The sequence below is a fragment of the Caretta caretta genome, chromosome 3, assembly GCF_965140235.1.
Source record: "Caretta caretta isolate rCarCar2 chromosome 3, rCarCar1.hap1, whole genome shotgun sequence".
NCBI classification, from domain to species: Eukaryota; Metazoa; Chordata; order Testudines; family Cheloniidae; genus Caretta; species Caretta caretta.
Genome location: NC_134208.1, coordinates 115,506,926 through 115,784,164, shown reverse-complemented (window position 1 = coordinate 115,784,164; position 277,239 = coordinate 115,506,926). Strand labels below are relative to the sequence as shown.

Genomic DNA, 277,239 nt, shown 5'->3' with positions numbered 1-277,239 from the left:
TCAGCCTCAGCATCACGTCCTGCCTCCGCTCTTTGCACTCACTTAATTCTTTCCTGGCCTCTGCCACTGAATGCCTCCATGCATTAAGCTGTGTCCTATCAGTGCGGGAGGACTGCATGAGCTTGGCAAACATGTCATCGCGAGTGCGTTCTTTTCGCCTTCTAATCTGCGATAACCTAAGGGACAGAGATGATAGGAAGAGTGTAGAAACATTTGCCCCTGGGGGAGATAAAAAGGGAGAGTAAAATTTAAGATGATACATTTCTGAGAACAAAAGGGATACTCTTTCACAGTGAATCAAGCAATTCACAACAGACAGCACATGTGCTTTAGGTACAAGGTCGCATTTTGCCTTTTATATTGAGCGCCTGCCGGTATGGTGACACATCACACACACACGGCTGGGCAACAGAATTCGGTTTCCAGGCAGCCATGGTAAGCCTTTTGTTACGCAGGGTTGGCTTCTTATGCCTTCACAAAATGTGGGAATGTTTTCAAACTGCAGCGCCCTCCTTTCCCAGAGCAAGCAATGGGTTGGGTTTCGCATTTAAAAGGCGGGGCTGTGGTTTTCGGGTGGCTGTGCAGCACACACCTTCCCCCCACCCCTCGTGTGGCTATTCTCTGGGATGATCCCTTCTCCCCTCCCCCCACCACGTGGCTGTTCTCCGGGATGATACCTTCACCCCTCCCCACCCCACTGCATGGCTATTCTCTGGGATGATCCCTTTTAGCCAAGCGCAAACAGCCCAGCATGAAGGGGGTCCTTTTACTGTTCCCTTACAAAAATTCCCCTATTTTAACCAGGTGACGATGAATGATATCACTCTACTGAGGCTAACACAGAAACATATAGACCAAATGTTGCTTGAATGCGACCAAAACCCAGGACCATTCGCTGCCATGCTTTGTGCTGCAATGATTCCAGAATACTTGCTACTGGCTTGGAGTGGTAAAGTGTCCTACCGTGGAGGACGAAATAAGGTAGCCCTCCCCAGAAACCCTCTGCAAAGGCTTTCAGAGTACCTCCAGGAGAGCTTCATGGAGATGCCCCTGGCAGATTCCCGCTCCATCCCCAGACACGTTAACAGACTTTTCTGGTGCTGTACTGGCTGAAAATGCATCCCAATTCTTCAGGGCAAATCAAACATTAAACACTATTGCTTTTAAACCCTGTGGTGTAGTTACACATGTGCACTCACCAGAGGTGCCTTCTCCGGCTTCAGGGTCGGGGATCCCGCCTTGGGAGGGTATTGGCTCCAAGGTGATGAAAAGGTCCTGGCTGCCAGGGAGAACGGATTCACCGTTTGCCTGCTGCGTATTCTCCTCCTCCTCCTCCTCTTCCTCATCCACAAAATCCTCCTCCCTGTTGCGAGACTCCCCCCTTGCAGGTGTCCATGGACAGTGGTGGGATAGTGGTACAGTCCCCCCCTAGAATGCCATACAGCTCATCATAGAAGTGGCATGTCTGGGGCTGTGACCCGGAGAGACTGTTTGCCTCCCTTGTCTTTTGGTAGGCTTGCCTGAGCTCCTTAACTTTCAGACGGCACTGCTGTGTGTCCCTGTTGTAGCCTCTCTCCAACATGCCCTGTGAGACTTTGGCATATATATTTGCATTTCTTCTTTTTGATTGGAGTTCGGCCTGCACAGATGCTTCTCCCCATACAACAATCAGATCCAGTGTCTCCCTTTCGGTCCATGCTGGAACTCATTTGCGATTCTGGAGGGACTGCATGGTCACCTGTGCCGCTGAGTGCTGCTGAGTTCACCACGCTGACCAAACAGGAAATGAAATTCAAAAGGTCCGGGGCTTTTCCTGTGTACCTGGCTAGTGCATCGGAGTTCAAAGTGCTGTCCAGAGCCGTCACAATGGAGCACTCTGCAATAGCTCCTGGAGGCCAATACCGTTGATTTGCATCCGCACTACCCCAAATTCAACCCAGCAAGGTCGATCTTAGCGCAACTCCCCTCATCGGGGAGGAGTACAGAAGTCGATTTTAAGAGCCCTTTAGGTCGACGGCACGGGATTGGTTGTGTGGACACAGTCATTTTTAAATCGACCTAATGCAGCTAAATTCGACCATCCGCATAGTGTAGACCAGAGATATGTTGCTCAGAGGTGTGAAAAAAAAATCACACTCAGAAACTTTATTAAGCTGACCTGAGCACCAGCGTAGACATTGCTAGATTGACGGAAGAAAGCTACAGCCTCTTTTAGACATGGATTTACTTGAGGGACTGGATTTACTACAGCAACAGAAACCCCCCTTCTGTTGCTGTAGTGTCTAGTCTATAGTGATGTAGCTGCAAAGCTGCATCTGTACCACTGTAGTGCTTGTAGTGTAGACATACCCTGGGCTGACATTCTCAGAATAAAATGTTTTTTGACTGGCATTTAAACCTGAAGACTTCTAAGCACTTAGTAAATATACAACTGAAGTCAATAATGTCAAATGGGATCCATCATCCCAAGACAAAACAGATACCTGAAACAGCAATTGAAAAAATAAATAATTTTTTATTTACCAGTAATACCTGTGTCCTCTTCAATAATAGTTACTACAAATCCATACACATTAAAAAAAAATGAAAAAGCTTTAGTTTTCCCTGGAAAGAGGCCACTGATGTGCTCTATCTCTTGGGGAAGAACATTCTAAAGATGCAAGACTTTCATGGTATGTCTACACTGCATATAAACCCAGGTCCATGTGACCCACACTTTCAAACCCATTCTTTCCAAGTTCACCTTTGAGCATCCACACTGCAGTGCTATACACTCCAGATACCTGTGCCAGCACATTCATACTGTGGTATACACATGTGTCAGACACTATGGCTTCTGGGGGCGTATCCCAAGGTTCTTAGCACCCTTTCTAGCTGTAGGTGCTCTAGGGCTTGCTTCATGGTGTATTGTGGGAGAACCAGTCTCTCTATCCCACAGCACTTGACCAGAAGTGCCCTTAGCTAGCCAACACATCCCAGCTCAGACATTTCAGATCTGCATACTCCTTGTCACCAGAGTCAGGCCATGAATCCAGCACTGATGGAAAACAATTTCCTACTCCTCGTTTCATCCTATATCCCAATTCAGGCAGAGATTCTATGAGATGCTGGTGGACATATCAGCGCTAGTATCTACAAAGCGTACTACTACTATGCAGGCCCTGGTTGACCACAGAGGTTGTTTCATGGACACCAACTGGCAGGATGCATGATGCCAGGGATTTTGGAGTTCAGGACTTTACCTTCATGGACAAGCAGGAACCTTATTCCCTCCAACTGAGATTGTTGTAAATGGAGTTTCTGTCTCCACTGTTACTGGGGGGACTCGCATATTCCCTTCTGCCATGGCTCATGAAATCATACCCTGTCTTCAGAGATAAAAGAAAGTTCAGTTGTACACTCAATAGCTGTAGGACAGTGGCAGAATGAGCTTTTGGCAGGTTGAAGTCACGATGGAGCTGCCTTCAGAACTCTTTGGATGCCAGTGTTGCCAATGCTGTCTTCATTATCATGGCCTCCAATGCATTGCAAAAAGTCTGCAAGAAGAAAGGAAAATAATTTTGCCAGATGTGGATTCAAGACACTGGTGAATTGAGGCCATGGTACATGCAACCAGAGAGTGCACCTATCGTTATGAGGCTGGGATTCCCATGTGCAAGGGAAACCAGGGCTGTCTTGTGCACCCACATAATGGGTTTGCAGGATGCTATGGATGAGGAAGAATGAAGTAGTATAGTTCTCCCACACTTAAATCATCCCACATATATCCCATGATTTTGGGGCCAATGCAGCTTATGAATTTAATAAAACCCATTCATGAGCTCCATATAAAGCTTATGTACTGCTCACATGGAGTTTGATATTTTGAATTTAATAGATTGTTCAAGTAACCTTGAGACTTGTTCTTGTTTACACGTTTCAAATAGAAGTGTTTGGTCTGCATTTAAATAACAACTAAAAAATCTTATAGGCAGACTGCCTGCCAGCAAGTGGCAAAAGACAGTAAAACTAAAAAAACTGCAGAATAAACAACCAAAGCAACAAAAATGCCAAACTATATATGGTGCCACTATTACATCTCACTGCTTGTGGAACTGTATGTCCCCTGTGTGCCTGTTTTCCTTGCCCCTTCTGGAGCATTTTCCAGGTCTTGGTTGCACAGTGGTGGACAGTTGCACAGGGTACATTTAATTGTTCCATGAGCTGTTCATTGCTTGGGTTATGGCCAGCCAACCCCAGAATTATCCATTGGCTGTATAGCCTGCAAGACATGGTAGCGTGGAAGGGACTCAGCGTGGGGATCTTGGACAGTAGCTGCAGCTGGCAGTGGGGCCTGATGCCTGGTGGCCAAGAGAGTGAGCAACGTCTCAAAAAGTTCCTTCTGCTGCACTCTGTCCTCCTCCCTCAAACTCTGGTCAGGCTCCAGGAACTGCATGGCCATTCTCTCCTAATGATGGGTTGCCTCATTCTCCTTCTGCAACCTCATCTCCTCTCTCTCTCTCAGGAACTCCATCTGTTTGTCTGCCTTGGTCAAAATGTCTTGCAGCAGTTCATCATGGATTCTCTTCCTTCTCCCATGTAGGTTGAGTGTCTGCTTCTTCAGGTTCCTGCTTCCTTGCTTCTGCTTGGTAGAGGTGGAAGGGCCTGCCAATGAAAATGAGAGAGCACATTACGGGCTGACCATGACGGGGTGGGGGAATTCTACCTTTTTTGGGGGAGAGTATCACTGCAAAGTCACAGATTGATACTTTTTATAATATAGTTTTATTTTATTCATCAGCCTGTTCAGACGCTCCATCAAGCCATGGTCCAAACCCAGACATGTTATGGAAAATTTAGCATAATAATATCATGTATATCTCATTACATTTGTTTCCCATGGGAGGATGGTTGTTCCTACGAAGGACCCTAGGTTCGGTTTTACCATCCTTACAGGCAAGACAAGCTTTGGAAGACATTAATCTGCTAGAGGAGCCTGGCTGGAGGTGAGAACTCCTATTCCAGGCCAGTGAAGAAGTGCCATCCATCTATACAAAGAAGTTGTTTTGGCATCTGGTGACTGGCCAGCACATCTCAGAATGGAGGGGGGTCATGAGTGTCAGAAGCGGCCATAATAAGTATGCCCTGCCCCAGAATTTAATTGTTCCTACTCCATGAGAAGGCTGCATGCATCAGCTGCCAGGAATGGATGAAAATCTGTGGCAAAATCAATCAGATGCTGATGTAGGATGGAGATGTATTATAATCCCTTCACAACCACCCTGCATTCCTGCACAGATGAGAAAGGGCCCAGGAGACTAACTACATCCACCACTGTCATTCAGACTGATAATCAAGGCATCTTTGGACACTTCAGCTATACAGGGAGGGCGTTCTGGCACAGCGGAATCATAAACAAAGCCATACATGTAGAAATATGAATCAATGCTAACTAAGGCTAATACCCCAATCCCTCTTTCAAACAATAAGCATGTATCTAGTAAAAATTTAATTTTTTTCCATATCCTCGAACCCATATCAGATCCCACCCAGATCCCCTTTCCCATTCCGCAACCCCCCCCCCCCCCGGTGTGGTCTTGAGAGTGGAAAACCTCTGTCTCCCACTGCGGCCTGAGGGCCCGCAGCAGGGAGCGAGAGCTCCTCCATCCCCAGGGCTGTGGTGGGGGAGATTTTTCCGAGTGCCCCAAATTGGCCAGGGCCTCTTGAGGTAATCCAGCATTGCCCGCTCCTCCCACCGGTGGCATGAGGTTTGGGGAGGCCTAGCCCATGCCATTCTTACTAACAATAACATTTTAAAAAAGGAAGTCGCAACATACCAGGCTCCAGCTCCGGGGCTACTGCTATTGCTTCATCTGTGGGCCATTTGGGGGCCATCCCCAAACAGCTCCTCCAAATAAGGGCTCAGGATGTCCTATAGCTGGTCTGTCCGCATAGCCTGATCTGGGCCTAGCAACAGCCACACAGTCCATTCAGGGGTGTCCTTCGGCAGCCGCAAGCTTGCTTCCAGTGCTGCCTCAGCCTCCACGGTTAGCTTCATGCTGTCCCTGCTCAGGACATTGTCATGCAGCATTGTGGGCGCTGCACTTGGCATTGTTTCCAGCATCCAGTCAAATTCCTCATAGCAGGGGGCCATGGAGCATCCTGAAGTACAGTTCACATCCTTCACTTTGAGGTAGATGGTTCTGAGGTGCTTGACTTGCTCCCAGCATTCATTGCTGCTCCAGTGGATCCTCAGCTCTGCCAACCTCTTTGATGTATCTGTGTAAATATGCCCGTTTCTTGTACTCTTGCTAAAGGCAGGGCCTATCTTGCTTTTCTCAAACTAAATATTGACCAGAATCTTGGTGTGTTCTTCTGGCCAGTTACCAGCACACAGGGGGGCGGGCATCTTCTCAGGTTTTCAACAAGCTACGCTTAACAGTGCTTACAAATTGTACAGTCCACACAAAAAGGAAGGGTTAAAAACTGAGCAGCTGTGTTTGAACCACAAGATTGCTTCTGATTCCTGAGAGTTGGACATGCACTAAAGTGGGATGTGGGCTCATACCCATACACCTAAACAAGCCAGCGGGCATGCATTCTGAGAGAGTTCTCACATGTATCAGAGGATTTTGTGTGTGAGTTGTAGAGTGGTTGGGCTTAAACATGAGTCAAAGCCTCGTTTTACTATACAGTATAAAACATATCCTCAAAAAGGAGCCTTATTTCCATCCTCTCATGTTTATGTTGTGGCAGAGAAAGGCAATGATTCCATCCTTATCAATCACAAGTGCTGTGATGAAAGAAAAGACCCCAGAAAATTTCACACATGAATGAAACTATATTATTTATTGGAATTGATAAGAACTTCTTCTACATTTATCTTAGTGCATGGATAAAGCCTCTTTGGTGTTGAGTTCATTTTTTTAGACTCAAACCTTAATGTTTTCATATGGTGGTATATTAAAAAAGGTGACACATACAGAGTCAAAGTATTTAAGATTAGTTTGGCAGTCAGGAACTCTTTTGCTGGGCTAGTAAGATAAAAATCATTACCTCTATTAGCTTGTCTTGACAGCCAGCAAGGTTAACATTAATACCAGACATTACCATGCAGAGGACAACTTTTTAAGGTGCTTTTTACCCTCAAGAATTCTAAAGTAATTGGCTAAATGTATACATAAGTTTCACCACCATCAAAATTCAGCAATATCTGGGGTGAAACATGATAGTTGTCTTACATCAGACATAGTAGGCAATTTTAGCAAGGAAAGTTAAGTATAATTTCTCCTACAGGAACTGCAGAGTGAATTTAGGCTGCAGAATCTCGTGATGCAATTTTGAATTTGGCTAGGACATCTGGACTTCACCTTTGTGAAAAGTGCTAATATAAAATCACTTGGCCATGAATCACTTGGTCAAGAGTTCTTGTGTGCATCTCTTCCAAGCAACATTAATACCAAAAACACAGTGCTCCGTAATCCCAGGCTGTTCGTTGTTTAGTCTTGAATGACCCATACCACTTCCTGAAGCAGCCAAGATTTTCTTTGGAACTTTCTCATTCACGCACTAACCAAGCCCAAACATGGTTAGTATATGAGAAATGAGGAAATTACAGTCAAACTATATGGCTGCAGGATTCAAGCTATAGCTAGCCCCTTGTTTTTGGGCCAGCTGACAATGGGACACCATTTGCCGCTGCTCTGGAGGAAGCTGTCCCAGTCGATCCTACTTGAAATTAGAAAACGTTACTCAGGTATAGGGATGTCTACCCTTTCTGAAGACTACACCAAAATGGTTTTACAGTCTTGAACATGGGAAGGAACTAGATGATATTCATGCTACCAAGAAGAAGTGCCCTTTAGTGCCCTTTAAGGGACATGTTTCAGGTATAAAACAGCCTCTATTTAGTAAGATTAAGGGGAAAAAATTTCTCTGTGAGCATTACCTTACTGCCTAATTCAGGGTGTCTTGAACCTTCCTCTGAAGTACCTGATAATGGCCACTGATAGAGACAGGATACTAGACAACAGGGATAACTACTTTGATCCAATATGGTAATTCCTATGTTCCTTTTACTAAATGAACAAAATGACAGCCTTCTGTGGACTCTTGAGTTTAGCACTCACCCAAGCCAGGGTATCAATAACCTGAGTTCTCTCCTAACTCTCCTGAATACCTGAGTTTGCCCTGCTGTTCTCACAAAAGGAGATGGCAAGGGAGAAGTGAAATCTGCCAAAATTCTGTTTTTATTCCAAAGGCCAAGGAAGGAGCTTCTCAGTGAGTAACTGTTCCTTCCACTGCACAGAAGTGACAAACAAATCTTTTTGGCCATAACACGGTGCTAATGCACCTGACAAATATAGTTGAAGACTCCCTTAGTACCATTTAAAAAAGGAGAGGGGCTCAAACTGTCAAATCCAGTTCTTGAATACTCAAGTCCTAGAGCAGCCAACTCGCCCCTAACTGAAGGTGACCCACAGATTCACTCTATCCCCCTACTCACATCCACTGCCTGCATTTGGAGAGAAAGAGGGCATGGGAGAGGGGAATGGAGTGATAATGGAGAGAGAATGATGAGAGATTGTGACAGAGAGTGAGAGAGAGAGAGACAGAAAACACTGAAGGTTAAAATTAGACAGAGATAAAAGGCATGTAAGAAGAAACCATATCAAAGAGGTTGAGAAGAGAGACATTTTTAAAAAATGAAAAAAATATGGAAAAGGAGATGAAAGGCAACACAAACACTGAAAAAGACTGAAGAAAAACAGTGAGGCATAGAAGGAAAAGTAGGGAATACAATACAAAAGGAAAAACAAACAAACAATGGATCTATCTGAAATAAAGCCTCTAGGGCAAAAGAGTTTGTGATGTTCATTAAGGATGCTCCCTTGTCAATTTAATTTACATAGGAAGCACTTAGAAACTATAGGTTTCAGAGTGGTAGCCATATTAGTCTGTATCGGCAAAAACAACGAGGAGTCCTTGTGGCACCTTAGAGACTAACAAATTTATTTGGGCATAAGCTTTCGTGGGCTAAAAGCCACTTCATCAGAAACTATAGTGATGAGTGCTATAGAATATGAAGACCTAGATCCTGCAAAAGTGTGCTTAACTTTAATTGAAATCAACATATAGGTGTTTGCACTATCTGGGTCTAAAATAAGTAGATACCAAAGGAAGAAAAGAAGTGGGGTGGAAAGCATATGATATTAAAAAAACATTAAAAGTTTGTTTTTAGCTTCATTTTAAATTTAAGATTCAGTGAGTTTTGTTTTTGTTACACACAGCCAAACAAACAAACAAAATCCAAACCCTGAGTTTTTCCAGCTTTGGGAGGGGACTACACCTCTTGCAACATCTAATTCCTCTTGGATTTTATACATCGAACATTCTTTTTGAAAATATGACACATTGCAGGTTTGGGATGCTCAGATCATGGGATGTGAGATCATCTCTTTCTTCAGTGATAGGGAACCAACTATGAATTTAGACCTGAATCCAAATTCTGATTTTGTTTCCCTCCTTCCAAATTTTAACAGTGTCCAGTCATGAGTTATGATTCAAACCTATTTTTATGAAATGAAAAATAAAAGTAGGAGCCTTTTTCTATCACAAGGCCAAACGAGGTTGTTAGAGTTATTTACAAAACAAAGAGTAAAAGCTTAAAAATACTGAGACAGAAGTTTAGAAATGAGCTTCTGAATATAAAATCACCAGATTTAAAAGTTTATTTTAAATACTTTGAATATATTTTGCTGTAATAATTTAACATAATTTCTGAACATTTTATTTTTCATACATATTAATATTTATAATTATTAAAAATTGAGTGTATATTCAATAGTGTCAGGATTTCAGCTCAAGTGTTTTCAGCTTGATGTTTACACCAGTAAGCCATTTCCTGCTACCTTACAAAAATGTTAGTACAACCCAAATAGATACGGTTGAACGGTTTGGTTGGGAGTGGACTTAGGATGTGCCATGGGTTGGGACCAACCACAGAGAAAAGCTCTTCAGGTCAGGCACCATCCCTTAAACTATCATGTTTTACAGAAATACATTTGTGCTTAATATGTAAATATCTCAGACTGAACATCTCAGTCTTTCTCTTGCCCTCATAACAAACAACATGCATGATGGTAGATAATCCAAAAAAGTGAACACTAAAAACCTCAAAAAAAAAAAAGGAGGACTTGTGGCACCTTAGAGACTAACAAATTTATTTGAGCATAAGCTTTCATGAGCTACAGCTCACTTCATCGGATGCATACAGTGGAAAATACAGTGTCGAGATTTATATACACAGAGAACATGAAACAATGGGTGTTACCATACACACTGTAACGAGAGTCATCAGGTAAAGTGAGTTATTACCAGCAGGAGAGCGGAGGGTGGGAGGGGGAACCTTTTGTAGTGATAATCAAGGTGGGCCATTTCCAGCAGTTGACAAGAACATCTGAGGAACAGTGGTGTGGGGCGGGGAGGGGGGAATAGTTTTACTTTGTGTAATGACCCATCCACTCCCAGTCTTTATTCAAGCCTAAGTTAACTGTATCCAGTTTGCAAATTAATTCCAATTCAGCAGTCTCTTGTTAGAGTCTGTTTTTGAAGTCTTTTTGTTGAAGAATTGTGACTTTTAGGTCTGTAATCGAGTGATGAAAGAGATTGAAGTGTTCTCCGACTGGTTTTTGAATGTTATAATTCTTGACGTCTGATTTGTGTCCATTTATTCTTTTATGTAGAGACTGTCCAGTTTGGCCAATGTACATGGCAGAGGGGCATTGCTGGCACATGATGGCATATATCACACTGGTAGATGTGCAGGTGAACGAGCCTCTGATAGTGTGGCTGATGTGATGAGGCCCTGTGATGGTGTCTCCTGAATAGATATGTGGACACAGTTGGCAATGGGCTTTGTTGCAAGGATAGGATCCTGGATTAGTGGTTCTGTTGTGTGGTGTGTGGTTGCTGGTGCGTATTTGCTTCAGGTTGGGGGGCTGTCTGTAAGCAAGGACTGGCCTGTCTCCCAAGATCTGTGAAAGTGATGGGTCGTCCTTCAGGATAGGTTGTAGGTCCTTGATGATGCGTTGGAGAGGTTTTAGTTGGGGGCTGAAGGTGATGGCTAGTGGCGTTCTGTTATTTTCTTTGTTGGGCCTGTCCTGTAGTAGGTAACTTCTGGGTACTCTTGTGGCTTTGTCAATCTGTTTCTTCACTTCAGCAGGTGGGTATTGTAGTTGTAAGAACACTTGATAGAGATCTTGTAGGTGTTTGTCTCTCTCTGAGGGGTTGGAGCAAATGCGGTTGTATTGTAGAGCTTGGCTGCAGTCTCTAAGGTACCACAAGTCCTCCTTTTCTTTTTGCGGATACACACTAACACAGCTGCTACTCTGAAACTAAAAACCTCAGATTTAAAAAAGAAAGAAAACAAATCAGTCCACTGTTGTGTAGCTGTGACAAACAGCAAACTGTCATAATTCCTAAATATAATACTTGTTTACAGACTGGACTGGGAATGAAGTTCAGTGAAGATTTCTCTCAAATGTGACATACTACCTTTATTTTTGCATAATTAAAAAAAAATCAGTTCCACTACAAACAATGGTTAACTGTTTTTACTAATTGAGTAGTACACTCACTCAAGGCTGCTATTTTAGGGGAACATTCTAGGCCTCTAATCCTTGGAATGCCCCAAACCCCAACCATTCCTTAAGAAGTGCATTTTCTCTGTCCAGATTTTCTTCATTAATAAAAACAATATCCAAGTGGGTACCAAATAGAAACGAGCATTTCTACAAAATTCTAGATTTTTATTTTTAAAAATATTTTTCTGCAAGGGAAAAAGGAGATAATACTGAATCCATGTCACAGCTCTACAGACCTGCCATTTTTCTATATTTTCAATCCAACATCCTCAGGACCTTATGACATCGCTACCATTGTTCTACCTGATGACTCCTCCTTAGGACTCCTTTCATAAAATATCAAGGAAGCATTCATTCAGCTGAAGGACTGCTGTTTAGTGCTTTTTTCAATAAAATACTAAACAGGTTTACATAATGCCTTTTATTAAAAAAACCAAAGTGCTTTACAATGTATAGAGGAATAATTTCACCAGCAATAGAAATACAGCCACCTGAATGGAACATGGCAGCCGCATAAGAGTGTACAATAGTATACAGCCATTTAGGACAGGAAATAAAATACCATCCACTCAAATCTGCAGGAATAATTTAGAGCAGACAATGTAATTACCTAAAGCAACAGGTTTAACAACCCTATTGCAAGAAAAATCTTAAATTTTTCACTGATCACAAGCTTTCAGTCCCGATTGAAAGACTTGCAATTTAAGCATTTTATTAATTCCTATCATCCCCTTTGAGCAGGGGATTGGATTAGATGACCTCCTGAGGTCTCTTCGAATCCTAATATTCTATGATTCATAGAATCATAGAATCATATAATATCAGGGTTGGAAGGAACCTCAAGAGGTCATCTAGTCCAACCCCTTGCTCAAAGCAGGACCAATTCAATGATCACAATGGAACATTTGCTCAGTACTGACTTAGAAGGAAGAGCGCCACTTAATGAGTCACCAACACCACACCATCAGCACCCTGGTTCTCTTGGGAGGTAACTTATCCAAGTATTGATGTGGAGTAATTCTGCATATAGCTTGAAAGGATTTTCCACTCTGTTTTTATGAAACACCTAAGAAAATGTGTTTGTTGGTTTAAAGGGGCTCATATCAATTATTTTATTTTTCATGAGAGTTGGACAGAACAAGGGCAGACAAAATTTTGTGTACTAGCAGCCTATTTTACAGATCATTCCTCTCTCATTTGGCATCAAAGCTTGGTTTTGCAACTTTTAGCTAGCTATGTCTCAATTGTCTGGAAAAATTTATATGCCTTGGAAAGATTTTACAAAATGTTTCTCATATTGCAATAAAATTATCTAGTTTACCAATCAGCATGGAGATATTTAATAACTATCTATCCAGAATAGTATCCAAACATTTAAATAATAGCTTTCACTGGGGGGGAGGGATAGCTCAGTGGTTTGAGCACCCAGGGTTGTGAGTTCAATCCTTGAGGGGGCCATTTAGGGATCTGCTTTGGGCAGATTGGGGATTGGTCCTGCTTTGAGCAGGGGGTTGGACTAGATGACCTCCTGAGGTCTCTTCCAACCCAGATATTCTATGATTCTATGATACTTTCAGACCTGCTTTTTGGAGCAGAGTAACTATGGATTGAATCTAATGTTTAACATCTTGTATTGGAACACTATCAAGAAACAACAAGGAAAGACAGGAGTCTAGCTGATGCAATAAATACTACATTTATACTGCATTTAAAGCATGTTCTAAAATATGATGGGATGACATTGAATGAATACTGTAATACATTGTGGTTCAAGAATCATACTCAAAATCCAGACTAGTTTGTAGAGACTAGAAAGTAGCACTTAAGAGATTTGATAGTTTCTAATGAAATTTTTAAAAAAGGGTTTCACTAGATCATGTAATAGAATATATATGGAGAGAAATCCTATATAATTAGAATACAAAACATAACATTGGGATTATTATACTGGTTTCCAGTTCAGAACATTGACGAGTGCACAAAGTTGAAAGAAAATGAAGGCCTCAAATTCTATTAATGGTAATTACAACTACCCGAATATTAGTTGGGCAAAAATCAAATGAAGGCAGTTGAGAGAAAAAAAAATCAACACCTATCAAGATGGTTGCTTGTTTGAAAAGCTGGTTTTGAAACAGAAAAAGTTTATTTTTGATTTAGACCATAGTAACACACTGAAAGGGATATCTATATCTATATAGAGATTTTAAAGGAGAAAGCTACTTAGGAAGAACATAAAGACAAAAGTTAAGTTAAAATCCTTGGAATCAGCATAGAGGCTACTTATACTTTAGTTTAACTGAGGTGTTGAAGTTATGCTAATACCTAAATAAGACAGGAAGAAGAAACACAATGAGGTTAAAGGGCAAGGCACAAAAGTTTATTCAGACTAAAAGGATGTCTTTCAAAAAGTGGAAATCCAGCCTGAGTAAAGCCAATAGCAAGAAGACACCATAGTAGGTAAAATATACGTAAATTAAGATGACTATGAAATTTAAAGAGGAAACAGTAAACAAATAAAACAAAAACTAGATGTCTTGGGGGTTGTTCCATTAGGAGGAGAAATAGATGGAGTCAGGTATTTATTTGCTGCAATCCTGTTTATTTACAAAGCATGTTTCCCTGAACACAGTAGGAATCAAACAGCAGGAGACAATTTCTTTGCTCACAGTTCCAAGCCTCTTTCCAGCCAGCACTCTTCCTATAAGCACTCTCAGTTTTTTCTCAGGATCATGCTGTATGTTTTATTCTAGCTGTCTCTAGGGCTTCCTTACTGCCTTCTCTGTGTGCTTTCTTAGCTGCTTCTGATCACAGACACACAACTGTAATCAAATGAAACCCCCATCCCAGCATATTGTAATGGGACTCCACCAGGAAACCACTTTGGCCACATGGCCCAGCAACTGCCCAGCAACTATGCAGTCTAATTCTTGAGCCGTGGTTTTCCATTGTTTCAGCTATAACTAAATAGAGAGGCATTTAATTATTCCATCATTTCTGGAAGGCAGCTGTCATTCCCAATAGCTTCAGTGAGGTGGTGTGAATTGTCTTAAGATAAGGAATGTCCAGGTACTAGCAACACAGACACAGGTAAGTAACCGTTTTCATGTTCTCTCCATAGGTACCATTGCAGAGAGTGGACCAGATGATACGTCTGGGGGGAGAAAGCAGAAGGAGACTCCGCTGGTTGGAAGGCATGAGATGCGCTGTCCTGAGGTTGGGGGTTCCACGACCACCACTCCCAAGAGAAGGAGGCGGGTGGTCGGGGACTATCTCCTCAGGAAGACTGAGTCATCTATCTGCCGCCCTGACTGGGAAAACAGAGAAGTCTGCTGCTTGCCAGGGGCTAAGATTCGCGATGTGACGGAGAGACTGCCGAGACTCATCAAGCCCTCGATCGCTACCCCTTCCTGCGTCTCCATGTGGGCACCAATGATACTGCCAAGAATGACCTTGAGCGGATCACTGCGGACTACGTGGCTCTAGGAAGAAGGATAAAGGAGTTTGAGGTGCAAGTGGTGTTCTTGTCCATCCTCCCCGTGGAAGGAAAAGGCCGGGGTAGGCACCATCAAATCGTGGAAGTCAACGAATGGCTACGCAGGTGGTGTCGGAGAGAAGGCTTTGGATTCTTTGACCACGGGATGGTGTTCCATGAAGGAGGAGTGCTGGGCAGAGACGGGCTCCACCTAACGAAGAGAGGGAAGAGCATCTTTGCGAGCAGTCTGGCTAACCTAGTGAGGAGGGCTTTAAACTAGGTTCACCGGGGGAAGGAGACCAAAGCCCTGAGATAGGTGGGCAAGCAGGATACCGGGAGGAAGCACAGGCAGGAACGTCTGTGAGGGGAGGGCTCCTACCTCATACTGAGAATGAGGGGTGATCAGCAGGTTATCTCAAGTGCCTATATACAAATGCACAAAGCCTTGGAAACAAGCAGGGTGAACTGGAGGTCCTAGTGATGTCAAGAAATTATGACGTGATTGGAATAACAGAGACTTGGTGGGATAACTCACATGACTGGAGTACTGAAGCACTTACATGAGAGGAAAGTGATCAGGAACAGTCAGCATGGATTCACCAAGGGAAGGTCATGCCTGACTAATCTAATCGCCTTCTATGATGAGATTACTGGTTCTGTGGATGAAGGGAAAGCAGTGGATGTATTGTTTCTTGACTTTAGCAAAGCTTTCGACACGGTCTCCCACAGTATTCTCGTCAGCAAGTTAAAGAAGTATGGGCTGGATGAAGGCACTATAAGGTGGGTAGAAAGCTGGCTAGATTGTCGGGCTCAATGGGTAGTGATCAATGGCTCCATGTCTAGTTGGCAGCCGGTATCAAGTGGAGTGCCCCAAGGGTCGGTCCTGGGGCTGGTTTTGTTCAATATCTTCATAAATGATCTGAAGGATGGTGTGGATTGCACTCTCAGCAAATTTGCGGATGATACTAAACTAGGAGGAGTGGTAGATACGGTGGCAGGTAGGGATAGGATACAGAGGGACCTAGACAAATTGGAGGATTGGGCCAAAAGAAATCTGATGAGGTTCAACAAGGATAAGTGCAGGGTCCTGCACTTAGGACGGAAGAATCCAATGCACCGCTACAGACTAGTGACCGAATGGCTAGGCAGCAGTTCTGCGTAAAAGAACCTAGGGGTGACAGTGGACGAGAAGCTGGATATGAGTCAACAGTGTGCCCTTGTTGCCAAGAAAGCCAATGGCGTTTTGGGGTGTATAAGTAGGGGCATAGCCAGCAGATCGAGGTACGTGATCGTTCCCCTCTATTCGACATTGGTGCGGCCTCATCTGGAGTACTGTGTGGCGGTTCAATCATGAGACAGAACCCAGCTTTATGCAAGCAAGCAGGCTGGTCAGCTGAGATGGGCTGTTCTGCCCCCCCCCCCCGCCTTCCACCTTCTCCTTTTATTATATTTCTCCCCCCTAAGCATTACACACTGCTACCGCAAAAAGATACACAAAGGAATGTATGACGTTGATTAATATACTTATTTGCCATCCTTTATCTACTACAATCCTGGTTCTCAGGCCTTGAGCCCAGGCTAAGAAAGCCTCCCACAGTTGCTGTCCCAACAATCAAGTTTTCATGGTTCATATCTAGCCCTTGTCCTTGGATAGAGCAATGTGTGCATTGCTTCTACAGAACAGTCAGGGTGTGCCCTGCCTGCTTCCAGGTGGAATAGCTAAACATGAACCCTTCATCCCCCCGTTTTTTATTTAATGATATTTGGCCATCTCATGGTAGCCGTCAATTTGTTTTGTCATGCTATTTAACTCCCAGACAGACAAGGACATAACCTGGGGAGCTTTCCAGGGCAAAATTTTACAAAGTCTTAACAAGGAAGGAATACATTGTACACAGCAGCAGCAAAAAATAAGCCCAATGATTACAAACACAGAATAACCAAAAAGCTGTCGCAGCCATTCTAGAGAGGGCAGCCAACCTGTAAGCCAATTCCAAAAACCCTCAAACCCCAGATCTTGGCGTATGTGTGTTGTAAGACTGGCCAATTCAGCCAGTCTAGTTTCTTTGGAGCGACTATTATCAGTTAAATTAAAGCAACACATGTGCTGAAATGTGGAGCAGCCTAGATGGTGTTTCAGGAGCAGAAAATCAATGGCTGCTCTGTTATCTAAAATTGCGTCCCTTAATTCGTGCTGTTCTGTCTTAAGTAAGGCAATAGCCTGGGATGTTGTATTAATTGCCTTTGCTGCAAAGCATGCCAGGTTATTTAAAGTTCTGGCTGAATACATAGCAAGCGCGGGGACCCCAACAATAGAGGCCGCTAAAGCAGTATACTCAGCATGACTAAAAAGCTCAACATCTGCAATACAATCATCTAAAAGGGGTACACTTCTTTTACTACGATTTTGACCAGCAAAAGGCAATATAAGTGTCATTCTTCTAAGACAGCAAAGGGTGCCATCACTTAAATTTGCAGGAATATAATTAAAGGTGCGTGAACCGCAAGTAAAAAACCATCCTGATGGTAGGATGATATGGCCATAATTATATGAAACATTAACAGCATGGGAACAATTTAAAAGGGGTTGAGAAATTTTTCGACAGCCCAAGGGCACCTTTGTACTAGTGCAGTTAACTACACGCGCACAGGTGACATTGTGAGCCCCGGCCGGGTATGGTGTGTGGAGGGATATAGCTGTGCGAGGCAGAGTATAGTTGGCCGGGCCCCAATTAGCCATGCTAGAGTACTGGGAGGAAAGATTCGCATAAGCAGAGAATAGTGTCTTATTCTCCATCTCCTCAGGGTGATTACATACTGGAATAAGGCATGTACCTAACAAATCTCTGGCTGCTACAGAATTAGATAGACAAAAGTGGGTAACATTTGCTATTGAAGCCAATCTTTCCCATATGTTATATGTCATTCGGGCTCGTAACGGGGGAAGCGCTTCCGAGCCAACCCCTACAGGAAATAGCAGGCACAAAAGGCACACAATCATCACAGAATTAGCAGTGATTTGGGCGAGAATCGCCACAAACAAAGTCTCAGGAGTCTCTGGCTGTTGATCTGCTGCCAGCCTTCGTTGGGCCGCGGCGACCAATGCTTTTACTGCTCCCCATGTTACGGGCCGGTTTGGGACACTACGCCTCCTCCGTTTCCGTCCCGTCGTTGTCGACTCGGGGGGCAACGCGGTCTCCTCCAAGGTCAGCTGAAACTCTGGTATGGGATTCGACAGCCCCTGGTGCCATGCCATGTTGTTTAAGTGCCGGTCGCACACACCGAGCTGGAACCCACAACGGTCCTGCAGGGAGAGACACAGCAGCATATCCCCGACCCCAAGTGATTAGAGGTACTGGGCCCAACCACTGTGGATCGGGCAGCTGACGGTAAAAGACACGCGGTCTTTCCAGTACCTCAGATTTGTGAAAATGCCGATCCGCAGGGGTCTGCTGATCTGCATTCAGTGTTAAATTATTTAAAGTAAACAAGAGGATATGCATTTGTTGTTGAATGTCTCCTAAGGTTCGGAGACGCAGCTCCCCTTGTTTTAATTGTTTATCTAGCAAGGTTTTGAGTGTGCGATTGGCACTTTCAACAATGGCTTGGCCCGTGGAATTATAAGGGATTCCGTGTTTAAGACGGACGTCCCAGCGGGCACAAAAGGTGGAGGGCTGCAGAGCAGTAGGCTGGGGGCATTATCTGTTTTAATTTGGCAGGGGCGACCCATAACAGAAAAGCAGGCCAGCAAATGGTGAATAACTTTGTTAGTGGCTTCCCCATGTTGTGGGGTTGCCCAAAGGAAGCCTGAATAAGTATCAACGGAAACATGTAAAAACGAATAGGGGCGGAATTGTGGCACATGAGTAACGTCCATTTGCCACAGCTGATTCGCTGCGGTACCTCGGGGGTTAACGGCATAAGAAAAAGTAGGAGCAGGAGCAGCAGCAGCACAGTGGGGGCAGGAACGAACAATGGAACGTGCATGATCAGCAGGAATGTGAAACTGCCGGGCCAAAACAGAGGCAGACTGATGAAAAAAGGCATGGCTTTCAATGGGGTCAGAAAAAAGGGAATTTACCTGACCATGCAACGCGCGATCGGCGCGTGCATTGCCCTCAGTGAGTGGCCCAGGCAGAGGGGTATGACTGCGAATATGAGCAACAAAGTAAGGGAAATGACGAGTGGCAAGAAGGTGCTGCAAAGACAAAAACAGGCGAAGGAGGTCTGCATCAACCTGAGGGGTAATGAGGGCAAGGGGTAAATGATCAATTACCTGATAAACATAATGGGTATCCACAATTAAATTAAAGGGACAATCAGCAAAAAGTTGAAAGGCCAAAATAACAGCAGCCAATTCTGAACGCTGTGCAGAACGCTGAGGCAGGGTAAAACGAGAATGCCAACGAGGGGGGTCACCCAACTGATAAGTGACTACACCTCAGTGGGGAGAGCCATCAGTAAAAAGAGTGACAGCAGAAACAATGGGTTGAGAGCCGCTAAGACGATGAGCAACTAGGGGCACCTTTTGGGTAATGACCAACCGAGGATCTTTTGGAGGATTGTAAGAAATCTCTCCCACATAATCACAAAGAGCAACCTGCCAGGCCAAGGAGGTGTGGCACAAAGAGTCAAATTCAGTACGGGACAAGGGGAGCACAATGGCAACTAAATCAGTGCCAGTGAGTTGCACTGCACGGTGGCGGGCTTTACGAACACGATCAGATAGGGCATCTAAATACGGATAAATATTTCGAGGAGGGGTGGATGAAAGGTATAGCCATTCTATAATAGAGACGGCTGTGTCTGTACGGGGTACAAACAGAGCCGCAGTTGGCGTATGAGGGGTGGCAAGAAGAACTAATCGTAAGGGACGGACCTCTGGGAGTCTGTCCACAAACTGCTGACTCAATGCTGCATTGATTTGTTGAATGCAGGTAGTATGCTTTTCAGTGATGGCAATAACTGCGCCTGGTGCCCGGGCTCCACGCAGGAGCTCAAACAACGGCTGCAGCATTGAAGTGGGGAGACGAAAGTAGGGCCGAATCCAATTTAAATGGCCCAACATCTGTTGTAATTTAACAAGGGTTAGGGGTTGAGGTAGAATTAATTCCGGACGAACCGGAGCAGCATAGGTTTGTAAAACCTTATATCCGAGGTAGTGGTAGGGATAAGAGCGTTGGATTTTTTCTGGTGCCACTAACAGGCCATTTTGGCCGAGAATCTGAGATAAAGATTCAAGCTGTTGTGCCGTGACCCGGGGACCACTTAGCAAAATGTCATCCATGTAATGGTAGACCTTTAGCGAAGGGTACCGGGCACGGAAAGGGGCAAGGGCCCGATCCACAAAAAGCTGACACAAGGTTGGACTATTTTGCATTCCCTGGGGCAAGACCTTCCACTGATACCTTTGAGAGGGTTGCTGATTATTATATTGTGGCACCGTAAATGCAATTTTTTCGCGATCTTGAGGGCAAAGGGGGATGGTGAAAAAACAATCTTTTAAATCTAACACACAAAGTTGATCGGCTTGAGGAATTAAATTTGGATTTGGTAAGCCAAATTGCAAGGGGCCCATAGGTTGGATGCATTTATTTATTTCCCTTAAATCATGTAACAGCCGCCAAGCACCCGATTTTTTCTTAATAACGAACACCGGGGTGTTCCAGGGACTAGTGGAGCTCTCCAGTCGCTGGGCTTGCAAATGCTGCTGCACAAGCGAATGAAGTGCTTTTAGCTTTTCTAGAGGGAGGGGCCACTGGTCAATCCATACGGGCTCTAAGGATTGCCATACCAAGGGTAATGCGGAGGGCACGGTGGGTGAGGGAGGGTTTTGGGCCATCAGATGTTAATATCGAGGGTGGTGTCTAACTTTGTAAGTAAATCACAGCCCCAAATATTGAGGTGGACAGGGAGTACAAAAGGGCGGATAGTAGCAAGGGTACGGCCTCCCGGTTTAGAGACTGTGACCCAAGACAAACTGTGGCGCCCGGGTTTACTACCCCCTATCCCCCACAATTCTTTAGAAGGAACCGTAGGCCAACTAACCGGCCACTCCAGATCACGAATCACCGTAACGTCAGCTCCAGTGTCCACCAGCCCTGTAAAAGGAACATCATTTAAGAGAAGTGTTAACTGAGGTTTCGAGGGGCGGACTGACATTGTCAGAGCAACAAGTGGAGAAGACGCGCTGTGAGACGGCGAGTGAGACAACGTCGATCCAAAGCCGCCTCCGCCCCGAGTTCGATCCTCGGCAGCTGGCACCTGATAGGGGACTAAAATCAATTGTGCAATTGACCGTCCACGCGGGAGCGACTGTGGAAGATGAGTCCACAGCTGAACCTTAATAATGCCAGTGTAATCAGCATCAATGACCCCTGGAATGACAAAAAAACCCTGTTTCCCAGCATGTGAGCGAGGGAGAACAAGACCTACAAAGCCGGCAGGGAGAGGTCCCGTCACCTGTGTAGGTATGGCACAGACCTCCCCTGGCAGCCGAAAGTCAGTGTCTTCCTGCATGATCAAATCAAGCCCTGCACTTCCAGCAGTCGCCGCCCTCATAGAGTCTACGGATTTTAAGGCAGAGGAGCGGTTGTCTGAGTGGGAAACACCCCCGTTTGGCCCTGGGTTCGGGGGGGACCCATCGCGCGGTTTCCCGACCCGCTACGACACTGATTAGCCCAGTGATAACCTTTCCCACACTTGAGGCACTTCTTTGAGGGTCGGGCTGGTGCCTTAGATGAGCGGCACTCCCACTGAAAATGACCCTCCTTACCACAGCGGTAACAACGCTTCCCCTCCTTCCCAGTTTTTCTCAGGGCAGCAGCCAGAACTCCAGCCTTGTGGGCTTGTGTGCCAATGTTCTGGCACGCCCGCAGCATGTCTGAGAGCTCTAAAATACCAGAGGCTTGTGCTGCCTGGAGAGCACGGCGGCAATCCTCGTTTGCATTTTCAACTGCCAATTTTAACAGGAGCTCGTGAGCTGCCTCAGTGTTATCCACCTGTCGGAGGATAGCCTCATGCAATCTGTTGGTAAAATCCAAAAAGGACTCTGAGGCACCCTGACGGATACTGACAAAGCTTTTGGTAGGCTTGCCTGAATCCGGGACCTTCTTGAAAGCATGCTGGGCACAGGTGGAAATAATGGGGAAGACGGCCTGAGGGAGTTGAGACTGCATCTCAATAGTAGCAAACGGGCCCTCCCCTGCCAAATGCTCATAAATGATACCGTGCTCTCTATGTACCTGAGCTTGGCGTTCTGCCATCTGCCGATATTCACTAAGCCAAATAACATACTGACTGGGTGATAACATCATGCGCAGGAGCGTTTTCCAATCCTCAGGGATTAGGGAGTACCCAGTACCTATCCCTTCAACAAGACCACGCACAAAGGTGCTAGTCAGGCCAAATTCACCAATTGCTTTCTTTATCTCTCTAACCACTGAGTATGGCAAAGTGGTCCAGGTGCCCACGGGGTTGCCCTGGTCATCATTCTGCCAGGTCACCGGGCAAACTGAGACCAGATCAGCCAGCTCCTCCGCTGTAAGATCTGATCGAGCTTTCGCTGCGTGAACCATTTGTTGCACCAGCGAAAGCTTCTGAGCAGATGCAGATGACCCTCCGGGGGGCCCCGGAGCATGGGGCCCCACGGAGGGAGGGTGATCACGCACTGGCTCCGGTGGGGAAGGCAAGGGAGGCGGTGGTAATGAAGACACTGGGGGCAAAGCAGGGAGAGGGGGGGCTGTGGGTATGGGAGAGGGTCTTTCCGAAGCGACACGCTGGGTTGCATCAGTAGAAGGGGGGAGAGCTGCAACGGGGATGGCTACAGGAGCCGACGGGCGTGGCGAGATCACCAGCCTCATGAAAGAGGGCCTATCCGAGGTGACACGCAGTATCGCGTTGCGACAGAGGTGCCAGGCATGTAAAGCCTGCACGGGCGCCCGAGGCTCTTCGTGCAATGTCTGGCCCAATCGCTCCCAGTCCGCTAGCTTAAGGCTTCCGGCTTCAGGATACCACGGGCACTGGGCACGCACCTCCTGTAACAGGAGAGTAAGTGCTCGAGCCGGGCAGTCATGCTGAGCCTTACGCAGCAAATACTGCAGCTCATTGCGGTGTTGCACTTGCAAAGCAGAGAGGGAGCTTCCCATACTTACCACAATGAAAAATACTCACCGGGATCCACGAAGCGGATGAGTGACGCGTCTGAAACCCTTGCCGGGCGAGGTGAGTGCTGAGGGCCCCACGTTTGGGCGCCAGTTGTGGTGGTTCAATCATGAGACAGAACCCAGCTTTATGCAAGCAAGCAGGCTGGTCAGCTGAGATGGGCTGTTCTGCCCCCCCCCCCCCCCGCCTTCCACCTTCTCCTTTTATTATATTTCTCCCCCCTAAGCATTACACACTGCTACCGCAAAAAGATACACAAAGGAATGTATGACGTTGATTAATATACTTATTTGCCATCCTTTATCTACTACAATCCTGGTTCTCAGGCCTTGAGCCCAGGCTAAGAAAGCCTCCCACAGTTGCTGTCCCAACAATCAAGTTTTCATGGTTCATATCTAGCCCTTGTCCTTGGATAGAGCAATGTGTGCATTGCTTCTACAGAACAGTCAGGGTGTGCCCTGCCTGCTTCCAGGTGGAATAGCTAAACATGAACCCTTCAGTACTGTGTCCAGTTTTGGGCCCCACACTACAAGAAGGATGTGCATAAATTGGAAAGAGTCCAGCGAAGGGCAACAAAAATGATTAGGGGTCTGGAACACATGACTTATGAGGAGAGGTTGAGGGAACTGGGATTGTTTAGTCTGCAGAAGAGAAGAATGAGGGGGGATTTGATAGCTGCTTTCAACTACCTGAGAGGTGGTTCCAAAGAGGATGGTTCTAGACTATTCTCAGTGGTAGAAGATGACAGGACAAGGAGTAATGGTCTCAAGTTGCAGTGGTGGAGGTTTAGGTTGGATATTAGGAAAAACTTTTTCACTTGGAGGGTGGTGAAACACTGAAATGCGTTACCTAGGGAGGTGGTAGAATCTCCTTCCTTAGAAGTTTTTAAGGTCAGGCTTGACAAAGCTCTGGCTGGGATGATTTAATTGGGGATTGGTCCTGCTTTGATCAGGGGGTTGGACTAGATGACCTCCTGAGGTCCCTTCCAACCCTGATATTCTATGATTCTATGAAGGCTATAATTTAGTCACAGAGGTCATGGAAGTCATGGAATCCATGACTTCCAGAGACCTCCGTGTCTTCAGCCTCTGATGGTCAGGAGCTGCAGGGTTCCCCGCTGCCTGCAGGGCCACAGAGCTCCCGGCCACGGCGGGGGAATCCCACAGCTCCCAGATGCTGTGGGTGGCAAGGGAACCCAGCAGCTCCCAGATGCTGCAGGAAGCCCTGAGCTGTGGGGGAACCCTGCAGCTGCTGGCCGCCGCAGGTGGTGAGGGAATCCCAGAGCTATGGGAGGCAGGGGTACCCCGCTGCCCCCAGCTGCTGCAGGTGGTGGTGGGGAAGTGGGCTCCCGCCACTCCCAGCTGCTGCAGGTGGCCGGGGACCCTGGAGCTCTGACACCCAACCCGCGGTGGAGACCCCCAGAGATCCCAGCCACCCTGCAGCTGCCCCTGCCCCCACTGTGGGCTGCGTGGGGAACTTCAGAACCCTATTTTGTCACAGATATTTTTAGTAAAAGCCATGGCTTCCATGAATTTTTCTTTAATGCCCGTGACTTTTACTAAAAATATCTGTGACAAAATCTTAGCCTTACCCATAGATCACAGATATGATTGGTGGAAGCTGCCCAACCTGCACCATAACAGAACCTTTGGGTGAGTAGACAGTACATATGTTTGGAAGGAACTCTTCTGAGTCTCTTTAATCAACTGCTAATCATAGGTTCTTGAAGGGAAGTATATTGCAGGTGCCAAGTACAAGTGGACCTCTGTATTAGTATGGTTGAAACAGAGGACTGCTGCCCTTGGATCCGGTCTGAGAGAGGTAGAAATTCAGGGTTCCACCTAGACAAACAAAAACATAGCAAAAGGTGTCGCATGAGGGGTATAAGTCAGCAAGGACCATATATAACTGGGGCAGTATAGTGGGAGCAGGGCATGTTGTAGCCTTGTGAACCAGTCCAAAGTTAGGGGAACTGTGGAGTTCCACTCTGGGAGACAAACAGGTCTGTCACTTGAAAAGAGTGCCCACCAAGAGAATGGGACAAAGATCATCATTGAAGCTCAACTCTGAATCATGACAGTGGGTAATAAAGATGAGGCACTGGATTGCTCAAGGAGATGTCAAAACAAATGGATAATTATTTATGGTAACACCTAGAGGATCCAATCAGAATTGGGGCCCCACTGAGTTAGGCACTGTAAGAAGCACATAGGAAGACATGGCTGTGAAACACTGTGCCCCAAAGAAACACTCTGCACCCCATATTCACCATGGTGATATAATTATATGTTTTGTACAAGGTATGCTTTGTGACGTATCATTCTAAAAGTCTTAATCTGTTGACCATTATTATCCTGTTAAGTTGTATGTGCTATCATTGTATATAAAGTTATGAAGTTTTGCTATGTATGTGCTACCGTAACGTATTGTGAGGTTGGAACACCCACAAGCAGACTTTCAGGTACAACAATGAACAGGCCAAACAATGTTGATGGCCCATTGAGGAAATACACACACTCACAAGGATTACCCCAGGAACTGGGTACAATAGGAACCTCTCAGAGATAGCACTACACAATGGGAACTGTGTGATCCAGGTCACAGCAAAAGATTTTTCCAGCAAGTTGGAAAAAGATATAAAGGGGGGAATGACATCATGACTGGCCTCACTCCCCACACAAGAGAACATCTGAGGAACAAAGACTGAACTGGGGGAAGTGCTGGTCCCAGGCAGGAAAGAAGGAAGCCTGTCTGTGTAGAAAACCTTGGTGGACTGTTTATACTATTTAACAGGGTGAGACACTGCTTAATTCAAACCCTATCTATTATATTAGGCTTAGTGTGCATTTCTGTTTATTTGCTAGGTAAACAACTTTGATCTATTTGCTATCACTTATCATCACTTTAATCACATTATGGAAGCTTTTACCCTTTTCTGTAAAACATCTTGTACTAGCTACAGTTGAGCCTTGGAGTTATGAACACCAGAGTTATGAAAACACCTCATTTGGAACTGGAAGTATGCAGTCAGGCAGCAGCAGAGACACAAAAAAAAAGTATGTAAAGTACAGTGTTAAATGTAAACTACTAAAAAAAGGGAAAGTTTACAAAAGATTTGACAAGATAATGAAACTGTTTCTATGCTTGTTTCATTTAAATTAAGATGGTTAAAAGCAGCATTTTCCTTCTGCATAGTAAAGTTTCAAAGCTGTATTAAGTCAATGTTCAGTTGTAAACTTTTGAAAGAACCACCATAACATTTTGTTCAGTTACAAACATTTCAGAGTTACGAACAACCTCTATTCCTGAGGTGTTCATAACTCTAAGGTTCTACTGTACTATTTGCCAAAATATTGGGCTAGACCAGGGGTTCTAAAATTGGCAGTTGGGAACAGTCAGGGGATTGCAAAGTTATTACATGGAGGGTCATTAGCTGTCAACCTCCACCCCAAACCCCGCTTCACCTCCAGCATTTATAATAAGAACATAAGAACGGCCATACTGGGTCAGACCAAAGGTCCATCAAGCCCAATATCCTGTCCTCCGACAGTGGCCAATGCCCGGTTCCCCAAAAGGAATGAACAGCAGGTAATCATCAAGTGATCCACGCCCTATCACCCAATCCCAGCTTCTGGCAAACAGAGGCTAGGGACACCATTCCTGCCCATCCTGGCTAATAGCCATTGATGGACCTATCTTCCATGAATCTATCTAGCTCCCTTTTGAACCCCGTTATAGTATTGGCCTTCACAACACCCTCAGGCAAGGAATTCCAGAGGTTGACAGTGTGTTGCATGAAAAAATACTTTCTTGTGTTTGTTTTAAACCTGCTACCTATTATCATTTGGTGGCCCCTTGTTCTTGTATTATGAGAAGGAGTAAATAACACTTCCTTATTACTTTCTCTATACAACTCATGATTTTATAGACGTCTATCATAACCCCCCTTAGTCGCCTCTTTCCAAGCTGAAAAGTCTCAGTCTTATTAATGTCTCCTCATACGGAAGCCATTCCATACCTCTAATCATTTTTGTTGCCCTTTTCTGAACCTTTTCCAATTCCAATATATCTTTTTTGAGATGGGGCGACCACATCTGCACACAGTATTCAAGGTGTGGGCATACCATAGATTTATACAGAGGCAATAGGATATTTTCTGTCTTATTATCTATCCCTTTCTTGATGATTCCCAACATTCTGTTCACTTTTTTGACTGCCACTGCACATTGAGTGGATGATTTCAGAGAACTATCCACAATGACTCCAAGATCTCTTTCTTGAGTGGTAACAGCTAATTTAGACCCCATCATTGTATATGTATAGCTAGGATTATGTTTTCCCATGTGCATTACTTTGCATTTATCAACATGAAATTTCATCTGCCATTTTGTTGCCCAGTCACCCAATTTTGTGAGATCCTTTTGTAGCTCTTCACCATCTGCCGGGGACATAACTATCTTGAGTAGTTTTGTATCATCTCACTGTTTGCCATCTCACTGTTTCCCCTTTTTCCAGATTGTTTATGAATATGTTAAATAGGACTGGGTTCAGTACAGATCCCTGGGGGACACCACTGTTTACTTCTCTCCATTCTGAAAACTGACCATTTATTCCTACCCTTTGTTTCCTATCTTTTAACCAGTTACCAATCCGTGAGAGAGCCTTCCCTCTTATCCCATGACTGCTTATTTTGCTTAAGAGCCTTTGGTGAGGGACGTTGTCAAAAGCTTTCTGAAAATCAAAATACACTCTATCCACTAGCTCTCCTTTGTCCACATGCTTGTTGACCCTCCCTTAAATAATTAATACTGTTTAAAAAAATTTAAGTGTTTTTAATTATCGGGGGTGGGGGTCACACTCAGAGGCTTGCTATGTGAAAGGGGTCACTAATACAAACGTTTAAGAACCGCTGGGCTAGACAGACCCGTGATGTGGTTTCACAATTTTTATATTCCTAATAAAGATTTTTAAAAATCATTTTTTATTAATTCAATCTACAATTTGGCTAGCTCAACTTTTAATGTTTTGATCCAAATTCTTCAACAATATTTTTTGTACAAATGTTCTCTACGCCATACACGATGTAACATGGTTATCACAAATAATCTGATATCTAAAGAGGGAAAAGAAATTGGACCCAAGAATAACTTCCAGACTCACAGTTTAAGAATTTTTTTCTGATTAGAAAACCAATTAAGTTGCCAGTGTGAACCAGATGTCTTGAGAGCATATGAAAAGTCCCAATTCCAGAAAAACAAAATATTGAAAAATATTTTCTCTGATAATAGAAAACCAAATTGCTTAAATTAACGGTTGTGCGTACTTTAAAGATGAAAAGGGCATTATCCCTAAAATACCGTATCAACATTGTTTTTGTGTGGGTATTCTGACCAAATCTTAAGTTGTGCTATTTGTATTAATATTTTATTATGTACTCTTAATTGCTACTCAGTTTAAGCAATTTTGAGTTTAGCTTCTTCAGTCAGGTGAGCATCATCCTAAGCCTTTATTTTATAGTTTGAGAGCAAGTGAGAAATTCAGCAGACAGAAAAGTTCTTCAAGCCGCAGATACGCTATGTAAATAAAGTTCTATTGTAATGGAATTAGTATTTGAAATTCAATTTGGTTTTTGTAAATTGGTACATTTTATAGTAATAATCTTAATAGAAAACTAGAGTGAAGGTTCTGTTACCAGATTTTCCCGTTACTTTAGGGTATGCTCATTTATTAGGGTTACTCTTCTGGCGGTGGGGGGGGAAGAGGGTTCTGTAATTCTGTCAATGTACTGCTTGTGTCACTTGTGTTTTCATATGGAGCTCTACTCCTCCCTTTTGCAAGTCCCCTCCCAATAGAGCTATCCTACAGGACCTAGTTCCCCAGGACTAGGTTCCTTCAGCCCCAGAACCAGCTGGACACATGTACGTACACACACACACACACACACACACACACACACACACACACACAGAGCAAGTCTGAGCAGACCAGGTCAATCAGCACTTTCAAGCTGACCCCTTATACGTCCCTGGACTCAGTGGGCTGGGTCAAGCAGCATTTTCAAGCTGCCACCCTTATGCACCAAAGGTACCACACTGGAATAGAGTAAGCTTGAGCCGGCTGGCTCAAATTACACTTCCAGGCTGCCACCCTTATGTGCTCCTGAACTCAGCAGACTGGGTCAAGCAGCACTTTCAAGCTGCCACCCCTATATGCCCCTGGACTCAGTAGTCTAGGTTGACCAGCACTTCCAAGCTGCCACCGTTGTATGTCACAGGTTCAGCACGTCCCTATCCCCACTTTCACGTCACAATTGCACTGGTAGTAACCCACTTGATGAGCAAACCCCACAGTATTTTTGGGCGCTGCAGGGATCTTTAGCTTAGGTAAAAGAAGCGTTGCTGCAGAGTAAACGGGGAAGCTAAAAAACACAAAAGAGTAAAGTTCAGAGAGAGAGAGGCAACCCGCTTAACCATAAAAGTTATTAAATAATAGTAATAACTACACAAGGAGATCCTAAACCAACATCATTAAAGGTTAATACCTGAGGTAGGCGAGAGAGAGAGAGAGCAGGAAAGATCTCACCGCTCCATGAAGCTTGAACTGGTCGGGGTTCCCAAGTGATGGTGGTAGCTGAGGGTCTGGAGTGCTGAAGACAGGCAGAGCCCCCAGCACAATCAGTCAGGAGAAGATGAAATCCCAGTGGAACTGATGCAAGTTTGGATCCATGTATCAGAACACTTACTGGAGCATAAGTAGGGGTTTTTGTAGGGAAACAACAATGGTTCAAGGGAGAATACTCGATTTGTTTATGGGTAAACTGATGACTCAAGGGTTTTCTTTAGGCTAGATAATAGGAGCTGATCCCTCTTGGCTATGGGTGGTGTTCTTCCAGGGAGCTCACAATGCAATTAGGCTGCTTCAGGATTTGGATATCAATCAAGGATTTATTACTATAATTGGTCTGATAACTGCTGAGCTGGGTGACTGCAGGCATAGGTTCATTAACATCTGGAGCAGAGATCCCCCATGACGGAGTGCTTCCCTGCTTTTCTGGTCCCAGAGTTCAGTGCGGTTCTTGCTTTGGAATCTCTATTCTCCATTCTGTATGCTAATAGAGATACCTCCCTGTCCCATCTTCAATGCAGATGGGGCTAGAGGAGTTGCCTTAATCTTGTCACCCTTGTCAGGAGGAGTCTAGGTGTCTCTCCCACCACCCTTCACTGCTCTCTACAAGTCTTTTCTCTGATCGGTTTTGGTTCAAGCCAAGGTGGGGAGGGAGGGTGTCCTTCATGAGTCAGAGAGGCTGGATACTGTGCCCTGGTTCCCCAAGAACACAGAGCTGACTAGTATCAGTTCTCGCTCTGTTGTCTGAAGGATTCCAACTTATCAGGGAGCAAGGAGTTAAGTGGTTTAAGCATAAATGGAAGTTTTGTCTGAACTTGCAAGGAACTGTTTCAACTTCAACCATATATACACCCATAAGAGTAAAGGAGTACTTGTGGCACCTTAGAGACTAACCAATTTATTTGAGCATAAGCTTTCAAGTGAGCTGTAGCTCACGAAAGCTTATGCTCAAATAAATTGGATAGTCTCTAAGGTGCCAAAAGTACTCCTTTTCTTTTTGCGAATACAGACTAACACGGCTGTTACTCTGAAACCCTTAAGAGACTTCAGGATGACAGCAATAGACTAGTACATTTTAAGAGAATTATTGGGGAGATTCTTCAATTATGCTTAGTCGGAAAATATTAAGTTGTTTTTCTCTTCTTTTAAGTTCTTGGAATTCCTTTGGGTTTGGGAAACACTGTTGCTAAGAAAACAACAGCAATTTGGCATGTGGTATTATATTTTGGAAGAGAGAGTCATTAGCACATATGCAGTTGGAGGAGGTTCAGGGCTACTGAACCACATCCTTAAACATTTTAATTTTCAAGATGAATTAACATTAGAAGCTGTTGGGCGGAGACTAATTGGTTTGATATATATATTTTAGGAACCCTTCTCTCTTTTTTGGTTATGCCCTGTGAGGGAGTGTACTACCCCTTTAAGTGACAGGCTGGAGCCAACATTTGGAACAGCCTAGGGTGTAATCAAGGAAGCCCTGCCCTATGGCAGGGCTATATAAAAAGGAAGAGGAAGTGAAGAATGTGTGCATGCTGCAGTGGATGATGGTTTCTCTCAGGCTCCAGAGGATCAGCCCTATGACACTCAAGGCTTGTCTACATTTACAGTGCTGTAGCTGCACCAGTGCAGCTATAGCATGTAATGAAGATGCTACCTATGTCAATGGGAGAGCTTCTCCCATCGGCGTAGGTACTCCACCTCCCCAAGGGGTGGTGGCTATGCCAAAGGGAGAAGACCTCCTGTCAACACAGCACTATCAACACTGGGGATTAGGTCAGTAGAGCTAAGTTGCTCAGGGGTGTGGAATGACAGTTATACCAACATAAGCTGGTAGTGTAGACCAGGGCTCAGAGACTTGGTGTTATGGACTTTAAGGTGGGAGCTCTCAACCAGGGTCTGGAGGCGAGGACTTATTTGTTGTAATTGCTGCTGCCCACAAGACTTATTTAAAAAGGGACGTGCCATTTTGTTTTTTTGTGTTGGCTTCTCCTTGCCTTGGGCTTTTAAAATGGAAACCTATTGCCACCCAAACAGGGGAAATTAAGATGGGGCACATCTACAGCACCACAGTGGGGTGCAAACGGACTGCCCATAAATTTACATGCCCTACATTTTATGTGGAACAATTCTTAAAATAAGAGAAATATGGAACCTTTAAGCTGGGAGAGGATTTGGTGGAGGAAATCTTGAAGGTAAATTTGAGACTGACCACACCCTAATTCTACCTTTTCTTTCATTAAGTTTTAGTACAAAAGCCTATAAACAACCAATATAAGTTGAAAAGATAGAACTGCGGAAACCTTTAAACCTGTGCTTATATAAAAGGTCTGCTTTTCCATTCAAAAATATTCATAATTAAGTGGAAGGAACACAGACTAACATTTCAAAACAAACAGAAATGTATTGCAAGATTCTTGTTCAAAGGTTAGGTGTTGTCTGTCTGAAGATTCTTTTTAAGGTTTGACAAAACAATACCTATTCTGATGGAAGGGAAATTACAGTTCAGCATAAATCATTCTCACTGAAAAAACCCATACTTGAGTTTCAAGTTTATAAATATATTGCATATTTTTATAATACCTGATTTGTCTTTTGGAAATAAGTTTATAACTTTTTATACATTAATGTTGACTTGCTGATTTCCAAAGGCTGCAAACTGTGTGTGCAACAAATGATTTTCCTGGCGTTTGTAGGTTTATAGCTAAGAGCCACCACTGTAGTTCAAAATTCAAGAACTATGAGATAGAGCTACTTACTCAGAAGGTGGATGGAAATGCCAATAACCTAGTGATCATCTTAGAGGTGATTATAAATGCCCTTTTGTTATGGAAATTCAAATGGCATACAAGGAAAAGCCCAAGAAATTAGTTTAGAAATCCCCTGGGCTGTTAGGTCATTATAATATGCAACCAATGTTAGAATAATTATATAGATTAAACGTAAGTGTGCAGGAAGCATTTCCCTAAACAGAGGTATTAAAAGTATATCCTTATTCTATTTTGTTCCTACATTAATAAAAAGAATTAGTGGGCTCCCCCTAATGACATAGGCATCCTGAAAGTTACTATTACAAAGAAGTGACAAACATTCAGGAAAATACTTCATAATATACTTTGCTCCTGACAACTAAGCACATTTTTCTGAGGAAGTATCTTATTGTAATAGGTAGAGTCTACTATGACATTTTTATGGGATACAACACTGTTAATTTTTTTAGGAGAGGATAGTTAGTCTGCAAGCCCAATAGCAATTCAGTAGGGTTCTACTGTGTATTCAGTATTACATATAAAAACTCCCTTAAATGATGGTTAAGGTGGAAAGTCAAGCCTTCAAATTAGGAAGTGCCAGAATTAAGGTTGCCTATGCAATCTTAATGTGGCCTACTTCAGTGTGTGAAATATGATGGAGTCTTTAATTACATTATCTCATACTATTATTTCCACCATGCCATTTAGTGTACAGGATGTGTCCCGAGAATGAATTGTGGTTGTGTTGCTAATGATGCTCTTAGCTGTTGAATCCCTGCTTCATTTGTTGCAGAAGTTGGAAGGTGTGTAGTGAATGAGGCAGGGGAATGCAGGGAGAGGCAGGCTGTTTTCATGGTTTAGGCAGGATGGAATGCCACCTTGGAGAACTGGAGTCTCTCACAGCCTCTACTATAGAGTTCCTGGGTGATGCTGGGCAAGACACTTAAACCAAACTTTTTACAGGCGGTCACTGTGTTCCTCATTTTCCAGGTGGCCAATAGGATACCCAGGGGTCTGACTGAAGAAGTGCTAAACACTCACGGCTGCAACTGAGGTCAATGGGAGCTGTGCTCTGAATATATAAAGTTCTATAAAATACTAAGTTTTCTGAAAAGAGTCAGCCCCTCTGCATCTTAAATTGTACACCCAAAGTCCCAAGCAAGCACCCTAACCACGGGACAATTCTTCCTAGTATTCCGGTATTTCCTAGTCGTTGAGTGCTTCATTTTTAAACCTTAATGTTCTTTCCATAGAGGTTGTGTTTGTAATTTCCTAATTTAAAAAAAAAAATGGGGAAAAAAATTCCAACATATGGCTCACAGTGAGACCAAAGCAGTCATCAGCAGAGCAGGAACCTTTAGACCCACTTCACAAATATCTGCTGCTTGAGCTAACAGTAATTCACAGCAGTGGTAGGTTGTCACCCTGTATATGCACTCTCTATTAGAGGGAGATGAGGCACAGGTTGCACTGCTATTTGCTGACAGCACAGGAATTTGGGATTTAATCCATGCTTTGAAGGGAGCGTGCAATAATGGTTAAACCCCAGGGAGTACTTCTCCTCCCCCGCACCAGACCCTTCTTCCCTTGCCCTTCCAGTCTGTCCTTGTTCCAGTATTTCCCCCCAATACATGCAGCTCCCTCGCTACATGCAGCTCATCTGAGACCACCTGCCCTACCCCTTCCCTATGCTTAGCTTCTCACCCCTCCGTCTTACAATCAGACCACTGCCACCACCTCATTGCATGGACTCTGGTAGCATAGGAAAGAAAATACCACTGCCTTCAGTTTCTGCTCCCAACATTTGGTTGCTGGAAGGAGGAACTCTCAGGAAAATCCTTCTCCAGCCCAGGGCTGCTGGATTGAGAATGCTCAATATTTTTTCCCCTAACCTTGTTCTGCGAACAGCTGAACCCTTTTTGCTGAAACTTAAAAAAAATTTCAGCAGGAGGCAGACACCCACCACAGAAATTTCAGCTGAAACAGATCTATCTAGCAGTGTTATAAGCAGCTAAAATAGGGTTGCATCATTAATGGCAAGTCAGGCAACTTTAACTGTACATATTGCTACCTGTGCCATCTATACTACAAAGAAGGATTAAGCATAAATCCTGAATGAGTTTACCAAGATATCTGCTCCCTCAACCATATTCAGGCTGCATCAAATGAGGTAGGGGTGTGGTTTCCCTGCTCACTTACACATTCTCATGCTAGTGCAAGTATAAACAGCAGTGTAGTTGCAGTCACACAGGGTAGCAGCAAAGGCACAGCTTAGCTGGGATAGCAAGATTGAGTAGGTGTTCACATGCTTGCGGGGGGGGGGGGGGGGGGGGAGGAGAGAAAAATCACACCCCTGGCTTGTTGCAGTCTCAAATAAATTCTTCACACATCTTTAAAGATGGACTCTTACTCCCAAATTTCAGAGTCTGACCTTGTTGGGGGAGGGGGGGGACGACAACGACATGACACTACCCCACTTGGCAGACAGCTAGCTGGTACTACTTACCTGTGTCTTACTGCTTTGACTCAGTTGGGTATCCAAATCTTCTTTACAGGACCATGGTCTCACCCTAAATGATTCTTCCTTAACCCACTACTGACTACACCTACTTAGCTTTCAGAATGGCAAAAAAAACTATTAAAAAACTATTTGCACATATTGACCACACAGATGAGCAAACGTTGTCAAATTATGTAAAATACTCTTTGTAAGAGACAAATCAAACAGCTTTAAAATAAGACCTCTGCTGCAGTGATGCAGAAAACCCAGAAGTTAATTTTTTTTGAATGCATGAATCTAAGTACCACGCAACATATGGCGCTTGAAAATGCCAAACAGTACTGGAACAGTAAACGCATGCCAAGGTGGATCCAGTTCCTAAAGTAAATTGTAACTTCCACTGAGCATTAATTCTCTTTACTTACTGAAAGATAAAGTATTCTTAGGGACAACTGAAGTCATGTTCATCTCCAACATCTGTTGACATTTTAGGTCATAAAATATCTACAATTTAAAAACTTGAGTGTTAAAAGGAAAGTTTGCAAACTGTTGCACAACATCTTTATCTTTTGTAAATCAGTAGTAACAAGCCACTTGCCAGAAATAGGAAACAAGTAAACGAAGAGCCCAATATTTAACAGCAAAAGCACAGCTCTCTGTGCAAATTAAACCTATCCCTAGGTAAACTATCAACCTCACAGCTGAATCACAAAGATGCATCAAACTGAACTACTCCATATTTCCCACATATCATCCAGTCAGGTTCAGAATTCACAAACTGCTCACCCTGTCCAGGTTTCAGACCAACCTGAACATCAGATTTTAGTGTTCTCAAGCTGCAAAGAGGTGCAGGATGAAATTTGTTTAAGGCTTGATGAAATGGAACAGTAAACTCCCATTTTCTATCTCCAGTTAGTTTCCTGTAGTTCAGATCACCTTTAAAAATAATTAAATGTGACTTCTGCAGCTCAGTGTACAAGTCAGTAGCAACCTGAGCCATACTACAAAATTCATGTGGCAGAGTCCAAAACATGTGATCATGGTAAACCAAAACTCCTTTTTTAATATTGCCCTCCCAGTTTATCCCACACCTAGACATCCACCTATTATTAGCTGACTGCAGCTGTTTAATAGTCCAATTAAAATCTTGCTTTGTAGTATCTGATACATACCATGGAATACACTTTCCATGGAAATGGATTTCAGAAACTAACTTTGATGATACCAGAAAATCAGCCAGTACTAGATCAGTAATAAGTTCATATCCAGCATTATCCAGGACTATGTCAACTCTAGTAACTTCTTTTGAAGTTCTTCTTTTCTTGCTGTTAATAAGCAGTGACCAAATGCTTTCCATATCATCCACTAAGATGGAAGTTTTCAAGTTGTCCAGTGATTTTACAGGACTGGCTTTCTGAGAGTTGTCTTCACCAGCTGAAATGGAGAGGTCGCACTTATTCCCCCACAATGAAACCTGAAGAGAAAAAAAGTCCATTTTGCTAAAATCTCATTATTCTATAGTCTTTTGTATTGTTCTAGAGACAGTGGGACCTGACTCCACATACATACTCCCTATTAAAGCTCAACATTTGGTACATAAAGAGTTCAGAATGATTTCTGGGAGAGAAACCAAAACAATACTCTTCACTTCCAAAGAGACACAAAAAATGAGTTGGAAGGAGGAAATACAAGCCTCTTTCCCATCTTTATCCTGGACTCGTGACAGATTAGGTTTGGTATAAACACACTGACAGAGCTAAAGAAATTTATATTATATACACAACTCCAAAAAGCCTTGGCAGGAGTACACATAGGACTAATAATGGGAGGATAAGTGAGTTTTGATTACCTGGAGTTTGATAAGTTGGTCTATATTGCAAGACTATGAAAATGTGCTCTTTTATGAAGTCTCAACAAACAGCTAGGTATGCAGTGTTGCCAACTTATGATTTTATTAAGCCTCATGGTAACTGGTGTTTTCCTAAAGCTTCAGCTCCTAGGGCAAGGAGATTGTGAGAACTTCAACTTTCAGTTAAATAAATGAGTTTCTATCCCTAATGGTTACAGAGAAAAGCTTGAAGTTGTAAACGATAACATCAAAACAATTCTTTTAAATCATGATTTAAAGCAAATCTCATGACTTTTGAATGCTCAGGGATGGCAACACTGGATTTACATGAAAAAGAATAAGCAGGGCTTGGAACATGTAATAGACCACCAGCAGCATGGAATTGACATGATTCTTGTCAATTACATGGCTACTCATTGGTCTTATTCAAAAACCCTAATATCTAACCACAGTCTTGTTAGTTTCACTCTGCTGCTCAGATCTTTAACTAGCAGCAGAGGCACAAGAAATGTTTGCAGACTCAGCAATAAACTGCATCAGTCAACATATGATAGGATACACCTCTACCCTGACAGAACACTGTCCTCAGGAGCCAAAAAAAAAAGAAAAAAATGTATGTATATATCTTACTGCGTTATATCGAACTTGCTTTGGCCTCGAGCATTTCCGTTATTAATAGTCACTTCCCGTCCCGACTGACCCCTCAGAACCCCGACCCATCCAACCCGCCCTGCTCCTTGTCCCGACTACTCCCTCCAGAAATGCCCCACCCCTAACCACACTTCCCAAGACCCCACCCCATCTAAGCCCCCCTGCTCCTTGTCCCGACTGCCCCCTCCAGAGACCCCCCAGCCCCTAACCACCCTTCCCAAGACCCCACCCAACCCCCCTGCTCCCTGTCCCCTGACTGCCTCGAGCCCTATCCACACTCCTGCACGCTTACAGGCCCTCCGGGACTCCCACGCCCTATTCAACACCCCCATTCCCCATGCCCTGACTGCCCCCAGAACCTCTGAACCACCAACCCCCCCGCTCCCTGTCCCCTGACCACCACCCGAGACCCTCCGGCCCTTATCCAACCCCTTGGCCCCGGCCCGGCACCCTTAACACACCGCTCAGAGCAGTGCATCAGAGACAGACAAGCTGATCCACCAGAGTGCAGCTTTACCATGTTATATCCGAACTAGTGTTATATCGGGTAGCTTTATATCGGGGTAGAGGTGTAATTGCAAACACAAGGCCACAGAATTTTTTTTAAGTTTAAAGTTTAAGTTTTGCAGAACTCAAATTTTGTAACTTGCCACAGGCAGGAACTGTGAATAAGAAATGCCAAGTTTACCTGCAGCAGCTTAAAAAATTCTTCCTGAAGTTGTTTTTCATCTAGGTCCTCAATGTTTTTAAGAAGTTCCTGCAAGTAAGTGCATAAGGCAATAATAGCTTGTTGGGATTCAAAGAAGCTCTGAACCTTTGCTTCTTTAAATACATCATAGTCATCAATAGGAGGACTAAAATAGAAGGGAAAAGATATAATTATTAATATGATTTCCATTTTCTCTCACAGCAGCAGCAGCAAAAGTGTTAAACACAACTTTATTTAGATGAATGTTAAACTCGGGGTCCTAATCTGAACTTTCACAGTAATGTGGCATGCCAGACTCCTATATGGCTCCAGTAATACTTACTTTGCCTGGTATTTTGTCTCATTTATTTTAATAACCATATATATTATGGTTGTGGCCAAATGTCTCAATCACGATGGGCCCCTTCTCCTCCCATTATATGGGGCACTGTATATGCACTTTGGCTGCCCTTGAGGGTTTTCAATCTATGAGAGACAAATTGATGAAGGGTGACAAGCCAACTGAGGCTTGATCCAGTTTTTTTTCCAGTACATTTGTATTTATGGTTGTGTGGCAACTTTTCATATGGACATACCTAAACCCTTTTTTGAAAGGAAGGGATTCGTCTTGTGGAAATTTTCATCTGGGCCATTCTAAAAATTAGCATGATAATTTTCTTCTGTTAAACTTTAAAAAAAAAAACTTTACATTTATAATGTACTGGAAAAGATAAATACAATTTTTTTAACAAATGACTCAATACACCACACAAATAAGTTTTAGTCAAAGATCCTCTAGTATTTTGAATTGCTGAACAAAAAAGCCCTTCATGTTGTTGACTCTCTTTAAGATTACAAAAGAATTCTTCACTTTTGGTGTAGAGGGAGATTTAGAGAACACAATTCCAAAATAACAGGAAATACAATGAATGGATTCCCAAAAGTGCAACTGACAGAGAAACTGACATTTTCTGGTTTGGAAAAATGTTATTTTCCACCACCCCAATTTGGAAACTAAAAACAATTTACTCATTTAGTTTACAAAGATCTTTGTGCGACACAGAACTAATGAAAATTTTAGAAGCCTTCTTTCACACTATGATCTTTTCATTATTTGTTTCGTGTGTGGGGTGAAGCTTTTTTGGAGAACTGAATTCTTAACATTGTGGCTTACATAAATCACTCAGTATTTATCTACACAAAAACGTACAATTTTTGGAAGTGTAAGTATCAATTAGGCTCTTTTGAAAATTTTACCCAAAAATATCAGCAGTAAGCAGTGTATTAGTATGTATAATTACAACTAACCCTACTGTCACCACATTTTCATCTTTTAGTGCCTGCTACTACTCCTGTTGAAATTAATGGGAGTTTTGCCATTAACTTCAAATGAGAGCTGGGATTGGCCCTTTATTTTCAAATGAAAAACACCAGCCAGTTTAACCTTTTTTAGAGGGGGCACACAGAAAACGTTAGCTCAACCTTGCATATTACTTAATTAAGGGAAGGATATCAGAGTTTGAATTATGCTATGTTGCAAAGGAAGCAAAGCCTCATTAGTACCTTAACCAGGGAAATTGTTGCTAAGACTTCTAGCAGTGGAGTTAGTAGAAAATCGAAAAAGACTACTGCTCTACATTTGTAAGAAAGGTCTGCATTTTAAACCAATTGTTTCATTTTAAGCTTACTCCCTTTCTTCCCCCTCTCAGATGCACAAAATCAGAAGAACTATACACAGGGTAACATTTCATGTTAGAGTATATACTTACTTATGAACTAGTGCTTCATGAATGCGGCGATACATGTAACACTCCACATATAACCAAGGGGACTGAAACCAGCTTGGCTGTTCATTTCCATCTAATAAATTTTGTTGATATTCTAGGTATTGATTCCACAGTGGAACATCAGGGAGTTTATCATCCAAGGGAACCAATGGTTTGTCTGTTTGCAGCTCATTCCTTAACTTAGAGAGGATGGATATAGTATTCTTCTCTGCCTCAATGCCTTTCTGAAATAAAATGGAAAATAAGTGTCCCTAGTCCAAAAATACATTCCTGGATAGCCACATACTCTATGGTAGATATTTCCTTTTGCAGTAAAATTTAAGTTTTGAATCTTAAAAATCGAACAAAAATATCAGACTCTCAGGATCTTGCACTTGAACAAAGACAAAAGTCTAAATGACGCTCAGTGAAGCTTTTGTTCTACATCTGACATTTACTGCAGTTTCAAACCTTCCAAGCTAGAAGAATCCCCTTATGCCATGAAAGTTATCTGATTCTGTGTTGAGGCAGGACCTTTTGCTCATAATCCATTCTGTTCAACAAAATGCCTGGTTCACTGGGGAGAACTGTTAGGGGTCTGTTACAGTAGTAGGCAGATGAGGTTCTGTAGACTGCAATTTCAGGAGATTAGACTAGATGATCATGATTCTCTCTTCCGACATTAAAGTCTACAAATCTATGAGAACAGCAGCCTGAAACCTTGCCATCCCCACAAGGGCTAAGATGGATATGCCACAAAACACCATGTAGCCAAAGAACAGAGAAAACTGAGGAAGTTTCAGGAGCCAGAAAGAAAAGAAAAAAAAAATTAATAAAAGTGAGACATAACATAAATAACCAGGAAAGCAGAGGAAAAAGACAAGTCAGGGGTTGAGAGAAAAGAGGGATGACATGAGAAAAATTATGAGAGAAGACAACACGAGGAAAACAGGAATAAAAATAAAACAGAGAAAAGATCTCTAATAAGTTTCAGTATGAGAAAAATAGTATGAAACAACAGTACTCTTACCTCTCCATGTTCTTCAAAGAATTCATTTTTATGTCGGTGCAAAGTATCAATAACCCTAGTTAGGATTTGAGGCAGCCTGTCCTTAATTGTAAAATATGCAAAAGATCTAACAAGAAAAGAATCAAAGCATTACATTAATTACTCAACTAACACGAACAGATTTAATATCTTTTCCCTATTTATTCATTACTTTATTTTCAAGTGCAATCTATCACATTTAAGGATAGCATATAAAATGCAGTAATTTCTGTTTTGCTAGCTGCTTTTGAAGTTAGAGGGAGGAGTTAGCAAATGTGAAAAATTATTTTTCATTTCACCATATCCTAATGGACTAAAGAAATACTTTGGCCCTGGCAGACCAGTGAATTCCAGTGTAAAACACCCTTTCATGGAGAATGCTCAGTTATCAGATGTTGAAATCAAAGGAGGTAGGCCCAAGTGCCCAAATGGCTCATTAGAAGAAACATACACTGTTTTAACCTTGTATCTTATTGACCCCGGCTAATAAAAGCAAAGTAACCTTACACTTACCCTACATTTCCATGTTACAACATACCCAGTTCCTAAAATAATTTACCTGGATGAATCAATACCAGATTTGAAGAAGGGCAATAAGCAGGGGTGAAAGTAAGTTAGAGGACTTACCGGTAGTCGGAGTCCTGAGCAGGGGGTGTGGCCTCAACCGGAAGAGGCAGGGCCTTAAATCCCTGGGCCCTTTAAATCTTGATTTAAAGGGCAGAGCTCCAGCTGCAGTAGTGGCGGCTGGGAGCCCGGGGCTCTTTAAATCACCCCCAAGCTACCAGCTGCAGAGGCAGCTGTGAGCCCCGGAGGCGATTTAAAGGGCCCAGGGCTCCAGCTGCCACTACCACAGTGGAGCCCTCTGCCCTTTAAATCACTGAGGAGCCCTGGGGCTCCCAGCTGTCACCGCTACCCTGGGGCTCTGGCAGAGCTTTAAAGGGCCTGGGGCTCCACTGTGGTAGCAGCTGCCAGAGCCCTGAGCCCTTTAAATCCCCGCCTGAGCCCTGGGGTAGTGGCAGCAGGGCTCTGGCAGGGATTTAAAGGGCCCCGGAGCTCCAGCCGCCGCTACTGCCCCGGGGCCCTTTAAATCCCCGCCTGAGCCCTGCTGCCCGAGCTCTGGGGTAGCGGTGGCTGGGCTCCATCACAGATTTAAAGGACCCCAGGGCTTCAGCCGCCGCTACCGCTCCAGCCCTTTAAATCCCTTCCGGAACCCCGCCACTGCTACCCCAGGGCTTCGGCAGCAGGGCTCAGGTGGGGATTAAAAGGGCCCCAGGGCAGTATCGGTGGCTGGAGCTCCAGGGCCCTTTAAATCCCGGCCTGAGCCCTGCTGCCTGAGCCCTGGGGTAGCGGCGGCGAGGCTCTGGTGGGGATTTAAAGGGCCCCGGGACGGTGGCGGCGGCTGGAGCTCCGGGGCCCTTTAAATCCCCGCCACTGCCGCTACCCCAGGGCTTGGGCAGCAGGGCTCAGATGGGGATTTAAGGGGCCCCAGGGAAGTAGCAGCGGCTGGAGCGCCAGGGCCCTTTAAATCCCCGCCAGAGCCCCGCCGCCACTACCCCAGGGCTCAGGCAGCAGGGCTCAGGCCGGGATTTAAAGATCCCAGGACGATAGCAGCGGCTGGAGCTCCAGGGCCCTTTAAATCTCCGCCACAGCCATCCCAGGGCTTTAAATTGCCCTCTCTGAAAGCCGGTCCTGATACAGCACACCGGCTCTTACTGGTACACCGTACCGGCTTACTTTCATCTCTGGCAATAAGTAAAAGAAAATGACATGCATTAAAGCGCTCACTATAACTAGTCAGAACATTTTCATTTAAATTTCAATTCAGCAAACTATGTTTTGTCAAAATTAAAACGTTTCATGAAGACATATTGTTTTCACTAAACTTTTGTTGGGAAGGTTTTGGGGTCCAGGATGAGGGATGAAAAGCCTTGGCTCTGAATCAGGCAGAGCAGGGACTTGAACCTGAGTCTCCCACATTCCAGACCAGTGTCCTAACTACCAAGTTGTAGAGTACGGATTGGAAATCTATGGCACGCATGCCAAAAACAGCACGCGAGCCAATTTTTAATGGCACGTTGCTGTTTGCTGGACCCGGGCAGACAGCAGCGTGCCACTAAAAATCCTGCCCGGCCCAGCCCACTCTTTTCCGCTGCCCACCCTCCCGTTGCAGGGCAGGCAAGCTTCCCCCTCCCCCAGCCTCTTCCCCGAGCATGCTGGGTTCCTGCCCCTCCTTCTCTCCCTCCCTTGCTACAGAGGGGGAGAGGGGAAAGCGGAACTGCAGCACGCTCCGGGGACCTTGGGGAAGGGGGTGGAATCAGGGCATATCCCCTCCAGCCCCCTGCCCTGAGCTGCTCAGGGCAGTGGGCTGGGAGCACCCCCAGCCCTCTGCCCTGACCCCTGCACCCCCCCCACACACACCCACACCCCATGCCCTGACTCTTGCACCCCCCACATCCTCACTCCCACCCCTCGCACCAAATGGGAGCTCCTGCACACACACCCCCACATTCCCACCTGCATCCCTCGCACCAAATGGGAGCTGCCCAGGTAAGCGCTCCACACCCAAACCTCCTGCCCCAACCCTGAGCCCCCTCCCTCATTCTAGCTCCTGGCCAGAGCCTGCACCCTAACCCCCAGCCTGCTCCTTCTCCCCCAGCCCTGTTCTCAGCACACACCCACCCTCATCTCAGTGCAGAGAGAGGAAGAGAATGGCTAGAACCAGGGAGAAGGTAGGTACCTACTCTATGTGGACAGGGCCGGGACTCCAGACCGGCAGCGGGCTGAGCGGGGCCGGCAGCCGGGACCCTGGCTGGCAGGAGCCGGTGGACGGAACCCCAGACCAACAGCAGGCCGAGTGGCACTCAGCCCACTGCCAGTCTGGGGTCCTGGCCGCAGGCCCTGCTCAACCCACTGCCGGCCTAGGTGAACGGAACCCCGGGCCAGCAACGGGCTGGGCGGGCCAGCAGCGTAAGATCAGCATTTTAATTTAATTTTAAATGAAGGTTCTTGAACATTTTGAAAACCTTGTTTACAATAGTTTAGTTATAGAATATATATACTTATACTTATTATTATATAATATATACACTTATAGAGAGAGACCCTCTAAAAAATGTTAAAATGTTTTACTGGCACACAAAACCTTAATTTAAAAAGTGAATAAATGAAGACTCGGCACACCACTTCTGAAAGGTTGCCAACCCCTGTTGTAAAGCAACTGACATGCAGGCACACTCCCCTTTACCAGTCTGTTTTTCTAAACAAATTCAAAAGGAATATTTTTGGTGGTGTTGTTCCAATATGGAACAAAAACAAATTTCAAAACCTTGAGAGTTGCTACACTATAACACTGCCATTTTCCCATAGTTCTGGTCCTCATCTCATGAAGTGTTTTTCCAACTCTGGTAAAGAAGATTCGTCAAGGACGCAAGTTGACAGGCATCACTTGCGTCACCTTTTCAGATGATAATATAATACTGTCAAGCTAGTGCTACAATGTATGTACACTGATAAGGTGATATACAATCCTATACATATGATTACTTTAATACACACAAAAAATTCACTGTGAAGCAATCAGGACTGCTAACCCCACAGCATACCTGATCCAAACTCACAATATCAGGGAGAAGTTAGGGTATGTTAAAGTACATAGACTCTGTTCCTCCACTCACACTTCATCATCACCACAAATATCAAACACAGACCATGCACTGCAACCTCAACTCTGTTTCCCCTGTTTTGTTTCTGCACATACCCCTTTGCCAGATTTCTCCTCCTTCACTTCTTCCCCCAATACTATTAGTTATGGATATCAGGTATAAGGTAAAGGGTTAGATGCAGAAGGATTGCTAAAGGGAGACTGCCCAGCCTTCTGTCATGAAAGGACAAAATTAAGGTTGTCATGTATGGTCTTTGTTGTACTGCATAAGTCTCTTCTGTCAGATTTTATTCTACAGCAGCAGAGAAAGTGTAGCTCCTGGTGGGGAAGATTTCATATGTCCCGGATTCCAATGAACCATTAGGCCACCATATGCAGTGTATAACCCTAAATCCAATCTTTTTTTAAAACCTCTCATTACACCAGCTCTACTCAGAATACACACCTCTCTACCAATTTTTTTTGTAGACAGACAATGTTTTGAAGAGATATTGGTCAATAACAAAAAGGTAAAACTCAAAAAAAATTTTTTGCCAGAACCCAATTTCAGAGACTTCCTGTTTAAAACCAAACCAAACAAAAGCTACCAGGGAAAACCACAAAGGGCATAAGAATTAATCCTGTGTGAAATTTCACCTCAATAAGCCACCTACCTTTAGAGAAAAATAGGAATTCAAGCAATATTTTAAGTCAATTTTAGTCATTACTAGTCACCTCCATTTACTAAATGTCAGTAATAATACAGAGAGATGACAGGCTGACAAAGGTGGCTGGTATCTACCACAGTGCATCAATTTACATTAACACGGAGTTACTGGTCACAAAAACTACATTAATAACTTTAGAGACTAACCAGTGCCACAAGTACTCCTTTTCTTTTTGCAAATACAGACTAACCCGGCTGTTACTCTGAAACCTGTCATTAATAACCTTAAACTACAATTTTAATAGATACCTACAATTTTTATAGAGACTAAAACCCATCTTCATCCAGCTGGAGGAACACCTCCATGGGTACAGAATACATGCAGATATACCGGCGCTGAAGCCCCCAGCACAACTGCACCGACTGGGGAGAGAGAGCTGAAGGTCTGGCCAGAGGAGCAGTTTCACTTCCAGTGGCACGTCTGTACCTCTCTGCCTTACTACCAAAACAGCGTTTGCGGTGCCCCCAAGGATGCAGGGAGTGCGGGTTGACAAGGATGCCCGCAGGGCTTGTGTAGAAGGGAGACTAGCGGGAAGGGCGAATCACCCAGGACAGCCGCCCCAGCTGAGCGGGGGTAAGAAGGGCCCATGACAGCCTGGTCGGCACCGCACAGGGAGCGACGCTGTCTGACCGCGCTGCGTCCCCGCGCACAGAAGCGGAGCTGAGGCGACAGCGGAGCTCCACAGCCGGCTCTCGGGCTACCCACCCCTCCGCGCCTTGGCCGCCCCCGAGTCAGGGAGCCCCGTTAGCGCACCGGCCCAGCGGCCGCCCGCGCACGCTGCCGAGCCGTGACCGGCGGGGAGTCACAAGCCGGGGCAGGGCTCGACGTTCCGCCGCCCTCTCCAGCCGCGGCGCCCTGCGGAGGTCGCTGCTGGACGCAGCCCCCCCCCAGGACAGGTTCGTCCCACGAGAGCCCGGTGCCAGCGCCCCGGTGTCGGGCGCTCTCAGGGAAGCCGGTGCCAGAGCGGCGCCTGGATGGGCTGAGATGCCCCGCTTCAGCGCTACCCCGCTTGCGAACCCCCGCCGAGCCGTGACGGACCCCTTGAAGCTGCCCGCCAACGAAGCCGGTACCCCCGCCATCTTCCCCCCGCAGAGTAGTACTGCGGCACCGCTCCGGAAATGACGCAAGCACGCCTAGTTGCGTCCTCAATACGCAGCATTAGCGCCGCAGGGAGGAGGAACAAACACGCGGGGCGGGGCCGCACGGGAGCGCAATTGGTGGGCGAGGGGGCGTGGTTACATGGTAAGAGCGCGCGGTGTGGCGGGGATTGAAGGTCGGGAGCCGGGTACGGGGACAGGCAGTTGGGCGCTGCCGTTCCCCGCGCGACAGGGAAAGGAGCCGCCCCTCCCCCCACCCCCGGACGCTCAGGTCACTGGTAGGGTGCGACCCGCGCCCCTTGTGAACAGAGCCGCGCGCGGCTGTCAGGCCTTCCGAGTGTGTCGGGGCGCGAGCCCCCCCGTGCGCGCGAGGGGTCCGCGGGCCCCCGGAACGGCTGCCGCTGAGAATCGGCCCCCGCTGGCTGCCAACGGCCGCCTGGGGGGAGGCGCTGAGCCGGGGCTCTGAGCGCCGAGGGCTGGGCCTTATGAAGGGGAGGCTGGAGGCGGCGCCGGCCTCCCCACGGCTCGGGCTCCCGGCTGCTGCCCTGCTGCCGCCCGCAGCCGCGCGCCTCCCCCGCAGCTCCCAGGGCGGCCTACCGAGGAGTCGGTGTCATCGCCCCATTTTATAGATGGCGAAACTGATGCCTGGAGGGTGTTTAGGCCTGGAGGGCGTGGGCGAAACCACATGCGTTTCTGTTCTAGGCCTTGGCTGCCCTGGCCTGTGCCAGTTCAGCAGGCTGGTCGGAAGCAGAGGCCCCAGCTCCTGACTGATGTATGGAGGGGGAGGGGGTCTCTTAGTACAACCTTTCCAGGTGCCCTGCCCAACAGGGCTCTTCCCGTTTCAGGACCCTGAGGTAGGTCAGGATTCAGCAGCTGCTCCTACATCACAGCAGTGCTCAGATACAACCACCAGCGCCCCAAGCTGCAATTCAGGGCATGTCTACACTGGCAGAGTTACAGTGCCACCCAGAGAGTGCTGAAGGGAAACCGCTGTTGTGTGGTCTCACTGTCAGCTGCCAGCGCAATAGCGTGTTCATACTTGCGGCACTTGCAGCGGTATTTGGAGCGGTGCTCTCTGGGCAGCTATCCCACAGAGCACCTCTTTCTCTTCTGCTGCTAAGACTTGTGGGAAGGTGAAGGGGGTTGCAGGGCGTCCTGGGTCCTGTCCCAATGTCCTGTGATGCATTGCTTTGCATCCCAGCAATTGCTGTGCTTCTGTCTGTATTTGGCGCCATCTTTCAATGGTTTCTGTACTGCGCACCCTGCCTCTTCAGGCTGCAGGAGTGGATCCCGAACTGTTGACTAGTATGCTGCTCGCTCTGACCAACACGTCACAAGTGACAGTGGAGTTATTCCTTAAACTACAAAGGCAAGAGGAGTGTGACATTGATCTCGCTACGCATAGTAGCTACGACACAAAATTACTTGTGGCATTCATGGAGGTGCTGACCATAGTGAAACGCTGCTTTTGGGCTCAGGAAACGAGCACTGAGTGGTGCGATCACATCGTGATGTATTTCTGGGATGACAAGCAGTGGCTACGGTTGGTGGATGTGATTTAAATCAAATTAGTGGAAGACTCAATTCAATCATGGTTTTCTACATAAAAGTGCATTCTTGTTGATTGTTATAACCTTAATACATATTCTTCACAACTCCGATAAATGTAGGTTTCATTGTTAGAAGGTGCACACTATACATTTTTAAAGTGAATTATTTTGAAAACTTTTCAGGTTAGTTTTACAGCTATATCAGAAAATGAATGATTGGTTATTTCATTTACCAAAAGTAATTAAAGCATATATTTATGAAGTTATTGGGAGGTGAGCTATCTCCAATTCAACAGGTTAATCATTAATATTTGGAGGAGTTTCTTGCCATGCTGTATTAGGAGGAGTACATCAGCAGACATTTAAATTGTTTTATTTAACTAAAACAACAATGTTATGTATTCTGGATTTTTTTCTTCAACAGCAAACATAATGTTTTAACAAAACAAGCATATGAATTTTTGAATTTAGTTAAACATTCAAGTTTTTTAAAATCAGGTTTGTTTTTGTTAAAATTGTTTAAAATAGTTAAATGAAATATTTAAAAAAAATTAAATCAACTATGGCAGCCAGGTCAACATGAGAAACTTAAAATATTGGCTTCTGCAGCTAATTCAGTCGTCTTCACCTTCATTTTCCTCTTTGTTCATAATCTGGGAAAGGTCCCAAACAGTTTCTCAATTTGGAATGAATTAGTCCAAAGGAAGAAAATATTCTTTCTACACCAGCAGAGGAAGCAACTGCTGGTAAAAGTGAGATTATCACTTCAGCAGTCTCTGAATCCAAGTATTTAAGTGACTTCCAACCAGTTCACTGGTGTGACTTTCTTTAAAACATCATCAGCAAACATATATTTCTTGAATGGTTCACACTTATTATAGTTGGCATTATGGAGGGATGATTGCTGGATGTCCATGTCATAGCCAACTCCTCTTCTTCAGCAGTTAAGGTTTGACGAGTATTAGGAATATTTGCAAGAAAATGAGCTGGAGATGGTGCTTGTCCCATTTCTTTTTTTTAATGCTTGTAATTTAACTCTGTCATTGTATATTTCTCTTTTTAAGATCTCACTCAATTCCTTCGAGATTTCAACAGCGTCAGCAATAAAACAGCTATTTCCCTGCATTTTGTTCAAGGCTACAGAAATATGCTTCGGGGTACTCCGCATGTGTTCAACATTTCTCTTAAGTCCAATGTTGAGAACTTTGGCTCTGACAGTGCAATCTATTTTTTTCACTAATTTGTTCACAAACTGTCCTAAGATTAGGCCAGTTCTTGATATAGTGCTCAAAACAGTCCACTACTGAGTTCCATTGCACGTCTTGTGGGAGAGTTAGCTTGGTTCCTCCCACTTTTTTCAGAGCAGCTGCTGCAAAGTGGTTGTTACAGAAGTATTTTGCAATTTCCACAACATTATCCTTTATTTCTGGAACACTGAAGTCTGGCTAAGAAGTGGATCAAATGAGCACTGCAACTATATGTTGTTAGCTTGGGACTCTTTTCACACTCTCCTAAATTATTTCTTCTCATCTTGGATACATTTGCAGCATTGTCTGTGACCAAGCTGCTTACTAGACATTTGAATTTTTTTTTTCAGTTTGTTATAGCTTTTACTGCTGCTACTACTTGTAAGTATTCTGCTGTGTGTGCATTTCCTGATGTATCAATTGTTTCTGTAAGGAAGACACTCCCTTCTTCTGTTGTCACAGAAGCACATACAACAGGATCATTGTGGACGTTGCTCCACCCAAGACTTAGGTTAATAATTTCACCCTCTAGACCTTTTGCACACTGCTCAATTTCTCTTTCATACACTTTACCCAGCAATTTGCCTGCAATATCTGCTCTGTTGGGTGGATTGTATCCTGGTCTTAATGACTGAACCATGTTAATGAAGTATGGGTTCTCAATCATATGGAAAGGGGAGTTTTTTTGCATAAACAAACCGGGCAATCTTTTAATCAATTACTACTTTTTGTAATCTGCTGGTTCTTATCACAAACTTGTCAATGGTGGTTTCTGAATGATGATGGAGTTGTTTTTTAGTTTTTGCTACAGGTGATATACTGTGGCTATGTGACATACGTGATGTGACTGAAACACTATCATTAGCAGATAACTCTGAAACTATAGAAAATTATGGTGATCTTGAAGGTGGATAGTCTTCAGAATCCTGTATGTTGAGGATGGATTCTCCTAATTAAATAATTGCATTGACTTATTTTGTTTGTTGTTACTATACTGCTCATTTAGTATTACTCATTGCATTCACTGATACTCAGTACTGCTTTAAAGGTGAAATTGTAAAAGGAAGATCTGTCTATTTCAGCTATTTATTTTTTATCACAACTGCATCTAAAATGATAGTACCATAGAGTAACAACTATATTTTTTACTCAAACATGAGAATTTAAGAATAGTCTAGAAGGAAGATAGGCAGTCCTTAAGAAAAGTATGAAATAAAAAAGTTTACCAACCTGAAGATCCTTCTAGTTCAGACATGATCCTTTCATCATCTTCAGTGCAGCTTCCTCCTGAGAAGAAACACTTCTCATGATGATGTTTCTATCAGGCAACCCAGGCCTTGCATTTCTTTGTTGCACTGTTTGCATTTTGCACGCATGCCTGTCTTACCCACGGGTAGAGGAACTTCATTAAAATATTCCCAAGCTGGGTCTCTTTTACGGCCTGCTGCTATTATAGATTTTCCCTTCTAGTGAGAGAATAGTATGGTAGATCTCAAATCAATGATGGCTACACTCAGAAAGACCTCAAGACTTCTGGAATATGCTGCTCAAACAGTTTCACTTTTGTTTCTGCTGCCTGTCCCTCCCTTCTCACATTTATCTCCAGACTTCTTCTCCTTGTCCAGATCTATTCCGTCCTCAGCAATCTTCTATTCATTGAACTTTTTGAAACTGTGCACTTTTAGAGAGAGGTAAGAGAGTGACGCTGTGTACACAAATTTGCAGAGGGACAGTAAGGTTGAGGTCTGTTATTTCTCACCTCTATATATTTTATTTATAACATTTTTGCTGTTAACAAGCATGTTATCTCTGGAGACAAATCTACCATTGGAGAACTGCAAAACTAAGCATCTCTGATGCTCAGTCTAGAAGATACCGAGTCCCATTGGGTAGATAGATTAACCTAAATAATCTATACAGAAGCTCCTGGAACCCCATAAGATTTGGGTCCTTAATCCATGAACTATTGGAACACATTTACAAGACTTTTTTAAACATTACTTGAATATATTGTCTCATACTATAGAATTAGAATTTATAATCTCTATTCTATATTATGATGAGATATCTTTGAGCTATAATGTATCTTAATTAAAACTCTTTTCCTCAAAAAGCATTTTATAAAAAATATCCGATTTAAATGAAAAATCTGATTTTTTTTTTTTTAATATCATTGATTTTTATCCACCATGGCTTCAGAAATTTTGTATGAGGAAAGCCACATTCATGGGACTGTGAGATGAACTCACCCCAGCCCTGCACCGCAAGGACACAAGAATGGGAGCTACCCTGCCATTGGAGAAGCGCGTGGCGATTGCACTATGGAAGCTGGCTATTCCAGGCTGCTACTGATCGGTCACTAATCAGTTTGGAGTGGGAAAGTCTACCATTGGACTCACGTTGATGGAAGTGTACAGGGCCATTAATTGCATCCTGCTCCGAAAGACCGTGATTCTGGGCAATGTGCGTGACATTGTAGCTGGTTTTGCACAAATGGGCTTCCCTAACTGCGGAGGGGCAATACATGGCATGCATATTCCGATTCTGTCACCAGACCACCTAGCCACCAAGTACATTAATCACAAGGGGTATTTCTCAGTGGTTCTCCAGGCACTTATGAATCACCATGGGCATTTTACAAACGATGCAGGCTGGTCCAGAAAGGTGCATGACACATGCATCTTTCAGGACTCTGGCCTGTTCAGGAAACTGCAAACAGGGACTTTCTTCCCGGACCAGAAGATCACCGGAGGGGAAGTCGAAATGCCCATTGTGATCCTGGGAGATCCTGCCTACCCCTTAATGTCAGGACTTATGAAGTCATACACGGGGCAACTTGACAGCAGCAAGGAGCAGTTCAACAACAGGCTGTACAAGTGCAGAATGTTGAGTGTGCTTTTGGCAGTTTAAAGGCCCGCTGGCGCTGCCTCTATGGGAAGCTGGACCTTATTCAATATTCCTATGCTTATTAGCTTTGTGCTGTACACTCCATAATATTTGTGAATGGAAGGGTGAAAGCTTCACTCGGGGCTGGACCGCTGAGGCTCAGTGCCTGGAGGCTGAGTTTGAACAGCCAGAGACCAGGGCTATTAGCAGGACACAGCACGGAACCATAAGGATCAGGGATGCCTCGAGGCAGCAACTTGAAGCTAAGCACCACTAATATTTGTTGCTATGCTCGGGAGTGCGGTGCTTGTAATGCTAAGAGGTGATTGGCGCACATGATGCAATATGCGGGTTTAACATAATTGTGTGTTGCTTTGCAGGGCTCATTTTGCTTTCAGTTAATAGAATAAAGATTGCTTTCAAGCCAACGCAATTCTTTTATTAAAAGACAACAACTGTAGGAGAGAGTCAAATAAAAAAAGTAGTGAGGGGGATAGGGGAAGGGAAGGTCCCAAGAGGAGGAGGAAGAAGAGGGACCCGGGGCTGGCTAAAGATTTGTGTATGTCCAGGGATCATACCCAACCTTCTCCTTTGGAGTACAATGCAACACAGACAATACTGATTCAGTGTTTTAAAACACAGCCAGTACTCTCACACCTGTCACTAACTGGCTGATGCCAGGCAAGCACACATGAGCCACAAGACCCCCAAAATGGTGAGTAGCTGCAGGGGCAGGGTAAATCACTCTTCCCGGACCCTGCTGTACACTGGGCACGTGGCTCTTGGGGAGAGCCAGCACTGTGGGGGAGCCTGATAATCATTCCTGTCCCCACACTTTCCACAGGATGTGATAATTATGAAAGATATCTTACTGCTGAGGGTGAGCAAGGAATCGAGGGAGGGTCTTCTCCAAGACTGCTGCTTCCACCCTGGCCCCTATGCGGCTCACCTGTGTGCAGCAATGGTACCTCCTCTTCCCACCCTTCCCGTGACATAGTGGAGCAGGAAAGTTACCATTAATGGGGCAAGAAACAAAGCAGCTCTGCTGAAGAACCTGCGGCAGCAGATTGCCCAGTATCTCCACAAGAGTTTCCTGGAGATCTCTGAGGGAGATTCCCATGAAGTGAAGGAATCAATCAACATCCTGTTCCGCCACTCAGACTAGGCATGTGGTGGGAGACAAACCTGCTTTCTGCAAACCTCCTGCCCCCAACTCCTTGCTTCAGCAATTCCCAAAATCAAATCCACTTACCGAGGGCCGCCTCTCCTGTTTGTGCTTTGCCAACATCCAACAGCTGTGACTAGCTAGCCTCTGAGTTATCCTCTGCCACCACATCCTTGTCCAAGATTTCCTCCTCCTGGCTCAGTCCACTCTCAACTGGCACGTGAGCCACCGAAGTATCCACGGTGGTCTTCATATGGTTTTCATAGTGAAGGTGGGGTCACAGCTGAGTATTGCATCCAGCTCTTTGTAGACCCCGCAGCTCGTGGGCGCAGCACCAGAGCAGCTGTTTGTTTCCCATGCCTTGTGGTAGGCATTCCGCAGCTCCTTCACTTTGAGCCTGCACTGCAGTGTGTCCCGGTCATGGCCCCTTTCTGTCCTGCATTGTGAAATTTGTCCGTAGGTATCATAATTCCTACAGCTGGAGCACAGCTGTGACTGGACGGCCTCCTCTTTCCCAAATGTTGATGAGCTCCCGCAGCTCAGCATTTCTCCAAATGGGGGATTGCCTGGTGCGTAGAGCAGGCATGGCCACCTTAAGGTGACCAGATAGAAAGTGTGAAAAATCAGGACAAGGGGTGGGGGGGTAATAGGCACTTATATAAGAAAAAGCCCCAAATACCAGGACTGTCCCTAGAAAATCGGGACATCTCGTCACCTTAGGCCACCTGGAAAGATTCACTGAGACCCCTGCACGTGTCACTGAGCAAACAGGAAGGGGACTTTCAAAATTCCAAAGGAATTTACGGGGTGGGGATGACGGTTGGTCACCTGAAGGCAGGGCAGTAGAGTTCAAACCGATGACCATAGAGGTGAGAACAGGCATTGTGGGCCACCTCCCGGAGGCCAATCACAGAGCTGTAATCGACGACGGTGTCTACGCTGGCACCGCAGCGCTGTAGCCTCGGCACAGAAAGCTGTACGCCTCTTGTTGGGGTGGTTTTTCCAAAGCGCTACAACTGCGCGGTTCCTGTGTACTAAGTGGTTTGGCCGTGTGTACACCTTGGGAGTTACAGCGCAGAAACTTGCTAGTGTAGACAGGGCCCCAGGAATCAAGTTGGATCAGTGAGGCGTGGTCTGCACCTCAAATGTAGGTTGAGCTACCTATGTTGCTCAGGGCTGTGAAAAATTTCAAGTCCTCTATGGTGTGGAAGAGTCAACCTAACCCCCACTGTGGATACGGGTAGATCAGTGGAAGAATTCTTCCATCAGCCTAGCTGTTGCTTCTTGGAGAGGTGGATTGCCTTTGTAGACAGAAAAACCCTTTCTGTTGCTGTAGCAAGAGTCTGCACTGCAGTACTTGTGTAGGTATACGCTGAGTCTCTCTGTCTTGAGAAAAGAGCTCTGTCCTTTGGGGAGGAGGTGATTACTGTGTCTTCTTCCATTAGTCAGAACCTAAGAACTGATTTGAAACTTCTTCTCTCCCACTCAGTTCATATAGGTCTCTGCCCCTAATTATATCCTTCCTGCCTATAGTACAATTAAACTACACACAACTGGTCCACTGATTCTCTTGTTCTGAATGTGTAAAGCCCCTCATCCGACAAGTCTGCAAATATCGAAAAACATGTTTAACTTTGGGAGTAGTCCTATTGAACTTGTATATGTTTTTACAGGACTGGGCTACAGGCTGTGCATACACTTAATATTTTTAGAAATTCTTGCACAAGTGGTCACTGCAGCTTCAGCAGTGCTGGTAATGGAAGAACACAAGTGCATTTTAACCTCTGCTGCCTGCATCCAGTCTACATTAACGTTCCCACCATTGTGAGTACTAGTAGAGCAGCAGTGGTCATAGACAAATGGTGGAAGAGTTTCTGAAAATGCTTAGTGGAGATAAGGCCTAAATGCAGAACGCTGGTGCAAGAATGGGTTATGATTAGTACATAGTATTTAAAGGGCTTGTGTGGAAGAAACTGGAACCCATGATCCATTCACAGATTTTGATAATCCTACATACCACATGGTCTCCTCCTGTTGCATTTCCAGCTGAAAATGCGATTGACTAACTACTTATTATTTGCAAAAAGAAAAGGAGGACTTGTGGCTAACAATTTGAGACTAACAAATTTATTTGAGCATAAGCTTTTGTGACCTACAGCTCACTTAATTGGATGTGTTCAGTGGAAAATACAGTGGGGAGATTTATATACACAGAGAACTTGAAACAGTGGGTGTTACCGTACACACTAATGAGAGTGATCAGGTAAGGAGAGCTATTACCATTGGGGGGGGGGGGACACCTTTTGTAGTGATAATCAAGGTGGGCCATTTCCAGCAGTTGACAAGAACATCTGAGGAACAGCTGGGGGGAATAAACCAGACTCCCAAGGAGAGACTGCTGAATTGGAATTAATTTGCAAACTGGATACAATTAACTTAGGCTTGAATAAAGACTGGGAGTGGATGGGTCATCACACAAAGTAAAACTATTTCCCCATGTTTATTCCCCCCACTACCCCCCCCACTGTTCCTCAGACGTTCTTGTCAACTGCTGGAAATGGCCCACCTTGATTATCACTACAAAAGGTCCGTTCCCTCTCCCCTCGCCCCCCGCTCTCCTGCTGGTAATAGTTCACCTTATCTGATTACTCTCCTTACAGTGTGTATGGTATAACACCCATTGTTTCATGTTCTCTGTGTATATAAATCTCCCCACTGTATTTTCCACTGAATGCATCCGATGAAGTGGGCTGTAGCTCATGAAAGCTTATGCTCAAATAAATTTGTTAGTCTCTAAGGTACCACAAGTCCTCCTTCTCTTTTTGCGGATACAGACTAACATGGCTGCTACTCTGAAACCTACTTATTGTTTGTATTTATTACTTATATAGTGCCAGCAGCATTCTGGAATCTGTAGAGACATCAGAAAACAACCGATGGACATTTATCCCAGTTAGTTGTTATGTAAGATGTAGTGCACTAACTATGCTGATTATTTCTTAAAGGAGGAATGAGAACATGATTTTATATTATATTTCATTTGCTGTTACAAATTTGACATCAGCTCTGACCTTTTTGGTGAATCTTAAACTGGGTCATGGCAAGTTTTTTATTTAAAACTATTGAGTAAAAAATCATTCTTGGTATGATTAATTAAGTTAGTGGAGTTACCCTACCTGCCCCTCCGGATGGATTTAACTCTGTAGTCATGTTTTTGTTTGTTTAATTATTATTTGTATTATGTTAGTATCTAGATGCTCCATTCAGAATTGAGGTCTTGTTACAATGTGTGTTTTTGTACATTATTCTTCATGCACAAGAACATGACAATTTGAAGTATTATTTCGAATACATGTTGGAGGATTGGGAATTGGGTTCTTGTTAGGTATACTGTAATTTTAATTTGCATATTTCATTAGGAATGCTCCCATCCTTGAAAAACTTAGCACATTCCAAAAAACAAAACAAAAACCCCTAAGCAAGTGCAGTTTTAATTTCATTGTGCATTATGTCCCTATGAGGGAAAAGCATACCTTCTCCTAGTAAGAAGCCTAAAGACCCCCTGAAGATGCCTCTATGCAGGAGGTTTTTCCAAAAAATGTTCTCCAAAAAGGCAATTTTTTCCATAAGAAAACACTTGCTGTGTTTCTGTCTGCCTCTTATTACGAGGGTTATTTGCCTGAAAACAGCTCCTGTGTTTTCAGGCAAATGTTCCACATAATGAAAAGCAGGTGGGGAAAGACTTAGAGTTGCGTAACTGTTTATAAATGGAATGTGCTTCATGAGGTGTTAGTAGCATGTTAAATTTACCACCTTTGGAACAACTCTGGCAGCTTATTTATATTGGCACACATAATGTGGTCCAAAATCTTCGGGACTCTCTCTCATTCTAGCATAACTGATTTTATTTTGGTTAGTGCTAGTTACTGGACAATGTCAAACTCCTGTCAAAATCATTGGGGTGGAATTCAAGCAGTTCTTCTGCAATAACTTGCAGGATTGAGGCCTTACTGACCTAATTGGTATCAGTTTCTTATGGGATTCTGTATGATAGATTAATAACCACAACACTTGTATCTGTGTTGGGCTGTTTGTGAGGCATGGTAATTGGTATTGTCAGACAACATGCATGTATTGTAGGTGACTTTCTTTAAGAAGTGTTCACTAACTAATATAAATGTTAGAGATCAGTATTCAGACTATAAGGTCTGAATAGTTTGATGTCCTAGTCAATGTGAGCATCTTAATCCATGAGTTGAAGCTAATGGGGCTTACTCCATAATAAGGTGCTACTTGGTGTGAGTAAGGGTGTGAGAATCTAACTGAAAGTGCCTGCCTATCAGCTAGCATAAGAACCACTGTATTATCTTTCCCTGTCTTTTGAGGATGCTGGGCAAGAAATGCACTTTGACCTCATTCAGGAAGAATATCAAATGTTAGGGAACAGTATTCAGAACCATCAGTATTTTTTTTTATGTAGAATGCAAGAGGAGTATTGATAGACTCTTCTCTTTAAATACAACTGAACATAATGTGATTTCTTTCCAAGAGTTGATCTTTTAAAATTTTTTTTTTTATGCAGTTCAGAGAGAAGCGATGACAGTAAAACTGTTGGGATTCCTGGCTAGATGTTCTCATGTTTTAATGAAAATATGTGAATGCCAAGGCCGTCATAAACCTAGGCATCCAGTGTTAAAACTAAGCAATGATGTTGTCAGGGCATCATTCAGAACTCTAGCACCAAACAAAGACTTGAACTTGTGCACTCCTGAAACTGCTACCTGTTGCTTGACAAATCTGTGTGTGCGACTCAAGAATTGGCAAATGTCAGAAGCAAAAATTGTGAATTACCAGATCGGAGAAGTTTATCCTCCATTCAGGGACCATTTCGATACTCTAAGGACCGTGAACTACAAGCATGGACTAAGTAGTGCTAGAAAGTTTATGAAAATACCAACAAGACCTTACTCAGTTGTATCAACTAGTAAAATACTGCCAAAACAAAGTATTCTGCCAACTAAGAGACCACCGAAGGCACCTAGGACCAAACAGCCATCCAGAGCTAACCAGCCACTAGTGTCAGAAACTGAGGTAAAGTATAAAACTTATGTTGTCTGTTATGTGGAATGTTAAAGGAACGCTGTCAATTTAGTTTAGGTTCCAATTTTTTTAACAAACACTTTTCATAAAATTAAGTGAACTCTTTTTTTGGTGGAAGGAGGAGGATTTAAACATTCACATACGTGATTGTGAACATGAACAGTAGGAATATGCTGATAGAAGAAAAACAAAGTGAAATTCACTAGAAATAAGAATGTTATTGTCTAAAATGAAGCAGATGCAGCAAGCAGACTGCACAAATGGTGAGAAGAAAACCATATTATTAGAACAGAATAAGCTATAAAAGTTTTTTTTAATGGATTTAGCTTGTGTCCCTCTCTTGAGGTGTTGAAAGAGAAAATCTGCTCTTCAGAATCATTTAATCCTTGAACACTCTTCTCTTTCTGCCTCAGTGATTAACTGTCACCATTTAAAAGGCTTTTATTCTTCTCCATTTTTCTGCTGTTAAGAAAGTAATATGAAGGTATACAGAATACATTTCCAAATCGGTTTAAAAAAATTTCAGTTCAGGGAAGAAATAAGCAAAAATACTTAGGAAGTTTGTTTAGCTAGACAACAGAAGTATAACATTTTTTCTTTTTTGAGTCTGATTTTGCTATTCTTATCTTTAAAGGGATAGTTACATCATGTCAAGCTAAAGAGAAATAAATTATGCAAAAATGTTCCTTTCATTGGAAGCTCACAATATTTTCCTATAATCAGTCCTGAATTAGTGCATAGTTGTTGCATATACATTTCCCTAGGGGTTGGAGAAGGACAGCTATACATTTTGTATAGCTAGTTTCTGGGTCTGAGAATAAGCACATCATTGCACTTAGTGTTTGTGATACAATCAATGACAGGGCAAATCTTGCTTCCCTGATTCATGTGGGAAGTTCCATTGAAATCAGTAGAACTACTTGAATAAGTTGGGTGAGGAAGATTTGGTCTGACATTTATAAATGAAGGTAGTGTTTGTCACAAAGCTCTGCAGACCTGTTGGTTAAATAACTCCCAAATGATGGCAGAGGATAGAAACTGCATCAACAGAGCATGAGGACTGAATCATTCAAAAGGAAAAACTTGTATGCTCTTAAGAAACCATCTGGCATTGGGGTAAAGATGAGTAGTATGCCAGTGTAGTGTATGTTTGTGGGATTCAATCGGAACAAATCAATCAAGAAATCCATTTAACAACAACTGTCAATAGATATCTTTGCTACCCATTTCGCAGCGAATACTAGACCATACTTAACATTTTGCTAAATGATGACCAAGAGGGGGTTATCGTTGAGCTGAGGCTGAAGCATATGTCTACACTACAGTGTAAGCCCATGCTTGAGCCTGGAATATGGTTACTTTTTCGGGTCTGCACATTGCCATGTGGACGCCAGAGCCCTAAGTTCAAGCACAGGTTAGAAAAGTCTTAATGTAGGGTTAAAGTACAATGTAGATGCTCAAGCTTAGGGTTCCCTAACACAGTTCAGCTGACTTGAGTCCCACAAACTCTGGGCATACCTTTTGAGGCTTGTGAAAAGCACTATACAAAACTAACAAATTGCTTAATTTTTTGACACTTCCATAAGCAGAATATGCATGTAAAAATATGAGGTGCAGCTGTGATTTTTCCATTGTCAAAAGGCAGAGCAAACTGTCTGAAGTACTGAAATAGTACTTCTTTCAGAGGAAGCTTTCACATTTCAAAACATTATGCCAGAGGTCACACAAATTCAGGCCTAATAAAAACATTTGTTATTTCAGAAATGACTTCTGTGCGTTTTCTTAACGTACAGCTCCACCTACTGGAATGCTGACATTTTGTAACCCAGCAAAAGGCTGACACAGAACACACTGCAACAAGAACATATGTTGACATTAAAAAAAACTTTCCTTGCATTGTACAAAAAGTCTCTAAAAGGCGTGTCTGAATCTCTATGGATAGTAATTCCATGCTCTAATAAGAATATAACAGTAGGGATCTATTATCAATCACCCGACCAGGACAGTGATGGTGACTATGAAATGCTAAGGGGGATTAGAGAGGTTATCAAAATAAAGAACTCAATAATAGTGGGGGATTTCAGTTATCCCCATATTGACTGGGTAAATGTCACCTCAGGACGAAATGCAGAGACAAAATTTCTCGATACTTTACCAGCTGCTCCAAGAAGCAGTCACTTACAGGAACCCACAAGGGGAAAGGCAATTCTTGATCTAGTCCTGAGTGGAGTTCAGGATCTGGTCCAAGAAGTAACTAACAGGACCGCTTAGAAATAGTGACCAAAATATAATAACATTTAACATTCCTGTGGTGGGAAGAACACCTCAGCAGCCCAACACTGTGGCATTTAATTTCAGAAAGGGGAACTATGCAAAAATGAGGAGGTTAGTTAAACAGAAATTAAAAGGTACAGTGACTAGAGTAGAATCCCTGGAAGCTGCATGGACACTTCAAAGACACCATAATAGAGGCCCAACTTAAATGTATACCCCAAATTAAAAAACCACAGTAAAAGCACTAAAAAAGAACCAGCATGGCTTAACAACCATGTAAAAGAAAGCAGTGAGAGATAAAAAGGCATCTTTTAAAAAGTAGAAGTCAAATCCTAGTGGGGTAAATAGAAAGGAGCAAACACACTGCCAAATTAAGTGTAAAAATGTAATAAGAAAAGCCAAAAAGGAGTTTGAAGAACAGCTAGCAAAAAACTCAAAAGGTAATAATAACAAAATGTTTTTTAAGTACTTCAGAAGCAGGAAGCCTGCTAAACAACCAGTGGGGCCCCTGGACAATAGAGATACAAAAGGAGCACTTAAGACGACAAAGTCATTGCGGAGAAACTAAATTAATTCTTTGCTTCAGTCTTCACGGCTGAGGATGTTAGGGAGATTCCCAAACCTGAGCCGTCTTTTGTAGGTGACAAATCTGAGGAATTGTCACAGATCGAAGTGTCATTAGAGGAGGTTTTGGAATTAATTGAGAAACTCAACAGTAACAAGTCACCGGGACCAGATGGCATTCAGAGAGTTCTCAAAGAATGCAAGTGTGAAATTGCGGAACTATTAACTATGGTTTATAACCTGCCCTTTAAATCAGCTACTGTACCCAATGACTGGAAGATAGCTAATGTAACGCCAATATTTAAAAAGGGCTCTAGAGGTGATCCTGGCAGTTACAGACTGGTAAGTTTAACATCAGTACCGGGCAAATTAGTTGAAACAATAGTAAAGAATAAAATTGTCAGACCCATAGAAGAACATAAATTGTTGTGCAAAAGTCAACATGGTTTCCGTAAAGGAAAATCATGTCTTACTAATCTATTAGAGTTCTTTAAAGGGGTCAACAAACATGTGGACAAGGGGGATCCAGTGGACATAGTGAACTTAGATTTCCAGAAAGCCTTTGACAAGGTCTCTTACCAAAGGCTCTTACATAAATTAAGTTTCGTGGGATAAGAGGGAAGATCCTTTCATGGATTGAGAACACATTAAAAGACAGGGAACAAAAGGTAGGAATAAATGGTAAATTTTCAGAATGGAGAGGGGTAACTAGAGGTGTTCCCCAAGGGTTGGTCCTAGGACCAATCCTATTCAACTTATTCATAAATGATCTGGAGAAAGGGGTAAACAGTGAGGTGGCAAAGTTTGCGGATGATTCTAAACTGCTCAAGATAGTTAAGACCAAACCAGACTGTGAAAAACTTCAAAAAAATCTCACAAAACTAAATGATTGGGCAACAAAATGGCAAATGAAATTTAATGTGGATAAATGTAAAGTAATGCACATTGGAAAAAATAACCCCAACTATACATACAATATGATGGGGGCTAATTTAGCTACAACTAATCAGGAAAGAGATCTTGGAGTCATCATGGATAGTTCTCTGAAGACATTCATACAGTGTACAGCGGCAGTCTAAAAAACCTAACAGGATGTTAGGAATCATTAAAAATGGGATAGAGAATAAGACGGAGAGTATCTTATTGCTCTTATATAAATCCATGGTATGCTCACATCTTGAATACTGTGTATAGATGTGGTCCCCTCATCTCAAAAAAGATACTGGCATTAGAAAAGGTTCAGAAAAGGGCAACTAAAATGATTAGGGATTTGGAATGGGTCCCATTTTAGGAGAGATTGAAAAGACTAGGACTTTTCAGCTTGGAAAAGAGAAGACTAAGGGGGGATATGATAGAGGTCTATAAAATCATGAGTGGGGTGGAGAAAGTGAATAAGGAAAAGTTATTTACTTGTTCCCATAATATAAGAACTAGGGGCCACCAAATGAAATTAATGGGCAGCAGGTTTAAAACAAATAAAAGGAAGTTCTTCTTCACTCAGTGCACAGTCAACCTGTGGAACTCCTTGCCTGAGGAGGTTATGAAGGCTAGGACTATAACAGGGTTTAAAAGAGAACTAGATAAATTTATGGAGGTTAAGTCCATTTATAGCTATTAGCCAGGATGGGTAAGGAATGGTGTCCCTAGCTTCTATTTGTCAGAGGGTGGAGATTGATGGCAGGAGAGAGATCACTAGATCGTTACCTGTTAGGTGCCCCAGAGGGAGTGAACCTGGCATTGGCCACTGTCGGCAGACAGGATACTGGGCTGGATGGACCTTTGATCTGACTCAGTATGGCCATTCTTATGACTTCTGCAAGATGACTGATGTAGTCCCAATGAATGGAGCAGAGTGAATTGATTCAGCTCAATCAGTTGATTTAAATAGGCAAGCAGGAAACCTTGATTTAAATAATTGATTTTAATCTTGTTTTGCGTTTCTGTTCTTTAGTTATTTTTCTAAAAGTTTGATTCTCATTGGTTAGTTAATCATTGAAACATGTTGATTTGCAACATAATATAGTGGATTGGTTTTGTTTTTTTGTTTTTTTGGGTTTTTTTACACTAAATTTGGTATTTCTTTTTGCTAACCATGGAGATAAACTATACCTACACACATTTAGGCAGTTACATAGCTTAACATACATTTATTCAGATTCTTAATTATGTTAAGAAATGTGTCAATCATTTTTGATTCACTAGATTTTTTTTTTTATTCTTGTGATTCATGTCAAGCTGCCTTTGGTTGAAAACTGGAAATCAATTAAAATACACAACAACAGCATTTTAAGATTGCTGTTCATTAGTTAAATAAATCTACCTTAAATGTGCTGGACACAGAAGAAAAATTTATCAAAAGATGTTTTGCATTTAAAACTGATTTATTAAACAAAGTATCCATGGCTAGGGATTGAACCTTTTCTGATCACCGTGTCTTGCAAGGTTTTAGAACTAGCAGATCTCATCCTTACACCGTCATAGTTTGGAAAAGGAAAATGAGCTTTACTGATCTTAACTCCCAATGAGTTTCTCAACTTAGAATGAGCTAGTCATTGAACTGACCAGATAAATAAACTGAAAGGAAGAAAATATTTTCTTTTTACCTGCAGAAGAGGCTACTCTTGTTAAAAGCTGGTTTAGCACTTCAGCAAAGTCTGGTTCCAGGTGCTTAGCCAGTAGGTTGACTTTCTTTAAAACTTTGGCAGCAAACATGTACTGCTTGAATATTTTTATTTATATTATTTCAATAAATTAAGGTAAGTTTAGGCCTTAATATAGGTTATCATAATTTCAAACTTAATTTCCCATACATTTCTTTTTAAATATAAACCTATTTAAATGAAAAAAAAAATCTGTTTTTTGTGGAGTTCTTAACTCTGTTTTTATCCACCCTGAAATGGAAAATCTTTGAGGTATTTTTCCAAGGTGTCATTTGTTTTCCTCACTAACTTTTATTCTGCATAGGCCCTTACACTGTGGTATCTGAGTGCCTTTCAGTAGTGTATTGAACAGTGTGACTATACCTCTATCATGTGTTGTTTGTTCTCTCAATCTCCCCAGAGGGAGGAGCATATATAGTGTAGGGTTTTTTTAAAACGGTTTAAAAAAAAAATTAATATACATGTTGCTATATGTTCCTTAGAGAAGGCAATGCAAAGGAAATGTCTTGCACTTGTAACAGAAAGTGGTAATGTTTGTAATGGTCCTTAGTTCCTGTGGGAGTTCATTCCACGGTCTCAGACTGTCCCCTGAGAAAGTTCTGTCTCCTGCACAGATGAGCTTTACCCTTATTGTAGAGAGTTCAATAGAGTAGAGTGTGCCAGAGGAATGTGGTTGTCAACCATGGTCTTCATCCCAGAGCTTTAGGCAGTCTTAGATATCCTGGCCCCACGCCATGGAGCACCTTGAATATGATTCAGTTCTATGGGAAATCAGTGTAGAGAGCAGGGGACAACTTGTGTGCTCACAGCCTGTGTGGTTGAAGAGAGATACTGTAACATTCTGTACTAGTTGGGGTTTCCTGAGTGCTGAAGGTTTTATGCGCAGGTATATTACATTGTTGTACTCCAGCTGAGAAGTGACTAAGGCTTGTATAAATGAGGTCAGGCCATCATCTGCCAAGGTGGGACAGAATCTCTTAGCCTACTGGAGGTGATAGAAAGCATTACTCATGAATGCTTCTGTGGAACAGTTTAGCATCAATGAGGAATCCAAGAATTCTCCTAAACTATGAACTTCAAATTGACCAATTTTGAATGTGTACCTTTCACCAGTGGAGACTGTGCTGTGACTGCAGACTCCTGAAAATGCTTTTCTCTACCCACCATCATCACCTCTGGTCCTTGAAAAGCACAATCTACTCTTCCTTTGCATATCTTGAATAAACCCAGAACTCTTCAAACATGCAGGCTATATGATTATCACTGCAGTTGTAAAAGAGCATGCTGCTGTATCTGAATCATAAGTAGCCTTTAGAGAGTGTTTGACTACATCCTGCCTTTTGGAATGATGGCTTTAGGTTCCCTCTTTAGGTCTTCTGGCAGGTGATCCATGAGGGATTTCAGCTTGTTCTTTTGGAAGTAGTCTCATCTGGAAGTAGTCTGGCCAAAAGAGTTAGACAGTTAGTCATCCTCATTCACAGAATAGATGAGGAATAAGCCTTCTTATCAAGGAGATTAAGTTTCCTTATACTCTGTCATCAGGAGAGGATTTTAGTATTTCTTCAGCGACTACCGAATACTTGATGCGGGGTGCTGGTAGAAATATCCCAGCCATGGCAGTGCAGATTTGTCTGTGGTAGTCTGTCAGCTTTTGTGGAAGAAACTAGGATGAGTGGATGGGTTACTTGCAAGTCCTTGGATTGACCAAACAAGTCCTCAGTGATTAGTAGTATCACTATTCTGTCTAGCTGCTGTGGCCACAAAGTATGAAACAACCTCCTGTTCAGCTGTCTAAAGTGGTAGCTATGCAGGCTAGTAAGAACTTGAATTTTAAGTGCAGACACAGTAGGTGAGGTGGTTCTTACATTCCTAAGAGCCCATGAAGACTGAATCCCTATAGGGATGCTAAGGAATAGGTTCTTCTTCCAGGTTTCCTGTTTTAAAGATTCAAATCCTTCAGCTAGTGGGGCAGAGGATGCGGTCTTCAATGGAAACTGGAGAACTACATTTAAGAACCAGAGTCCCCAGCTTTGTTACAGGGCCTTTTTCTAGGTTTTGATATTCAAGACTGTCCAAACCATTCTGCTAGTTCCATAGGGATAATGTGATGAACAGCAGTTCATTCACCCTGGTGCTTTAGACTGACTGATTCCTTCTTCCCCTTCAGTCCAAGGTCTTAATGGATCCACACCTCTGCTTGGCTTTTGCCAACGAAGAGGGTCCTGGTGCTCAGTCTGAGCTTCTCAGAGAGCCTGCACAATCAGGGAGGACGAGGTAAAGGTAGTACAGGAGAACACGCTCCCAGCAAGTGAGTCTTTGAGGAAGATGAGCCATTGTGCATGCATTGACCTCTCTGCATTACACAAAGAGGGCACATGTAAAGCTGGTTACCTTACCAGCCATCCTTCAGTGCCAACTGGAGGCATCCATAGCACTAAGAGAGTAAAACAACAAATTTAAATTGAAAAACTGAAAACCATGTTATGGGGCTTCTAGTCTAAAACAAGTGACAAAGAACTGCGTAAGATGGAAAGCAACTAGAGCAGAGATGGGCAAACTACGGCCCATGAGTCACATCCGGCCCGTGGGACCATCCTGCCCGGCCCTTGAACTCACAGCCGGGTAGGCTATCCCCCTTTCCCCGCAGCCTCAGCTCGCCGTGCCGCCAGCACTCTGAGTGGTGGGGCTGCGAGCTCCTGCTGGGCAGCACGACTGGCTCCAGCCGGGCAGTATGGCTGCCAGTCCTGGTGCTCTGAGCGGCATGGTAAGGGGGTAGGGAGCAGGGGGGTTGGGTAAGGGGCAGGTGGTCCTAGGGGGCAGTTAGGGGACAGTTGGATAGGTGTGGGGCCTGTCAGGGGGCAGGGGTGTGGATTGGTGGTGGGGTCCTGGGGGTGGGAGGGGACAGTCAGGGGACAAAGAGCAGGGGGGGATTGGATGGGTCAAGGGTTCGGGGGGACAGTCAGGGGGCAGATAGGGGGCAGGGGCTAGGCTGTTTGGGGAGGCACAGCCTTCCCTACCCAGCCCTCCATACAGTTTCAGAACTCCAATGTGGTCCTCAGGCCAAAAAGTTTGCCCACCACTGAACTAGAGGAAGGTTGAGGGTTTCTGACTGTGTACAGCTAGCTGGAAGGAACTGAGGAATAGAGCTGCTGCTCTCTCTGTAACCTTGGGCCCAAATGTTTGGGACCATGAGGGACCATTTTTGCAATTCCAATAACCTAAGCTTTCTAGAAACTTAGGGTAAAGACATGGATTTTATCAGCGTGAGAGTGTATAGTTGTACAAGAAATACTCTTAAAACCAGAACTTTATTTAAACAATTCTAGCAAGTGAACTGGCAACAAATACCTTCCATTGTTAAGTTAGCCTTCCAAAATGGTCATGAACATTTACCAGATACAAAACCATTCACTCATTCTTAATATAAGGGTGATCTTAAACATGAATATTTTATTTGCTTCTCAAATTAAGCTCCTTACCCCAGATGAGTGATGAAGTAGAATTTTTCTAGGCTGTGTTAAACGTAGAATTGTAACAATCATTGAATTGATGAGATAATAAGATTAGGGCAGGGATAAGAAAAAGGCTTACATTAAAAGGAAACAAAGTTTTGCTGTATGGGCACTGATTCACATAACTGGGTATAGGCATCTCTGTGAGAAAGTAGGTTCTCATCAAGTTACATGGGGTTTGATAAGCATCAGGAGTGACTCTCGCATACAACATGAAATGCACCCCCAAAAGTAAAAAGCCTTTTCCAGTAGTATTATAATCAGCTGCAGATTGCCAGTGTGTCTCATTTGCAACTGTGTGACAATACACTTTTTTCATCCATTACATTGTGCCTACAGTTTGTTTCAGTGTGGTGTTTTAGGTATTTAACATATGTTCTTTGAATATTGAAAGATTATGGCAGTTATCTGCTGTTCTGCATTAGGAGCAGTGGAGAGCACACTGTTCTTTCATGAATACTGTGCTAGCTCTCTGCAGCGTGAAATGTATCCCCTACAGTTGTCCATTTCTATTGATTGGTGCAAAGCACGGAAGGGCTATGGCCCATTCTGCACTCCAGCCCTTTTTGAGGTAGTTTAGATCCCAGGGATTGCAAATGGGGAGTAGGCTCTGCACTCACAAGAATATTGGGCCTGCCGTTGTGACTAGCCCTTGCTCAGGAGACATGGGGTGGGCGGGAACTGGCCCTATTACCTTAGTTTCTTAAGGGCCTGATCCTCAATGGGAGCCTTGCCATTGTTTTCACTTGGGAGCAAGTCCTAAGTCATGTACAAAATTAAGTAGCAGTAAGAGTGGAAGGATGGTCTTTCTGTTAAGGCACTGGACTGGCATTCAGGAGACCTGAGTTCCGTTCCTGGCTTTGTCATAAGGCGACTTAAGGCACATCACTTTATCTGTTGCTCCAGTCCCCTATCTGTAAAATAGGGATAATTATACTCCACTATCTCTTAGGGACAGGATAAATTCATTAGTGTTTGTGTGGTGCTCTGATATTATGGTGATGACCACCATAGAGAAACTAATAATTAAATGAATGTCAAATCATATAACAAACTTGGCCACAGAGCCAGACATATATCCTGTAAACATGTCACTTCAGCATTTTTTTAACCCAAGCTTGTATTCCTTTGGCACAGGATCTGATGCAGTGCACAGCCTTCGCAACAGCAGATGAATATCATCTTGGTAATCTGTGTCATGACCTGACTTCATATGGATATGTTGAAATAACAAGTTTGCCTAGAGGTAGATTTTTAAAACCTATTTTGAGCAGCTTTATCTTATTTTGGGAACAAAATATGGGTGAGTTATATAGAAAAGTAGTAGTAATTTTCTACACTCTCATATGTACTTTGACATAGTATCGGAATATTTTGATACCGTCGAACAAAATTGCCTTCTCACAATTTTCTTAATAAAACAAAAACTGAAGACAAAACAAACCTTTGGCAGAGCAACATTCTCCGCACTTGCAAATAACTTATGATTTTCCAGAAATGACAGAACTGGTTGGAAAATAGGATCCCTCCTCCCCACCAAAAATAAATTGCCCCGAAAAAATCATTTTGAAAGTTTGATAAAAGAATTTCTATTTTTGCAAGAAGTTTCAAATGGAAGGTTGTTCTGTTTCTAATCAACATTTCAAAACAAAAATGAAGTTTTTCATATTTTTTCTTCCTTTATGCCACTTTTCCTGGTGAGGTTGCAGCGGCAGCATGGAGAGTAAGAAGGACCAGACGTCCTTTTCCTCCGCAACAGATTCTAGCTGTTGTCCCACAACTTTTAAACAAAATAAAAAATGGTGGGATATTTGATAACCAAAATTCTTCATTTTGAAAAATGTCGGAAAAAAATAAATTGTCAAATAAAAATTTCTCAAATCTTTTGACAAAAACCCTCCTTTCCAACTACAAAATTTTTTAGTCTGAACATTTTTTGACCAGCTGTCATGTATAGTAAGTGGTAATATAAGAAGGTAGCTGGTAACTTAAGATGATAACATAACCAATAAGTTGTAATCTATATATTGACTACAAAAGGTCTAAACTAGAATGCAGTAATATACCATCTGTTCTGCAGCCTACTTGTTACTGGGAAATACGAAGCTTTTTCTAGTAAGTAGTCCTTTGCCATCAAATTCGGCAGAATTAAGCTTTCATCTGAAAGTTTCTAGATATTATAGTTATGAATATAGCACAGCAGTAGTTTACATGCAGATTGTCATCTTTAGTCTCCAGACAGTTCTAATTCCTCTATAGTTGCTCATAACTTTACCAATCTGCAGCAAAATGAAAGCTGACCAGTCTTGGCAGTTTCACAGCTGTTAATCAGAGCCCTGCAGATAAAAGTAAAAACACATCTTTCACTCTGCTCTTGCTTGGAAAAGCTAAGAGGCATTGTTGCTTTTTATTGGGGAGGAAGCTTGGGATGGGAATAGAATAGTGAAGACATCTTTTGTGGGAAGCTGAATAGAGCAGTGGTGATATCCTCAACCCACCCATCCACTGCAGGGGTCTTTGGGGTGGAAAGGAGGGAGGGAGGGAGGGGATGCGGTTTCTTTCCTGCAGCCAGAAAGTTTAGAGGTTTCATATTTATTGGGCATTCTAGTGTGAGGGTGATTTTAAAAGCCCAGAACAAGATCCTGGGAGAGCAGCCTGGTTAGAATTCCAACAATCTCCCCTTTCCTTGCAGCTGGCTGGACTTCTCATCAGGGCACTTTCCCTAATCATTGATGCTCTTTTCCTGATCTTTATTGTCCCTTGCATGTCTGATAAACTTCTCCAGCCCTGATCTGTATTATGAATTTAAGATGTGTCCCCTGAATACTGCAAGCTGGCCATTAATAGGAGGAGAGAGAAGCTTGCTGAATATTTACCCTTTAAAACAAAATTACACACCAAAGTGAAAGGATACCTTTCTGATCAAGAAAATACAGTGGATATAGTGGGCCAAATTTAATCACTAGTGTAACTGTTGAAGAGTCCACTACGGCAAGCCTTCAACAAAATATTTGGCAATGATTCAACCTGAGATTTCTCAGAAAATCTGTGAAGCTGTGGCTTGGATATGAATATTGTGTGATGAATGCTGAATTAGCTGAAGGGTACTAACCAGAGAATAATTCTTGGAATCGTTGTTGGTCTGGAAGACCACAAGTGGGCTTCCACAAATGTTGGCTCTTGAACAGTTTACTATCTTGGAAGAAGTGGAGAGTACATTAGTTAAACTAACAATGTATGTGAAGGTAAGAGGGATGAAAGATACTGTTAATAGGCATTTCAGCAGTGCTCAGCATAGTATCAGGGTGTTTCACAAACCTTAATGAATTAAGCCTGGCCAAACCCCAGTAATGAAAGAAAGTGATATTAACTCGTATTACAGATGAGGATGCAGAGACAACTTACACTACTGTAAACGAGAACAGAATCTAGCCCTTTGGCTTCAAACACAAAATACTTTTGGACATATTTTGCTTGGAAAGATTAATGTGGAAGAATGAAACACTGTACAACAGGTCTATGTGTATTAGAACAAGGGAGGCAATGCTTCCATATGAGCACTGGCTTTTTACTTCGAGGCAGTAATTTTGTCTTTTCTGTTTTATACAGCACAATGGGGGTCCTAACCCAGTTGGGGCCTTTACCATAAGATAAATATTATTATTGTTGGTGGTGGTGCCATCCCCCCAATTGTAGCTGCCATGTCTATTTCCTCACTGCTTGCTCTGACTTCTCTTCTCTCATAGATGCAAGTTTTCTACTGGGTTGGAGGGAGATTTAAAACACTTGTTCTTTTCAAAATGTGATTGTGCTAGCAGCTAGGATGTTTTGTGGGTAGTCATATCCTCATGCTGAATGTAGTGTCAGATGGCATGCTGACATGGCAATGGTTGGATAACAACTCGCTCAATCTTGTACACTGGAGAGTAAAATGTTGAGCATATATAAGCACAAAGTAACAAACTTGGGAATTATGTCCCTAGTCCCTGCCTACTAAAGTGCACTGGTTGCATTGTTGTTTCATTTGGCAGCTATAGAATCATAGGTTTGGAAGGGACTTCTAATCCAGTCGTCTGCACTCAAGGCAGGACTAAGTATTGTCTAGATCACCCCTGACAAGTGTTTGTCTAACCTGCTTTTAAAAACCTCCAATGACTAAGGAGATTCCACAATCTCCCTCTGCAATTTGTTCCAGTACTTAAGTACCCTGACAGGAATTTTTTCCTAATGTCCAACCTAGACCTCCCATGCTGCAATTTAAGCATATTGCTTCTTGTCCTGTCCTCACAGGTTAAGGAGAAAAATTTTTCTCCCTCCTCCTTGTACCAACCTTTTATGTACTGGAAAACTTATGGTGTCTCCCCTCAGTCTTCTCTTCTCCAGATCAAACAAAACCAGTTTTGTCAGTCTTTCCTCATCAGTCATGTTTTCGAGACCTTTAATCATTTTTGTTGTTCTCCTCTGGACTTTCTCCAATTTGTCACACCTTTCCTGAAATGTGACTCCCAGAACTGGACACAATACTCTGTGCTGATAAGACCTCAGCTGGAGTAGAGTGGAAAAATTACTTCTTGTGTCTTGCTTACAACACTCCTGCTAATATATCCCAGAATGATGTTTTGCAATAGTGTTACACTGTTGACTCCTGTTTAGCTTGTGATCCACTGTGACCTCCAGATCCCTTTCTGCTAATATATCCCAGAATGATGTTTTGCAATAGTGTTACACTGTTGACTCCTGTTTAGCTTGTGATCCACTGTGACCTCCAGATCCCTTTCTGCAGTACTCCTTCCAAGGCAGTCATTTCCCATTTTGTATGTGTGCAATTGATTGATCCTTCTTAAGTGGAGTACTTTGCATTTGTTCTTATTAAAAATTTCAGCCTATTTACTTCAGACTATTCAGTTTTTCCAAATCATTTTGAATTTTAATCCTGCCCTTCAATGCACTTACAACCCCACCTAGCTTGGTATCATCTGCAAACTTTATAAGCATACTGTCTATGCCATTATTGAAATAGTTGACAAAGACATGGAACAGAACCAGACCCAGGACGATCCCTGTGGGACCCCACTCAGTATGCCCTTCCAGCTTGACTGTGTACCACTGATAACTACTCTGGGAACAGTTTTGCAACCAGTTATGCACCCACCTTATAGTAGCTTCGTCTAGGTTGTATTTTCTTTGTTTGTTTATGAGAAGGTCATGCAAGACCATATCAAAAGTCTTACTAAAGTCAAGATATACCACACCTACTGTTTCCCCCCATTCACAAAGCTTGTTACCCTTTCAAAGAAAGCTATTAGGTTGGTTTGACATGATTTGTTCTTGACAAATCCATGCTGATTGTCACTATAGTATTTCTAAGGTGGTAAGTAACAGAGTACCACAGATTTTCCTAGAAGGCCACAGACATGAGGAAAAGTAGTATTTGGTGGGATATGGAGGTGGGAAGTTGTGGCTTATCCTAATTAGGTATAAACTTTTGAAATGCCTGCCTAATTAGTAATTTATTACTAAATGATTCTTCAACTTTTCTCTCTCATTCTGTTCATGCAGTTCTCTGGTAACCACAGTGGACACAATTCTGGCATGGTATAAGTGGACAAAACTCCCATTAAATGTAATGGGATTTGTGCCCACTTTATACCATGATATTACATGTTATGTAATTCATTCTATGTCAAATGTATTTTAACCATGATGGAAAGTATAACAAATACAGATGAAATAACTGGGCTGTGATATTTTAACATGGGAAAATGAAGGGATATGCTGACAAGTGCTCTCTTCCATCAGAGAACACTGATGATATTGTAATAGTTTTGCATAGCATTTGAGACTTTTGATCATTTTGAGCATTTGATCAACCACTACAACAAAAAGAAAAGGAGTACTTGTGGCACCTTAGAGACTAACCAATTTATTTGAGCATAAGCTTTTGTGAGCTACAGCTCACTTCATCACTTCAACAACTTTCCCAATTCTGTACTGCCTTAGTGGATAAAAGTCATGGCTTTTAAGTGGCCGGTGTCAATTCAGTTTCCATTGGAAATGAATCCACATCACAGTCACCACCTCAAGTAGCCTTAATAGATACTTGTTTGCCAAGTAAGTTTGCAATAAGGCAAAGGACTGAATGGGCACAGACCCTGAATTTAACACTTCACCCCAGCCCTAGAAGTGATTCGGTCACATTGGGGTTGATGCACATTTGACTGCTATCTTAAGCCTTGTCTGCACTAAAAAGGGTTTGCTGGTATAGTTACACCAGCAACCCCTCACAGCTTATCCCAATTCCCCAAATGAAATAAACCATAGCAGCAAAAACGCTCTTTTTGCTGGTAAAACTGCATCAACACTAGGGCTTTTGGCAGCATGGCTATGTCTGTTATGGGGTATGATTTTTCACACTCCTAACCAACATAACTATGCTGGCAAAACTTAGTGTAGACCTGGATTTTGCTGTATGGACAAAGAGGATTTCAGTCTCCTGGCTAGCAAGCGCAACAGGGAGGTTGTCTGCAACTGTGGGGCACACCATTGTTCCTCACACATCAGTCAGAATTCCTCTGGGTGGTATCTACTGACTCCTGGGTCTCCTTCATAGAGCAGTGTTTACTTTCCAGGGTTCTCTGCTTGATATCCCCTGTCCGATTCCCTTGTTTACACCTATGACCTCACTCCCATTCCTATTTTTCATTTGTTGTCCGCTGCCATCAGTTCCATCCTGTGTCCTATATTTTTCATGAGTACTATATTTCACTAAAAATTTAAGGGAACTGGGCTAGTGGAATGCAAAAATCAAAATCGGGAATGAATGTGCATTTTTGAGAACCCATGCAATTCTATGGATTGTAATTGCTTCTTATACTCCCTCCTTGAAAGCATTTCTATTTTAAAAAAAATATGTAGTACTTTTATTTTGGAAGTACTGTTCCCAGATAAAGACTGTTAAAACTGGAGTTAGTTATAAATGTTTAACAGGTATAAAATACTGAAACTGTTGTGCCTCCTAAAGTGTTATTCCCTTCCTCTTATTTTTAAACTAGATGCAGCAAATGTTTTGGTGATTGGCACAGAAAATGCTGCAAAAGAATATGATCTTGGTATGATTTTTTTCTTCAGGTAAGTTGCAAACCAAGCCTGGCACATATGATACATGGGGATGTAGCAAGCTACTTTGTCAGAGTTCAGGGCAACTGCACCTGAATTTTCTTCTCGTAGTCTGGCAAGGGTACCCTTTCTAGGCTTCAGGCTCCTCAAGCACTCACCTCACTTGGGTAGAGCCCCATGTTTTTCTACAGTGTGAAAGTCAGACTGGCTTAGCAGATAAGCTTTGCTTCTCCTCAGAGGCTATAAATGTGTACATATGCTAATTAGTTTACCAGAGATCCTCCCAACTCCAACAGGGGCTCTGGCAGGTGACCAGCCCTCTCATCCCCACCAAGGGGTTTTCTGTGGTTACAAGTTAATAACAGCTGTTAGTGCAGAACAAGCACCCCGTGAATCTGAGTTCCTCATTGTTAGGCCTCTGATCTTGTCCTCATGTAACAGGTAATGAGCAGACAAAAGTCCCCTTCTCAGGGTGAAGCTTCAAAAGGCTGAGTTGTTGCACAACTGGAGAGGTACATTTGCATACACCTTCCCCTAGAGATTTCCTGGGAAACCCACAATTTTAAAATTCATTCTTGTCCAGCCTATTGGTTCAAATAGTCCTTTGACGCAAATAAAACTTCCCACGGTTTGTTAATCATGTCTCCCCCCTAGGGCATTACAAACAATCCCCCAATAATGCTACACATTTTTATTTTTAATACAATGAACATGTAAGATACTGAAACTTAAATAAGTTAAACTTCTTTGAATTAAAGTGAGTCCAGGCTATTGCAGGAAATTGCCATATCTCACACGTATTTTATTTTAATTATGTTAAAAAAAAAAAAAAGAGAGAGTGTTTCCTTCTGGAGATCCAGGAAACACGATGCAACCACTTACATGTTAAATAATTAAATAATTCTGACTTTAAAACTATATTTGGGTATTTTTTGTATTAAAATTAAAGCATGATTAACAGCATATTTTTATGGGGCTCATATGAAGAATAAGCATTGTAAATTTTCTTGATTCACTTTGTGCAGAGGCAATTCCTGACAATGTGACTGTAGCATTAAAGCACTTTTAGGTACAAAACAATGTAATCTGACCCTCAAGCCTAATGCATCCTTATGTTCTGTTAACACAGGGAAGGGTCTGTTGTGTTTTGGAATGTGGAAGAGAAAACTGTAAGTAGAAAAAGAAGCTGTATTATTTAAATATCAAAGCTGATTAAGGTGAAATTCCTGCAAAGCCTGAGCAGATGGGTTTTGCATAGGTGACCTATGGAGGTGAGGGCAGGATTACATTATTCTCCTCAGTGAAGACAGCCACTTGGTGCTGTATCAGACAAGTGTGGATTGCTCTTGTGTAATCTTCATATCCTGCCTGCTTGCATAAGGTGGACAGGTCTTCCACAGTGCTACTGTTAGAAAATAATATCCCAGTTATAGCAAAGTAGAAGCTCTAAGATGCCTTGCAGACCATGCCACCTAGTGCTGAAAGCCAGTCAAGTCTCATGAATTAACTGGAGTCAAGTCAGGTCAGTATAGCAGTGTAACAACAAGGAACCTCTAGATAATTTTTCAGCATGTGATACTTTTCCCTCTCTTTCAATACTGAACTGCACCTGGATGATATTTTGGGGCACTGTGCTGTTGGATGTGTCATCTTAGACCAGAGGTCCCTCATCTCTTGCAATCACTGTAGATCCCATATCCTGGCCATGTACCAGCTGAAGCTTCCCCTGCAGCCGGAATTGGGTACAGTGGAACTGATTCTTTGTTGCTGTGCACCTTGTAGTTATTTACACAAGTACAAAGTGGATGTAAAATATCAACAGAGCAGAATGGGAGCATTTTATACCTACTTCTAATTCACTTTTCACTAGTTTTTTTTTTTAAAAACTACACAAGGGTCAGGATAATAGAGAAGCAGATATAACGTCTGGTCTGCACACACTTTTTGTATTGGTGTAACTTGGTTAGGGGTTTGGGGTTTTTTTGTTTTGTTTTTTAAACCAAAATAGTTATACCTGCACAACCCCTAGTATGAAATGCAGTTACACTAGGTGCCACCTACTCATGTATTTTATTTCCCTTATTCTACTGGAATAATCTACACCAGTATAAGTGCCTTTATACCAGTATAACTGAAGGGCACCTTAAATATTACACAGGGTCCTTGGAGGTTGTTGGAAGTTTTGCTTAGTCCCTTGTATGGTCTTTAATTTTCCACGAATGATTTAGCACCTGCCTCTTGATTTCTCTTGAAAAGTCTACAAGGAAGATTTTACATCTAGGCTGTTACATTCAATTGAGGCTTTCAACAGTGTTCCATCTGCTCAACACTTGCTTCACTAGTGGTGGATACACTTGAATAAAATAGAAGACATTTCACTTTTTTATAATGTGCTGACTGCCATATTTAGCCAAATCAGAGAATATTGTAGTTGTTTCAAATCTGAGAAAACCTTGAAGAAAGTAGAAGCACTGCATCTAGCATGGTATTGCTGTAAACCTTTGCTCAGATGCAAATATATAAGCTGTCTGTTGCTAAATTTCTATGTGTTATTTGTATTTTTAATAGGGCTGCCAGTAGAAGGGGGGGAGAAACTTGTTTTGGTGTACAAGTCATTGCACAAGCTTAAAACTAAAATCAATGTTCTTCTTTGAGTGAATCAATGTTTTTAGACTTTTTGGGCTCCAGCTACCCACAGTTCACAGCTTGGGATAGGCATAGATTTAAACTCTTGCCAAACAGAATTCTAACACACTTTGACTGGCCAGTACTGATGGGGCCAAACAGGGTTAAAACCATGATGTTCTAATAAAGGTAAAGACATAAGTTAAACACTTTTAGAACTACTTTAAGATGATTTGGCTCAACTATAGCATCCACCCAAACAGTGTTTAGATTCCCATTTGGCCACAGTCAAATTAAAAGCATGTTTGAGGATTTTTGTTTTTAAAAAAATCCTCAATTTTAAGGCCATTGTAAATAAGGTCCATGTCCTCAAAATTCTTAACTATAAACAGACAAGCTTTCATGTCAAAGAGTGAGGATAATGGTATGGATTATTTACTTTATCTGCAATCAAGGTACTGGTACTGATCAATTCTAGTTCTACTTATTCCAGATTGCACACTACATTTTCAAAGATCTGACAAAAAGGATCATTGCTCTTCAGTTCACTGCAACATCTTCTGCTGAAAGCAATAGAAGACCATATAGACTTCAAAAGACCTATCACAGATTTCACTCCAGATGCAGCTTCGTACTAAAAGACTGGGTGGTTTGGTTTTTGTTTGTTGTGGTTTAGTTTCCTGATTAGCCAACATTTAAACTGCTCTCCACAATCAAATTATATAGCTTCAGTAGGTAATAAACATTCTGATTAAAGAATCTGTTTTCACGTTCCAGTATTCCAGTACAGAATCTTTGAGATTTCAGGTACAAGCTAAAATTCTCTCTTGATCTTAAGTTCTAAGTCTCTCAACAAACAGTATCAAATTGGTAGCATACCTAATGATCTGTATGCCATCTGGAACTTGAACTGCTAGTTGATCTAGTAGAACTACTAGGCTGGCAAATGAGGGAAGAGGTTCAGACAGTTGCTCTGTTTTCCCTTGAGTTGGGGTCTATAAACTTAACCCAAAAGCATTAGCTTTTTAAGAAGCCAGACTTAAAATAGCAGTTTGTTTTTGTAAGTCAAGAAAATAGTTAAATCAAGGTTGCAGACTTAAAGACAGAACTCAAAATGAAGATTCTTTGGCTGAATCTGCTTCATTTTTAAAGGTTAAAAATATGATCTTCACATTAGTGTCCACTGCAGCAGTAGATGGCTGGGGTACCATAAAAAGAAAATGGCTGATAGTTGCCCCATTTCTGCACCACATGACTCGGAGACAAAACACGTTGCTCAAAAGAAATGCACAAGTGAAGCAGAATAAAGTTAGTAATTACTAAGACCATGTGTACACTATCACTTACATCAGCAAAACTTATATCACTCAGGGTGTAAAAAAAAAAAACACCTCCCCCATCCCAAGTGACAGTGTGCACATCACTATGTCGATGAGAGAGCTTCTCCCGCTGACATAGCTACCACCACTCATTGGAGGTGGTTTAAATATGTCGATGGGAGAAGTCTCTCCCATCAGCATACAGTGGCTACAAGAGAAATCTTACTGCAGCGCAGCTGCATCAGTACAGCTGTGCCACTGTAATGTCTCTAGTGTAGCCAGAGCCCAAGATAGATATACATTAGCTATGGATTTGGGGAGATTGCATGAGCTGTAACTGATTTGGTGCAGAACACCGTTCATATCACTTTGCCTGCCACAAATTTAAATCCTTTTGTTTCTCTAAACACTCATACTGTTGCACTTTACAGAAATGCCATTGCAAAACAATGACTGCACTTTAGCAATGATGTGTTCCAGAGTGCATGCAGTATCTTTGTTGTGCAACAACAAAAACACACCCTTAGATTAGGAGTAAATCTTTTAACTTTAAAAGTTATCCTATCCCCCCCAAACTTAGTTTGATTGTCCTTCCTCAAGAAGGATTTCCATCATGCCAAGTTTAAAGTTCACTCTTTCAGTCATTTGAGTTAAAAACATAAAAGAGACAGGAAAATATTCTTATGAGGGGAAAAGTGTAGTTTTTTTCCCATTCAGCTTGGGACGTGATGTTATAGCATGTCCTCACCTTGAAATAGCTCCGCCTTGTGTGTCCTTGCAGCATTGTTGGGGCCCTAGTTTCAGGCACCCCTTTTTCTGGTTACTTCCTCCTGATGGCTTGTCCGTCTGGGTCTTTTATGTGATTTAGCCGAATAGCCAGGTTATAGAAGTTCACTCCCCTTCTGAGGTAACAAGAAGTCCAACTGAAAGTCCACAACAAATACCCAAACTAACAGTTCTTCTGCCCCTCTCAGGCTCCACTGAAGTCCTCTGTTTCTTGGTCCCTACTCCTAGCCCCTGCAAAACATCTCTTTTGTCTTAGTTCCTCCCCAGCCAGATTTCCCCCACTGCTTCCCTTCCCGAGGGACACTGGCAGCTTCACTTAGGGGCTACAAGTAGCTGGGAGATCCCTATCTCAGGGCTCCCGCAGGGGTGCCTACTCTGTTCCTGTGGATCTCTTCTAGAACACCAGCCCCAGGACTGGCTCCTTGTTCCAGAGGCTCACCACAGGAGTTTGCTTACTCTGTGGCTCAGCTCACAAGCCACAGCCAGTCCCAACTTGCTGGGCTTTTCCTGTGGAATTGTCCTTCCTCCTCTGCAGTCTCTCCCTCTAGGCTGAATTTCCAGCTCTATTTAAGAAGTCCCATATAATTCTCTGCAGCTGCGATCACAAATGATCATTAAGTTGTTATCACTGTCAGTTGAGGGTAAACTGGTAGGTCACAAGTGAGGCTAAGCCCAGCTTGATTTAAAGGGCCAGCCAGCCTGTAACAGGTGGTGAGCCAGGTTAGCTCAGATTTTCTATTCAATCTCAGTGTAAAGATGGCGTTACTGTTTTATGACAGGCGCAACCCCAAAGTAACATTTATCAAAAAGTTATCAAAAATTAAAAGGGCGATGAATAGAAATATCAATTTAGCTTGTCATGAATAAATGTTATAATGAGCACAGTGTACAAAGTCTTGCTTTGGATCCAGAATCTGAAACCTTTATCATGTGAGATTGACAGAAGAAAAATAAATATCCTCCTAACTGTACTTATTCAAGGAGCAGCATAGAAAATGCAAAATGCAGCTAAGTCCCATGTTTACACCTAACCTATGAGGGTAGCTAAAAGAACACACTAAATTATGTCTTCCTGAAGCAGGGAGTACGAGTTAGAGAAAACATGATCAAACCATTCTTTTGTCTCTGGTATTTGATGCGTATCAAGTGTTTGTGGTGGAAGTGCGAGTCTACCATAAAAATAATAAGAAGCATTATTCAGTTATTCTTCAGAAGAAACAAAAGAAAATACATCTGCGGATTCCAACATACAAGTGACAGCAACAAATCTTTCAGGAGTGTCGTGTGCTGAAAGTATCCAGAGGAAACGTTCTCTGAGTGTACTGGGAATGTTTTGTGTCCAAGCCTACAGAGTCTTACATTTATGTAATGCCTTTTATCCAGAGGGTAAACAAAGATCCCAACAAAGTTTCTTCCATGTATGTACAGAGTAGTTTGTAGTTACAGTACTTGTGTGAAATCATTATGGGCCTGAGCCAAACCTTGCGAGCCCAAGCTCTGGCCTGAGCTGCAATGTTCACTCTATTTTTAGCATGCTAACTGAAGCTGTGCTAGCATGCTAGAAAGCTCACTCCCAGCTGCAATGTGGACATACCCTTTAAGTCAATGGGAATCTTTCTGTTGACTTCAGTGGGCTTTGGATCAGACCCCAAATAGATACAAGCAATCTGCCGGTGAAGTGTAGCCACTTCTGGGATGGAACACAACAGCATAGAGCAGGGGTCGGCAACCTTTCAGAAGTGGTGTGCCAAGTCTTCATTTATTCATTTTAATTTAAGGTTTCATGTGCCAGTAATACATTTTAACGTTTTTTAGAAGGTCTCCCTCTATAAGTCTATATATTATATAACTAAACTATTGTCGAATGTAAAGTAAATAAGGTTTTCAAAATGTTTAAGAAGCTTTCAATTTAATTTAAAATTAAATTAAAATGCTGATCTTATGCTACCGGCCCGCTCAGCCCGTTGCCAGCCTGGGGTCCGTTCACCTAGACCGGCAGCAGGCTGAGCGGGGCCTGCGGCCGGGACTCCAGCTGGCATGGGGCCGGCAGCCAGAACCCCAGACCAGCAGCGGGCTGAGCAGGGCTGGCAGCTGGGACCCCAGCAGCTCAGCCCACTGCCGGTGTGGGGTTTCGTCCTCCGGCCCCTGCCAGCCAGGACCCCGCTCAGCCCGCTGCCGGTCTGGGATTCCAGCCCTGCCCACATAGAGTGGGTACCTCCTTCTCCCTGGTTCTAGCCCATTCTCTTCCTCTCTCTCTGCACTGAGCGGAGAGTGGGAGTGCACTGAGCATAGGGCTGGGGCTGAAGGAGCAGGCTGAGGGTAGGAGTGCACTGAGCACAGGGTTTGGCCAGGAGTTAGAATGAGGGAGGGAGCTCAGGGTTGGGGTAGGAGGTTTGGGTGTAGAGTGCTTACCTGGACAGCTCCCATTTGGTGTGAGGGGTGCAGGTGGGAATGTGGGAGGGGGGGTGCAGGAGCTCCCGTTTGGTGCTCAGGGTGGGGGTGGGAATGTGGGGGATGCAAAAATCAGGGCATGGGGGGGCTGGGTATGTGGGAGGTTGCAGGAGTCAGGGCAGAGGGCTGAGGGCATGTGAGGGTGGTGCTGGAGTCAGGGCTTGGGTTGTGGCGGGATACAGGGGTCAGGGCAGAGGGCTGGGAGTGTGTGGGGGGTGCAGGGGTCAGGACAGGGGGCTGGGGTATGGGGGGGTGTAGGGGTCAGGGCAGAGGGTGTGGGCTAGGGTCGTGGGGGTGCTCCCAACCCCCTGCCCAGAGCGGCTCACAGCAGGGGGCTGGAGGGGATATGCCCTGATTCCACTCCCCCTTCCCAAAGGCCCTGTCCCCACCTCCTCCCCTGCCGCTTCTCCCCCTCCTCTCAAGGGCCATCAGCTGATCGGCAGCAGGGAGAGAGAGGAGGAGGGGCAGGAACCCAGCATGGCAGGGGAGGGGGGAGCTTGCCTGCCCTGCAGCAGCAGCCGCCAGGACCAAGCTTCTTCACCCTGCCCCCGCATGATGGGGGTGGACCAGAGAAGAGCGGGCTGGGGCGGGCAGGATTTTTAATGATACGCTGCTGCCTGCCGGGGTCCCGGCCACTGGCCCCGCTCAGCCCACTGCCGTCCTGGGTTCGGCAGTGGGCTGATTGGGGCCAGCGGCTGGGACCCGGCAGACAGCAGCATGCTATCTTTGGCACACGTGCCATAGGTTGCCAACCCCTGGCATACAGCAATGATGCATGACAGCTGGAAATGAAATGAAGAAAATTAAGAGGAAAACTGCATCAATGAAGGAAATGAAAAGGAAAACTGCATTAATTTGTAAACTGCACGCGGCATTTAGCTAGGCAGACAGGAATTACCCAAATAGGAATGGCCAGAGAATGAATCATAGAATCATAGAATATCAGGGTTGGAAGGGACCTCAGGAGGTCATCTGGTCCAACCCCCTGCTCAAAGCAGGACCAATCCCCAATTAAATCATCCCAGCCAGGGCTTTGTCAAGCCTGACCTTAAAAACTTCTAAGGAAGGAGATTCTACCACCTCCCTAGGTAATGCATTCCAGTGTTTCACCACCCTCCTAGTGAAAAAGTTTTTCCTAATATCCAACCTAAACCTCCCCCACTGCAACTTGAGACCATTACTCCTTGTCCTGTCCTCTTCTACCACTGAGAATAGTCTAGAACCATCTTCTCTGGAACCACCTCTCAGGTAGTTGAAAGCAGCTATCAAATCCCCCCTCATTCTTCTCTTCTGCAGACTATACAATCCCAGTTCCCTCAGCCTCTCCTCATAAGTCATGTGTTCCAGACCCCTAATCATTTTTGTTGCCCTTCGCTGGACTCTCTCCAATTTATCCACATCCTTCTTGTAGTGTGGGGCCCAAAACTGGACACAGTACTCCAGGTGAGGCCTCACCAATGTCGACTAGAGGGGGACGATCACGTCCCTCGATCTGCTCGCTATGCCCCTACTTATACATCCCAAAATGCCATTGAAGGTTAGCGGCCCTACTTTTTGAGTATAGTGCTATGAAAGTTTAATGATTGTCTCAGCTAGAACCTGGATTTTTGTTCTCATGTAAATGACAGTAGCTTCAGCAAATAACAAGCCTATGATTTCCTAGCTAAACAAATAAAGGCCGTTAAGTTCAGCAGCAGAGTGTTTCATGGCCCAAGTATTCAGTAGTTTCTAAGGGGAAGGTGTGCTGCCTACTGAATCACTAATATTCAAAGTCCTATAGCACTGTGGATTCTCCTCACAGGTCTATACAAATGCTGATCAGGCCTGATCCTGCTTGGCCTACAGGATCTTGTGAGATCACAGCCGTAGATATTATGACTGCTATAAAAATGAAAAATACTTTATCTCAGCAATACAAATCAGAATTTCTCTACCTTTTTAGCAGTAATTCTTGGAATACTTGGCAGACCTTAGACCAGTGGTTCCCAAACTTGTTCCACTGCTTGTGCAAGGAAAGCCCCTAGTGGGCTGGTCCGGTTTGTTTACCTGCCACATCCACAGGTTCGGCCGATCGTGGCTCCCAGTGGCCGCGGTTCACTGCTCCAGGCCAATGGGAGCTGCTGGAAGTGGCAGCCAGTACGTCCCTCGGCCTGCACCGCTTCCAGCAGCTCCCATTGGCCGGAAGCAGTGAACCGCAGCCAGTGGGAGCCACGGTCGGCCAAACATGCGGAGGCAGCAGGTAAACAAACCAGCCCAGCCCGCCAGGGGCTTTTCCCTGCACTAGCAGCGGATCAAGTTTGGGAACTGCTGCCTTATACACGTCAGTATTTAATTCAAAATGATACGGCAATATTTCAGAAATTGGATCCCTTCATAAAAACATATGGCAATGACTCTTATAGCATCATGTATATTGTCAATAAATATTATGAAAGCAATGAAGAAAGCTAACACCGCAGAGAAAATTATAGTCTTGTGTGGGATCGAACTGATTTTAAAGTACCTGTCTTTGGAAACTGCTTTATTAGAAATTGATTAAGCTAAAATTTTGCATTGAAAGATCCACTATTCTCCTTATGTTGAAGAGATAAGTGTTTAAAACATGGGTACCCTAGCAGTGAGTATAGTATAAGTGCCTAGATGGCACAATCTTTTGGCCAAATTAGTTTAGAATTTCTGTTCTAAAATGTACAGTGTCAGAAAGTCTTGTACTATGGAAGATTTTCTGAATGGGATGTAAAATAAAATTAAAATGGTTACTTTATCCTAATGCAAGAAGGTATTTTCACCACACCTTTAACATTATTTAAATAAGCATCAGCGTACAGCTTTAATTTTATGTATTAGATATTTGAAGACTTATGTGGGGCAGTTGTGTAGTATTTGCTAACCATTTTAATAATGCGCAATTGTCTTTTTTTCTAGATGAAGAAAATAATGCAAGTGCTGGAGCGGCATGAAATTCAGCCTTATGAAGTTGCACTGGTTCACTGGGAGAATGAAGAAATTAACTACAGGAGAGGAGAGTAAGAATTTTTATGCATCCTTTACCCAAAAACATTTCTTCCCTACCTCTCCTCCAAAGGAGTAAGATAAGTGTTTTGAGGGGTCAGTAATATGGGCTACAAACACTAAATACATCGGTCTTAATGGAGTATGCATTAATGTTTTCTTGAAAAATATGGCTTTGCAGCATTACTTGTGATCTTGATTATTTACTGATCTCATTAAAGTAGCAGAGTAATCTCCATGGCTTCATAATTGTAAGTGCTCTTCAGCAGTCTCAAATGGAAAAACTCACACCTCATGAGGGCAGATATAAAGGAAAGGTGCATATTGAGACAGCTCTGATACAGAATGGTCATCACAAGGAGTATCTTGCCTTCTTAGCTACATTGAAGTACACTGAAAACATAACAGTTTCTAATAGGGGTAAAAGTGGCATATCATGGAAGAAGATGTGTGACCTTTCTTGACTTGGTTGCTTGTTAAATCATATCTTGAGATCATGATAAGCTAAAGTTCTTGTTCAGAAAGATTTTTCATTGCAAATCATTGCTATTTCATAGAATACATTGTATTTAGTCATTTGTAGTACAATGCTGCTACATAAGATGGTCAGTTTCATAGCCAATGGAAAACTGAATGTATTGTAAATTATGGAATCTGTAACTATTGAATTGCTCCATTGTTTTTAGCTTCTCCTTCACCAGCATTTGTACTTTACATTTCGGATGCTTCGCAGACTCTGAGGTGGGACTTATGCAAGGCACCTTGAAACTTGCAGGACTCATGACTTCTACTTTGCTGCTGACACACTGAAGACAGCTGTTGGGGAGGAGTATCACAATTCAAGAAGGGAAAGGAGCGGAAATAGAGTGACAGAACAGAGTAGGAGAGATAAAACAAGAACAGTGAAGTAGAAAGAGAGAGCACAAGAGGGGGGGAGGAGAAGTGAGTGGGAAAGAGAAGTCCATAGTCCTGCTGTTTCTCTGAATTTTCTCAGTAGTGTTGCAGTTGTTGTAGAAGATACTAATATTAGGTTTTTGCAGAGGAGTTGCTGGTGTAGAGGTTGAAGAAAGGGCTCCTGGTGGGTTTTCTCTCGCTTTAATCGTGACTGAGAGCAAAATGCAAGGAAGTAAGATGGAGCAGTCATATACACTGCTCCATGTTTTTAAATTTTAAAAAGATGCATGAGGAATTTCCTTGTGTAAAGGATTTTACCCTGACTCTTCATTTTAGAGGTGACTTAGTCAATGAATATGTCTCAATCCTATTTTTACAGAGGCCAGTCAAAGCTCCACAGAGGAGAAATCTTGTTAAATTCTGACCTGGATATTGAGGAAGTAATTCTGCAGAAATTTGCCTTTTCAAATGCTCTTTGCCTTTCTGGTAAGCTAATACTTTATGTAGTTTCCAATTTTACTTAAGATTGTGAAATGCCATCACAAATTTGGACATATACAATAACAGGGATGGAGGGAGAAGATGACCTTAAGCAAACTTTATATATGTATCAAATGGTGAATGTCTGTTTTCCATGTGGGTACCTGCTGTTTTCACATGGGTTACTCTCATTCATGAAAGTGAGGTATGCACATAAGTTGCCAGAGGCTAAATGGGAGGATTACTCTCATAGTTTTTAACTTGTGTTTTGTAAATTGGAGCCCTACTTCAATCACAGGTAAATCTTTTAAAACAACATGCTTGAGGAAACATTTTTTTTTTTTAGTTTACATCTTTTCCCTTCCCCAGCCCTAAATACTCTTCTAGTATTAGATGAACTAGAAGATAGCAGCAGTTTGTGCTTGGCGCACATAGAGTTTAATGGAATCTTGAAACATTGGCAGATAGGCACTGTATTTTATGATTACTTGAAATCTGAGACAACACATGAGATGTAATGTGCTATTTTGTTAATTTTTTGTTGCAGTAAAACTGGCCATTTGGGAATCATCCTTGGATAATTTTGTGGAATCTATCCAGTCAATTCCTGAGGTGAAATTTCTGTTTACTTGGGTTGTTTTTTTTTTTAATTCTTTGTAAAGAATTAATTTTATCAGGAAAGAGATATTGGGAAAGCATTTGAATGGCTAATAGATTTGACTGTAAAGCCAAAGCAGGTATAGAAGCTCAGAGTGGGTGGAATCTGCACTGGGTGGAATAAGGAAAGATGTTTAAAACCTTTTTTAAAGGGAGGTGATTGTCTGCATTGAAAAATGTTTTCACACAGGTGCACTTGCTAGAACATGCATGTGCATGTACAATAAAGTATCTACCTTTTCAAAATTCGGTCAGAGAATAGTGCAGCATCCCTGATCTAAATCAAAATCTAAATCATCATGAACTTGATTAAAATCTCAAATGTGAATAACTCAAGTAAAGAGTTTTCCTGATATTTTAATTAAATCAAGATTGCAATGTCCCATATCACTTATGTAGAAACCACAGCATTGAAAGCACAACTCTAGTGACTTCTTTCTCTGGGGAAAGGGGTGGAAATCCTTAGCCAGTCTCTTTAAAAACAATTTATTCACTTTTTTTAAGCCTCTCAAAAGAAGAAATTAAGAAAGCTCAGTAGTTACAGGATAAGAGAGAAAGTTCTATCATATGTTAGAAACTGAATAGAGACTAAACAGTATAAAAGGGAATAAGTGGTCCATTTTCAGCCTGACAAAAGTTTTAACAAGGGGTGTTCCAAGGGTCTGTGTTAGGAGTGGTGGTGTTTAATATATTGATCAATGATCTAGAAAAAGGTTGACCAGTTGTATGTGACACAGCAGGTTACCAAATTATTTAGGTAAATCAAGACTATAGAAGACTAAGGATCCCCAGAGCGACCTAACAATGCAAGCTAAATGGGCAGTAGAGTAGCAGATGAAATTCAGTGTTGATAAATGTGCAGTAGTGCACATTAGAAGGAATAGTTTGAACAACTGGTACAATGCTCAGGTTGTAGGATTCATGGTTTTTTTTTAACCGAGCTTAAATAAAATAAGCAGTTATGGAATGTCTTTGGCTAACGATTTATCACTAACTTCTCTGCAGATATTAAAATCAAGAAAAAAAGTGAAACTCTCTCATGCTGATGTAATGCAGAAAATTGGGGAACTCTTTGCCTTACGGTAAACTTTTTTTTAAGGGCTCACACCCTATCATTTCAAAAAGTATATTAATAGATTCTTAGAGTCCCAACGCCAGAAAGAAAGAACTTCTGTGGCCCATGATTAAAGGATTGGCAAACATTCCTTATAGTGATAATCTCGAGGAGCCCAATCTATTTAGTTTAACGAAGCAAAGGCTAAGGGATAATTTGAACCCAATTTATAAGTATCTACATGGGGAACAAACATTTGATAATGGGTTCTTCAATCTAGCAGAGAAAGGTATAACACAATCCAGTGGCTGGAAGTTGAAGCTAGACAAATTCAGACTGGAAATAAGGTGTACTTTTTGAGCAGTATGGCTAATTAGCCATTGGAACAGTTTAGCAGGGGTTGTGTTGGATTCTCCAAAACTGGCAATTTTTAAGTCAAGATATGAGGAGTTTTACTGTGATAAAAATGATTCCTTTGTTGTGTCCCTCTCACAAATCACGTAAGTCTGACTGTAATACACATTACTATATATGTCCCATACAACTTACATTCAGTAAGTTAACAGGTGGAAGGGGAAAAAAGGACTATGAAGACACACAGCTATGATACAAACACTACCTGCTAAGGCTCTGGATTTCATATCCTCACCTAGAGGAGCCTGTTGCCCGTGGGCTGGGGGAAGCTATTGTTAGTGATCCTGATAACCGTCCCAGCATTCAATATCTGTTTTGTGCTGGAGGTGGGAGATATTACAAAGTAACTTTGATGCTGTTGTGACAGGCCTGGGAAGGTGCTTCACACTCAAGTCTATTGTTGTAGGTGCTCATCACCTGAGGCCTAAGCATTCTGTCACAATAAGTTTGTTTATTTCAGAACCATCTGTCTGTACTGATTGCTGTATAGCAAAAAGTGATTCATTCATGAGGGTCTAGTGACTTTCCGTATTCTCAGAACAACCAATTTAAGCAATTCTTACTGTTCAGTATTAATCTCCTGTCCTCGGATTTGTATTTTCTATAGGGAATAAGGGGAAATACTTCATACAGTGACAGTTGATGTTTTTAAAATAAACACTGTAGAAACTGGTAGGAAACTGAATAAACTTTAATCATTGCTTTGAAATAGCAATATAAATATTTGAACCTTTAACTCCCTAAAAAAAATTTTAACTACCATAACCATCCTTCTTTAGGCACTGTATAAATCTGAGTTCAGACCTGCTGATAACTCCTGACTTCTACTGGGACAGAGAGAATCTTGAAGAGCTTTATGACAAAACCTGTCAGTTTCTCAGCATTAATCGCAGAGTTAAAGTAAGTTTTTCGCACTTAGGAGGTTCTCCCTCACCCATAACAACTACATAAGAACGGCCATATTGGGTCAGACCAAAGGTCCATCTAGCCCAGTATCCTGTCTTCGGACAGTGACCAATGCCAGATGCCCCAGAGGGAATGAACAGAACAGGTAATCATCAAGTGATCCATCCCCTGTTGCCCATTCCTAGCTGGCAAATGGATGCTAGGGACACCATCCCTGCCCATTCTGGCTAATAGCCATTGATGGACCTATCCTCCATGAATTTATCTAGTTCTTTTTTGAAGCCTGTTACAGTCTTGGCATTCACAACATTCTCTGGCAAAGAGTTCCACAGGTTGATTGTGCTTTTTGTGAAGAAATACTTCCTTTTGTTTGTTTTAAACCTGCTGCCTATTAATTTCATTTGGTGACCCCTAGTTCACGTGTTATGAGAAGGAGTAAATAACACTTCCTTATTTACTTTCTCCACACCCGGCATGATTTTATAGATCTCTATCATATCCCCCCTTAATCGTCTCTTTTCCAGGCTCAAAAGTCCTAGTCTTATTAATCACTCCTCATACGGAAGCCGTTCCATACCCCTAATCATTTTTGTTGCCCTTTCTGAACATTTTCCAATTCCAATATATCGTTTTTGAGATTGGGTGACTACATCTGCACACAGTATTCAAGATGTGGGTGTACCAGGGATTTATATAGAGGCAATATGATATTTTTCTGTCTTATTATCTATCCCTTTCTTGATGATGCCTAACATTGACTGGATGTTTTCAGAGAGCTATCCATAATGATTCCAAGATCTTTCTTGAGTGGTAACAGCTCATTTAGACCTTATCATTTTATATGTATAGTTGGGATTATGTTTTCCAATGTGCATTACATGGCATTTATCAACATTAAATTTCATCTGCCATTTTGTTGCCCAGTCACCCAGTTTAGAGAGATTCTTTTGTAGCTCTTCTCAGTCTGCTTGGGACTTAACTATCTTGAGTAGTTTTGTATAATCTGCAAATTTTGCCACCTCACAGTTCACCCCCTTTTTCAGATCATTTATGAATATGTTGAATAGGACTGGTCCCAGTACAGACCTCTGGGTAACACCACTATTTACGTCTCTCCATTCTGAAAACTGACCATTTATTCCTACCCTTTGTTTCCTATCTTTTAACCAGTTACCAATCCATGAGAGGACCGTCTCTCTTATCCTATGACAGACTCTGGTTAGTCTTCTGCTGAGCAAGACTACTCCATGAGTTTTTATAAATTTGACTCTGTCCAGTGAAGCAGAGATTGAGAGAGTGACCTGGATTTTTTAATGGTTTTAAACTATTAATTAATAAAAGTTCAATATTATTTACTGCACAAAGATATTTTGTAGAAAATAATAGGGGCCTGTAAGTTGCATCCTCTTCTAAGTTTTTCTTTATTTGCATTTTTTCTGTGACAGATTCATGATACTTCCCCATTTTTGGCCATGACAAACAGCTAACTTTTATCATTCAGGCTTACATGTAAAGAGTATTTTTTGTAAGCCTTTAAATAAAGTTTTAAACAGGAAGAGCTTTTCTTTTGTTCTAAAATACCAAACCGTATGTAAAAAAGCAAATAAAATTTTTTCTTCTGCTTTTGGGGTTTTTTTTATCAAGTAAAAGTGTCTTAAAGAAACAGAGGAGTTAAAAGGCCACTGAGGTGCAAAGCAATCTTTTTAGCTAAACCAAAGAAGGTTCCTGTGACACCTTAATCAATTGGTAGAATGAGCTGTAGTAAAATGAACATGCTGCTTAGGCCTTGTCTACACTACAGAGTTTTGTCGACACAAGTTATGCTGACGATTGAAAACCGGTATAATTACATTGCTTGTGCATATTCAGACAATGCTCCTTCTGTTGGCAGAGCACGTCCATAGTTGGTGCACTGTGGGTCGCTATCCCACTGTGCAACTTGCCACCTTCTTCATCTAGGAGTTGTGGAAAGGCAGAGTGTATCATGGGTGTGGGCTCAACATCTCATGATGCAGTTTTTTTCCGTCCCTTTATTCCATGGGCTTCCAATTGCATTTCGCAGCATTTTTCAGCAGCCCCAGTTTACTGTGTGCCTGCTATCTCTGTCTCAAAGGATGGATCCTGCACTGCTCTCTACTGTTGTGGGCACTGTTATGAACAAATCGCGGCTGGTCATTCAGTGTATCATGAACAGGAATCAGAGGTGCCTGACCTGCTGCGTGCCATGGAAAGAACAGATTACTTTTGGCATTCACAGAGCAGCTGCACACAGTGGACCATTGCTTTTGGGCTCGGGAAACAAACACTGAGTGTTAAGATCGCATCATTATACAGGTCTGGGGTGACAAGCAGTGGCTGCAGAACTTTCGGATTTGGAAAGCCACCTACCTGGAACTGTATGTGGAGCTTGCCCCAGCACTGTGGCACAAGGACACCAAAATGAGAGCTGCCCTCTTGGTGGAGAAGGGCGCGGCAATTGCCGTGTGGAAGCTGGTAACGCCAGACTGCTACCAGATGGTCGCGAATCAGTTTGAAGTCGGTAAGTCCACTGTTAGGGTGGCAGTAATGCAAGCATGCGGGGCCATTAATCGCATCCTGCTACAAAGGACTGTGATTTGGCAATGTGCGTGAAAGAGTGGTTACTTTGCGGCAATGGGATTCCCTAGCTGCAGCGGAACAATAGATGGCACACAGATCTCAATTTTGGCCCTGGACCATCTTGTGATGCAGTACATCAATAGAAGGGGTACTTCTCTGTGATATTGCAGGGGTTTGTGGATCACCGTGGGCATTTCACTGACATCAGTGTGGGGTGATCCAAGAAGGTGCATGACGCATGCATCTTCAGAAACACTGTCCTGTACAGAAAGCTGGAAGCAGGGACTTTATTTCCAGACCAGAAGATTCCAGTGGGGAATGTTGGAATGCCCATAGTGATCCTGGGAGATGCAGCGTACCCCTTACTCTCATGGCTCACAAAGCCTTACCCTGGAAACCTGGACATCAGCAAGGAGCACTTCAACAATAGGCTGAGCAGGTGCAGAATGACCATACAATGTGCCTTTGGTAGATTAAAAGCATGCTGGTGCTGTCTTTATGGCAAGTTAGACCTCAGTGAGGAAAATATTCCCAGGGTCATAGCAACCTGCTGTGTGCTCCATAATATTTGTAAGGCTCAGGGTGAAAAGTTTTCCCCGAGGTGGAGTGCGAAGGTGGATCGCCTTGTGGCTGATCTTGAGCAGCCAGCTACCAAGGCTATTAGAGGGGTACAACGGGGGGCCTATTTGAATCAAGGAGGCTTTGAGGCACTGTTTTGATAATGAGCACCAGTAATGTGTCCTTGTATACAACTGTCTGCCGTGCTTTGCTAACTTGCCATCTTTCATGGACATTTTGATGATTCCTGATAGTGATTTGTAATCAGCAAATGATCAAGTTGCAGCTGTGTCTTAATTCCAGCAGCAGCCACTGTGTGTAAGAGACAAATAAAGATTGGTTATCTTTCAAAGAGTATGTTTTTATTAAATACCAATTAACAACACACACAAAAGGCTTAGTGGGAAAGGAGATAACAATGAAGGGCAGTGTAGCCTCTTGTAGCTGTGTGTTAACCCAGCTATCATTTTGGAAGCTGTCCAAAGGGGTGGAGTGAACAAGGTACCGACATGGTCTGGGAAGTTGCAAGGAATATGTGGGAGGAGTTTGGGAGGGCATGGAAAGAAGTTCTGTATTGACTGCAGGGGTATCGAGCATGCATGAATTCTGCTTGTAGCATGATTAGGGACTTCAACATCTTTGTTTGCTCCTCCATCACTTTCATCATCCCCTCCTGGCCCATTAGAGTTCACTCCTGGCTCTCTTTTCTGTCTTGTTTTATAATTTTCTTTTAAAGTCTCTCTCCATGCCCTGCGTTCTTGTTTTTTGGCCTCCTGCGGGTAACAGGGGTGCAACTCCTGCACGCGTGCGACTTCAGACTTGGTCCCTATACTGCTTACCTGTATGCCGCTTTGATCCCTACACAAGTGATTGCCAATTGGCGCAGGAAGGTTTCCTATAATTGTGGGGAGGAACAAAGCAGCTCTGCCAAGGAACCTTCGGCAGAGGATTAGCGAGTACCTCCAGGAGTGTTTCCTAGAGATCTCTCTGGAGGATTCCTGTGAAATCTTGGTATGCATTAACACACTGTTCCGCCACACCACTTAGCTGCATAGGGGAATGGGAAGCACATGCAAACCCAGCTAGTCTTTTACATTTCTATCCCTTCACCCACTTTTAGAATGTACAAAGCAAAGGACAGCTCTACTCCATATAACCAAGCAGCATCAAGTCAAATAGGTCATTTACCAGGGCTCTCGTCTCCTGCATAATGTGAGCCAGAGACAAACTGCTGAGACTGGCTAGATCCCTTCGGAGTGGAAAAGAGGTCCTGACTTGCCACTGGATGACTCTGCCATGTGTTCTACATCATCTTCCAGTTTAACCTCCTCATCCACAACTTTGTCCTTGTGGTCGTCTGCTGTCTCCCCCCGCTGAAGTATCCACGGGGCTCTTGGTGGTTGAGGTGGGGTCGCCAACGAGGATGGCGTCCAGCCCCTTATAGAAGCAGCAGGTCTTCGGTGTAGCACCAGCATGATGGTTTGACTTCCTTGTCTTCTGGTACACCTCTCTCAGTTCCTTTATCTTCGAACGGCACTGATGCTTGTCCTGTTCGTATCCCATATTCAACATGCCCTGAGAAATCTGACCATAAGTATTGAAGTTCCTACAGCTGGAGCAGAGCTGGGACTGCACAGCCTCCTCTCCCCATAGTGCCAGCAGATCCAACAACTCAGGTGTGCTCCAAACAGGAGAGCCTTTGCTGCGTGGAGCTGCAATGGTCAGCTGGGAAGATGCGATGCGAGCTGTCCAGGCCGAGCAAACATTTCAAAAATTCCTGTGCCTTTAAAGGGGGAGTGACAGATGCCTGTGTACCTGGATGCAGGGCAGCGGAGTTTGAACCACTGACCAGAGTAGTCAGGATGGGCATTGTGGGACACTTCTTGGAGGCTATTTACAGCAACATAACCAAGCGCAGTGTCTACACTGACACTTTGTCGATAGAACTTTGGCACAAAAAGCTCTACACCTCTCATTGAGGTAGTTTTATTTTGTTGGCTAAGCAGGAGTGTTTTGTTGGCAGAAGGAGCATTGTAGTTTGTGCACCTCCACTGTTTTGTTGACGAAACTCTGTATTGCAGACAAGGTCTTAGGGTAAGTTACCTATTTAATGGCCTGAACCAGAGGTCAGCGACTGTTGATCTCAGTGGAAGTTACAGGCTCTTAATCCCAATCACTGACTGTCACAGAAGGAAAAAAAAACCTTGAATGAGATGCAACAGAAAATTAAATCAGAGCCTTTTAATATTAGAAGTCTCTGAATTCTTGGGATATATAAAGTACCTTCCATTTGAGGAACCTTTTTTCCCCAACAGCGTTGGTTGTGACATAAAAGGAGTTTTAGTGGACACCAAAGGGTAAGAAGGGTGTTATGAGTCCTGTGAAGAAGAGCTGGGTATCTTTTCTTAACCCAAAATTGTATTACACAGCTGCTTAAATAAAAAGACAGTGACAAAGTCAAGACAGGTTTCACTGTGTGAATACTGAATAGGCTAGATTCATACATTGTCGGTGATAGGGAAACTCAAGTTACAGAAGTCCCCTTCCTCCAGAATTGTTTTGGAAGGCAACATCTCACTTTGCTCCAGTAAATCACTCAGTTCACTGTTCTCAGCACTGCCCTGAACTGCATCAGCAGGTAGACTAACCCAAAGATGTGTCACAGACATTGCCTATTGCTTACTTAATCTTTGACCTATTAATCTGTTTAAAAGTTTCTGGCTATGATGGACCTGATAGTATTGGGGATGGTGGGGAGCTAAAGGAAGTTATACCTGCCTAATGGTGGGATGTTGAGAGTCTTAAATCATTAGTGTTTGTAAAGGACTCTGAGGATTTTGGATGAAAGGTGCTATAAAAGGATCAAGTGGGTGCGAGCTCATTCTACGAGAGCGCAAGGTATGTCAATAGTGTTTCTCAGTGATGTCTCAATATTGGACATTCGCGAGGCTGACGTGGTCATCAATACATATGTTTTCGAACCATTCTGCCATTACCACATCATCCAAAGCAGATGCAAATGTTGGGCAGTCCTGCAGTCTTTGTTTAGATCAGGGGTTCCCAACCTATGGCCCATGGCCATACAAGGTCCACCAGAGCATTTCATAAGGTCCACGGACTGCTTCAACACAATATACTAATGGCCAATTCATTACTGGTTTTTTTTCCTGTTTACTGTAATTCATCTGATACGTGTTTTATGCACTGATTTCTTTGTTTTTAAATAGACAATATCATACCTACATTGTTTCTATCTAAATACATACGAAACAAGCTGAACTTAAAATATAAATCAATACAGGTGCCTTTAAATCTTATTAAAATATGTAGAAATCTGTTCAGCCACACAAGGTTGTGCTTAGATTTATGTGGCACTCCTTTGTGATAAGGTTGGGCACCACTGGTTTAGATAAACTCCTGAGGTGCGCACTGCTTGAGTCACACAATTTGAATACATAGCTGCATCTACTTGAAGAAGAAACAGTTACTTACTGTAAATGGTTCCTCGAGATGTGATGCAGACATGTATTCCACAATCCCCCATCCCATCCCTTCTGTATCAGTCTAGTCGCGGGGCATTCGGTGTGATGAACTGAGAGGGTCAAGGTGGCATTGCCTCATATAGCCAAGGGAGGGGCTGTGTGGTACAACAAGGGGCTGTGCTGTACACTTTTGCATAGGGAAAAATCTCTGTCAGCCTGGGAACCAAACAGTCGTGTTTAAGTTAGACAATTTCTGCATTTGGTTAGCTTTCCTTAATGATTTAATAGAATTTGTTTAACTCAGGCTTTCTGTAAGTGCAGACTCTTCAACTGAAAGCATATATTTTTGCTGCAGGTAATGAATGAGAAACTTCAGCACTGCATGGAGCTGACGGACCTGATGCGAAATCACCTGAATGAAAAACGTGCCCTGCGCTTGGAATGGATGATAGTCATACTCATCACTATAGAGGTGAGTTTGGTGTTCAGTTGCCACGCTTTTAATCATCACTCTGAAGAAGAAAATTAAATAATGAAAATATTATGATGCAGGAGTCACCCATTGTTGCAGGGTTACATAAGCAGCTGTATATTTTACATGGCATGATTTGAAATATCCTGGAATAATTTATGCTTATGTAGCCTGTGTGTAGGAATAAGTCTTCAGTTTTGGTTATTTCATGTATCATCACTGAGCCTTTTCTTTTGATTTGCAGCTACAGTCCACCTTTTCAGATTATTTTGTTTACCCTCTACCTTTTGTGTAGTATTAAAGAACTTGTACTATGCAAATCCTTATTAATACTTGTATTCATTACTCTGCAGGTCATGTTTGAACTTGCCAGAGTAGTTTTCTGACCATGGCAGAAGCTAAGAACATCTGAAAAAAGTATGACCGGACCATATTCACAACCAAAAAAAGTTCCTACTCCCACCTCTTTATTTTCTGTACATTTCTGGAAAATGCTGTAATTGTCTTACTAAATAAATATAGTTATGTATAAATGTACATCTGTTCAAATAAACTGTGAAATTAGTGAATAAATCATGAGTTAGGTTCAGCACTACTAGACAACTGATCTTTTGATATAACACTATAGAATGTATGCATTTTAAGTGAAGTTTCTGCAGTGAGTAGGAAATGCTGTGTCAATAAATGTCTCCAATGTGACAGTTTTGCCTCAATTATCATGGAGGTGACTCACTCAGCCTGTTCTGGTCCATGGATACCAAAGTCCTCGCTGCTGCCCCTGCTTCCTCTCCCCTGTCCTGAAGTGTTTGCTGCCTGCTCCCTTTGAGCACTGAAAAGATACGGATATACCTACCCCCTCTTTTCCATTTTTGGTGAAAGCTTCTCTTCCTTTCACATTTTTGTTGCTTGAAATGTCTAGGAGAAGGCCATTCACCTTCTCGGTGTTCAATCTGTCAGACCTTCACCCCAAGAACCCATCAGCACAGAGATTTGTCTGCAACAACTTCTGCTTAAGGAAGCCCTTGAGGCTAGACCCTTTGGATCCATTCAGACTTTGGTTCAAAGGTCTAAAGAGTCAGCCTCAGCACCGTGGTCTCTGTCAATCCCAAAGGGATCCAAGAAGCTGCAGCCCCTATCTGGGCCAGACTTGGTTCCTGCAGCTCCCACAGTCAAGCCCCTGAATGATACAAGGCTGAACCAAGAGGTGTGTGGTTGGATCCCACTGCCCCAGTTCTGGAAGAAAGGTCGATGAACAGTTCAGCCACCCCTGCTAGTACCAAACCTCATGCCTCACAGCAATCTGATCCTGATAGAACCCCTGCAGCTGCAGGACATGGGTCAGTTCCAACTGTCTCTTCCAGATCCTGGAAGATGGATGTAAGCAGTGCCTTTGACAGCCCTAGTTCAATGCCTTTGGTTTCAGATGCTGTGGCACTGAGGATAAAGCAAGACAGCCAATGTTAGCAGTGCTGGTTCCTGTGCATCAGAGTTATCAGATCCATACAATTCTGATGGAGTTGTAGTTGCAAAGTGGAGACATGTATCACCCCCAGCTTCAGTAATGAAGAAGATGAGCCCACATATCATTGGATCCGATGATGTCCAAACCTTCAGATCTGCTGTCATTTCCTGATCCAGTCTCTCTGTCAGTCTGGTTACTGCCACATGGCTAGATTGTGTGGTCCTATGGGTAGAGCCCCAAACCCTGCAGTGGGGGTCAGAGCACACAGCCAGAGCCTGTGGGTGGGGGGAGGGGGTGAGCCCAGGGTCAGGGCTCAAAGCCCATCGCCAGGGGATGGAGCCTGCAGCCACACGGCTGGAGCTTGCCGCCCGCCACCCCAGATCTGAAGCCCGAGCCCCGCCACCTGCCTGCTCCTCCAGCATTTGTGGCTCCATAGGAGGACAGTGCCCAACCCCAAGTGGCATCCCTGGGAGGGGCCACTGCTTTGCTTTCCTCTCCTTCCCTCCCATCACCACCGAGCAGGCTGTGGTCACATGAAAAGCCCCAAGTGGCCGCATGTGAGAAACGCTGATTTAGAAACTGACCTTGAGCCTGACGTATCATCAAACTAACATGCAGTAGCTTCAACCTCTTCTCCTGAGGATGCTATGTAGGTCCACAATTTGATGGATCACATGGTGTCCATTTTGAATCTCCCTTTGGTACTGGTGGAAGAGACTTCACACATGGTATTTGATATCCTCAATGCTACTGTCAAGAGTAGAATGTCACTCCCCATCCTGGATCATAGAATAACAGAGTTGGAAGGGACCTCTGGAGGCCATCTAGTCCAACCCCCTGCCCAGAGCAGGACCAATCCCAACTAAATCATCCCAGCCAGGGCTTTGTCAAGCCTGACCTTAAAAACTTCTAAGGAAGGGTGTTACAGGGCTTATTCCTTCACCCACTTACTTCCCTGGTCCTTCTCGCATGAACAGAGAGCAACAATACCCGAAGTCCAAAGGTGCAAACAATTCGATGTTTATTGGGGTGAACTTCCAGCAAGCATGATTCCAGTTTCCTTCCTTAGTATCCTCCTTCCCAGCTCTGACACCACAGAGCCTTACACCTGTGTCCTTGTTCCTACTCCTGCCCTTAGCCAAACATGATTCCAATTTCCTTACCCCCATTCCCTGTTCCCATCTCCCCCACCCGCATGCCCACCCCCACCCCCTTCCTCCAGATTGACTGCAGACTATATAGTAAAACCTGAGTTCTGCTTTGCTATACCTTAACCAATCATTTTCCTGAAATTTAACTAACCAATCCTAACATATTGTAACATGATTATGTAACCAATTATATCCCACCACCTTAATTAGTTTACACCCAGCAAAATTAATTATACAGCAGACAGGAACAATCACAGAACCAGAGAGATTATACAGACGAACAATAGCAAAGTGGGAACTATAATGACAAAACAATACAGAAGTGAGGATTTCACATCCCAGCTATTGATAAGTGAGTTCTTGCCAGACAGGATGCTATCAAACTAAGTTTCCTTTTACATTTTCTAGGCACTTCCCTTTCTCTGGAGGTGATAGGAATACAATCCTGTCCTGATAGTGCTTAACAGCCCAATAGCACCTTATTTCAATGTGACTGGTTTGGAATGTGAGGATGTGACTGTTCGCTTCCTAGCTTATGGCTGCCTCTGCTGCTTAGCCAAAAGCCTTAGCCTAAGCACAGGGCCACAAACTGTCACAGTAAGAGAAGGCCCTTACACCAGCAGACAGTGATTTTGATTCTTTCTTTTATACCTCTATCACTAGCCAAGTGATAAGAATACACCTAAATTCTTAAAGTACAGGCCTTTGCAGACAGGCCTGAATATCTATATCCTAACAAAGAGGATTCCACCACCTCCCTAGGTAACGCATTCCAGTGTTTCAGTGTTTCCAGTGAAAAAGTTTTTCCTAATATCCAACCTAAACCTCCCCCACTGCAACTTGAGACCATTACTCCTTGTCCTGTCATCTGCTATCACTGAGAATAGTCTAGATCCATCCTCTTTGGATCCACCTTTCAGGTAGTTAAAAGCAGCTATCAAATCCCCCCTCATTCTTCTCTTCCGTAGACTAAACAATCCCAATTCCCTCAGCCTCTCCTCATAACTCATGTGTTCCAGTCCCCTAATCATTTTTGTTGCACTTCGATGGACTCTCTCCAGTTTCTCCACATCCTTCTTGTAGTGTGGGGCCCAAAACTGGACACAGTACTCCAGATGAGGCCTCCCCAATGTCGGATGGGTTGTTACAGCCAGCCAAATCTGTGTGGTCCAATCCCACCCCTTGTCCATCTGCCTGTAAGAAGGCAAATTATACCAGATGAAGGGTTCTCTTATTTCAATACCCAGCAACAGGGCAGGGTCTGAACAATCACATCCAAATAATAAAGGGGGGGGGGGGGAATTGACTCATTAGGGAGAAAGGCATTCTCCTCTTCCTCTTCGTCCATTGGTATCAGGATGGCAAATTATCAGGCAGACATGGCCTATTACAAATTCTATCTATGGGGGGGGAAGTGTTTTTTCTCCAGGACTTGCCTAATGACAGAAGGTTGGCAAATGCTATCTTATTGGAGGGTCAGATTGTGTCCAAACATGCCCTCAGGGCCTCCTTCAATGCTTTAGACTCTGCTGCTAGAGCAGGGGTGGACAAACTACGGCCCGTGAGCCAGATCTGGCCCCTCAGGGCTTTGGATCTGGCCCGCGGGATTGCAACCCTGGTTGCGCCCCGGGCCCCGCACCGCTCCAGAAAGCGGCCAGGACCATGTCCCCCCTACCCAATGGGCCGCAGGGACAGAGGGCTGAGTGTGCTGCACTTGCCTATGGGTACCTCCCCCAAAGCTCCCATTGGCCAGGAACAGGGAACTGGGGAACCACAGCCAATGGGAGCTTCGGGGGAGGTACCCACAGGCAAGGGCAGCGTGCTCAGCCCTCTGCCCCCCCGTCCCTCAGGGGCCACAGGGACGTTGTGCCGGGCACTTCCCAGAGCAGTGCGGGGCCAGGACCAGGGCCAGGGCCGGCAGGGACCTGCCCTGGCCCCAGTGCATGCTGCTGCCACCCAGAGCCGCTCCAGTAAGCAGCACCAGGCCAGAGCCTGCACCCTGAGCCCCTTCTGCACCCCATACCTCAATTCCCTGCCTGAGCCCCCTCCCTGCACCCCTGCTGCACCCCAACCCCTGCCCTGAGCGCATTCCGCACCCCTTCCTGCACCCCTGCCAAGCTCCCTCCTGCACCCCTCCCTGCACCATTGCCCTGAGCCCCTCCCGCACTGTGCGCCCCCTCCTGCAGCCCAACCCCCTTCCCTGAGCTCCCTCGTACAACCTACACCCCTTCTCTGCCCCAATCCCTTACCCTGAGCCCCTTCCTACACACCGCACTCCCTCCCACACCCCAACCCTACATTCATGGCCCTGCATGCAATTTCCCCACCCAGATGTGGCCCTCGGTCCAAAAAGTTTGCCCACCCCTGTGCTAGAGCATTGCTGTTGGCTGTGACCTTTAAGAGGCATGCCTGGCTTAGATTCTCCTCCTCAAGCTATGGACATTAGAAAGTAAGATGGAGGATCCCCCTTTTGAAGGGGAGGGGTTTTTGCAGTGAAAAGACTGAGTTATCAATCTTGTGTCCTTTAGTTTTTCTAATAAATTGTCAATCTCTGGGATTGATTCCCTCTACTCAAAGAAGGCCCTTCACTCCCTTTTTCTGATACTAGATGCAGAGTACCCCCAATCTTTAGTGTTTCTACTTTTTGTCATGTCAAAAATGCCAACACCACCAATAGCCTGTAGTCTCTCAGAGCCATTGTAGAAAAAGGCCTTTCAAACAAGTTTCCAAATCCAACCAGCTCACTTCCTTGTCAGCTCCTTCACCCCAGAAAATTAAGCCTCGGTTTGACAAGATTTTCAAGAGTTAGGAGCCAATCAACCAGCACTGTTCTGCCTCTGCATTTGGAGACAGGCTAGCCTACTTCATCAACGCATAGAGACAGATTATATCAAACCAATAAGTCTCAGAGATCATGGGAAAAAGCTATGCTGTACCATTTGAAAGACGGCTTTCTCCAAAATGCCCTTACCTGTCCTGTTCAGGGACTCTTCTCATGAGGTGATTCTCGCAGAAGTGGAGAAGTTGCTTCTGATAGGAGCAGTCAAAGAGCTTCCTGCTTACCTCAGGGGTTTTACTCCTGATACTTTCTGGTAAAAAGGAAGGACTGGGGTGGTGGGCATTTTGGCTGATGCTACACATGGGGGAATTTAACAAGTACATCCAGAAGTTTTGGTTCTGTACACTGCTCTGGCCTCCATAATCCCTTTGTCGTCGGTCCTGGATTGGTTCATGACAATCTAAAGGATGTGTATTTCCATATCCCAATTTACTAAAATCATCAAAAGTAACTTTGATTCATGGTGGCTGGGCACCATTTCTAGTACCAGGTGCTCTCCTCTGGCCTTTCCCCAGCACCCAGGGTATTTACAAAATGCATCTCTGTGGTAGCGATGTATCTGTGGAATCAGGCTATTTTTGTTTACACTTATTTGGATGATTGGCAGCTGCAGGCCGCTGTGCGCAAGGATCCATTGAGCCACGTGTGCTCCATGATCAATCTTTTCTCAGACCTAGCCTTTTTTCTCAACCTTCCAAAGTCAATCAAAAAGATTCCTTTTATAGGCGCCATATTGAACTCAGTAAAAGGGAGAGCTTTTCTGCCAGAGGAGAGATTTCTCAATGTGAGACAATGTCTATTAAAGACGCAAAGTTGCCCTACACCAAGGATAAGAGTCTTCTTGTGGATCTCATGGGGTACATGGCAGCCACTACCTATCTGACTTCCCAGCTAACCATGAGACTTGTGCAGCAATGGATGTTCCAGGTCTACACTCCAGGTTGGGACAGTCTTCAGTTATTGATCACCATGCCTCAGAACATTATAGTCTCACTACACTAGTGGTCAAGCAGGAAGAACATGCTTCAGGGTATGCAATTTGGCTCAGCAGAGACAGCGCCTAGATGCACAGGTGGTCCCTGAAAGATCAGTTGATCAGACCATATTTTCCAGATGGGGTTGACCAACTGTGGACTGTTCACAATGAAGTTCAATAGAAAGTGTCATTGTTTATGTTCCAGAGCAGGCTTGGACAATCTATCTCTAGCAGATGCTTTCCTGCTGCACTGGGGGAAGAGTCTGATGTACATCTTTCCTCCTTTTCCCTTGAGACAGAAGGTAGTGCTTTAGTCTTTATTCAACTAGGACTGTGTCCCTAGCCTCTGTTTGCCAGAAGCTGGGAATGAGCGGCAGGGGATGGATCACTTGATGATTACCTGTTCTGTTCATTCCCTCTGGGCTAGATGGACCTTTGGTCTGACCCAGTAGGGCCATTTTTATGTTCTAGGACTCTTCCTTCCTCTAAGTTAATTTCAGCATTACTTATCAATCTTTCCCACAAGTCCTGTAACTTAACTTCAAGCTGTCTCTGCATTATCACACTTCCCAACTCTCCTCCTCTAGTCCATGTTCTTGAGTCTGGCATGGTGGTGGAAGAAACAGAGGTGGGAGGGCACTATCACTCCATATTTAGCCTTGTCCTCAGTACAACGGGATGCTGAAGGGAGGAGCAGGGGTACTAGCTGACATTGCTAGAATAGGGTTCTACCACAAGGTTGTGCCATATCCCTTAAGTGTGAATATGCAGAATCATCTTGAAGAACTCCAGTTATAAATAAGTAACCTTCACTTTTCCTTTCTGGATCTTCAATCTGCAAATCACCATCTCCAAAATACAGCTATGATTCCTTCATCTTGCCTCACCTGAACCTTTTTTATGGGGTCTTTTCATTAATTTAGTCTGCCTAAAGCCCTACTATCTAAATCTGTATTGAGAATCCACAGGCATAATCCTATTCCAGATAGTGGGACCATATCACCTCAGTTTTACCAGCATTTTTAAACCTAAAGTTGTCCTCATTTCCTGAATTATCCCTGTCCCATTTTTAATCTTTACCCATGCTTGTTTACTCATTCCTTCGCTTGACTTCTTGCTACCATACATATGCTGGTGTGAAACAAGTCTTCTGGGAACTGGATTGAAATTAATTCTTTTAATGTAAACCATCCAACTACTATCAACTAGTAAAAGCTTTTGGGCAGGACTAAATTTAGGCTGGAGTCAAACTGATAAGCTACTGTGAAAAGCACCCATTTGCAATTTGACACCTCCTCATCAATTATTAGGAGTGGACCCTATCTACCCAGACTGAATTGGCCTTGTCAACACTGGTTCTCCACTTGCAAGGTAACTCACTTCTCTTCATGTGCCAGTGTACATATTTATGCCTGTATCTGTAATTTTCACTCCATGCATCTGAAAAAGTGGATTTTTTACCCACAAAAGCTCATGCCCAAATAAATCTGTTAGTCTTTAAGGTGCCACCGGACACCTCGTAGTTTTTGTGGACACAAACTAACACAGCTACCCCTCTAAAGCCGTTTTTCTTAGCCTGGGTGTGGGCTTCTCTGGGAAGGTGCCAGACTAGTCCAAGGGACAGGGAAAGCTGCATGACATTAGATCCACCCTTCTGCCTACTAAGAATGTCCTCCCATGGTTCCAGATAAACCACTGGCCTCCCTCCTTCCGGGCAGTTTTTCTATCCTATCCCCTTTCCACCAGTACAGAAGTCACCCACTCACAATGAATATGCAGTAGTTGAGGATTTTGCTTTTGGGACAATTCAGCTAGTTACCTAAGACCTTTGATAGGGGAAAGGTTTGAATGATCACAGGAGCATTCACAGAGATGAATTACTCAACTGGAGGGCTCCACTGGCAGCCTATAAAATTTTCCAGAACAGCTCTGGTGCAGGGATCTTGCTTTCTATATGGCTGAAGAACCTAGCCTAGACTTGTTCCTATATTAATAATAAACTTAACTAGACACCATTTGATTCCAGTAAGGGACAAACTATTAACTTTAGAAGTTAAATTTAGTATGTGTTTTTATTGTAAACTGAATGGTCTCATTCTTTTAGCAACAACCTGTTTTTTCCCATTCCTAAATTCAATTCTTATCCATCTTGGGAATAATCCATTAGCCTACCAGCCTCTCATGCATTTTAAGTCTGTATACTTTAATGTTTCAGCTAAATTGCTAATTCTCCACCTGGTGGACTTAACCACCTTTCTGAAATATGTAAACAAGCAAGGAGGACACACAGTGTCAAACAACGGCTAGTTTGGTCACCTCTTCCTAACTGTTAAATAGTTCCAGTGATTTGTCCTATGATTATACTGTATTACATTAGGAAAACATTAAAGTTGCAAAGTCAAGCATTTAAAAATTAGGAAATGCCAGAATTAAGGTTACTTGTGCAATCTTAATGCAGCCCGTTTGCGTGAACGTATGCATTATATAGTGGTCTATTACATGACCGTGTGCTATTTTTTCCTCACAGTGCACAGGATGCACAATACTAACTGGGTAGCTATTACATTTTTTTTTAATTATCATTCTTTGTATGGCCCTATGCATTATTTACATATCATCCAAGCTGCACTGAACACAGATTTTCCACATAGACTTTGTTATGGTACTCACATAATAGTATCCACTTTCTTTACAGACCATTCATGAATTTATGTTCTCAAAACCCCTATGAGGTGAAGAGTATTATCTCCATTTTACACAGAGGTTGAGGGCACAGAGATGAAAGCAAGGCATGTGAAATAAAAGTGGCTGAAACCCAACTTGAGAAACCTTGGGCCTGATTTTTCACAGAACCTAGCATTTTATAGCACATTTTATGTACAGAACTCCCCTTGACCTCAGTTGCAGTTGTGAGTATTCAGCACTTCTTCAAACCAAATGCCTCAAGTTTGGTCACCAGAAAATTAGGATCAGCCAAAATTTTGGTTTAGAATCATAAAATCATAGGCTTTTCAGGTCAGAAGGGACCATTATGATAGTCTAGTCTGACCTCCTGCACAATGTAGGCCACAGAATCTCACCCATCCACTCCTGTAACAAACCCCTGACCTATGTCTGAGCTATTGAAGTCCTCAAATCGTGGTTTAAAGACTTCTAGGTGCAGAGAATCCTCCAGCAAGTGACCCGTGCCCCACGCTGACTTGCCTGAACTCTGGGGCAGAGGAAGGGATAGAATCTAGTTCTGTAGGGCAGCATTTGACTCCTTCAGCCATGAGACCATCCTGCCTCTTCTTTGCCTCCTTTACTACACACCTTCCAGTTTCTGCAACAAACGAGGGAGGGTCCTAGAGACAACAGTCTTATTCTTACACAACCCTGATTCATCCCCCAAGCATCATCCATCTTTTGCACTGAATGAGGCAGATGTCCTGTGGAAAAATAGCAAATTACATATAACTAAAGGTTTATAAATGGATATGCAGAAGGCAGCCAAATAAAGGTTGCATGAACTTAAAATATGTCATTTACTACCTTTTGAGTACTTAATTTTGCAGCTGTAATGTTTAATGTAGTTTTTTTAGCGTAATATTTTTTGTTAAAAAACAAAAATTGAAGAAAAAATATTATATGGAACCATATTAAACTCTTACATGGGTCATCAGCAAGATTGGGATTTTTAAATGCATAAACACATCCTCTGACACTTGAGCTCAGGGAATAAATGACAGTAATAGAAAGCTCTTATCTTCTGTATAGCTCTTCCACTTGAAAGGAGGGGACACACCTTGCCAGTTAATTTCACAGCTAGCTGCTAGACAGCACAGGAATGGTGAAATTCCAGGCCCTGAAAGGAAGTGTCTAGTGGTTACAGATCATTCCTGCCTCTGCTGTCCCCATCAGCTCTTGTTCCTATCCTACCTGCCCTTCCTTTTCCTGCTCCCATCCTCTTCTCCTGTCCTTATCTTCCCCCACTTCTCACTTCCCCAACTCCTGCTCCCCTCCTGTCAATCTTCTCCCCCAGCACCTCTGTGCTCCTATTCCCTCCTCTCCCCCAGGCTCCTGCCTCTCTCCCATCTTCTGTCCCACCTCTGCTCTCTCCTATCTTCTGTCCCACCTCTGCTCCTGTCCGTTCATGGCCCTGTATCTTTCCCCTCCCCCTATGCATTGTAAGCCAGGCTGTTGCTCCTGCCCCTCTACCTTGCATGGGGACCAGCAGGGATAGCACTGAGAGCCCAGAAAATACAGCCTCCCTTTCCTCAATTTCTATACCCAGCACCACAGGAGCCCCCAAGCTTCATTACTAAAGAATGGCAGATTGTGATGTGAGAAGTACAAACTAAACTAGACACTCAATTATAAAAAATTTAAAATACGAGATTTCCACACAATCAGCAAGGATGCTAAGATCTCTTCTGAAGAAAACATACACATAACAGAAGAAAAACCTGCTAAATATAAGGATTATTTGACCTACAGTGCAACCTACACAAACACCATCTATATATAAGCAACCACTCTAAAATTATTCCAGAAATCTCCAGAATATTGTTTAGGAAGCAATTAATTTTTGCTGGTCTCTGGAGTGAAAGGTTTTTTTTTTTTTGTATTTCACACTTTTCTTCTGTAAGAATTAAGACTGTGCACACAACCCCAGTGCATAACCTTTACAAGTTGAAAGTTTCCATCATGCAAGTTCTCCTACAAGAGCTAATTAAGAAGGTGAAGTGACACCACCAAATTTTAAAAAGTCACTTCCCCTCACCCTGTTATTATAAGAAACTGAAAATTGCTTATAAAAGATGAGAGAAAATAAAATTTGTTTCTTCAGTTTACTTTAGGCTTTTTATAGTTCTCTTCCAGAGATGTTCAATGTTTCCTCTGTTGTTTATGTGGATCTTTCAAAGAGCAACTGGGTAGGAAAAAAATTGATTGTAAAATTATAGAAATTGGCAAATATAATACCTGAAACTACTTTGTTTTTAAATACTAACTAGATTTCAAGTGGATGTTGACCAGTTAAGCACTCAAACTGATTTTGTACATACACAGTATCCCATTAATTTTAAATGTATGATACAATTTGGGGGAAAACTATGGAATACTGTAAATACTTATCAATGCTATTCAGTTAAGCAGGTGTGATTTTGTACTTTTTCCACTGAAGAGTTCAATAATTGCATAAGCTTTTAACTATGCAAGTATGGAAGCACTCAGTAAAAGCAGCAGTATTTTGTTTTTTAAATATATTAATTTGTGCCCTCTCTTACAAGAAGTATACAATCATTCACATTGATATATAATAGAGTAGCTCTCTGAAAAATGTCATACTCTAGTCAGGAGAGCAGAGTCATATTCTGAGGTTGAGTACAGTTAAAGTTGGGCTCAAGTATGAAGCTGAACTGGGAAGGAAGCTGAGTCTGGAGATAGAGACCTGCATTCCAATTTTCCAGTTTTACACTTGACACAGGATATAGGAGAGATGATTTATGCTACTTCTGTACTTGGTGTATTCTCAGACTCAGGTACGCTCTGGCCGCAACAGCCACATGGGCTGTTCACCCAACTGAGGCTAGTGCATTCCAGTAACACTCTCAAGGGAAGGAGGAAAGATGCAACACCTTTTCATTATTACCTGGAAATACATGAGCTATAATCTGTACAGAACTACTACCACTTATCACCTAGGAGAAATCCATCTGCTTCTAACTGGCCAGGGGGTTTCGTTGAAAGAGATACAACTGTCCTGTTTAAGTGGAAAAGAAATATTGTGAAGAGCAGGAAGGCAAGTAGTTATTCAGGGCACGGACTCTACTCTAGCTTTAAAGGGACCAAACATCTCTTAAAGGCACCCCTGGAAACAATCATTAGTATTAGTCAGCTTGAACTGGATTAAAGTCAATAGGGCCATCTGATTCTAGACACCCCACAGCAGACTCAAGACTGGCACTGAGAGCTGTGCTGTAGTCTCTTAGTTTAGGGTTAGTACTAATTATTACATTTACCAAAAATAAAAAAATCACTTGAGGGGTTTGGGTGTTTAGTCCAGGCTTCTCCCACTGCTAAATTGAATTCTTACTTGCATGCATTGACAATGGGATTAACATGCATCTTCATCATCCTCGCAGCACCCGTACCATCATTGGTGTCCACTGATCTAAATCATAGTATGCGGTACTTGTGAGTAATATATTTTTTATCTGGGTGCAGGACACTTGGCAGGACAGAATAAGGTCTACTGTTATGATAGGATTGGAGCCTGTAGCCCATAGTCACATGAATAGTCATTCCTGTTCTCAAGTCCTGTATTCAAATAAGTAAGGCTTGCAGGATCAATCCAGTATTTTAGTCAGTTTGATTGTGCCTGTCAAAAGTAGTACAAGGAAACTAAAACCATTTCATTCATCTAGTATTCAGTGACAAAGGGGAAGAAATCTGCTTTTACAAATATGATGTGGCTCAGATTCAAATAGGAATCTTTTCTTTGACTGATGGGCTTTGATCAGACCAAGGGTCCTTTTACATCAAGATATCAGATTACCATTGATTTAGAAAATGTTATGAAGTTTACAGGTCTATAAACTGTTGATGTAAATCTAACTATTAAATACAAGTATTTACATTTTCCTCCAACTTTAGAGCCTGATTATCCTTCTCTTATGCTAATGTGAATGAATAACTCCACGGAAGACACTGGAGTTACACCAGAATAAAGCGGTTTAAATAGGACACTCAAAGCCCTATCCTTCAATTATCAAATAGAAAGCTTGCCAGAAATGTATTTGTTTTCCTCTTCTGAGTAGCCCATTCAGAGAATTATCTATAATTATTTCACTTTAAAATTATGGTTTTGCTGTTCTCAGTGAGAGTAGCATCTCTCAGTGTTTTGTGTAAAGTCCATATCTTAAAACATTTGGCTTACCAGCTATGTTAATTTATATTTCAAGTAATCAAATCAAGTATGAACCACTGTCAAAAGGAGCACAGACCATTCTGGCAAGTAGATCAGAAATGTTCCCATTTACTAATTAAATAAGTGCTGTAGAAACTTCTTTAAATCACACATTCACACACACATGGAATTGAACAAGTCAAAGGTGTTGCAGTCAACCACACACATAGGGATATGATACTGTTTATTCACAATATCAGAACATTAGTACACATTATAGACTACCAACTTTGAGTTTGGTGAGCACAAAACCAACTGAAATAATTTTTTTTTTTTTTACTTATCAACTGTAAAGTCTGATTTAAGATTTTGTTTGATAATTCAGATTTTAAAAGTATTTAATTTTTTATGGGCTAGATTCTCCCTATGAACCCAAACTGAGAGCACCCCTGCATACATGCAGAGACCCACTGACTTTAATGGGACTTCCTGCAAATGAATCTGTCAAGATGTGTGTCTAAGCTTGTAGGATCAAGCCCTCCATCAATTTAGTGCTCATAAAATGTGATGACAGACAGCCCTGCAAACTGCAGTTGCCCACTGTGTCTCAATCATGACTGGCTCTACAGGTGAAAAGTTTGTTTATTCTCTGTTATTTGTGCACCACATGTTCTTTTTTATGCAGACTGCAAAAAAAGTAGTTAGTGATGTGAACACCTGTCCCCTAAGAACTAGGCTGAGACAAGTAAGTTCACCCACCATGCTATTTAACAGCCATCAGAAAATTCTCTTTACTCCATAACATGGATCAAATTCAAACAGTTGACATGGTGTTATATCCTGCTCCTGTCAAATGGAAAAACTTCCTCTGATTTTAATAATACCAGGACAAGCCCCCTAGAGGGTAAAGTTTTATAGCTAGTGCTGGTCAAAGATTTTTCCACCAAATTGTTTTGATGGAAAATTAGGTTTTTCAACTAATTGAAATTTTTGGTGAAAAGTGTTTGCTTTCTGCCTTAAAACTTTTGATTTTTCAGTCAAAAAACCTGAAATTTTCAGCAGAAAATCTATTTACTGACCAACTCTATTTGTAACATATATACATACACACACAAGTGTTAAAGTTCAGGTCTGGACTTTGAGACTACAGAAGCGCAGCAAAGAAAAATACATGTAGACCGCTGAGAAGGTGGGATGCTTCCATTTATCAGATGACTTCCCGTTGCCCTCTCCAAAGGCGAAAGCCCACCCTTAATTCACATTAATGTCAATGGCCAATTGCAAAGTATTGAAATTTGTAAATAGGTAAACAATTCAAAGACCAAGGATCACATCAAACATCAATGTATTTTGTTCAAATTTATTTATGCTACTTTAGAATACACAAGTATTCTGCACAATATATCAAATCTTTGTAAGATGAGGTCTCACTCCAATACTATCCCTCCCTTTCCTTCCACTACAAGGAATGGGCATAGTCACAAGTGTGAAAGCTGCAGAGCAAACTTTTATGAAAGATTTTCTAAACTTTTAAAACTAGAAGTATTTTAAAACTACAGGCAAAGAGTATGAAGAACTAAGACATTTCAACTGCATTTATACTTGAGTAATGTTTTAACTTAATATTTTAGACTGCAGAGTTTAGGTATTATATATTTCACAGTCCTGCAAAATGTAAAACCTGTCTTACCTAAATTAACCTCTTAGGGTAGGTCTACATAGCAGTTAAACACCCAAGGCTGGCCTGTGTCAGCTGACTTGGGCTTGCAGGGCTCAGGCTATAGAGCTATAAAACTGCAGTGTAGACATTTGGGCTCAGGCTGGAATCCCGGCTTTTGGACCCTTCCCCTAGCAGGGTCCCAAAGCTTGGACTCCAGCCGCAAGCCAAAGTTAGCTGACACAGGCTAGCCACAGGTATTTAACCGTTGTGTAGATGTACCCTTAAAACCCAGTACTAAAGTAAAGCCTACTATACTCTGCAGTTTCTGCTTTGCCAGGTCTTTACCATCCCCTTTACAACAGATGTTATTTCAACTTCCACATTAACTAGTGCGACCTGAGCAAGGGCACAACCATTTGCAATAGATAAAACCACCTAGATACATCTTAAAGCCTTGTTTTATCACAAAAGGTGCCTGTCGCTGATGACCAGAACCAGACCAAGACTTTACCATGGATTCAGAAATGGTGCTGACCAGACAGTACTTGGCTACCCTTACCATTAAGCCACATCCAGCACTGGATCAGTTCTGCCCAGTGCTGACAATGGGTATTTTTAATAACGTAGACAAGGTTTAAGTGGATGTTTTAAACTGCATTTTAAACTTAGTTTAGTATCCACACCCAGTTTCAAGTATAATTTTGAAGATGCCACCCTGGCAGAGGGGCACTCCTGAGCAGTGCGAGGTGCTCTCACTGGCTGAGCACTGCAGAAAGAAAGAGCAAAACCCAAAGTAGGCAGGTCCAGGGAGTTTTGGAGTATGCAGTGGGTGTGTGGGCACCGCAGGGAGGCGGCTATGCACTCCTCCACCCCAAGTCCAACCAGGCCACTCTGGTCTGCTGTGTCTGAAACAGGCCCCGACATGAGCCAGGCCTCGGATCCCCCTCCCCAGGAGCAGGCTGCGCCCTCGGCAGCAGGATGTGGTTAGGGCTGGGGGAAGCTACACTCGGGCTTCACCTCCTGCGCCCCCCTCCTCCACGGTTTTTAAAGGGGCAGCTCCCCAACAATAACGCGCGGTAGGGCTGGCTCCGGGGCTCCATTCGGCCGGGGGAGGGGGAGCTGTAGCTGGCGGCTAGGAGCAGGGGCTGAACGGGGAGCCCCGGCCCGGTGCGGCCTGTGCTCGGCACCGCGAGAGAGAGAGCGAGAGAGAGGGGAGGGGCGGGGTGGCTCCTGCTGCTGCCGCCACCAGCGCTCGCCGCCTCCCCTCCCCCCCCCGGCGGGGGCTCCTCGCTGCAGCCTCTGTGCTCCGCTCTCGGTCATGTGACCCTAACGTAACCGGACAGGAAAAGCCGCCGCCGCCGCCGCGCTGACTCCGTTGTTGCTGCTGCTGCTGGGCGCGGAGACGGCGGCGGCCCGAGCGGGACCAGGCGCCACAGCGGCCCGAGCCCCCCAGGTGAGCGCCCTGCCCCCGGGACCGCAGGGGGGCCGGGGCCGCTCCCACGTGCCCGATCCCCGCCGCACCGAGCCAGCCGGGAGAACGCGGGCTCCGGCGGAGCGGCTGGGCCCGGCCCCCGCTATTGTGTGTGAGGGGAGCGGGCCCGGGCCGGCCGCGGGAGCCTCGGGCGCTGGAGCGGGCGGCGGCGGCCGGGCTGGCGGGGGACAGGGGGCGGCAGCAGCGCCTGGCGGCGCCGGAGTTCCCTCGCCTCCCGACTGGGCGGCTCCATCCGGGCCGCGCGAGGCCAGGGGAATGGGGGCCGCGCGGGGAGGGAGGGGGGGAGAATCAGATCCCTTTCTCGCACGCGCTCCCCTCCTCCGGCCCGCGCGGGGCTCGGTTCGGTCGGTTGGGGCCCACTTGCCCTCGCGCTCTCTCCCCGCCCCTCGCGCCCGAAGCGGAGCGGCCCCCTGCGGCGGCATCCGGCGTGGGGGAGGGGCGAGGACTGAGGGAGCCGCGCGAAGCGGGAGGGGGCGGCTCCGTCTGGTTCTCCTCAGCAGGCTGGGCGGCCCTGGCGGCAGCGGTGGATCCCGTCTCGCGCGCCCTGGCGGCTCCGCTCGCGCTGCGTCTTGCTTGCGCCGGCTCCGTCCCGTCCGTGCGCGCGTGGAGGGCGCGTCGCATGCGCTAGGGGGCGGAGCCCAGCCAGTAAGAGCGGCGCGCGGCCACTCAACCTTCCGCCTCGGCGACCAATCAGAGCGCGTCCTTAGTCCCCGCTGCCACAGGCCGAGCGTGACTCCTGAGGGGGTGAAGGAGCAGCCGCGAGACTCCACCCCCCCGCCGCGCGCCAGAGCCCGCTGCCCGCGGGCTGGGGGAGGGGAGTGCTGTGGCGTGCCGTTGAGATCACGGCAACTGGGCCTAGCCCTGCAGGCCCAGGCCGCGCCCGGCCCGCTCTGCCCGAGGGGGTCTGGCGGCGCAACCCCCATGGCTGAAATAAGCCGCTGTCCCCAAGCCCAAGCGGCAGTGTCCGGGGGGCGGCAGTGACAGGAACCTGGCTGGGTGGGTCGGGCGCGGACAATTGTCCGGGGCGGGCGCAGCCGCCAGCCAGAGCCCCGCTGCCTTCGCTCTGAGAGCGGCTGGTGTCCTACCCGCCCAGCACCAACCTGGCGCTGGAGGCCGCGCCCCGCTAGCGTGAGCCCGGGGGCTCGCTCGCTTGCAGCTCGGCAGGCATGGGGCCCGGCTCGGCACGGCCTGCGCTGGGGCTCAGGTAGCGGCCAGGTTTTAATAAGGTGTTTACTGTAGTCTGGCTGATATAGCAAACCAGCCCTACGCCATGGCACCTTTTGAAAGTCTCCAGTCTCCCAACCCTTCCAATGGTACCCCGTCCCGATGAAGTGGACTGTAGCTCACGAAAGATTATGCTCAAATAAATTGGTTAGTCTCTAAGGTGCCACAAGTACTCCTTTTCTTTTAACTTCTTTAAGGTTATTTGTCATGATTTTCTCTTCATAATTAAATTGACCTGATTTTTCACTTTTATATTTTGGTTCTCCATAACAGACTTCTTCTAAATGTTTGCAGAGGGACAATTAAGTGAATTATGGTTTTTATCTGTTACTCAGTTTACATGACTTCAAAAACTGATCTTTAGAAATGATCACCAGCAGAACAAAGTAGCCCATCCAAGCTATGCTGCCAGCAACTTAGCAATAGGATCTTCTCCATAATACTAAACACAGAGATATTTTCATGTAGTAAAGTTGTTTTAAATACAAAATTGTATTACTGAGACTGATTTATTATACTAACCTCATTTAGCTAATACTTCAACCTAATGATCATATAATAAAGTCATGAATTTTCTTAGGCTGAAAACTACTTAGATATTCTAAAACAAAATAAGGTAGGCGGTTCCCTCACTCTTTTCCCTTTCACCAGGGTGTGTGTGAAGATGGAATTAGTTTTTAGTGCCTTTGATTCCAAAGACTTTATCATTTTTGAGTACCAATAAATGGGATAGGTGTACGCACATACTGAGATCATGTCATCCTGGATAGTAATTAAGCCAGCTCCAGGATGGAATGTAATTGCTGTTCAGTAGCCACATTGACTCTGCAGTTTAGAAAAGGAAACAATACTGTATCCAGGACAAGCTTAGGTAGTAGAAGGTAAATAAAGAATGCCTCTTAATACGTGCTACCACCCCCTGGATCGTTACTACCTCCTATTTCACCTAAAGGTCTTCTATCCAAGTACAAACTGGACCCAGCCCTGATTAGTTTGTAAATCCTGAGATGTTCTCAAAAATATTGCATAAAAATGAAGGCTTGATCTTGCAAAATTTTCCATGTTGTTAGAGTCTACTTGAATGGAGCTACCCACCTAACAGGATTGGAACCTGAACTGTGAATGTGCTTTTTTGTTGCTGATAAATTCTCAAAAGTAAATATTTGATCTATCATAATATTTGCAGAGCCACAAATATCAAATGCCAACTTGTGTGCTTTATGGCCTTTATGATGTTGGAAAGTAATTTTTTCCTATTAAGCAGTAGTTTTTGTAACAAAATACTGCTTTTGTACACTGCATTCTTTCTTCCCCGCTCATGATTCACTTTACACATAGAATTGTAGGACTGGAAGGGACCTTGAGAGGTCTTCTAGTCCAATCTCCTGCACTCAGCGGGGTGCAGATGGCGCTGGGGGTGGGACAGGACAGGAAGGGGGTGTGCTTGGGGGAGGGGGTGGAAAGAGGAGGGGAAGGAGTTGAGTGGGTGTGGGAAGAGGTGGGGTGGAGCCTTATGGGGAAGGGGTGAAGTGGGGACAGGGCCTGGGGCTGGGGAAGGTTTGGGGGTCCGTGAACATTTTAAAATCAAAATGGGGGTCCTTGGGTTGCTAAAGTTGGAGAACCACTGCTCTATGCCATTACCTAAATCTTTGATGAAGATATTGAGCTAGACCTAGAACTGATCCCTGTGGGACCCCACTTGATATGCCCTTCCATCTTGACTATGAACCAATGATAACTACTCTCAGGGAACAGTTTTCCAACTAGTTATGCACCCACCTTATATTAGCTCCATCTAGGTTATATTTCCCTAGTTTGTTTATGGGGTGATCATATTTCATAATTTCTTATGAACGTCTGTGTCAGTGCAATGTATTGAAGCAGCCTGGTGCCTAATGGCAGTCACAAAGTGTAATAATACCTTGGTCCTTCAGCAGGTTTGAAAAACCTCTGATACCTACTACTACAATAACTAAACCTGTTAGCTAAGGTGAAATACCTACACCACCATCCCTCTCCTATAATTGAAAGGGAAAATACAGTTTTGCATTGTTGTAATATTGTTTAAAATGTTCTATTAAACTTTGGAAACCAACTTTCTGTATGTCCTGGGGTCTTGTTACACCTCCCCCTTTCTGGCTTCACTGTATCTTTCTTTTCTATTATAGAGCATGTATGTTTTTCTTAATTGTTGTGGATGTTTGTTTTCCTGCCTACACCTTCCACTGCTTTATACCCATTCCTCCTTTTCCTACTGTCTTTTGTACTCTATTTTCATCTCTCGCTTCTTTCCAAAGTCTCTCTTCTGTACTTTATCCCTCCTCATTTTCTTCTTCCCATTATCATCCTTGCCCTACCCACGCACTCACTTACACTCACACACGCACTCATCCACTCAAAGGCTTTCTTGGCCCCCTGTCCTAAAAGTTAAAAATATCAGGTCGTAGAGGATGCTGCGCTCCCTACTCTGCCTCCAACTCTTGAGAAAGTAGTAACAACTCCTGAGCTGCTTCTCTACTGCACTGTTTTATGCATTCACCTCCTTAATCCTGAACAAAATCAGTAATGGCACCCTTGGACTGCTTTGTTGCTGTTCGGCCTCTTCCTTAATACAGCATCAACCTCTCAGCTACTTCTGCTCACAGGTTTGCCCTCAGGGGAAAAAGTCAGCAAGTATAGCACCCCTGGCTACTGTTGCCGGCTCCAAATTATTACTCACTCTGGGAAAGTGAGGTTTTCCAAGCCCTGTTTGAATTTTCAGTTGCCCTGCAGGTAGGTGTTTACTTTTACACGTGTTTGTCAGTGATCTCCTCTACCCACACTGAATTGTATTGATGGAGACAGGTTTCAGAGGAACAGCCGTGTTCGTCTGTATTCGCAAAAAGAAAAGGAGTACTTGTAGCACCTTACGAAAGCTCATGCTCAAATAAATTGGTTAGTCTCTAAGGTGCCACAAGTACTCCTTTTCTTTTTGCGTATTGATGGAGGTGATTGAAATCCTGAGGAGGTAAAGGTCTACCAAGTGAGCAGACTATAATTATATAAAAAATTAGTAGCAAAAACCTTCAATACAATTTCCCCTTAAAAATAAATTCATTTGTCTCTTACTCATCTTCTTTCTTTTGTCTCTCTTTCCCTTCTCTTGGATTGTGTATATTTATCTCTTAGGTATCTCCTATTCTAATACCCTATTTCTACCACTGTATTGTTATGTGATCCTGAGCAAATCAGTCAACCCTCTATAAAATGTGGATATTTACCTACTTATAAGACACTGTTTATAAAGCACCTTGATACTCTTGCATGAAAGGTGCAGTAGAAGCACAACGTATATTGAAAAAGAATCTTCATGTACATCTACTGTTAAGTAAATACTTTTACATAAATGTCATTTGCTTTTCAGAGTGTAAAAAATGGATCTGGCCAACCACGGACTTATACTGCTACAGCAGCTAAATGCTCAGAGGGAGTTTGGTTTCCTGTGTGACTGCACGGTTGCTATTGGTGATGTCTACTTCAAGGCACACAAATCTGTCCTTGCTTCTTTCTCCAACTACTTTAAGATGTTGTTTGTCCATCAGACCAGGTAACTATAGAAAGGTTGACTGTTAAAATGTTATTCATTTAACTTGGCTAAAAAAATCTAGCTGCATTCTGAAGCATTAAAAAAGCGATCATTTGATTTTTTTGTTAATATTCGTAGAGAACCCGGAATCTATTCTTGTTTGCAAACAAGGAAAGTCCTCAAGAAGTGGTAAGGTTGAAATTGTGTTTCATTGGAGTCCAGCTAACTTCCAAAACTAATATTATACTTCAGCAAAAATTCTTCACCTTCAAAAAACAAACACTCATTAGAATATCTCAAAGTGAATAGTTAAGGTAGCCAGCATTGTCTACACTTCTCTGTAGTTCTTGGTCACTGTCATCCACCCAAACTTAACTTTATTTCCTCAACTCTGCAAAAGAATACCCAAGAGCCAGTAATTAATTACTAGGAGAGTAAAATCTGTTAGACGTTTGTTTTTTATCTTTGCTCCATAAAAATTGCAAAAACATTACAAAGTTAAGATTTGGTGGTGTGATTGTGAACAATGAAGGATTACATGGCAGTGGAGCACAAGCTGCATCCCTTAGCTGTTTATTTCCAGACATTGTAAAAAAAAAAAATTGGGGCAGAGGGGCTTTTTTTTTAAGGGTAGAATTCGTGGAAAGCAGGTATTGTTATTGGGTGTTAGCTGGACTCTAGTGAACAAGTTCAACCTTAACTCTTAAACATTTTTTGAACTAGGACTAAAATTTTGAATCTGATATATAAGGTCCACAGGTAGAGAGCCAACTCAGATAGCTCTAACACCCATCAAGGTGGTGCTCCCTCCCTGCACATTTTAACAAGAGCTGGAGAGGAGAAAGTTATACCTGAGTTAAAAATGGGAGTGGAGGACTGTGGAGAGAGGGAAGCCTCTTATTCAGATTGAAGGTAGTGGGGCAGGAGCCTGTGGGAACAGTGTTCCCATATTCTGTAGCACTGTTGACCTCACTCACTGTATGGGTGAGGTCATGCCACATTTTATACAGAAGCTTCCTGATGGCAGTGGCATGGTACCTGCACTTAAACCCCCCCCCCCAAAAAACAGGACTATACCCCTGATTAAATTGTTAATGTCTGCTATCTAGAAAATTAAGCATTTAAAGTTTACCATGAATAAGAGTCTCTGCCTGTCACTGTCCCTCCAGTCCCTTCATCCCCCCTACTCCTAACCTCTTGCTTCCCTTCTCCAAAGCCCTTCATCCCAAGACCAGATAGCATAGCTCTATGCCAACGTCCTTTGCCCTCAGGCCCTACCCCTTCTCATCCGTTGCCCCTTTATCATGCCCCCTACTGTCTCCTCCCCAACCTCTGCCTTGATTCAGCAGTAGGTAATCCTATAAACAATTGTAATATTGCGCTGTATACATGTGAAAACAGCTTCTTAAGATTATGGCCTAAATTTAGCCATGAGCAAGATTTTAATATAAGACTGGCTGGGCGGGCGACGGAGGGAATCCTTGTAAATTGCAGAATATATTGTGTGGGACAGCAAATTCATAACAGCAGAAAAGAATTATTATCTTAGGGTCTGTCAGAACATATTTATGTTTCAAAGCAATTGGTTTACTGAGAATAAGATTGCCATTTTTCAACTGGCCAAATAAATAAATGCCTTTTGCCCCATCTACAAACCATATCTCTTATGACAAGCTCCCCCCTCTCTTTCCAAGCAAAACTAATCATTGCTGGAATTGCAGGTTGGTATGAGCTATGGGGATTATTGGTTATTGTTTTACACTTGGACTTTTAGCATTCACACATTTATAATTTAACAACAACAAATGTGATTCTCCCTATGTTTCAGAAATCTCCGTATGTTTCTGCATGGCACTTGTAGAAGTGTTATGTTTAGCTATGATGCTGCATAAATGCAAGGATTGGTTCCTGCACATATGACCTTACAGTCTATCGATTGGAGTTTTCTTTCTTTAATGTGTTAGGATGACAGATGACTGCTAGCATTTCCTAAAATTCAGTTAAAATGAGGAGGTCATTTTTAAGAGCAAATACATTTTGTAATAAATTTTATGTTTATATTTCAAACATATAACACTAATTATTTTTTATTCAGACTTGAGTGACCTAGATTAGATTCTAGAAACTTTTCCTTATCTCATTGTTTACTAAACAATTATTTTTCTTTTAGTGAATGTGTCCGTTTGAAAGCAACTGACATACAACCAGATATCTTCAGCTATCTCTTGCATTTGATGTATACTGGGAAGATGGCACCTCAGCTCATTGACCCAGTTCGATTAGAACAGGGAATAAAGTTTCTGCATGCATATCCACTGATTCAAGAGGCCAGCCTTGCCAGTCAGGGTACCTTTTCTCATCCAGATCAAGTTTTTCCATTAGCTTCTTCTTTATATGGCATTCAAATTGCAGATCACCAGACAAGACATCCCACTAAGGTTACCTCAGCAACTGACAAACTTGGGCGAGAACCAAGGCCACAGCCTTCCAGGATGAGCCAAGAACCCGTGTCTGAGGGCTCACAGCTCTCACGGTTGGCTTCAAGTCTGCCACAAGTGACCCGGACAAATATGACCACTTCTGACCCTTTGCAGTCTTCACTGTCTCCAGAATTGGTTTCCACTGCTGGTAATAGTTCTCCTCCAGAGGAGGAAGCCAACATGGAAGCATCTTCTTCAGATGAACAGCCTGCTTCACTCACAATAGCACATGTCAAGCCAAGTATTATGAAAAGGAATGGAAGCTTCCCAAAATACTATGCCTGCCACCTCTGTGGTCGTCGGTTCAATCTGCGAAGCAGTTTGCGTGAGCACCTCCAGATCCACACAGGAGTACCCTTCACATCAAGCCAGCAGGGAGAAAGTAGCATTTCCCTGTCTCTTTGTAATAATGCAGCTGAAAAAGATGCCATGGAAGTGCCTGAAGCGGGAATGATTAGTGACAGTGAGCTGCAACAGATCTCAGATTCCCCAATAATTGATGGACAGCAGCAGGCAGAAACACCACCACCATCAGACATTGCAGACATAGACAACTTGGAGCAGGCAGATCAAGAAAGAGAAGTTAAAAGACGGAAATATGAATGTTCCATCTGTGGACGCAAATTTATTCAAAAAAGCCACTGGAGGGAGCATATGTACATACATACTGGCAAACCTTTCAAGTGCAGCACTTGCGACAAAAGCTTCTGCAGGGCCAACCAAGCAGCCAGACATGTGTGCCTAAATCAGAGCATGGACACATATACTATGGTGGACAAACAGACTCTGGAACTCTGTACTTTTGAGGAAGGCAGTCAAATGGACAACATGTTAGTACAGACCAACAAGCCCTACAAATGTAACTTGTGTGACAAAACATTTTCAACTCCCAATGAAGTGGTCAAACATTCGTGCCAAAATCAAAACTCTGTCTTTTCTCTAGAAGAAGATAGATCCATTCTGCTTGGTAGTGAGGACACAGAAGCTACAGAGACTGATAACTCAGTGTTAACCTCCATCAAAAAGGAGCAGGAAGCAGTGTTGTTAGACTGAAGGTGAAACCTATCAATTTTTTAAAGTTATTCATTTGTATCAAACTAATACTCCCCCTGCAACCAGAACTACGCTGGCATGGTAAAAAATTGGATCTTGCCCCTCCCACAAATAAATAAAAGTCCTTTGCCTCAAGCCACAACATAATTGATTTTAATACAAAGGAAAGTGTGTAAAGGTAATTAAGCTAACTTTGTCAATAGTCCTAGTAAACTCAAATTTAAATAGATTTTAAACAGATTTTAGATTATTTAAATGCATACTTAGATGCAATGAAGTGTGTAATGAGAAATAAAATACCATTTTGGTAAACAAAGAATATATATATATTTAATTATAATTATTTTCTCTGGTAACAAGTCTTCCTTTTGAGAAGAAATAGCAGATGATGCAGCGTGCTTTTTAGAGCTACATGTACAAACTCTGTAAGATAACTAAAAAAGGCTTAAAATTTTTCACCATGAACCCAGGAAACTTTGTTTTTAGTCTTTAGTTTTTCCTCAAGTATTCCCTGGGGTATGTATTTCAGGTATCATCATTGACATTATGTCCATTCAAGAAAATTTAGTTACTTAGTCAACTTTGACTAAAGTAACAGTAATAATAATGTGATGGCAATCTTTTTATATGTATATATAGAAAGTGTGTAAGTGTGTGTGTGTGTCTGTGTGTTTGGTATATACAGGTAAATTAATGCACACACCCTATCTAAAGAATTGGGCATCTGCTTTCAAGTTCAACCAAAAAGGTCCATACATTTTAGTTATTTGACAGACTAGCCATTTTACACAACACTTATTTTTAAATTAAATTTAAAGTGCCCCAGGATGTGTGCATTTTTATTATCATGTTTGAATGGAAACTAATATAATTAGTGCTGTCACCCAAGACATGGAGGAAACTAGAAAATAGAGAAATTGCATACTAGTGAGCACTGTGCAGTTATCAGTGCTGCATTCACACGTGCTGTAACAATAGATCCAAGTCATTCCTGATATGAGAGGAGAGGGGAGACTTGATCACCTTATTCACACAAGTAGTCTCAGACTTCAATGGGTCTAATTGCATGAGTTAAGGTGGAAAAGATTTGGCCCTTTGTTTAATATAGTCACCTTCTAGCAGCAGACAGAGGGAAAGGTGGCTATGGATCATGGTTGTTTTAAAAGTGAAGCTGCAGTACTGGCCAGTGAATTCTGTTATTTAAGAGATTCCCATCACTTTAGACTCCAAGGCAAGTATGCAAACGCTGGGAGGGCAAATACCATAGCATTAGCTATTGCTCAGGATAGCACTGCATCTTTGTATTTAAAATCAAGTTGCTGATTTTTATATTTAATTTTTTATAGATGCCTGGATTTTTTGCCAGTAGCCTAAAAACTGACAGCAGTAAGGAAGCCCTCTGATCAGTCATTGGGCCAATAGGAAGGCTTATGTAGGCAGAGTAAGTGCCCCACCATAAATGGAGGTGCGGGGGGGGGCGGGGCACAAACCATAGCTCTGCTCTGTGTATTTGTTTAAATTGAGTATCATCCTATTTTGTGTATAGTTAAGTTCTCAGATTTGTAAGTTTTTATACATCATTTCATTGAATAAAAATTGAATTAAATGGAATGTGATTTATTTTGAGTCTGATCAAAGATTATTGGCTTGTGATCTGTTCAATAGGACTCTTTTTGAAGCAGTATAAAAGCTATGGGAAGCATGCAGCATGAGATGTTAATAAAATTCTTTCATATAAGTGAACAAATGGCTTATTTAAGAAAACTACACCTGCCTAAAAATAGTGGATTCAGAGCAAAAGTACCATCTGAACCTTAAGTTTAGTACTGCTGTGATAGACTGACAGAACTAAAATAAACTAAGAATTTACTGCACAGTATAACCTTCAAGGATGAGTGCCCCCATGAATTGCTTTACTATATCAAAATAATGTCACGCTATGTCTTACTGTTTATTCTCTACTTTCAGTGCTGTCAGTTTTAAGTCTCATTTTGGGGCTTCAACTGATATTATGACTTTTATGTAATTTGATCTTCACTGGTTCTGGTGGTCACTATCTGAAGTGCACCCAAAGGAGGAAAATTAGATCTCCTTACACACCAATAAGTGGTGTATATAGATGTCTTTGGGTGTTCAAACCCATTCTGATGAGCTGTCTTCTTTAAGGAGGGAGGAAAACTTGGCCATTAAAAGGAGAGAGAGAGAGGAAGAACGTTTTGTGTGAGTGTACCCTTTATAACAGTTATTTTTAAATCCCATGTTATTTTCTGAAATGGGATAGTGACATTGTTGAATTTTTTGTCTCAGTGCGCTAGAGCTACTGCTTGGTCTGTTTTTTTCCTCACCTCAGATCAGGAACATTCCAGTCTACAGGGTCACTAAAACATGGGGTCATTGCTGAAAAATAGTTTGTAAGCTATTATAAATGCACTATGAAACTCTGTTGACGTACTACTGGTTTTCAGTGTAAATACATTTTTCTTCATCATTTTGTATATTAAATCCAATCCGAGTTAACCCTTTTAGACAAAGATAAAACTTAAGGTTTTATATAAGTCTCTTACATAGAAGGAAGGCTATGACTGGTTTATTAAATCTACCTAAGTGGTAAAATTGAAGAGATCACCAAATTAGAGAAAACAATGCTGCAGGAAATCTTAAGTGTGCTGGGTGGAATCCAGGCTCCATTGAAGTCAATAGGAGTTTTCTCCAATGCATTTCCAAAGGCCTGGTCTACAGTACAGGAACTATAGCAGCATAGCCATGGCATCATACTTATGCCAGCATAACCCTGTAACATAGAGCCTACCGCAATGGAAGGGGGTTTTCAGCAGTTGTAGAACACCACCTCCCCAAGCAACAGTAGCTAGGTTGATGGAAGCATTCTTCCCGTCAACTTAACTACAGGCACACAGGGGGTTAGGCTGGCATAGCTACAGCACTTGGATGTGGATTTTTCAGTCCTATGAGCACTGTAGTTACGTTGACCTACATTTTAAGTGTAGACCAAGCCAAAATGATAACTTGCCAGTGGGGCTGGTGTGTGAGTTTAAAAAATTAAAACACACCTATGGCCTGACTTCAGAAGTGCTGAGCACCCACAACTCCAGTTGCAAATGGAAGCAGTGGATGATTAGCACTTGTGAAAGTTAAGACCATTGTGTACAGTACAAGTAAAGAGCTTATTTTTATCACCTTTCTGTTAAGTCTCTTTTTGGCCATAGTCTTCTAGCCTCCCAATAACCTTTCTAATTGTGCAAGGGAAGAGACTTCATCGGAAAAAGCTAGTTTTACTAACACTTTATGTACTAATAGTTCAAGCATTGCTGCTGGTGGTGCTTGCTGCATATAAACACAACAAATCACTGCCCTGATTTTTAGAAAGTCTTCTGCTTTTCAGTTCAATTTTAATAGGTATATAATAGTGTCTAAAAGAAACTAATTGTTCTGTGAACTGTTATTTTAAAATAATTTTTCAATATCATAAAAGTCCTCAAGTTTATTTCAGTAACACACAACCCTACAAAGCAGTTGGTGTCTCAGGAACAAGCATCAGATTCACTGTCACTTAGAAAATATTTTGCTATTCTCCAAAATATGTAGAGCTAGTTATATAGATACTTTTTTCATTGCTTTCTGGACAGTTAAATATCTTTTCTTTGTTGTTCATCCTCAGCACAAGACTAACTAGGAGCAAGATGCCCCAGTGGGGCTGGTGTGTGAGTTTAAAAAATTAAAACACACCTATGGCCTGACTTCAGAAGTGCTGAGCACCCACAACTCCAGTTGCAAATGGAAGCAGTGGATGATTAGCACTTGTGAAAGTTAAGACCATTGTGTACAGTACAAGTAAAGAGCTTATTTTTATCACCTTTCTGTTAAGTCTCTTTTTGGCCATAGTCTTCTAGCCTCCCAATAACCTTTCTAATTGTGCAAGGGAAGAGACTTCATCGGAAAAAGCTAGTTTTACTAACACTTTATGTACTAATAGTTCAAGCATTAGGCACCTGTTCTAATATAATACATGAGGTTGTAGCTAAAAAGGAGTTAACCTTGGTAAAGATACTGGAATTATGTAATTTAATTATTGGTCTGTGAACATCAAAAGATATTCCTAGATCACAATATACTTTTGTCCATAGCCAGAAGCTATTGGGAGATGTTGGGTATGAAGAGTTGGGTCTCAGGAATGTACTCCAGACAACAAAATTACTTACGATTTCACAATTTTAGTGATGGACTATATCTATTAAAGACTGCTATTGATAAAAGCAGTCAGTTTGTATAAAAAATGAGCCCAAATATTAGTAGGGCTGTTGTCCTACGAAGGCAATGGGTGTCTGTCCATGTTTATGTGGGTTTTTTTTAATCCAGCTAAGCTTGTAAGAAGTGCCTGACTGTCAACCCTGGATAACGAAATCCCAGTCATACACAGGAAAAGCACGGGCAAAGGGCAGTGAATCTTTGGCATCCTTCCCCACTAACGTGTTTAGCCTGGTCAGCAGTGAGCACCTCTAGCTGAGTCATTCACTATCCATGCTAAATTTTGGTGTTTGCTGAGATCTCCAGCAAGGGAGGCTGGTTGTGTGAACAGCTTTCTATGGAACTAGACGGAAGCCACCCAACTCACGTCACTTAATTCTTTGAAGTGCAGCTCTGTTGCAAGACAAAGTAAAGCATTACAGTTCCAAAATGTGGCCCTGCTGCAGCTAGCAAGAATTCCAAACAGGCACAAGGGCATTATGTTAATCCCTCTTTCCCCTTTCATGTCGCTACCCAGATTGCTCTTCTCTAGACTCTAGACCACCACCCTGAGTACCTTTCCCCTACGCTTTACTAGGAATTAAATATGAACATCCCAATCTCATCTACTTAATTTCTCCACTCGTATTCCTTCCGCCTTATAAGCTTGATGCACACCATTCAGTGATACCAGGGCCAGTCCCTAGACGCATTTAGCTATAAGGGGCAATCCGAAGTGGCATAGCACTTTGTGTGGTGCTGGCCAAGCTTGAAAGGCAGGAGCATCAGAATAAAACAGCAGATACTGGTATTTTCATTCTTTAGAAAAAGAGAGATGAAGGATCCTTGTAGGAGCATCTAGGGAAGCATAGGGGGAGCCAGGGGAAGGAGTATGAAAAAGATTTGAAGGGCTGAATGTAACCGCTAGACACATTGTACTAGTCAGTCTCTTTGGTTTCTTTCTTTTGAGACAGGATGTTTTCCTTAGACATTCTTCTGTATTTGAACTGGTAGCTTCTATTTTGCGTACATTATTATTTTCCATTCACCACAAACAATCCATTTGCTTCCTTATCTGTTCCTTTATCAACCATAGGCATGAGCGGACGAGCAAGCGGGAATGAGCTGATCATGATCAGGACAGAAGGATTCAGAGAACAATTGAGTTAATTTAATATTGCAGAGGCTGTGAAAAGTTTAGGAGGTTTACGGGGGACAAGATTACAGCATTGTGATCTAGCATTGTATCAGTTTGCTGGATATTTGGTTAACAGTAAAAACATATGCTGTGGTAAAATTTATTCTCAGTGAATCAGTTCATTACATTTCCATCCTCTCTTTCTCATTCAGAGTCTGTGTCCTGTTAGTGGACTTTGGTAGAAGACAAAGGCAAAGTCTATGTACGCCCCAGCCCCTGTAGACCTGTTGCCAAGATTTACTCAATTTAGTTTGTTTTGCATTCTTGAGAAAGGCAGCCTGGATCTCCTCCAAGACCCAGTCACAGAAATTAATGATGGAAGAGACCTATTAGATCATCTATCCCGTGTCACACTAGAGCTCTGCATTTAAAGCCATTTTCAAACATGATCACAGCCTTGAACATTTTTTAGATAGTTTGTGTTCACATCTAACATCTCACCTCTGCTGAAAAATCATAAGAATCAGAGGGGCTTTTGCAACATAGAAGTTCCCCAGATGCAGCTAATATACCATTCAAATTTCCAATTTAGACAGGACCAAAACATATCTTAACAGTGCTCTGTAACTCTATGCTATGTCCAAGGCTGTAACGTTTGGAGACATGGCAGTACCATGTTGCAGTCCCAACTACCTTAAGCGCTGGGGAACTCCCATGTTGTAACAGAGACCTTTGACACTGTTGATTTTACAGCATAAATAGGATCTAATAATCACAAAGTGTTCACAAACTGTGCTCCATGGGGAGAGGGAAGAGAAGCACAAGATGGGCTAGCATGGGTCTAAGTACACAGTAAAAAGAAAAGGAGTACTTGTGGCACCTTAGAGACTAACCAATTTATTTGAGCATGAGCTTTCGTGAGCTACAGCTCACTTCATAAGTGAGCTGTAGCTCACGAAAGCTCATGCTCAAATAAATTGGTTAGTCTCTAAGGTGCCACAAGTACTCCTTTTCTTTTTGCGAATACAGACTAACACGGCTGTTACTCTGAAACAGTACATAGTAAGTGACCCTCTACTTATTGGACAGGGAATCCATGGCGTGACAGGATCCCAGTCCATCTCCTTAGCACTAGGAGATCTTGGGTATCCTGTGATTAAAATTTTATTATCCTTGAAGAGTTATCTTGTTCAGGAATTTTTTTCTTTTTTAATCCACACTTTTTCTCAATAAAAGCAGAAGCAATTAATTGAAGCAAGAATCAATTCACGCCCTAAAATACATTAAACGCTGCCCTGGTAGCTGATGATGAGGCTGTGTGCTACTTGGTGGGGGTTTCCTTCAGCATGGAACCGGGAAGGTCTGTGGAAACAGTTTGTTTTAAAGCCACACCATTCCATCTCTATGGTTAGACATAGGGGATAAATCTGACACAAATCTAAGGTCTTGTCTACATGGGGGAATTGTCTGGCATAGCTATTCCAAAATAGCTCATAGTGTGAACATTCTGGAATAAAAATGTCCATACAAAGAATTATTCCAAAATATCTATAGTGCTTTAAAATCACACCCTACCTTATTGCAGAATAACTTCCTGGTGTAGCCAACCCGCAGGCAATTTACACCATCTGGCTCCATCCGTGTGTAATTTACACTTAAGATCCGTTAGATTCACACAGGCTTATTGATGTATATTTGATATCCCCCTATACATCACTTCTGAATCTGATCTACTATGGGGATTTTAAATGATTGAATTATTTGCCAATGGATGGAAGACAAAGGACTGTACTTGAACCTCCAAATCCATACCCTGTCCTATGTTAGGACCCTTTCCTTCTGGCCCTTCCATGCATAAGGTACATGAGCTTAGCCTCCCCTAGTTTTGCTTACTCACAAGTGGATTTGACCTCTATTCTCTCCTCCTATTGACAATCCTATGACCTATGCTGTCCTTAAGATCCCTTTAGGCTACACAAGGAAGTTAGCTTTCCCCAGACAATAAAGGTTTGGAGGGGTTTTTTTTGTACCAATATTTGCCCTGTATAGCCGTTGTCTCAGTCAGTCAATCACAGGTGCACCAAATGATCCAATCTGGCATGGTGAAATCGAATTCTACTACCAAACCAGCAAAAGAAAAGGGGGGCTAAGCTATAAAAATGGAAGAATGTCAAGAAGAGAAAATCTTTCTGAATCAGTGCAATCCCCTGGAAATGTGAGCAAAATTACTGCCTAAGGAAGCAGAAAACTCCAGCTGGGTTCCCACCTTGTGGACCTGCTTTGTGAAAAAAATTGTTTATGCTGCTGCATATTTTGGAAATATTTTGAGGACCCTATTGTAGCCAAACATGAAATCCTGACAATGAAAGAAGATTCCATAGACACTTGGTGAATTATTTCCTCCCCCCCCCCCCCCAACTACCATTATTCCACCAATCACTGTGAAGCATGAACTAACTACAGGCCTGATCATGCAAGTCTTCATGAGGGGAGTAGTCTCCCTGGAGTCAGTGGGGCTACTGGCATGAGCTAGTATTACTCAGATGACTAAAGCCTGCACAGTAAGGCCTTGTATGTAAAAGAAAAAAACCACATTCTGTAACTTATTTGTCAAAATGAAAGAATAAAAGAGCATAGGAAACTATGTAAATCCTGCCCAGGTAAGTGCAAAGGAAAATTTTACTCACACACTTTGGTTTGCACCTCGTATTAGTTCCTTTTGGGTGTTGAAAGTCTCTGCTTGTTGAATTTCTTCCAGCTGTCAACTTTCTGGTTGGTACAGGATTCCTAAATTCAACTATAAACACATTCAAGCAATAACATCTGCAGATCCAGAAGTTGGTCTCTATTTCCTTCATCTTTGTTCACTTTCCCTTGGAATTTTTTATATGGTTAAATAACTTCTGTGCTTTACCCTAGCCACCACTAGTAGTATACGTGGTTCCTTCTTTCTGGCTCTGAGTTAAGGCTCTACTTATTCTCAATCACTTAAATTCTTTTTCTAGCTGTAGTGGGTTTCTTCTGATCTTTTACTGAGGGCAGAGTAAAAGACAGCAAGGTTTGCCTACATAAAGCTTTATGGAGTTCCAATCTACCCCCATTGGGTTGTCAGATTGTCACTCCAATTCCTCATCCAATTCTTTTACCCTTTTTGAAATTAAGGGCTGAATTATAATTAACCATTTCACTTCTGTCTGCAAGACAAGCAACTGGTTCTCATAAAGAAGATGTGAGATTTTGGCTATTTCTTCTACTGATCCTATTAAACCTGTGCCCTTGCACTGGCGGATGGAAGGCCGATATGGCTGCCAGGTGCACCTTGACTGATGAGGGCACCAGGTCCTGGGCCCTCAGGTGGAGGAGGTAATCAAGGATAAGCTGGATCGGAAGACACCCTGGACCACCGCCCACCTAGAAAACCAGGACCACTTCGCAAAATAAGCACAGCGAGTGGAGGGCCATCTGCTTTCGAGGAGGACACGCTGAACCTGTTCTGAGCACGTCCTTTCCTCTCCACCTAACCACTGAGCAGCCACGCCATGAGGCAAAGAGCCACTAGGTTGGGGTGGAGGAGGCAGCCCTGGTCCTGAGAGAGCAGGTCTGGGCAGAGCGGCAATGGCCACAGCGGAGCTACTGCCAGGCCTGTGAGGGTCTTGTACCAATGCTGCCTGGGCCATGCTAGGGCAATCAGGAGGACGTGGACCTTGTCTGTCTGTATCTTTTCCAGGACCCTGCTGATTAGAGGGAATGGGGGAAAGGTGTAGAGAAGCCGGCCTGACCAGGACAGGATAAAGGCATCGGAGATAGCACCCCCTCCCCAGGCTTCGCCTGGAGCAGAGCTGGGGGCATTGCCAGTTCTGCTGCGTTGCAAATAGGTCCACCTGGGGAGTTCCCCAGAGCCAGTGGGCCACTTCCAGGTGGAGGGACCACTTGTGTTGTGAGGAAAAGTCCCTGCTCAAGCGATCTGCCCTCTTGTTCCGGGTGCCCGGTAGCTGGAAAGCCTTCAGGTGGATATCATGGGCTATACAGAAGTCCCACAGCCTGAGGGCTTTGTGGCAGAGGGCAGAGGATTGGGCCCCGCCTTGCCTGTTGATATAGAACATCGAGGCCATGTTGTCCGTGAGGATCCTGACTACCGTGCCCTCCAGGTGCGAGCGGAAGGCCATACACGCCAGCTGCACCGCCCTGAGCTCCTTGATGTTTATATGTAGGGTCAGGTCTTGAGCTGACCACAGGCCTTGGGTCTGAAAGTTCCCCACATGGGCCCCCAACCCAGGTCCGCTGCATCGGACACCAGCTCCAACGATGGGGCCCTGTCCCTGAACGGGACCCCTTGGGGTATACTGTTTGGGATGGACCACCACTATAGGGAGGTGATCACAGAGTCTGGCATGGTGAGGACCTTGTCCATCCTGTCCGTGGTCTGGGAGAACTTTGAGGCCAACCAGAGCTGGAGGGGCCTCATCCTGAGTCTGGCGTGACGGACCACGTATGTGCACGCCAACATGTGACCCAAGAGCTGCAGGCAAACCCTGGCTTTCAGGGTCTCGAATCTGTCTGGCAGGAGAGAGGCCCTGGCCGACATTGCATCCAGGAGCGCCCCGATAAACTCTATGCATTGGGCTGGGACTAACATGAACTTGGTGTTGTTTACCAACAGGCCCAAGGCGGTGCACGTGGACAGGAGGAGCACCACATGATCCCTCACCTGCGACCAGGAGGTGCCCTTGACAAGCCAATCATCCAGATAGGGAAATAACTGGACCCCCCTGCCGTCTGTGGTAGGCTGCTACCACTGACATGCATTTTGTAAACACCCCGGGGGCAGTGGACAGGCCAAATGGGAGAACCGTGAATTGGTAGTGATTTTGACCCACCATGAAACGGCAGAAGTGCCTGTGCCCCTCAAATATGCGGATGTGGAAGTACGCGTCCTGTAGATCGAGGGCAGCGTACTTCCACCAGTCCCCGGGATCCAGGGAGGGGATGATGGAGGCCAGGGAAACCATGCGGAACTTGAGTTTCACCATGTAGTGGTTCAGGCCTCGCAGGTCCAGGATGGGCCTGAGCCCCTCTTTGGCCTTCGGGATAAGGAAATAACGGGAGTAATACCCCTTGCCCATGAACTCCTCGGGCACCGCCTCTATCGCTCCTCGTCTTAGGAGCCGCCCCACTTCCTGCTCGAGCAGAGCTTTGTGCAAGGGGTCCCCCAAGAGGGACAGGGGTGCTGGGAGTTTGGGCAGGGAGGAAGTAAACTGGAGGGTGTAACCCCAGGAGATGGTGTTGAAGACCCATCAGCCTGAAGTTAGCTGTGACCATTCCAGGAGGAAAGCACACAACTGGTTGGAGAAGGGGAGCTTTATTGGGGGTGGATCCCTGATGAAGACTGGTGGGGTGCCCCCGAGCATCCCGTCAAAAGCGCCTTTTCCCTGCCTGCTTGCCCTTGGAGGACCCAGGCTGAGGGGCAGGCCGAGATTGCCTCCAAGGGCATCTCTTATAGTCCCGCTGCTTCTTATGGATGGCCTCATACTTCGAAAGGACGGCCTGGGCAGGAGTCTTCAACTTAGGTTTTGTCGGAGCTGGGACTTGGAGGCCCAGAGTCTGGAGCGTCGTATGGGAGTCTTTCATGCCATGCAGCCTTGTATCTATTTCTGCCGCAAACAGAGCTTTCCTGTCAAACGGGAGATCCTGCATGGAAGACTGCGCCTCGCTGGACAGCCCAGAGAGCAGGAGCCATGACACCCGTCTCATAGACACTGCAGAGGCTATGGATCGTGCGGCCTTGTCCGCAGCATCGAAGGCTGCCTGCAGGGACGCTCTAGCGGCCGCTGCCCCTTCCTCCACTAGTGCCTTGAACTCCTTCCTACCATGCTCCTGGAGGGAGTCCTCAAACTTGGGCAGGGAGCCCCACAGATTGAATTCGTACCAGCCCAGGAGAGCCTGATGGTTTGCCACTCATAACTGGAAGCTCGAAGACGAATAAATTTTCCTTCCGAAAGAGTCCAGTCTCTGAGAGTCTTTATTCTTTGGGGTCGGGGCTGCCGTTCCCTGTGGTTGACTAACTCAACCACCAGGGAGTTGGGCACTGGGTGGGTATACAAGTGCTCATGCCTCTTAGTAGGTACAAAGTACTTGCGTTCCACCTTCTTAGAGATGGGGGCCAACGAGGCCGGTGTTTGCCACAGGGCATTTGAAATCTTAGCCACCCCTTCATGGAGGGGCAAGGCCACCTTACCAGTGCCGATGGGGACAGCGCGTTAAACAGGGAGTTTGAGGGTCTGAAGGCTCCTCCATCTCCTCTTCCTGGAGGTGGAAGCTTGCTGCCACCCTTTTTAAGAGTTCTTGATGGGCCCTGAAGTCCTCTTGCAGGGCGGGGGGAGTAGGGGGGGCGGAGCAGCAATCGCATCCTCCGGGCAGGGTGAGGAGGCCGGTGCAGTACTCTGGGTATCGGTGCTGAGGACGAATGTCCCAGAGACTACTTTCTTAGGGGTCTGGAGAGGGAGGCCGACGGTGCCTCCGAAGCTCCAGCCACTGAGCAAGCTCCCACCGGGGGCTGCGCCAGAGGCCACGGTGCCCACTGGTACCATTGGGCCAACCATGACGTTCGGTGCAACTGCAGCTGCTGTGGCAGTGGCGGGGCCGGCTGTTTGGGTTGGGTGGCCTGACCCATCGAAGGATAGCTATGAATGAAGGCTGGGCTGGCATAAGATTTGCTGCTGTCTCTGGACCGGGAGGAGCAGCAGTGCTGGGATCTACGTTGGCCACAGGACTGCAATCTTGACATGGAGGACCAGCACTGATGGTAACAGCAGGTCCGTGAACGGCCTCGGCGGGCGGACCCGTGATGGCTGAACTAACGCTGAACGAACGAACAGTTCTGGGGATAAGCTACAGCAAAGCTGAAGCAGAGCAGTTCTGACGCACCTTCACTGGCGGCAAGAAGGAACTGAAGGTGGGGGGGAGCGCACAGCTCCTCTTATACCGCGCCAGGCAGGCACCACTCCAGGGGTTGCGGGGGGGTGCTCCCCCCCCTACAGGTACTGCTAGGGGAAAAACTTCTGGCACCGGTGCACGTGGCGAGTACGCACACCTAGTGTGGAATACACAGGAGCAATCACTTGAAGAAGAACAGCTAATCATCAAGTGATCTATCCCGTCACCCAATTCCCAGCTTCTGCCAAACAGAGGCTAGGGCCACCATCCCTGCCCATCCTGGCTAATAGCCATCGATGAACCTATCCTCCATGAACTTATCCAGTTCTTTTTTGAACCCTCTTACAGTCTTGGCAACATCACAACATCGGCTGGCAGAGTTCCACAGGTGACTGTGCATTGTGAGAAGAAATACTTCATTCTGTTTGTTTTAAACCTGCTGTCTATTAATTTCATTTGGTGACCCCTAGTTCATGTGTTATGAGAAGGAGTAAATAACACTTCCTTATTTACTTTCTCCACACCCGTCATGATTTTATAGTCCTCTGAGTAGTCTCTTTTCCAAGATGAAAAGCCTTAGTCTTATTAATGTCGCCTCATATGGAAGCCGTTCCATACCCCTAATCATTTTTGTTGCCCTTTTCTGAACCTTTTCCAATTCCAATCTTTTTTGAGATGGGGTGACCACATCTGAACGCAGTATTCAAGGTGTAGGAGTACCATGGATTTATTTAGAGGCAATATATTTTCTGTCTTATTATTTATCCCTTTCTTAATGCTTCCCAACATTTTGTTCGCTTTTTTAACTCCCGCTGCACATTGAGTGGATGTTTTCAGAGAACTATCCACAATGACTCCAAGATCTCTTTCTTGAGTGGTAACAGCTAATTTAGACCCATCATTTTATACGTATAGTTAGAATTATGTTTTCCAATGTGCATTACTTTGCATTTATCAACATTGAATTTCATCTGCCATTTTGTTGCCCCGTCACCCAGTTTTCATAGAATCATAGAATATCAGGGTTGGAAGGGACCCCAGAAGGTCATCTAGTCCAACCCCCTGCTCGAAGCAGGACCAATTCCCAGTTAAATCATCCCAGCCAGGGCTTTGTCAAGCCTGACCTTAAAAACCTCTAAGGAAGGAGATTCTACCACCTCCCTAGGTAACGCATTCCAGTGTTTCACCACCCTCTTAGTGAAAAAGTTTTTCCTAATATCCAATCTAAACCTCCCCCACTGCAACTTGAGACCATTACTCCTCGTTCTGTCATCTGCTACCATTGAGAACAGTCTAGAGCCATCCTCTTTGGAACCCCCTTTCAGGTAGTTGAAAGCAGCTATCAAATCCCCCCTCATTCTTCTCTTCTGCAGGCTAAACAATCCCAGCTCCCTCAGCCTCTCCTCATAACTCATGTGTTCCAGACCCCTAATCATTTTTGTTGCCCTTCGCTGGACTCTCTCCAATTTATCCACATCCTTCTTGAAGTGTGGGGCCCAAAACTGGACACAGTACTCCAGATGAGGTCTCACCAATGTCGACTAGAGGGGAACGATCACGTCCCTCGATCTGCTCGCTATGCCCCTACTTATACATCCCAAAATGCCATTGGCCTTCTTGGCAACAAGGGCACACTGCTGACTCATATCCAGCTTCTCGTCCACTGTCACCCCTAGGTCCTTTTCCACAGAACTGCTGCCTAGCCATTCGGTCCCTAGTCTGTAGCTGTGCATTGGGTTCTTCCGTCCTAAGTGCAGGACCCTGCACTTATCCTTATTGAACCTCATCAGATTTCTTTTGGCCCAATCCTCCAATTTGTCTAGGTCCTTCTGTATCCTATCCCTCCCCTCCAGCGTATCTACCACTCCTCCCAGTTTAGTATCATCCGCAAATTTGCTGAGAGTGCAATCCACACCATCCTCCAGATCATTTATGAAGATATTGAACAAAACCGGCCCCAGGACCGACCCTTGGGGCACTCCACTTGATACCGGCTGCCAACTAGACATGGAGCCATTGATCACTACCCGTTGAGCCCGACAATCTAGCCAGCTTTCTACCCACCTTACAGTGCATTCATCCAGCCCATACTTCCTTAACTTGCTGACAAGAATACTGTGGGAGACCGTGTCAAAAGCTTTGCTAAAGTCAAGAAACAATACATCCACTGATTTTGAGAGATCCTTTCGTAGCTCTTCGCAGCCTGGGACTTAACTATCTTGAGTAGTTTTGTATCATCTGCAAGTTTTGCCACTTCACTGTTTACCCCTTTTTCCAGATCATTTATGAATACGTTGAATAGGACTGGGCCCAGTACAGACCTTTGGGGGACACCACTATTTACCTCTCTCCATTCTGAGAACAGAAAATTTATTCCTACTCTTTGTTTCCTATCTTTTAACCAATTACCAATCCATGAAAGGACCGTCCCTCTTATTCCATGACAGCTTACTTTGCTTAAGAGTCTTTGGTGAGGGACCTTGTCCAAGGCTTTCTGAAAATCTAAGTATACTATATCCCCCCCGCCACGAAATAATTCTAATGGATTGGTAAGGCATGATTTCCCTTTACAAAAACCATGTTAACTCTTCCCCAGCAAATTATGTTAATTGATGTGTCTGACAATTTTGTTCTTTACTATAGTTTCAACCAGTTTGCCTGGCACTGAAGTCTGGCTTCCTGGCCTGTCGTTGCTGGGATCACCTCTGGAGCCCTTTTTAAAAATTGATGTCACATTAGCTAGCCTTCAGTCATTTGGTACAGAAGCTGATCCACTTAAAGACTAAATACTATGCTGGTGGAGAGAGGGATTCAAACAACAAATAAATATTATACTCTGTGTCTTTCTGCATAATGGCACCGACTCTAATAAACTGGTTCAGAGCTGTTATTTTGCTAATTTCTACCGTGCCTGTAACCATGGATAGTAATAACTTTAATTCCAGAGATTAAAATACAAACAAAAAATTAATGAAATGCTAAACGTACGTTTATCTTGTCCTGCAGATCACTAGATTCTTGCTCTCCTGGACTGAAAAGTAGTGAAGTCTAAAGCCCAACTCAGCTAAAAGCAACCTTTCAGACTTTGGGAGGAGGTGGGGAGTGGGCTATACTCCACTGCCTTGACTTGGGGAATACGGATAAGAAATACTATCATACAGATCTGCTCATGTTTTGTATTCACTTTGCACAGATGGGACTGACTCTGCAAGGTGCAGGTGCAAGTGTGGGATGGCGAATCAGGTCCAGCACACTCCAACAATACCAACAGCAGAAGCCTCCTTGCCATTATCAGCTGGGGCTTTGCGATCTTCAGCTGAAAGCTGCTATAAATGTTATAGATCATAAAGGTAGTGAGGCCTATAGTTAAGTTGCTCACCACTTACTATCATAGACTTGGGCCTGTCAATCTGACCTGGAGGGAAATTCCTTCCCATGCCCACATTAGAGAATCAATTAGACCCTGAGCATGTGAGCAAGAACCAGAGAGCTACACACCTCAGAGAGAATGTTTGGTGCCACCTCAAATCCCTGGTCTACTCCAGTATCCCATCTACAGCCATAGCCATCTCTGATGCTTCAGAAGATGGAGACAAAAAATAATTCCAGAATACATGGTTGGGGGGGGGGGGGATTCCTTCCTCACCCCTACAAGCCTGGTTGAAGCTCTGAAGCATGAGCTTTTAGGAACATAAAGCATAAACTGGAAGTGAGCCCCAGTACTGGTGAGCCCTGCACCCCCTCCATTAAAAGCAACCTATCATACACTTTCACTTATAAATTTGTCCTGTTCTTTCTTAAAACGAGGTTGTTCATCCCCACAACGCCTATGTAGAGGCTACTGTAGACCCTCACTCTGATGGTTAGAGACCTTCTTTTCAGGCATGGCCAGTTTATATCCATTTGTTCGTGTGTCAACATTGGCCTTTAGGTTAATACCTCTCCCCCTCCCCCCACCCATTTACTATTCTGATGTATTTATAGCGAGAAATCATATCTCCTCAGCCTTTTTTGCTACCCAAACAAGACAAGCTATTCCATTTTCTTAAGACAGGCCCTCCATTCCCTTGATCATCCCAGCAGCTCTTCTCTGTACCTATTCCTACTGCAATTCATCTTTTCTTAACACAAGTGACCAGAATTGTATATAGTATTCCAAATCAGAATTTGGCACCACCAGTGCCTTGTACAATGGCATTATACTTCTCTAGCTCTGCAGGAAATGCCTCACCTGATAAAGCCTAGGAGCACATTTGCCTTTTTGCAGCTGCATCACACTGGTGGCTTGGCATCCTGTGATTGACCAACAGACCAAGGTCTTTCTCTCCTCCTCCACTGCTTCCAACTGACACACCCCCAGAGCTCAAAGAAACTATTATTGGACTCTAAGTGCATGACCGTGTGCTTTGTACTATTGAATTCCATCCCATTTCTGTCACTCCAAAGTCCTGCTCCCACCCTGAGGTGTCACCGTGGTGGTTCTGTTCCCAAAGGAGTCTTCAGAGCCACAGGAGCAGGATTTTCCTTATGTTCAGGTTATATTTAAATCCAGCTTTGCCTTTTTGCTTAGTACATCTTTAATCTATATAGTCTATTTTATACATTAGTTCATATGGGCAGTAGGAATTGATGTTTTATAGTATATATATCAGCTAAGGTAAAGACAGCATTAGCTCAAATTCTCAGCTGGTGTGAAGTGATGTAGCTCCACTCACCATCATCAAAGAGCAACATCTTATTAAGGTAACATGGTGTCTGTTCACGGCCTATTATGCTAGAAACTGGCAACATTGGCCTTTGAGAAAAATTGATGCAAGGAGCCAGTCTAATAGCATCCCATTTACTGAGCACTTCCGTTTAATAATTAGGATGCTTGCTATTGATAAGGTAATAACTGTTTCCTGGCCAGGGGCTCAGACACTGTGGTAATGAGGGCCACAAAAGGACATGTACAACCAGCAGAAATAGCGGGGCCAAAGGCAGAGTTTATTAACCAAGTAACCACCACATCCTGGCCAACACTGATTTTTTTAAAATTAAATGATCTCAGTTTAAAAGAAAAACACACAAACCAATCTGTAAAACTCCACAATAGCAATGTTGTTTTACTCTGGGTTTCAAAACTGAATTGAGAGGGAGAGGCTACAAACTAATGTCAACGTAAGACTTACTGGGAGGACGCAAACCTTGCTGTGCTATAAAAAGGGAGGCCCTTGCAATGTAGGGCCCAATTCTGCCTTCCCTACAGATGCAATTATAATTTCCTTTTGAAATCAGTGCTGCTAGGATAGGCTGAAGGAGAGACAGGAGTCAAAGTATTTTTCCCCCAACAAGTTTTCTTCTATAATTTGATAGCCCCAATTTTTAATGTTTGGGTTTAAATCTTTTATGTAATTTTTATTTTATTTATATTTTATTTGTATCCTCTGAAGGAAAAAGTTGAGTTACCCCTTTGCTATTGGAAAGGGTTGAAAATTCTGAGCAGAGGGCCAGTGCAGAGAGCTTTGCATATTTGCTGTGGCAATTCAATGTCAGTATTATGCTGGAATTTTAGTCACATTGATGCCTTACTTTTGCCTGAATTCAGTAGCTACACAAGGAAAGTGTACAATTCATTCCATAGCCTTTCCTGATCACTGAATACAGTCACCGATCCCGAATTCAATCTGGAAATTGTTCTTGAAAATCCTCTCAAATAACTTAATACATACAATCACACAATTGAAGCTTCAGTGTAATCATGTAATTACTTTTTTTAATTCAGATCAAAAGCTGAATGAGAAGAGGTCAATCAACACCGGCAGTTGTCAAGAAGCAAAACTCATTCTCTTGTCTGGAGATTTATCAGTAAACAGGGAAACCATTTGCAAGATGTAAGCTGAAACTACAAAACATGTACACACATTAGAATGAACTTGTGGGTGTACTTTATTTAGTCAGTGAAAATCTACCTTAAAAACAGAAAATAGAAAATCAACATTTTTTTTAACCCATTGACATTGGGTTAGAGGAAGCTGCAAGCTTGGAGTTTAAGCACAAGCTACAGGTTGCAGCCTGAGTATTTCAGGGGCCAAAGCAATACGCTGGAACAAAGTAGTATCTGGATGTAGAGATATGTTCCTTGCATCATTAGGAAGGTCTTAATGGTGCCATATTTTATAGATGTCTGTTACAAGAAGAAACATTGGTTATACAGTTAACATTTGTTGCATTGCTTAGCTAGACCCAGGATGAATATAAAAAACAAGCAAGATTTAAGCACTTGCTTCTCAGCTTCTACCAACAGACAATTTACATTTTGATAAAAGCTAGCTTTCTTTAAATGATGTTTAGACAAGAAATAACTTTACATATTATTAACAGCTTTGGAACTACAAATGTTAGACTCAGGATTACACAGGTCATGCTATTGTTATTGTTTTACCTGTTGCAGTTATTGCAATATGGCTTAACATACATAGGTATATAATTTTGTACAAACTTAACCGATTTCACATTTGCATGGTGTTATAAAAAGCACAAATAAAGCAAGCAACATAACCTCTGGGAACTGACAGCTATTGTCAGAATTACTTTTGTAATTCATGCCCAAAGATAAGGGGGAAAGCTGCCACTGAGGAAAGAGACTGGATTGTTTGATATCACATTTCTCAACTTTAAACTTTTATATATTTTTCTGTGAGTTAAGAAAAATCTTTATATTCTGCACTCATGGGAGTACTCTGGCAAGTTGCACTGGTGACAATGCAGATTGGCGTCATTTATAATTGGGGCAAAAATAAGGCCCTTCCTGCCATGTTCTTTGTAGGAGAATATTGACTTTTTTTAGACAGCTAAAAGACACTGCTTTTTTCTGTGCATCCCCAGAGTCACATCTGTTAATTATTCCAGCCTCTCCTTTCACTGTTAAACATACACAGTGTGTGTGCATGCATGTGCATTATGTCAGGTAAAGAGTGAAGATCCTAATTCATTTTAAGTTCAGTATCAAAGTGTCTTGGAGAAACATTTATATGAAGCCTTGAGTCTCACATGTATGACTAACTTCTGTTAAAATATGAGTGAGCTGAAAGAAGGGATTCAAAGGTTCTGAGCATTAGGTTGTTCTTTAGGGTTAAGGTGTCCTAGGTTAAATTTTTTACTGCAGCATCATCTGCCTGTAGTACAAGTTACTAAAGACCTGCTCTTAACTCAGAATAGTTTCCCAATTTTGGGATTGAAGTGATATTCAACTACAGTTAAAACCTTCAAGGGGAAAAAGAAAAAAAAAAAAGACAGACTTTCAGAGAAATTTTAGCAGATAATTAAATGTGTGTTGTTTTTTTTTGTTTTGAACAGAGTTCTGGGCTAAGCACTTTTGAGTGCTGTTACAGAGAGTAGCAAGGGGGTGAGGGGAAAGATGGTAAAAATGAAGAAAAGTAAAACTAATCTTTTAAACAAAAATCCATTCAACCCTCCATTTTCTCATGTACCCTAAAATGTCCAGAAGATGGCTATAAACATTTCACATAACTAGATATTTCTGCAGAAATTACTTTCTGTGTTACTAACTCCTGATGACCAATAGCTCCCTGCTCCAATACGTTGTCATGAAATCCTTTGAGCATAGTCCCACTGTACTTGGCATAAACCAACCACCTGATATTTGGAATTCTCATTTAGCAATTACAGCACAAGGATCTGGTCACTTTTCGGCTCAAGACTAAGGCCATGTCTACCCTGGCACTTACGTCGGCAAAACTTTTGACGCTCAGGGGTGTGAAAAAAACCCAGACCCCTGAGCAACAGAGGTTTTGCCAGCATAAACGCTTGGGTACACCGCACTATGTCCCGCCGACATAGCTACTGCCACTCGTTGAGCTGGTTTTAGATCAACGGCAGAGCTCTCCCTCATAGGCCCAATGCGGCTACACGAGCAATCTTATAGCAGCACAGCTGTATTGGTACAGCTGTGCCATTGTAAGCTTGCAAGTGTAGACATGGCCATATTTTGTTAGCAGATGCTGTGCAAGATGTGTTGTTTTATACACATTTCAGGAGAAACCCATATCTGCTTGCCAGAGGTGAATTAGTCGACTAACATACTTTTTCTGAGTAACAAGCTGCAAGTTGCAGAAAACCACCACCAGATGGTGCAATCACAACAGTGTAATCCATCACATTTCTTTGCTTGCACACTGTGCAGCCCCAGACAGTGGGAGGCACCTGCCGTAACAAGAACATTTGGTACACTAATAAAAACAGTTCATTTAAAAATAAATTACTATACAGATAGGATAATGAAGTTATTGGTCAACATCTTGCTCAACCAGAATGGTGTGAAGTTCACAAAGTGCAACGTATAACATTTATTTTAGAAACCAGATCTAAAACTACTGACGACCCACCATGCTTGTTCTGTGCCTAGAAGGTCGATTACAGAATACTTTAGACATTTAATAATTGTTCAGTTACCAGTTATTTAATATTTCAAGCCTGCCCAGTTTTACGAATGCACTGATCTATACTTGTAACTTTATACCTGACAAAATTGGGAAATATTTTGTTCCAGGTTTGCCAAGTCTTAATTAAAACCAACAGAGCTAAGTATAAGCAAAGATTTTATTTAAATCATTTTCAGAAATCACAATCTGCCAAATGTACATGAGCATAATGAAACACACTGTTCTGAAAGAAGTGGGCATAAATATGGAGCGGACATAATCCAGTATCTATCAAAATATTTTTTTAAAAAGAACATGTCTCATTTCATGGCACTTGTGTGGTCCAGGAGACAAGGGGTAACATTAGAATGCAAAAATAAGAACAGTTAATCCTTTTCTTCATAAAGCTGAAATACTTTGTCTCAGAGATTTAAGCACAATAATTTCTTGAAATCGCCATTTCAAGGTTGCTCAACAATTTGAAATGGATAAATGTGTAACTCTTAAGGACTTCCAGCTTCCACCAGGTGCTGTCAGAAAAATCAAATTGCAATAAAGTGAACTTTAAATGTTTTCAATAAAATTATAGTGCACTTCCTATAGAGGAAGTGATGCAAAATTAACTTCTGCCTAATAATTTCCATCAGTAGGTTTCCAAGTAGTAATTGTACCTTTCGATCATGAATGTTCTTTTATGGAAGCAGTAACAACAACTAGAATAATGCCTTAAATATCAGTTCTTACACCCTTCCACTGCGTGGAAAACCTGCCTAAATTTCATGAAGATCATTTGTGGCTTGATCAGCTGTAGCTCACACACAGTGCTTCACCATGGTCACATGCACTTAGTCTCATATAGTGATGCAAATGTATATCATTTTGTATTTTTAACGTAAGATAGAGAAAATATACATTAAAATCAGAACTGGGTTTATGATATACGTATAAATACACCAAGAATTACACTCCAGTTTTGGAAGCATGTTAGAAGGGGGAAATCTGGAACAATAGAAACTGGGCATTGCCAATAGGCTATGGAAATCATTTAAATCAAAGACATCACTTTTTTTCAATCATTTCATCAAACAAAAATACAGAAGTCTTGAAAAGAGGAAGTGTTAACATCCAAGAGTAGAGGGTGGCTAAAGCTCCTGATATTGTCTCAGGATTGTCAGCTGCTCTCAAGGAATGACATCAGCTATTGATGGTCTAATCTCACAATTCAGAAACATTGGTTTACAGACCAATCAGCAGGTTCCACTTTCTGCTCTTTCCTTCTTCACATTCTGGTCTCTCCAAATGTAACACACACATTTAACAGAATGGCTGAAATAAAAAAACAAATATATTAACAAAGCCTTATCAATCACAAATTTCTCTTTCAAGTAATTTCTACTCTCCCTCAGAATTTCCTTAAGTGGTGAGGCTGTTTTTCAGGAGTGGTATTGAAGAGAGACCTCATCAACCCAGTTAACATCCTCCAGTTTAAAAAGAAAATGCTGAGCTAAACACAACTGACGGTAAGGGTGACCTATGACCATTACCTCCCCTTAAAGAGAATTCACTCGAAAATCCAAACACCTAGAAAAATTTCACCTCCTCACATGAGGGGTTGTGAGCTGTCAGCCTCCACCCCCAAATCCCGCTTCGCCTCCAGCATTTATAATAGTGTTAAATATTTTTAAAAAGTGTTTTAAATGTATGGGGGGGGGGGAAATTGCACTGAGAGGCTTGGTGTGTGAAAGGGGTCACCAGTCCAAAAGTTTGAGAACAACTGCCCTAAATCATTATCTTGGAATAATGATAATTGTTATACCAGGCAATTGTTTAAGTGGGATTCCACTGAATCAAAAGTCAGACCTTTCTGCTGGAACAAGGCTGTACTGAGCAACATCTTAGGATGTGCTGGAACGGGGAGCCAGATGGAGAAAGCAAAAGGATTATAGGGCAACACAGCATGGGAGTTTTCCCTTTGCCCTTCCTGTGCATCTCCCAAAGCCCAAAATGAAGGGTGCCCGGACTCCTGGGGGGCCTTAGGAAGTACACAGGAGTTGGGCTCCCTTAACCATTTTAAAGAGACAAGGTGGGTGAGGTAATATCTTTTATTGGACCAACTTCTGTTGATGAGAGAGAGACAAGCTTTCGAACTTACAAAGAGCTCATCTTCAGGTCTGTGAAAGGTACTGAGCAACAGAGCCAAATGCAAGGTGGAACAGATTGTTTAGCATAAGTAGTTAGCACATAGTGTAAGAGACCATTCAAGGCAGAGTGGCCCATTAACCTCTGCAGTCATAGGACAAAAAGAGGAGGTTAGTGGGTTACAGATAGGTAAAAAGCCATAAATCCAGTGTCTCTCCATGGTATACATCTGATGAAGTGAGCTGTAGCTCACGAAAGCTCATGCTCAAATAAATTGGTTAGTCTCTAAGGTGCCACAAGTACTCCTTTTCTTTTTGCGAATACAGACTAACACGGCTGTTCCTCTGAAACCTCTCTTCAGTACATGATTTTTACCCACTAACAGAGTTAGGAATTTAAGCTCCCAGGCTCATCTTTTAAAAGCCCTGAGAGCCTTTAGATTGAGGGGGAGATATAGGAATACAGTGACAAGCCTCGTAGACCCCCATTCTACCCTTGTTGCATGCCCCCCCATTCTGCTGCCTCCACAAAACCTTCTTCACTATTCTCTCAGTTGCCCCATTTTCTCCAGTGAACACTCCCCACACCCCACTGACCATCTTCTTCACAGCCCTCCTTTAGCTCCACACCCTGGTCAGCCCACTCACAACACAACACAACACCCTCATTACATGCACACTCACACACCCCTCCTGCAGAACTTCTAAGATTCATAGAAATGGTGCACCTAAGGAAATCCAGGGGGAGGGTAGCAGGAGACATGAGGGAGCAGCAGAACATGGAGGCACACCCTAAACAGATGTTCTAAATCTAAAATCTGGCAAAAAAAAAGTGTTAGAAGAATTTTCGAGGGTGATGATCACTACATTTTCATTTCATTTTCATTGTTTTCAACAGCGTGTGTCTGATTAACCTCAGTACTGGTAAACATTCTCTTTTCTACATTCAAGTTACCCTAGTGATTGGATTATAAGTGACCTTAGACTCCTGCGGTCATTTGACAGCCTATTGTAACCTCTTCTGGATTGAGGTATCATTCTGACATTACTAATTTAAATCTGAAGACTTAAAATTGGAATGTAACTACCAAAACTTTGTCTTGTACTCTACATCAGAAATAGGAGACCTGAAAAATCAGTTAAACTCTATCTCTCTCTCTTCTGTTCCATGTTTTTTTATGAAAATGGCAAAAAGTGATGAACACAATTTAAAATACCATAATTCAGTAACTCTTTGTCCAACTAACTTCATATTTGGGGAAGACAGATAAATGGGCCCCCTTCCAAATTACCCTGGAAACTCAGATGCTTAACCATGAGCTAAACCCATTGTAGAATCCATGCAAATTTTCTGGGCATAAACAGCTCAACTTGAACTTTCACCTTCTCCAGTTTGTTTCAGTTCTTAGAATCACAGAATATCAGGGTTGGAAGGGACCTCAGGAGGTCATCTAGTCCAACCCCCTGCTCAAAGCAGCACCAATCCCAATTTTTGCCCCAGATCCCTACATGGCCCCCTCAAGAATTGAACTCACAATCCTGGGTTTAGCAGGCCAATGCTCAAACCACTGAGGTATCAAAGGCAAGTCAACACACAGGTCTGTATAGCTGGATTATTCTAGTTAAAGATACTGTTTAAATTCTGAAAGCTATTTTGACATGTTAATTATTTTTAACTCTCACATCGCAGAAGCTTAAATGACATGGCTGCACTGATTTGTTATTATCAGGTGGCTCATAATTATCCAGCACTGACTGGCGTTTTATATAAGAGGTGGCTGTATTTCCCTACTGTGTTTGTAGAGCTTTTAGAGTTTTTCCTACACTGAAGGGATTCTTTTTCAGTACTTCATCCCTTGTCTTCATTTCCCAGAAGAATCCCCACCTCACTCGGAGTTCTTGCTCTGAAGAGAATACTTTTCTCACTTCCACAGAACTCTAATACGAAGGTGGTGGCATCACAGCCTCATTATCCCAGTTTGCGTCACAGTTTGTACTGGTTTTTGCGCCGCTGCTTTCCAGCCAAACCGGACTGCTGGGTACCAGTAGCAAGGTAAGCAGGGTCACATTAGGAACATAAGCTGAGAAGGAGGAAACTCCCAGCAAAGGATGAGTAGGTGCGAGTTTTTCCTTTCAAGAGTCCTGAAAGCAGACCCATCTTCCAGTGGCTAGAAACCGGCCCTCCTCCCAGGTGTCCAACACTCAAGTGGCTACCTCTTAAGCTTGGAAATTAGCCAGTTCCCTGGTTACATTCTTCTGGAAATCTCAGTTCACATCCTAACATAAATTAGGACAGCTTAACACTGATTTACACCAGTTGATGATTTGGCCTCTAATTTTCAGAGGCAAAATGACAATGGCAATAGAAACGCTTAGAACTTCTGTTTTCTGTCTCATTCAATATCAACAGTTTAGTCCTGAGCCAGAGGAAAGACAGCCACTACTGAATTATCAGCATTGTCTGCAGCAACTGGGTTTTCCTTGGAGGTCTCCCATCCAAGTACTGACTAGATACAGATCAACTTGCTTAGCTTGTAAGGTGACAGTAATATAGCTGCATGTCCCACATTACCTCCAGGATTATTATTGGAATTCCCCCCTATTCACTGATGAGCGAAGACTGAAACAAGAAGTGGAGCAAACTCTCACTGTACTACCCAAGTAGGAGAGCACGGCTCCCCCAAGGCAGAAAGAGGAGGAATAGCTCTCTCACTGCGTTTAGAAGAGAAACAGTGCTGTGCTGCACCTGAATAAAAGCGTTCTGATTTTCCAAGGTGTTGAGTGTGCACAGCTTCAGTTGGCACTGATGGGGGACAGCAGGTGAAGGATAATACAGTAGGCAAGTGGAGAATAATTACCCAGGAAGTTGACTAGTACAGCTGTTCAAGACCTCTGCTTTACATCTCATCCAAAAAGATTTGTTGCTTCTGCTGAATAAAAGTGGCCTCATTTTCAGAGGTGCAGGTTCTCTTGTTGACAGTGGAACCCATGATTACTCAACAACCTTGAAAAATAAGGCTCCTTATTTACATTTCTAGATAGGAACATAATGGCCATACTGTGTCAGACCGATGCTCCAGCTGGCCCAGTTGCCTGTCTTCTGACAATGGCTAATGCCAGGTTCCCCAGAGGGAATGAATAGAACAGGCAAGCAATGAGTAATCCATCCCCTGTTGTTCACACCCAGCTTCTGGCAATCCGAGACAAGGGACACCCAGACCATGTGGTTGCCCCGACCATCTTGGCTAATAGCCATTGATGGACCTATCCTCCATGAACTAATCTACTTCTTTTTGGAACCCCATTATTGTTTTGCCTTTCACAACATCACCTGGAAATGAGTTCCACAGGTTGACTGTCCATTGTGTGAAGAAGTACTTCCTTTTGTTTTAAACCTGCTGCCTATTAATTTCATTGGGTGACCCTGGTTGGTTTTTTTAATTATTATTAAGGAGTAAATACCGCTTCCTTATTCAAGTCCACATCATTCACGATTGTATAGACCTCTATTATATCCCCCTTAGTCATCTCTTTTCCAAACTGAAAAGACCCAGTCTTTTTAATCTCTCTGTATACAGAAGCTGTTCCATACCTTTCATCATTTTTGTTGCCCTTCTCTATACCTTTTAAAATTCTAATAAACTTTTTTGAGATGTGGTGACCAGAACTACCCACAGTATTCAAGGTGTGGGCGTACCATGGAAATATATAATGACACAATGATATTGTGTGTCTTTATTAGCTATCCCTTTCCTAATGGTTCCTAACATTCGGTTAGCTTTTTTCACTGCCACTGCCCCACTGAGTGGATGTTTTCAGAGAACTATCCACGGTGACTCCAAGATCTCTTTCTTGAGTGCTAACAGCTGATTTAGATCCCATCATTTTGTAGGTATAGTTGGGATTGTTTTCCAATATGCATTACTTTGCATTTATCAACATTAAATTTCATCTGCCAATTGGTTGTCCAGTTTTGTGAGATCCCTTTGTAACTCTTTACAGTCTGCTTTGGATTTAACTATCTTGAGTAATTTTGTACCTTCTGCAAATTTTGCCACCTCATTGTTCATCCCTTTTCCCAGATCATTTATATGTTGAACAGCACTGGATCCAGTATAGATCCCTCCATTCTGAAAACTGACCATTTATTTCTACCCTTTGTTTTCTTTTAACCGGTTACTGATCCATGAGATCCTTCCCTCTTATCCCATGACTGCTTACTCTGCTTAAGAGCCTTTGGTGAGAGACCGTGTATTGCAGGGCAGTGGTATAAAACCTTTGGATGCTCTGCTAAAGAGCGAGCTTCCCCCTGCTTCCCTGTAGGGTGGCCGGGTACGTGGGCCAAGTCCCTTAGCCGGGAGCCCAGCTGCAGGCCCTAATGAGGGCGGGCTCAGTGTAATCTGCTGAGACAAGTGGAACCCGCTGGGCTGCTGACTGGGAAGAAATATAAACCCAGGGAAGAGCTCAAGGGGGTAGGCTAGCCAGGCAGGATAGGAGGGTTGAGGCTCTGTCTCTGCTGGCTGACACAAGCCTCAAAGGCCAAGGGACCCAGTGAGGGGTCGGAGCGGGGACCGGTGTTGGGGGAAATTGGGACTGTACAGCCCCTGTAAATAAAAACATGGGTGAAGCACCTGCAAGAGGCGTCCGAGACCCTTTCTTTTGCCAGCCCAAGCACAGAGCGCAGGGACAAGGGGAAGAAAACTTGTGCCGCCTTGTGACACCGTGTCAAAGGCTTTCTGAGAGTCCAAGTACACTGTATCCACTGGATCACCCTTGTCCAAAGAATTCTAATAAAGATTGGTGAGACATGATTTCCCTTTACAAAAGGGGTGTTGACTCTTCCCCAACAGATTGTGTTCATCTGTGTGTCTGGTAATTCTGTTCTTTACTATAGTTTCAACCAATATGGGTCTAGGTGTCTCAAGTTAGGCAAAATAATTTGAAAATCTGGTCCCTGGTTTGCAATCCTGAGGAGGTCTTCGACGTTTGCAAAAGGCACTACACAAGGCACTACACAGTATCAAATCAGTAACTATGAAAAAATGAAAAGATTCTGAATAATTCTACCAAAAATAAGTAATGAAAATGCTACTTACATTGGGCCTCAAGATTTGGTGAGCTCTGACTTTGATTGTGGACTCCCACAAGATGCATATTCTTGATTATTTACATCTTCCTCTGTGTGTCTCTTCATGTCTTCCACTGGTTGGCTATGTTTGTCTTCCTTCCTTTCTATATGTGTTTGCTGAATCATATATTTCTCTTGGGTGGCCACAGTCTGCCCAGCTTCTTTTTCCTTTAGCTTTGGTTGGTCTGTTCTTGTCTCTTTGGATAAGTCTTCTGAAACACTCATATCTATCGCTGATTTTTGAGCCCCTAAACTTTCACTTGAAACACCTTCAGGGACAGCTACAATCTTTCCTGAATCCTGAATTTCTCCTTCTTTTGACAAATCAGAAATTAATGGCACATCTTCAGTTTGTTCTAGAGTAGCTTGTTTCTCTGCAGACTGTGTTAAAATAGTATGTTTGACTGTACTTGGTTGCTGGAACTCTTGTTCTTTACCCTCTATTGTCTTTTCACCTTTTACAAGAAGCTGCTGATGAGCCTGTACACTTTCCTGAACTTCAGATATATTTATACCTTTTTGACTTCCATCTGCTGATTCAATCTGCTGCTGTGATTCAGATGCCATGCACACAGCAGCTGGCTCTTCTGTTCTCTCAAGTTTGTCAACAGCAGTCTGAATGATTTTTAATACAATTTTTGTACTCTGAGATTCTACAGTGACAGACTGAACAATATCTTTTTCGAATTCTACGTGGGTTAGAGATGGGCTTTTTTTATCTTGAGAAACTATTTTTTTCTCAGCTTCTTCCCTACACTCTGACTGTGTTGCATCATCCACGTAATCTTTTTTGACCAAATCAGGTTGTGTACAGCTTGTTGCTGCCTCAGTCATTCCATTCACGATTGCAGCGGTCATCTCTGATACTGACATTGTTGCAGTTTCTTCACTCTTACCGCCCGCAGCCTCAAATCCTGAATGAGCAATGGTAATATCTTGGTCTAGATCAGAAAACAGTTTTTCAGGCACTGCTGCTAAAGGCTTCAAAGTTTCAGCTGAGCTTTCCATAGATGTTACAGTTTCTGCAATGATTTGTTCTTCAATTGCTGCAGCTGTTACAGGCACAGATGCTTTCTGAGCCTCTGAGCTTTCAACACTAGGAATGGGTGAGCCAGTATCTTCCAGCTGCACAGCTAAAATCTCTTGCTGCACTGGAGTCAAATAAAGTTTATCCCCACTTGCAAGTTCCAATTTTCCAGATTCAAACAAATCTTTTTCAACTTCCATCATTAGCTCAAACTTGGTTTCCTCTCGCTGATTGTCATTTGAACTTGTAGCAGGCAGCAGAAGTATTTGTTTTGCTTCCATGGGCTCCTCTTTATCTCCCTTTTCATATACAGGCAGTTCTTTAGGACTCTGTAGAGGGGCCCCATTTACAACTGCCCCCGGGTATTCTGATTCTAATTTAGATGGGGCATCTTCTACATCATTCTGCATGGGAGCCTCAGCTGCAACTGCTTCAGTGTGTTCTGATTCTAAGGTAAGCGCAGCATCTTCTACCTCTCTCTTCACAGGTGCCTCAGTTACCCCACTCTGCACGGCAGCCCCAGTTACAACTGCGTCTGTGCATTTTGATTCTAAGGAAAGCAGGGCATCTTCCATCTCACTCTGCATAGGAATCTCAGTTCCCTCGCTCTTCATGGTGGTCTCTAGAGCAGTGATTTCTGTGCATTTTGATTCTAAGGTAAGCATGGAATCGTGCACCTCGTTCTGCACTGTGGCCGCAGGGGCAATATCTTCCACCTCATTCTGCACTGTGGCCTCCTCAGTTACCTCACTCTGCACAGTGGCCTCAGCAGCAATTGTTTCTGTGCATTCTGATTCCAAGAGAAGCACGGCATCTTGCACCTCACTTGCCAGTGCTTCTGTGCATTCTTTTTCTACAATATGCGCGGCATCTTCCACCCCACTCTGCACAGCGGCCTCAGTCACATCCCTCTGCATTGGAGCCTCAGATGAAACTGCTTCAGTGCATTCTGATTCTAAGATAAGCACAGCATCTTCCATCTCTTTCTTCACAGGAGCCTCAGTTACCTCACTCTGCATCACCCCCTCAGTAGCAATTCCTTCCACCTCACTCTGCATGGTGGCCTCAGTCACCTCCCTCTGTACAGTGGCCTCAGTGCCCTTTGATTCCAAGCTAAGCATAGCATCTTGCCCCTCACTTTGCACAGAAGCCTCAGTCACATCACTCTGCACTGGAGCTTCAGCTGCAACTGCTTCAGTGCATTCTGATTCTAAGATAAGCACAGCATCTTGCACCTCTTTCTTCACAGGAGCCTCAGTTACCCCACTCTGCACAGGGGCCTCATCTACAAGGGCTTCTGTGCTTCTTGGTTCTAAGGCCTCCCTGGCATGTTCCCTTTCACTCTGCACTGGGATGTCAGTCCCCTCACTTGGTATGGGGGACTGAGCTGCAGTTGCTTCTGAATGTTTTGATTCCAAAGTGAGCATGGCATCTTCTGCCTCACTCTGCAAAGGGGCTTCTGTTACAGTTACTTTCATGCATTTTGATTCTAAGTTAGGCACCATGTCCACCACTTGCTTAAATTCCTGGGACAGCTCAAGCTTTGCTTCATGTGTTTCACTTTCAGATCCATCCACTTCCGGAGCATCTTCATCTGTGATTTCACCTGGAATTATTTCTATTAAATTCACTTTGGCCCCTTCAGTTGAAATTTCTTGTTGTTTTACTACTGTAACATACTCAGCTTTCACTTCATGTTCTGCATTGGTAGTTATTGTGACACCACTGTAAAATTCCTCCTCTTTCAATTTACATTTCTCTAGAATCCTTTCTACTTCAGATGTTTCTTCATGTCTTTCTATAAATGCTTGTTCAGTTTCTTGCCACTGACTTTCATCTGCCAATCTATCCAGACTTTTCGCTTCTTCTGTGTGTTCCTTCATCACTGCACACTTTTCACTCATCTCTGACACTTCCTGTAGAACACTTTCGTCAGCTTCATTTCTACCTTGAACACTTCCTGCACTTTCCATATGTTGAATGTCAGCCTCTTTAGGTTCTTCTTTCTTTAAGGACTGTTCAACCAACACAGTTTCTTTGCATATGACTGTAACTTCATTAGCTTCGTCTTTCATTTCAGATCCAATTTTCTGCACTGACTGAATGACTGTTACAGTTCTTTCACTAATCATCTGTACTTCATCTGATAGCTTCACTCTTTCTACAACTTCCTCTAGAATGTCCTGTGTTTGTTTATTTAATTCTTCTAAATTTTGCTCAGTCCCTTCTAGCTCTTGCACAGGTGTAACTTCTTCTGTAGTATCTGGGGATTCAGTTAACTGTGACACAGCAGAAACCATCTCAGTCGTTTCCTCTGCAAGGGATACTTCTGTGGCTTCTTCACCACAGGAAACTTCTGTTGCCTCTTCCAGTGCTGTCAATGCTTCTGAGGTTAACTCCAGCTCACTTACTATAGTATCATCACTAATATCCTTTCTCAACTCTGGCAAAGTTTTAGTAACCACCACTGTCTTTTCTACAACAACTTCAGTTTCAAATATCTGCTCAGTTTGTTCTTCATCATCTTTTTCCTGTTCAATGGACTCTGTCACAGTAGCAGATATCCAAGATGGTGACCTTTCTTCAATACTGGTAACTGCTCTCTCTCCCTCTACAACAGTCACAGTAACTGCATGAACCAGTCCTTCATTAGATTGTTCAATAATTAAGGTATCTTCTAATTTTTCAGCTCTCTTTTCATCTAAACTTTCTACCCTTATTGCCTCAGCTTGTGTTGCTTGTTGGGCCTCAATTTTCTCTTGTTCAGCTGCTTCGTACTCAGATAAAGGAACAACAGCTGGAACATCAGAGTCTTCTTCATTGGTTTCTGTCATCTCTTCTCCAGCTTCCTCAACACAAGCTTGTTCTGGCTTCCCATCTGACTTTTTCTTCCGACGACCAGGTATTAATTTTTTTAATGAAACCCATGTTTCTTCTTTTCCAGGTTCACCATCTGATGTAGAATGTTCTATGCTGGAAACTAACACAGATTCTTCAGTTCTTTCTTCCATTTTGGTTTTGGATTTTCTTCTTGGAGTGACTAGCCTTTTAAATGATTCCCAGGTTGAAACACCCTCTCCTTCAGATGGACTCCCAGCTTGTTCTGGTGAGGAACTTCCTTGTCCTTGATCACTTTCTTGGGAACTAGTTAGGATCATGTCTGGTGCAGTTTCTTTGCTTTGGCCAACTTCATCTATTTTTTGGCCTTCTTGAGCAAGTCTCTGTCCTACTTCCTCATCAGAAGACGACGATTTCCTAGCTCTTTTCTTAGAGGAGCCTACACAAATTAAGGCTTCCCATGATACAGAAGTATCAACCTTTCGTTTTGGCTCTTCTATGCTTTTTTCTAGCTTCTGCTCCTCACCATTTACTTTAGTTTCTTCCTGATTTTCGGAGACTGCACTTTCAGTAGAAGACAAGGTAGCACTCTTTGCCTTATCAATTTCTTCTTCTTTGTCACTTTCAGAAGGCCTTCTGACACGTTTCTTGGGAGTCACCATCTTTTTAAATGATGCCCAAGGAGTTACACACTCTCTTTTCCTCTCTACATCTGAAATTACTCCTTCAGTTTCAGTGAGCCGCGTTGCATCTATGGCTTTCTCCACAGAAGGAGGCTCTGTTGATTCTTCAGGTGAAGAGGCAGAGCTCTCTGCCTTTTGTTCTTCTGGACTTTCTGGGGAATCAGCTAAATGTTGAATTTGTTCTGCTTGTTCCCCTGGCTTAGTTTCTTCTCTCTTTCCTTTATGTTTCTTTCCAGAAAGCTTCTTTAAGCCAGTTCCTGTAAAAAGTTTCTTTAAGGGGCTGCCTTGCACTTTGGCTCTTTCTTGTGATGACAACAGTTCAACCTCAGTTGTGATGCCGTCTAGAGGCTTACATGCAGCTGCATCTTCAGCGCTTGGTTCTGTTTGCTTGATGTGGTCGTCTACTACTATGCATACTGTTTCTTTGGCTTGTATTTGTTCCTCAGTGGGTTGAATTTTTTGTAGCTCACCATCTCCTTCAACTGATTGTTCAGAAGCTGAGGAGGGCATCTGTTCTATCTTTACCTCTTTCTCTTCTGTAGTGCTAACATGAACTTCTTCCTCTGTCTCTAACTTTTCATCAAAGATTTCAGTTGCCAGTGGAGCTTTTGGTTCAGATTTCTCAATTTTTTCACCAAATACTTCTGCTGTCTTTGGAGCTACAGGTTCATATTCTTCTTTAGATCTGCCTTTAGATTTTTCTAATTTTTCATCAAATATTTCCATGGTCATGGGAGCTGGTAGTTCAGATTTCTCTTCAAAGTGTATTTCAACTTTTTCTTCTAAGGATATTTTACATTCTTTCACTGGTTTTGGTTTTTCTTCAGGAGATAGGTCTACTTTTTCTTCAAAGGACAGTTCAGATTCCTTGTTTACACTTTCAGTGGTCTCTTGTGGAAGTGACTGTTCAGAAGGAATAACAACTTCCTCCTTCAAACTTGTTTCTACTGGGATCTCTGCCACTTCCCTTTCTTGCTCTTCCTTTTCTTTCTCAGTTTTCTCCTTCTCACTTGCTTCTACTGGGATCTCTGCCACTTCCCTTTCTTGCTCTTCCTTTTCTTTCTCAGTTTTCTCCTTCTCACTTGCTTCTACTGTGATCTCTGCCACTTCCCTTTCTTGCTCTTCCTTTTCTTTCTCAGGAGCCTGCTGCTCATCCTCTTTAGGTTTCCTAAAACTTGTCTTTTTCCTAAACCCAGCCCAACCCTGAGTAAAGAATTTTCTTAGTGGTGATGCGGTTTCATTAACTAATCCATTTGTTGGAGACTCTGATGACTTGCTAGGTTCTTTTTTTCCTTCTACCTCTTTGTTTCCTTCAGCTTCCTCACTTGGGCTTTCTGCTACCTTTTCAGGAAGAGATTCATCTTTCCTTTCCTCACTTTTTGGTTCTTCAATTTTTTCTGCAGGGTGGGTCACTTCACTTTCTGTTGCTTCCTCCACTGTTTCTATCTTGACTTCTTTATGATCTCCAGCTCCATTTGCTGCCACTTCTTCTTCCTCTTTTTTTACAGTCAATAGCTGAACAGGTTCAGACTTTTCAGTCTTATCTTTTTTAACAGTAAACTTGAAACCAACAAATTTAAAGACTTTTTTAAATCCGACATCATTAGACTGAGATTCACTGGGCTGTTCTAGCTCTTCTACTTTTTCTTCCTCTGGTGGCAACTGTTCATTAGCTTCTTGAACATCTTTCTGTCCATCTTCCACACCATCCTTATTAGTTGATTCTGGTGGCATGGCTTCCATGTTTTCAGCTAGCTCTTCTTTTACAATCACATTCGCAGGTTCTCTTTGTCCAACTGTATATATATATATATAAAAAAGGAAAAATCAGATAGAAACAAATTAGATTTACGATAATCTTAATTCACTAAATTATGTATTAAAATCGCTCAAAAGATAATACATACTTCAACTTTTAATACAGAGATGAATTTACATTTTAATGTGATCTTGTAAAATATATATTCCAGTATTATGGTGGCACCTCTTAGGTCTGCTAATTAAGGATTTATCAGTAGTTCTTATTATAAACCTAGTTTCCCCTCTCATTGGTAAGTGAAGAAAATCATGTCTGGATTGGTCTTGTTGCTTGACAGAAGGCTCATTCAGAACATTCTAGGCTCACTCTCATTCTTTCTGGGCAAGTGAAGTAAGTTCAGTACTCAGGTTTTGTGTGGATAACAGCTGTTCACTTCAGAAATGCCTCTACTCAGAAGATACACAGGACATTAGTAATTTTTTCTGAAGCAGATGCTCAACCTCTTTCCCAGTACGGAGAAGAACATAGCATCAAGAATGAAAGCACCAATCCTGCAAAGAATGAAAGCACTAATCCTGCAAACTCACTCTGAGATCTTAAAATCAAATTGGGTTCTTTCCTTTTCCACACATCGCCAGTATTGAAATGTTCTGACGGCTAGATCTTATCTACTCACCAGTGCAACAGCTTATAAAATCAGTGAGGTTGCAGAGGTGTAAAAAGAGTATAGTTTGGCTTGCAGAATCAAAGCTGGTGATGATGCACGAGAAGGCAAAAACCCAGTTTTAATCTCAGATCCTAGCAGTTTTATCTCTGCTTAGCTGCACCCTGGGTGCTGCTCTGGTGGCTTTTTGCCTGCATTAGACAGAGCAGTGCCCCAGTGAAGGCAGAGGACATCTGATTTTAAAAAATACAGTAGTCTGGGGAGGGAAGGAAAAAGAGAACAAGTACACTCCATCTGGTCTATATTATGCACTTGATGTAATGCATGTCCTCTGGTGCAGCAGTGCTGGTTACAGTATTGGGTGGAGGATAGCCCAGGAACTTCCTGTTCCCTACCACTCTCAGGTCCATGTGCAGAGGGGTGGGCAGAAGAGTACAAGCCCCAAGGAAGCTACTCACTCCATCTCCCTCCTTGTGCAGATACGGTAGAGTGCACACTGAATGTGGTGCCTTCCACCCTCTTACTCCCCTGCACTGCCACACAAACCAATCACAATTTAGCCCTAAATAAAAATACAGAATAAAGATATTTATTTTTTCCCCTTCACAAGAGATTTTCTAGAGCCTTACTTTTTTAATATAAATTATAAGATTTTTATCTATCATTTTAGGTTAGTTTCTGCTTACAATGCACCTTTCTGCACCACATGCTGACACCTGCTTCTGTGCATGTCAGTCTCTGACCCCCCTTCCTGCTTTCCTACGGATCGTCAAAAGGGGCAAATCTCATTAAAGCTTTCCTGCTAAGAGCATTTGGCCTCTAGGTGGAGACAGTTTAGTTTATGCCTTACATAGTGTACAATCAGAATTCTAATAGCCGCTGTAGTCTTTCTGAGTGGAGTGCCAGGGTTCTTGATTTATATAGTACATTATAGTTGTTTAGGCAAAATGTGCCATTGATTGTGTCCTTATTAGTATATTTCCAGTAGGTTAGCAACAACCCAAGAGATACAGCAAATGTGGACTTAAATGCAGTGTATGCACTCTAACGTTTAGACCACAAGATTATAATGCTACCTAATGGGCAAATGCACTTAGCAGGAAAACTAAAATGAAACTTTTGGGGGGTGGGGGGGAGGAGAGAAGAGAGAATGTAAGTAACAGGAAAAGCTCAGTGTCTCCAAAACGCACACAGAAGAAATGAATGCAGGAATGCATTGTCTTCCACTCACAATTACTGACTTATGACAGTTACAGTTATTAAATTCCATATAATCCCATAAGACCTTGTGCTGACCTGGCTGTTGCCTAATGCGGACAATACCAACTTGCAGCTATTTTGCTTTGAAGAAACGCAATCACACAGGACAATCCTGGAGGGTTGGCAACCCTAGACTACAGGGGGAAAAAACATCCAAAACCTGGTATATTATCTCTGCACAGTTTAGTGTATTACAGTAATTATAGCACTAGGCTAAAGAGAAAAATAAAAACCACCGTATGAACCCATAATCCTAGAAGAACATACTAATTAAGTCAAATATGTAAGTGTTAAATCATGGCTAATCTGGTGGCTCAAATATAATGCTCTACTATTAGGGAGACCCAAACTGAAGCCAGTTTGGCATGGGATTAGGGAAAGTGTCAGGACATGAAGAAAATTTTTTACCTTTAGAGAAGATTTACAGGTAAATTATAATAATAAATCCTCACTCCTAGGTCATTGCTTCTAGCATTTGACTACTGGGAATTTTTCCAGCTGGAATTCTAAAACTGTTAACTGCCTAGAAGTGGTAGTTATACAGATGACATTCTTTTTCTTCATAGTATGTTGAGAGGGAGGTTTTATCTGCTTCTAGTCTTCCATTGTTTCCACACCCATATTCATTAATTTCTTAAAATAATGTGAAAGAAATAAAATGAAAAAAGATATATAAATGCTAAATGACAAAATCTGACCCTGGAGAAGGTGAGCTGAGTTATCACATCACAACTAACAACTGCAACTGAGAAAATTACTTATCTATAATTCTTGTTCTCTGAAGGTAAGTTTATGTGAATAGATTCCTGACCCCTGGAAACTCAAAACTTCCAAAAGTTATTTTGTGGAGATTAACTAGAAAAAATGGGCCTTGTGTAGTCATTTATACTAGTGTAAAGTGGGTATAAAACAGAACCATGGTGTTTGAGTAAGTATTTTGCCCGGGGGTAAATGATTACTCAAGGTGTTGGACACAAGTGTACATCGTACACAAAATGATGCTAGCTTCAAAATTTTGGCATAAATTGCAAAAATTCCACCCCGACCCGCAAAATCCATCAAAATCACCAGACAGAATAAATTAGAACACTCCCAACTTTACTTAGAAGGGTCAAACTTGGTTTCTTGCTAGGAGAATAAGTTCAAGCAATAATGCTTCAGAAAAGAATGCAGAGAAATCAGCCTAGTGGGGTAAGGCAGATATCCTACGTAGGAAGCAGGCATTTCTCTTACTCAGAGTGACTTAATATGACCTTGAAGCTGTAAGCATGCCAAGGAGCAAAATGAGAGATGCAATTAGACCAGTGCTTCAACCGGAGACAGGGAAGGTAGTAGTGACTCCGCTTTCCTTCCCACCCACTGGGGCTGTAAGTAACTCAAAAGTTTCTCAAAAAGAAAAGGAGTACTTGTGGCACCTTAGAGACTAACCAATTTATTTGAGCATGAGCTTTCGTGAGCTACAGCTCACTTCATCAGATGCATACCGTATGCATCTGATGAAGTGAGCTGTAGCTCACTATGCATCTGATGAAGTGAGCTGTAGCTCACGAAAGCTCATGCTCAAATAAATTGGTTAGTCTCTAAGGTGCCACAAGTACTCCTTTTCTTTTTGCGAATACAGACTAACACGGCTGTTCCTCTGAAACCTGTCAAAAGTTTCTCTTTTCCTACCCTCAATCTCCCCTTCAGAGCTGTAATCACCCTCCCCCTCATTTTGCTTTTATTTTCCAACTTTTAAAACATTATCTTTTCCAATCACCTCCTCAACTTTAAAAACTAAATTAAACTCAAATTCGGAAGATAGCTTAATTTCTCCACCTTTACAGCAAATTTCAGTTTGTTGGACTTGGTAGGAAGGGTAGTTCTGGCTCTTGTCACTACTGTCAGAGTCAAGAGGAAAACTGGTAAGTCTCATGGTTGTCCCATATATCACTCAAGCTTGGAGATATAGCAGAAGAGCTCGGACTGCCTTGAAACCCTGGATGCATGGTCAGTACCACGTACCTCTTCCAGCTCCTCCCAGATATCATTCCAATGCCTACTCCCTCTCCCCTCTTCTATATCATCAGCTCCAAAATCCTGCCGCAGCAGGGGAAAAAAAAAAAAAAAGTTGTTGATAGGCAAGTTATTAGAAGTTTGCCATTGCTGACCAAAAAAAAAAAAAAAAATCAATCCCCAAGTCAAAGTAATTTTTGAGGTTAGCATGATGCTGCACTGGTGTCAAATGGAACAAAAATTGGTTAGATCACTCCTGATCCAGAGGCTGCATGCTGAAGAGCTGTTTGGGTTTGAAAAATTTACCAGACACCTACTACTCTGAGAACTCTCTCCATTAATGAGAGTTAGATGATAAATTCAACTACAATGGAAGGGAGAAGTTTCACCGCATCAGATACGAGGCAGTCAGCACACTGCTATTGGGAAGTGAAAGGGGCTGGTATTTCTATTAGACTATTGTCCCTGATCCCTGCTAGACCGTTATCATATTTCAGATCTGCATTTGGCTAAAAAAGATCTTGTAAAATTTGAAAATCCACTTTTGCCTAGCTCCTGGGAAAATTTTTCTGTCCCTTCCCCTCTCTACTATCCTGGCTTGTATGAAAGTGACCAGAAGGTGCAGGAGGAGGAAGCGCGTCATTACTCTATCGCTCCCTTCCCTGGTATGATGATGTGGCTAAGTGAGGGGCATACAGGAGTCACAGTGGAGTTGCCATGCTCATTTCACAACTAAACTTTCATTTAAAAAAACAAAAACACACCCCTCTCCCCACCATTAAGGCCTCCTTACTCACACCCTCAGCTTCCAAGAGGTTAATGGCTTTTTCAAGCCTTTTGTCTAAATGGGAAGGGGAGGAGGTTGTTTGGACTGTTTTATGGTGTTGTTTCTTCTAGTCTAAGTAGTAGTATTCTAAGGGCAGGTCTATACTGACAACGGTGCAGCTGCGCAACTGTAGTGCTTCAGTGAAGATACTTCTATTTTCCCATCTGCAGAGTTAATCCACCTCTGCAAGAGGCGGTAGCTGTCTACAGTGGGGGTTAGGTCTGTATAACTGCATTGCTCAAGGATGTGGATTTTTCACACCCCTGAGCAACGTATTTATGATGCACATTTATCGTGTAGAACTGGCCTAAGTAGATGAAGATTTTATCTGATGGAAGTTGGACCACAACAGTAATGGATTTTCACTAGACCATTACCACACCTGCTCCTTCTTACTATCTTAAAGAACAGATCTAGTGTCCTCCAACCAGAAACCAGTTTATCCTTAAATTACCTATTTTAAATTTCTACTGTACTAAATTCACAGATAAATGTTGTGGTTGTAACATTCAACCAATCAGATATCAATTTACTGTATGCAATCTCATTAATTTCTACAGATCCACCATACATATATATCATATATCAAAAATACAGGCGTTTACCAGACATGATAGATGTTTACCGGACAGGTAATACATTCAGCATCCCAAGAACCCTGGACTAAACTCCTCACTGAAAACAATCCCCTCCAGTGAAAGCTGTGGACCAAATCTCTATGACATTCAATCCATAGTGAAGACATTCACTGGGACTCTGAAAACAGTGTCGTGGAAAGGAAGAGCTGATCGCTGTGCACCTTGGGATTCTCTCCGAGTTCTCCCACAGCACCCTGAGCTGCAGCGAGCAGCATCCTGAGTAGCTCTGTGAGCTCTCTGTGCGGAGGAATGTCAAAGCAGCACAGCAGTCTGTCCCCCTCCCCCCGCAGCAGCTGCTGTGTTCCTCTTTTAGGGCAGACAGGAGCATTCCAATGATTTGCTCTTTGTTCCCCAAATGCATGCCTGCAGGGCAGCAGAGATCAAAACACTGAGCAGAGCAATCACGGCAGGCATTGTGGGATACTGTCAGCAGTGTCCACACTTGCTCTTCATCAACAATAAAGGGAGAGGGAAAAGACAAAAGTCTCTTGTAGTGGTGGGGTGGAAGTTTTTTGTCGCCAAAACTGGGAGTTTTTCATGACAGAAGTCCCAGTGTAGTGCGTACGCAGTTTTTGGCGACAAAACTTGCCAGTGTAGACAAGCCCTCAGTATCCGAGTACTGATTGTAGCTCTCAGAGCCTGAGGAGGCCTGCATTGATCAATCTAGGATGAATTTTCATATATGCTTCCCTCTCTCTATGTAGAGAAAGAAAGACAGATGGAACACTGCCCCAGGATATCTCCAAGACAAAGCAAGCACCAGGTATGCCCATCATTAAAGGGCATCAAAGCATCACATGAAGGACAGGTATTAAATCCCAGTGAAACCCTGTAAGCGAGGGGTGGGGGAACAGGATCTAGAACAACAGAAATTACATATAAAAACAGATACAAAGAGAAAGCTACACTCAATATTATATACTAGGCTAAGAAAAACGTAAAGTGTGCAAAGTAAGTGGACATTGCAGGAATTCTGTCTTGTCACTACAGTGGTAAGGAACTGACAGTCAGTTGGGTCAACTCTGCCATTTATGCATGTGTGTAATGGGGTACAGGAGGATACCTAGGGCATAGGTGTGTCCAATGGACACTGTTGGCCAAAAGAAATTGACCTCCCAAATCCGTGTGTACAATTACTCCTTCCTCATTATTCTGGGACTTTGTCCAATATTTATAGTCTGGATTGGACTTGGATATTTCTCCTTCATGGTTTTTATTTCTTTCTGAAATTGATACATCACTGAGCCCTGGTCTACAAACTTATGGTGGTAAAACTAAAATCCACAGTCCTCAGTCATGTAGCTATTTATACCCACCTAACCCCTGGCGTAGACAGTGCCATGTGTCGATGGGCGTCGACATAGCTACTGCATCTCTGGGAGGTGGAGTACCTACGCTGATGGGAGAACCCCATGGGTGTGGTAGCTGTGCCACTGTAGCGCTGCAAGTGTAGACAAGCCCCGAGTATCTGAAGCACAAGGTCTTGAAGGAATGGTCAGTGTGACACTGCAGACCAGGCGCCAGCTCATGCCAGAACCCCAAGCCAATTCACTTGTGTATTAGTATACAGTAGAAACTCAAGAGTTACGAACACCAGAGTTATGAACTGACTAGTCAACCACACACCTCATTTGGAACCTGAAGTGCACAATCAGGCAGCAGCAGGGACAAAATAAAATAAATACATAAATACATACATACAAATGTAGTACAGTACTGTTAAACATAAACTACTAAAAAAATAAAGGGAAAGCAGCATTTTTCTTCGTTATAGTAAAGTGTCAAAGCTGTATTAAGTCAATGTTCAGTTGTAAACTTTGGAAAGAACCACCATAACGTTTCGTTCAGAGTTACGAACAACCTCCATTCCCGAGGTGTTCATAACTCTGAGGCTCTACTGTAGATCAAAATGATTGTTCAATGTAATTGTTTTCACTTATCTGTATCCTGTTATAATGTAGTAAACATTTATATTGTGGATACCCCTGTAACTAAATAACCCATCAAATAAGAAAAGCCTTGTGGAATGCAAATGAGGAATTTTAAGGAAAAGAGCTAATTTCAAAGCAAGTGGTCACTGTGCATGGGATGATCAGAGGTCAAAGACTCAAAATGCATTCCTCACTCTCCGTCATCAAAAGAAAAGCCCACGGAAAAGCCCACAGGTGGTGACACTGTCAGCTTGTTTTCTGTAAGAAGCAGAAGTTAGAGTACCACCTGATCTGGGGTAAGGGACTGGTCTCTCGGGACTGTGAGCAACCCAGAATGATCCAGGAGTTCACATTTGTTACTGGCTTGGTGAAGTCTAATTATAGAACATTAGACCAGCTTAGGGTGTCTGCCCTGTTTTCTGACAGTCAGCCCTGAGGTAGACACTCACAGTTGTCAGCCAACTCCAGACAGCGTGACAGTTAGTATCCATCAAACCTGAGATTATATTTGCCCAGTTTGATTATTCATGACATTTTAAAGGAAAATGGCTGGAATTCTCTGCAGCTATGGAAAAGATGCCAAATATTTGGAAGTATCTGCTCTTCCATCTGTGAGTGGAAGGCAACTCTACAGGAAATCAAGAACATTTATTTATTTATTTATTTATTGAGGAAAAAGTGTCTTCACCAGGAATGACACTGACTGCTGGTAATTTTTCAGCAGCTACTTCTTACCTTAACATTTGAGCTCTTCCCTGCCAAAGCAGGTGCAAAGTAATTATGCGTGCATACAAAAAATGCCACACTGTTTAAAGTAGCTAAGTATCAAAATACATATTTCCACATTAAAAACGTTGCCAGCATGCTTCATGACTGGTAGGTCATTTCCCTCAGACTGCAAAATTGAAACAACAGACAATTACCACATTACTGAAAAGAACAGCAGATGGCAGTACAGCAACATTTTTACAGATATCACTATAGTTTATCAGGCACACAGGTCTGCCTCTCTTGAAGTTCATGGTATATAAAAATTTTTAAGTGTCATTAATGGTTTGTCAAATTACATTAGCCTTAAGTTAATATACTTAGGCTTGTTTGTTGCTAATACACTGGTTTGTTTCTTTGGGGTGGGGGGAAGATCCTTGAGCAATGAATCTGAAATGACAGATAATGATATTGTATACAAGCAGACATTAAGGGTGAAATCCTGGCCCCATTTAAATCAATGAGACTTGAAATCAATTATTCTACCAGACCCCTGATATTGTGCAAGAGGTAAAACTGAGAAAGGATGAGAATGTACATTCCTTTGCTCTGTAGATCTGACTGGAATGCTGTGAGTACACAAAGAAAAATAGATCAAAGTCAAATGGCAACAACTTCGGGACAAGTATTGCTCTTCACCAGACATTTAGATAAATGCAGTAATTCTCCCACAGGGCACAAAGGGTAAAATTTTCAAAACTGCCTCCTAAGTCACACTTTCTAAAGTGACTTAAGCTTTTAAGTCCCTCTGGAAGAGGCTACATATCTTTGTGCCTAGAAAGTGCACTGTGGATATGATTGGAACACAAACAAACCAACCTAAAAATACATCTACGAGATCCCTAGTATTCACATCCACATTTACTAGCCCAATGACAACTGCTTATTCAACAACTGGCATCTCTAATGGTAATTGTATTTATCTGACAAGTAAAAATCTTCCTTGTTAACACAGGACTGAACAACTAAAATTGTTAACACAGGACTGAACAACCTCATCTAACTCAGAGTCTAACATCCAGTAACACCCTTGCCCCCATGGCATTTTAAGTCATTAAAAGTTCAAACTGTGTAATTTGCAAGGGCAGGAATTGGGATAAAACACTTCTAAAATAATCTGGGATTACTCTCCCTTTGAGAATGTATGCCTTTTGTAGACTTCAGTGCATTCCACAAGCAAAAATATTTATCTGACAATCCCGGTAGGAAGGGCTTAGCAATGCCTGAGTGCAACTAACTTTACCAGACACAGGTATACCTCTCTCTAACCTCCCATGGAAAATGAATATCATGAATAAGTGATTTATTGATTTTTTTTCTGGCTTTTTAAATCTTAAAAATTAAAGCCATACGATTCACATGTGGAGAGGAAACAAGAAAGAAACCCAATCTATGAAACTCCTTTCATTCATTCTTTGCCCTAGAAAGAATACTACAATTAAGTCATTTCCACAAAACTATACAGTTTAATAGGAAGCTTGTCACAAAGTATGAGTGGAATTTCCCAAAGGGAAAAGGGTTGGGTTCTTCAAATATGAGGCATGTACCAGATATTTGAAAAATGATTAGTAAATGAGGGGAAACCAACCTGTGACAACAGAAGTCATTATAAGTTCTAACAGTGTTTCCATTATAAAACCTCACTTTCAGGAGGCAAGCTGCAAAATTGTGGGGGGCGGAGTCAGAGAGAGCCAGTCTTTCCCCTCCTTTCCACAGGAGCCCCTCCTGCTCTTCCTCCTTCTTCCTAATAAGACCTTTCAGCCTCCATAGCTTAGCTGTCTCCTCCAATCACCTACAAAAGCGCCTCCTTACCCTCCTTACCCTCCAAGGCCGTGCCTACATTACAAAATGTTACCAGGACAGAACAACATGGTTGTGAAGACTTAAGTTAGCTGACCACTAAGTTATATGCAGCATTGCGTTAGCTCACTCAAGTCTTCACAACCATGTTCTTCTATCCTGGTAACATTTTGTAGTGTAGACAGGGCCCAAAGTGTGTGTCTACACAGGGATAAAAAACCCACAGCTGGCCCTAGGGGTTCCCAACTTTATAATTGCACAAAACCGAACACCCTTGCCCTGACCCTTCTCTAAGGCCCCCCCTCCTTCCATCGCTTGCTCTCCCGCACCTTACTCATTTTAACTGGGCTGGGGCAGGGGGTTAGGGTGCGGGAGGGGGGTGAGGGTTCTGGCTGGGGGTTCTGGGCTCGGGCCAGGGACAAAGAGTTTGGAGTGTAAGAGGGGACTCCGGGCTGGGACCGAAGGGTTCAGGGTACATGAGAGGGGGCTCGGGGTGGGGCCAAGGTGTTTGGAGTGTGGGAGGAGGTGAGGGCTCTGGCTGGGGGTGCAGGGTTTGGGGTGCAGGAGGGGGCTCTGGGCTGGGGCTAAGGGGTCTGGAGTGGGCTCAGGGGGTTGGGGTGCGGGAAGCGGTGCAGACTCTGGGTGGAAGTTAGGGTGCGGCAGGGGGGTTCAGACCTAGGGCAGAGGGTTGGGGTGTGGGTTCTGGATGAACGGCGCTTACCTCAGGTGGCTCCCGGTCACTGGTGAAGTGGAGGTAAGGCAGGCTCCCCGACTGCCCTTGTTCCACCCTGCTCCCGGAGGCAGCCAGCATGTCCAGCACCTAGGCGGAGGCACGGCCAGGCGGCTCTGTGTGGTGTGTACTGCCCACACCTGCAGGCACCGCTCCTGCAGCTCCCATTGGCCGCTGTTTCCAGCCAATGGGAGCTGCAGAGCTGGCACTTGGGGTGGGGGCAGCACAGGGAGCTTCCCTAATTGCCACTGTGCCTAGGGGCCGCAGGGACATGCCCACCGCTTCCAGGAAGCTGCGCAGAGTCAGGGCAGGCAGGGAGCCTGCCTTAGCCCTGCTGCGCCGCCAACCAGACTTTTAACGGCCCAGCCAGCAGCGCTGACTGGAGCTGCCAGGGTCCCTTTTCGACCAGGTGTTCTGGTCAAAAACCAGACCTCTGGCAAACCTAGCTGGCCCTTAGTCAACTGACTAATAAATTCATGGAGCTCAGGTTGTGGGGTTGGGGGGAGAAGGCGGGGAAATTTGCTCGGTAGATGTATACTGCCTTGGGCTGGCATCTGAGCTCTGGGACCCTCCAAGGCTAGACCCTGAGCTAGCCTGAGCCCAAACATCTATACAGCAGCTTTTAGCCTAGAAGCCTGATTCCTGTACGCCTAACTCAGCTGACCTGGGCCAACCACGGCTGTGCTACGGGTCTTTTATTCCTGTGTAGATGTACCCAAAGAGGTCAGAAAGCCTCATGCTCTCTTCATCAACCTTCTCGATCTGCAATGCTTGAAGCAACATGCTTGTTCTTTCTCAGACTGAAACCCTGCCTCTCCTTCATGATTTGCAGATCGAAGGATGAATCAGTAAAGGACTGAGGGCAGGTTGGTAATGCACATTGGTACTGGAGGTGCTAGAGGCAGGAAGGGCAGCAGGGACAGAGATAATAAGTACAGTGATGACTCATTCTAGACAAGAATCTTGACTTAGACCAACCTCCTAAGCAGCTAGAAATTGTCCCTCAAGGCACAAGGCCTCCTAATGGCTCTCCTTAACCCTTGCTAACTGTTGAATCCCTAAGAATTAACCATTGTCTCAAAGGGTTAAATTGGTTCTTTAGTTTTGAAAAACTAGAGGTGTAGAAAATATATACAAGTTTACCAGTTTGGGTTCCTTTTTAGTATTCTTAAAACCCAAATAGACCCCCAGGAGGGTGGTGGTGGTGGGGGGAGAATTTGCTCGTGCCCCGCCCCCCCCCCAGCCCTGCCCCAACTCTACCCCTTCCCCGCCCCCATTCTAACCCCCTTCCCTAAAGTCCCTGCCTCAACTCCACCCCCTCCCTGCCCCATTGACCCCTTCCTCAAATCCCTGCCCTGGCCCCGCCTCCTCGGCGTTCCTCCTCCTCCCCCCTCCCATGTGAAACAGCTGTTTTGCAGCGTAAGTGCTGGGAGCCAGGGAGAAAAGGCAGGCACTTTCTTTCTTGAATGATCAACTCTTCTTTGGGGAAAAATAATAATGGCAAAATCCTAGACGCTTTTAGATATTTAAAAATTCCTCCCGGACTCCGATTTAAGAACCAAAAAGCCGGACATGTCTGGGAAAATACGGACGTATGGTAACCCTAGTTTAATTTCAATCAGTTTAACAAGAAACTGGATCAGAATGTGAACTAATCAGTTGCTTTTTCTGTTTTAAAGATCAAGAGCTGAGTCTGACAGATGCAGGACTGCTGTTCCGAAAGGCATTGCTTTATATCGGGGGTGGCCAACCTGTGGCTCCAGAGCCACATGCGGCTCTTCAGAAATTAATATGCGGCTCCTTGTATAGGCACCAACTCTGGGGCTGGAGCTACAGGTGCCAATTTTCCAATGTGCGGGGGCTGCTCATTGCTCAACCCCTGGCTCTTCCACAGGCCCTGCCCCCACTCCACCCCTTCCCACCCCTTCCCTGAGTCTGCCATGCCCTCGCTCCTCCCCTCCCCTCCCCTCCCCTCCCCAGCCTCCTGCATGCCTTTGATCCAGCTGATCCTTTGATCCAGAAGTGTGGGGAGGGAGAGGGAGGTGCTGATAGGCGGGGCTGCTGGTGGACAGGAGCGGGGGGGAGGGGCGGCTGCTGCGGGGCTGCTGACATATTACTGTGGCTCTTTGGCAATGTACATTGGTAAATTCTGGTGCCTTCTCAGGCTCAGGTTGGCCACCCCTGCTTTATATGCATGGCAATCACTTACAAAGTGTTTTTACGTCTCATCTTTTAGTATTATCGTTCATACCATGCTAAGACAAAGAATCCATTAATTAGTTAACGTCTGTAAAATGCTTTGAAGATAAAAATAGAGCTGTATACTTATTATGAAAGCTACAGACATTCAGAAATATTAATTCTTACTATATGTAGTTTGTGGGCTGTGTAGTAAGCTTTTTAAAAGTGCTAAAGTAATTTTATAATAGAGCTTTCAAGGCCATTTGGATTACATACCTACCCCTCATTTCAATACTTCATTAAATAAAAGTTAGAAGGAAATGATGAGTACAAAAAGTGTATGTTCAAATAACTTGATTTTTAAAAAAAAAAAAAATCTTTAGGATGAGGGCTGAAACTGTCTTTACCTCAAACACCCCACAGGCCACACATGTACAATGTGCTGCTGGAGTGACAAGAACATGGGTAATCTCACACAATGGATCAGCTCAGTACTTTCCCAAAATGGTTCCGCTTGTAAGTGTTTTTAATTGAATGATATAGTCTGTAGTCTAATAAAACTGTAAGTATTTTATATAGTCTGTAGTCTAATAAAACTGTAGTATTTTATGTGGGCTTTAAGGACAAGAATGCTTGATTTTACAAACATTTATGGTAGCTAGGAGTCCGGAGGATAAGAATTTATTTTCAGTTATATTTTGCTGCTAAAGTATTGATACAATATTAAGATTTTCATACATATTTCAGTCATTTCCTATCTCATTAAAATCCAATGAACAACATAGAGAATTAATAACCTTTTTTGCATTTATCTTCTATTAAGTTGGCAGATAGAGAATTAATAACCTTTTTTGCATTTATCTTCTATTAAGTTGGCAGATACTGTTGGCAGCTTTTCTTAACTCCTCCTACCATCTCCCTTCCCTTCAGGAGTGAGAATGTATTCCATTTATAGTATTTGGAAGAGAGAAAAAAAAATCTCAGGCTGCAACAGTTAAATCTGCTGCATTTCATGTTCTCGCAGTCAACCATGTCAACATCTGGAGCTGGTTGAGTTTTCTCCCTCTAGATTTGTAGCACAGCCCTGGATTTTTTCCATAAATTCCCTACATTCTAAATCCATCAGATATATGTCATACACACCCAACACCCCTGTTCCAAACTCCACTAGTCATTGAAAGACTCCAAACAGCGGGTTTTGGTCTTAAGTTTATTAAATGTTTAAATATTAAGGGCCAAATTCTGCTCTTGGTCATATATTGTGATTACTTGAGTATAAATGAAAGTCTCTGGCTTAAACCCAAGGCATAAAATATATTAACAGTATTTTGCCTCCATTGTGTCTAGAGTTGCAACACATTTGACATGTAAAAAGCACCCACTGCTCTGATACTCACACAACAGCCAGACACAACAGGGCAATTTTAAGAATGAATTTGGATGGACAGATTTCCTTGCTTCTGATAGTTTAATGCCTTTTATTATTTACGTGTATTTGTTGGACTTGTTTGGCTTTTATTATTAATAGAAGCATGAAAAGAAAATTATGAAAGGAGTCCAAAGTTTATAAGAGTTGGTAAAAGCAATAACTCCTGATGGTCTAGCGTGTCAAAAATATTCTTTAAAAAGATGTTTACCTTGCAAATATTTATTTATGATAGATAGCTATTTGGAGATATTAGTCAATTTGACTTTTTCTAGCAAGCAAAAGATAAGCTGTGGATTTCAATTTTCATTATGGAAAATTAGAATTAGACATTATTTTATAACACCAGGTGTGAGGGTTATTGGTTTTTTTGGACCTCAGATTTGAGGGCATAACGCTTTTAATAATAAATCAGATGGTCAGTTAGCATCACTGATAAAATAACTTAAAGGAAACATTTTAGACATGACTTTTTCAAGAGTTATATTAAATTTTAAACTGAAGAGCTTATATGTACTGCAGTCTGGAGCACTGCTGATTCTTGACAAAAAGAAATGGAGTACCTGTGGCACCTTAGAGACTAACCAATTTATTTGAGCATAAGCTTTTGTGAGCTACAGCTCAGATGAAGTGAGCTAGAAAGTTTATGCTCAAATAAATTGGTTTTAGTCTCTAAGGTGCCACAAGTACTCCTTTTCTTTTTGCGAATACAGGCTGTTACTCTGATTCTTGACAAGGTATTTTGCAAGTCTTTTCTCTCCTTCATGACTTTCTAATGGCTATATTTACATCTACACCTCAAATTACAAATACCTCCTTTTAAAGTCTATACTACATCCTTCACCATTTTACTTTTCTATACACTCACCTATTTTTCAGCACAGATTTACTGTGCCCAATTGTGGGGAGGGGTTTCTTTGTAGATAGCAGTAATTAGCATTTAAAGGAGATTTACACACTGGATTTCACAATGAATACTTGTAATCCATGACCTTTCCAGTGATTTATTTCAGAGATTTAAATATAAATTCACAGTTGACTCCACCTTGGATGCTCCTAGTAGTGTTTAGCAAATTGGTAGTCAAGCAATTGAAGTTGTAATCCCACACTTTTTTATTTATATAAAGGAAATAAAGGTGGGGAGGGTCATAAGTCAATTACCATTTTTTATGCATTTTGTTTCTCTGTGGAAAAAAACAAGCATGGTCCTGATGAAGGTAATTAAATTTATATTAACTTATATGTACCTAACTTAAAAGAGAGCACAAGCATTACTAATATTATGCTATTGCCTTCCATCATAAACACCTTATTTTCAGACATTTATGATATAGCTGTAAAAGTTTTCTCCAGATTGAGGTCTGACTTATGAAATTCCTGCTATGGGGTACAGTACTTTGATTTAAAAATGTTAAATTGTTAAACATATTTGTATTTTTATCTAAATATTTCTAAAACATGTATTTAAGTTGTTCTGATGCTCTTTAAGCACAGTAAGTAACTGAAAAATTGTTAGTGAATTTAGAGATTCTTCGCTAAATGAATTTCTTACAACCATTCTGCTTTCAAGTCAGCCCAGCTACTATGCATGTTAACCAAACCAACATGCTACAAATAATTATGACATCTGGGTTTTAAGCTTGGCTACTCTCGTCATGTTCAGAGGTTTTTTTTGTTTTGTTTTTAAAACATTCTTAGTTTCCCCAATATGACATTTAGTTGTAACACTTCTACTCGGATATTTGAAAAAACAAACAAACCTGATGCATTGAGGACAAACAAGAGTTAAAGTTATATATCATAGTATTTACTTAGAGTGTTGTTATAAATGTAAATCAGGATGTTTCTGAAATGTAACAATGAATAATGCCAATTCACAATGAGAACCAGATTGAAAGTTCTCCTTCTCAGGACATCTTAATGAAGGATAAATTTTAGCATTACTTGCAAACTGCACAAGAGATTCACACGGGTCTACATTAATTTACACAAATGTTAGCTCATATTCCTGCTTATAAAAAAAAAAAGTGTAGACCTCTACATTCAGATGGTAACTGGGCCTATGAGCAAGTTCAAATGCTTGCAAAATGTAGTTCAAATGCAATCATTCTACAATTTACCCAAGTCAGTTTGGTAGTTCATTATCTTTTTCTTTCTTTCATCATTCTTGTGACCCTATAAAAAGGTTTCCTCAAAAATAAATATATAAATTAGCCTTTAATTACTATCAATAAAAGAAAAGAGCCCTTGAGGATAGACTCAGCATGCAATAAGCTCATTAAGCATCTAGTTTAATGAAAACCCCATTGTAAACAACAACGTCAAGTAAAGGTTGGGCCACAGAACCCCCCTTCTTTCCTCCAACCCCCGCCAGCTGTTACAGACCACATACCATCCTCCCCCAGGCTCAAATTCTCCCACAGCTAGACTTTTGGAGGTTTTATCCTCAGTAGAAATGCTGTACCATTGATAAAAATTCAAACATGAAAAGCCAGGACTCAGGTATTTGTCATGTCCATTTACTAGCTCAAGTAAATGCCATGAGGGTGAATGAATAATTGTTCCAACAGTTAAAATAGGAAAAAATGAAGCTGAACAGATTACTAAAGAAATGTTTATCATCAACTGAAGGTAAAATCCATAGAGACAGCAAACAAGTAAGTCTACAGGAAGTAATAAGATTTTGTTTTGTTCATACTCTGGCTAAACTTCTCATCACTTTAATTTTCACAGGAAGATGGGACTATCTGCACAAACAACTCTGTGAAGAGGTGTTTTCAAAATCCCCAGAGTTTTTAAACTGTAGTACCTTTCATTAAAGTCAAAACAATTTGTAGTATTTTCCTGACACACCCACAAAAATGTTGATCTCCTAGTTTAAAATACAAATTGTTTAAGGGATAGGGAGTAACAGTTCCATTCTTCACACTATTTTTAGTCAAACACTTCATTTTCAATAGCTATTACTGTCACAAAGACAAACAATTGAACAAGGAATGTACTTTGTTAATTAACAAAGTGAAATGCATGGTGATCATTTGATCTCCAGAAGTTAAAAAAAAAATGAAATTATGGAGTTTTTAAAAGGGTTTATTTTTAAAAGTCTTTATACTGCACTTAACTGTATGAATGTGGAACAAATACTAGACTGCATAAAACATATAAAATCTAAACATCCAAGTTTTCTGGAAAACAAATGCCTGAGGGAACACATCAAACACAACAGACTTTTTCAAAACTGTGTAATCTACATGATGTATGGAAAAACAGCTGATATAACAAAACTGGTCATTCATAATAAAATTCAATGTAAAACAAAGTTTTAACAAGCTCATTAAATCCTTAAGAGTTCAAGGTTGCAAGAAGTACATTAGAATGCCCTTCTAAGAAACCCTTAATGTTACTATGAAGTACTAATCTACATACACACGGAAAACCTCTAGTGATTGAACTCAAATTTATAATTTTCACAGTAGCAGCCGTGTTAGTCCGTATTCGCAAAAAGAAAAGGAGGACTTGTGGCACCTTAGAGACTAACCAATTTATTTGAGCATAAGCTTTCGTGAGCGACAGCGTCCGATGAAGTACTCATACAGACTAACACGGCTGCTACTCTGAAACCTGTCATTATGCAAGGCACTGAATTTAGCTGTATGGAGTGGAAATCTATCAACTTCCTGAAAAAACTCGTACAGGAATGCATTCGATGAAGTGAGCTGTAGCTCACGAAAGCTCATGCTCAAATAAATTTGTTAGTCTTTAAGGTGCCACAAGTACTCCTGTTCTTTTTGCAAATTTATAGTGAAATTAATGTATGTTTCTTTTTTGTAAGCTACTCTCAAACACCAATTTTTATTTTACTTTTTTAAATTAAACACTATCAAGCAACAAAGATGCATTAATGTTTTTGTAGGGTCTAAATTATATCCCCTTCCATACATCTGTTTCAATTCCATTTAACTAATTTGAGTCTGAAGGATAATAATTTTGTATTACATTATCTCTTGATTCATAGTTTTTCTTTTGCACTTACTTATCCCTTAATTCAGCAGCTGGTTTATTTTCTGCTACTCCAGCATAATAAAAAGTCATTATTTCTCTGAAACCCAGGAGCTTATTAATTGTTCTTGTATTACAAATTCTGTATCACATGTCCTATTAAAAGTGACAAGAAATTCCAACATACATACTCTAAACTTGGCAATGGTTCTTATTCGGATCAATTGTTTAAGCCAACTTCTTTAAAGTGAGTCCCCCTTCTGCACCCCCTCCCCCAGGAAAGTTTGAAGAAATAAAACAATGTTTGTGAAAGTTAAAGGAGCACTCCTGTGTGCACAGGACACTCTCTGCCACATCCTAGTCTCTGAGTCATCCCTGTAGGCAGTAAAACCAATCTGCAGCATAAAATGACCTGGATGCCACAAACACAAAGAAAGCCAACCACCAATATAGTCAACACGTACAGTTTAGCAACACCACTTCTTCCTACCTGTAATCGTTATGGTCCCCAGCATTTTTAAAACAACTCTGATGACAATAAATTTTCTCCTCAGAGTATGATGCTCCCTTATTTCTGTCCTGTGAAGCGTCAGTATAATAATCAAGAGTGACACAGCAAAACAGTCTCTTGTGGCTAACAAGAGCGCACTGAATCCTTCCTCCCCTGCCTGTGAGGAAAAGCAAACTGAAGTGGCGTTGTGGCAGCAGTCCCTCTTACTTGACAGACAGCCCTTTGTGGTCCTTTTGGTTCTCAGCTGCTCGCTTTAGGACTAGAAGCAACTGACTCGGGTGGGCAGACCATGTGGTTCATTTTAAGGAAAACCCCTCCCCTTGCCCACTCCAGTTCCTGTTGTTGGCAAGCAGCCCGGCCCCTCATGTGGAGACCTGGGAATTGTTTAAATAAAGGCTGCTGAGATACACCTTAACTATTTTGTTCCCATATTTTACTACTTTTAAATCTTTATGTCAGAGAACCCTTTTTTAAAAAAAGTGTGAGGGAATTCCAGAAGTCTGCTACACATTGTGTTTCCTCTAGTCCTCTCTCTCCAGCCCAAATATCAAGGCAGCAGTTAAAATGTGGACACTATTTTGAATTGGGTTATTTAAGAATAACTTCTCAATTTAAAGAAAAATGGTGCAAAGGGAAAAAATAACCCCAAAACACTTCCTTCACTTTCAGGCTGGTTTCCTCACTACAACCTGCCTTCCTAGGTATCTGGGAAAAAGACTGCTAGACAGGACATATCTACTACAGATTTGCTATAAAGTCTGTTACCCATTTTCTTAGCAGAAGGAAATATATTTTAAAAAACCTTTCTCAAGTATCTTGAACACAAAAACAGTCAGACCCCTGATCTTTCCCCCTGTCCACCCAAGTCCTCTTTAAAAGCCAAGTGTATCTTACTGTTAAGTATATTAGAAAAATAGTTTTGTATATCTAGTATCTATGAAGCTGTTTTCTCCCCTCCCATGTGGTTAAAAGGCACAGAGGAGACTTTTTACTTGGAAATCTCTACACAAAATGTAAAATTTACCCCAAATTGTCCTGTCAAGAAGGGTAGATGGGCATTGCCCTTACTCCCCTTCCCACCTGCAGAAATCTTTGCACCCCCAAACCTGATGATTTTCCTGGGATCTATATGGATCCTGGTGATCCATGAGAAGCCAGGGTCATTCATGCAGAGGCCTTCTGTCGCCACGGTAGCTCTAACCTCCAGCACCAAACACCCTCTACCCTTAACTGCACCCTACCCTCTATGTCCTCCCTTCCAGAAACTCTCAGCTGGCCATGGAAAACCCTGAAGATACATGGAGCAATAAGAAAAATTAATACAGCCTGGAGCCCAAACCTCTCAAGATGCCATGACCTAAATGTAAACTCCCTGTGCAAAAAAGGTCCAAAAATAAAGGACAGGAAAAAATAATCCAGCTGGAACCTTGTAACACCCGTGGGCTTCATTCATTTACTCGAAAGAACTTTCCTACCTATAACCTCCGTTTCATGGTTCTTTATTTCTCATTTTAAATAATTTGCAACAATAAAAGCAAGGGGACATCAAATTTGTGTGGAATGTAGGGAACTTAAAGAAAATGAGTGATGTTCTTCACATTGAGGGACATTTGAAAGTATTGCTAGGGCCCTGCCTCCACCCCTTCTGTTTACATATGCCTCAGGTCACATAGAGAACCCTCTGCATAGTGGAGAGAGGGCAGGCATGCTATGCTGATGATCAACATTTCAGAAATGTAGTTTTTTACTTGCAAAACTGGCTTCCCAATAGTTGGCTATGCAGCTGTTTTTAAGATGCTGCCATTAGTAGCAATAGTTTTCACTTTGTGTAGGGTTTTTTTATTTCCTCTCAGTACCTTTCATAACCCCACTCCTCTTCCTCCCTTCCAAAGAGCAATTCTCTGGACATTTTTGGATTATGTTTGTTTCCCCTGTAATACAAATTTTATTACCAAGTAGGCCCAATCCTATTTCTGTTGACTTCAGTAAGAGCCTAATTAGGTCCAAATAATGGAACACCACTAGCACAAGCACAAGAGTAGAAATTATACGGGAATTTGCAGGATTTATAAGCCAAACTGCTCAAATACAATTTTCATGCTGCCAGTTTCCAGCAAGGAAAAGGCTGACCAATTTGGTCTCCTATAGCTATTTTGGTTCTGAGAGGAAGTTCCAGTCTGTTGTTCATCATGCATTCTAGTGTCATAAATTTCATATCTTTTAAATGTCTGGTTTTCAGAGTTTCTGTGCATCCACAACTCCAAATGAAATAAATGCAAGTTGCTAGTGCTTAGTATCTACAAAAAAAAACAGGCCTTTAGAAATGTTTTGCTTCTAGAACCATGAGCTCCAGTGCCTGAACAGTTATATGATCTCTGATTTCATTACATCTTACTTCAGTTTTAATTTTTATAAAAAGAAAAAGAGTACTTGTGGCACCTTAGAGACTAACCAATTTATTTGAGCATGAGCTTTCGTGAGCTACAGCTCACTTCATCGGATGTCCGATGAAGTGAGCTGTAGCTCATGAAAGCTCATGCTCAAATAAATTGGTTAGTCTCTAAGGTGCCACAAGTCCTCCTTTTCTTTTTGCAAATACAGACTAACACGGCTGTTACTCTGAAACCTTTAATTTTTATGACATACTTTAAAGTTTAAGGTAATTTTTCCCTCCATCACGTGAGGTGTAGAGATTACCCAACCTCAGGATGAACCTATCCATTTAAAGTAAACTCTAACAAAAAACATACAGTTCTTACCGTCTATGGAAGATAGTTATAAAATGAAAGAGCCAAATACAATATAGATCCATGTGAAACGGACAGTTGCTGTATTTGGGAGCAAAATATTAATCTCCCCAAATACTTAGTGCTTCATATGGAGCTAGGCAAACTCACACAACTTTGCATTCTTTACAATCCATTTAATAATTAAAGGAATGCAAGGCAGTTGATGGGATTTGCTGATAATTACTCTTTTATAAAGGAGGAAGAGGTAGAGTAAAGAGGATAGAACATGTACTAGTAGTCAGACAATGGAAAAAAACATAGTTGTAAAGTAGCCCTTATGAAAATGGTTAAAAGCTTGTTTAATTTGTTTTTATGTTTGTAAAGCCATGGGAAACAGAACATGGCTGACTGTCAAATAACTCAATTTAGAGATAGTCTACTTTGATCTATTCTCTCAAAAGTAATCAGGGACAAGCTGTGGAGTTCATCTGATTAGTTACTGTGTCTGGGTTTACAATGAAGAGACTCTATCAATCAAGATAAAAAAACCCCAAAAGATCCAGAATAAAAACAAAGCATCAGCATACAATACAGATGACCCCCTATTACATTAATTGAACAAGATTTGTGGTAAATCATTGCCTTTAGAGGATTTTAAAACCATAAACACAAACAGCATTGAGGCCTTCCTGAGTACAATTTTTAAAATATTTTTAAATCAAGGAATGTTTAAGTAGAACAGTCGTTCTCAACCAGGGGTAGATGTACTCCTGGGGGTATGCAGAGGTCTTCCAGGAGATATATCATGCCATCTAGATATTTGCTTAGTTTTACAACAGGCTACATAAAAAGCACTAGTGAAGTCAATACAAACTAAAATTTCATACAGACAATGACTTGTTTATAATACTATTTTTCTATAGTAAATAGTAAGTACAATATAGTGAAATGTAAGTACAATATTTATATTCCAATTGATTTATTTTATAATCATATGGTAAAAATGAAAACATAAGCAATTTTTCAGTAATAGTGTACTGTGACACTTTTGTATTTTTATATTTGATTTTATAAGCAAGTAGTTTTTAAGTCAGGTGAAATCTGGGGGCAAATCAGGCTCCTAAAAGGGGTAGAGTAGTCTGGAAAGGGTGAGAGCCACTGAAATACAATGTGTGAAAAATGTTTCCCAAGGACTTGTCTCTACACGCAAACTGTCACCAAAATTACTAAATCAGTTTTATTTTACAATTTTGTTGTTTTGGTGAAAATCTATTACATTTATTTTGGATTAAGGCCTGATCTACACACAGTTTTTGTATTGGTATAATTATATTGGTTAGGTCATGTGATTTTTTTTCCCTGATAGTTATATCTAGACAACCTCTAGTTTGGGAATAAATGATCCTGTGGCCTCGCCTACACTAGGAATTTACATCGGTACAACTACATCTCTCACGGGTGAGAAAAATCCATACCCCTGGAAATGTAGCTATACCGACCTAACCCCCCAGTGTAGATAGCAGCAGGTCAACAGCAGAATTCTTCCATCAACCTACCACTGCCTCTCAGGGATGTAGATTACTTACATTGACAGGAGAATCCATCTTGTCAGTGTAGGTAATGGTTTCACTGAATCACCGAGTTTTTGCCATCTACGGACGATGACAGTTATAAAATGAGGGAGCCAAATACAACACAGATCCACGTGAAACAGACAATCGCAGTAAACACATGTGGAAACATAGATATGCCTTTAGGAAAACTTCAGACATTTTAGGACAACTTCAGAAAATTAGTTATGGACATTCAGCCAAGAGTCTTGTCTAGACACAAAATTGTACTGATTTAACTAAAAGTGTGATTTTTAAACCATTTAGTTAAATCTTTTCAGTTGTGTGGCTTGATACTTATATCAGTTTAAACTTGATTTACATTGGTTTAACTTGTACAGGTAAATTTGCAGGAATGATCTAAATTATATAATTAGTTTTAAACCAATTTAAGAATTAAATAAAATTGTTTTTTAAAGTCCTTAATTACTTCAGTAGCAGTTTATTGTAAACAAGTCTTAATGGGTGTATTTTATTTCTCTTTCCTTGGTGAATTTATGGACATTCCTTCTGGCTTTCACGTTTAGTCTCTTTTCTTCAACGTAACATGTTCATACAACTTGTATTGTCGAGGAGACCCCATTGCTGGAAATACAAGAAAGTGAACCCTATATTTTAAGATTAATTTATAGTTTATGTAAACGTATGGTAAGTGTTTTGATCATAAAAGGCTTAATGTACATAGTGCCTTGTTTCCTCTAAAAATATTGTGTTAGGAGTTTACTTTAACAAGTTTTGTTGTTTAAAATCTGATGGATAATTTTACTGATAGATGAAAATTATTGCATGGTATTGTAAAAATATGAGCTGAACCGATACGTCACCTTCCAGAACCATTCAGATACAGGGAACCCATGGAAATATTCCATTCATTGTACAGATTCTTCACACATACTAAAAATATCCATATGTAGCCAAGTTGCCCAATACAAAGTCCACTGACTCGAACTATGAAGAATGAGATAAATATACACACAAGAGAAGTTTAGCCAACCGAGAGGCTGAAAAATGGAAGAGATGCTTCATTTTTTTCCCTTCATAATCCAGAACAGACAACCACATGGCACACAGATTTGCCTTTAGAACAACTTCAGAAAATAAGTTATGGACATTTAGCCAGTAGTGAATAAAGTTAAAAAAATTAAAAATACATTTTCCCTAAACATAATTTTGATAGAATAGCAAGCAAATATGGTGCTCTCTCTATATATATTCCAACAGAACAACAAGGAAAGACAAGCACCAGACCACACAGAAGCAGAAAATTTGACCCTTAAAAGTAAAGGCACTTAAAATTTAGGGATAATTATTTTACAGGGCTATCAATGATACCGTTTATGATAGAAATGTGTGCACATGTTATGTTGGTGACAGCTGACAAAATGAAAACCAGACTGAAATTTTCATACATTCACTACAAGAAAGGACAGAAACACAGCACTTAAATCTCTCGTAATTAGTTTACGGAAGATACGGTAATTTTAAACCCTACCTTTAAGAATTCTAAGTATCTTTTTTTTTGTAACAAGATCTCAAAAAGATATTGTTTTTCTTAATGTACTAGCATTAATCTATAAAGAGAACACTGTCCTTTTAAAACCCCTTTTTTATCCAATATTATCTTTTTTATTAAAGAGCAATTTGCTCCATGGATATACGGGATTATAAACATTCTGTCCAACTAAAATTAATGCTTATCTATATATGTAAAAATTTAAATTTAAATTAGTAAGGTATGTAGGCATCATATACAGCAAATAAAATGCATTGGGCGAAATCTCGGACCCAACGGGAGCTTTGCCATTGACTTCAGTGAGGTCAGGATTTCACTCTGTATATCTTTCTTCAGAGCTCTGCTATACAGGATAAATTTAAAACATATGGAAATACGGACAAGTCCTACTTTACATTTGACACTACAATTTTGTCTGAGTTTGTTATTACACTGTTTAATTGAGAAAAGCAAATGGTGTCAAGCAAAACCCTGTGCTTTATATGATCAGTACAATGTATTACATGTGAGCAGTTTAACTGGAGACCATTTTTTCCTCCAGGTATTATTTTTGCATCTCTTCACTATAATTTTCTTATTTAGATGCCTTAAGATTTGTTTGTCCTTCCCTTATTGTTCTATAAATATCTGCTATCCAAGGCCCTGATTTTGCAAGCTGCCCTGCTGCAGGGTCTCTGTGTTAGTGGAGAAATCTGCCTGCATGGACTTGCAGGGTTAGAGACCAAATTAGTATTCACGGACCTAGACAGAAGAGTGATAGGCCTGGGGATAGATACCAGCACAGTTTGGCCAAGCAATGTGAGTAGGAGCCAGTTGTGTTAGAACAACTGTGGTGGCCTAGTCTAGGATCTTGGCTAAAGTAAGCTTGTGATGACCCAGTCTGTCCTCCCACCAACACTGGCTAGACAAATCAGGCTTGGAGTGCTGTTTGCCTACAAATATGCTTAGACCATTTTTAAGCACAGTTCTTAAATTCTGTTGAAAGGGCCATATAGAGCAAGCCATAATCTATCTATATTTTACCATTAAACTTGTGGTTCTACCACACCTCAGCTTTTGACAACTCCCATAAAGTGCTTTTCATAAAGCTTTTAGTGCTTTTTATAAAGCCCCAGCTTTTTAAGTCATGTTGATTATCTGAGAATCTCAGCTTTCATTTAAAAATAAAAAGTATGTTTTTAGCCCTTGTGGCTGTAGAGATAAGCTTGAAAATATGGCTCAAATGTAACCTAAAGGCTCCAAACCCAGAAGGCAAATAAAAAGAACACCCAAACTGATTATTAAAAATCTTGCGATTTTTAAACTAATGTCAAGACTTTTGGGGCCTAGATCCGGGCTCTGGAGCCACCTGGGCTCTTCAGAAGTTAATATGCGGCTCCTTGTACAGGCACCGACTCCAAGGCTGGAGCTACAGGCACCAACTTTCCAATGTGCCGGCAGGTGCTCACTGCTCAACCCCTGGCTCTGCCACAGGACCTGCCCCAACTCCACCCCTTCCCGCCCCCTCTCCAAGCCTGCTGTGCCCTCACTCCTCCCCCTCTGAGCCTCCTGCATGCCACAAAACAGCGGGAGGTGCGGGAAGGCTGCAGGTGGGCAGGAGGCACTGGGAGCGGGGGGTGGGGGTGGGGGTGTGAGCTGATTGGGGGCTGCCGACGTATTACTGTGGCTCTTTGGCAATGTACATTGGTAAATTTTGGCTCCTTCTCAGGCTCAGATTGGCCACCCCGGGCCTAGATCATTAATTTTGAATGCTTGGAGTTGGCAATACTGCAACCTCCTTTCAATGGCCTGTAAAGAGACATAGATCCAGAAAGTTTGCTTGCTATAGACACAGATTGCAGTTGTTGTTAGTGGAACATCAATGGGGGTGGGGGTGGGGAGATGGATAAAGAAGTAAACTAGGCTGAACACCCCCACACAAATATCCCTCCTTGGAGGCAGAGCCTGAACACACAGAGACTGACTCCAGTTGCTGCTAAAGATGCCAGTCACTGGGGAACAGGATAGGCTCCACTCCCACCTCTGCTAGTTCTGCATACCAGAGGGAGATATTGCACAGATACTGGGACTGTACTAACGGAGCTACAAAGGTTTTTCATTTTCATTCCTTTGTTTTCCTCTGCATTCCTTTGCACAGGAAGGGAACAGAAAGGCCTTAGCTTTCAAACGAAAACACAGCATGTTTGCTAGCCTTCCTCACCCATCAACTTTGTAAATTATTCTTTGGTTACAAGCTCTTTTAAAAGAACATTAAAAACAAGTCCTGGCTCTGTGCCAAATTATGCTTAAAGGTGGGTATAGTTTTAGCTTCATAGAATAAATTGTGCAGATTATCCTTGTCCAAAGTACCATAACCTCTCCCTATACATTCCCACTCCGAAATACATTAAAGTATTGTAGCTTGGGGAAGGAAAACTATTTAAAAAACAAAAGTTTTACAGGTCCAGAGTATTAAATATGTTGTACTTTTTAAAAAAGAAAAAATAATCTCACTATTTCTGGGAAAGTAAAATATATAGCCAAATGAAGCCATCTCTGAAGGGCTCCTAGAGTCCACAGATGTGCCTGCCATAAGGTTGTGTACATTGGATTTCTTGCAGTTTGTGGTTACTACTGTCTTGTACCAAACTCTGAAGTTTAACTTATTCCTATTAAATATTTGGAATAAGCCTTCTTCCACAGCATGATACATATTCCAAAGAAAATCAATTACTGATATTAAATACATGCCATTGTGCTGCATGTTTGTTTGTTTTTTAAAAAACATGGGGTTAACTATGAATTTGTCATGACTGAGCATCCATGAACAAAATCTTGTCAGGTCAATTAAAAGGTTTATCTTAAAACTAAAACTTTTTTTTTTTTTTTTTCAGTGGTGATACAATTTTTCCCAGACTAAACACCACTTGGAGACTTCTGCATTCAGAGTCAGAACACTCTGCAAGTGTTGCCAAAATATATAACAAAAAAAGGACAGAACCTCAGGTAGCTGTCACAGGCCTCGTCTTTGCTGCTAAAAAATATGTATTTTTTATCTTGGGGCAACTAATGCATGAGAGCTATCCTGAGGTAAAAACATAGCGAAGACAAGGCTGTGAGGTAAACTAGGCAAGTTCAGCACTGTGCCCTCACACCTGGGGTTGACCTCAATCCTTGGAAAAACTAAAGTGTCTGGTCTTCATTGGGATAACTCACATGGGTTAATTACCCCAAGGTTAAAAAATACACTCTTTTTTAACAGTGAAGAGGCCACAGATGCAGACCCACAATAGAAATTCATCCCTGCCCTATAACCCTTTGTGTTTGTGCCAACTTTTCCCTTTCTTTGCTGTACAAAGCCTTGTTTGTTTGTATGTTGGCAGATCTTTTTTCTTGTTTTTCACTTTAAAAATATAAAGAAATTCCAGTTTTGTCTTTCATGGTTTTGCTGCAGGGCTACCTAATGGATTCAGAGAACTTTAATTCAAGGGTCAGGGTACAGAATCTTTAACAAAAAAATCTTTTCTTCCAGTTGTGTGGTGTGTGTTAGCAAAAAACAAAAAGAGACACGGTAGTGGAAATTGCAATGCCAGATATTTATTGTACTGAGCAACATCAGCATCAGGCCGCAGCTTGTAAATTATGGCGGGGGAGGGGGGAGAGGGAGGAAGAAAGACAGAAATGGCAATTAGATGCCTAACTCCTATCAAGCTTTCCATAGGAGTTAGGCATCAAACTGCTATTTCTGTCTTTTAATTTGTCCATCCACTACTGCTGGACACTCAGACTAAAGCACTTATTTAGCAGGCATAAAAACTGTCATACTGCATTCTATTGCACATTTGAAAGTGAGTGATATTTATTGTGATGGCCCACTTGACAGTTAGAGGGGGGAAAGCTTGGATCTGTCCATAGCACCTACTGCAAGTCAACACATTCAGGGCTGGAAATCTGCCATTGATAATAATCTGAGCCCTAATATTCCCCCAGATTTCAAAAGTCAACTCCCACTATCTCTTTATCAGCCAGCCTTAATTTTACAATTAAATTAAAGGTGTAATACTGCTTTTCCCTCACCTCCATTTAAGCTCCCTGCACCTATCCAAACAAGGTTCTCCTGGGTCATCATCCAGGAGAAATCAGCATGTACCACCATTTAAATTGTTGGAGCCTTCCCTTCCCTCACTGAAACCCTTGGTGTACGTCTACACTGCACGCTCCTTTCAGTGGTATGTAGCATACATACATGGCTAGGCTCCCTTAGCACAGGTATAAATAGCAGTTTAGACAGTGAGGCACTGCTTAGGGGAGTAAAGACACTCTTGAACCCTGAGGGTATGCACTCTCTACATGCCCAAGCAGTGCCTCCCTGCCCTATGTTGGTATTTTTATCAGTTTAGTGGTCCACTGCCTCCCAGGTGCTGGAGAATTTCCCTGCCACTTGAAGCTTTCAGAGTCTTTCTCCACTGCAGGGAAAGACTCTTGCAACAGAGACCTGCCAGAACCAGCAACTTCCGACTGCAGGAGTCCTTCCCTGTGGCAAGGAAAGGCTCCAGAAGCTCCCTGTTGCAGGAGTCTTTACCTTCTTCCTCCCACCTACCAGAGCCTTTCACTGATGCGTACAGAGGCAGATTTACAATGAAACACACATTGCCCTGGCACAGAGCCCCCCAACTACAAGCGGCCCCAGGGCTGGGCAGCCCAGCACCCCGGGCTCCTGCTGGCTGCCAGGACCCCTGCTGGCCAGACCCTGCACCCCAACCCCCAGCCCACTCCTGCACCCTAACGTCCTCCCAGACCCCAACCCTGAGTCTCCTCCCGCATCCTAACTCCTGGCCAGACCCCACACCCCAATGTTTTTTTAACGTTATTTTTATAAAGCGCTCTTATCCAAAGCACTTTACAATTCTTAGCTAATGGTGCAAACAATGTTTGGAAAGATCATTAAGAGACCCTTAGCAATATTCAAGTGGTCTGAAAAAAAAGTTAGACTACAGAAACAATCAAGGTGCTTCACTTTATTTTCATTTACTTCCTATTACTTATAATATAGGAGGAGTATGAAGAGAAAAAAGAATGAAAAGCAGGGATGGGGAAAGAAGAATGTTCTTTTTCTTGGCCCCAGGGGGGGCCCCAAAAATGAAGTTGAGCACAGGGCCCCACTAACTCTAAATCCGCCACTGGATGCGTAGCTACACACAACAGTGAGGATGCAGCCTACTTTTCAATAAGGCATGTAGCTACACATACCCTACACAACGCCACAAGAGGTGTGCAGCATAGACACAGCTTTAGAAGAAACATTTTTCAGATGGCCTCTATTGGGTGTTTATGTGGGTCTTGATACCTTCAAGAAGTAACCTTATCACAGACTATTTGCACTGACCCACAGCCCATTCTAAACTTCTAAAATAAAACAGGAGGACTTGTGGGACCTTAGAGACTAACAAATTTATTTGAGCACAAGCTTTCGTGGGCTACAGCCCACTTCATCGGATGCATAGAATGGAACATATAGTGAGAAGATATATATATACATACAGAGAACATGAAAAAGTGGAGTAAGAGGCTAATTAATTAAGATGAGGGGAAAAAAAACTTTTTCTCCTGCTGATAATAGCTCATCTTAATTAATTAGCCTCTTACTCCACTTTTTCGTGTTCTCTGTATGTATATATCTATCTTCTTACTATATGTTCCATTCTATGCATCCAATGAAGTGGGCTGTAGCCCACAAAGCTAATGCTCAAATAAATGTGTTAGTCTCCAAGGTGCCACAAGTCCTCCTGTTCTTTTTGCAGATACAGACTAACACGGCTGCTACTCTGCAACCTAAAATAAAACAAAAAACACTGGTTAAGAGACAGCATTTTGATATTGCTGCTTCATTTTTCAAAAAAAGGGCTGTATAGAGTATCCTCAGAGACTGAGAATTGCAACCGTTAAGACTCCTTTGGAAGGAAAAAGAAGTATACTGCTGAAAAAGCAATGCAACACGCATTAATATTTCTTTCAATCTTTTGCTTTGTTTTTCCTTTTCAGACCCCACCAGTACTAGGAGAAGGAACCCAGAAATGTTGGTCCATCACAGGCCAGATAAGTGAGCAGCAGTCCAGTATCTAAAGGGGAAGAGCACTTGGCAAAATAAGGGTGAACCAGCACAGAAACTTGGATGACATCTCAGTGGAATTGCAAAAGGAAATGAGAACACTGATCAGCATATTAAATGGAGCTGAAGAGACAAATTCAAAGAGGATAATGCTGCTTATAAGCCTTCAGGGCTGATACAGAGATAAGATCTCCGAGCCATAAGGGGAACAGATCTCTGAGCCATAAGGGGAATCATGACAGAGAGATGAGGCAATAGATATTTGTAGGGAGACCATGAGATTACAGGAGCTCTGTGAGATAGCCATTCATACCATCCTCAAGTACCTCAGTATGGCGCTCCTCATACACACAGGCAGATTCACTTACAGTGGCACATCACAGAACAGCCTCAACATTGTCTCATTTTTTCCTCCCCATTCTACAGTTAGACTATAGCTAGGACTAGGAGAACAGAAACCAAAATACAGCGCATTTCCTCTCTTCACAGTGCGTGACAGTAGATTGACTGTTTTTTTGTTTACATTTGTTTTGATCCAGTGCTGCCAGACATAGTTATTGCAGCCAGGCTGCCTGTTTGTTGTTAAATAAAGTTGCTTTTCTATCTCTTTGTCATGATGTTATGTGACAAACTGATGTTACATGACATTAAGAACAGTGATAGTCATAGTCATAATCATACTGGCAATGATACGGAAACAAAATGAATTTATTAACCTTCAAATCAAATTCATTAAGCAGAAAATGAAAGCCTAGCATTCCCTGGCCTACAGGATATTATATCCTAATTATTGTCACCTTCAGAATCTATTGTATTTACACATAAGCATTTGAGAAACATTGCTCATAAATGAATGTATATTATCCGTCAAAATACATTGAGACATACAGTAACTAGCAACTCATGAAACCATCCACAAACACCATGCAAAAGCAAATTTGCAATGCAAACAGTATGTTAAGCATGGTTCAAACCTCACCATTCTCCTGGACAACAACTACTACATGACATACTCCCTTCATTTCCAAAATAAGTATGTAGATTACCTTTAATAAGGGTAACATGCCCGGTACTGAGAATGGCATAACTGACCTTTGGTGCATGTCTGGTTACATATAATCAGCACCAAGGTTTGAGACCTCTTCAGTCTACAAACTGTTAAACAATTCATCCTTGCTTTCATAAATTTTATGTAGAACGGAGGAAATGGTTACTTACGAACAATGACTACTTGTCTCCAAATGTATTGCCTTAATACACATCCTTCTTTCTATATGCAGACAGAAGGAGAAAGACAGTATCTCCTATAAACCCAGAACTGAATAAGCCTCCAGGGTTGTGCCTAGACACACAAACTTTCCAATTTTAGCCTCTAACGTAAAGACACCCTGTGAACAACAGCTAAAGGCTAAGTGGTGAGAGAGTTTAGAACTTTTGTCCCAGAACATGTAACAGAACACATATATATGGGCCCAGACTCATGCTCAGAGACTGAAAGCAAGTATTAGCTCTTTGTAAAAGCACAAGGCAGAGACAATGAAGCTATTTATGATTCGAGATTACTAACTTTACTAATCCCACTTCAGAATGAGAGCCATGATAAGACCTTCAGTTGTGGTCCCACTGATTATTACTAGGGCTGTCAAGCGTTTAAAAAAATTAATCACAATTAAAAAAATCAATTATGATTAATCACACTGTTAAACAGTAATAGAATACCATTTATTTAAATATTTTGGGTGTTTTCTACAATTTCAAATATATTGATTTCAATTACAACACAGAATACAAAGTGTACAGTACTCACTTTATATTTATTTTTGATTACAAATATTTGTGCTGTAAAAAACAAAAGCAATAGTATTTTTGAATTCACCTCATACAAGTATGGTAGTGCAATCTCTGTATCATGAAAGTTGAATTTACAAATGTATAATTATGTACAAAAAATAACTGCATTAAATAAATAATGTAAAACTTTAGAACCTACAAGTCCACTCAGTCCTACTTCCTGTTCAGCAGTCACTAGGACAAACAATTTTATTTACATTTGCAGGAGATAATGCTGCCCTCTTCTTGTTTACAATGTCACCTGAAAGTAAGAACAGATATTCTCATGGCACTCTTGTAACCGGTGTTGTAAGATATTTATGTGCCAGATGCGCTAAAGATTCATATGTGGCTTCATCTTCAACCACCATTCTGGAGGACATGCATCCACGCTAATGACAGGTCCTGCTCGATGACTATCCAAAGCTGTGCAGACTGACACATGTTCACTTTCATCATCTGAGTCAGATGCCACCAGCAGAAGGTTGATTTTCTTTTTCGATAGTTCGGGTTCTGTAGTTTCTGCATCGGAGTGTTGCTCTTTTAAGACTTCTGAAAACATGCTCCATGCCTCGTCTCGCTCAGATTTTGGAAGGCACTTCAGATTCTTAAATCTTGGGTCGACTGCTGTAGCTATCTTTAGAAATCTCAAATTGGTACCTTTTTTGCATTTTGTCAAATCTGCAGTGAAAGTTTTCTTAAAACGAACAACAGGTGCTGGGTCATCATCCGAGATTGCTATAATATGAAATACATGGCAGAATGCTGGTAAAACAGAGCAGGAGACATACCATTCTCCCCCAAGGAGCTCAGTCAAAATTTAATTATGCATTATTTTTTTAACTAGCATCATCCGCATGGAAGCATGTCCTCTGGAATGGCAGCCGAAGCATGAAGGGGTGTACGACTGTTTAGCATATCTGACACGTAAATACCTTGCAATGCCTGCTACAAAAGTTCCATGTGAATGCCTGTTCTTACTTTCAGGTGACATTGTAAATAAGAAGCTGGCAGTATTATCTCCCCTAAATGTAAACAAACTTGTTTGTCTTAGTGATTGGCTGAATAAGAAGTAGGACTGAGTGCACTTGTAGGCTCTAAAGTTTACATCAGTGGTGGGCAAATTGTGGCCTGTGGCTGCATGTAGATTGACCAGGAATGGCGAACCGCAGCCACTGGGAGTTGTGGGTGGCCGTGCCTGCAGACGGTTAATGTAAACAAACTGTCTCGTGGCCCGCCAGCGGATTACCCTGATGGGCCGCGTGCTGGCCGCAGGTTGCCTACCACTGTTCTTTTGTTTGTACCACATTCTTTTGTTTTTGAGTGCAGTTATGTAATAAAAAAAATCTACATTTGTAAGTTGCACTTTCACGAGAAAAAGATATTGCATTATGGTATTTGTATGAGGTGAATTGAAAAATACTGTTTTTTTTGTTTATCATTTTTACAGTGCAAATATTTGTAATTAAAATTATAATATAAATTGAGCACTGTACACTTTGTATTGTGTTGTAATTTAAATTAATATATTTGAAAATGTAGAAAAACTTCCAAAAATAATTAATAAATTTCAGTTAGTATTCTATTTTTTACCAGTGTAATTAAAACTGCGATTAATCACCATTAATTTTTTTAATCACAATTAATTCTTTAGAGTTAATCACATGAGTTAATTGCGATTAATCAATAGCCTTAATTATAACAGTAAAGAAAGTCATTTGTTATCTCCTTATGATGTTGGTGTATCAGAGGCACGAGTGCCCTGAAAGTTGGTGTCTAGGGACAGCAACAAGGTAGAGTTCCTAAAAGTTTAGTATATTTCAGAGTGTAATCTTCGGGAGCTTCTGTGATTGACATGACAACCTGCTGAAGAGACAGAAATTTAAAAACGGCTAGCCAGATCAAGTGGATGACCCCTTTGGAGAGAATTCAACTGAGTATCAACTCGCTCACTTTGGGTGTCAAAGTCACTACCAGCAGGGTTAGTCTTCATGTGTGCACATGTTAAGCAAACAAAACAAAATGTTAAGCAAACAAAGGCCTTTTTTTGTTTGGTTGTTTGTTTTAAAGATTACATTGAGACTGGCCCAGGTAAATGTTAGGGTATGCCTTCACTAGGAACATTAAAGCGCTGCTGTGTAGTCAGCACCAGTGCTGGGAGAGAGTTCTCCCACCCCCATGAGGGGAATAGCTACCAGCTACATGGGAGCGCGGCTCCCAGCGCTGGTGAACTGTCTCCACTGGCACTTTACAGCGCTGAAACTTGCAGCGCTCAGGGCTGTGTTTTTTCACACGCCTGAGCCAGAAAGTTGCAGAGCTGTATGTAAAGTGCCAGGGGTAGACAAGCCCCTTGTCAAGCAAAAGTGGGAGGAGACAGTGGCGGATTCATGATTTTGCTGCCCCTGGGCCCTGAAATAATTGCTGCCCCCATATGAACTTGTTTTTAGTTTTTTTACAAATTTGCGCTGTCATTGGTGGTTTCAATACATGCTATGATTGGTAGAATCATGGCGTCCGTAGACGCCGACTCCATGGGTGCTCCGGAGCTGGAGCATCCACGGCGAAAAATTGGTGGGCGCAGAGCACCCACCGGCAACTCCCCGCCCCACCCGCCCCAGCTCACCTCTGCTCCAAATCCGCCTCCTCCCCTGAGCGTGCTGCCAGGTCCTGCTTCTCCCTGCTCCCTGCCAGTGCTTGTGCGTAAAACAGCTTCACATGGCTGGGAGGGAGGGGGGAAGAGGGGAGTCGCCACGTGCTCAGGGGAGGAGGTGGGGCTGGGGTGGGGATTTGAGGAAGGGGACCAATTGGGGCAGGGAGGGGGCGGAGTTGGGGCGGGGGCGGGGTGGCAGGGAGGCGCGCGAGCACCCACCGGTGCCTGGGGAAGTTGGCGCCTCTGGCTGCTATTATAAATTTGTTGGCCTAGGTGATAATACACCGCTGGGAGGAGTGTATTGGGGATGAGAAGAATATTGTAAAAAGTACTCTTCCTCCTCTTTGCAGTCCTGGCAAGTGGTCTCTGCTCTGCTGGTGCAGGACCGCAGCCTTCCCCACACCTTGCATCTTGGTGTCTCAGGCCCCTTGGCTGTGCAAGAAGCTGTCTCCAGCCCTCTTCTCAGTGCTGCCCTAGCCCTAATCCCAACCTTATCCCGCCTTAATTTCCAGCAACCGTAAAAATAAAGTTTAAAAATGAAACAAACATTAAAAATAAAAATTGTTAAACAATGTGAAAAATCTTAACAATGAAAGTTGATATTTATCATCAAAATTAGAAAAAATAAAAATAAAATTCTGCCAAGCCTAGATATGGTTAAAGGAATATACATGGCCTTGAGTATACCATACCATAAAGCCTTTCCCCATATGGCTGAAATACCCAAAGCAGACTTCCTCCAAGATGCAAGCAGACACAAGTCAGATACTGTATACTGAAATCTTGCCTCTAGAGCTTACACTCCTCAGTAACCAGGTGTTCAGAAGGAAGTGCCACAGGACAGATTGGGATGAGGTGCCCTAACTGAGAGAGAGCTCCTTTGTGGCTACATCATTAATCTGATGAGTGTCCACTATTACCTGCAGCCTGAAGAATATTCCTAGAGTCAAAAGGGGTCTAAGAGACTGTCACACTCTTGCCTCTCCTCACTTTGGAAAAGCCTCTTGCTATTAATGGAACTGATGGGTAAGCATGCAGGAGTTTCCCTCCCATGAAAGGAGCATGTATGCCCAGGCAGCACAAACTTCTAGCTTCAAGAGAAGCAAACTGACAGTGCTTCTTCCAGCTGAGTGGAAAAAATCTGATCTACTATGCCCTGATATGAGGACTTCTTTAGAGCTACTAAGGGCTTGTTTACATGATGCCTGTGTTAACACAAACTGGATACCATTTAGTTTGCCCCAGCGCATCCACACGGGGCAGTTAGCACCCAGCACATTGGTGCGCCCTGGAATTCACACCGCTGTAGTCCACACTGCAGTGCAGTGTAGACATAGCCCAAGATTTTTTGGCACTGCATCCTTCTTTCTAACCAGGTGGCAACTGACAGAAATCCTGTGAGAAAAAGCCCAGTCCTACATGTACAGGCTTTCAGACACAGTTGTATCAGGCCTCAATGTAATGCAGTTATGTGCAAATCAACATTGCAACTTTAATAAAATGCAGTAAATGCAGTAACTCAGGGCACTTGGAAACACAGCCGTGTCCTATGAGCCCCTTTGGGTTATTAAATAATACCATATTGGAAATTAGAACCTGCACTCTCTCAGGCCTGTCTTGACAGGCAAAAAGTGTGTTTTTTCAATTGTGCTGGCTGAACAAGACTGAAAAGCCCCATTAAGAATCATAGTAACACATATGATATATATGTTGTAGCTCCCCCCTCGACTACAACTTAGCCAGCTAACGAACATAATAAGCAAACATGCTTTCAGATGTGCTAGCTTGCATTTTGCCAGATTGTCCGATCTGTGAGAGTAGGTTGTAGAAATGGCTGTGATTCTTACCAGGTTATGAAAGTTGAACCCCTTAATCTCCCAGAATATTTTGCTCCATTTACCTCAATCCACTGAGTCAAGAACTGTTCTGGGCACTGTGGGACAGGCAGTCAGAGGCAGTGCAACTGCAAGGATGGATTAGAGTGCTCTTTGTGGAAGTGGAGAAAAAACACTCTTGAAACATGATGCTTGGAAAATTTGCACGGATTCCATTTGTAATGGAATTTGTTATCAGGTGAAGGCAAAGCTCTCATGACAGTGTGCCCTAAAAATACTGGTGATACAAAACCAGAACGCAGTGCTCCATAGGAAATGGCCAGTAGATTCTTATTTCAACTTCCCAGTCCGTCAAGCTATCCTCAATGCTCTGTAACCTAGTCCATTCACTGTAGACTTTTACTTACCATCTGTTACAACTGATTCTCTCTGCTGTCCATTTAGCTCCCCTGGCTGGAGGTTCAGCTCCACTTGCTCTTCCACTATACCATTAATGTTGGATATCTGTCCATTCTTCTGTAAAAGCTGTATTGGCAAGGGGTGGGGTGGAAGGGGAAAAAAGAGAAGGATAAGGATGAAATGTATTATAATTTTCAAGCTCATAGTATCATTCCTTCTCTTCTTTCACATAATAAAAAAATATTCACCTCTTCTAGAAATAGTTTCACATTCAAATTCCTTTTTATATACATATGGATTTGGGGAAATATAAGTACTAGACACTTACATAGCGCTGTTCTTTTTTAAAAGATATTAATATTAACTTTAATAAATCATTCCATCACCAAAGCACCTTTGTGAGAGAAGCAGGTATCTGGGATCATATATTTTGTTAGTCTGCTGCATAGGATTTACTGAAGAACCGACAGTCTTGCCACAAAATTGTGCAGGAGAATCTAACTTTGCATTTAAGAAATAATTTAAGATTCTAGCACTTATGATTGAGAAGAAAAACTTCTGAATGTGAACTGAATCTGACTGATGCAGTGGTATCTTCCTGGGTCTACAGACAGCCTGAAACAGGAGCTCAGAGATTGATTTTCAGCATTAGTTCAGGGAAGGTAGGGGGTTAGCTCTGAAGATCAATGATAATTTAAAATGTCAACAATATTATTGCCAGGTCAGCTGTTGGGGAAGGGACTTTTGGGAGGTGATCTAGGAGTTCAAGCACTTCCCTCAAGATTTTGTCACATATGACCCTCATTAGCAGAAGGGAAGGTGGTGCATTCCTCGCCAGTGCAAAAAGCCCCCTCAAAAAACCCTACACCCCAACCAATCCCTATGTACCCAAAATGAAAACCACTCTCACACCTTCCAGAGCACCAACTGATCCTTGCCAACATGCCAAAACTAGCTGTTCTCCATCTCCAAGACAACATCAAAAAGGCTGTGAGTCTGTCACGGATTCCATGACTTTCTGGGACTTCTGCAGCGGCTGGTATGGCTGGCCGGAGGGCTGCCTGAGCAGCTCGGGTGGCCCCTCCAGCCAGTCGCACTGACCACCTCTCTCGTCCCACTCCCCCCTAGCATCCACAGGAGTTTGGATGTGGGAGGGGGCTCAGCGCGTGTGCTCTGGGAAGCGCTTACCTCAGGGGGACTCCCCAGAAGCGGTGACATGGCCCTCCCTCAGCTCCTAGCTCTATGCGCTGCCTCCACCCACAGGCACCGCCTCCTCAGATCCCATTGGCCGCAGTTCCTGGCCAATGGGATCTGCGGAGCTGGCACTTGGGGTACGGCCAGAATGTGTAGCCCCTTGGCCGCGCTTCCACCGAGGAGCCGAGGGATGTGTCATTGCTTCCGTGGAGGTGCAGAGCTGGGTAGGAAACCTGCCAGCCCCACCAACCCCCACCCAGCATCAACGGGGGTCCTGGGCTGTGCGCTGCTGCCCGCCCCTCTTCCCCAGCACCAGACCTGTCTCCTTGCATGGGTGCCATGGGTCCTCCCCGCAAAGTGCCCATAGCACCCCTGGCCTACTGCCCCAGAGTACCCGCAGTGCCCCTGGGCCCCCTCCCTGCCCCAGAACACCCATGTTTTAATTAGGGGTACATAGTACAAGTCATGGACAGGTCACGGGCCATGAATTTTTGTTTACTGCCCATGACTTGTCCATGGCTTTTACTAAAAATATCCATGACTAAAATGTAGCCTTAAACATCAACAATGGAGATTTGACTAGTCAATTCAAATACATGAGGTATATTGACCATTGAAATTTTGGGGCAGAGTAAAATAAAATAAAATAACATACAATATACTTGTATTATTCAGTTTCATATTTAAATCAGTCAGCTAAACCTTCCATCTTTTAAATTTCCTGAAGCTGTTGCAGAAATTTCAACTAGTAGTAGAATTTAGCACTGAAGTACCAGAGAAACAAAAGTGCTTGACTACAGAATTTAGACCCAGCTTGCTGCACAATGCATGGGTACGTGATTATCATCCCCATTTTGCAGTTGAGTAAACGAGGAAAACTAACCCAAGGCAAGATGTCAATGGAGTCTACAATGCGCTTTTTGGGAAATCTCAGCCACTACCCTGCAACTCGGGCAGGCAGCTCCACTGCTGGCAGAGTATTCATTGCACATATGTTCATCTCATCACACTCAGAGAAAGTCTAGATGACACAGTGGTAGTAAGAATACCCATGCCTACACAACAACTTTCACTGTTGCTACACGTTTAAGGTACTTAACTTTACTACTGTAACCAGTCCACTGAAATCAGTGAGACTACTCATAGTCAAATTAGGCATGTGCTTAAGTATTTGCAAGATTGGGGCACAATTTCGTACTGTAGGGAAGTCCCACGAGGAACTTTGTGTCAAATCCAGGATTAGAACAGAAGAGCTTGGTTCCCAGTCATGTATATAGACTATTCTGCTCTGAAAAAAATATTTATGTTGCTTCAAGGAATTTATTGATTTAGAGCATGCATAGTCGTCTAGCCAAGCGATGGCATCTTTGGTGGCATGATGCAGTTCTTCTAGGCCACCGCTGAGCCTAGTCAGCCGGCATTCATCAACAATGTGTGTCATCGACTGTGTTGCGCCGCAGCTGCACAAAGTGCTGTCACGAAGGACCCAGTGATACTGGTTGGCTGCACAGAGACCTTGCCTGGTCCAGAACCTCTTCAACAGGGACCATGACCGACAGGGCAGGTCAAAACCAGGCGAGCAAATTGTGGGGTTGGCGACGAGGGACTGGTTGGGGATTATAACAGAGATCCTATTCCTCTCGCCAAAGTGTTTCCGCCCTAACGTCCTGGCGTGGCGGCTGAGACCATAATGGGCGATGTGATGGCAAACATGCAGCTAGTAGTTTAAAAAGGTCATTGTGCAGCGGCAGGCTTAAGTTGGCGCACACTTTCTCCAGCAACTTGCCAGTAACATATCTAGTCTGATATGAGGAGGAGCAACGTTGGTCAGAACTGGGAGTCATGGGAGTGGAGTTGGACGCAGGGTGCCACAGATGATATGCATAATAGCGGCATGTAACTGCATATCCACCAGTTCAAGGAATAGAGTACTGTATGACCAAAGCTGTATATTCTTTCTAACTACATTTACAGCTTGATTTTTAATTAAGCATAAGACAATTAACATATGTTACCTTTGTCGAGGAACAAATTACAAGTGAATGAATATAAAAGTAAAAGGGTCACTCAGTCATATTTCTACATGAAATGTTTTCCCCAATATTGTTTGTTATAAATAGCACCTAAAATTACTATAATGGCACCAAGAAAAAAAATCTCCATATTTCAGCTTCTTTAATTTTTACAGTATTTTGTATATAGGCATTTTAACCTGTTTTTGTGGGTCTTCCACAGTAAGAGAGGTTTTTTTACAAAATATTAAATGAATGTATTAAAAGCACAAAAATTGGCAGAGGGATTTAGGACAGTACCTAAAACTTTTAACACATTTTTAGAAATTGACTAAATATCCAGCTGATTGTGTCTCTTGAAGAGCTCTGTGTAAGCTCAAAGAGAGCCCCTCTGCCAAGCAAGGAGTGTGTTTTGGTAGCTCCCACAATCGGGGAGGGCACAAAGAACAGGATGGGCCAGGTCCTGTGGGATTTCTAGCCTCCATAGGACTTCTGGGGTAGGCTTGATATCTTGCAGGATTCAGCACAGGATTTGGAACCATAAGATCTCAAGGGATTTGGCACAAGATTTGGAGCCATGATCAGAGCCATGTACTCAGAAACACTTCCTGTTTGCTTGTTTCCCTACCCTCCCTCCTGTGCCCATCCAGATGGGGATTCAGTGTGGCAACCTCCCTAGACCCTCTGCCTTCTGCTACTGCAGGTGGGCCAGCAGGTATGCAGGTATCACTTTACCTCAGAGTGATTCACTTTTGTGGTGCCGCATGCGAAGCTGCTATGGGGCCAGGTCTGGGGGCAAGATAAAGGATGCCTCCCCTCCCCTGTGGGCTCCCAGGTCTCGGGGAGGCTGGGGGGTTAGGAATTTCTAGGGACAGCAGGGCTAAGTCCCATGACCTGGGCAGATCCCAGGTGGAGATTCCTGGCTCCCTTGGGCTATAGGCCATGCCCATGAGGGGCTGCGGGACTTGAGTTGGTGGCAGCAGCTGTTGGATGTGTGAGTGAGCCCAGTCTGCCCCCTACCTGTGGGGTGGATTTTACCTGGTAACTCTGTCTTACTGTGCTAATCTAGTTGGTTCTTACCATGGACTCATAACTGCTCCAGCAGGGAAGTGTGGTGGCTGGTGATCATCCTGATCAGGGACTGGGACTGATCTGGGATTGTCCTGATCTGGGTCTGATGCTCCCTTTCTATTTGTGCATTTCTCTGTGCTTGTGGTCTCTCCCTAATCTCCTGTGAGACACTAGTCATGCTTGTAGCCTATACATAAGTACAACACAGAAACTTTGGATGTGAAAATGGAAACCTTCCATCATGGGCCATAAGTAGTATGTCTGGTGTTGATGCTGCTGGTGATGAGATGTGGGCAACAAGACTTTTAATCAGACACTTATTCAGAAGTGTCCATTTTCACTCCAATTATAGACTCAAGGTCCTTTCCTACAGCAGTTTAATGGATTAAAGCCCTGCTTCAGACTTGCACATTTACATAATTACTGTAGGGCAAACTTCCTTATTGTAGTTAGGACCTTAGACTGTGAAGACTGTATCATGTGTCTCACTCCAAAGATGGGACATTTCCACTCCTAAACATACTCATTATCTCTGCTCCTTCCCGAGAAGTGCAAGAATCTTTGTTCAGGAGAATGCAGTCTTTTAAATTCTAATGTACAAGCCGGAGGAGGACAATCATTTGCAATTGGAAGGCAAATGACTACTCCCTCACCTTTCTGAGCCCCACCCTGTCCAATGGGAACCAAGACAATAGAGGTATGAATAGATTATCTAGTGAAAAATGTTTTAAAAGCCCTGTGATAATCATCCATTGAGCAAACAGTGGCCGGAAGGAGCTTGTATGTGAGACTGCAGAACTGATCTGATTGTTAGCTTAGCTGGGTAGTGTCTCAGCAGAGACATCCCCCTCCAATGAACCCTTGCTTATAGAGCCAAAGTGACTCTGCTTGTCAAGTTAAAAGAAAAGGAGTACTTGTGGCACCTTAGAGACTAACCAATTTATTTGAGCATGAGCTTTCGTGAGCTACAGCTCACTTCATCAGATGCATACCGTGGAAACTGCCTTTTCCACGGTATGCATCTGATGAAGTGAGCTGTAGCTCACGAAAGCTCATGCTCAAATAAATTGGTTAGTCTCTAAGGTGCCACAAGTACTCCTTTTCTTTTTGCGAATACAGACTAACACGGCTGTTACTCTGAAACTTGTCAAGTTAGGAGCTGCCTCTACATTAGAATCTCTGCCATTCTGTGAATATGGATAAATATGGTATCCCCTGATGTACCTCTGTCCCTCAGTGCTCATGAGACTGAGCGTGTCACCAAAGCATGATGCAGCCTTCAGCTTTGCTGGCCTGCAGTCTGGTCTGTTAAATGGGAGAATTTGAACCCCATGTTCTAACTGTAGCCTCAAGGAAAGGCATTAGTGTAGGTGGAAGCTTAACCCCTCTTCTGTAGCCAATGTCTGGATTATTAGACTATGCCTTAACTGGCTTTCAGTATATCTATCTGTCCTTGCATACGATTCCTGCTCAAGCATATCAGTCAGTGCCAGTGAAGAATTCTTCCAGCCAGATGGGTGTTTCATGGACCTGACTACAGTGTGAGTGCACCAGTCATTTGCTGGATGAACTGAACACTCATTACCAGATACCTAAATGGCAGAAATGGCTCAACTTTGGAATTTTTTCCTACTCTCTCCTTGTGTGCCCTCAAATGAGCATGGGGAGTGCAGACCAGGTGCTGAATGAGCAGAAGCACCTGAGGATGGAGTCCTACTTCCTCCAAATGGTCAATGCTTGTCAAATGTGCACATTGTGGTCTCAACAGAGGCTTGTCTCAGCCTGTCTCCTCTGTACTCCCTGACAGCAGCTGGAATGCATATAACACCACTCTTGCTGGATTTAAGGACAGGACTCCAGGGCTTATTTTCTCCCATGTCTTCCCCACCACCTGTGAAAGTGTGAGATTTGCCTTCCTAGCATGGGGCACAGCAGCGCTTCATAGGGAGGGGTAGTAGTGACTCCACCTGCAAGGAATCCTTAATGTGACTAAGGCTCTCAAAGCACTCTCTCTTTTGTCAGGTTTCAGAGTAGCAGCCTTGTCAGTCTGCATTCCCAAAAAGAAAAGGAGTACGAAAGCTTATGCTCAAATAAATTTGTTAGTCTCTAAGGTGCCACAAGTACTCCTTTCCTTTTCTCTCTTCTGTGTAGAGATGTTTAGCAATTAACACCACCAAACAGAAACATTCATACAATATTCATTTCACTGCCAAGCATGTGCCTGGGCTTAACAACGGCATAGCCTGGGCTTGTCTACATTGGCAAATTTCTGTGCAGTAAAGCAGCTTTTTGCGCTCAAACTGCAGACGTGTACACACTGCCAAGCCACTTTGTGCGCAGAAACTCCTCAGCTGCAGCGCTGCAAAAAAACACCTCAACGAGAGTCATGAGGCTATTTGCACAGAGGCTCCAGCACTGTAATTGGCCTCTGGAGCCGTCCCATAATGCCTCAAGTGACCGCTCTGCTCATTGTTTTGAACTTGGCTGTCTTGGAGACATGCGCCCCTCCCCTTTCAAAGCAACATTTCTGACAGCCTTTGCATGGTGTTCTGATCTGCTCTGGGACACAAAGCAAACCATTAATGTGGAATGCCCCTGCTGTTGAACACAGAGGGTGTGTGTGTGCGCACGTGTGTGTGTGTGTGTGTGTGTCTGTGCGAGAGAGAGAGAGAGAGAGAGAGAGAGAGAGAGAGAGATTGCTGTACACATTGTCTCTTCCCCCCCTCCATACACACACACACACTCCCTATCACACACTGTCTCCGCTTCCGCCCTCCACTTCAGTTGAAAAGCAGCTGGCAATGTAGCAGGATGCCCATGGAACAATGGGATTAGGAAACCTGCATCACGTGATGCTGTGTCTGCCCCATGAGGCACTGCAAACCCTTCCCAAAGCACCCTGCGGCCAGTTGCACAGTGGGATAGCTACCATGATGCACTGCTGTCTTTGCCATTTCAAGAGCTGCTACTGTGGATGCACTGCAGCATCGCAAGGAGCACAGTGTGGACATGCAACAGCGGTTTACTTCCAACGTTTTAATAAAAGTGGTATAACTTGTGGCACAGAAACTTGCCAGTGCAGACATACCCTTAGTTGCAGGTCAACAGATTCAGAGCACGAGCACAGGAAGCCAAGGCAGTGCTAGAACAGATGCCTATGGAATCTTGGTTACTGGAATCAATATTCACTGCCAAGAGCCCACTTGCACCGCACACCTTTTTACTGTACACAACGACATGAAGAGTTTTGGGGGGGCTGAGGATCTACCCATGGCCTGGCCTACATCAGAACCCAAAATTTGGCAGTTCATAGTCTTGCTATAGCTAACTGGTTGTCCAGGGTGCTCTTTTATTGCAGATTTGCCGGTTGTCTGGATCCCTATTGTGGATTGATGGTCCCGAGGATATGGAAGGGTTGGGCTGGGCTCCTGGGATGTGGAGCAATGTCAGGAAGCCAGTGTCCTTGCATGTCCCTAGGCAATTAGTTGAGGTTCTTCCTTAGGTCTATCATTTGGAGAGCGAGGCTATTCTCTTCAAGGCAGCCTTCTGTTGGTTTTTTTCAGGGCCTTCCTTGTCTGTGAGTTGTTCCCTTCAGCCAAGGGAGATTCTTTGGGGTGAGGGGAAGGGAAGAGCTTCTTCATAAAAATCTTGTAGCTGTGAAGGGCAGTTTTGAGGAGCCTGGGAATACCACCAGGTGGAATCAATTTATGTTGCTCAGGGGTGTGAAAAAACACAACATATGTTTTGCTGGCATAAGCAGTAGTGTGCACAGTGCTATGTCGCTCTCTGTCCTGTCAGCACAGAGTGGCTTCAAGAGTGATCTTATAGTGGCGCAGCTGCATTGGTACAGCTTTGCCACTGTAAGGTCTCTAGAGTAGACATAATCTAAGTGTCCTTGCCATCTTCCGTATGGTGAGCACACCAAAGAGGTCTCTCTCACCAACAGGAGTTGGCCCAAAATAAATAAAATAAAGCCACCTCAACAAGAGGCATAAACCTTTCTGCTGCAAAATTAAAGTGACAAAGGGTCAGTGTAGACCAGGGATTGGCAACCTTTGGCATGCAGCCCGTCAGGGAAAGCCCCTGGAGGGCTGGGCCAGTTTGTTTACTTGCAGCGTCTGCAGGTTCGGCAGATCGCAGCTCCCATTGGCCATGGCTCGCTGTCCCAGGCAAATGGGGGCTGCGGGAAGATGTGGCCTGACCCACAGCACTTCCTGCAGCCCAGCCCCAATTGGCCTGGCTTGGCAAACTGCGGCAAGAGGGAGCTGCGATCGCCCAAACCTGCAGACCCTGCAGGTAAAGAAACTGGCCCAGCCAGGCCCGCCAGGGGCTTTCCCTGACGGGCCGCTTGCCAAAGGTTGCCGATCCCTGGTGTAGACACTGTGCTTGTTTTCTCGACATAACTGGCCTCTCCCAGTATCCCACAGCTCCTGCCCTGACTGCTCTGCTCACTGTTTTGATCTCTGCTGCCCTGCAGGCATCCGTCCCTCCCCTCTCAAAGATTAAATCATTAACATAGAATGCTCCTGTCGCCCTGCACTAGGAATACAGGGGCAGGCAGACTGGTGCTGCAGGGAGGTGTGTGTGTGTGGAGGCAGAGGAGTACTGCTGTGCTGCTTTGACGTTCCTCAGCATGGGGAAGCTCACAGAGCTGCTCAGGATGTGGCTCCCGGCAGCTGAGGAGGCTGTGGGAGAACTCAGAGGGAATCAGAGAACTATAAGCAGGCAGGCAGAGCAGGCTGCTTTGGGAGCATAACTTTTGCCAACAAAACTTTGTAGTGTAGACAAGGCCTTAGAAATGGAGCTTTGAGATGTGGTTAGAGACTGGAAACTGCTCCTGTTTTAAAAGTTGTTTGCAGTGTTGTTGTAGCCGCGTAGATCCCAGGATATTAGAGAGACAAAATGGGTGAGGTAACAGCAGAGTTTTGCTGCCAAAAGTAGCTTTGTAGTGTGTACGCCTCCCCTGTTTTGTCAGTTTGTAGTATAGACAAGACCCAAAGAAGTTTAAAATTCCCCTAGTCACATATTCCCATGTTTCAGAGTAGCAGCCGTGTTAGTCTGTATTCGCAAAAAGAAAAGGAGTACTTGTGGCACCTTAGAGACTAACCAATTTATTTGAGCATGAGCTTTCGTGAGCTACAGCTGTGTGCTGTAGTGCACAGAAGTGAGCTGTAGCTCACGAAAGCTTATGTTCAAATAAATTGGTTAGTCTCTAAGGTGCCATTAGTACTCCTAGTCACATATAATTTCCTTCAATACCTAGTCACACTCATGAGACATCTACATTGAAGACCTGCTAATTAAATGAAGGGTCCTTTGCTAAATGCCACCTTTCAAACAAAATAAAGAACAAAATAATCTCTGGATGTGTGAAGCACCAAACTGGGTGGAGAAAGGAACAGCACTTTGGATTATAAAAATCCTTCCCAAACCAGTTAAAACAAGCTTTTGAATTGAGAGGTTTATTTCTTTGGATTAACAAATATCCTGTTGCAATGGAATCTCAAATCAGCATACAAAGCACTTGGCAAAGGTGTTAAGTCTGCCTCTTATTTCAATGACCCACTTATTTGCCAAACCTCTGACTGAGAAAGCTCCACCGTTGTTTGCAGTGTTGTTGTAGCTGTGTTGGTCTGAGGATATGAGAGAGACCAGGTGCGTGAAATTATATCTTTTATTGGATCAACTTCTGCTGGTGAAAGAGACAAGATTCTGAGCTAAGAGCTCTGTGTAGCTCAAAAGCTTGTCTCTTTCACCAACAGAAGTTGGTCCAATAAAAGATATTACTTCACCCACCTTGTCTCTGACAAAACTCCACACTCTCCAGGCTTCCTCACTAAAAAAAAGTGTATTAGGGTTCATGGTAGTCTGTTGAAAAGCCCTTAATTAAATCAAATTGATTCCACCTGGTGGTGTTCCTAGGGTCCTCAAAACTGCCCTTCACAGCTACAAGATTTATGAAATCTGATACCAATGTAGCATAATGGTAATACCACAGATGGAATAATTTGGCTTCACAGTTTTCATTACCTGCTGAGACCAGATATTAAATAGAAGAGGGGAAATGGGCAAGGGTTCAACACTCAGATTATATTCCTACTTCTCACATTTTCTTGTTTGCAAATGTAAAACACAGGGCCCCTTAGAATTAGTAAAAAGAAAAGGAGGACTTGTGGCACCTTAGAGACTAACAAATTTATTTGAACATAAGCTTTCGAAGTGAGCTGTACCTCATGAAAGCTTATGCTCAAATAAATCTGTTAGTCTCTAAGGTGCCACAAGTCCTCCTTTTCTTTCTGCGGATACAGACTAACACGGCTGCTACTCTGAAACCTTAGAATTAGTAAAAAGAAAAGGAGTACTTGTGGCACCTTAGAGGCTAACCAATTTATTTGAGCATAAGCTTTCGTGAGCTACAGCTCACTTCATCGGATGCATACTGTGGAAACTGCAGAAGACATTATATACACAGAGACCATGAAACAATACCTCCTCTGCGATACAACCGCATTTGCTCCAACCCCTCAGACAGAGACAAACACCTACAAGATCTCTATCAAGCATTCTTACAACTACAATATCCACCTGCGGAAGTGAAGAAACAGATTGATAGAGCCAGAAGAGTTCCCAGAAGTCACCTACTACAGGACAGGCCTAACAAAGAAAATAACAGAACGCCACTTTAGCCCTCACCTTCAGCCCCCAACTAAAACCCCATCCAACGCATTATTAAGGATCTACAACCTATCCTGAAGGATGACCCAACACTCTCACAAATCTTGGGAGACAGGCCAGTCCTTGCCTACAGACAGCCCCCCAACCTGAAGCAAATACTCACCAACAACCACATACCACACAACAAAACCACTAACCCAGGAACCTATCCTTGCAACAAAGCCCGTTGCCAATTGTGTCCACATATCTATTCAGGGGACACTGTCATAGGGCTGAATCACATCAGCCACACTATCAGAGGCTCGTTCACCTGCACATCCACCAATGTGATATATGCCATCATGTGCCAGCAATGCCCCTCTGCCATGTACATTGGTCAAACTGGACAGTCTCTACGTAAAAGAATAAATGGACACAAATCAGATGTTAAGAATTATAACATTCATAAACCAGTCGGAGAACACTTCAATCTCTCTGGTCACGCAATTACAGACATGAAGGTCTCTATCTTAAAACAAAAAAACTTCAAATCTAGACTCCAGCGAGAAACTGCTGAATTGGAATTCATTTGCAAATTGGATACTATTAATTTAGGCTTAAATAGAGACTGGGAGTGGCTAAGTCATTATGCAAGGTAGCCTATTTCCCCTTGTTTTTTCCTCCCCCCCCCCCCCCGACGTTCTGGTTAAACTTGGATTTATGCTGGAAATGGCCCACATTGATTATCATACACATTGTAAGGAGAGTGGTCAGTTTGGATGAGCTATTACCAGTAGGAGAGTGAGTTTGTGTGTGGGGGTGGGGGGTGTGAGAAAACCTGGATTTGTGCTGGAAATGGCCCACCTTGATTATCATGCACATTGTAGGGAGAGTGGTCACTTTGGATAAGCTATTACCAGCAGGAGAGTGAGTTTGTGTGTGTGGTTTTTGAAAAAGGGGGGGAGGGGGGTGAGAAAACCTGGATTTGTGCTGGAAATGGCCCACCTTGATTATCATACACATTGTAGAGAGAATGGTCACTTTAGATGGGCTATTACCAGCAGAAGAGTGAGTTTGTGGGGGGGGGGGGGGGAGGGAGGGTGAGAAAACCTGGATTTGTGCTGGAAATGGCCCAACTTGATTATCATACACATTGTAAGGAGAGTGATCACTTTAGATAAGCTATTACCAGCAGGAGAGTGGGGTGGGAGGAGGTATTGTTTCATGGTCTCTGTGTATATAATGTCTTCTGCAGTTTCCACAGTATGCATCCGATGAAGTGAGCTGTAGCTCACGAAAGCTTATGCTCAAATAAATTGCTTAGTCTCTAAGGTGCCACAAGTACTCCTTTTCTTTTTGCGAATACAGACTAACACGGCTGTTACTCTGAAACTTAGAATTAGTAGTACTCCTGAGTAAGAGGAACTGCAGACTTTGATATGTTCATTTTGCAAATCTACACAGAATTAATTTAAGCTTTTAAATTCCATTGTAACATACTACAGGCAGTAATAAAGATAGAGTATTGACTTAATGTTTGTAAAGTACTTTGAGATTCGCCAATGAAAATCTACCAAAGGACATTACACACTTTTAAAAGGTGGGTTTTCATAAATTTATCTTTGTACCAAGCTTGCTTGAATAAATTTAAATTTGTTCTGCTAAATATCATTTATACAGATCATTCATTCAGAATTGAAATTAAATAACAAATAAATAAAATTGGTAACCAAGGACCTAATTATCAAACAAATATACATGTTTAACTTTACATAAATGAGTTGACTCATTGGCTACAATAGGACTACTCATGCATAAAGTTACACTCATGCGCACATGCATTTATTTGCAAGCCCTCAGAGCTGAGGTTGCTTAAAGTCAAATTCAATCACCACCATCTCTACATTTCAAGGAAACCACAAGGCAATAATAATTCATGTATTATAACACTTAAATATTGCAGACTCCTCACCTCCACCACAAACTCTGTTTCCTTTTCCACTTATTTTCTCACTCAAACACACAACCTTAACTCCAACCACAGCTAAATTAAGATATATTCTCTATAGACACACATGCACTCAAAATCTACCATTTGTTTATTTGTAGATAAAAATGTATGAGGTTGGAGACATGGCTGTGCATTTGAATGTGATTTAGATGACTTAAAATTATGCATTGTGGTTATACATTGGAAGTGCAAGGGAAAGTATGTTTTTTGTGCTGGAATTAGAAATAACAGGTCCTCACTGACCTCTTTTTCCTGCAGCATTTTGTCTGGAAATGAGATATCGCAGCTAGAGGTTGAAATTTGAGCTGTAGCTGTGTCCTCACATTCCAAGTCCTCCAAAGGCTGGCCAAGGAATGCAAAATTTCAGTCCAAGCACTGTTTATGGCAGAATGAACTATAAGCCAGGGTATACGCTGATCAAAAAAATTACAAGAGTTGGCCTTAGTAAGTGTTTATTTTGAACTATTAAATTAAAGAAGAATTTTTTTCAGAAGAGATTTCTTGACACCTACATGAAGGACACCTGTAAAGGTATTACGGAATATTTATTTATTTGCATTCCTACAAATATATACAAAAGCACCTATCATATGTCATAGGTACCTTTGCCACAAATTACATGTAGAACAAAACCAGCAGCTAACCCTTCACCAAAAAACTTGGGCCTCAATACAACTCCTTTCCCTCACAAACTTAAGCCTCATCAAGCACATCTCCACTCAAAAGCTTCCGAGTGTGTGCAGTGTTTTCTGAAGCAAACCTGAGTTACTTCAGACAGAATTCAACCCCATCCACTTCTGCCCTCATTTAAACCAGAAAGTCTGACAGAGTAAGATTTTTAGTTAACTAAATTGAGTTGATCCAGTTCCTGCAGTGGATGTCATTTTACTGTAGCAAACAGCTTACTAATATAAAGACAAAACTCACTGCAAAAGGATTTTCAAAAATCCTGGAAGAGGATAGCGTTATACACTGTTCTACATTCTTCTCAGACAATCACTCATGGCATACTAAAAAAGAAAACATGGCAAAAAAACAAAAGTACAATTTAATTTGCAGTGAAAGTTTAAGGTTCATTTGAATAGTACACTGATTCATCCATTTTTTTAAAAAATAGTGCACTTTCTTAGACTGCTCTTCTGCTGTCCCTACGAAGCTGGCATCATAGCAGGACCAATTCCCAACTAAATCATCCCAGCCAGGGCCTTGTCAACCCTGACCTTAAAAGCCTCTAAGGAAGGAGATTCCACCACCTCCCTAGGTAACCCATTCCAGTGCTTCACCACGCTCCTAGTGAAAAGGTTTTTCCTAATATCCAACCTAAACCTCCCCACTGCAACTTGAGACCATTACTCCTTGTTCTGTCATCTGCTACTATTGAGAACAGTCTAGATCCATCCTCTTTGGAACCCACTTTCAGGTAGTTGAAAGCAGCTATCAAATCCCCCCTCACTCTTCTCTTCTGCAGACTAAATAATCCCAGTTCCCTCAGCCTCTCCTCATAAATCATGTGCTCCAGCCCCCTAATCATTTTTATTGCCCTCCGCTGGATTCCTTCCAATTTTTCCACATCTTTCTTGTAGTGTGAGGCCCAAAATTGGACACAGTACTCCAGATGAGGCCTCACCAATGCCGAATAAAGGAGAATGATCACATCCCTCGATCTGCTGGCAATGCTCCTACTTATAGAGCCCAAAATGCTGTTAGTCTTCTTGGCAACAAGGGCACACTGTTGACTCATATACAGCTTCTCATCCACTGTAACCCCTAGGTCCATTTCTGCAGAACTGCTGTCTAGCCACTTGGTCCCTTGTCTGTAGCAGTGCATGGGATTCTTCCGTCCTAAGTGCAAGACTCTGCACTTGTCCTTGTTGCACCTCATCAGATTTCTTTTGGCCCAATCCTCTAATTCGTCTAGATCCCTCTGTATCCTATCCCTACCCTCAGCGTATCTACCTCTCCTGCCAGTTTAGTGTCATCTGCAAACTACTGTCATCACAAGTAAAGATCTGAGCTGCCAACTTCTAACCCATAGTTTCTCAACCCATGCATTGCGACCCAAAATTGGGTTGCACCAAAGTGTCAAAGTGTTGTGTGGTAGGCCCAGGGAGGGAGGAGGAGATCAGGTCCTACCTGCAGTGGAGTGGGGGGCCTAGTGGTGGAGGGGAGAAAGGGCTGGTGTTGCAGAGCACGCTCTGCGGCAGCCACTCCTGCAGCTCCTGCAGGGCTCGCTGGGCTTGGCTCCCTGGGTGTTGCAATCTGATTCCTGGGGTTGCAGCATTGCTCATTGTTTGGCCTAGCTGGTCTCCCTGTCATCACGACAGAGGCAGAGTGAAGTGGTGTTGAGACCCCATGCACCAGGTCGCAATGTCACTTACACAGATCAGGTTAGGCTGGCCCCCCCGTTAGGAAAGCCGGGCCACACCGGAGTGATGCTGCAACCCTGTAAGTAACAATGGCTGGATAGGAGCCTCTGCTATAGTACACCCTGTGATAAATGAAGACAGAAGGGGAGTAGCTCCCTTTTATGGACACCCAGCCAGCCAGTTAGCTATAAAATCCCTCTTGGTGGCTGTTCTCTGCTTGCTTTACCTGTAAAGGCTTAACCAAGTCTCCCAGGTAAAGGAAAAGGAGTGGGCATCTGACCAAAAGAGCCAATGGGAGGGCTAGAACTTTTTAAAATTGGGAAAAAACTTCCCTTTGTCTCGGTGTTGCGGTTCTCCGGGAAAGAGCAGAGACACAGAGCAGCAATGCTGTAAGCAGCTTTAAGCCAGATATGATCACAGATCATCAATTCATACCTCAAACCTACTTGTCTGAAGCCTCAGATATGTAAGTAAATTAGGGAATTTCTAGAAAGATGCAATTAGGGTTATTTCTTTTGTTTCTTATGGCTTGTGGACGCCTCTGTGCTAACCCGAGATGCTTTTGTTTCGCTTGTAACCTTTAAACTGAACCTCAAGAGAGCTATCTTGATGCTTAATTTTTGTTAATTGTTTCTTTTAAGATCTAGCAAAAAGCCCAAGTTCCAAATGTATTTCCTTTATTTTTTGGGTTTAATAAAATTTAACTTTTTTAAGAATGGGATTGGATTTTTGTGTCCCTAAGAGGTTTGAAGAGGTTTGTGGATATGGTATTTAATTAGCTGGTGGCAACAGCTGATTTCCTTTGTTTTTTTTCCTCAGCTATTTCCAGGAAGGGGGGTGAAAGGGCTTGTGGGTACCCTACAGGAAGGAATTCCCAAGTGTTTCTTCCTGGGTTCTCAAAAAGCGGTTGTTGTTTTTTTGCACCTGGGGGGTGGCAGCATCTACCCATCCAAGGTGAGAGAGAAGCTGTGACCTTGGGAGTTTAATACCAGCCTGGAGTGGCCAGTATTAATTTTTTTTAGAATCCTTGCGGGCCCCCATCTTCTGCACTCAAAGTGCCAGAGTAGGGAATCAGCCTTGACATGCCCCGTGTATTTATTATGTTGAAGTCTGTATTATATATTATAGTTAAGAATATTTAGTACGGTAGATGTTTTTTGCACGGAAGCTATTTGCTGGGTTGCAACAGATCATCAAAGTTAACAAATAGGTCCTGAGCCCAAGAACCACTGCTCTAACCTACGATTATTACCAATCAGCTGAATGGATCTACTAGCCTGCTCTCTGCGTACAGGCTATCCTCCCATGATTCAGCAAAATAAAATAAAATAAAATAAAATAAAATAAAATAAAACATAGCCACGACCACCACAAACCACGCACACACCTTTTACAAAGATGTTAATCTAAATCTTGGCATGTCTGTTTTTGTGGAACTAAAGTAAATTTTTTAAAGGTTTTAATTAACACACCAAACAAGGGAAAGCATTTTTCTCTTTACCTGACTCACACAACTAGACTACTATCAGTTAAAGATATTCTACATACAACACTCACATTCTGGTTTGTGACTGTTTGGAGAGGGGGCTGGGAAAACAAATTAACACTACTGTCATTTACTAAAGCCAAAATGCTGAAAACTAAGTTATTGGCAGGCACACATTGTTAATACTCCTATAATGTGAAAGGATTACATTACATTTGAATGAGCTATCAACTATGTTCAACTGCCATATATTTAGAAACAGTTCTATTATGAAGAAGATATTTTTTCCTTCCATCAACTGAAGTCACACTCAGATATGCTTTTGATAAATATGCTTTTAATTCATCTTGTTTTCCCACTTTAGGAAATACCAAAGAATTTCCCCTTCCCACTTCTCTGATATGTCTGATTACTAGAAGTAATGCAATTATTTCCACAATTCCAAAACCAAAGAGCTTTAATTGAAAACCAAGGTAAGATTGCTAAATGAAAACATTGTTGCCACCTATAGTAATTTACAACACCCAACCCACTTAAGAAAATTATTAGTTAACAGCATAATAAATTTTACACTGCCCATGTAATAAACGAACATACTATCAGTATGAAGAAATGCATATTTAATTACAGAGCCTTTGTACCTGAGTTACTCCAGATGAAAAATGTGCATAGCAATAATGCTCTGTACTTACCTAATGACAGGTTTCAGAGTAACAGCCGTGTTAGTCTGTATTCGCAAAAAGAAAAGGAGTACTTGTGGCACCTTAGAGACTAACAAATTTATGTGAGCATAAGCTTTCGTGAGCTACAGCTCACTTCATCGGATACAACCGATGAAGTGAGCTGTAGCTCACGAAAGCTTATGCTCACATAAATTTGTTAGTCTCTAAGGTGCCACAAGTACTCCTTTTCTTTTTGTACTTACCTAGTAATTTTTCATCTGTAGTTCTCAAAACACTTTACAAAGATAGCTAAACATTACTCTCTTCTTTACAGTTGGTCTGGTTCATATCTCTTGCTTAGAGGCAACTTGCCAATGCAATGGATGTACCATTTCAGAGATCTAGGTTCTGCTCCCAGCTCTACCACAAACTTCTTATGTAAATTTTGACAAGTCACTTCTCTGTTGCTCATTCTGAAATTTCAGAGGGACACAAAGAAACATTACATCCTTTGTAAACATTTCCAAGAGGAGACACTAAACTTTTAACCTTATTAAGTACTAAAATTATTCAAAGTTGTAAGAAAAGTGTTCCAGCTGTAAAATTCTGTCATATTTAGGCTTTTTTATCATACCTATCACCAGGTTATCTGAATGCCTAGAAAGACTTCATCCTAAAAATTTCAAAGCAGAGACTGGTCATGAAACCAAATCAATCCTAATGAAAAACTCATACACGATGCTGCAGCTGGTCTCCTCAGCAACACAAACTAGCAGAGCACATCAAACCTGTCATCCGCTCCCCACACTGGCTTACCACAGAACACCATACCAAATTCAAGGTACCAAGTACTCATCTTCAAGGCACTCAATGGTTTGGGCCCAGGATATCTAAAAGATCACCTCAAACTCCATGACAAGGTCCACAGTCAGCAGCTCTGGCACAATGGAACTCTCCACAGCAAGAGTAAAGCTTGCCTGTGTAGAAAACAGAGCGCTCTTGGGACTCAGTCCAACACCACGGAACAAACTCCCGCAAAAATTAAGAACCACCACAAATCATTTGTAGCAAGTGCAAGGCACACTCCTTTATCTTGCTTTTGCTAATATAAACACATAGCACAGTGTAGATATATTTTCAAAAATAGAAATAAAACCCACATACAATTTCTCCTTGGGGAGAGGAAGAGAGCTGGGCAGGAAATGATTTTCCCATCTCATGAGAATTTTCAAGATTTTAAAAAATACTAATTCTGCCCCAGATGGTGATAAAAAGTCAAAAATGTCAAAAACATTCCAGGGGCTACAGTGTACTTAAATTTTCAGAAAGCCTTTGACAAGGTCCGTCACCAAAGGCTCCTAAGCAAAGTAATCTGTCAGGGGATAAGAGGGAAGGTCCTCTCATGGATTGGTAACTGGTTAAAAGATAGGAAACAAGGGGTAGGAATAAATGGTCAAGTTTTCAGAATGGAGAGACGTAAATGGTGGTGTCCCCCAGGGGTCTGTATTGGGACCACTGTTCCCTCTAAGCTGTGTGCGTATGCGCGCGCACACAGACCCTAAACCCCGCACACACAGCAAAACCCCGCGCACACAAAAATTTGCACAGAAGCACGACAATTTCCACAGAAGAAATTTTTTGCGCACACGGCCTGTCAAAAATTAGAGGGAACATTGATTGGGAGCAGTTCTATTCAACATATTCATACATGATCTGGGGAAAAGGTTCAGAAAAGGGCAACAAAAATTATTAGGGGTATGGAACAGCTGCCATATTAGGAGAGATTAATAAGACTTGTGGCACCTTAGAGACTAACCAATTTATTTGAGCATAAGCTTTCGTGAGCTACAGCTCACTTCATCGGATCTGACTGCATTCCATCCGATGAAGTGAGCTGTAGCTCATGAAAGCTTATGCTCAAATAAATTGGTTAGTCTCTAAGGTGCCACACGTACTCCTTTTCTTTTTGTGAATACAGACTAACACGGCTATTACTCTGAAATCTGTCATTAATAAGACTGGGACTTTTCAGCTTGGAAAAGAGATGACTAAGTGGGGGATATGATAGAGATCTATCAAATCAAGACTGGTCCTCGGGAACCCTGGACTGATCAGGGGCAACGGATGTCACAGAAGGAGGGGCACGGTCAACAGAGACCACCAATGCTGCCTTGGAACCATGCCCTTACCTCTGGTGGTAGGCTGAAGGTGTCCAAAAGGGCGATTGTACCGGTCGAGTGGTCCTCCACCTTATGGTGCCGGTACAGGCTGTGTCAGGACATGTACGACTCCGCCTCTGACTCTGATGAATAATCCGAGCCCGACCAGAGAGGTGCAGATGGCGACGGTGCCGGGGAGTGGTACCGCAGCAATGGGGAATGGCGCCGCATCATGGTGGGCTTGTCCCGGTGCTGGATAGGAGGTGCCGCTATCGGTGCCGCAGACAGTGCCTGAAGTGGTGTAGCAGCCAGTTCTTGTGCCGCCTGCACCTGAGCCAGTGCACGGGAATAGGAGGCCAGGGACTGTGCTGACATCACAATTAAGTCCCGCGCAGCCTCAAAAGTGTCTGGTGTGGAGGGGAGGTCCAAGTTCTCCTCCAACACTTCCCGGATGGAGAGTCCACCGACACTGGACTTGATGGATGCCCCCTTCGAGACCGGAGTCAACGGTGCTGGGACTGACAGACCACGGTGTCCCAACATGGGATGCACCAGCTGGAGTCCTGTTTGCCCTTCTTCTTCTTATGCGGCACTGGGGATTGTGATCGGTGCTGCACTGACAAGCCGGCCTTCTGCGCAGGGGAACGGCACTGATCCGCCTCATGCGGGCCCTTCCTCAGTGCCAAGATGTCCCGCACCAAGGCCAGTGCGCTGTGCACTGAGGCTGCCAAGTGCCGGCTCTTGAGCCAGTTGGAGCTGGAGAGCGGGCTCCATCAAGAGGAACTTGAGGCGATAGTCCCTCTCCCTCTTAGTTCTGGGCTTGAAGCCTCTGCAGATGGTGCACTGGTCTTACAAATGACCCTCTCCCAGACACTTCAGACAAGCAGGGTGCGGATCCCTTCTGGGCATAGGCTTACCACACTATTGCATGGCTTGAACCCCTGGGGCTGCGGCATGCCCCAGGGACAGGGAAAAATATTGGGGGGGACCCCCAACTTAAACGTACTAATGAACTAACTAACTGACTAACTAGGATGAAGGGTAACAGCTATATACAGGAAAAACCACTAGGAAGCACTTGCTAAAGCAAGAGACCAGTTGCTCCAACAACCATCACTGGCGGTAAGAAGGAACTGAGCAGGCAGCAGGTCAGCAGGGACCTATTTTCACTGCCACAAAGGTGCAATTCCAGGGGGCTCCACAGCTGACCCGACAGGTACTACTAGGGTAAAAACTTCCGAGGATCATGCACACGGCGCGCGCAGATACCTATTGGAATGGACATGCACAATCACTCGAAGAAGAACCAATATTACTGTGTGATAACAGGGAAAACTGATGCTGAAAGTGCTGTCTTTTGGATAAAATAAAAAACTGAGGTGACCTCATGTGGTTGTTCATGATCCACAGCAATCTCTGCAAGAGTAATGGTGTTAATACAATGTTTCAACCAAAATCATATTCTGGTAATTACATTTTACTTTAAAGAGCTGCAATGGTTCACCCCAAAGATGCTTTTGAATTTTGGCCATTCAATGATCTCGGCATATATCAGTTTAAATCTGTAAAGTGCTTTGAGATCCTCCAGTATGAGAAGAACTGAATAAATGAAAGATTATTAGTAACTTTTGCTTGAGGGGAAATTCTCATTCTTAACATCTCAGCTATTCAAAGCCTTTAGAATCAGAGCATCATTCTAGCAACTAGAAATTGACAAGAAAACTCAGTACAGGACGGACTTGGTATTTTTAAAGTTGATTGGATTTTAAATGTACCCCTACTTTTCCTCTCATCTTCAAGTGCAATATTTATCCTTTTACTCTCTCTTTATCAGATCTCTCTCTCCCCAACCCCTCCTTTTTGACTCAGAGTGTTGTCACATGTATCATTCTTAACTAATTTTCTTGTCTACCAGGAGAGCTGAATTTTAAGATTTTCAAATAAAATGCTTTGCTTAACAAAAGAAAAAAGAAAGAAAAAATTCCTTCTGTAAAAAATAATTAAAACAAAACAAAGGCACACACACAAAGGGGGGGGGGAAAGAGTCTTGTGAGAATATAGATATTTTTCTAATAACTATAGCAAAGACAAAAAGAAGGACATAAAATGACACATGCACTTTGTAAAGCAGATCCTCTTTTCAGGGAAAGTTGCCCAGGGTCTTTTATGAATGTATTCTCTCACAGTCCTTACTTTGTGGGTCAGTGCCATCTGTCCCACTGCATTAGTACTTCAGAGAAACTAATTTCAATTTTCAGTCACATTAACTGCCTCATTTCTCTGAGGGGATCTGAGCTGCAATTTAGTCCAGTTATGTCTAATTTAGTCAGCAGTGTTTCTAATTCCACTGGGAATTGTTATCTAGTTTAGACATAAATGAAGGCAAAGTTTGGGAGATGAGTGAGAACCTCCCAAACAAAAGTAAGGGTAAGAACAAGGGGACTGGAGGGAATCTCATTAGTTCAGTTCTGCATATATCTGCAGGTACAGAGACAAACACATGCAGTTGTTATTACATCTGTCAGGTTTCTGAGGCACCCATTCATGGCTCTTCTGGGATTACAAAACAGTTCATGAATGTGGTGTCTCACATATATAAGAAACTAAAGAGAACCAGTTATTCAGTTCATTGGTCCTTCAATTTATTCATTCTCAACACAAAGGATTTTCACTGATGTAATGTTTTTGCTTCTACCATGTCACCATAATACACCATGTGCAACAAGGTTTTTTTAATCCTTTCCTTACACCCCACTACAGAAAGTGAAGTGAAGCACAGATGTCAAGTTAAGAATCTTAAAATGCACACGGGATATCACACAAACCCTTGAAGTTCCTGATGCGGCCAACTACAATCAGCACACTATTTTCTAATATGTGTAATGCAAATCGTTAGACTTTACTACATTTTTTCACAAACCGCACACAGAAATAAAAAATGTATATATGTCACAGTACAGGATTGAATAAAAGGTTCTTTGCCTAGAATTGGGTGACAGAGCAAGCTTAATTATTCTCAGTGGGGAAGCAGGATGCAACCACATCCTTCTCCATTACTAATCACCATCATTCCCAACATTCCTCAGTCCAGACCTAGACCCATTCCAAGGATTCCTCATACCAGACCCAAAAGCACCAGAGTTAATTTTGCCTCATTCTTTTAATCCTTCTACACTGATTCTACATTAGATTGCTAAAATAGCCAGATCCAGCTGTCTGAACAACTGACCAAAGTAACAGGAATGTACTGCAATTTTCACCCCACAATTTGATTTTTAAAGCTCACATGTTGATGAGCTATTCAATTTGCAGTTCTATCATACAATGTCACATTAATAAAAAACCCTCCTTAAATAGCAACATTTAAAAAAATTAAGTTAGATCATTTCCAAACTTTATGTGCTCTTAGCAGTCGGCCTGGCTTGGCATAAAATAATTCACAAAAGGTGCTCAAGGCAGTAGAGATTCTTGGTGGACCTAAAATAAGGCAATGATCCTTCAAATAGATATGCAGGTACTTAACTCTATTACCATGAGTAGTCTCATTAATTTCAATGAGCAGTCCTAAGGTGTGTAAGAATTTGCAGTATCAGTGCCTAAAAAAGTAAAAATCCAATCCAGCATCTTGATAGTACTTTTGATGAAGCTTCTGACTCTTTTTAAGTGCACACATAAGGCAGGAGTCTATGTTTCTTCTCCTATCTCCCTCTTCTCCACAATTTATTGCTAGTATTAATATTTCTGCTGACAGAACTCTTGTCTTCCTTTAAAAAAAAATGGTTAAGATTTAGAGTTGGCTGCGTGGGGGAGAAATAAAAAAATTGATAACACTTTTATGTAATTGAAAAAACAAAACTTGAAAATGTGTTTTTATTTAATAAAATAAAAAAATGCTCTGAAAATATTGAAAACTGATTTTTTTCTTGAAATTTTTGAGAAAAGGTCATTTTTTACTAACTTTTTAATAGAAAAAATTCAGCCAGATCTCAAACATTTTTCTGTAATGGTGCAAGCTCTAGTGTTGGCTGGGTGCAGATACCTTTATAGTACTGCCAACCCCAAATGCTGAAAAATCATGAGTCAGAGGCCCCCAAAATCATGATTGGCTTTAAAATCATGAGATTGTATAAAAATAATAGATTTGCTGTTCTTTTTATTTCCCTTCTGCTTTTTTGAGCCTTGAGGGGTCACTGGGGTCACATTTTGAAGCTTTGTCCAGAGCCATGAGGGCTAGAAACTTACTTTTTCTTTAAGGCTGAAGGCTGAAATCATCACATATCCACTCCAGGAGCTGAGGCTTTAAGGAAAACAATTATCATAGAACTCATGACCAAATCATGAGAGTTGGCAACACTGCCTTTACCACTATGATTTAGATGTTATGGTGGTAAAAATGCCTCTGTCTGATCTACATTAGATCTTACACTTTAAATGGAAAAAAATATAAATTTCATGATTTCAGCTTTTTAAACCTGAAATTTCACAGTGTTGTAACTGTAGGGATCCTGACCGAAAAAGGAGTTGCAGAGGGGGTCACAAGGTTATTGAAGGAGGGGGTTGTGGTACTGCTACCATTTACTTCTGTGCAGCTGCTGGTGGCGGTGCTGCCTTCACAGCTGGGCACATAGAAAGCGGCGGCTGCTGGGTGGGAGCCCAGCTCTGAAGGCAGAGCTGCAAGGATGGCATGGTATGCTATCGCTGCCCTTACTTCTGTGCTGCTGCCTGGACTCCCAATTTGAGAAATGCTGGTCTCCTCCGTGAAATCTGTATAGTATAGGTAAAAGCACACACTGGGGGAGACCAGATTTCACGGTCCGTGATGCGTTTTTCATGGCCGTGAATTTGGAAGGGCCCTACTAATTATCCCTCATTTGCCTTTTAAGGGACCACTCATCACTATCTATTCCCAATATCAAGATTTGTAATTTTAAAATACAGCATAAGAATTATAAGATCAAACAAACCCTGGGAGAGATCTTTGTGGCAAAGGAATTTTATCATCTTGAAGCACCCAAAATAGCAGAGTCCCCAAAACATTTTGCCGTGGCAGAGGTGCAGGCCTGTTTCTGCTGTTAGAATGTGGATTACTTAAGAAAAATCACTACACAAGAAGATTCTTAAATTTATCACTTGGCTAAACAGAAGACTCAGTCCTATAAATGAAAGTCAGACAGTCTTGCACTTCTCCCCTTTTAAAGCCTGCTCACACCATTCACACCAAATAGCCTCAAACTTGAGTTGTGTTTAATCTTTTAAGTATTTGGGCCCTTAGAGAGACAGTCTAGGGATTTTCCTCTGGTGCTTGAGTAAGCTTGGTTTTACCATTCAGTAATGGGAGGCATGCTCATTTTTTCAGACTGATTCAGCTTTGTCACCAGAACACAGCTGTTTAAACAGCAGATATAAGTCTGTCACAGCTGTTATTTGTCAAGGCACTCAAATGGTAAGACATTCTGACATCTCAGCTGTAACCTCTTTGGAAAAGACATAGCTCCCAAATATTTACTGTCTAGCAGAGCTGGTCTTAAAGCACAGGTAGGATAATCAAGTTACTACTCAGAAACTGTAATTTTTCAAAGATACAGTTGAAATAGTTCCCCATTCTTTGGTCTGGGCCCCTGAATATGACCAAGCCAGGATAGTACGAAGCTCAGTGTTTTAAAGCCATTGTTTCCAGTAGTGGGGTATCTTCTGCCTCACCTATATTTCACTACCGCCATTTCCTTCTGGCGGCCACATATAAAAGAGTTTCCCTTTATGTGGCTGTTCCAGCACAGCTCATGGACACCTCTCCAGCACAGCTGCTTGGAATTTTTTTTTTTCCAAAGGAAATTTCAAAACAAAAGTTCTGGCCTGCCCGGGGCGGGACCTCAGGGGGAAGAGGAGTAGGGGACGGGGCCTTGTGGTGAGGAGGGCTAAGGCCCGCCTCAGCCCCATCCACCGGGAAGAGGCTAGCGCTGCCCCAGAGCCTTGGGCAGGTGCAGAGTGGTGCTGCAGGGAATCCAGGACAAATTATGTCCCAGAGTCATTCAGCCTGGGACTAGGACTTGAAATGTACATTTTGGGGCTGTCGCGCCCAGTTAGGGACAGGTGGTCACCCTACAATAGACCACTCCTGTGATCTCTGAAGACAGCAGGAAGTATTGGTAGGCCTCACATCTTTCCTCAGATAAGATCATTCCAATGGTTCTACTGTTTTTCTGCTAACATCAGGCACTAGAATTACCCTGCGCCTGGAGCACTGAGTGCAACTGAGTTAACTCCTCTGACACTCACTATAGGCATTGTCACAGTGCGTGACTGCAACTTATTCCATACCCATTGATTATGTGGCATTCATCAAAGTGATTTTTGATAATGCAACCAAGTCAGTCACTCATTTTGAAACTCATTCTATATATTACCACTTAAACAATTTCAATAGTAGCTTAGCAGGCCCAATTGCAAAATAAACCTCCAAAACCAGTTCAGTTTTCTAATGTACACCAGGCTTGTTTGCCAGTTTTATGTTGTTCTTAGTAGTTAGTTTGATACTCTAAATAAGTTCGAGGCAAGGAAGAAACACCCTGAAGTGTGTTTCTATTATGAAAAATGATCTGGTAAAGTAGCATTGTGGAGTTCCACATTTACTGTGTCTCAGTGACCTGCAGGTCAAATTTACTCAGTTTATAAGGGGAAAATGTGTTTTGTTTTTTTAAACTGTCAACCTTGACAAACTCAGGCTTGGATCTGAATGTCAAGCTGTGATTTTTCTGGTCACAGTTCATGGTTATCTGCACCTTTGACCCCTCTGAGTGCAACCCCTCCTCTTGGTGACAAGCCCTCTCTGGGGTGGAATCCTGTCATTCTCCCACTCTTTAGACTGGGTCTCCAGGGTGACAGCTCACCTGTGTACCAACTGTGATTCCTCAGCAAACTTGACTGGGTTTGGCTTCTCTGCATGATTTCCCATTTGGGATCTGTGACCAGTGTGAACACAATGACATAGGAAGAAAGAGAAAGGAAGGTCCAGCGGTTAGGGTACTAGCCTAGGGCTTGGGTGTCCTGGTTTCAGGTCCCTGCTTACCACAGACTTCCTGTGTGGCAAGTCACTTAGCCTCTCTGTGCCTCAATTCCCTGTAAATGTAAGGGGGATTCTACTTCACAGGGGATTTGTGAGGATAAATACATTAAGGATGGTGAGGCACTCAGATACTATAGCAATGGGGGCCCTGCCCTATAAGCGCTTAATAGGAACTCCCCACCATGAAATAGCCTTTTCAAAACAAGATATTCAATTGTTTATTCTCAACAGTAGGAATCAAAGCATTACTAAACAAACAGTCTACATGCACATATCTTACCTATGTGGGGTCAGGAAGGAATTTTTCCCCAGGTCAGACAGGTAGTGACCCTGGGGATTTTTCGCCTTCCTCTGCAGTGTGTGGGTGCAGGTAGCTTGCCAGGATTATCTGCTCACTTAATCATTTCCCTGCTATTATGGGGTCATTGGGTATTGGTACACCTCGGTCCCTCTTATTCTCTGCCTGTAGCATATAATAGACTAGTCTCCTGTGGGCTGTAATACTTTTGTCTAATTTTGGTTGTTGGGTTTAGTGTGCAGGTGCTGGTGGAGGCTTGTGATGTACAGGAGATCAGACTAGCTGATCTGATGGTCCCTTCTGGCCTTAAATTCTATGACTCTAAGAAATCCTCCTCCCATACTGCCAGTTGGCCAGAAGCTGACATCAGCCTTCTGGTAAAGCTGTGGAGTGGTATCAGTAAGACCCATCATTTGGGGAAATGTACCAAAATGTTATTTTTATGTGTAGTGGACAAGAAAGAAATAGAGAGACAAGGAAGTCAGTCTGATCACCCCCCTGAGCGCTTTAAAGTGCTAGTGTGGACAGGCTCTTGAGTGCTGGGAGCCACACTTCCAGTGCTCGGAACTAAGCCTCTCACAGAGATGGAGAGTGTTGGAGAGCTCTCTCCCACCACTCGCGTGCGATCACACTCACACTTCAAAACACTGCTGTGAGAGTGCTCCCACAGCAGCGCTTTGAAGTTTCTAGTGTAGCCATGTCCTTAGACATCCTGATCTGCCAGCTCACCTGTTCCACTGGTTCCTGCTACTGAATTTCTCAATGATCGGTCCGGAGACTGGAGCCAGTCCCTGAGATATCCCTGACACAGTTTAGGAAGGCAGCAAGCCGGTCCCTGGTATCAAAGAAGTTGAGAAACATGGTGGTAGGAGACTCTCCAATAAAGGGGGTGATGTGGTATATGAAATATACTTCATAGTGAATCCTTCCTTACAGCCAGGCTTTCTAATGTGGTATGCGGATCTCCACACTTTCAATCTCATCACTGTAGTACAGGAGCACCTAAAAGGATCATCACCTCCATGGACCATCCATCTCCCATCTGAACAATTCCAACTTCCCAGTGTTCTTCTTTCCTGGGTACTCTCCTGCCAGGGCTCAAGGACTGTTAATTAGCAATCCTGAGGATAGCTGCAACATCACAGGCATCTGGCTATTCCACTGCCTTTTGGCAGCCCCACTTAGAAGAAAGGGTAATAGAAACTTTTCAGCTGTCAGATCAAAGCAAGTGACCAAATTCCCAAACTTTTTCTAAAGGACAGTGACATTTGTATTAAGGGCAAATTTCATTAGATAATCCTTTGTTTTAAAACACCTTTTAGCATCCTCAGTGATTTCCAATACAGTTTTGTTTGATCTTTCAACTGGGCAAATTATTTCTGCTAGCTGTTTTTGAGGTTACTGAAAACAGATTTCATTTTATGTAGATGAAAACTGACAGTACTCTAAATCAGGTAGGTAGGTCATGACACAAGTTGAATTGAGGCAAAAGGACAACATCAATCTAACAGAGCAGAGAACAAATAGCTGCAAGTGAACCTTACATCCTGAAGATTATTTTAGCACAAACATATAACGTTTATAGAAAGCCATCTACAACTTCTCTCTTACCATTAGTATTTTAACTCTTTTTAAGCACCACGTTTTCAAGTGTCTCATCAAAATAATCTCACTGAACACATTTAAAACAAACCACAAACATCTTCAGTTCCTCCGTGATAAGTGTCAATGCTTGCACAACTTCTTAGTGTTACTAAGGGCTTGTCTACACAGGGACCAAGCCCGGAACAGGTGGCATAGAATAGTTACTGCTGAATAGCTAGATGACAGAGAGAGATATTAACTGGACCAAGAATCAGTCAGTGGTCATTCTTCAGCTAAGTCTTCTTCCAGACCTTTGGCAGCATTTAGCACTGTTGTCTGATTTTCATGGCAACAGCAGTATACCTTCATTTTCAAAACCTAAAAGTAAGGGAGGAAGGGATGGAAGGAACTTTACCTATTATTGCCTGTTGTCCAATAATAATCACTATGTTTTGTAGAGTATGTGCAGAAAATTGCTTTTCTGATTGATTAAATGCCTCACCCTGGCTTGCACGTTTAACTTCAACTGCTTTGTTGCATATGAAGCAACAGCGAGGATGCCAAGATGATCAGTGAAATAATACTATGCTATTCCAGCCTTGGCACTAAAAAAACAGTCAGCATCAAGAGAAGATGATGTCAGCAAGAGAGATATATAAAGAGATACCAAGCGACTTCAGTATCTCCGACTTATATGAAGAACAAAAATAAAACAGCAGTGTATAATGCTCAAAATGGTGGGATTATTTAAAAAAAATAATTAAAAATTCAACTCCAATAATAGAACCTTGTTAAACTGTTCTTTTATACACCCTATTTACACTTTGTATGCTTGATAGCAGCAATTAATTGATAAAATGATGACTTATAATGCCAAATATCTTATCATTGCTACATGATTGGTAACTCCTCTAATTTTAAAATAGGATGCCCTCATCTGAAAAAAAGATTCACACTTTTGTTTAGACATTTGTTTCCTACTGTTGGTACAATGGGAACTTAAGATTACTATAAATTAAAGTGATTATAACTTATTTCTCTTTTTTCACTGTTTACTTTTTGCATTTGAAAGTATTTTGTGTGCAGTCAGTTTTATTGTTTATCTTTGCAGTCAGTTCCATCAGTTTGTGTAGGTCTTTAAACAAGCTACAGACACTATTCAATATAAGGCTCATGCATAAAGCTCAAATGTTAATTTTGTCAGTTGACTCCGGTATTAACAACATCCAAAAGAATGCACAGCAATGCACAGCAAGGCTATGGTATTTCTAGAATTCAGCAATATTTTATAGCATATTTGGAAACAGATGCAGATTATTTTTTTATTGATGGATTTGTACAAATATTTGTCTTCCAAAAATACAGCCCAATTTGAAGATTTATGAAAATACTTATGTGTAAGTAATGCCTAATGGAATTTGACTGAACATGACACCTAAAGAATAATCCCAGCCTTGGGATGTACATTCAGCTGTATCAGAAAGACCTCCATCTTTATTGACATAGCTCTCATTGTCAAGGAGTGCTTGATAACTGCAGCTATTGTCAAATAAAGCAACTTTCAGAATGGCAATATGAGCTCCGTTATACAAGTGAACAATAATAAAAGCTAATGGTTCCTTCTAGTGATCAGTGGTACGTTTTTAACTTTAATGAAGGAGATGAACAAAATGCTTGAATATGAACACTTATTAGAATCCAGTTAAAGACCAAACACATGTAAGACAAACACCTACAAAATTTGAAATCCTATTTTGATTCCTAAACCCTCTCCTCTTTCCTGTGCTCAATCATCATTGGCAACTCCCTGTCACACAGCTTAGCAACTCTGGCATTATCATTGACTTCTCTTTTCTTTTCTTTACTAACAAATCCAGGCTTTACCATCACACTCTGACATGTCTTCCTTTGTATTTCTAAGCTCTGGTCTACACTAGGAGTTGAGGTCGAATTTAGCAGCGTTAAATCGATTTAACCCTGCACCCGTCCACACGATGAAGCCCTTTTTTTTCGATTTAAAGGGCTCTTAAAATCGATTTCCTTACTCCACCCCTGACAAGGGGATTAGCGCTGAAATCGGCCTTGCTGGGTCAAATTTGGGGTACTGTGGACACAATTAGATGGTATTGGCCTCCGTGAGCTATTCCAGAGTGCTCCATTGTGACCGCTCTGGACAGCACTCTCAACTCAGATGCACTGGCCAGGTAGACAGTAAAAGGCCCATGAACTTTTGAATTTCAATTTCCTGTTTGGCCAGCGTGGCAAGCTGCAGGTGATCATGCAGAGCCCATCAGCAGAGGTGACCATGCAGAGCTCATCAGCAGAGGTGACCATGATGGAGTCCCAGAATCGCAAAAGAGCTCCAGCATGGACCGAACGGGAGGTACGGGATCTGATCGCTGTATGGGGAGAGGAATCCGTGCTATCAGAACTACGTTCCGGTTTTTGAAATGCCAAACCATTTGTCAAAATCTCCCAGGGCATGAAGGACAGAGGCCATAACAGGGAGCCAAAGCACTGCCGCGTGAAACTTAAGGAGCTGAGGCAAGCCTACCAGAAAACCAGAGAGGCGAACGGCTGCTCCGGATCAGAGCCCAAAACATGCCGCTTCCATGATGAGCTGCATGCCATTTTAGGGGGTTTAGGCACCACTACCCCAGCCGTGTTGTTTGAATCCTTCAGTGGAGATGGAGGCAACATGGAAGCAGGTTTTGGGGACAAGGAAGATGATGATGATGAGGTTGTAGATAGCTCACAGCAAGCAAGCGGAGAAACCAGTTTTCCCGACAGCCAGGAACTGTTTCTCACCCTGGACCTGGAGCCAGTACCCCCTGAACCCACCCAAGGCTGCTTCCTGGACCCGACAGGCGGAGAAGGGACCTCCGGTGAGTGTACCTTTTAAAGTACTATACATGGTTTAAAAGCAAGCATGTTTAATGATTAATTTGCCCTGGCATTTGCAGCTATCCTGGATGTACTCCCAAAGCCTTTGCAAAAGGTTTCTGGGGAGGGCAGCCTTATTCCATCCACGATGGTAGGACACTTTACCACTCCAGGCCAGTAGCACATACTCGGGAATCATTGTAGAACAAAGCATTGCAGTGTACGTTTGCTGGCGTTCAAACAACATCCGTTCTTTATCTCTCTGTATTATCCTCAGGAGAGTGATATCATTCATGGTCACCTGGTTGAAACAGGGTGCTTTTCTTAAGGGGACATTCAGAGGTGCCCATTCCTGCTGGGCTGTTTGCCTGTGGCTGAACAGAAATGTTCCCCGCTGTTAGCCACCACGGGGAGGGTGGAGGGGCTAGCCACGCACTGGGGGGAGGCAAAATGCGACCATGGAATGAAAGCACATGTGCTATGTATGTAATGTTAACATCAAGGTTTACCGTGAAAGAGCGTACCATTGTTCTATAAAATGTGTCTTTTTAAATACCACTGTCCCTTTTTTTTCTCCACCAGCTGCATGTGTTTCAAGGATCACAGGATCTTCTCCTTTCCAGAGGCGAGCGAAGATTAGAAGGCAAAAAAAACGCACTCATGATGAAATTTTCTCTGAGCTCATGCTGTCCTCCCACACTGACAGAGCACAGACGAATGCATGGAGGCAGACAATGTCAGAGTGCAGGAAAGCACAAAATGACCGGGAGGAGAGGTGGCAGGCTGAAGAGAGTAAGTGGCGGGCTGAAGAGAGAGCTGAAGCTGAAAGGTGGCGGCAGCGTGATGAGAGGAGGCAGGATTCAATGCTGAGGCTGCTGGAGGATCAAACTAATATGCTCCAGCGTATGGTTGAGCTACAGGAAAGGCAGCAGGAGCACAGACCACTGCTACAGCCCCTGTGCAACCAACCGCCCTCCTCCCCAAGTTCCATAGCCTCCTCACGCAGATGCCCAAGAATGCGGTGGGGGGGCCTCCGGCCACCCAGCCACTCCACCCCAGAGGCTTGCCCAAGCAACAGAACGCTGGCATTCATAGAATCATAGAATATCAGAGTTGGAAGGGACCTCTGGAGGTCATCTAGTCCAACCCCCTGCCCAGAGCAGGACCAATCCCAACTAAATCATCCCAGCCAGGGCTTTGTCAAGCCTGACCTTAAAAACTTCTAAGGAAGGGGATTCCACCACCTCCCTACGTAATGCATTCCAGTGTTTCACCACCCTCCTAGTGAAAAAGTTTTTCCTAATATCCAACCTAAATCTCCCCCACTGCAACTTGAAACCATTACTCCTTGTCCTGTCATCTGCTATCACTGAGAATAGTCTAGATCCATCCTCTTTGGATCTACCTTTCAGGTAGTTAAAAGCAGCTATCAAATCCCCCCTCATTCTTCTCTTCCGTAGACTAAACAATCCCAGTTCCCTCAGCCTCTCCTCATAAGTCATGTGTTCCAGACCCCTAATCATTTTTGTTGCCCTTCGCTGTACTCTTTCCAATTTCTCCACATCCTTCTTGTAGTGTGGAGCCCAAAACTGGACACAGTACTCCAGATGAGGCCTCACTAATGTCGAATAGATGGGAACGATCACGTCCCTCGATCTGCTGGCAATGCCCCTACTTATACACCCCAAAATGCCATTGGCTTTCTTGGCAACAAGGGCACACTGTTGACTCCTATCCAGCTTCTCGTCCACTGTCACCACTAGGTCCTTCTCTGCACAGCTGCTGCCTAGTCATTCGGTCCCTAGTCTGTAGCGGTGCATTGGATTCTTCTGTCCTAAGTGCAGGACTCTGCACTTGTCCTTGTTGAACCTATTCAGATTTCTTTTGGCCCAATCCTCCAATTTGTCTAGGTCCCTCTGTATCCTATCCCTACCCTCCAGCATATCTACCACTCCTCCCAGTTTAGTGTCATCCACAAACTTGCTGAGGGTGCAATCCACACCATCCTCCAGATCATTAATGAAGATATTGAACAAAACCGGCCCCAGGACCGACCCTTGGGGCACTCCGCTAGATACCGGCTGCCAACTAGACATGGATCCATTGATCACTACCCGTTGAGCCCGACAATTTAGCCAACTTTCTACCCACCTTGTAGTGCATCCATCCAGCCCATACTTCTTTAACTTGCTGACAAGAATACTGTGGGAGACCGTGTCAAAAGCTTTGCTAAAGTCGAGGAATAACACGTCCACTGCTTTCCCTTCATCCACAGAACTAGTTATCTCATAATAGAAGGCAATTAGGTTAGTCAGGCATGACTTTCCCTTGGTGAATCCATGCTGACTGTTCCTGATCACTTCCCTCTCATCTAAGTGCTTCAGAATTGATTCCGTGAGGACCTGCTCCATGATTTTTCCGGGGACTGAGGTGAGGCTGACTGGCCTGTAGTTCCCAGGATCCTCCTTCTTCCCTTTTTTAAAGATTGGCACTACATTAGCCTTTTTCCAGTCATCCGGGACTTCCCCGGATCGCCATGAGTTTTCAAAGATAATGCCAATGGCTCTGCAATCACATCCACCAATTCCTTTAGCACTCTCGGATGCAACGCATCCGGCCCCATGGACTTGTGCATGTCCAGTTTTTCTAAATAGCCCCGAATCACTTCTTCCTTCACAGAGGGCTGGCCACCTCCTCCTCATGCTGTGTGCCCAGTGCAGTAGTCTGGGAGCTGACCTTGTTCGTGAAGACAGAGGCAAAAAAAGCATTGAGTACATTAGCTTTTTCCACATCCTCTGTCACTAGGTTGCCTCCATCATCCAGTAAGGGGCCCACACTTTCCTTGGTTTTCTTCTTGTTGCCAACATTCCTGAAGAAACCCTTCTTGTTACTCTTAACATCCCTCACTAGCTGCAACTCCAGGTGTGATTTAGCCTTCCTGATTTCATTCGTACATGCCTGAGCAATATTTATATACTCATCCCTGGGCATTTGTCCAATCTTCCACTTCTTGGAAGCCTCTTTTTTGTGTTTAGGATCAGCAAGGATTTCACTGTTAAGCCAAGCTGGTCGCCTGCCATATTTGCTATTCTTTCTACACATCGGGATGGTTTGTCCCTGTAACCACAATAAGGATTCTTTAAAATACAACCAGCTCTCCTGGACTCCTTTCCCCCTCATTCAATAAGTTTTAAAGTTTTAAACTTTTAAAGTGCTGTGTGGCCTTGTCCTTCCCTTCTCCACCACCCCTCCTGGGCTACCTTGGTAGTTATCCCCCTATTTGTGTGACGAATTAATAAAGAATGCATGAATGTGAAGCAACAATGACTTTATTGCCTCTGCAAGCAGTGATCGAAGGGAGGAGGAGAGGGTGGTTAGCTTACAGGGAAGTAGAGTGAACCAAGGGGCGGGGGGTTTCATCAAGGAGAAACAAACAGAACTTTCACACCGTAGCCTGGACAGTCATGAAAATGGTTTTCAAATTTCTCTGATGCGCACCGTGCCCTCCTGTGCTCTTCTAACCACCCTGGTGTCTGGCTGTGCGTAACCAGCAGCCAGGCGATTTGCCTCAACCTCCCACTCCGCCATCAACGTCTCCCCCTTACTCTAACAGATGTTGTGGAGCGCACAGCAAGCAGTTATAATAGTGGGAATATTGGTTTCGCTGAGGTCTAACCGAGTCAGTAAACTGCGCCAGCACGCTTTTAAACGTCCAAATGCACATTCTACCACCATTCTGCACTTGTTCAGCCTGTAGTTGAACAGCTCCTGACTATTGTCCAGGCTGCCTGTGTATGGCTTCATGAGCCATGGCATTAAGGGATAGGCTGGGTCCCCAAGGATAACTATAGGCATTTCAACATCCCCAACAGTTATTTTCTGGTCTGGGAATAAAGTCCCTTCCTGCAGCTTTTGAAACAGACCAGAGTTCCTGAAGATGCGAGTGTCATGTACCTTTCCTGGCCATCCCACGTTGAAGTTGGTGAAACGTCCCTTGTGATCCACCAGTGCTTGCACCACTATTGAAAAGTACCCCTTGCGGTTTATATACTTGCCGGCTTGGTGCTCCGGTGCCAAGATAGGGATATGGGTTCTGTGTATGGCCCCACCACAGTTAGGGAATCCCACTGCAGCAAAGCCATCCACTATGACCTGCACATTTCCCAGGGTCACTACCCTTGATATCAGCAGATCTTTGATTGCGTTGGCTACTTGCATCACAGCAGCCCCCACAGGAGATTTGCCCACTCCAAATTGATTCCCGACTGACTGGTAGCTATCTGGCATTGCAAGCTTCCACAGTGCTATTGCCACTTGCTTCTCAACTGTGAGGGCTGCTCTCATCTTGGTATTCTTGTGCCTCAGGGCAGGGGAAAGCAAGTCTTTACAAAGTTCTATGGAAGTGCCCTTACACATGCGAAAGTTTCGCAGCCACTGGGAATCGTCCCAGACCTGCAACACTATGCGGTCCCACCAGTCTGTGCTTGTTTCCCGAGCCCAGAATTGGCGTTCCACCGCATGAACCTGCCCCATTAGCACCAGGATGCCCACATGGCCAGGGCCCATGCTTTGAGAGAAGTCTGTGTCCATGTCCTCATCACTCTCATCACCGCGCTGACGTCACCTACTCGCCCGGTATCGCTTTGCCAGGTTCTGGTGCTGCATATACTGCTGGATAATGTGTGTGGTGTTTAATGTGCTCCTAATTCCCAAAGTGATCTGAGCGGGCTCCATGCTTATCGTGGTATGGCGTCTGCACAGAAAAAAGGCGCGGAACGATTGTCTGCCATTACCCTGACGGAGGGAGGGGCGACTGACGACATAGCTTACAGGGAATTAAAATCAACAAAGGGGGTGGCTTTGCGAGAAACTGAATGGCCCCCTCAAGGATAGAACTCAAAACTGGGTTTAGCAGGCCGTTGATTTCACGGAGGGAGGGAGGAGAAAATGAATACAAAACAAATCTGGTCTATTTCCTGTTTTGAGCCACTTCATCTATCTTTATACATCTCGCTGGCAGCAGACTGTGCAGTACGACTGCTAGCCATCGTCATCTCCTGGGTGCTCGGCAGAAGACAGCGCAGTATGACTCCTGGCCATCATCTTCTGCTGGTTGCTGATTAAAAGACAGTGCACTGCTGGTAGGACTCAATCGCTAGGAGACTAAACTTAAAAGCGAAATGACCTGGCTGAGTCACTCCCATGTTTTTCCAGGTGCCCCTGACCTCATTGAGGTCAGTTAAAAGAGCACCCAGGACTACGCTGACGATGGCTACCAGTCATACTGCACTGTCTGCTGCCAAAAGGCAATAAAGTGCTGCTGTGTACCTTGTCTGCCAGCACCCAGGAGACATATGGTGACGGTTCGTTGAGCGGGCTCCATGCTTGCCGTGGTATGGCGTCTGCACAGGTAACTCAAGAAAAAAGGCGCAAAACGATTGTCTGCCCTTGCTTTCACGGAAGGAGGGAGGGAAGGGGGGCCTGATGATATGTACCCAGAACCACCCGCGACAATGTTTTAGCCCGATCACGCACTGGGATTTCTACCCAGAATTCAAATGGGCGGCGGAGACTGCAGGAACTGTGGGATAGCTACCCACTGTATAAAGCTCCGGAAGTCGACGGTTGCCTCGGTACTGTTGACACACTCCACCGACTACATGCACTTAGAGCATTTGTGTGGGGACACACACAATTGACTATATAAAAACACTTTCTACAAAACCGACTTCTATAAATTTGACCTAATTTCATAGAGTAAACATACCCTAAGATTGGCTTCCTATCCAGCTTTCACTGCTTGAAGAGAGACAAGGTGGGTGAGGTAATATCTTTTATTGGAACAGCTTCTACTGGTGAGAGAGACAAGCTTTTGAGCTCTTCTGTGCAAGCTCAAAAGCTTGTCTCTTTCACCAATAGAAGTTGTTCCAATAAAAGATAATACCTCACCCACCTTATCTCTATAATATCCTGGAACCAACACGGCTACAATAACACGGCACATTCACTGCCAAAACAGTATTCTGTACTCTCACAAGGTATAGCACATGTCAAGAAAATCCATAAAAGTATGTGGATTTTAGCACATTTAGAATGGAAGGACAGAGGGGCGGTGGAGGGAAAGGGCACCTCTGCACATCCATCTGCACCTTAGGTGGCTCTGAAAGGTGTGAAGTGGTCTGTTGAGCTCAATGTGATGTTTCTCAGCTGAATGAGAATACCTCCTGGGAATGAATAAAACCCAGAACAATAGCTCTGAGACATGCTCCATTCACCTCAGTGGGTGTTTCCATCCCCCTCCTATGTGCTTTAGAGCCAGTGCTATGCATGAACTAGGCCTGTTCTCAGCTCTCCACCTAAGGGGAGACTTAGGTGGACTTAGGTTCTCAGCTCTCCACCTAAGGGGAGACTTAGGTGGACACCTGGGACTTTGGGGGGAGATAGGGAAGGACCTCAGACCTTCCCAAAAGCGCAAGTCCCTAAACCCAGCTCACATGAAGAAGTCGGGGTAAGGAGGGGGGGGTCTAACTCCTGTAGATTAGGGCCTAACCCCTGTAGGGCACAGGACCCTTAGATCTTGGCACACATACACACACACACACACACAGAGGACACAGTGAGAGGGGCTCAGATGTCTACAGAGAGGCAAGAGCCTCCCAGATGTGGGCACACACATGGGAAGGCCACTCACTCCTACGTCCCCCTTCCCTGTCTCCAATCCCTCCATTCCTCCAACCCTCACTCCTCTTTCACCTGCACCCAAACCTTTCTCCCCACCCCTACCATGCATCCCCATTTCCCCGTCTCTCCATAACTCTTGCTGCAGCCCCAGACCCCTCTCCCTATTCCTCTGCCCCTAATACCTTCTGCTCATGCCTAATCTTATTACCAAAATACTTTGATTACATTCTCCCCAAAATAAAACTGCCACCCATGATTCAAATTATAGCAACCACCAGCCACTAAGGGCTTGTCTACACTTACAGCACTGCAGTGGCGCAGCTGCACCAGTTCAGCTGAGCTGCTGTGGCGGTTAGTGAAAACACTCCACTTCTCCGAGAGGCAGTAGCTAAACCGACAGTAGAAGCCCTCCCATTGACATAGCTCTATCTACACCAGGAGTGTGGTCAGTATAACTGTGTTGCTCAGGTGTGTCATTATACCGACATAAGTTTGTAGTGTAGACCAGGGCTCACTCCAAAACTCCTTTTGTTTTAGGTGGGGTCTTGTGATTAACTTATCCTTAGCTATGTTAATTGAAGAATGAGGTCACAGCCATTAGTCTCAATGATGTGTGGGGTCATCCAATCATTACGGCTACAATTTGGTCACAAAGGTTGCAGAAGACACGGAATCCGTGACTTACACAGACCTCCATGACTTCAGCCCGCAGCCACCGGGAGCTGCAGGGCACCCCCATCTCCCACGGTGGCTGGGAGCTGCGGGTATGGCGGGGGAATTCCCTATCAGCTCTCCAGCTGCAGGAGGTGATGGGGAATCCCCCGGCAACTCGACAGCCCCCACTATCAATATCAAAGCAATCCAAGTAACAATGCAGATTTTACAGCATTTACAAGAGTCAGGCTTTAAAACATATAAAGTGGGAGGAGGAAATAGAAACCCTTTAGCCATTTTTCTCTTTTGATGCATGTGACTGTACAAATGTACATTTTAAAAATACCATTCTCAATCTGGGTCCTCCAAAGATTTAGTGGGTGCCATGCACTACACTGGGTAAAACTCAACAGATTAAGACCATTTTGACCTGCATTACATCAATAGTACAATCCCTAGCTCTGCACAAAAAACAAAGACAAAAAACCCCAAACACTCACCTAGAAACCTTTTGAAAATTAGCTATATTTTTCTGGGCTTTTATCTCTGCACACCTTAGTTCAAAATTACCCCAAATTTGGGTCACTAGACCTAAACTGCACCCATCCTGAGGCACACAAAATATCAGAGGAATCCAACTAAGCATGTCAACTTTAGGTGACTTAGATAGCTGGTCTGGGAGGCAGGAGTTGCGGGGGGGGGCCCTTTTGGGGTCCCCACAGTCCCAGAGTGGCCCGGAGAATTAGCAGGGGGCTGGGAGCAGCCCGCTCTGCTTCCCTCGCCCCGGCCCCAGCCGTGTCGCTCAGGGGAGGGGGCTTGGGGGAAGGGATCCCTCCCTCCCCCTGCACTCACCAGCAGCGGTGGAAGCGGAGCAGCCCGGCCCCAGCCCACTCCACTCCACCAGCTCCCAGCCATGGTGCTCCGCTTCCCACCACAGGTGAGTGCGGGACCTTTCCCCAACCCCACTCACCCAGCGACATGTCTGGGGCCGGGGCAAGGATAGCAGAGTGGGCTGGGGCCGTGTCGCTCTGCTTCCTGCCACAGGTGAGTACGGAGGGCGTCCTTTCCCCAACCTTCCCGCACTCACCGGTAGCAGTGGGAAGCAGAGTGCCACGGCTGGGAGGTGGCGGAGTGGAGCAGACTGGGGCCGCGTTGTTCCACTTCCCGCCGCTACCGCTGAGTGCCTGACAGGGGACGAGGGGTGTGGATAGGGGTTGGAGCAGTCAGGGGACAGGGAGCAGGGGGGTTAAGGCGGGGGTGGTGTCTTGGGGGTGATTAGGGATGGGGGTCTCTGGAGGGGGCGGTCGGGGAACAAGGAACAGGGGGGGCCAAAGCAAGGTCGATATAACGTGGTCTTACCTATAACGCAGTGAGATTTTTTGACTACCGAGGGTTATATCTATATCGTGGTAGAGGTGTATATATAATTAGGTTAGAGCTGAAAGAGAGAGAAAGAGAGAGAGAGAGAGAGAGACCGATTTTAAAGTCAGAAACTAGGGGGTTTTCAGCTCTACCTAATTAAGATACTTATTGTCCCTCAGTGACAAACTCCTCAATCCAAACTCTGTCTTTGTCTCTATTCACAGGTTGTAATGTTCCTTTTTTACCTCCAAGTGGTTTTAATTGTTTGCAGTAGTCTTTGATGGTTTTCCCTGGACTGTTCTGTGATTGGGCAATGGTATACAATTGAGCCTTGCATTACATCACAAGTTAAGCAGGGAGGGGTGGCAACTCCCTCCAGCATTAATTGGCCATCACTAAGGCTATGTCTACACTGGCAATTGAATGACAAAAATCCACACCCCTCAGTGATGCAGTTATACCAAACCCCGCCACCACCCCGGTGTAGACAGTGCTATTATGTTGACAAGAAGGCTTCTCGTCTACATAGCTACCACCTCTTGCAGAGGTAGATTAACTATGGCAACGGGAGAAGCTCTCCTATCAACTTAGTAGTGTCTTCACTTATGCTCAAATAAATTTGTTAGTCTCTAAGGTGCCACAAGTCCTCCTTTTCTTTTCACTGAAGTACTAAAGCTACACCGCTTCACCAGTGCAACAGCACTGCAGCTGCAGCGTGATAAGAGCATATTGTACAGGGATTGGTTCCTACAAAATGACCAATCCAATCCCAACATGTGTGATGCAATGTATAGCAAATGCCATGTAATATGTAAATGTATATAAGGAAGATGTTTGCTGTATAACTTTGGATGTGTGGTATACCCTGTACCCACCCCCCTATATTTGAGCTTAATCAACTCAAGTGTAGTTAGATTGTATGCCAATAAAGAAACCTCAGCGATGAGTATGGATTTGAACTGATTTCTTGAATTCCAGAGAACTAGCTAAAGTGTTCTCCCAGAACTGGATGAGGTGTTCTGAATAAGCTGAGTGGAAAAGATTTTGGAGAAAACCCCATGACGCTGACCTCCTTGTCGAGAGTAGGGTAAGTACACACACACCCCTTTGTGTGAAGAAAACCCCATGATGCTGATCTCCTTGTTGAGAGTAGGGTAAGTACACATCCCTTTGTGTGAGGGTCACTACCTATAAGTAAGAGAAACGGCACTGGAAGGGTTTAAAGATTTATATAAAAGAGAGTTAGTACCATGCTGGAGAAATGGGCATAATCTATGGGTGGACCCTATGGACTCCCCAGAGAAGTATTAGAGGGAAACTGGGACCAAGTGAAAAATGACCTCCAGAAAGTGGTATTAAATAATAATAATAAAATTTGTGGCTAAGCATGGCAGAGATCCATTAAATGTCATCAATAAATAAATTATTGGCAGAGCACAGCAAAGGTCTGTTGAGTGCCACTGAAATGCTCAAAATACAGGACCCTCTGGCAGCCCTGGAAAAAAATAGTGTCTAGGTTTTTTTTAATCCTAGGGCAAAGAAAGACCAGATCAAAGCAGTCCTTTTACAAGAATTATTTCTGGTGGCTAAAACTTTACAAACAAAATGTGCCACCTTAAGAAATAAATGCAAAAATCATAAAAAGTAAATCACAAATATAGGAAACAAACACCAAACTAAATTGAAAACAATCCTAAAAGGTCAGGAAGAAAACAGGTTGCAGAGTAGCAGCCTGAGCATAAGCTTTTTTTTTGAGCATAAGCTTTCGTGAGCTACAGCTAAATTTATTTGAGCATAAGCTTTTGTGAGCTGCTACTCTGAAATCCGTTATAACAGTATAACTCAATGCAGTCATGCCTAGTAAAATCCTTAGTAATCAAATAAATTATGCAAAGAGGAGGTTAGGCTGTAACAACTATCACCACTATGCTTTCCCCCTCCCTCCAAAAAAGCCTTTACAGTCATTCTGAAGGAAATGGGCCATTTCCAATAAATGTGTCTGTAAATAATCAAATGTGCTGGTTGCTGCAGGTACAAAACCAATGTAATTTAAATTAACTATAAACAATTTAGTTAAAATCACTAGAAAAAATAAAAATGTCTATATGGCCTAACTGCTTCCAAATGTACTAGTAAAACTGTAACCTAGACACACACACACACAATTTTGTACTAAATTTAAAAGAGAAATTAAAACAACAGCTAAACCTGTCTGTCAAAAAAAAATTAGTATAACACTAAGCTTACTAAAGTCTCAACCAGCTAAAATACAAATAAATAAAAAAGTAAAAACAGCAGAAAAATAAAATGTTGATAAAATACAATTATGAGATCCCAGATTAAGAAAATTACCTCACCTATAAAAAATGTTACTCAAAACTTAAATATAAAAATAAAAATTGCAGTTTAATATTGTAAGCAACTTAATCATCTGCTCATAACTTACAATTTCCAAAAAAAACCCCAAACAAACCTTCAAAAGTGTCAATTTGGGGGAGGAGGGAGAAGAGTGTAAAGGTTCAGCTGGCAAGGCAAAGCCAAGCAAGTTTAAAATATTTATTAAACTTCTGCAACCAAAAAGACAGGGGTCCCCTAAACAACAGCATCCTGTTCTCAGTTCCTGGTACTCAGCACCACAGTGGTTTATGCAAGGAGTACCAATGACAGAGGCAGTCCTATTCAGCCCCTGCAGCCCCATGGTGGAGCATTCCCAGTATAGATAAAATCATTGGAGTACCAGAGCTTCAGGGGGAGTATACAGAACCAGGCAGTTAAAGAAATCCACCCTGTTTCCCCCTCCCAACTTCTGGCAATCAGAGGTTTAAGGTCACTGCAGGTCTGGAGTTGCATCCCTGTCCATCTTGGATGATAACCATTGATAAACCTATTCTCCTTGAATTTATCTAGTTCTTTTTTGAACCCAGTTACACTTTTGGCTATCTCAGCAATGATTTCCATAGGTTAACTGTACAGTGTGTGAAAAAGTACTTCCTTTTGTTTGTATTAGGCCATGTCTACACTACAGAGTTTTATCAACAAAAGTTACACCCACTTTAATTAAACCACTGTTGCATGTGTCGGCAGAGCACATCCACACTATTAGCTCTTGCATTGACACACAGCAGTGCACTATGGGTATCTATCCCACTGTGCAACTGGCCGCAGGGTGCTTTGGGGAGGGTTTTCAATGGCTTATGGGGCAGGCACAGCGTCACATGAGCCAGGTTTCTCAATCCCATTGTTCCATGGGCATCCTACTAGACTGCCAGCTGCTTTTCAACTGAAGTGTAGGGGGGAGAGAGGGAGCGTGTGGGGGAGGGGGACAGAGGGAGTGTTGGTGAAGTGTGTGAGTTGGGGGAGAGTGTGTTGGCATGCTGTGTAAGTTTGGACAGCAGCCTGAGCAACCAATCCTGGGGGACGGGGACACTCCCCCACTATCAGCTCCTAGCTCTGTACAGCACTCCCTCCCCCCTCGTCCCAACAACAGCCCGCTCTGCCTGCCTGCCAATTTGACATTAGTGTTCTCCCACAGCCTCCTACTGGGAGCGGCATCCTCAGCAGCTCTGTGTAGGGTGACCATACGTCTGTCCTGTTTTGGCCGGGACAGTCCCTTTTTTAAACCCTGTCCCAGCCGTCTTGACTTTTTTGGCAAAAGTGGGCATTTGTTCTGTTTGCTCTTGCTGACTTGATCAGCTGGCAAGAGCAAACAGGACAAATGCCCACTTTTGTCCAAAAAGTGGGGTGCGGTGTGGAGAAATGTTGGGGGGGGGCTGTGGAGATGCCAGCCCCGCACAGGGGGGAGGCAGGGCTGGGGGTGGAGGGAGGGTTCCAGTGAACTACAACAGCCTTCCACGACAGTGCAGGCAGGATTACTCTGACCATCAACAGCCACTCCAGAGGGGCCTGAGCGATTCCTTGCACCAGGACCAGCCCTGGCTGCACTGGCAGCTCAGCCTGGCAGACACAGTCACCTCCCAGAGGGCCGGTGAGTGCGTCTGGGGGGCAGGGCTTGGGGGAGTAGGTCTCTGGGGGTGGGGAGAAGGGTCCTAAGCTGTGAGGGGGCAAGATAGATCTCTGTATGTTGGGGGACTAAGGAGTGGGGTTCTGTGGGGGGTGCTGGGCAGTTGTGGTGGGGCTGTGGACAGGGGGGTGTTGAACAGGGGTGGTGCTGTGCAGGGCACTGTGCATTTGTGGCAGGGTGTGGGGGGGACACTGGGCATAGCGGGTCGGGGGGGGCAGTATTCCAGTGTTGGACGGGGGAGAGGGGGATGCGGCATGGCATGGCCTGCCCCCCGAGGGGAAGGGGCATGCTGGAAGCACAGGGCCAGGTAGGCCACTATGTGTCTGGCAACTGCCAGTTGGTAAATAGTGCCCTCTCACTGGGTGGGTGGAGCGGGGCCACCCCTGCCATGCCATGACCTTGGCCAGCCCCTTGCTCTGGGAACCGACCCTCTCCCCCTCCTCCCCCCACACCATGCTCCATTGCCCACATGAGGGCCCACAAATATGTTTGGCGCCAGGCCCACAAAAGGTTAATCCGGCCCTGGTCACAGTGGGCATCGTGGGATACTGGGGGAGGCCAATGATGTCAACATAATGACCGGCAGTGTCTACACTGATGCTTTGTCGCTTTAACTTTTCCACAAACTTTATGCCTCTCAGAGAGGTAGTTTTATTTTGTCAGCAAAACAGCAGAGTTTTGCTGCCAAAAGTAACTTTGTAGAGTGTATACCTTCACTGTTTTGTTGGCAAAAGCTGTCTTTTGCCAACAAAACTGTATAGTGTAGACAAGGCCTTAAACCTGTTGCCTATTAATTTCATTGGGTGCCCTCTGGTTTTTGTATTGTGAGAAAGGGTAAATAACACTTCTCTATTCACTTTTTCCATACCAATCATGATTTTATAGATCTCTATCATACCCCGCCCTTAGTAGTTTCTTTTCCAAGCTGAACAGCCATTCCATATCCCCGCCAGCTTTGTTGCCCTTCTCTGAATCTTTTTGAGAAGGGACAACCAGGACTGAACACAGTACTAAAGGTGTGAGCGTACCAGGGACTTAAATAGTGGCACTATGCTGTTTTCTGTCTTATTAGCTATCCCTTACCTAATAGTTCCTAATATTCTACCCTGTTAGCTTTTTTGATTGAGCTGAAGTTTTCAGAGAACAATCCACAATGACTCCAAGATCTCTTTCTTGAGTAGTAATGGCTAAGGCTAAGATTTAGTCACGGGTATTTTTAATAAAAGTCATGGACAGGTCAGGGGCAATAAATAAAAGTTCACAGCCTGTGACCTGTCCATGATTTTTACTACTACTTCTGGGCCCCTGCTGCTCCAGGAGACCCCTGCTGGGGGTGTGTGATGTTCTGTACCTCGGGGGAACACCCAGCACCCCCATGTTTATCCTTATAATATGGTTGTGTGGTATCTAATGCAAAGTCATGTTGGGAGTCTTTGAAAAGCTCACGATGCACTGAGCATTGTTGTTATAGTGATGTTATAGGTTGTAATTTCATGTATATAGTTATGAGGCTGAAAATGTGTCCTCATGGCTTAAAACAAAACCAGGCAAAAACTCCCCAAGAGTAGAAGGGCAGTTCACGCCTCATCAGGGAATGTATGGGACAAACCCAGCCCAGCCTGACAGAAACAAAGGACACTGACCTAGGCAGCAACAAAAGAATCTGTTGGACTCTCCAGTGAGTCACCCCTCTTCCCTTTGTCAGTTAGTGACTACTATGAGATGGGGGGGGCAAAGCAAACAGGGAAGAAAGAACATGATAAATATAGTTAATAAATCTGTTTATTCTACCTAAAGCAGTGCATTTGGTTTGAAGCATGTCAGGGGTTCTTGGGACAAGAAGTCTGGTATATATCAATTTCTTTATTAAATTGACACACTCATATAAGCTTGCAGCGTCTAGCAGGCACAACTGGACACTGCAAGACAGAAGTTCCTAGAGTTGTGTCTGGGACCAGAGATATTGGCTAGTGTCATTTGGTTGCACAATCCAAGGAGCAGTTTACATGCCAGAGGCTGTGCGTGAACAGCCCAGCAGTGGGGGGTTCTCAGAGCACAGCAGGGTAAGGCTGGCTCCCAGAGTCAAGGATTGGAGTGACCTAGCAGATCACCAGTCCGGATAACACCATGGGAACATCACGGGGGGCTTCCTCTAGTGTTGGAGGTTGACTGTCCCTCGGCTACTGTGCCTGGGGACCGCTCTCCAGCTACCCCGGGACCGCTGCTGCTCGGGCGGTCCCCAGGACACCCCAGGACCACTGCTTGGGCACTCCCCGGAGCCAGCCACACTGGCTGCTATTCCCGTGGTCCCCGGAGCCAGCTATATGGGGCCTCCTGAGCAGCGTCCAGTGCGTCTGGCCCCGGGGCAGGCACTGGGACCACTGCTCAGACACTCCCTGGGGCTGCTCCAAGGACCATTGCTTGGGTGGTCCCCAAGACCAGCTGCACCAGTTGCTGCTCACGCGGTCCCTGGAGCCAGCTGCGGAAGTCACGGAAAGTCACAGAATCTGTAACTTCTGCAACCTCCTTGAAAGAACTGCAGTCTTACTAATAGCTAATTTAGAACCCATCATTACATATGTGTAACTGGGATTATTTTTTCAAATTTGCATTACTTTGCACATATCAGTGTTTCATCTGCTATTTTGTTGTCCAATCACCCACTTTTGTGAGATCCCCCTATAACTCTTAGCAGTCAGCTTTGGACTTAACTATCTTGAATAATTTTGTATAATCTGCAAATTTTGTCACTTCACTGTTCACTCTCTTTTCCAGATCATTAATGAATACATTAATAATTCAGCCCTTTTGTGCATATGCATTATGATACGGATTTTAACTATATGATTAGGTACTATTTTTTCCATAAAACTCCTTCCTCAATCAGTGTATGGGATGGACAGTGCTCACTTAATAAGCAGCTATTCAATATTTTGTTTTATTCTCATTGTTCATGGTGTGGCCCCAAGCCTTATTTACTGCACTCTATTCAAACCCTCCTTTGATGACAGATGTATTAATTTCCCCATGGCCTTTCCTTTGCTATAGTATCTTATTAAGGTATAATTATAAGCAACTGACAACAGAGTCTTATATGGTAAGTATTGGAAAACTTAATAGCAGGCGGTGCTAGCAGCCCTACCCATAATATATAAAAAACACACATACACATTCTAAAATACACTGCCTACTTATAAACATTTAAACATATAAACATATAAAGCATTTGAAACAGAAAAAGTTAAATCTATTTCCTTTCCAGAAATGTTTTTCCTCTTGTGCGTGTACATTGCTCTGTAACTATAGTTGTCTCATGAAATATGACTGCCAATGTGAGAGAACCCCAGAAGGAGTGGAATAAATTGTGAACTGGCCAGAGGGCCAAGTTATAGGAAGAGAGACTACAGCAACACAGTGACTCTTGCCAGGGGGGTGCCATATGGTGAGAGAGCCAGTATGTCGCACATGGCCATGAGGAGGCATACCCGTGATGGGTGAATTCCTTCACACTCACCCATACTAACTCTGTGGTGGGGAAACACCTATTGAGTTCCTAAATTGGGACGTGCACCCAGGTGAGTAGCTGGGCTAATCCAGGATACCATTCGATCATGGACATGGAGTATATACTCATATTGCTTCACTATTTTGCTTCCCTGTATGTCAGCAGGGGCGAGAGTACTGGAATTTATTAAAATTTACAAGTCTTATGATCACCAGCTAGGATGTACAGACTGTTGTGCCCCTTGTTTTACAATGTGGATAGTTTCCAGGATTTGTTTGGTTTTAGATGGGAATGTGGAGAGAAGAAGTGTAATAAAAAGTTTTGTTGTTGGAGTGGAGGGAAAAAAGGGTGTCAAGTTTTGGTCTCAGTCAGGACCAAATGTCCATTTGACAGTAAGTACCTGCACTTACTATGTGATAAGAATTCAATTTTTACTGCTTCGATTTGTTTTTTCTTATATAGATTTCCATCTAAATGTGAGATTCTGACTTAAATAACACTGTTTGACTGGTCTGCAATTTTGTGGTCCTCACACACACTTCCTTTCTTTCCCACCACAGATCCATTAACTTGGAAATAGCAAGGGGTATGAAAACGAAGTCTATACATCTCCAAAGTAATGTCTATACCATAAAACACAATTTTTTAATATTACAAATAAATATCTACTATGTGGGTTTTCAATTTATAACTTTGAGTCACACATATGAAGATGTGCTTTTACTAAGAGTTGGAGTTTTATATATTTTGGGAATAAGTTTGTTCTTTGAAAATAAAATTGCCATTGCCACTTTAACAATTGTTTACCTGTTATTTAATGGGCCTAAAATCTCAGCCTGCTCCCAAACCGCTTTATTTTGTTCAACCTCTGAATTTCTATAAATGTATTAAACTCATAATACTTTAGGGCAGGAGGGTCCCACAGGCCAGATGTGGCCCTCGGGCCGTAGTTTGCCCACCTCTGATCTAAAGTGTGAAGGTTAGCTCACTAGGGACGTGCATTGCATCAGTGAAAATGGGAGGGGCAAGGAAAGATACAGAAAGTATTGTATAAGCCAGAGAACTTTCTGCCTAAGGACTGCCAAAAAACTATCACAGTACCTAACTGTTTCATCCAAAATGTTTTACTTCCACTTGAAACCTGTTCACTCTGTCTGATCACAGCAAAGCTGATATCTGTTTAGACCTGAAGAAGAGCCCTGTGTAAATGCAAAAGCTTGTCTCTTTCACCAACAGAAGTTGAGCCAATAAAATATATTACCTCACCCACCTTACAGGTTTAGATAGAAATTCAGAGAGAAATAAGGAGGACTTATTTGTTTTGTTTTAAATAGAGGAATAGGTAAACAATTTTCCAAACAAAAAAATTAATAAAAAAGAGATTTGTGTGGAGTTCTATAGATTTTAACTGAAAACATATCAATGGAGCAATTAAACTAAAGCACAAGCCACAACCACCATAAAAATCAGGGATGCAGCCACATTTCAGATATCACACTGAAAAAAGCACTCACCACAACCACACACCCTTGATTTTTTTATTTGTAACTCACCCATAGCTGCTACTAGACATTTGAAAATGAACGAAGGGGTAAAGATTTCATGCTGGTGTAGCTGACAGCAGATCACATGATAAAATGCAAAATAGGGTGTTGTGAATCATCTGTGCCAGTGTAATTGTAGAAAGCTTTCCACTCAGATTTTGCTGTTTGTAGCAATCTTACCTATCATTTTATACTTCTCCATCAGTGTCACCAGAGATCCCATAAAATATTATTAAACAGGGTACCAGATCTCCTTACTAAAAGTTTTTCCAGATACTTAGCATGAATTTTCCATTTCATCTCATTCGTCCATTTTATATACCCTAAATACCGCTCCACTCTTAATATTTGCTTTTTTTCAGGCATATTTATAGTTACATGCCCCACCTGAAGTTGTTAGAGTAATAATATGCATTTCTATAACATAGAGCATAAAAGAAAACCCTCTCTCTCTCACACACACAGAGCATTTATTGCCTTTATGTGAAGAACTGTAGTGTTAATCTTTTTGAACATGGAAAACTGAGGCTAGAGTGTTGCCTGGCTAACTATAGTTTTCTCAAGCAGCAGTAGAGTAAAATTGACAATAAAACAATTTTATTAGTGCTGTTCAAATCCTCCAAGCAGGATCCAGGGAAAGCACCCTACTTGAAAGCCTAGCACATTTCCTTCCTTCCCTCCAGTCCTACCACCTTCCCAATAGCTAGGATGGGGTCAGGAGAGTGGGTTTCTCTCTTCAGACAGTCCCCCTGGACATTACTAGTGATCTTTACCATATTTTTGTATTAGCCTCAGGCAAATTGTTATCTGGTATATTTTTATAGACCTGTTATAGCACCTTTCATCATAGTTCTCACTGTGGTCATTGTGAAGGAATTGGAAGCTGCCTGTAATATTTTATGAGTATTGTCTGTTTGTTATGGTGTTACTTTTTATATGACTTTCAAGGGGAGGATTAATTCAGGTATGAGTTGACCTGCATGTAGGAAGGAAAGCAGACAAACACCTCTGATGGCTTCCCATTACTAGGGCCCTACCAAATTCAGGGTTCACTTTGGTCAATTCCATGGCCACATGGTCTTAAAATTAGTCAATTTCACGATTTCCATCTGAAATTTCAAGATGTTGTAACCATGGGGGTCCTGATCCCAAAGGGAATGGGTATGTGTGTCCTAAAGCTGTTGTAAAGGGGTGCTGGATTGCCACCCTCACGTCTTCACTTTCTGCAGAGCTGGGTTCTGAAGGCAGGAGCAGTGGAGCTTACTGCAGCTGGGGGAGGTTTCCGGAGTTGGGTCTGACCTCCCGCATGCTGCTGGGAGCACTGGAGGCTCCCAGTGGGTAGGCCAGGCTGGGCTGGGGCGGGATAGGACTTCTTCCCCTGCACAGCCATTCTGGGGGAAGAGATCAGACGCACCTGTACGTACCTCCCCTGGCTAAGATTCCCAGCCTGCGGAGACATACTTGTGCTAGCTCTGATTAACCTAGAGCACTAAAAATAGAGTATAGCTGCAGCCGCGTGACTGGTGTGAGGGGCTCGCCTTCCAAGTACTGTCCAAGACCATGAGCATGTACTCAGGACACCTGGCCCCTTGCGCCAGTTGCGCTGTCACAGCTACATTCTATTTTTAGTGCTCTAGCTCAATCAGAGCTAGCACCGCTGTTCCCTCTAAGCTGTGCACGTGTGCACGTGCCCACAGATCCTAAACCCCGTGTACATGGCAAAACACCATGCGCACAACAATTTGCACAGAAGAAATTTTTTGCGCACACGGCCCGTCAAAAATTAAGAGGGAACATTGGCTAGAACCAGTATGTCTCCTCAAATTGGGAATTACACCGCAGCTCAAAGTGTAGACACACTCTTAATCTCTTCACTTCTATTTAGCATGGATAGCATGAAGCATCAAACTTCAAAATCAATCATTCAAATGGATATATCACCCTGGGGAAGACTGACAGTTGTCAGGGCATTATCTTCAGAGCTGCTGCTGAGCATGAACTTCTCCTTCCCACTCAAAATTTTAATTAAAACAGAACATTCTGATGAATACAAAAATGATGGAATGCTGGCTATCTGGTGAATACTGTACTTGGAATGTACCTGCCATTTTACTAAGTGAAGATAAAAAATTAAGGCCTGATTTGTAAATGTGCATTTTAATATTAAATCAAAATACTATTAACTAAATTTTAATCTGAGCATGTATTGTCCAGGCTCAACTACCACTCCATGTTCTGAATGTAGAGGGTGTTTCTGCAATAAACACGGAATATAAAATGTTGAAGTGCTACCAAAAAGCCTTGCATAGATTTGGTAAAGAAAGGAGGCCCTGTGGAAAATGTAGGGCATTATTTTTAAATTACTGAATGTCACCCACCCACCCACATCTTCATATGTGATTTCAGAAAAAAACTGAATAAACTATGACAGGTTTCAGAGTAGCAGCCGTGTTAGTCTGTATTCGCAAAAAGAAAAGGAGGACTTGTGGCACCTTAGAGACTAACAAATTTATTTGAACATAAGCTTCTGTGAGCTACAGCTCACTTCATCACATCCCATGAAGTGAGCAGTAGCTCATGAAAGCTTATGCTCAAATAAATTTGTTAGTCTCTAAGGTGTCCGATGAAGTGAGCTGTAGCTCACGAAAGCTTATGCTCAAATAAACTTGTTAGTCTCTAAATTGTCACAAGTACTCCTTTTCTTTTTGTGAATAAAATATGTATTTACAGTCTTGACTGATTTTATGGGGGATACACATTAATTAACAAATCTACTGCATTTCCCTCAAATGGAAATATACAGTCACAGCTCCTGAAGATGTATCGTTGGTAGGGCCCTACCGAATTCACGGTGATGAAAAACATGTCAAACTGTGAAATCTGATCTCCCCCCATGAAAACTGGTCTCTTGTGTGCTTTTACCTTATACTATACAAATTTCACAGGGGAGGCCAGCTTTTCTCAAATTGTGGGTCTTGATGCAAAAGGGAGTTGCAGGGGGGGTCATGAGGTTATTTTAGGGGGCTTGCAGTTTTGCTACCCTTACCTGTGAGCTGCCTTCAGAGCTGGGCGGCTGGAGAGCGACGGCTGCTGACTGAGGGCTCAGCTCTGCCGGCAGCAGCACAGAAGTAAGAGGGGCAATACCATACCATGCCATCCTTACTTCTGTGCTGCTGCTGGAAGTGGCTCTGCCTTCAGAGCTGGGCTCCCAGCCAGCAGCTGGGCTCTACAGCTACCCAGCTCTGAAGGCAGTGTCGTGGCCAGCTGCAGCGCAGAAATAAGGGCAGCATTACCACAATGCCCCCTACAATAACCATGCAACCCCCCTCACCCCCCCCCCCACAATTCCCTTTTGGGTCAGGACCCCTACAATTACACCATGAAATTTCAGGTTTAAATAGCTAAAAATCATGAAATTTATTATTTTAAAAATCCTATGACTGAGAAATTGATTAAAATGGACTGTGAATTTGGTAGAGCCCTAATCATTGGCTATTTTAGAAGTGGGGGAAACAGAGGCACAGAGGGGTGAACTGACTCAACCAAGGTCACTTATGCAAACCAGGAAGACTTGAATTCTAATCCTGCCTCTACCAATGGCTGTCAGTTTGGTCTCCTACCCACTGAGTTAAACTTCAGACTTAACTTAAATGGCTTCCCCCACCCACACCTAGAACAATTCTGAAATAAATACCAAGAAAGATATAATTAATACAGAAAACAGAACAAAAACAAACAGGCACCCAAAAGACGTTTCTGCTCCTTTTCCCCACTGCACCCTTTCTCCCATGTGTGTGCTTGTCTGAAAATAAATTTTATTTTACAAGTGCAAGAGGACATTCCATTCTCACTTTTGTATATAAACGTACATGGGAGTTTGATGAATAAGCACTGTCGCCTCTGCATATTGTAATACAGCATGGCAGGAAGGCAGCAGGAGAGTGATATAGGAGAGAGATGTAAGTCCCAGGATGAGGAGAAGCCTTATTCCCTGTAGAGGGAAGAAAGGTTTCTATAGATTAATTAAAAGCACCTGAAGCCAATTAGAGCACCTGAAGCTAGTCACCTGATAAAAAATCCCTGCTTCAATCAGCCAAGAAAATGAGTTGGAGCAGACAGCAGTTTGAAGGAGTTGAAGTAGAGGAGAGTTTGGAGAAGTGCTGTGGCTGGCTAGAAGACCAAGACCCTAGGTAAAGAGACACCCGGCTTGTGTAGAGAGAGAGGGCAGGAAGCCCCACAAGCTGAAGAGCAGGAAAGGGAAGTAGCCCAGGGGAAGGAAGCACTAGTTCAAATGGTTTACCACTATCCCTACAGCCCCTGAGCTGGGACCCAGAGTAGAGGGTGGGCCTGGGTTTCTCCCTCTGCACTACCCTTCTCTGGATTATTAGTGGGACAGTAGATACCCTAGTTCAGGGGCAGGAAACTGCACCCTGAAACCCCCCCCTCCCAAGAAGTGGAAGCGTGGGACCCATCATAATCGTACTGGCAATTTGCCACAATATGCATATAACTGGATACTGACAAATTCCCTGAAGTCACAGATTAATAACCATATTTTACAGCTTAATCTGCAAACAACAGTCCTCGCTGAGTCTCAAATGTTTGGAACCAACTCCCCTTTAAACAGCTGCAGAAGTAGTTGCCACTACAAAAAGGAGGATCCATTTTCTTCTTTATTTTCAGAGTTTGTTACTTTATAGTCTGTGTACAATCAAGGCAAGTTTTTAAAAAAATCTAAGTGGGTGTCACTGAAACTCCCACAGATCCACCCAGTGTCCAGCCCTGTCCTTCCCTCTTTCTAACTTTTCCAAAGGAACAGGCATTAAAAATGACACTATGAATAAAATTTTGTGTTTGGGGGAGGCTGGGAGGAGCAAAGAAAGGATGTCTTCTGCTTTTTAAAAATTCTTAAAATGTTGTTTAAAATAAAAAAAGAAAAATGGTTATGTAATATTTTTACATAAAAATGAGCCTCTGGCACATATAAAATTTAGGGGGAAAATCTTTATTAGAAAAATTTCTGAGACCCTAACCAAAAAGATAGATAGATATAGATATATTTTTTAAAAAATGGAAAACAAACAACAAATATTCAATTGAAGACTCCTGGACAGTTCATCATATTTTGTAACTGAAAATCAGCCACTCCCAATTTTGTTAAACTATCCTTTTTCTTTGTGTAATGCTGGACAAACTATACACAATAGGGAGTTACACTGAATAACTGCAAGGGTGTGCTGAAGAGGTAGATACAGTGGAACTGCATTGCCTCAGCCTCATCGGAACTGCTTACTAAGACCACTGTAATCATGCACCTTTACTCAGATCAGCTAAAAAATACTACATGATCATCCAAACTATAAAGAGAGAGGCTAGCTAAAGAAATATGCAGCACTGTCACTGCAGGAAAGCTAGGAATGTTTATGTAGAAGTAAATACCATTGCAATTTAAGTTTGATGTAACAATTCAAATGATATGTATTTTTAAAAAGTGGCTGACTCAAGCCCTTAGCCAATGGATTTTAACTTGATTTAGCAAGACAGATATATTCAGGAGTTTCTCCAAAATCCTTGAAGACTCAACTTTGCTAATGCTATCACAATTCTCATCCTGACAAGGGCAACATTACTCATAATGATATTGACAAAATGAAACCTAGACATTTTTACAAAGAAAAACCTTACAGACAAGAGGGTATTATATTTAGTTAGTTTCCATGTGGCCATTCAACAAAAGAGAGAAATTTCAGCTGCTCTTCAAGCCATCGTGCATAAAAATCAGTAACTAAAATACAAAATAAATAAATCTGATTTTTTTTATTTAAATTAAATACATTTTCCTTTTTAAAAATAACCCTGTTTAAAATTAAATATGAAATCATGACAACCTATGTTAAAACCTGAGATTATACATAATCTGTTAAAGTAATCTAAATAAATTAAAAATGCTTCTTCCTCAAATTAATGAATTGAAGGGGTGTTGCTTTTTTAATTATATGCAAAATAGGAGGAAGACATTTAACTTCTGAGGTCAACTCAAGGTTTATAAATATGTCACAATGTCATTTACTGTATTAAGTGACTAATTTTCAGTTTCAAATGTAAGTACTTTCAGTTTCCGTTGTACAGAAAAGCTTTTGCCTTAATTACTTCAGTTTCAGTTTAGCTAGTAGGTGCAGGAAGAATATTTTCTTTATTTGGACTAGTTCAAAGCTGAGAAATGAACTGGGAGTTGAAAAAGCAGGGAAGCATGTTTTCCTCTTCCTATCTATGACTAAAAAAAGATGGGAGAGGATGAGATCCATGAATTCTAAAAACCTGAAGGACGGGGGGGGGGATGTCGATTTTCAAAGGTATTTAGGCATCTAAAAATGCAAATAGGCACCTAGTGGGATTTTCAAAAATGGTTAGGCATCTAAATTTGTTTGAAAATCTTGCCCCCATAGTGACCAGAAACCAGGAACCTATTTTTGCTAAGAATCAGTAATCTGAGAGATTTCCTAATTGGACACTATGCATGATTATAGTTTAAAGTCCTGACCTTGCAAACATATATGCAGGCTCTTAACTTTACGCACAGGAGTAGCTCCATAGAGTTCAATGATACTATTTACCTGTGTAAAGTTAAGCACGTGTGTATTTTCAGGATTGGTGCCTAAATCATCGACTTTATTGCTAAGAACTCAGGGTGGTGGTTGTTTACCATCCTACACAGAGCAACAACTGCACACAAAAATACCAAGAAAAAAGTGACAAATCATACCTCTCTTAAAAACTAATGTATAATATAATATATGTAGTTGACACGATCATATTTAACATCCCATAAGATCAATTTTAATTTAATAAATTTAAATTATTTTTCCAGTCATGACAAGGAAATCCTTCCAACAGTAGCCTTTTCTAGATAAAGGTTAAATCATCTGGAAACATTTATTCAGTCCTCCTATCTTAAATAGTGGTTTCTTCAGGATTGCGTAAATAGTTTTTAATGACAGAAAAATGGGTTAGAAAAAAGAAGAGTAAAACAAAAATATTTTGAAAACTGCCCAATTTGTGTCTGTGTGTGTGTGCGCGCGTGTGTGTGTGTGTGTATGGAGACATCAGTGGAAATTCAGTAGTTAAGATTGCACTGAGCTGTTCACTTAGGGCCTGATCTAACTTACATTTAAGTCAACAGATCTTCCACTGAATTCAGTGGATATTGGATCAGGCTCTTCAAACAGGATCAAAATCCCCTCTGCCACTACATTTAATGATTAAACCAAGGCTTCCTATTTCTCACAATAGGGGCAATTGAGTTTTCTCAGATATTTTCTTGATAAAACATTTCTAGAGCATATGAAACAAATCATCCAGTTTTGAAACTTAGCCTCATTATTGCTATATAAGCAGAGTCCCTACGAGGGCCAAGTACAAATGCTATTACAATAGTCCCACATTTCAAAAGTAAGCCATTTTTGGAATTTAAAAATTATATAGATCAAAAGTTATTCCCCCATTATATCATAATGCCATGTCTTATTGCCATACCAAATTTTACATATGCCAAGAGAAGCTAATGGATGAGACAGAATTTGACATATTTCCATTCTCTGATGCTGTCTCCCTGGCCCTACGGCACAGCATATGCTAACTCTCTCCTTCTAACTCCTCTCTTCACAGTTCCCAGCCAACCCCTGACATTAAGTCAGGCTAGGGCAGCAGGGCTATTCAGGAAGCATGGGAGAAACAGAATTACATGGTGGAGACCTGTTTATTACATATTCCCTGCTCTGTAACTGTTGGGCTGGCTAGATAGTCTACAATCAGGAAGCTCACATAGATCCCAGCCAGCCTGTCCAATGTTCACCAAACCTTTCTCCTCACACTTCCTCCTCTCAATGCAATGCAAAGCTCCCCCATCCAGGCTCCCAGCAGACCCGATCAGTTTTGCACACAGAAAGAACAAGTTCCATGAGTGTGAAATACTCATCCTAATTGAATATCTAATTTGGATGTATGTACTGGTACGGGGAATCACCATCTCAAAGCCATAAATGAAAGAGGGAGAAATCAGGTGGCTTTGTAATAAAGGCACTTGGATTTCAGGGCTATGACAGTGGTGTGTCAGAGACCTACTGGCTCCCTCTTCATACTCCGTGTCTTGGCCTCTGCGGCCAATATTCCAGAGCTCAGTACCACCAGCTTCGAGTGTCAGGGCTCCAAGAGTGTTGACAGAGCCATCTGTTCCAAAGATGGCACAGTATGGGGAAAAAAGATGGGTTTACGTAGGCAACAGCAGTGTTGCCACAGTCAACTTGCAGTATTGGCTGACTCCAGCTTCAAGAAGTTTACTCTTTGGGCCAGCCTTGCACCAGACTTACAGGAGACTCATTGGAGTATTCTGAGTGGGAAACAGCTGCAAACTTATCTGGGATCTCACAATATTGTGATTTACTCTGAAGCAAATGAGACAACAAACACTGGGCTGTTTATCAACAGAGTTTGAAGTTGGTGAGTGATCTTCCCTGCTTCTGAGGAAGGAAGGACAAGGGGAACAGAAAAAACTAAAAAAAAAAAACCCAGAAGAAAAAACAAAAATAATCAAAACTCCAGACAGTGAGGTGGTGCACTGAACTGAAGTGCTAGAGCACAAAAGACACAGCACCTGAGGCACTTAAAACATAGCACTACCCATGGAGTGCAACATAATATCTAGTATAGTCCTATAACCACAACAAATGCCAAAGTGCTGACATGGATACAAAGCAACAGAACCAAAGCACCAACTCAGTTGCTATTAAACTGTTGCTGAAGTGTCAAAGTTACTGGCTCTGCAGCAAAGAACAAAATAAGGCACCACAGTACAATGGCAAAACACAAAAGACACAGAATTCACAGTTCTGTAATTCTATAGGGAGAACTACAGCAGCAGCTGGTAAAGACAGGGCTCCGATGCCAACAAGGGACGTGCTAACAAGTTCCCAGAGCAGCAGTTAAGATGAGCAGGTGGCACATGACCACCAGCAGACCAGACTGCCTGGCTCACAGCTCCACCTTGCTACCATTGCCCTTTGGGGCCAAAATAACTTTAAGGTCCTGATTTAGAGCGCACCCAAATAAATGGAAAATCTCCCATTTACTTCAGTGGGCTTTTGGATTAAGTTCTAAGTGCTTAATGAGTTCTGTCACTCTCATGCTTGGTAGCAGAGACCCAGGAGTGGTATCTTTAGATAATGAATTTTTCAAAACAGTTTTATAGGGCAAATGAAAGTAACTGTTTAATTAAAATAGAACTCACTCACCAATGGTTTCAAAGCTATTTTGTTTTGGGGTTTTTTTTAAACTGTCAAATTACTTCCCCTTTAGTGAGAAATGAATGTGCTGGGCTTTTTCTATCGTCTTACTGATTTGAATACATTTCTTCTCCTTTTTGGAAATTTTATTTTTCCTTAGCAAACAGAATTGTATGAGGCTATAGCATAATCTGTAACCAATCTTCAAACTTTCCAAAAAGCTGAATACTTGAACACTTCATAACGTATGACTAAGCAAACTTTTCGCAAGCTTGCAGCGTGTGTACTGTTTCATACAGAATATTACATATTCTGTATTTACATGCATTACTTTCAGTTTGTTTTTTACTGCCTGCCTCAACTAAATAGATCACAATACTGACTCATATTATTTTCTGAGGTCATTAGTAGAAAAGGTAAGAGGACAGTTGCATCACAGTTTCAATTTCCATACAGATTGACCAAAAACATTAGGTTGCTTCTCCAATCAGCATTAATAGTTTTCCCATTGGTTATTCAGTACACTATGCATGGTGTTGCATGCATGCCTTTTCAGGAGACAATATTTCCCCATGTGTATCAGTTTCTTATTAAGAAAAACCTGAAAGAAAGGGAAGTATTACCATGAACATGATTCAACAACCAAGTGTGTTAGGACAATATGAAATCAAGTGGTGTCATTCCTGAAAGAACTACAATATATTCTTTAACTCTACATTATTTCCACCAGACAATCTAGCAATCATGGAGGATTGGCATTAACTCCATTTTTCACTGACTTCTAAGTGCCATTTAAAATAAAGCAAAACAAAAAAAAAAGAGGGTGAGAGCTCAAAGTGCTCTTTAAAAAGAAAAAAAAAATCATCTGTATTATAAGGCCCTGTATAAATCACAATTTCATGGACTGTATGGAAATTGTGAAAATAGCCCCAGACCATGATTTTTCCAACAGTGGCATTCCCACTTCTGCCTCCCCACTAAAGGCACAGCTGCTGGTTGGGGGTTAGCAGGCCAGTCTCATCCTACAGTGGGTCAGGGAGCTGGTTGCCAGTCCTATTCCAGGGAGTACCAGGGGGAAGTGGGTGGCGATGGCAGTATCTCACCACATGGTGCTGGCCAGCCTAGGGCAGGGATCAGGTCACAGCTCACTCTGTGTTCGGCTCCAGCCCAGGCCATTGCTACTCCTTCCTGTCCAGCCAGCAGGGAGAGGGCAGTGCTGACAACATGGTAAATAGAAGCCTTGGCCCAGCTGGCTCAACAGTGGCCCCCTGCAAGCCCAGGGGAGATACCACAGGGGCTGAGACTGGGATCCGTCCTTGCACCGCAGCCAGCACAGTAACCGGTGCTGCTGCGTCTTGGATCAGGAGGAGGTGTGTAAGGAGTCGGGAGAGGGGCAGGGGGTGGATCCCATTCTCAGCTCCTCATCAGCTCCCCCTTGCAGTGTCTCCCCCTGACCTCCCAGTGGTTGCTGTGGAGCAGGGCAGGCTGGAACAGGGCTCCTAATGGCTGCATTGTCAGTGCTGCCCTTTTCAGGCTCGCAGGAAAAGAAGCTGCAGCAGAGACATGGGCTGGAGCTGAGAGCCGAACAAGCCCCTGTTTTCCTTCCTGGGCTGCACTAGATCAGTGGTCCACCATGTGGTCAGACACACCCCTTCAGAAGTGTTGCCCCTCCCCCTCCGCAAAATAGGACAAGCCACCACCTCCTTGTCCCTTGCCTCTCCAGTATGGGAATGGCCCTCTACCTGCCCCCCCACAAGAGCAATTGTGCCCTCAGCAGGGAGATGGAAGCAGGGATGCCTGCTTCTAAAATCTGTGATTTTCTCAGGGCCTTAATTATGAGTCATTTGTGGGTTAAGGAGAAGGATGGGAAGGGAAGGAGAAGATCATTGCAAGACTACAATTCAAGAGTTTTGCCTTTTAATGTAAAAATTCACTGCAGTCTACAGAAAAATTCAAAAACAGTTGATTGTTAGCAGCAGCCTCTGATCAACAGACTTGATTTTCAGCAGTAGTAATAAATTAATTTCCAAAACCACAGGGTCAGAATAATGTTGCAACTTAATCATCTTTTTCAACAGAAATCTGGTAAGCGGCAAGTATAGTAGTTTGAGCAAGAGATTGGTAGATAGAAACTTGTAAATTCTACTTCCAGATCTGGCAAGGACTTGTTATGGGATTTGCATACTAACAATACTTACTATCTATGCAGCCCTTTTCTTCCATAAATCTCAAAGCACTTTACCAAGATCGGTCAACATTATTATCCTATTTTAGAGATGGGGAAACTGAGGCAGTGATTCATCCACTTGCCTAAGATTACACAGCAAATCAGTGGCAGAACCTAGAACAGAATACTGGTCTTTGATTTCCAATCCACTGTACTGGACAATGCTCTTTTCTGAGTGTCGATTCACCCCACATGTGTAAAATAGGAATAATTTTTATTCACCCATGTTACATGGGTACAGTTAGGATTTAAAGTTATATAATACTCTCATGACCTATAAAAGCACTACACACATTAAAAGAAGGTTAAGCTTGCAAAGCTAAGTAGGGCTAACCACCCATCCCACTGGCGGTAGAGGCCAGCAGCTTGGCCGGGGCGGCGGAGGCTTGGCTCAGTACTGGGGCCAGCCCTGCACTCGGGGGGTTGGCGGCTCGGCTGGGGAGACCATCAGTGGTGGGGGCAGGGGGCAGAGGCTTGGCCTGATGCTAGGGCCAGCCCTGTGCTCGGGAGGGGGAGGGGTTAGTGGCTCGGCCTGGGGCCAGCCTGGCACTTGGGGGGCCACTCGTGGGGGGGGGGTGTGGCAACTCACCTGGAGGGGGGGTGGTCAGCAGCTTGGCCTGATGCTAGGGCCAGCCCAGTGCTCGGGGGGCCTGGTGGCTCAGCCTGGCGCTCGGGGACTGGTGGTTGGTGTGGGGGGGTGGTGCCTTGGCCCATGTGGCTGGAGTGGGCAGGTGGAAGGGCCAGGGCTCCTCTGGTCATGGAGGGAGAGGGGGGCTTCTCCTTTTGGGGGTGGGGTTTCGGGGCTCTGGCATGCAGGGGGCGGGGCCTTGGGTGGAATGGGTGGGGCCAGCGGGCTAGTCTCCACAATGCTGGGGTTCACCCACCACTGATAGACTGGGGAAGAGATAAGAAGCTCAACTTGCCCTTGAGCAGTAATACCCTACACGGGGAAAAAACCCAAGCATGCTTTAGAAACTACTGCAGACTCAGGTTAATTGGAAAAACTAAAAGTTGAGAGGTCATTGCCAATCCCATGAGCCAGAGGCTTTCCTTCTCCCACTCCTCACCGTACCTCTTTTAGTTTAATGCCTGTGTAGACTGAACAATAATTTATCAACTATCCGTTACATTTCCCCTACAAAATAGCTATATTTGTTCATATTGAGAATAAATTAGGACAGTATGTGAAATAGTAGAAGAAAAAGCAATTCACTCAGCTCTAAAAATTATCTTTCTATTTCATATATTCAAAAGCAATTAAATACACAGTTGATCATGGGCCTTTATTAAGTGATGATTCACAGAGTTACTATACAGATTAGCTAGAGCACACAAAGTACAACATCAAACTAAAGCATCCGAAAGTACACTTATGTTCTTGGTACCTAGAACCTATTTGCCTGTAACAGATAAAGAATCTCATGACAACAGCTTTATTTCAAAGGGGTTCGGAGAAGTGAAGAGAACATGTTGACCAACTTATGTAACTTTTAGTTCTTAAAAGCAACAAATGTTATTGAGTGCTATATTCAAATTAAACAATTAGTGAACTAGTGTGCGATATCAGTTCCTTGAACTGTAATTAGTCTCAGGAACTATTAACTTGCAAATAGAGATGTGCCTAGTATGGCTTTAATAACCAGATTTGCACAACAGTGTAAAATTCTTTGTCACATATATAATCAGTAGTGGGACAATTTCACTGTTCATGCATATAACAAACGGTATACCAATTAATGTCTTTATTTAGGCAACAAAAAATTAATTAACAGTAGTTGCCAGTAAATTTTTTTAAATGCTTATAAAAGTAAGTCTCGGCTATCAGAACTGTTTTGAAACTAATCCCAACATTAGAACAAATGGGACAGGTGACCTTCATTGGCACTAATCAACAGCACACTTTAGTCTGTATTCATTTCCAGCTCTTATGAAAATAGTTCCATCATTTAATCGAAACCTTTATCTGACCGCAGCCATTTAACTGCATACTAATCATAACACCATCTGTGGGAGTCAGACAGTCAGTCTTCAGAAGAGGTGCTGTTAGAAGGATGGTTATTATAAAAGGAATCATAATGGGGAGTAAGAAATACACTAGCCTTGCATCATACTTTTTTAATAGTATGACTGATAATCTGTCGGTGCTAATGTAAGGACAAGGTCACTCAAATTTTTTGTTATGTTTGGCTGGAAAAATCTAAGTCTACTGGCATGATAAATATATCAATTCTTCAGTTTTAATGCAATTAGACAGCTTTTCATAAGTTCTCAAAGTCCAGGCTCTCTTTGGTTTCTAATAACTATGTTTCTAGCTCTTACAATTAAAATATTAGTGATCTAAATATCACCGATTCAATCAGCTTAACAGCCATTGACTTTAAAACTTAGCTGTGAACATTTGAAATGCCAATATACAATTTACCCAGAACTCCCAACTCACAGCTCAGATAATTTAAATTAAATTAGTGGCTTCTGTTGCTTGTGTTAGACTTTGAAACTTTAACATTCTTTTAACATTTTTTTTGCCATAATATGTACATAAATTAGACTAGAATAACATAGACTGTGTATATCTATTAATTTCCTTGAGACACAAAATAACTCATTCCTGGATTCCAAAATATCTTGATTGATCAAGAAACTGACAAGATAAAATATGCATCTGCTAACTAAATTACTTTTTTTTTATAAGTGCGCAAGTTTAACCAATAAGAAATTGTCAGCCTGTAAACATGGATGTAATTAATTTATTCTACAAAAAATTAACCACTGTTATAGAAGTGCTCTATAAAAGAGCTGCCTGAGAGATTTTCCTGGGACTAGTTGCAAACATTGGGGTGAGTGGATTGATTTGCTGCAGACGTGTGTATGAGCCCAAAAGACAATGAGAGAGGCAGCAGAGCATCCCAAAGAGAGAGCAGAGGGACAGAGCTCTTTTGGGGCACATTTGGATTTCTGAGCAAGGAAACTGCCTGCTGTTTGTTTCTACTGTAGTTCTGTGATACATGATTTTGTGTACATTCTTTGTAAATAAACAAGATTGCATCTAAGAAATACCTTATTCGTCTCATCCATTTCTCTTCCTAATGGAAACAAAGGATATAAGGCCTTGTTTAGTAATAAGGGTTGTAAGCAGTACAGAATTAACACCTGCCAATGGAAGTAGTAAGTGTAGAATTAATGGTCACCTGGTTCCTACCACAACACATGTTTCCATAGGCCAAAAGTTATTTTGATGAGCAGTAAAAACATCCATTTTGTCTGTCCTGTCTGGAGTTTGGCTCTGTGTAAAATGCTGAAACAAGAGACTGGGATGGTATATGTCACTCACTGCAAAGCATATCCACATTTTAGAGTTCTTGTTAGATATTGAATACTCAGGTGGCAGCAGTAGCCAAAAATGATTACCTCCTTCCTCAGCGCCCCCCCCCCCCCCCACACACACACACAAAAAAGAGCGGAACTCTGGCTCAGCTAAGGGTTTGGCCTGCTGTTGTTATTATTTAGTGGCTCAACTGTTGTTACTCCTTGAGCCAACTCCTGAATATTACTTAAGTAATGAATAACCTCTCTTCTTGTTTGCTCTAGCACTAACTCTTCCAAGAAACAATTGTTTAAGGTGTTGGGAAATTGCTTCTCTAAACTTTGCACCATTATGATATTTGACCAGTTTACATTCAGGTAGTTCAAATCACCTATTATTCTCTAATACCTGATTATGTCTCCTAATTTTCAATATATGTGCATTAAATGCAGAAGTATTGAGAGCAACATTTAATCTCATCTTTTTGCCACCATGGCTTTGGTCATAATGAACATTTGTGTTTAGTCAGAGGCTGACTGGCAAAAAGCAAGGGAACAAGTCCTGTAGCTTTACAGGCTGACTCTTCATCAGGGATTGAAAGGAACTGAAACGGACTTGAACAAAGAAAGCAATTGCATTGTAGTTAATCTCTCTATTGGTAATAAAGCTGCTTAAGCCATTCGCCACTGACAAGATGGGAACCTGAATCTCAAGGTGGTTTGATCATTCTGTAGTACCTGTCAAAATTCTAAAACCTTCAAGACCTGATGATCTCTTCCAGCCCTCTTAAAAATGGAAAGAATTTACATACTACAAGCATTAGAAATCCTACAAATGCTTCTGAAAAAGAAAAGCCATTTTCTGGCATTCAAGGGAAGAACTATCTCATTACATACAACATTTACCTTATACCACCAGTTAAATACAGTGCAGAGCAGGTTAATTTAGGCTTAAGATATAGGTTTTCTAAGGGCATGGCTACACTGGAAACTTCAAAGCGCTCCCATGGCAGCACTTTGAAGTGCGAGTGTGGTGAGGGCTGGGAGAGAGCTCTCCCAGCACTCCTGGTAATCCACCTCCACGAGGGGATTAGCACCCAGAGCTGGGAGTATGGTCCTAGTGCTCAGAGCCTGTTTACACTAGCGCTTTAAAGCCCTCAGACTTGCTGCGCTCAGGAGGGTGATTTTTCACCCCCCTGAGCCAGCAAGTTAGAGTGCTATAAAATGTAAGCGTAGACAAGCCCTAAGAGTCAAGTTTTATAAAGTTTAACAGTTTACTTTAAAAGAAAACGGGATATCTTCCAAAGTTCTCCATCCTTTCCCCTCCCCAAAGCAACACACACTTTTATTGCCAGATTTTGTTGCACTTTAGTACAGCATCTATGGAATGTTAATTTAAAAGCCTACCCCAATGAGCTTGATTACCAGAAAAGATAGTGATTAGAGATTCAGAGACATGGTCGCTTGCATTGATTTAAGGAAGGGAATGTGTCTTCATCACATCCAACCATGAAGCTGCTATGCTTCATGAGCATTACAAAACAAAAACAAAAAGTCCCCAAACAATCCAAACTGATGGATGACATTAATATTTGGTTGAAGAAGAATTTTTAACTCTGATCATGCAAATGCCATTTGACCTGACCCAGCTCTTTATTAGAGTTCAGATACAGTTACAATACAACTAGTATTCACAGCAGAATCTGGAAAGAGTTTGGGGAGTAAAATCAATTTCAGCATTTAACTCCACAGTAGTCCTATTGTCTTTGGCTGCAGTAAATATGGTAAAGATTATAAATAGTGAAAGTCTGAAGGGATATAGTAGTTTTTGCTCAGCAGCTTAGCTCTAAAAATTAAGACTGCAAAGGTGGTGACAAACTGTTCTTATAGATCATTAGATCTTGTTCTTGCATTTCTGATTTCCTGACTTCCTCCATGCCTCCCTTTATCCCCCAGAATAGATAAAAACCACACTGGTTAACTTCCACTGACAAGACATCACTAATTGAAAACATTAAAAGTGAAATATTTTTGGAGTAGCTTTGCTACGCTGTTATAAGCATTACAAACATTTGAGAATGCTTCTGTTGAGTATCTTCTTAAAACTCCTGACGAGATCAGATAAAAATAATAAAAAAGTGTTGAAATTAAAAAGTAAATTCGATACTAGTAATTTGTAACTGGGGCCTAATTATTGCTTCTTTCTTCTGGGAAATATAAGATTGTATAGCAATTCCAATGGAGATGACAAACTGATCTTGCATATCCAATGTACTCAGTTTTTTTCAGTCCTGTATTTTCACACACACACACACACACACACACACACAGTGTGTCTTTTTTCCCCAGTTGAGTACCATTCTATAGAACATGCTAGATTTATTTTTTTGCATAGTAGTAACTTTATTTTTAAAAAGACACCAAAACAAATTAATCATTTCTATACTGGCTAAGAGTTCTCAATCCTTTTATTTTGCAAATAATAGAAAGAAGTGAATTACCATTCCTCTTAATTTATTATTTAGCAAAAGCAGAATAAAACCAGAGTAACCTATTACAGATTTTCCTATTTCATGGTAAAAATCCCTAGAGGTTGATAAAGTTTATTCAATCCCCAATTAGATTTATAATTTAGTCTCATAGATTAGAGATAATAGCAGGCTTCAAGGATCACAAGAACTTTTTGAGGAACTTTTATTCACTAAAGCAAAGCTTTATTAAACCATGACCTACATCCAAGAGCACTTAAGCATTCCTTGCATTCCTCCCCATCATGGAAAGTCTGTTTATCAGGCGCAGCTACACAAATGCCTGGGAATCTCTAGCCACACTTTCAGCACAGATTCAAGAAAATTATCCTGGTCTTTTGTCTAATAACAGTGATTCTCCACATAGAACAGAAGGCTCTTTCGTTCTGATTCAAGAAGTGCATATGTACTAAAGTTTACAATGAGCACCCATCTTCATTTCAGCAAAATACAGCTTACAAGTAACTACACTGTGTCCATTTACTATATGTAAAGACATCACATGGTCCCATATCCTGGCTCTGATGAGAGTTTTTAGATGTAAATTCAGGTGTCATCTTCTCAAAGAAAGATATTCAAAACAAACAGAAAAATCCCTGTCCAAGAAAAATATAGTTTAAACAAGGATCTATTAGATAAGCCTTGAAAAAACTTCCACTATTGCTAGCATTAGTTCAACCCACCAGTGTTAAGAACATTGGGAGCCCTAGAATAAATCACCAGCATTTTAAGTATCATGTCCATTTGACTTGCTCCAAGTAGTTTTAGATGACACATTGCTGAAAATAATTTTAGCAGCTGCTGGTCCATCCATACTAGGGCTTCCAGTGTTGCTAATAGTAGTGAAGTTGAACCAGTGTTAGGATGGGAAGGAATTTTTTTGCAAAGCTTCCTTAATATAGATATCGCTTTAAAGCCCATCCTTCCAAAGGGGGACACGACATTCTTAGATCCACTGATGGGTGCTGGGCAAGAATTGTAGGTTTGAAGGCCTCAAGAGAGGTAGTGAGAATGAAGGGTAGAAAAAAGATTACTGTATATACTTGTTCATAAGCCGAATATTTTTGGTAAAAAAGTGAAGCATCAAAGAGCGGGGATCAGCTTATAAACGGGTCTACACCAAAATTTGATTATTTTAAACTCTATGGAATTATTGAACAGCAAACCACATCCACTGGGAGCTGAGGGGCTCCATGCCTGTGAACGCTCCAGGTAAACAAAATGTCCAGACCGCTAGCAGCTTACCCTAATGGGCCAGGAGCCAAAGTTTGCCACCCCCTGAAATATATGAAAGGGTCATACAGGTTTTGCTATTTTAACATATCCATCTGGGTGGGTCGGCTTACAAACAAGCGGGCTAATGAATGAGTATATATGGTAATTCTCGGTGTATAGGCTTGGTAAAGACAGAGGCCTCTTAACACAGTCTCTGGATTCTTTCACTGGGTGAAGGGGAGTCCTCTGTCAAACACCTTCAGAGGGAGAAGAGCTCTTGTTCAAATTGCTTTGGTTTCACACATCTCTATAAAATACCAGCAGAAACAGTTATTACCTAGCACAGAAGACATAGTGGGGGGAAAAATAGCAATGACACAGTATCATAACTCCACCCACAATTCCAGGTTAGCCAACATAGCCAAGGGGTAGTAAACTAGATTCTGTTTCTTCCCGCACATAAGGAGGACCTATTATTTACATCAATGCAAAGCCAATGAAGGAACTTGGAACTATGAAGGTTATATCTCCCTTTTATGAGTAGACGGAGAGAGAAAGATTATTAGGGACAGGGCAATTTGTGAGGGATATAGAAAGTGATCTTCAAACTGAGAACTATCACTCAGAGCAAAGGCTGCTTAGATTATACTTGAGGGTCCCTAAAAGAGGAATTCCTAGAGCAGACACTCTCTTTTCTCTTCCGTGTCTTTCCTTGGAGGTGGCTACGGGTGCCCAAATGGGAGGGGGTTTGTGCATGTTATTTTTATAGTTGTAACAGGAATGGCAAATTATTTACTATGTACAAGTCAGTATTCTTTTTGTTCTTTTCTCTATTGGCTGTCACTTTTTCTTGCCTTCATTTTATTTATTTCTTTTTTTTTTTTTTTTGGTAGGGTGGATGAGGAAGTCAACTACTATAATATACCCAGAAAACAAAGGCTCAAAATGAGAAAGCAATATTGTGAAATTAAAAAACACAGCCTTAGGGAGTGACTGCTGGAGATATAAGCCTCCTTACCTATCAAGTGGGTAAGGGCATCTGATGAGGGTACATTACCAATGTGTGCTGATGGAAAGCCCAGCACAAATGTAATGATGCCAAAGGAATGGTGTTGATAGGTAGAGTTTACAGGGCTGGAGGTTACAAAAACAAATCTCTTTCCTTGTTAACTGACTGGTCCTGTTCCAGAATCAGTGATGACTATAAATATGGAACCTATAATACCATTTTTCCTTAATCACTTTTCACATCAGAACCTTAAAAGACAAACTGACAAAGAATTTTTTAAAGTTAGATTTGTGCTCCCGCTTGTTTTTGTTTGTTTTGGGGGTTTTTTTTATGATGTAGAGCAAAGACCTAGGGGAGGAGAGGACCTGGCCTTATTTTTGTTACTTAATAATTATTTTCCTTGTTTTTCACCACTAGGAATTTTGCTGGAGGACCTCTCTGGGGCTCAGGAATGTTTACGGGATTTCTTACAACTTAGCTGAAGGGGTAGAGGTCCAGAACCTTGAAGGGTCAGGATGCTGAACCTTTGACAAGCACATCTTTTCTCCAAAATAGAAAAAATATCACTCCAAAAACCACTCTGTCCACTATGTATAAATACTAAAGAGTCAGTAGCTCAGGCAGTGAGAATGACTCTATAGCTCAGTGATTAAGGCAATGACCTGGGAAATGGGAGACCCAGAATCCAGTTCCCCTGCTCCAATCACTCTTTAATTATTTATCCAAACAGGAAGAGCTTCAACAGGAGAGACTGAAAGAGAAATGCATCAGAATATCACAAAACTCAGTGATTAGAACTCCTGAGAGGTGGGAGACCCCCTTCAAATTCTTTCTCCCCCTTCATCAGAGGGGGGGATTGAACGTGGTCCCAGGTGAGTGCTCTAATCACTGAGCTGAAAGTTATAAGGTGGGCATTACCACCAACCCCTGCACCTGCTGTTTTCTGTGGCTAGCGTGCTGGCTTTTGCAAATTGCATTTTAGGTGCTTCGCTCTCTCCCCTGCATTGGATAGGGAGCCTAAGTGCCTAACTAAGGCTTTGTAGATCCCATTGTTGTTCCAGTGATTTTCTAGAAGACTAAGAGTTATGTGTTGCAATGCTCGGGGAAGAGGCCGAGAAGAAATGTTCACTGTGGAGGAAAATAACTTTCAATTTCTGACATAAAAATACATCCATTCATAAGTCATAACTCTGTTAGTGACATCACAATAATTTAAATGTCAAACACAGAATCATTATTTCACTGCAAAATCAAGAACAAGAAGTTTTGATTAAGGACTTTATCTCACATACAAAACAATTTCACTTCACTTACACCAGTGGCATACAGAGCAATAGTAGACGAGTATATTTTTAAAAAAGAAACACACTTTTTTTCTAAGGCCACTGTAGTGTTAAAATTCCTTTTTAAAAATAATTTAATCTCCGAATCAATGGGGAGTTTTGTGTATCTTCTGGGTAACAGACCCGTATAAGCTATCTCCTCAGATGGTATAAATCAGTGTAGTTCCATTGACTTCAGTGAAACCATAATGATTTACATCTGTTGAGGATCTGGTCCTTTAGGGCTTGCCCTTAGTAGAAAAGTGCACCTGTTTAACTAAATCAATTTTAAAAAAACTAATCTAAAACAGACACACTTAAGATAAATTGATATAAGCAAAGGTTAAAACCATTTAAGTGAGTCTACATTAGGAGCTTGCATCAGTTTAACTAGATCAGTTTTTAAATCTATTTATAGTTAAACTTGCATACTTTTCCAGTACATACAGCATCTTAAGTCTCCAGTCTTTTCAGTAACTTTATTTTCATACTTTTCAGAAGTGAAGGGAATAGAACACCCCATGAAGTTCACTTAAGTTTTGTCCTTCTTTCTTCTTGAAAGAATCAAAATATACTTTTCATAAAAATAAGATATACTCTGTAGATAGAAAATATACATAGGTATGATTATCTTATCTTCAGATAATATATTCTTAGTTTAAAATTTCCAAAAAGTTCCATTACTACTCAACAGGCTGAAAAATTGTTTACATAATTCTATTCTTACTCTTTTTGGCCTCTCCCACTTGAGTGCCTCACATAAATCAATAGTTTTATACGTCTATACCACAAAGAATCCTACTTCATCAAAAAAAATTCTGTAGATGTTTGATAACTAAGAAAATGAAGAGAAACGAAAATACACTTTTCTTTCAAACACAGTTTAATTGCCTTGCAGAGAAATTACTGTGCACTCACATGGAAGATATAAAGAGAGTGTAGCTTGAATTTCAAGAGCAACACAGTGACCCTTTTAGGCCCAAGGAAACTGTTGCAATCCCCATTCTTTACACTCCATATCACCAAGATTAGTTGAGATTACTAGACTAAATTTTAAACAAGACCTATATTTTCACATGCATTCTATCTCTTTACTACATAAATTGTCAGAAAACACAGTTCAAATATAGAAGCCAATATATGTAATAGATTTATAACAGGCTTCACTCAAACCTTCTGATATTATACTGATCTGTTTAATAGGATTCCTAATAACCAAAGATAATCCTATTGGTTTTACTTCATTGGTATTTATACAGCAGTTTGCATGAATGCTACACTGTCTGGTTAGCTGATGAAGGTCCTGAAAACCATGTAATTCTCCTAGTCAATGTACATTTGGACTATACAGCCACAGTCAGCCAAATCACTATGACACGTTCATACAGTTGGGTATTTTTAATTAAGCATTTATTTAACAATAGTTACATTTTAAATGGTAAGTTCTAAATTTTAATTTTGAAGTGGTATCAAAACAAATACTATAATGTGTGAAATTTAAAATCTCTTTGAGTGTCTCCCCCTCCCACATCTAACTGATAATTGGATTAAGTAATGCACTCTGCAAGGCACTACATATAAAGACCACTGGTGAAAAGTGAAATGGCTCATTTTGTTAGTGGGATTGACCATACAGAGCACATTACACAAGTACTCTAACAAACACTGCTCTGTACCTCTGCCACAACTGAGGTTTGGTCTAGACTTAAGAGTTAGGTCAACACAGCTACATTGGTCAGGGGTGTAAATAAATCACAGCCCTGAGTGACGCAACTATGCTGACCTAACCTCCAGTATAGATGTAGTATGTCAGTGGAAGAATGCTTCACTGTTTACAGTGTTGGTACCAGAATATGAGAAAGACAAGGTGGGTGAGGTACTATCTTTTATTGGACTAACTTCTCTTGGTGCAAGAGACAAGTTTTCACCAACAGAAGGTGGTCCAATAAAAGATATTGTCTCTCCAGCAGCTAACTTCATTTGTGGAGGTGGTGTTCTTACACCAACAACAAACAAAACTTTTGTCAGTGCAGGCTGCATCTACACTAAGCAATTATGCAAGCATAGCTACACCAGTATAGTCTCCATAGTGTAGATGTACCATGAAACTAGCAAAGGTATTCTTGCCAATAGCACCTAGATATGAGTGTTCCAGAGGCTGATCTTCCATGGTGGAAAGTCTTTGACTTTAGAATTCACCTCCCAACTTGGTCCAACAGAGCAAGAGTTTTGTTAAATGTGAGGTGCAAAGGTTCACTTTGACCTTGTCTACACTAGGGGTACATCAATACTTCAACGACAGGTGTGTTCTTAACTCAGTTTAGCTAATCGTTTAAAATAGCAGTGAAGACGTGGCAACTCAGCTTTCAACTCAGATGAGCAGTTTGAGTTCAACCTCAGGTTTCCTCTATAGGCTTTTACTTGCACTGCTAACATGAGTTAAAAGCTGAGTTAACAGGTCTTCCCCACTATTTTAATGCAAGATGGCTAATGTGAGTTAAGGATACACCTTTATATATATATATATATATATATATATATATATATATTTAAAGGTGTATCCTTTAAATATACATATTTTAGTGTAGACATATTCTAGGCAATATATGGGTGGGGGAACCAAGGCAATCACAAGATTGTCAGTACCAGTGTGTCATAGGGTAAAATTCTGAACCTATTGAAGTCAATGGCAAAACTAACACAAGACGTTAACTTTGCCTAATTGTGATTTAGTGATCTAAACGAGGCATAAGTCATGGGCACGTGGTTCTGTAAGTGAAATTATAAAACAGAACAATGGATAATAGTTGGACTTCAAAAGAGAACTCACTGTTGATGATCACATTATGCCACTTGGCAGTAGTAGTGGGATTCAAAGAATAAACAGCAAGAAAACATACTACTGCCAAAAAACTAAGATGAGCAATACCACTGGCAGCAGATTCTTTTTAAAAACCCGCTACTGCTAAGCAGGTGGAGGGGAAGGAAAGGAGGAGGGAAAAAGGGAAGGAAGTCTTTGGGAATTTTAAAAACTCTTTCCTCATACACATAGTGTAGCATGTTTATTTGATACATCTACAGGCTGGTATGTAGTCATAGTTGCAAAATTTTGGATGCTACAGACAATAAAAGGTTTTGTTTTTTATTGTCTATGCTGTCAAACATTTTGCAACTATAACTCTATACTATCCTGCAGATGTACTGTATCAAATAAACACAGTAACAATGGAACTATTGACTTTGGCAGATTAATATTTTATAGTTACATTTAAAATACTTCAAAATTGTCCCCATAGATTCCTACATTCATCAACAAATATATGCAAACCATGGATGTGATAAGACACAAAATAAATATCTATTGGCTGATGAATGCATCCACTATCATGTTACTACTTACTTGATGGGACAAAAATCTTACTGAAGACCTGAGTGATTATATTTGCATTAATTATTAATTCTTCAATTATAATTCTAACATTTGAAAACAATATAATGGTTTTGTACTCATGTTCTGGCTGAATTGCACTGCTGAAGATTATTATATTAGCATATTGTGAAAACTGATATCCTGTGGTGCCTGCAACAATACACCCAACCCAAAATATGAATGTGGCACTCTCTAGAAATGAGCAAGATAAATGTTTATCTAGTACAGGACCAGACTAAATTCTGACAAAGTATGACTTAATGTTCTGGGTCATTTAAAGTGTTGGAAGAACTAAAATAAAACCTCTGTCAGATTTTGAAATAATATTGGGCCCTAACCAGGATCTCAGAGTTGACTGTCCAAGTGCTTTGCCCTGTAATTGACCTGCCAAGTCTCACTCAATTTGGATTAGTTTTAAAAGCAGTCTGCAAAATTTCAGTTGATGTGTTTCAGTAAAAACACTCAAAAAGACCGTTCCTTTAAAGTTGTCACATTAGCAGCTCTTCAGTAAACAAATTAGCTCTCTAGTAGTTATGAATTTTTAAACAGTAAAAGAGGTTGTAACCAAAAGGAAATACAAGCATAATACTCTGGTAATTTCCCAGTTTGAAAGGGTTGAATGGAATGAATATGAAAAAAATGCTCTATGCACTTATATACTACTTTGCTGTAGTATTCTGTATATTGTACAAAAGTGTACACTATTATATTGTAACAAGCACAGAACAAGATGTTGTAGGTGAGATTTTTAGTGGAGTGAGGTTACAAAAGGGAACAAAGATAAACTTCATGAAAAAAAATCTTCCATCAGGCTATGGAAAACAAAGCAAGACAAAGCTGTTAAATTAAACCCAAATTAAATTTTGAAAAAATAGTATTTTACAGAGATGAAACTATTATCAATAAAACAAAACTATTATTAATAAAAACAGTTAAAAGTATAAAGGAAGATTCCTTTTTCACAGCTTTTTCTAGATGACAACAAGATTAATTCTATTAATTAGAAAGAATTTTTTCTTAAGGAGAAAAATGGATAAAAACAATTTTTAAAAATATATGTAAAGTTACTTTTCGGTAGCCCTGGGCCCTCCACAAAAAGGGCATTACCTAGATTACCTAAAATTATTTTATCCCGTCTTTATTCTGATAATTGGATTTATATGATTATGAATTTTATGTCCCTTCTTAGATATTAACATTATCTTGACTGTGAAACATATTTTTCACATAATTTGAAAAGATACTGTCTTGACCTTCTCAGGATTTTTTTCCTCTCCAGAGTAAAGTAATGTTGTCTTCAATCACCTTTGTCAGATATTTCAGAAATAATTAGTGATTTCTGCCATTAATGTCAACCAAAAAGATTCACAACAATCATCTTGCCTGCAAACTTTTGGCTTCTGAATACCAAACTACTGTTGCTAAATACCACAATATCTTACAAACTAACATTGATTTTAAAGCTATTAAAGACTAATGTGCACTAGTGAATCTGTCAAAACATGCAAACAAGATCTCCTGGAGGCCAGGAACTATGGAAAATTGTAGCTGAAAGTTAAAATCAGAATCGCAAGGTCAAGGAAACCAAGCCACAACCAGTTCTCAAGCTTTCACACCCACACATTAGATTAAAAGAATTTTTGAATGCTCATACTTTAAAGACCCCAGTTCTGAAGAATGGGAAAAGTTGGATAACTTCTGCATAAATATGTACTGTTTCTCCTCTGTTATATGGAACAATCTAAAAACGAAGCTAATGTTATGAAAACATCCTTGATGCACATAATTTCCCTCTTGCCCCCAACATCCTTTCAACCAAGAGAGTGTTCCAGCACAGGGAAAATGTAGTCGTTCAAAATTTATTGTAAACAGCAAACACATTAAAATAATTTCTTGCAGTTCTCCAACACATCTATTAAGACACTTACATTCTCATCTGTGCTGGTTCGCCCTTAGCTAATTACTACATTTTGCCTGTGGGAATACATTAAGGATTATGGAAACTACCCCTAGGGACTAACTACTATGGCCAACTTTGTTTTTCGTTTAAAAATTGTACATGTTGCACACATGTATGACACCATATGAGAATCCCCAACGGGGTGTTTACTCAGCACCGATGCTGTCATAACATAGGGGAGGCAGGGAGGGCTGCTGTCGAGTTTGAGCAACTTGTCAACGCAGGAGAGCCTGGAAAAGCCATAGATGTACTGGTTTTCTTTCGCCCAGACCAGAGGCGCCTCCCACCTGCATCCTCTGTGGGGAGGAGAGGAGACTGCAGAGAGCAGCAGCACGAGCACGGGGTACCACGTCGAGCTGACTGCAGGAGCGCACCGCCGTCAGGCGGCTCTAGCCCCGGGTACAGGGTGGGGTCTCCCCCCAAGCACACACATACGCAGGGGCTGAAGAAGGGTGGGTCTGTGGTAACCCCTCCCCGCGAGAGGCTGCCCCGCGGGCTGAGCGGAGCCAGCTGCACGGCAGGCAGCAGATGCAATGGGATGTAGCTAGCGTCCGAAGGTGAGCGAGGCGCTTGCCAGGGGCAGTGCAGGAGAGGGCCCCGCCCGAGTTTACCAGCCGACTCGGGGAGGAGGGGGACTCCCGCCCCTGGCCCCCTTGGCGGCCCGCAGCAGGCGCGGGGCTGTCCGCCGGGCGGCGGGGGAAGTTTAAGGACGGCGGCCGAGGCCACCGCTTGCGCAGTTCCCCGCCCAAGAGCGCTGCGGGCAAAGCGCCGCGCCGCGCACTACACTTGGCCGCCCCGACACGCGGGAGGGGCAGGTGCTGGAGGCAGGTGTTCAGCCGCGGGCGGGAAGTTTGCCCCGGCGGGTGGGTCTAAGGGGGGAATGCCTCCTCCTCCTCTCCCTTCTCCCCCCCCCCCCAGAGGGCTCAGCCCTGCGCCGCCTTGCAGGGGACGAGGCTGGTACCTTGGCGGGGTCCTCGGGCTCTTCAAGCGGCGCCGCCGCCGCCTCCGGACTGGCGGGCTCGGACTCCGCTGCTGCAGTGGGCGCGTCCTGCGGACTCGGCTGCTCCGCCGAGCTGCCCGCGCCCATGTCGGTGCGTGCGGCTGCGGCTCTCCCGGCGCCCCGCTTCTGTCCGCTCGCCCCCGCGGGAGCCCGCCCAGCACCGGTAACAATGGGGATGTCCGCCCGGCCAGTCCCCGGCGGGCTCCGGCCGCTCCTGCTCAGGGTGAGTCCAGCCTGCGAATGAAGGAGCCAGCCCAGCTTCCTGCCAACTCCTTTAAAAAAAATCACCTCCTCCCTTGTCCCCCCGCCCGTCTCTCCCGCTGGCTCCATCACATGAGCAGAGCCCCGGACACGCCTTGCAGCATCCACTCTGGCTGATAAGGAGGACAAGACCCAGCCGTGGCCGAGCCCCTGCTCCCCAGCGCCGAGGTTAGCCAGGGCTCCTAGGCCATCTCTTCAGTGAGCGGCGAAGGTGGGGGATGCAAGATCCCCCCCCCCCCCATGGCACTGCGGTACTGGGCCTTAATTCCATTCCCCAGAGCAGAAGGAAAGGGGCTGGGGACTGTGCCTGACCTTCGGCTCTCAGCTAAACAAGCATAGAGCTCCCCCTTCCCGCCCCAGTCTCTGACTAAGCCTTTCTTATCTTCCCTCCAGCAAGGACAAGTCAAAGAAAAGGCGGCTGCTCTCTTGGAGGCATAAGCTAGCGGGGCACTGAATTTATGGCGCAAGAAGATCAGGACCAGCTTGATGCAGTCAAGCCCACTGAGACATTAATAAATTGTGATCCTAGCAGATGATTTGTTTTTTTATGTTTGTGTTGCAATGTACCCATCCAGGAGCAGGGCCCCAGCTGAGCTAGGATGTGTGCAATCACATATGAAGACATGGTTCCTGCCCCAAAGGGCTTACAATCTAAGAGCCCCTTGAACTATGCTGCATCAGGCCTGCTCATTAAATAGCTGAGAGACTACCAAAGAAAATGTAGGTGCTGGAAGATTAATTGCACAGTGGTAGCACTGTTAGCTCAGCAGACACTACTGATATGATGCTGGTAAGGCTGTCTTTCAGATGGGACTTCAAAGGGAGACCTTGTTCACTTGCAGATGTAAAAGATCCCCTGGTACTTTTCATAATGTAGGAACTGACACTTGAGATGTGTTGACTGAATTCCAATTAGAGTAATTATATATATATATATAGGTTTCAGAGTAACAGCGGTGTTAGTCTGTATTCGCAAAAAGAAAAGGAGTACTTGTGGCACCTTAGAGACTAACCAATTTATTTGAGCATGAGCTTTCGTGAGCTACACACATTTTTCTGAATTTCTGCTGCATTTTCAATTTAAAAAGTACTTCTCCACGTACAATGCTGGAGCATTGTGCTGTTAGCGCAGAATGGTTGCTGTGTTCCACCTCATTTCAGCAGTGGGTAAAGTGAAGTGATCTTACTACAATGTTCAGTGACCCATTTTGGTAGCTCTTTGGGGGAAAAAACACCATGTAAGTAAGTGTCAGTTGGAATTTGTAGAGATGACCCTAGCACAATAGGGTCCTGGTCCATGCCTGGGGCTTCTAGGAGTTACAGTAATATAAATTCCAGGTAATTGGAGAGTAAAGTTCAAAGGAAACAAACCTTTCATCAAGGTAGTTTTGGAAAACTTTATTCTCATGGTTTGAAATAAGCTGCAGACATTGAAGGAAGGAAGGAATCCCACATTCATAATGTTTTCAGTAAGACACATAGTCATGATCTTTGCATCTAATTGGCAGTGGATCCCTCTACCATGGGAAAGCTGCTTTTAGTTTGAACCAAGCCCTTCACATTAGAAAAATGAAGGGGTGGGGGAACTGTGGTAGAATAACAGCAATAGAAACCAGTGGCTGCAGTGGGGATTATTCAGTTTCTTATTATCTAAGGAGACAGCGCTATAGCAGTTATTTTTAAAAAGCTACATGCTTGGTCAGGAGTTCCAAACTTCTGCTGATTTTAAAGTGTCAAAGTGAGTTAACAGTTATTGGATAGTAATTAACCTACTCTATACATCCTCATTTGAGAGTTTCAATACATAAACTTAAACATAGGCTATCAAATGAGGGAGTATACAGTAGGTTAACCTCTGATCCTGCATGCTGATCTGCACAGGCCCTTTATAGCCATGTGGAGCCCCACTGAAGCCAGAGGGACTCCCTGTGTTTGCAGAGATCTACCCATGTGGGTCAGCTTGCCGGATCATGCTTTGCGCAGAATAAAGCAGTGTAAATGAAAAGGGACTCCATTTAAAGATAGCCATGATTTGCTTATCTTTTTGAGACCATGGTTTTAAGATTTTTCAGTGAAATAAGACAGTGGTTCTCAAAATGGGGGTCGGGATCCCTCAGGGGGTCACAAAGTTATTACATGGAGGGTCGCAAGCCGTCAGCCTCCACCCCAAACCCTGCTTTGCATCCAGCATTTATAATGGTGTTAAATTTATTAAAAAGTGTTTTTAATTTATAAGAGGGGTCGCACTCAGAGGCTTGCTATGTGAAAGGGGTTGCCAGTACAAAAGTTTGAGAACTACTGAATAAGACAATTTTTTTCTGCTTGCCTCTGCTGAGCTTCTGAAAGGTAAAGCACAGCTTTTAAAAAAAAAAAACAGTAAAATTTCTCCTGATATCATGTTGACAAACTGCTGCTTCTTTGAAAGCTAGTAACAAATCCAACAAAGCAAGGTCCCAAACCTTTAGATACAACTTCAGAACAAATATAAACAGATTTTTTTTTTCAATGCAGAACAGGTTCTCTTGTATTAATTCATGCCAGGTTAAATTGCAGCAGTGAACAAAACAAGGAGCATGGGATTTTCCATCCTGATACTAAACAAACACAACTTTCTTTCCCATGCAACAGCAGCTAGACCAGCATATTAAATACTTAAGCATGCCTTCTTTCAGTACTTTCAAAAAGTATCAATATCAAAGGAGAAACAATACTTATATTAAAATATACGAGATGGAATCTGCCAAATAGCCTGCTGGATAAACTCACTATTAATGTTATTTATAGAACACAGTAAGTATATGCCCTGTTTTAACATATGAGACAAGGTCCCTCCCCTAAAGAGTTTACAGCCCAACTCACACAAATGATAAACTGAATAAAGTATAAAGTTATTTAGTGTAAAAAGTTAAAAACAATCTTCTTTCAGCTAAATCCTAGCTTAGTCATAAAAACAAGGCATACATTTTTAAAACTATTTTTATGAGTAAGCTGGTCTCTGAATTAATATGCCCATTAGTCAGTCCTTTTTTTTTTAACCACTATGTACAGGATCTCTAATGGCAATTGGAGCAACTGTCACTTTACTGCATCAACACCCATTAGTTAATGATTAAAATCTACATCAGTCTTTTCATTTGAGTTTAATGGAATAAAATAATTGTCTTACATCATCACAAAGGGATCAGCATCTCCTGTTTTCAAACTAAAATCTCTCCACTTCATACCAACATTTATTTCCACATTTGTATATGGTAGCAGGAGTCCATTGTGCTGCTGAGCCGTCAACTGATTCCATTAAGTATTTTTTTAATTCTCCTTTTTTTTTCTGGCCAACAGGAGATTAGTATTGGATCATTTATCATATATAATAGCAACTGTCAAGGGGAAATAACATTGGTGGTGAAATGTGCCATGTAAGAGGACATAAAAATCGGCCACACCTCCTAAAATTTACTTCTAATTTTTTTAACAGCACTTTGTTCCTAATTATTAGCACCACAGTGTCTGTGTCACTGTAACAGTGGATTGTCACTTTCCCAAGAATATGAGAGGCTTTTTGGGGAGAGGAGGGCAGGGCACCTATATATTTTTCCTTTTGTTTTAAGTACTTTTCTCAGATTAAATAGCCCATCAGAATGATATGCCCTAGTTTTACAATGCAGGGGGAAGGGGACATTTTATTAAACTAATCTCAACTGTGTTCACAAGTTCTGAAGGGAAAGTAAAAAAAATCTCTTCATCTGATCTGGATTCAACAGAACAGAATTTGGTTTTACAGAGTTGCCTTTCATATTCAAGGTACGTCAAAGTGCTTTACTGCATAATTAATTAAACACTAGCACTGCAGTGACTGTGTAAGGAAACACAGTAGCCACTACATGCCCTTCAATATAACCTTAGACATTAGTACCTGTTTCATCTGAGAGCAATGATTTATTTTACTATTTTCAGGAAGGGTCATGCAAGGAGTCTTTAACTTGTACACAGCAACAAGAAATGGGCAACATGAACCTTGATGTTAAGATTTCAGAGGAACAGCCGTGTTAGTCTGTATTCGCAAAAAGAAAAGGAGTACTTGTGGCACCTTAGAGACTAACCAATTTATTTGAGCATGAGCTTTCGTGAGCTACTTCATCTGATGAAGTGAGCTGTAGCTCACGAAAGCTCATGCTCAAATAAATTGGTTAGTCTCTAAGGTGCCACAAGTACTCCTTTTCTTCTTGATGTTAAGAGAAACTCAAGTGTAATATATTCTAATTGTTAAATTATTACTTTAAAAATGTCTTAAATATAATGCTAAAGAATAATTAACAAAAAGGAATCTGCTATCTTGACAATTGGATGAGACAAAATGGCTAAAAAGACAGCTTTTTCATTAGAAGTCAGACATACTCAAAATAACTATTAAATATGTAACATTTGATTACTATAATACTGCTCTTAATACTAAATACCATTTTTAAAACATGAGTAACTGGTCTGTTAGTTTTTGTTTATCTATTTATAGAATCATAGAATCATAGAATATCAGGGTTGGAAGGGACCTCAGGAGGTCATCTAGTCCAACCCCCTGCTCAAAGCAGGACCAATTCCCAATTTTTGCCCCAAATCCCTAAATGGCCCCCTCAAGGATTGAACTCACAACCCTGGGTTTAGCAGGCCAGTGCTCAAACCACTGAGCTATCCCTCCCCCCCATCCCCCCCAATTTACCGTTGATTAAGAATAAAATATGCATGATTAGTAAATAAAAATACTAATTTTTGTTTGCATAAGGATTCAGATGTAATAGCAATAATAATAATACCGTGAAAACTTACAGTGCTTTTACTTTGAAGAGTTCAAAGTACTTTACAAACAGCCTTAACAACTACTCTGTGAGCCAGACAGGTGCTATTTCCATTTCTACTGGTGGTGAAACTGAACTATAAGGAGAATAATCCCCCTCAAAGTTACACAAGGAGTGAGTGGCAGAGCAGGGACCAGAACTTAGCAATGATCAAGGTCACAACTTTATATTATATAAACACTAATAATTTAGAGAAGAGTGGACAGGATTTGTCTAGCAATAATATCTACATTTTCACTTCACCTGTCTTCCCTGCCTTCCTTTCTCCGTCCGTCTCTTGGTCACTTTTTCTATCGTCTCCTTGGTCTTTCCTCCTCTGAGGATTCTCTTTAACACTTTGCCTTTGTTCTGGTTCCTTTCACTGTAAATTTGCTCCAAGCCTTGCCCCTCCTGCCTGGTTTCCCCTGGGGGAAGGTGGGATCAGGGATCCACAGCCCGCCCCCCGACACAGCCTGATCCACCTGCCTCAACTGTACTGGAACCCTCAGCTCTTCAAGAGACGACATTCTGTTGGCCAGTTTTAAAGGGGCCAACACCTGAAAAAGTTTGTCTCCATACAAAACCCTCCAGTGCCAGTCAGAGTGAAAAAGATTGAGAGAGCTACAGTCTGTGATGTGACCATCTTCTAGAGAAGAAACAAGCCCTTACTGTACTATACTATAACTGTGAAGGGTCCACCCTTCTCCCACTAACCCTCCTGAAGTGTCAGCACTGGGGATGATGAGTCCAAGTCTTGGTGTGGGATTTGGATTTAAACTCATATCCCAAAGCATTTCAGAATTAAAATTAATGGGTTTAATGCTCCTATGTGCAAGAAACAAGCCACCTAGCACTCTCAGAGTTTCCTTCAAGGTTTGTTCCCAAGGTAGTTACTGGGAGTCCAGTCCCCAAAACTCACTGAAGTTCCCAAGATGCTGTACTTCCACCTGAACTTTGTGGCAGTCCTTGACAGGATGGCTCCTGTAATCCTGCTCCCAGCACTTACTTCAGTGTGTGGATGGAGGTGGGGTTCCCCCAGGGTAGAGGGGGAACCTGTGCATGTTAATAGACGGAACAAATGGGAGATGTAACATATACATTCTCAAGCTCTTTATCCTATCCTGTCATCTTTCTGTATTTGAAATACTATACAGAATGGCAGGAGACCAACATTTAGTACAACAAGAATTATTATATATTAAAAAAAACTAGGAGTCCTTGTGGCACCTATTATTTGGGCATAAGCTTTCATGGGATATAAGCCACTTCATCAGATGCATGGAGTGGAAAATACAGTAAGCAGGTATAAATATATAGCACATGAAAACATGGGAGTTACCTTACCAAGTGGGGGGTCAGTGCTAACGAGGCCAATTCAATGTACATGGCAGAGGGGCATTGCTGGCACATGATGGCATATGTCACATTGGTAGATGTGCAGGTGAACGAGCCCTTGATGGTGTGGCTGATGTGGTTGAGTCCTATGAATAGATATGCGGACAGAGTTGGCTACGGGGTTTGTTGCAGTCCTTGCTTACAGACAGCTCCCCAACCTGAAGCAAATATTCACCAGCAACTACACACCACACAACAGATACACTAACCCAGCAACCAACCTCTGTAACAAACCCCATTGCCAAATCTGTCTGCATATCTATTCAAGGGACACCATTGTGATGGGTTGGATCACAGAAACCTCCTTGGGCTGCCACCTGATGTGTCAAGACTACTTCTGCCCCTGCTTTCCTGCCCTGCCAGCCTGGAACTCCAGCACCTTGTCTTGCTGAGCCACACACACCAGTCTGCTCCAACACAGACCCAGGGTCTGAACCACTTGCCCCAAAGCTGCAGACTTGACTGAAAGCAGCTTACAGAAGTGTTCCTGTCTTTAACACTCAGATGCCCAACTCCCAATGGGGTCCAAACCCTAAATAAATCAGTTTTACCCTGTATAAAGCATAAACTCATAAATTGTTCACCCTCTATAACACTGATAGAGAGATATGCACAGCTGTTTGTCCCCCTCCCAAGTATTAATACATATTCTAGGTTAATTAATAAGTAAAAAAGTGATTTTATTAAATACAGAAAGTATTATTTAAGTTGTTCCAAGTAGTAACAGACAGAACAAAGTGAATTACCAACCAAAATAAAATAAAACCCGCAAGTCTAAGCCTAGTACAGTAATAAAACTGAATACAGATAAAATCCTCACCCAGTAAGCTTCCTTTTACAGACTAGTCTCCTTCTAGTCTGGGTCCAGAAATCACTCACACTCCCTGTAGTTACTGTCCTTTGTTCCGGTTTCTTTCAGGTATCCTTGGGGGTGGAGAGGCTCTCTCTTCAGCCAGCTGAAGACAAAATGGAGGGGTCTCCCAGGGGTTTAAATAGACTTTCTCTTGTGGGTGAAGACCCCCTCCTCTCTCCTATGCAAAGTCCAGCTAAAAAATGGAGTTTTGGAGTCACCTGGGCAAGTCACATGTCCATGCATGACTGAGTTCCTTACCAGACAAGCCACATTCCTGGGAAAGCTCAGATGTGGATTGTGTCTCCAAGTTCTTTGTTGGCTTAAGGGCTTCTTGACTGGGCACTTATTGAGAATAGTCTTTTCTCAGGAAGCTGACCAACTGCTTCACTAAAACCTACTTAGAATCAGACAAATATACAGCCAATATTCATAACTTCGAATACAAAAAATGATACATGCATACAAATAGGATTAATAGATTCAGTAGATCCTAACCTCTACAGAGATATGTTACATGGCCTATGTAGCATAAAACATATTCCAGTTAATTCATATATATA

The 277,239-nt window shown here is 42.8% G+C and overlaps 5 protein-coding genes and 1 long non-coding RNA gene across 17 annotated transcripts; 3 read left to right on the top strand and 3 right to left on the bottom strand.

Annotated features, from left to right (window-relative positions):
* Positions 1 to 16,527: 16,527 nt before the first annotated feature.
* Positions 16,528 to 23,346, bottom strand: LOC125634051 (uncharacterized). The gene is made up of 3 exons (XM_075126806.1): positions 23,269 to 23,346; positions 21,145 to 21,197; positions 16,528 to 18,400 (listed from the first exon to the last, which is right to left on the bottom strand). Exon 3 carries the CDS (start codon positions 18,350 to 18,352, stop codon positions 16,850 to 16,852), a length of 1,503 nt encoding a protein of 500 aa, XP_074982907.1. The 5' UTR covers positions 18,353 to 18,400; positions 21,145 to 21,197; positions 23,269 to 23,346; the 3' UTR covers positions 16,528 to 16,849.
* Positions 23,347 to 35,531: 12,185 nt separating this feature from the next.
* DCPH1 (damage control phosphatase 1) lies at positions 35,532 to 46,640 on the bottom strand. The gene is made up of 5 exons (XM_048844232.2): positions 46,539 to 46,640; positions 41,115 to 41,220; positions 40,088 to 40,329; positions 38,319 to 38,484; positions 35,532 to 36,604 (listed from the first exon to the last, which is right to left on the bottom strand). Exons 1-5 carry the CDS (start codon positions 46,577 to 46,579, stop codon positions 35,837 to 35,839), a joined length of 1,323 nt encoding a protein of 440 aa, XP_048700189.2. The 5' UTR covers positions 46,580 to 46,640; the 3' UTR covers positions 35,532 to 35,836.
* RMND1 (required for meiotic nuclear division 1 homolog) lies at positions 46,583 to 97,078 on the top strand. Of its 9 annotated transcripts, none has more exons than XM_048844225.2 (12): positions 46,583 to 46,742; positions 58,028 to 58,536; positions 68,693 to 68,801; positions 74,608 to 74,683; positions 75,801 to 75,840; positions 84,778 to 84,878; positions 86,138 to 86,244; positions 86,786 to 86,850; positions 87,901 to 87,977; positions 89,143 to 89,263; positions 96,263 to 96,379; positions 96,733 to 97,078. In XM_048844225.2, the coding sequence occupies exons 1-12, from the start codon at positions 46,619 to 46,621 to the stop codon at positions 96,763 to 96,765; spliced, it is 1,479 nt and encodes a 492-aa protein (XP_048700182.2). In that variant the 5' UTR covers positions 46,583 to 46,618; the 3' UTR covers positions 96,766 to 97,078. The 9 variants fall into 9 exon arrangements, with proteins under 9 accessions (XP_048700182.2, XP_074982910.1, XP_048700187.1 ...); XM_048844227.2 differs by lacking the exon at positions 46,583 to 46,742 and adding an exon at positions 46,753 to 46,868; XM_048844226.2 differs by lacking the exon at positions 46,583 to 46,742 and adding an exon at positions 46,753 to 46,875.
* A 15,285-nt stretch (positions 97,079 to 112,363) lies between these two features.
* On the top strand, positions 112,364 to 122,776 carry ZBTB2 (zinc finger and BTB domain containing 2). Its single transcript, XM_048844234.2, has 3 exons — positions 112,364 to 112,809; positions 117,476 to 117,658; positions 119,808 to 122,776. Exons 2-3 carry the CDS (start codon positions 117,486 to 117,488, stop codon positions 121,168 to 121,170), a joined length of 1,536 nt encoding a protein of 511 aa, XP_048700191.1. The 5' UTR covers positions 112,364 to 112,809; positions 117,476 to 117,485; the 3' UTR covers positions 121,171 to 122,776.
* A 16,617-nt stretch (positions 122,777 to 139,393) lies between these two features.
* Positions 139,394 to 269,742, bottom strand: AKAP12 (A-kinase anchoring protein 12). Of its 3 annotated transcripts, none has more exons than XM_048844235.2 (4): positions 269,306 to 269,742; positions 192,871 to 192,988; positions 149,141 to 155,516; positions 139,394 to 143,232 (listed from the first exon to the last, which is right to left on the bottom strand). In XM_048844235.2, exons 1-3 carry the CDS (start codon positions 269,672 to 269,674, stop codon positions 149,149 to 149,151), a joined length of 6,855 nt encoding a protein of 2,284 aa, XP_048700192.2. In that variant the 5' UTR covers positions 269,675 to 269,742; the 3' UTR covers positions 139,394 to 143,232; positions 149,141 to 149,148. The 3 variants fall into 3 exon arrangements, with proteins under 3 accessions (XP_048700192.2, XP_048700193.2, XP_048700194.2); XM_048844236.2 differs by lacking the exon at positions 269,306 to 269,742 and adding an exon at positions 206,048 to 206,080; XM_048844237.2 differs by lacking the exons at positions 192,871 to 192,988; positions 269,306 to 269,742 and adding an exon at positions 174,188 to 174,459.
* Positions 268,651 to 270,136, top strand: LOC125634057 (uncharacterized). 2 transcript variants are annotated; one of them, XR_007355775.2, is made up of 2 exons: positions 268,651 to 268,901; positions 269,999 to 270,136. It is a non-coding gene; the product is annotated as an uncharacterized LOC125634057 (long non-coding RNA). The 2 variants fall into 2 exon arrangements; XR_012667698.1 differs by lacking the exon at positions 268,651 to 268,901 and adding an exon at positions 269,458 to 269,567.
* Positions 270,137 to 277,239: the final 7,103 nt, after the last annotated feature.

Coding starts and splice junctions, on each gene's coding strand:
- LOC125634051 (XM_075126806.1), bottom strand. CDS start 18,352: ATGGCATGGCACCAGGGGCTGTCGAATCCCATACCAGAGTTTCAGCTG.
- DCPH1 (XM_048844232.2), bottom strand. CDS start 46,579: ATGGCGGGGGTACCGGCTTCGTTGGCGGGCAGCTTCAAGGG. Junction 41,221..46,538: donor TTGGCGGGCAGCTTCAAGGG/GTCCGTCACGGC, acceptor TTTTCTTGTTAG/ATCTTTTGCATATTTTACAA. Junction 40,330..41,114: donor TCTTTGAAGAACATGGAGAG/GTAAGAGTACTG, acceptor ATTTTATTTCAG/AAAGGCATTGAGGCAGAGAA.
- RMND1 (XM_048844225.2), top strand. CDS start 46,619: ATGACGCAAGCACGCCTAGTTGCGTCCTCAATACGCAGCATTAGCGCC. Junction 87,978..89,142: donor GGGGAACTCTTTGCCTTACG/GTAAACTTTTTT, acceptor ATCCTTCTTTAG/GCACTGTATAAATCTGAGTT. Junction 89,264..96,262: donor GCATTAATCGCAGAGTTAAA/GTAAGTTTTTCG, acceptor TTTTTGCTGCAG/GTAATGAATGAGAAACTTCA.
- AKAP12 (XM_048844235.2), bottom strand. CDS start 269,674: ATGGAGCCAGCGGGAGAGACGGGCGGGGGGACAAGGGAGGAGGTGATT. Junction 192,989..269,305: donor AGCCCGAGGACCCCGCCAAG/GTACCAGCCTCG, acceptor TTGCCAATACAG/CTTTTACAGAAGAATGGACA. Junction 155,517..192,870: donor AGAATCAGTTGTAACAGATG/GTAAGTAAAAGT, acceptor ATATATATACAG/TTGGACAAAGAGAACCTGCG.
- ZBTB2 (XM_048844234.2), top strand. CDS start 117,486: ATGGATCTGGCCAACCACGGACTTATACTGCTACAGCAGCTAAATGCT. Junction 117,659..119,807: donor TTGTTTGTCCATCAGACCAG/GTAACTATAGAA, acceptor TTTTTCTTTTAG/TGAATGTGTCCGTTTGAAAG.